Source organism: Cervus elaphus, chromosome X (genome assembly GCF_910594005.1).
Source record: "Cervus elaphus chromosome X, mCerEla1.1, whole genome shotgun sequence".
In the NCBI taxonomy this organism is placed as follows: Eukaryota; Metazoa; Chordata; class Mammalia; order Artiodactyla; family Cervidae; genus Cervus; species Cervus elaphus.
Window position 1 is genome coordinate 100,998,917 of NC_057848.1, and position 288,358 is coordinate 101,287,274.

Consider the following 288,358-nt stretch of genomic DNA (forward strand, 5'->3'; position numbering starts at 1 on the left):
GAAAACTTACACAGGACTGGGAAATAGACACTTGGAGGGCACAAACAGAACCAGGACCCTGGAGAAAGGAACAGTTACCCCACAAGAGACTGACCCAGACTTGCCCAAGAGTGTCCAGGAGTCTCTGGTGGAAGGGTGGGTTGGTGGTGGCCTGCTGCAGGGTTGGGGGCACTGAGTGTAGCAATGTGTGCATGGGACCTTTTGAAGGAGGTCACCATTATCTTCATTACCTCCACTATAGTTTGGATCCAGGTAAATAACAGGGAGGGAGCACAGCTCCACCCATCAACAGAAAATTGGATTAAAGATTTACTGAGCATGGCCCCACCCATAAGAACAAGACCCAGTTTCCCCCTCAGTCAGTCTCTCCCATCCGGAAGCTTCCATAAGCACCTTATCCTTCTCCATCAGAGGGCAGTCAGAGTGAAAACCACAATCACAGAAAACTAATCAATCTGATCACATGGCCCACAACTTTGTCTAACTCAATGAAACTATGAGCAATGACCTGTAGGGCCACCCAAGACAGACGGGTCATGGTGGAGTGTTCTGACAAAACGTGGTCCACTGGAGAACAGAATGGCAAAGCACTACAATATTCGCACCTTGAGAACCCCATGAACAGTATGAAAAGGCAAAAAGATAGGACTCTGAAAGATGAACTCCCAGGTTGGTAGGTGCCCAATATGCTACTGGAGATCAGAGGAGAAATAACTCCAGAAAGACTGAAGAGACAGAGCCAAAGGAAAAGCAACACCCAGTTGTGGATATGACTGGTGATAGAAGCAAGGTCTGATGCTCTAAAGAGCAATATTGCATAGCAACCTGGAATGTGAGGTCCATTAATCAAGCCAAAGTGGAAGTGGTCAAGAAGGAGATGGCAAGAGTGAACATCGATGTTTTAGGAATCAGCAAACTAAAATGGACTGGAATGGGTGAATTTAACTCAGATGACCATTATATCTACTACTGTGGGCAGGAATTCCTTAGAAGAAATGGAGTAGCCATCACGGTCAACAAAAGAGTCTGAAATGTAGTACTTGGATGCAATCTCAAAAACGACAGAATGATCTATATTCGTTTCCAAGGCAAACCATTCAATATCAGAGTAATCCAAGTCTATACCCTGACCAGTAATGCTGAAAAAACAGAAGTTGAATGGTTCTATGAAGACCTACAAGACCTTTTAGAACTAACACCCAAAAAAGATGTCCTTTTCATCAGAGAGGACTGGAATGCAAAAGTAGGAAGTCAAGGGATACCTGGAGTAACAGGCAAATTTGGCCTTGGAGTACAGAATGAAGCAGGGCAAAGGCTAACAGAGTTTTGCCAAGAGAATGCACTGGTCATAGCAAACACCCTCTTCCAACAACACAAGAGAAAACTCTACACATGGACATCACCAGGTGGTCAATACCGAAATCAGATTGATTATATTCTTTGCAAACAAAGATGGAGAAGCTCTCTAGAGTCAACAAAAAGAAGACCAAGAGCTGACTGTGGCTCAAATCATGAACTCCTTATTTCCAAATTCAGATTTAAATTGAAAAAGTAGGGAAAACCACTAGACCATTCAGGTATGACCTAAATCAAATCCTTTACAATTATACAGTGGAAGAGAGAAATAGATTCAAGGGATTAGATCTGATAGACAGTGCCTGAAGAACTATGGACTGAGGTTCATGACACTGTACAGGAGACAGGGATCAAGACCATACCCAAGAAAAAGAAATGTGAAAAAGTTAAATGATTGTCTGAGGAGGCATTACAAGTAGCTGTGAAAAGAAGAGAAGTTAAAGGCAAAGGAGAAAAGGAAAGATATACCCATTTGAATACAGAGTTCCAAAGGATAACAAGGAGAGATAAGAAAGCTTTCCTCAGTGATCAATGCAAAGAAATAGAAGAAAACAACAGAATGGGAAAGACTAGAGATCTCTTCAAGAAAATTAGATATACCAAGGGAACATTTCATACAAAGATGGGCACAATAAGGGACAGAAATGGTATGGACCTAACAGAAGCAGAAGATGTTAAGAAGAGGTGGCAAGAATAAACAGAAGAACTGTACAAAAAAGATCTTCATGACCCAGATAGCCACGATGGTGTGATCACTCACCTAGAGCCAGGCATCTGGAATGTGAAGAGGACCTTAGGAAGCATCACTATGAAAAAAAGCTAGTGGATGTGATGGAATTTCAGTTGAGCTATTTCAAATTCTAAAAGAAGATGCTGTGAAAGTGCTGCACTCAATATGTCAGCAAATTTGGAAAACTCAGCAGTGGCCACAGGACTGGATAAGTTCAGTTTTCATTCCAATCCCAAAGAAAAGCAATGCCAAAGAATGCTCAAACTACCGCACAATTGAACTGATCTCACATGCTAGTAAAGTAATGCTCAAAATTCTCCAAGCCAGGCTTCAACAGTTCGTGAACTGTAAATCCAGATTTTCAAGCTGGATTTAGAAAAGGCAGAGGGACCAGAGATCAAATTTCCAAAATCCATTGGATCATCAAAAAACAAGAGAGTTCCAGAGCAACATCTATTTCTTTTGCTTATTGATTTTTATTTTCCAAGATAGAAATAGCTTTTTTGAAATAGATTCATTTTTAATAATTTTATAAAAGCTGCAAATGCATAAAATTATGAAGTAGATAAAATCATACATATTCAATGGTAACTACTACTAGTATTTTGATGTACTGCCTTTTGCTGGATTTAGAAAAGGCAGAGGGACCAGAGATCAAATTTCCAAAATCCATTGGATCATCAAAAAAGCGAGAGAGTTCCAGAACAACATCTATTTCTGCTTTATTGACTACACCAAAGCCTTTGACTGTCTGGATCACAACAAAATATGGAATATTCTTCAAGAGATAGAATAAAAGACCACCTGACCTGACACTTGAGAAATCTATATGCCAGCTGAGAAACAACAGTTAGAACTGCAATTGGAACAACAGACTGGTTGCAAATAGGAGAAGGAGTATATAAAGTCTGTATTTTGTCACCCTGCTTATTTAACTTATATGCAGAGTACATCTTGAGAATCTCTGGACTGGGTGAAGAACAGGCTGGATTTAAGATTGTGGGGAGAAATATCAATAACCTCAGATATTCAGATGACACCACCGTTATGGCAGAAGGTGAAGAAGAACTAAAGAGCCTCTTGATGAAAATGAAGAATGAGAGTGAAAAAGTTGGCTTAAAGCTCAACATTCAGAAAACTAAGTTCATGGCATCCAGTCCCATCACTTCATGGAAAATATATGGGGAAACAATGGAAACAGTGACAGATTTTATTGTTTGGGGCTCCAAAATCACTGCAGATGGTGATTACAGCCATGAAATTTAAAGGCACATGCTCTTTGGAAGAAATGTTATGACCAACCTAGACATCATATTAAGAAGCAGGGACATTGCCAAGAAAGGTCTGTGTCTAGTCAAATCTGTGGTTTTTCCAGTGGTCATGTATGGATGTGAGAGTTGGACTATAAGGAAAGTTGAGTGCTGAAGACTTGTTTGCTTTTGAACTGTGGTGTTGGAGAAGACTCTTGAGTGTCCCTTGGACAGCAAGGTGATCCAACTAATGAAACTAATCCTACTAATCCTAAATGAAATCAATCCTGAATATTTATTGGAAGGAATAATGCAGAAGCTGAAATTCCAATACTTTGGCCACCTGAAGCAAAGAACTGGCTCATTTGAAAAGACTCTGATGCTGGGAAAGATTGAAGGCGGGAGGAAAAGGGAACAACAGAGGATGAGATGGTCGGATGGCATCACCGACTCAATGGACCTGAGTTTGAGTAAACTCCGGAAGTTAGTGATGGGCAGGAGGCCTGGTGTGCTCCAGTCCATGGGATTGCAAAGAGTCAGACACAACTGACTGACTGAACCGAACTGAACTGATGAGAAATCTCAGGAAGGAGGAAAATATGGTTTTATCTTCTCTTTTCTATAAAAAATGCCAAGAATGTTGGGTAATAGTTTCCATTTACACTTTTGGACACATAGCACCTTTATGAAATATTTCATCTCAATTTTTTTTATACTAGGCACCAAAGGCTCTACATGTTAATCTTGAGGAAGGGTGGAAAATAACACAAATATCCCTGTTATTTTGAACAGATCATATTTGGTTCTTTCAATTGACATGTATTTTATGCTACAGAAAACGGTCTCAATTCATAGCATGCATGCATGATCAGTCATTCAGTCGTGTCCAACTCTTTATAACCCCATGGGCTGCAGCCCACTAGGCTCTCTGTCTGTGGAGTTTTCCAGTCAATAATTTTGGAATGGTTGTCGTTTCCTAATCCTGGGGATCTTCCCGACACACGAGTTGAACCCACATGCCCTCCATCTCTTGCATTGACAGGCAGGTTCTTTACTACTAAGGTACCTGGGAAGCCCCTCAATTCATGGAGACTAGGCTAAATCAACAACAGTACAGTTTGGTATTGATTTCTAGCTTCATAAAACTAAGTAAATACAGTACAAGCCAGTTTTATTTGTAAATATAAAATATCTTTAATCTTTAGACTTAATGCACACATATAATGTTTGAAAAAGGAAGTATGTCACCAATATCTGAAAGACTTTTGCTTATTGATTTTTATTTTCCAAGATAGAAATAGCTTTTTTGAAATAGATTCATTTTAAATAATTTTATAAAAGTTGCAAATGCATAAAATTATGAAGTAGATAAAATCATACATATTCAATGGTAACTACTACTACTAGTATTTTGATGTACTGCCTTTTGCATTTGTTCTAGCCATAAATATATACTTATGTATATATTTTTCATAAAGTTCACACATATTATTGTAACATTTTTTCATGTTTATTATGTCAATTTAAATAGATTTTATTTTCAGAACAGTGTTAGTTTCACAACAAAATGATGCAAAAATTTCAGAGAATTTCTATATACTCCCTTGCTCCCACACATAAATTCCCTCTTTGATTATCAACATCTCCCACTAGGGTGGTATATGTGTTACACTGATGAACCCTCACTGATACATCATTAGCATCCATGGACTATAGATTAAATTCTGATTCACTCTTGATTTTATACATTCTATGGGTTTGGAAAAGCATATAATGACATGTAGCCGCCACTATAGTATTATACAGAATAGTTTCACTGCCCTAAAAATTCACTGTGCTCTATCTATTCATGACTATCTCCTCCCTCATCCCTAGAAATCACTGATATTTTACTGTATCCATACCTTTGCCTTTTCTACAATACCATACATTTGGAATTATACAATATGTACACTGTTCAGTTTGGCTTCCTTCACTCAGTAATATGTATATTTTTCCTTCATGTCTTTTCATTGTGTGATAGCTCATTTTTTTTTTTTTTTTTAGTGCTGAGTACTATTCCATTGTCTGGATAATACCACAGTTTATCCATTGACCTACAAAAAGGCATCTTGGCTTACTTCCAGGTTTTGGTATTTATGAATAAAAGTACTATGAACATCCATGTGTAGGTCTTGGGAGTAGATAGAAGTTTTCAACTCCCTTGAGTAAATAAAAGGAAACACAGTTGCAATTATTACATCATACAGAAAGAGTGTGCTTAGTTTTATTAAAAAATAGCCAAATTGCCTTCCAAATAAGTTGTACTATTTCACATTCCAATCAGCAATGAGCAAGAATTCCTGTTGCTCCACATCCTTACCAGCATCTGGTGCTGAATTTGGCTTTTCTAGTATGTGTGCAGGGGTAACTTATTGTTTTGATTTGCATTTTTCTGTTTGCATATGATGTGGAACACTTTTTCATGTGTTTATTTGGCATTTGTGTACATTTTTTGGTGAGGTTTTTGGCCCACTTTTCAATCAAGTTGTTTGTCTCATTGTTGAGTGTTAAGAGTTCTTTGTATATTTTTTATGTCATATATATATATTTATATAAATATGTGTATATAAATATGTGTAAATATATATTATATATAATATTTTATATTATATGAATAAATAAATAAATAAATATGTATATTTCCTTGTCTGTGCTTTGTCCTTTCACTTCTTCACAATGTCTCTCATATCACAAATATTCTGAATTTTTAAAAAGTCAAGCTTGTCAAATCTTTCTTTTATGGATCATATCTTTGGTCTTTATATGTAAAATGTCATTGCAATCCCAAGATCTTCTAGATTTTTCCTATGCTATCTGCTAGGAGTGTTATTAGTTTTGAGTTTTGCATTTAGGTCTATAATCTATTTTGAGTTAATTTTAGTGAAGTTTGTAAATCTGTGCAGAGATTAATTCTTTTTGCATATGGATGGCCAGTTTTTCTAGTACCATTGATTGAAAAGACTATTTTTTTCCATTGTATTGCTTTTGCTCCATTGTCAAAGATAAGTTGACTGTATCTGTGTGTGCCTATTTGTAGGCTCTGCATTCTGTTCCATTGATCTATTTGTCTATTCTTTCACCAAGTATTATTGAATTATAATAAGTGTTTAAGTTAGGAAGTATCAGTCTTCTAGATTTGTTGTTTTTCTTCAACATTATGTTTACTATTCTGGGACTTTTGTCTCTCCATATACATTTTACAGTAAGTTTCTCCATATTCACAAAATAACTTGCTGGTGCTTTTGATTAGGATTGTATTAATCTATAGGTCACATTTTGAAGAACTGATATCTTGATGATATTGACTCTTCCTCATGGCTCATGAACATAAAATTTCTCTCAATTTATTTAGCTCTTCCTTGATTTTTTAGCTTTCCTTACATAGATATTCTTACATATTTTGTTTGATTTGCAACTAAGTATTTGATTTGGGGGTTGCTAATGTGAGTGGCATTGTGTTTTTTTTTTTTTTTTTTCCCAGTGGGTTTTGTCATACATTGATATGAATCAGCCATGGATTTACATGTATTCCCAATCCCGATCCCCCCTCCCGCCTCCCTCTCCACCCGATTCCTCTGGGTATTCCCAGTGCACCAGGCCGGAGCACTTGTCTCATGCATCCCACCTGGGCTGGTGATCTGTTTCACCATAGATAGTATACATGCTGTTCTTTTGAAAAATCCCACCCTCACATTCTCCCACAAAGTTCAAAAGTCTGTTCTGTATTTCTGTGTCTCTTTTTCTGTTTTGCATATAGGGTTATCGTTATCACCTTTCTAAATTCCATATATATATGTGTTAGTATGCTGTAATGTTCTTTATCTTTCTGGCTTACTTCACTCTGTATAATGGGCTCCAGCTTCATCCATCTCATTAGGACTGGTTCAAATGAATTCTTTTTAATGGCTGAGTAATATTCCATGGTGTATATGTACCACAGCTTCCTTATCCATTCATCTGCTGATGGGCATCTAGGTTGCTTCCATGTCCTGGCTATTATAAACAGTGCTGCGATGAACATTGGGGTGCATGTGTCTCTTTCAGATCTGGTTTCCTCAGTGTGTATGCCCAGAAGTGGGATTGCTGGGTCATATGGCAGTTCTATTTCCAGTTTTTAAAGAAATCTCCACACTGTTTTCCATAGCGGCTGTACTAGTTTGCATTCCCACCAACAGTGTAAGAGGGTTCCCTTTTCTCCACACCCTCTCCAGCATTTATTGCTTGTAGACTTTTGGATAGCAGCCATCCTGACTGGCGTGTAATGGTACCTCAACAGAATAGAAAGCCCAGAGATAAATCCACGAACCTATGGACACCTTATCTTTGACAAAGGAGGCAAGGATATACAAGGGAAAAAAGACAACCTCTTTAACGAGTGGTGCTGGGAAAACTGGTCAACCACTTGTAAAAGAATGAAACTAGAACACTTTCTAACACCATACACAAAAATAAACTCAAAATGGATTAAAGATCTAAATGTAAGACCAGAAACTATAAAACTCCTAGAGGAGAACATAGGCAAAACACTCTCCGACATAAATCACAGCAAGATCCTCTATGACCCACCTCCCAGAATATTGGAAATAAAAGCAAAACTAAACAAATGGGACCTAATGATACTTAAAAGCTTTTGCACTACAAAGGAAACTATAAGTAAGGTGAAAAGACAGCCATCAGATTGGGAGAAAATAATAGCAAATGAAGAAACAAACAAAGGATTAATCTCAAAAATATACAAGCAACTCCTGCAGCTCAATTCCATAAAAATAAATGACCCAATCAAAAAATGTGCCAGAGAACTAAACAGACATTTCTCCAAAGAAGACATACAGATGGCTAACAAACACATGAAAAGATGCTCAACATCACTCATTATTAGAGAAATGCAAATCATTGTAGTTTTGAGATCACCCTCTCTTCCCCTATCCCCGTGTCCATAAGTATGTTCTCAATGTCTGTTTCTCCATTGCTGCCCTAAAAATAAATTCTTTGGTATCTTTGTTCTAGATTCCATATATATGTGTTAGTATATGATATTTATCTTTCTGTTTCTAATTTACTTCACTTTGTATAATGGGCTCTAGGTTCATGCATATCATTAGAAATGACTCAAACGTGTTCCTTTTTAGGGCTGAGTAATATTCTATTGTGTATATGTACCACCACAACATTTTTATCCATTCATCTGTCGATGGACGTCTAGGTTACTTCCATGATCTAGCCATTGTAAATAGTGCTGCAATGAAAATAGTAGTACATGTGTCTGTTTCAATTTTCATTTCCTCAGGCTATATGCCTATGAGTGGGATTGCTGAGTCATATAGTGTTTTTATTCCTAGTATTTTAAGGAACCTCCATACCATCTTCCATAGTGGCTATATCAAGTTACATTCCCACCAAGAGTGCAAGAGTGTTCCATTTCTTCCACACCCTCTCCAACATTTATTGTTTGTGGATTTTTTGTTGATGGCCACTCTAACCAGTGTTAGGTGAAATTTCATTGTAGTTTTGACTTTCATTTCTGTAATAATGAACTATGTTGAGCATCTTTTCATGTGTTTGTTAACCATCTGTATGTCTTCTTTGAAGAAATGTCTGTTTAGGTTTTTGTCCTTTTTAAAAAAAATTTATTTACTTTAATTGGAGGCTAATTATTTTACAATATTGTAGTGATTTTTGCCATACATTGACATGAATCAGCCATGAGTGTACATGTGGTCCCCATCCTGAATCCCCCTCCCACCTCCCTCCCCACCCCATCCCTCAGAGTCATCCCAGTGCACAAACCCTGAGCACCCTGTCTCATACATCAAACCTGGACTGGTGATCTATTTCACATATGATAGATAATATACATGTTTAAATGTTATTCTCTCAAGTCATCCTACCGTCGCCTTCTCCCACAGAGTCCAAAAGTCTGTTCTTTATATCTGTGTCTCTTTTGCTATCTCGCATATAGGGTCATCATTACTGTTTTTCTTAATTCCATATATACGTGTTAATATACTGTATTGGTGTTTTTCTTTCTGACTTACTTCACTCTATATAATAGGCTCAAGTTTCATCAACCTAATTAGAACTGATTCAAATGCTTTCTTTTTAACAGCTGAGTAACATTCCATTGTGTATATATACCACAGCTTTCTTATCAATTCATCTGCCGATGGACATCTAGGTTGCTTCCATGTCCTGGCTACTGTAAACAGTGCTGCGATGAACATTGGGGTATACGTCCCTTTCAATTCCGGTTTCCTCAGTGTATGTGGCCAGCAGTGGGACTAAGTATTGTATGGCAGTCCTATTCCCAGTTTTTTAAGGAATCTTCACACTGTTTTCCACATTGGCTGTACTAGTTTGCATTCCCACCAACCGTGGAAGAGGGTTCCCTTTTCTCTGCACCCTCTCCAGTATTTATTGTTTGTAGACTTTTTGATAGCAAAATGTTTTCTGACCGGCATGAGATGATACCTCATTGTGGTTTTGATTTGCATTTCTCTGATAATGAATGATGTTGAGCATCTTTTCATGTGTTTGTTAGCCATCTGTATGTCTTCTTTGGAGAAATGTCTGTTTAGTTTTTGGCCCATTTTTTTGATTGGGTCATTTATTTTTCTGGAACTGAGCTGCAGAATCTGCTTGTATATCTTTGAGATTAATTCTTTGTCAGTTGCTTCATTTGCTATTATTTTCTCCCATTCCGAAGGCTGTCTTTTCACATTGCTTATAGTTTCCTTCATTGTGCAAGAGATTTTAAGTTGCATTAGGTCCCCATTTGTTTATTATTGCTTGTATTTCCATTACTCTGGGATGAGGGTCATAGAGGATCCTGCTGTGATTTATGTCAGAGAGTGTTTTGCCTATGTTTTTGAAAGGTTGTTGCTGAACAATAAGACACCAGGATTCTCGGCCTCCGGAGGAGATGAATTCAATCTGGGGCCAGAGATGAGGCTGGATCGCTCAGAGTTTTTGTTTAATAAAGTTTTTTTAAAGTATAAAGGAGATAGAGAAAGCTTCTGACATAGGCATCAGAAGGGGGCAGAAGGAGTACCCCTCTCCTAGTCTTCAGCTGGATGTTATATAGTCACTAGCAGTCTGTTAATGAAAAGAAAGGAATGTCTTAAAACTCAGAATGGCACCAGATAATTCATCCCAGTCCATAAAACGATTGTCTTGAATCTTGTAGAAGGGCAGATTACCATACAAATAGTTTCGTTTACATAGATCAGGGGAACAATATCTGAGTATAACATACTGGTTTGTCAGGTAGGTTCTGAGCCATTTAGTGGAACTTGAAAACAGAGTCTGGGGTACATTAACATAGCTTAAGACAAACATTTCCATAAGAAGAAATGTATTGGTTAACTCAAGGTTTGAGAATAGTTAGCTTCAGGTGAAACCAGGTGTCATGGCAACACAGCATTTTAAGAGAAACCTCCTTTTAAATTTGTATAGAGAAGGAAAAAATATTGCTAGTTTGTTTCCTCCTGCCGCTTAAGAAAGATGAAAATGTCTGACACTTGCAACCTATTTCCTCCATTTGGAGACCCCTGGCTTTCCTGCCTGTTACCCTCTCATTTTCCTGTAAGAGTTTTATAGTTTCTGGTCTTAAATTTAGATCTTTAATCCATTTTCAGTTTATTTTTGTGTATAGTGTTAGAAAGTGTTCTAGTTTCATTATTTTACAAGTGGTTGACCAGTTTTCCCAGCACCACTTGTTGAAGAGATTGTCTTTTCTCCATTGTATATTCTTGCCTCCTTTGTCAAGCATAAGGTGTCCATACGTGCTTGGATTTATCTCTGGGCTTTCTATTTTGTTTCATTGATCTATGTTTCTCTCTTTGTGCCAGTAACCATACTGTCTTGATGACTACAGCATTACAGTGTAGTCTGAAGTCAGGCAGGTCGATTCTCCAGTTCCATTCTTCTTTCTCAAGATTGCTTTGGCTATTAGAGGCTTTTTGTGTTTCCATACAAATTGTGAAATTATTCGTTCTAGTTCTGTGAAAAATACCGTTGGTAGCTTGATAGGGATTGCATTGAATCTATAGATTGCTTTGGGTAGTAAATTCATTTTCACAGTATTGATTCTTTTGATTCATGAACGTGGCATATTTCTCCATCCATTTGTGTCATTTTGATTTCTCTCATCAGTGTTTTATAGTTTTCTATGTATAGGTCTTTTGTTTCTTTAGCTAGATTTATTCCTGATTATTTTATTGTTTTCATTGCAATGGTGAATGGAATTGTTTCCTTAATTTCTCTTTCTGTTTTCTCATTGTTAGTGTATAGGAATGCAAGGGATTTCTATGTTTTTGTTTTATATCCTGTAACTTTACTATATTCATTGTTTAGCTCTATAAATTTTCTGGTAGAGTCTTTAGGGTTTTCTACGTAGGGGATCATGCTATCATGCTATCATGCTTTTCCAGTCTGAATTAGTTTTCTTTATTTTTCTTCTCTGAATGCTGTGGCTAAAACTTCCAAAACTATGTTGAATAGTAGTGGTGACAGTGGGCACCCTTGTCTTATTCCTGACTTTGGGGGAAACACTTTTGCTATTTCACCAGTGAAGATAATGCTTGCTGTGATATTATAAGGTTTATCATATATGGCTTTTATTATGTTGAGGTATGTTCCTTCTATGCCTGCTTTCTGGAGGTTTTTTATCATAAATGTGTGTTGAATTTTGTCAAAGGCTTGCTTTGCAACTATTGAAATAATCATATGGTTTTTATCTTTCAATTAGTTAATGTGGTGTATCACATTGATTGATTTGCTAAAGTTTTAGAATCCTTGCATCCCTGGGATAAAGCCCACTTGTTCATGATGTATGATCTTTTTAATATGTTATTGGATTCAGTTTGCTAGAATTTTGTTGAGGATTTTTGCATCTGTGTTCATCAGTGAAATTGGCCTATAGTTTTCTTTTCTTTCTTTCTTTCTTTTTTTTTTTTTGTGGCATCTTTGTCTGGTTTTGGTATTAGTTTGATGGTGCCCTCATAGAATGAGTTTGGAAGTTTACCTTCCTTTGCAATTTTCTGGAAGAGTTTGAGTAGGATAGGTGTTACCTCTTCTCTAAATTTTTGGTAGAATTCAGCTGTGAAGTCGTCTGGTCCTGGGCTTTTATTTGTTGGAAGATTTCTGATTACAGTTTCAATTTCCATGCTTGTGATGGGTCTGTTAAGATTTTCTATTTCTTCCTGCCTCAGTTTTGGAAAGTTATACTTTTCTAAGAATTTGTCCATTTCTTCCAAGTTGTCCATTTTATTGGCATATAGTTGCTGAGAGTAGTCTCTTATGATCATTTGTATTTCTGTGTTGTCTGTTGTGATTTCTCCATTTTCATTTCTAATTTTGTTGATTTGATTCTTCTCCCTTTTTTTCTTGATGTGTCTGGCTAATGGTTTGTCTATTTTATTTATCTTCCCAAACAACCAGCTTTTGATTTTCTTGATTTTTGCTATGGTCTCCTTTGTTTCTTTTCACTTATTTCTGCCCTAATTTTTATGATTTCTTTCCTTCTACTAACCCTGGGGTTCTTCATTTCTTCCTTTTCTAGTTGCTTTAGGTGTAGAGTTAGGTTACTTATTTCACTTTTCTCTTGTTTCTTGAGGTAAGCTTATACTGTTATGACCCTTCCCCTTAAAACTGTTTTTACTGAATCCCATAGGTTTGGGGTTGTTATGTTTTCATTTTCATTCATTTCTATGCATATTTAGATTTCTTCTGTGATTTGTTATTTATTCAGCAGCCTGTTTTTCAGCCTCCATATGTTTGTATTTTGAATTTTTTTTCCTGTAGTTGACATATAATCTTACCATATTCTGATCAGAAAAGTTGCTTAGAATGATTTCAATTTTTTTTTTTAATTTCCAAGGCTAGATTTATGGCCCAGGATGTGATCTATCCTGGAGATGGTTCTGTGTGCATTTGAGGAAAAGGTGAAATTCATCATTTTGGGGTGAAATGTCCTATAGATATCAATTAGCTCTAACTGGTCCATTGTATCATTTAAAGTTTGTGTTTCCTTGCTAATTGTATGTTTACTTCATCTATCCATAGGTATGAGTGGGATATTAAAGACTCCCAGTATTATTGTGTTATTGTTAATTTCCCCTTTCATACTTGTTAGCATTTGCCTTACATATTGTGGTGCTCCTATGTCAGGTGCATATATATTTATAATTGTTGTATCTTCTTCTTGGATTTATCCTTTGATCATTATGTAGTGTCCTCCTTTGTCTCTATTCATAGCCTTTATTTCAAAGTCTATTTTATTTGATATAAGTATTGCTACTCCTGCTTTCCTTTGGTCTCCATTTGGGTGAAATAACTTTTTCTAGCCCTTCACTTTCAGTCTGTATGTGTCCCTAAATTTGAGGTGTGTCTCTTGTAGACAGCATATATAGGGGTCTTGTTTTTGTATCTATTCAGCCAGTGTTTGTCTTTTGGTTGGGGCATTCAATCCATTTATGTTTAAGGTGATTTTTTATAATTATGGTCCCATTGCCATTTACTTTGTTATTTTGGGTTTGAGTTTATAAACTTTTCTGTGTTTCCTGTCTAGAGAAGGTCCTTGAGCATTTATTTGTTGAAGAGCTGGTTTAGTGGTGCTGAATTCTCTCAGCTTTTGCTTGTCTATAAAGCTTTTGATTTCTCCATATTTGAATGAGAGCCTTGCTGGATACAGTAATCTGGGTTGTAGGTTTTTCTCTTTCATCAATTTAAGTATGTCTTGCCATTCCCTTCTGGTATGAAGAGTTTCTATCAACAGATCAGCTGTTATCCTTATGGGGATCCCCTTGTGTTTTATTTGTTGCTTTTCACTTGATGCTTTTAATATTTGTTCTTTGTGTTTGATCTTCTTAATTTTGTTAATATGTGTCTTGTGGTGTTTCACCTTGGGCTTATCCTGTTTGGACTCTCTGCATTTCTTGGACTTGGGTTGCTATTTCTTTCCTCATTTTAGGGAAGTTTTCAACTGTTATCTCCTCAAGTATTTTCTCATGATCTTTCTTTTTGTCTTCTTCTTGTGGAACTTCTATGATTCGAATGTTGGGGCCTTTGATATTGTCCCAGAGGTCTCTGAAGTTGCCCTCATTTATTTTCATTCTTTTTTCTTTTTTTCCTCTCTGTTTCATTTATTTTCACTATTCTATCTTCCATGTCACTTATCCTATCTTCTGTCTCAGTTCTTCTACTGTTGTTTCCTCCAGAGTGTTTTTGATCTCAGTTATTGCATTATTCATTATTAATTGACTCTTTTTATTTCTTTAAGTTCCTTGTTAAGCATCTGTTGCATCTTCTCAATTCTTGACTCCAGGCTATTTATCTGTAACTCCATTTTGTTTACAAGAGTTTGGATCATTTTTACTATCATTATTCTGCATTCTTTTTCAGGCAGACTCCCTATCTCCTCCTGTTTTGTTTGGTTTGGTGGGCATTTATCATGTTCCTTTACCTGCTGAATATTTCTCTGCCTTTTCATCTTGTTTAGATTGCTGTGTTAGAGGTGGCCTTTCTGTATGCTGATAGTTTGTGATTCCTCTTTATTGTAGAGATCCCTCCCTGTGGGTGGGGTTGGAGAAGTTGCTTGTCAAGGTTTCCTGGTTAGGGAAGCTTGCGTTGGTGTTCTCGTGTATGGAGCTGGATCTCCTCTCTCTGGATTGCAATGAAGTGTCCAGTAGTGAGTTTTGGCGTGTCTATGGGTTTGATGTGACTTTTGGTAGCCTGTATTTTTGTGCTCAGGATTATGTTTCTGCTTTGTTGGAGAATTAGCTTGGTATGTCTTGCTCTGAAACTTGTTGGATCTTGGGTAAAGCTTGGTTTCACTCTAGGTTTGGAGGCTTTTGGTTGAGGTCTTGTTGATTAATGTTCCTTGGAGTCAGGAGTTTTCTGGAGCTTTCAAGTTTTGGATTTAAGCCTCCTGCCTCTTGCTTTCAGTCTTATTCTTACAGTATTCTCAAGACTTCTCCATTCATAAAGCACCAATGATAAAACATCTAGGCTAATGGTGAAAAGATTCTCCACAGTGGGGGTCACCCAGAGAGGTTCACAGAGTTACATGGAGAAGCAAAGAGGGAGGAGGGAGATAGACGTGACCAGGAAGAGAAGAGGAGGAATCAAAAGGGGAGAGAGGAATCTAGCCAGTAATCAATTCCCTATGTGCTCTCCACAGCCTGCAACACTCAGAGAGGTTCACAGAGTTACATAGAGAAGAGAAGAGGGAGGAAGGAGATAGAGGTGATCAGGAGGAGAAGAGGCAGACTCAAAAGGAGAGAGACAAGTCTAGCCAGCAATCAGTTCCCTAAGTGTTCTCCACAGCCCAGAACACCCAAAAAGATGCAAAAAGTTGGGTAGAGAAAAGAAAGCAGAGGGAGTAGATAGAGGTGATCTGGGGGAGAAAAAGGAGAGCCAAAAAGAGGAGAGAGCAGTCAAGCCAGTAATCACACTCCCAAGTAAAAATAGGTACTGAAGATTGGATTCTTTATGGTACAAAATTGATAACAAAAATCAAAAAGCCAAGATTAAAAATCTAGAGTAGAGGTTAGACTCTCAAAAATAGAATATTTTTAAAAAGTCACAAAAAATTTAAAAAACTCTATATATGAAATCTGCTTTAAAAATAGGGTCCTTCCCCCCCCCCCCAAGGTAACAGTAGGTTATAAAAATGAAAATTAAAAGAGTAATAAAAAACTTAAAAAAATTAAAAAAAATACAAAATGGTAATAGCAAATATATATCTGGTAATTTCTCTGGAGCTGTTGAGGGCAGTGTGGGGTCAGTTCACTTTCACACAGTTCCTTGTTCCAGCTTATACTTCTAAAGGTCTATAGACCCTTTCCAATGTAGTCATTACTAACTTCAGGGTTTTATTCTGTTGCACCTGTCACTTCCAGAGCAGTTCCATCTTCTTTGTTTATTTTGGCATCCTCTATTTGCAAGTCTTTTCACGGTCTAATTTATGCCCTGCCACAAGGGAGCAACAGTGTCACTTATTTAGGCTCTCGTTCAGTTGTGTTGTGGGGAGGGAGGAACACTGCAAACAAATATCAGTGGCATATGTAGGGAGTGCTCAAAGTGTCTGGGCCACACTTGGTTTGCCCCCACTCACAGCATGTGTGCCTTCCCAGTCTACACTGCTCAGGCTCCAGGTTGCTCTGCTGGGGAGCTGTCTAATGTGGGCCCTGGGTTGTGTGCACTTCCCAGGTCTAAGCTACTCAGGTTCAGTTTCTCAGGTACTCCACAAAGACACAGACTTCAATGGCCCTGCGTTTTCTTCCCTTCTGGGGTCTGAGCAGCTCAGGTGACCAGGTGCTTGGTAAGTGCACTCTCCCAGCTGGGTGGTGCATCTTGTCACCTCCCTGGTCCCAGCCCCTTGGTTTCCTGAAAGTGCCATCTCAGTTGTGCCTTGTGTCACCTCTGGGGAGCTGATCTCTGACTGTGACCCTCCTGGCAGATGTCAACCATCCAGGATCCTGGGAAGACTTTGTTAGTAACTGGGAGGCTGCTCATGGTTTGGTGGAGGATGCCATCTCTGGGGCCAAGATTGCCCCTTGCCTGCCTCTCTGCCCCTAGTGGGGGAAGGGGCCAGTCCACAGCAGGCTAGCTCTCCTCTGGTTTTCACTCAATCCTTTGTTCTGTGAGCGGGCCATGCTGTGCTTCAGAGCTTTTAGCTGGAAAGTTTTCACGCTCTCTCTCTTTCTCTCTTTTTTTTTTTTTTTTCTCTCTGGCTATTCCCACAGTTTGGGTCACTATGTCGTGTTAGCTCCCTCAGATTGTCCTCAGGACATTCAGGCCTGGTCTCTGCCCTATGCATGCAGCCCGCGCGCCTCCCTGTTCAGCCCCTCCTTGCTGCTGGTGGACGTGAGTGTCAGGTCTACCTCTCTGCTGGGAACTGGGGTTAGGCGCGTGATCTGCGGGTTCTTCTTTTTTTTTTTTTTTCCCCTCCTGGTTATGTTGCCCCCTGAGATTCCAAAACTCCCCACAGACCCGCCGGTGAGAGGGTTTCCTGGTGTTTGGAAACTTCTTCTCCTTCATGACTCCCTCCCCGGTATGGGTCTCTACCTCTAACTCATTTGTCTCTGTTTTTATCTTTTATATTTTGTCCTACCTCCTTTTGAAGAGAATGGGCTGCCTTTCTGGGTATCTGGTGTCATCCAACAGCATTCAGAATTTATTTTGTGGAAGTTGCTCAGCATTCAAATGATCTTTCAATGAATTTGTGGGGGAGAAAGTGGTCTCTCCATCCCATGCCTCCACCATCTTAGGGCAACCCCCCTTTATCCCACTTTTTGATTGCTTTTTTTTTTGTTGTTGTTTTTCTGGTATTGAGTGTATGAACTCCTTGTATATTTTGGAAATTATTCCTTTGTCAGTTGTTTAATTTGCTATTATTTTCATTCTGAGTGTTATCTTTTCACCTTGTTTATAGTTTATAGTCGTTTTCTGTGAAAAAGCTTTTAAGTTTAATTAGGTCCCACTTGTTTACTTTTGTTTTTATTTCCATCACTCTAGGAAGTGGGTCATAGAGGATATTGCTTTGATTTATGTCAAAGAGTGTTCTGCCTCTTTTCCTCTAAGTGTTTTATAGTTTCTTGTCTTCTATCTATTTTGAGTTTATCTTTGTTTATGGTGTTAGGGCGTGTTCTTATTTCATTCTTTTTACATACAACTGTCCAGTTTTCCCAGAACCACTTATTGAAGAGGCTGTCTTTGCTCCATTATATATTTTTGCCTCCTTTGTCAAAAATAAGGTACCCCTATTTCTGGGTTTATTTCTGGGCTTTCTATCTTGTTTCATTGCTCTATATTTCTGTTTTTGTTCTAGTACCATACTGTGTTGATGACAGTAGCTTTGTAGTATAATCTGAAGTCAGGAAGGTTGATTCCTCCAGCTCCATTCTTCTTTCTCAAAAGTCCCTTGGCTCTTTTGCATTTCCATATGGATTTTGAAATTTTTTATTCTAGTTCTGCAAAAAATGCCATTGGTAACTTGATAGGGATTGTATTGACTCTGTAGATTGCATTTGGTAGTATAGTCATTTTGACTACATTGATCTTTCTACCCAGGAATGTGGAATATCCCTCCATTTGTTTATGTCATCTTTGATTTCTTTCATCAGTGTTTTATAATTTTCTGTATACAGTCCTTTTGTCTCCTTAGGTAGGTTGATTCCTAGATATTCAATTCTTTTTATTACAATGGTGAATGAGATTGATTCCTTAATTTCTCTTTCTGACTTTTCATTGTTAGTATTTAGGAATGTAAGTGATTCCCATGTATTGATTTTGTATCCTGTGACTTTGCTAAAATCACTGATTAGTTCTGGTAATTTTCCGATAGTATCTTTATGGTTTTCTATGTATAGTATCATGTCATAAGCAAACAATTAGAGCTTTACTTCTTCTTGTTTTCCCAATCTGGATTCCTTTTATGTCTTTTTCTTCTCTTAGTGCTGTAGTTAGGGCTTCCAGAACTATGTTGAATAATAGTGGTGAGAGTGGACACCCTTGTCTTGTTCCTGATCTCAGGGGGAATGCTTTCAGTTTTTCACCATTGAGAATGTTTGCTGTGGGCTTATCCTATATGGCCTTTACTATGTTGAGATGTAGGTTCCCTATATTCCCAGTTTTTGAAGAGTTTTAATCATAAATGTGTGCTGAATTTTGTCAAAGGCTTTTTCAACATCTATTGAGATTATCATATGGCTTTAATCTTTCATTTTTTTAATATGGTGTATCACATTGATTGATTTGCATATATTGAAGAATTCTTGCATCCCCAAAATAAACCCACTTTAATCATGGTGTATGAGCTTTTTGATGTGTTGCTGAATTCTGTTTGCTAAAATTTTGTTGAGTATTTTGCATCTATGTTCATCGGTGATACATGTCTCTAGTTTTCTTTTTGTGTGTTGTCTTTGTTTGGTTTTGGTATCAGGGTGATGGCGGCCTCAGAGAATGAATTTGGAAGTGTTCCTTCCTCTGCAATCTATGTTCACAGAAATATTTGTCTGTAATTTTTTTCCTTGTAATATCTTTGTCTGATTTTGCTATTAATGTAATCATGGCTTCATAGAATGAGTTAAGAAGTATTCTCTCTGCTTCTTAACACATGGTTCAGTGAAAAAATCTCAAGAGAAATTTTAAAATATTTTGAACTAAGTGAAAATGAAGTCACAACATATCAGAATTATGGAATGCAGTCAAAGCTTAAGGAATTTTATAGCATTGAATGCATATGTTAAAAAAAAGAAGAAATGTCTAAAATCAAATAATCTAAATTTATGCTTTAGGAATCTAGCAAAAGAAAAGCACATAAATTTCAACATAAGCAGAACAACATAAATAATAAAATTAGAGCAATATCAATGAAACTAAAAATATGAAATAAAGAGAGAAAATTAAAAGAAAAACTCTTTGAAAAGACCAATAATATCAGTGCATTTTGAGCCAGGCTACCCAAGAGAAAAAGAGTGAGAAACAAATGGCAAATTACTAGTACAAAAAATAGAGGAAGGTACTTTATAACATATTCCATGGATATCAAAATAATAATAAATATTTTTATGAACTACTCTATGTCACAAATTTGATACCTTAGATAAATAAAGTCTCTGAAAGACACAATGTGCCAAAACTCACAAAACAGGATATATACATTTGGAATAGATCTATATCTATTAAAGAAAATGAGTCAATAATTATGATACATCCAAAACCGAAAAGCACCAGACCCAGATGGGCTTGCTGGTATATTCTACCAAATATGTAATGAATAAATTATACCAATTCTATATAAACACATCTTAATACATTGGATTTCAGGAATATTTATTGGTTAAGACACTAAGCTTTGACAGCAAAATTAAAAACAGATAAGCTGAAATACATCAAAATTAAAAACTCCTGTGCATCAAAGAAAACAATTAACAGAGTGAGTAGGTAACTTGTGGAATGGGAAAAAAAAAATTGCAAATCACATAACTAGCATGTAGCTAATATCTAGAATAAAAACACTTCCAACTAAAAAACAAACAAACAAAAAACAAATAACCCAATGAAAAAATAAGCAAAAGGCTTGAAGAAATGTTTATCCAGAGAAGATATGGAAATGGCCAGTAAACACGTGATACAATTCTCACCACCATTTATCATTTTAGAAATACAAATAAAATCACAATAAGATACCACCATATAGAAGCAGTATCAAGACGGCTGAGTAAGAAGACCCCGAACTTACCTCCCCATTGCCAAACACACAGAAACTAAAACACTATATAGAGCAACTCTCCCTGAGAACAACCTGAAGACTAGCAGACTGGCTCTTCTACTATCAAAGCTGTAAAGAAGGAACCATGTGGACTTTGCTAGGACGGGAGAGTAAGTGATTTATTCAGAACCCACATACGTAACGATGATTCAGAAAAGGGGGACATTACAGTTTTGAACATCCTCTCTATGGAGCAAAAGGTTTGAGCCCCATAATATATATTTCAGCCCTGGGGTCCAGCACTAAAAAGACAGATCCCATTAGTTGATTCAAAAATCAGTGGGTCTTACCAGGGGACTAAAAGAGACTGAGACTCTACTTTTGAAAAAAGCACACAACCCTTGCTTCCCCCAGTCCAAGTGCAGAGGCAGTAGATTGAAAATGGTCCAGTGTTACAGCTGGCCTGTCAGGACTATCCCAGCATGCCTGCCATCTTGCATCAGGCTCCTTCCCCAGTCCTTCTTGCTGTGGTACTACTCTTCATTAAAGCAGGAACCACGTTTGCATCACATGTCCACACACTAGGGAAAAGCAGAATCAGCTCAAAAGTGTGACTCCAATTCCATGAGCTCTGACCCCACCTTTAATGAAGTCAGTGACTACCATTGCCATTACACCCATGTGCACCTGGGAAAGAGAGAGATAGCTCAAAAGTGCTTCTCCAAGTCCATATGCCCCAGCCAGGCTCATAACAAAGGCATAAAGAGTGCTAGCTATAGGTAGAAACCCAACTCGTTTTGGGGTCTCCTTCTCTATACCCTTGGATTTCAACCCTGTCTCTTGATAAAGCAGCCATTATCGTCGATCCTGGGGAAAGCTCCAGCTCACGCTTGGCTCCAGCTCTAGGCCTTCAACTCCAACTCTACTTCCCACCAAGATGGCAACTGTCAGCACATCCAGGGAGAAAGTGAAGCCCCTGATCACTTCAGATCCAACTCTCCCATCAAAGACATTGAGCACATACAGATGCATAAGGGTGTTATTATACAAGGATATGACTTCAAGACAAGAAAAAGCAGCTGTTTTGTCTAGTATCATAGAGACAGAGCACCAAAAAAGGGAATATGTTCCAAATATAAAAATAAATTAAAGCTCCAGGGAGAAAGACCCTAATGAAATGGAGATAAATAATTTACCTGATACAGTGCTCAAAAAATACTAATAAAAATGCTCACTGAACTAAGATAAAAGAACACGTGAAAACTTCAACAAAGAACTAGATATATAAAGAAAAACCCAATCATATCTCAAGAACGCAATCAATGAAATGGAATACACTAGAAAGAATTAACAACAGATTAAATAATACAGAAGAACACATTGGCAAACAGGATTATAGACTAGTGGAAATCATCTAATTGGAACGAAAAAAAATAATAAAGTTTAAGGGAACTCTGGGTAACATCAAGCACAGTAACATTCACATTATAGGGATCCCAGAAGGATAAGAGGAAAAGAAAGGGGACAGAAAATGTATTTGAAGAAATTATGACTGAAAACTTTCCTAACCAGAAGAAGGAAAAAGGTAGCCAAATATAGGAAACACAGATCAAATATTGTTGTTATTTTTCAGTCACTAAGTATTTCCAACTCCATGAACTGCAGCATGCTAGGCAAAGTGATATCTCTGCTTTTAATATGTTGTCTAGTTTGTCAAAGCTTTTCTTCCAAGAAATAAGTGTCTTTTAATTTCATGACTATAGTCACCATCCACAGTGATTGTGGAGCCCAAGGAAATAAAGTCTGTCACTGTTTCCATATTTTCCCCATCTTTCTGTCATGAAGTGATGGGACTGGATGCCATGACCTTTGTTTTTGAATGTTGAGTTTCAAGCCAGTTTTTTCACTGTCCTTTGTCACACTCACACGCCAGGCTTCCCTGTCCATCACCAACTCCCAGAGTTTACTCAAACTCATGTCCATCCAGTCGGTGACGCCATCCAACCATCTCATCGTCTGTCATCCCCGTCTCCTCCTGCCTTCAATCTTTCCCAGCATCAGGGTCTTTTCCATTGAGTCAGTTCTTTGCATCAGGTGGCCAAAGTATTGGAGTTTCAGCTTCAGCATCAGTCCTTCCAATGAATATTCAGGGCTGATTTCCTTTAGGATTGACTGGTTGGATATCCTTGATTTGTCTTCAATTTCTGCCATTAGAGTGGTATCATCTGCATATCTCAGGTTGTTGATATTTCTTCCATCAGTCCTGATTCCAGCTTGTGATTCACTCAGCTTGGCATTTTGCAGGGTGACAATATACAGCCTTTCCCAATTTGGATCCTGTCATTTATTCCATGCTTCATTATAACTATTTCTACTGTTCCACTGGAGAAGGAAATGACAATCCACTCCAGTGTTCTTGCCACAAGAACCCCATGAATAGTATGAAAAAAAACAAAAGATATGACACCAGAAGGTGAGTCTCCTAGGTGAGAAGGTATCTAGTTTGCTATGAGGAAGAGCAGAGGGCAATTACTAATAGCTACAGAAAGAATGATGTAGCTGAGGCAAAACGGAAATGACACTTTCTTGAGGACATGTCTGGTGGTGAAAGTAAAGTCTGATGCTGTAAAGAACAATATTGCATAGGAACCTGGAATTTTAGGTCCATGAATCAAGGTAAACTTGATGTGGTCAAGCATGAGATGGCAAGATTGAACATTGACATCTTAGGAATCAGTGAACTAAAATAGATGGGCATGGGTGATTTAGTTCAGATGACCATTATATCTATTACTGTGAGCAAGAGTCCCTTAGAAGAAATGGAATAGCTCTGAGAGTCAACAGTTCAGTTCAGTTCAGTTCAATTGTGTCTGAATCTTTGGGACCCCATGGATTGTAGCACGCCAGGCTTCCCTGCCCATCACCAACTCCCAGAGTTTACTCAAACTCCTGTCCATTGAGAGAGTGATGCCATCCAACCATCTCAGCCTCTGGCATCCCCTTCTCCTCCTGCCTTCAATCTTTCCCAGCATCAGGGTCTTTTCAAATGAGTCAGTTCTTCGCATCAGGTGGCCAAAGTATTGGAGTTTCAGCTTCAGCATCAGTCCTTCCAATGAATATTCAGGACTGATTTCCTTTAGGACTGACTGGTTGGATTTCCTTGATGTCCAAGGGACTGTCAAGAGTCTTCTAAAACACCACAGTTCAAAAGCATCAATTCTTCAATGCTCAGCTTTCTTTATAGTCCAACTCTCACATTCTTACATGAATACTGGAAAAATCACAGCTCTGATTAGACAGAACTTTGTTGGCACAGTAATGTCTCTGCTTTTTAATATGCTGTCTAGGTTGGTCATAACTTTTCTTCCAAGGAGCAAGCATCTTTTAATTTCATGGCTGCAGTCACAATCTGCTGTGATTATGGAGCTCAAGAAAATAAAGTCTGTCACTGTTTCCCCATCTATTTGCCATGAAGTGATGGGACCAGAAGCCATGATCTGAGTTTTTTGAAATTTAAGCCAACTTTTTCACTCTCCTCTTTCACTTTCATTGAGAGGTTCTTTAGTTCTTCTTCACTTTCTGCCACAAGGGTGGTGTCATCTGCATACCTGAGGTTATTGATATTTCTCCAGGAAATCTTGATTCCAGCTTGTGCTTCCTCCAGACCAGCGTTTCTCATGATGCAGCGTTTCCGCATATAAGTTAAATAAGCAGGGTGACAATATACAGCCTTGACGTACACCTTTTCCTATTTGGAACCAGTTTGTTGTTCCATATCCAGTTCTAACTGTTGCTTCCTGACCTGTATACAGATTTCTCAATAGGCAGGTCAGGTGATCTGGTATTCCCATCTCTTTCAGAATTTTCCACAGTTTATTGTGATCCACACAGTCAAAGGCTTTGGCGTAGTCAATAGAGCAGAAGTAGATGTTTTTCTGGAACTCTCTTGCTTTTTCGATGATCCAGCGAATTTGATCTCTGGTTCTTCTGCTTTCCTTTTCTAAATCCAACTTGAATATCTGGAAGTTCATGGTTCACATACTGTTGAAGTCTGACCTGGATAATTTTGAGTAGTAAACCAAAGAGTCCGAAATGCACTACTTGGGTGCAACCTCAGAAATGACAGAATGAGCTCAGTTCATTTCCACAGCAAACATTCAATGTTTTGTATGTTCTATCTAATTAGCATATCTTGTAATAAAGGTTTTTATTTTATTTTTGTGATTTGATTTTTGACAACTTCCAAATTCTTTATATTCCTCTTCCGTTCTTGTCCCTCATCTGTCCCAGGTAATAAAGCATGCATGCTTTATGTCTCCTATGGGAAATTTAAAGCATGCAACCCCAGTTTGGCACCATTTCCTTGTTGTTATTCAGTCGTTCGGTTGTGGCCAATTCTTTGCAACCCTATGGACTGCAGAACACCAGGCTTCCCTGTCCTTCACTATCACCCAGAGTTTGCTCAAACTCATATCCATTGAGTCAATGATGTCGTTCAACCATCTCATCCTCTATCACTCCCTTTTCCTCCAGTCCTCAGTCTTTCCCAGGATCAGGGTCTTTTCAAATGAGTCAGTTCTTTGCATCAGGTGGCCAAAGTATTGGAGTTTCAGCTTAATCATCAGTCCTTCCAATGAATAGTCAGAGTTGATTTCCTTTAGGATTGACTAAGGTTTGATCTCCTTGCTGTCCAAGCTCTCTCAAGAGTCTTCTCCAACTCCACAGTTCGAAAGCATCAAGTTTTTGGTTCTCAGCCTTCTTTAAGGTCCAACTCTTACTTCTGTACATGAGTACTGGAAAAACCATAGCTTTGTGTATACAGACCTTTGTCAGCAAAGTGATGTCTCTGCTTTTAAATACACTGTCTAAGTTTGTCATAGTTTTACTTCCAAGGAGCAAGTGCCTTTTAATTTCATGGATGCAGTCACCATCCACAGTGATTTTGGAGCTCAAAAAATAAAGTTTGTCATTGTTTCCAATTTTTCTCCATCTATTTGCCATGAAGCAATGGGACTGGATGTCATGATCTTCGTTTTTTTTCAATGTTGTGTTTTAAGCCAACTTTTTAACTCTCTTCTTTCACTTTCATCAAGAGACTCTTCAGTTCTTCTTCACTTTCTGTCATTAGGGTGGTGTCATCTGCAAATCTGAGGTTGTTGCTATTTCTCCAGGCATCTTGATTCCATCTTGTGCTTCATCCAACCTGGCATTTCCCATGATGTACTCTGCATATAAATAAGCTGGATGACAGTATACATCCTTGACCTACTCCTTTCCCAATTTTGAACATAGTTCATTTTTCCAAGCCCAGTTCTAACTGTTGCTTCTTGACCTGCATACAGATTTCTCAAGAAGCAGGTAAGGTGTTCTGGTATTTCCACCTCTTTAAGAATTTTCTACAGCTTGTTGTGATCCACACAAAGGCTTTAGCATAGTCAATGAAGCAGTTGTAGATGTTTTCTTAAATTCCCTTGATGAAGCCTCACTTGAAGGATTTTGAGAATTAACTTGCTAACATGTGAAATGAGTGCAATTGTGTGGGAATTTGAACATTCTTTGACATTTCCCTTTTTTGGGATTGAAATGAAAACTGACCTTTTCCATCCTGTGGCCACTGTTGAGTTTTCCAAATTTGCTGGCATATTGAGTGCAACACTTTAACAGCATCATCTTTTAGGATTTGAAATAGCTCAGCTGGAATTCCATCATCTCTACTAGCTTTGTTCGTTATAATGTTTCCTGAGGCCAACTTGACTTCACACTCCATGATGTCTAGCTTAGGTGAGTGATCACACCATTGTGATTATCAGGGTCATGAAGATCTTTTTTGTATAGTTCTTCTGTCCACCGCTTCTTAATATCTTCTGCTTTTGTTAGACCCTTATCATTTCAGTCCTTTATTGTGCCTATCTGTGCATGAAACATTCTCTTGATGTCTCTAATTTTTTTGAAGAGATCGCTAGTCTTTCCCATTTTATCGTTTTCCTTTATTTCTTCGCACTGTTCACTCAAGAAAGTTCTCTTGTCTCTCCTTGCTCTCCTCTAGAAGTCTTCATTTAGATGGGTATGTCTTCCCTTTGTCTTCCCCTTCTCTTCTTTAGTCAGCTATTTGTAAGACCTCCTCAGACTATCACTTGGCTTTCTTGCTTTTCTTTTTCTTGAGGATATTTTTGGTTACCATCTCCTGTGCAATGTTAAGAAACTCCACCCATAGTTCTTCAGGCACTTTGTCTACTATATCTAATCCCTTGAATCTATTCATCACCTCTACTATATAATCTTAAGGGATTTGATTTAGGTCATACGTGAATGGCCTAGTGATTTTCCCTACTTTGTTCACTTTAAGTCTAAATTTTCCAATAAGGAATTCATGATCTGAGCCATAATCAGCTTCTGGTTTTGTTTTTGCTGACTGTATAGAGCCTTTCCATCTTCAGCTCCAAAGAAAGTGTGTGTGCTAAGACCCTTTAGTTTTGTCAAACTCCGTGCAACCCTATGGACCATAGCCCATCAGGATCCTCTGTCATGTGATTCTCCAGGCAAGAATACTTGAGTGGGTTGCCATCCCTCCCTCCAGGGGATCTTACTGATCCCTGGGTCAAATCCAGGTCTTCTTCACTAGCAAGCGAGTTCTTTACCACTAGCACCACCTGAGAAGAATATAATCAATCTGATTTCAGTATTCATCATCCGGTGATGTCTATTTGTATAGTTGCCATTCCCTAAACAAAATCAAATCCAAGGTCACTCACCTTTTCTTGATTTTTCAAACCTTTTGTGGACCTGCTTATGAACTTTCTCTGCTCTCCTCAGGAAATCTCATAATGTGATCTTTGCATTCCCTTTTGGTGCATGTGTGAAGATATCCAAACAAATATTAGGATGATGAGTCAGTTTTGTCCCATTGGTCTGTCTATAACACACCTGGATTCTAATATCTATTCTGCATTTAGCCTTTTTTCCTAATTTATTTTTTAAACTAATTTTATGTTTATAACGAAATCAACAGGAAGATACAAAGATTTTCTGTAAGCTCCCTACCCCTACCTGTGCACAGGCGTCCCCATTAACAGCAATTTTCACCAAAGGACATATTGGTTACCACTGATGGTTGACACATCACAATCACTCACTGTCCATGGCTTACATTAGTTTAGTTTTGGTGTTGCACTTTCTATGAATTTGGACAAATGCATAAAGACATGTATCCATCGTTACAGACTCATACATGGTAGCACAGTTTTATGGAAGCAGCAACACCTTCCCAAAGAAACTGAGCTGAAGACATTTTTAGGCAGCTTCAGTTGAAACAGTCTGGTCTCAAGATCAGACCAAAGTGCCAAATGAGTACTTGCATACATAATAAGGATTTAACAAGAATTAAATATATATATATAATATATATATATATATATATATAATATATATATATATAATAAAGCTTGGATAGCTTAAAATGAAAAGAGGGTGTGAGCTTATATCAAGGAGAAAGACTTCAAACTCCAGGGTCAGTGAGAAAAGCAGTGAGTGATGATGGGCCCACTCCTGTTTTCTTACCATTTCCAGAGGTGCTGGCAGTCTTCTATGGTTCCTCTGTGTGTGTGTGTGTGTGTGTGTGTGTGTGTGTGTGTGTGTGTGAGTTGCTCAGGTGTGTCTGACTCTTTGGTACCCCATGGGCTATAGCCTGCCGGGCTCCTCTGTCCATGGAATTATCCAGACAAGAATACTGGAGTGGGTTGCCATTCCCTTCTCCAGGAGATCTTCCCAAATCTTTGATATTTGGAAAGTATTTGCTCACTTAGTTACATAAATATATAAATATTGATACATTTCATTTTATAATATCCAAAAATCATAATACTTAACTTCAACATGCTTGTCCTGAAAACTATTTTAAGTTTGGGAGACTGCCAAACTCATGGTGACAAACATAAGTTTTTAAAAAAATATTAAATTTTACTTAAAAGAAAATTGTAAAATTTAACATCGGCAACAAACAATGTAATTTTTTCATTGAAGCAACTATCTCACTTCCTTTACTTTTGAGAAAATATATGCCAAATACTCAAGTCTAAATAACAGAACTCTGTGCATTATTCATTATTTCATTTAAAAATATGTTTATCTTTAAAAAATGACTATCAGATTGTACCTAAAATAAAAGGAAAACTCCTTTTCCTGGAGACCCCCATCATACTTTATTATACAGCAAGAATATTTTATGCTTAGAGTAAAATTATTAAACAGTTGTTTATTCAAGGATTAAAATTTAATAACATTAATAAACTTCACCATTTCATTAAAATGTTTTTAAGTAAAATCAGCTATTTCTACCTGCAAATGTGTGGCAATGGATAATACAAAAAAATATTAGTAACTTGGTGCCACTGCTTTGACTTTTGTTAAGGAGTCAGCACTTTCAACCCGCCATTACTTTTGCATCATCTGTGCAAATGTCCACTTTGTAAAAAGGGCAGATTAAGCTTAGAATTTTTATAGAATTAAATTTAAAGTCACATATTCCATGAAAGTGTCTTAAACATTCCAAGTTTCCTTGAATCATTATTTAAGAAGCACATTTGGGAGTTTAGAAAATGGGACAATTTATATGAGTTAGCATAGTTGGAGAAGGCTCCATAGAGGAAGTATGATTTAACCTGGAGCCATAAATTGAGATTTGGACATAGGCCCAGATGTTCAGGATGTTCAGATGTATGGCAGAAAAGAAAGGTTTAGTGTATGGCTGAAGAGTAGAAAAATTATGGGTATAACTACCTATATAATGTGGGATATGAATATAGAATCAGATGGCCTGATAATGACTCCTAAGAAGATAAACAAATGAGAATTTTTGAAGGTAAAGTGAAGCATTTACAACTAGGGGAAACAAAATTCTCAGTAAAATTAGGACTCTTCATTGTTTATAAAAACTATTAGTATTTTTCAAAGATCTTATAAATTAAGTGGAAACACAAACGTGATTTTGCTACTAACAAATGATATGTATATTTATAGGTAGACAGCAAACCAACCAAGCATAGAAACATCATTTTAGCAGTTTCTGTTATTGAATTTTTTCTTCTGTAATTCTATCATTCATTCAATCTTCTAAAAATCACATTTGAAAGGAAACAAGGAAGAGCTTTGCTACATTTCCTGAACCAAGTATGGAAGCCCATATGTTTTTTCTTAACTGGTTTTGTTTGCCTATAATGTTTTCAAGGCAAGCAATATTTGCAAGCAAACTGCTTGGAAAATATAGTTGCTTTACTGTATTATGACAGTCAGTCAAATAATTTAAACTCATTCCTTCCCACAAACAAATGAACTTGCATTTTGATGGAACTGAATTAATTGGATGGTTTTGATTCCTTGGTGATTATCCTTGGCCCCTTCCCTTTCCCTTTCCCAGTTCACGATTAAACATAGCTAAAATTTTTATAGCAGGAAAAAAAATAGCCCTCAAGAACTTAAGGTTTTATTTAATACTTTGATTTTTCTTTACTGGTTTGTTTTAAACTCCCAGGGGGTTTGAGTGTTTGAAAAGAAATCTGTTTTTATTAAAAAGAAGATAAAGAGCCTTTTTAAATATCCTTGTAAAATGTGCATGTATGTATGTGTGGTAATAGTTTGTGCAAATCTTCTCCAATTTTCTAGACATATAATATTTTAATAACATGTAATTTATTATGTGCCAGAAACAAATGTAAAAGAGCTTAATTAACAAGCTTTTTTGAACAAGAATAATGTAATTAATTTGTTTTGGGGTCTCAGAAAGATCTGAGATCTTTTAATGCTCGGTGTAATTCATCAGTACATAAACAAATATTGCAATAAAATCTTATCCAGAGGTACTGAGTTAACTACTTTAAAGTGAAAATCCATTTATTTTAAAATAAAAAATGATTTTTTTTCTGTTTACAAAAGTAATTTTTCACTATAGAAATCTTGGGTCCTTGTCACTGAGTATTTTGAAACTATTTTGGAAAGAAGGCATGCTTTTCTGTAATTTTATAGATTTGAAAGTGCCTATCCATTGTAATGGAGGCAGCATTCACATATTCCCATCAATGTTTATGAAAACATCACTTTACTATCATCCAACTAAGTATAATATGTCACTAACCTAAGGTGACTGGATTTAACAAGTAAAATGCAGGATATTCAGCTAAATTATTTTGTTTTATGGTATACTAACATTTATGCTCAGTCACTAAGTTGTATCTGATTCACTGTGATCCCATGGACTGTAGACCACCAGGCTCCTTAATCCATGGGATTTTCCAGGCATGTATACTGGGAGGGGGTTGCCATTTCATCCTCCAGGGAATATTCCTGAACCAGGCGTTGAACCTCGTCTCCTGCATCTTCTGCATTGGCAGATGGATTTTTTACTACTGAGCCACTCAAATATTGTCCTGTATCTTAACTTTCAATTGTATGGTCTGAACTTTAATGTTTTTCTCTGCTTTCCAGATAACTAAAAATTGCTTATTAAGAAATTAACAAAGCATAAAACAAATACAAACAACCATGTTCTATACCTTGGGACACATCTAGATTACTCTCCCATACTTACTAGTGTACCCAGATCCAATGGAGAGGCAGATCCCCTCCCAGTCAGAAACCAGTGGGCTTTGTAGTCAGACAGACCTTTTTGCCACTAATTCTCAACTTTCAATTCTTTGTATGTAATATTGGGTAATATATACATAAAATGATTGTTGTGACAATTAAATGAAATAAAATGTGTAGTGTCACATATGTATTTATTTGGCTCTTTCTTCAGACAATTAAAAGATTTAATTATATTTACCAAACTCTTCTGGGGAAAAATCTAGGAACCAGTACATTTCAAAGTTTACTTTTATTATGAAATCATTCAAATATATCCAAAGGTAGACATAATAGTAACAAAATCCCATGTACTTAATATGCAGCTTCAATAATTATGAATATTTTGCCATTTTCATCATCTTTCAGTTTTCTTCCTGGAGACTTCTAAAGTGTATCCCAGACATAACATACTTTTACACACATGCTTCAATATATATTAGAAATATATTTTACAATAAAAACTACTCTTTTTTCCAAAAATTAGCTGAAAATTGAAATTACCTCCCCCATTACTTGACCCTACCTGTTAATTGGTGTACCTTGTAAGTTAAATCTCAAAAAAATTGGTACTGAGATACCTAGATTATAGCACTTCAGAATTGACTACAGATAAGATAAACACAGGGACAAGTCTTCACCCAAAACAAAAAAGGAGACTTCACTGCCAAACAATTAAAAGCAGCTTTGCATAAACAAAAAATGGAATTATTAAGAAACAGGACATTCTATTTGCCATTACAATTGCATTTTTACACCAATGGGATGAGATTAGGTACTTGAAACTAACTGAAGGCTGCTATTGGATATATTTTATGTTTGAAAGCCTGCAGTTATTAAAGTGACTTGAAATCCAGATAGTAATAAATGAACCAAGGTCCACTATAAAGAATTATATGGGATTATTCTTCTAACAACCTAATTATTTGATCTGCTGTATCTGTGTAAACATTAAAGTTAAATGTGCCATCACTGACACATAATATTTAAAGCAAGAATTTTCATAATAGTAAAGTAAAATAAAAAAGTAGAGTATACACATGTATAAGACTTCTATTTCTATGTGCATTGACAACTGGGCAAATTTTAGCCAATATCAATTCCCTGAAAATTTATAAATTCCAGTGGGGATAGCATGGAAAATAGAAGAGATGGAGATTCACAAGACCTGAAGTATATTCTCAAGTTCTACCTCTAACCAGCTAGATGGCATGAATAAGGATGATGTGAGATGAATGCCCTCCACTGTAAAGGTGTTGTATAAAACACACTGATTTTTAGTGCTATATACATCTATTTTTTCATATGAAAAAGAATCTCATGGTTTTAATGAAACAGCAAATCTGCTAGGTGAATTGGAGGTTGCTGTGGTAACTGTTTCCCACCTAACAGTGGAATACGTAGATGCAAATATGCATGCAAGTTGAAGGTATTAATGCCTGAGGGCAGCAGAAAAACCCACTGTCTATTTCACCATCTATTTTCAGGATTTTTGCAGGTTTACTCAAATAAGTTTGTAGTCAAATACTTCCTCTTTCCTCCCTTCTTTCATCTAACCCTGTGTGAGTTCGTGCACCCTTCTGACCTCCAGAGGTAAGGTGATAATGGAGAAGGGCAGGGGGAGAAAAAGATTGGTGGATTTTCTGAATCGGCCTAATTGAAAAACAAAGCTAGCTACATTTTATCCTTCCTGGTAAACATTTGTTGAACAGAGTAGAGATAGAGATTTTTTTTTTCCTTTTAAAATCAATGACTGCTTTGTGGTTTAACGAGGAATTTATTAGTCTCTGAATTCAATAGGTTTGCATCACTAACATGAGCCAAACCATTCCAGTCTGTTCAAATATTTTTTATTTTGACATCTGAGCAGAACTTTTCTGGGATATATGTTCTGTACATGCAGATATTGTTGAACTGGAAACTGGTCCAAATGGCAATGGATGTCTTCTTTACAACTAGCTTCCAGTTTCAAATTCAATATCTCACTAACTACAATTAGTGTTTTATTTATATTTAAACATGCAAATTTCTTAAATTTACACTCTTAATTTTATGAATGGAGCCTTTACTGAACCTTTTTTCTTACTTCCCTCTCCACTCTACTTTAAAATTCTCTTCTGAAGCTTTCTCAACCCTTCTCTACCACAGTGCTTGGGCTTTGCAAAGTCATTCATGAATGCAGTTAAAGAGAAGTCTTTAACAGCTAATCTGCATTTTTGTTTCAACACAATATCATCTGACACTAATAGTTTGCATAAGGTGTACTTTTTGCTGGGTGGAGCAAAGTGTAATAAATTAGTTTTGAACTTATATGATCTTGTATAATAGTCTACAACAGACCCTTATTCAAATCAATTGTAAAAGTGAAAACGGATTAATAATTGTTGTACTATATAACCTTTTCCATAACTATAGCCTGAGGAAGTGCATACTTTAAGAGCTACTACCTTATTTCATTATTGTAATTCTTAACAGAAGACCCTTTCTATTATAGGGGAAAAAAAGCAAAAGTAAAAAATACATAAATAAGCAACTGATTTGTTTATAGATTTATTTATGAAATTTATTTTAATAAAATATCTCTATTTTTCCTTGACATGATTGGGAGATACAGTGGAAAGCAGGCTCAAAGAAGAAAACTATCAAAAGTAATTTGATATTAAAGGACATATTAAGTAGTAGAGATGCTGCTTTTCAGGAGACATCATATTAGATTATATTGTATTTTTGTAGGTTTATTATTGATAGGGTGTCATTTGTCTGAAAATTTAAAGTAATTAGCCTCCAACAAATAAAAATAAATGGAAAAAAAATAAAAAATAGATGTAATAATTTTCATAGGCCACAAGACTGTAAGTGGATGAGCCCAGAACCAATATTGTTATTTTCCAGAGAAAGAGACTGATATTTAGTGACTCCCCCAAGATAATTATCCAGCCCTATTCTGTATTTTAGTAGCTGGATGAAAAAGAAAACCCAGATCTTCAGACTCCCATGTTAAAACTACCTCTCTCTCGCTAAGAATGTTTGCACAATGAAGTCAGAGAGATCTCTTTTAATGTCAGAAACCACTAGATTATGATTCAGTGCAGCAAAAGTAATGAGGCTCTTCATTTCAAACTGTTCAAAAATTTCAAATGTGTGAGAATTGGAGAGCCCCCTCAAGATGCTTAGACCTAAAGTAATACAGTGCCAGTCTAAGATGGACTTCAGAACCAACATCACGGTAAGGATAGAGAAGTTAGGAAACAAACTCCACACCCTAACCAGCTGTGAGACTAGGCAATTCCCTTCCTTTTGCTGGTTTTAGTTTTCTTATCTTTAATAGGGGAAAGTTATACTATAATTAGTAATTTTTTGTGGAAGGGATAGCAGTTTAGTCTCAAAAAGTTTTAAACTGTATATAAAACTCAGGACCCCCCTCATCAGAAAATTGGAAACAGTCATAGAGCCACCCTCACTCACACCCGTATTTATACATCATTTTATCAACAGTTTGAAGAGATTTGTGTACACCTAAAGCTCTTATATAGACTCCAGTTTAAGAATGGTGCAGTGAATATTCTTTCAGTTCTAACAATTTGGTTCTATGTTTTTCTAATTCAGTTAAGTACAATCTATTTATGTACACTGTATACCAGTGAAGATGACTACCCAGTCAAAATATTTAAAACCTAGGGCAGGCAAAGGTATTTCTGAGGACTATTATTCCCTTTGATGGTCTCATATTCTTAGGTCCAGACTGAGGACTACAAGCTTTTTAAGAATCTATGATGACAAAACCTGAAAAAAATCTATTAGTTTTAGAAAATGGCAATATCAAAGTTGAAACAATTGTTTAAATTAACTCACTCAATTCTTAATTATATATACATTTAATGAAGCTAAACTCACACAGATTTTTCTTAATAAAACTCAAAATTATAAAATTAACAAAATTCTTTAGACTTTCATCAAAATTATATTTAACATAAATCAGGTATATTTTAGTTTTGTTGTTGTTGATATTATCTGGGAGAGGGCTTTCAAATCTGAGAGTGTATAAGGGCTAAGAAGGTCTTAAAACTGTTCTTATCTGACTCCTACTCTCCAGTTTTCTGCAAGGAAGTAGTGTTTTGTATCAGGGCTGTAAGATTAACGTATACCACGACCCTATCCTGAAAACATTTTTTTTTTAATAAGAAAGGAGAAAGCAGTTTCAGGCACAAAGAAACAATAAATCTTAGGCTCTCGATCCTGAAATTGTGGGTATGGGAGTGGGTATTGGAATGCCACGTAAAGTGCAAGCAGAGAGGAGCGAAAACAGGAAATTGTACTGTTGTTAGAATTTCAATGTTGGCTCAAGTAGTTTCTGCTTTCTGTAAGGTCTTTGAGTGTGTAGTTTTCTTGTTTGTTTTAGACTCTTTACTGTACAATCATTTCAACATAAAAAAGCTGAGAGAATCATATAATGAACTCCACTTCTAAGATTTATTCATATTTTGCATATTTGTTTCATCTATTTTTGTGAGTTATTTTAATTTTAGACATAATGATGGTTTACCCATAACTTTATCCATATGTATCTCTAAAAAATGAGGGCATTTTTCTAAATCACCAAACTATCATTATCACACTTATTGATGGAATATATGATATCTAGATATAATTTCATTTCTAGGTCATATTCTAAATCTTCTATGGTCCAGAAAATGTCTTTTAAAGCTTACTCAAATCAAGATGCAACCAAACATCACACATAATTTTTTCTAATCTAACAGACTCCTATTTTCTTTTCTTTACAAGCTTGAACTGTTAAAAGAGGTAGAGACTTTGATTATACACAATGTTTGATCTTAATTTAGTTACTTCCTTTCTGGTGGTATTTAACTCATTCCTCACATCCCTGTATTTCCTGTAAACTGAAAGTTAGGCTTAAAGGCTGGGCGAGATTTTTGTCAATTCTGTTGCATAGATGCCGCTGCATATCTCTTATTGCATTTTATCAAAAGGCATATACTGTCTGGTTGATACACTATTAGTAATGGTGAGTGTGTGTTGGTTAGAGTGGTAACAACTTGGTCCCTCCATTGTAAAATTTTATTTTCTCTTTTACTACTAGCAAGTAGAATACTTTTGATTATGCAAGCTTTAAAGGATGAAAGCCAGAGTAAATATAAGTGTAATAGAAGAACCCCAGATTGTGATTTAAGAATTAACCCTTTTAATTCTTTTCAAAGAATCTTTTAGATTTTTGGTTCTTAAGGCTGTCCTTTCTCCTTTCCTATTATCACCAGCTTTCTCTGTAAAATTGGGAAGTTGCGGTGATATATTATTTTAGAAATGAACTTATAAAGACAATTCAAATATTTGCTCTTAATTACAATAAAAAATGACAGGAAATTACCTTAAAACTCACTTTGTCAGGCAGTTGTTGTAATAGAAAACAGTGTTTCATGACCATAATGTAAGACAGGAAAATATTTTAGAAAATTTCCTTAAGTTTTTGTTGTTTATCACTTTTCATTTTGCAGTATACTGTACTATTAAATCCTATGAATGCTTATACATTTTATCAAGCTCAGTTGTAACAAAGCACTTTTATAACTACAATAATATCCTTCTTCTCATATTTATACAATGATTGTGCTGATTTCACTGACCTAGGGATTGCTAACACTGCAGAACTATTAATATGTAGTTTAGGTTTGTTTTCAGTAAATTGAGTTGCCTTACCAATTGATTAATCACAACTGGTTGTTATTTTTAATGGAAAATAATTTAAGTTTTATAACTAACATCTGTGGAAAATCTCAAAAATTTCTTCTGAGGAATTCTTTTCGATGACTAACTTTCTTTTTTTTTTTTTGGTAAACACACCTGCTTGACTGAAGAATTTGAGCACAGAAAAAAAAGAATCTGAGATTGCTTTAAGGAGTGAGGTCAGGTGAAGGTTAATCAAAGGAAATGACAGTGAAAATACATTCATAGCTTTTGGTAAATTTTTAAACATTACAAACATGTTCAAGTGTATGACTCGGCATGCATGTTCACACAAACAGCATTGAAACATACATTCCACAGATACAGTTTTATAAAATTAGATGACTCTTTTATTCTTATGATTTGGCTTTATGCCTATATTTCTGCTTCAAATTAGAATTTTGAAATTTAAAAATTGGATAGATTAAATTAGCTAGAAGGTATAGAAGAATTCAAATTACTCTTTTTGGCTTGGGATGGAGATGACTTTTGGGAGAACATTGAAACACCAGAAAAAAATCTAGGAATAGGCAACGAATGTTTTCTACACACCCTTAGCTGGAAAATGAATATCTGAGCATTTTTTTTAATTGTGTCAACTTGTTATACATACAAATGGTTTATTCCCAAAAAAGGGAATTTTTTTATTAAGAAATCCAAATAGATTGTTAAATACATTCTCAAATAGTATTTAGTGATTATGAATGTCTGATTAAATATTAATTCAATCCCATTTTATTGTTTTTGACTTTACTTTTTCTAGATAAAATATAAGGTAAAAATGTAATGTATAAACAAACCAAAAAAAGAGATGTTTTAATATTGAAGATATTCTATCTTTGAAAGACATCTGTTAGCTGCAACAATCAGTTGGTACTACTTTAACTTAACAGGATGCATTCAACTTTTAGTAACTATATCACTGCCTGAGACAACTGCCTGAAAGTAAGGAGGCTTTTTTTTTTTTTTTCATTTGAACTATATACATTTAATGTTACAAGGTATACCTTGGAGATATTGTGGATGGGTTCCAGGCCACCCCAATAGAGGGAATATTGCAGTAAAGTGAGTCACACATTATTTTTCCCACGATATAAAGACTATGTTTGCACTATAGTGTAGTCTAGTAAGTTTGCAATAACTAATAAATGTACTTTCCTTAATTAAAAAACATTGCTAAAAGATGTTAATCACCATCTGAGTTTTCAATGAGTCATAGTGTTTGTGCAATAATAACATAAAAGATCACTGATCACAGATTACCATAACAAACCTAACAGTAATGAAAAAGCTTGAAATATTGTGAGAATCACCAAAATGCGACACAGATGTGAAGTGAGCAAATGTTGTTGGGCAAATGCACCAATAGACTTACTTGACACAGGGTTGCCACAAACCCTTAATTTATTTAAAATGAAACAGTATATCTATTAAGTATAATAAAACAAGGTTTATCTGTATTTAAAAATTTTGTGGTTGTGGGACAAAGACTTTTTCTATTCCAATTTTCCCCAGAAAAAGAAGAAGAGACTAAATTTCCACTTCATTGATAATTACTGACAGAAAAGAGAAAAAAAAAAAAAACCCACAAAAAAACCCTCTTTTCCCACTCTCTAAAAGTGTTAGATCACCAACAGTTATTCGATTTCTAATAAGGTCTTCTGAAGATGTTTTTTTCTTATATTAACATGTATAACTGTAGTGCAATCTATCTGAAGACACATTGGCAAACCTTTGCAAAGTTAATCTGAATGGATTACAAGGAACAGAAAGCCTTTCATGTGAAGCAAAACTGATGAATTTTATATCTTGGTGGATCTGCAAAAGTATGAAAATGAAAAAAAGAAAAGGGGTGTTTCTACTGTAATCTTGGTGGGTTTATTCTTCTGAAAAAGTCTGTTTCTCTCTTCAATTTTCCCCTTGTGGCAGAAAATAAAGCTAGTGAGATGTACAATGTAGTAGTAATTAGTGTACTTTAATATCTATACAATCTGTATTTTCCCCACATAAAATCCTTTGGTATGTCACCTGGCGGATGCTACTAAAAGTAGGGTGTTATGACAAAATGGGGATTTTTTAAAAAATTAGGACATCAGAAGAATTAAGTATTTATTAACTTAAACTATCAATTTAGTAATAAAAAATTTAAACCAACCATCCAGGAAAATTGTCCAGCTGTTGGTCCAGGTTCTAACATTGTTCTTTAACTCATTTTTCTTCTATTTTGCAGTAAGAAAGTAAATACTCTTACACTTAGACAAAGAGAAAAAGGCATTACTTAGAATATTTAGAACTACAGGGATTACAGAAGAGAAAGTTGGTAAAAAAAAAAAAAAAGAGGTTAAGAAATAATTTGAGAGTACTTTATGCTTATTTATTGTAAGTGCTTATAATTTAGTCTTGTTCAATAAATTATGGATGACTCAAAGTGAAACTAAAAATCAGAGAGTCAGGTCTAATTGATGGCCAATAATTTAATGTAGTTTGAGGAGTGCTTTCATTATTTATGGATCTTTAATTGTCTAACTCCTAAATGCAAATAAGTAGTGTACCTAAAGAAAATGAACAAGTCTTATAATCTCTGAGTTTGTTTCTTTATCTAAGAAATAGAGCAAAGACTATTTACTTCATAAAGCCATTGTGTTAGAATGGAAAGAAAGAATTTTAAGCCTTATCTGATTGGAAGCCTTTGTACATATGCACATGAAAGTGATAAGTCAAAGTAATTGTTTAGAGAAACTGGGTAGAAAATTTCTTTCACTTTTAGATAATTTGAAAGGAAATGCTAGTTGTAACTTGAGTCAGCTTTATCTATATTTCTCTTTTTATGTATTTTCTATCAGAAATACATTTTTATTCCCTTATAAAATCTTTCAAAGCTGAAAAATATATTTTTATTTAAGTTTTTATTTTAATTTTAATTTTTTGAATTATGAAAGTACGATAATATATTTTCAGGAAACTTGGTAAATATGGAACAAGGTTACATATAGTTCTATAAATTACACTTTTTTGAGTAGATAAATTAAGATTTTTAGTTGGGGAAGTTTCAATATCAAACACTCAAAAATTAATAGGATGAATACACAGAGAAGTAAAAGGATATATAGACCTGAAAAGCACTGTGAACTAATTCAACATAATTAAGAGTTACAGAACTTTCACACAATAATAAGACACAAATTCTATTCAAGTTCCCATAGACTGTAAACTAGGAGACACGGGAACATATCCAGGGACATAAAACAAGGTGTAAAAACTTCATGGTCTAAAGATATTGAAATCATAGTCTGCTTTCTTATCACTGTGGAATTATGTTAGAAATCAATATCAAAATATATTTGAAAATAACCCACATATTTTCAAGTGCAATATGACATTTGCCAAAAGACATTTTCCAACTTAGCCATTGCAAGTGTCAATAAAGTTATACTGAAAAAAAAAACAAAGAGGGCAATTGCAGAGAAGAAAACATTAAAATGAGAAATTAGTGTCAAAACAAGAAATTAATATTAATGATATTTTAAACAAAATCCCACGTATTTGGAAACTAAATGTCCACTTTCAAATGATGAGTATATCTAAGAAGCCATAACAAGGAACATTAGAAAATATTTTTAATAGAATAAAAATGAAAAGAGAATTTACTAGAATGTGTTGCATGTAACTGAAGCTGCTCAATGCAATTAAGTACAATGTGGAGTCTTGAATAAAGTTTGAAAACAAATAATGGATACTAGTATAAATTTTGTGAACTTTGAACAAAATCTATTCTTTAGTTAATAATATTTCTGCATACGTGCAAGCTAAGTCTCTTCAGTCCTATCCAACTCTTTGCAACCTTATGGACCTTAGCCAGCCAGGCTTCTCCATCCATGGGATTCTCCAGACAAGAAAACTGAAGTGAGTCGCCATACCCTCCTCCAGGAGATCTTCCAGACCCAGGGGATCTAACTCGCATCTCCTGCACTGGTAGGTGGGTTCTTTACAACTTGCACCACGTGGGAAGTGCAGTAATACTGTATCACTTGTTAATTTCCTGTTTATTTCTTAATAACATAATATTTCTTTTTTTCAATACCATTTTATTTATTTATTTATTTTTATTAGTTGGAGGCTAATTACTTTACAATATTGTAGTGGCTGTTGCCATATATTGACATGAATCAGCCATGGATTTACATGGGTTCCCCATTCTGATCCCCCTCCCGCCTCCCTCCCCATCCCATCCCTCTGGGTCTTCCCAGTGCACCAGTCCTGAGCACTTGTCTCATGCATCCAACCTGGGCTGGTGATCTGTTTCACCCTTGATAGTATACTTGTTTCAATGCTATTCTCTCAGAACATCCCACCCTCGCCTTCTCCCACAGAGTCCAAAAGTCTGTTCTGTACATCTGTGTCTCTTTTTCTGTTTTGCATATAGGGTTATCATTACCATCTTTTTAAATTCCATATATATGCGTTAGTATACTGTATTGGTTTTTTATCTTTCTGGCTTACTTCATTCTGTATAAGGGGTTCCAGTTTCACCCATCTCATTAGAACTGATTCAAATGAACTATTTTTAATGGCTGAGTAATATTCCATGCTGTATATGTACCACAGCTTCCTTATCCACTCATCTGCTGATGGGCATCTAGGTTGCTTCCATATCCTGGCAATTATAAACAGTGCTGCAATGAAGATTGGGGTGTATGTGTCTCTTTCAGATCTGGTTTTCTCAGTGTGTATGCCCAGGAGTGGGATTGCTGGGTCATATGGCAGTTCTATCTCCAGGTTTTAAGGAATCTCCACACTGTTCTCCATAGAGGCTGTACTAGTTTGAATTCCCACCAACAGTGTAAGAGGGTTTCCTTTTCTCCACACCCTCTCCAGCATTTATTGCTTGTAGACTTTTGGATAGCAGCCATCCTGACTGGCATGTAATGGTACTTCGTTGTGGTTTTGATTTGCATTTCTCTGATAATGAGTGATGTTGAGCATCTTTCCAGGTGTTTGTTAGCCAGCTGTATGTCTTCTTTGGAGAAATGTCTGTTTAGTTCTTTGGCCCATTTTTTGATTGGGTCATTTATTTTTCTGGAATTGAGCTGCAGGAGTTGCTTGTATATTTTTTAAATTAAACCTTTGTCTGTTGCTTCATTTGCTATTATTTTCTCCCATTCTGAGGGCTGTGTTTTCACCTTGCTTATAGTTTCCTTTGTTGTGCAAAAGTTTTTAAGTTTAATTAGGTCCCATTTGTTTATTTTTGCTTTTATTTCCAATACTCTGGGAGGTGGGTCATAGAGGATCTTGCTGTGATTTATGTCAGAGAGTGTTTTGCCTATGTTCTCCTCTAGGAGTTTTATAGTTTCTGGTCTTACATTTAGATCTTTAATCCATTTTGAGTTTATTTTTGTGTATAGTGTTAGAAAGTGTTCTAGTTTCATTCTTTTACAAGTGGTTGACCAGCTTTCCCAGCACCACTTGTTAAAGAGGTTGTCTTTTTTCCATTGTATATCCTTGCTTCTTTTGTCAAAGATAAGGTGTTCATAGGTATGTGGATTTATCTCTGGGCTTTCTATTTTGTTCCATTGATCTATATTTCTGTCTTTGTGCCAGAACCATACTCTCTTGATGACTGTGGCTTTGTAGTAGAGCCTGAAGTCAGGCAGGTTGATTCCTCCAGTTCCATTCTTCTTTCTCAAGATTGCTTTGGCTATTTGAGGTGTTTTTTTTTTTTTTTTTTGTATTTCCATACAAATTGTGAAATTATTTGTTCTAGTTCTGTGAAGAATACCACTGGTAGCTTGATAAGGATTGCATTGAATTGATATATTGCTTTGGGTAGTATAATCATTTTCATAATATTGATTCTTCCAATCCATGAACACGGTATATTTCTCCATCTATTTGTGTCCTCTTTGATTTCTTTCATCAGTGTTTTATAGTTTTCTATGTATAGGTCTTTGGTTTCTTTAGGTAGATATACTCCTAAGTATTTTATTCTTTTTGTTGCAATGGTGAATGGTATTGTTTCCTTAATTTCTCTTTCTGTTAGTGTATATGAATGCAAGGGATTTCTGTGTGTTAATTTTATATCCTGCAACATTACTGTATTCTTTGATTAGCTCTAGTAATTTTCTGGTAAAGTCTTTAGGGTTTTCTATGTAGAGGATCACGTCGTCTGCCAACAGTGAGTGTTTTACTTCTTCTTTTCCTATCTGGATTCCTTTTATTTCTTTTTCTGCTCTGATTGCTGTGGCCAACACTTCCAAAACTTTAATAACATAATATTTCTTTATATATGAAGAATTTGATCAGAAGTTTCAAGCCTCATTCAAATTTTTTTAAATCACTAAGATAATACATTTTCTAGACTTTTAACAGTAATACTATATGCCAAAATACGTGGAATTATATCAAAGTTTTGAGTGAATATAAATTAGAAATCTTTTACTTTGCACATACTAAGTCAAATAAATGTAACTAAAATGTCATAAACATTTTTAGCAAGGTAAAAATTCATAAATTATCTAAGACATATACATTATATATTATATATATACACACACACACACACAAAAGCTTTTCTACTAGGCTTGAGAAAGGCTTGAGGAAAAAACAAAACAAAACAAAACAAAAAAGGAGATGGAGATTTCATATTCAGTGCTCCTGTTTCATTTACTTTATGTTTTCCAATTAAACTTTTTAATTAAAACTATGAAATCCCCTCTTTTTTTCTGGTAAGGCTTAATAGAGTTCATCAAAGCCTGAAAAATATGTAATTTTTTTTTCTTCTCTGTAAAGTGAAAGTAATAACTTTTATCTCATAAAACTGTTGTGAGGATCAAGTACCATTATATATGACTATGCTTTACAGATGAAATGATGTTATCCTAATGTTCATGGGTTTCACTTCCTATTTATGCTGGCTTTTGTACCCAGGGAATTTATCAGCAGAGCTTGCTCTTCAAAAGAAGTTTCTTGATCATGCCTGAGTTTGCACCGAACCAGTCACACTCATTTGATTTTTCTTATAATAAAATTATATATATTTCCTTTGGTTCACTAAGATGATAATTTCAATTCATGTTATTCAAGAGAAGTGATGCTATTTGGTCTTTGTGGAAAGAGTTGTCTTGCTAATAGTCTTAATAATGTCATGATTTAGTCACAGAGTGAACTGGCCACAGACTAAATGACAGAAAGACTGACTTCTTATTACGATTTTCCCACACTCTTTGCCTTTTCACTTTACATTTTACTATATTGACAAACAAAAGTATATTTATGCTGGTAAATATTCTCTAGATTTTAAGAAGACTGAAAGTGAACTTTATTGTACAGAAAATTGTTTTCAAACTTGCTTGAAAATTAATAAAAAATGTTTAATTTTAGAGACTTGATGTATTTTAATATATGCACTTCCCAAGTCTTATCCAGCTGCAAGGAGGAACCCCTGGTGAATTTTCATATCTTCTGGAGAGTTAATGACAGTATTTGTTGGTGTAGAGATCGTTTTGGGAACTCTCCAAGACAAAACTCTTCTTGAGCTAGTGAAATTTGAGGAACAACTTCAAACAGCAAGACCGTTGTCAAAAGAAACAGATGGGGCAGTAACTTAGGTCATTTCTTACAGTATCAAAAATTAGTCTTCAGTAAAATGTCTACCTAACTATGGGCTAATTTCTTTCAAGAATTTCTGAACTTGAAAATGAGCTCACCAACTTCCTGCTTCAAATTTCTCTTTATAGATCTGATTAAGTGAAAGGATGGGTATTATCTGCAATGTAGATCTGGAAAAAGAACATTAACAATAATGGCATTTCTTCATGATATTCATTTAGAAATATGAGTGTATAGATAGAAGATGCTTTCATTTACAACCCATCTGTCCTCAGTGGGGTCATCAGAAGGTCAGATGTTGTGCCACCTTAGGCCATTTAGCAAAAACTAAAGCCTTTGCTCCAACCTCTAGACCTTGTTTTCTTTGAGATTGGTTTTCCCGTGGCAACAATCCAAAGTGATAATTCTGTGAGTTGAAGACTTTTAAAATAGAAAATAAAATCCCTCTTGACTTCAAATGATGGATTAATTTAGTACTAGAGGTAGGTAGGTGAGGGACCAGAAAAGCTGCCAATTTTTCCCAAAGAAGAAAGGAACAATGGGACCCTAGGTTGTACACTGATTGTAATTAATATATGTTTCAAGGAGCTTGAGAGAAAGAGTAAAAGAGAACAAATATGTGCATATGTAATAGGGGAGATCTTCAAGTTTGTAATTTACTTTACTAATATTAAATAATAAATTTTTATGTTTATCATCATGGTGTTCTTTGACTCATATTACAGATACTGGAAACATTTATTCTTTTCACTTTTGCTTTCTGAACTTCTGCAGAGATATGCTATGTCTGGGGAAAAGCTTATCCCTACACACTAGTGGTACATAATATCTCAATGATGCAAAACAACTAAGGCATGCATGTGACTGGGAGTTTTCATTGTTAAAAACTCCTCCTTGACATGTAGGTTGAAATGAATGGGTTTGGCACTAATGAAGGATGTAGTCTAGTCAAATGCTTGATCAACAGGCAATTTTGAATGACTGTGATGGCATGGAAGAAGAGTGACTGATTTTTATTTTTTTAATTTATATTGGCTATCAATGATGCATAGGTAAATGATGTCCCAAGACTGAATAGGGTGCTATAAGAGACAAAAGGGACCTTAAAGACCATATAGTCCAAACCACTAATTTTAGAGATAGAAAACTGAGATCCAGTAAAAGTAGATATCTCCTTTTTTTTTTTTTTCTTTTTTAGATATCTCCTTATAGATATAGAGGTAATTGGTTTATAGTTTTCCCAGACCTGTGTTCCTTTCACTATATTCTGCAGATGTATATACATCAACTGCATGTGTTATCGTTAGTCACTTACCATCCTTATCCCTTATTGGCCAGTTTGGTTCTCTGTTATGTAGATAAATACTATGGAATTTCAAAAAAAAATGTAATTCAAAATAATATATATTTGCTTCATGTGAAAACATCCTCTGTGCTATAGAGTCAGAGGATGGTAGAACTGGAAACAACCTGGCCCTACCAGTATAGAAATCTGTTTTTCAGCATCCTTAATGAGAAATTACTGGGCCTCTGCCTGGATATCTTCAAAATAAGGAACTCATTTATTTTTCAAAAGGCAGCCTAATTTGTTATCTGATAAATTGTTAAAAATCATTCTTAATATAAAAGTAGTTGCCCCTTTTAATTCACATCTATATTTTCTTAATTTTTCTCCCATATGAGACCATACAGAACAGATTTAATTCTTTTTCAAATTAGTTCATTTATTTTAATTGGAGGCTAATTACTTAAAAATATTGTGGCGGATTTTGTCATAAATAAACATGAATCAGCCATGGGTGTTCATGTGTCCCACCATCCTGAACACCCGTCTCACCTCCCTCCTCACCCCAGCCCTTTGGGTTGTCCCAGAGCACAAGCTTGGATGCCCTGCTTCATGCATCAAATTTGCACTGGAAATCTATTTTACATATGGTAATATACATATTTCAATGCTACTTTCTCATATCATCCCACCCTCGCCTTCTCCCACATAGTACAAAAGTCTGTTTTTTACATCTGTGTCTCTTTTGCTGTCTTGCATATAGGGTTGTTGTTACCGTCTATCTAAATTCCATATATATGCATTAATATACTGAATTGGTGTTTCTCTTTCTGGCTTACTTCACTCTGTGTAATAGGCTAGTTTCATCCACATCATTAGAACTGACACAAATGTGTTTTTTGTTTTGTTTTTTTTTTTTAGTAGCTGAGTAATATTCCATTGTGTATATGTATCACAGCTTTCTTATCCATTCGTCTGCCAATGGACATCTAGGTGGCTTCCATGTCCTAGCTATTGTAAACAGTGCTGCAATGAAAATTGGGGTACATGTGTCTATTTCAATTCTGGTTTCCTCAATGTGTATGCCCAGCAGTGGGTTTACTGGGTCGTATGGCAGTTCTATTTCCAGTTTTTTAAGGAGTCTCTACACTATTCTCCATAGTGACTGGACTAGTTTGAATACCCACCAACAGTGTAAGAAGATTCTTTTTTCTCCACACCCTCTTCAGCATTTATTGCTTGTAGAATTTTTGATGGTGGTCACTCTGACTGGCATGAGATGGTACCTCATTGTGGTTTTGATTTGCATTTCTCTGATAATGAGTGATGTTGAGCATCTTTTCATGTGTTTTTTAGCCATCTGTATGTCTTCTTTGGAGAAATGTCTGTTTAGTTCTTTGGCCCATTTTTTCATTGGATCATTGGGTGATGGTGGCCTCGTAGAATGGGTTTGGGAGTTTCCATTACTCTTCAATTCTGGAAGAGTTTTAGTACAATAGGTGTTAGCTCTTCTCTAAATTTTTGGTAGAATTCACCTGTGGAGCCATTTATTTTTTAAAAGGCAGTGTAATTTGTTATCTGATAACATTGTCAAAAATCTTTCTTAATATGAAACAAGTTGATTCTTTTAATTCATATTTATATTTTCTTTATTTTTCTCCCATATGAGAGCATATAGATCAAATTTAATTCTTATTTTATATGGTGGCATTTCAACACTTAAGAAAATACAGTCATGCTCTCTTGCCTTCCATATCTTTTAATCATTTTTATGAGAGCATTAACAGATCTTTTAGCATCCATCCAATCGGCTCTTCCTACATGGTCTCCAATAAGTCAACATTCCTCAAAAAATGAATAATAAAAAAAAAAAAAAACAAAACAGGGATGATGTTAGAATTTTTTTTTTTTTCTGAGCAGTGCAGAATGAGGAAGGATAACTTTCATCCATATATACTTATGCTCCTGCCTTGGTCTATCATTATTTTCAGTGATCACTATGTATCAAAAACGCATATGCCCTTTACATGGATTATCTAAAATTTAATCTTCAATAACTTTATGATATATTATTCTCAACTCATATTAAGACACACAGAACCATATATATTGAATAAGATGTTCAAGTATTCATAGCTATTAGTTGGCTGATTTGCACTCAAGCTTGCTTAATTCAAAAATGGGTATATAAGCTTCTACTTTATACTGCCTCTAATACCAACTGAGTGATTTATTTTTCTTTAGTGTTGGCTCATTTTAATCTTGTACATAATCTTGAATTATGTACAATTTTGTACAAATAGCAATTAAATTTAGCCTGTATTTGCAAAACTGACTTTTAATCCATCCTCAGCAGAGAACTTACATCTTTTCTTGTCCATTTTCCATCCTGTGAGTTTTGGTCTAAGCTTCTAGACTTTTGAACCATGCTTTATCTTTTAGATTTTTATCATTCATTAAGTTGAAAAACAAGTCATTAATATATTTGCTTAAATTATCTATAAATATTGAATAGGACAAGGGATTTCTTCCAAGGTAATATGGGTTCATTAACTCATATTATTTGTTGTTCAACCAGGTGCAATTTCACCTAACAGTACTGTCTTATAACTTAAGTTTTCCATTTGTTCATAAGAATATTGTGGAAAACTATCAAGGATCTTGTTAAAATGATGCTACATTGTAGATACAACATCCTGCAACTGATGCAACAACCATTTTTAAATCATTTGCTAGATAACAATGGGATACAATGATGACTACTGACCTTAAAACAGTCTAATTTTAAAAATATAATAAAATTGACTTTAATGCCCAGTTTTTGTTGTGCTCAGTCACTCAGTCGTGTCCAACTCTTTGTGACCCCTTGTGCTGTAGCCTGCCAGCACGGTATTGCCTACAATGCAGGAGACCTGGGGTTCGATCCCTGGGTCTGGAAGATCTGGAGAAGGGAATGGCTACCCACTCCAGTATTCTTGCCTGGCGAATTCCATGGACAGAGGTTACAGTCCATTGAATCACAAAGAGTTGGACATGACTGAACGACTAACACTTTAGGTAATATACTTGGATGGGTCAAGAGAAGCAAGGGTTCTTTGAGTTTGTGAAGAGAAAAGTGATGATTAATCTATAGACCATTCAAAAAGGGAGATTTACTTAGTTTGGAAGGATTACCTGTTAATGAACCCATGCTAAATCTTAATGATCCTTTCATCCTGAGTTAGAAAGCATAAAATCTCAGATGCACGTTTCTGTAAGAACCACTTGTTGAATATTTGATAATGTAATCTAGAGTAAATCAATCTGTCAGGCTTGACACCTTGGAATTCAGTGGACTGAGATTCTGTGCTCAAATATATAAGTTATTTCCTTAAACTGTGGGAGAGTTGACTACTTTAGGATTTCTCTTTTCCAGTAACCTCAGTGAGCATTTGTTTCTCTTTATAGGTCATTTACATCATAAAGGATCATTTTAACCAAACTGTACGTTTTCCAATCTGGCTTCCTCTCGGAACTCTACTGCCCCTCTCAGGGGTCTCTGCTTCTTTGTTGTTCTGATATTTTAAACACTTTAAAACAGACTGAATGGGAACTTTTTTAAAACACAGCTACACAGTGCTTTCCTGAAACATACATACAAATTTTACAAGTTAAGTCTGGGTTTACATGATGCTAAAACATCTGTCAAATCAGTCCTTATTTTTTGTTGTTATATAGATATACTGACCATATGCTTTGAGCTTTCCAGAATGGTTCTAGTTTCAAATATTGTGTCCCATTGTCCTTATAATTACACTCATATCTGTAGAAGCCTGTGTCTTAGTTCAAAAGTGAGAAATTATGTTGCCAGACTTTGCAAAATATTTTGAGAACTGATTGAGCCAGATGATTTGGTGTACTATAGAAGATGAAATATCTTTATAATCTGATATGTTGCTTTTCCTATCCATATTCCTCTCCTCACCATAATATATTGTTTGAGAACTCATGAACAAATCAAAAGTTAAAAAAAGTAGTCTTGGCAAAATTAAAGATTATTTAGCTCATATGCAACAGGATATATATAAAAATATAAAATTTCTTTTGAGAAAAGATAAGGACAAAAGCACAGAATTTTTTTTAAGCATTCCTTAAGGAAAGTGCTCTATGAATATTAGCTGTTAATAGCATAATGAGAAAAATATCTTTAATTCAATAAAATGATACATTGAAATAGAAAGAAGGGTATAGAGTTAAACTAATAGAGAATAGGTAAAGCTAGTGAGAGGAAAGATCCAAGATGAGGTAGGTCTTGAAGAGTAAGTTAAAAGGAAGGAATACATAAATTGGGTTTCCCTGGTGGCTCGCTGGTAAAGAAACTGCCTGCCAATGCAGGAGACACTGGTTCAATCCCTGGGCCCAAAAGATCCCCTGGAGAAGGAAATGGCAACCCACTCCAGTAGTCTTGCCTGGGAAATTTCATGGATAGAGGAGCCTGGCAGGGTATATATAGTCCATGGGGTCCCAAAAGAGTCAGACACGACTTAGTGTCTAAACAACAATGACAAAGTAAATTGGATGAGTGGAAGGAAAGTAGAAGACAAAAAGACAAAATTAAACATGATGGGAAAATCAAAGTTATTTTGTTATAATAGACAAAATATTCTATTTAGTAATATGGTATTTAGACAATGAAATGTTATACTTTAGGCTTCTTCTTGTTGTTTCTCCAGGTAGTCTTTTTAAGCCATTAATAATAATAAGATTTAAAGGTTGAAACATTGCAAAGAAATAGAGGAAAACAATATAATGGGAAAGAATAGAGATCTCTTCGAGAAAATTAGAGATACCCAGGGAACACTTCATGCAAAGATGGGCACAATAAGGGGCAGAAAGTATATGGACCTAACAGAAGCAGAAGATATTAAGAAGAGGTGGCAAGAATACACAGAAGAACTGAACAAAAAGATCTTAATGATCCAGATAACCACAATGGTTTGATCACTCTCCTGGAGTGTGAAGTGGGCCTTAGGAAGCATCACTACCAACAAAGCTAGTGGACATGATGGGGTTCCAGCTGAACTATTTAAAATCCTAAAAGATAATGCTGTTAAAGTGCTGCACTCAATATACCAGCAAATTTGGAAAACTCAACAGTAGCCACAGGACTGGGAAAGGTCACTTTTCATTATAGTCCCAAAGAGGGGCAATGCCAAAGAATTCAAACTACCATACAGTTGTGCTCATTTCACATGCTAGCATGGTAATGCTCAAAATTCTTCAAATTAGGCTCCAGCAGTACTTGAACCAAGAACTTCCAGATGTACAAGTTGCCTTAAGAAAAGGCAGAGGAACCAGAGACCAAACTGCCGACATGCATTGGATCATAGAAAAATCAAGAGAATTGCAGAAAAACATCTACTTCCGTTTCATTGACTATGCTAAAATTTTGATTGTATGGATCACAACAGACTGTGGAAAATTCTTCAAGAGATGGGAATACCAGACTGCCTTACCTGCCTCCTGAGAAATCTGTAGGCAGGTCAAAAAGCAACAGTTGGAACTGGACATGGAACAACGAACAGATTCAAAATAGGGAAAGGAGTATGTCAAGGTTGTATATTGTCACTCTGCTTATTTAACTTCTATGCAAAATATGTCATGTGAAATGCAGGACTGGATGAAGCACAAGATGGAATCAGGATTGCCAGGAGAAATACCAACAACCTCACATATACAGATGATACCACCTTAATGTTAAAACGTGAAGAGAAACTAAAGAGCCTCTTGTTGAAGGTGAAAGAGGAAAAGAGAAAAGTTGGCTTAAAATTCAACATTCAAAAAACGAAGATCATAGCATCTGGTCCCATCATTTCATGGCAAATAGATGGGGAAACTGTGGAGACAGAGACAGACTGTATTTTCTGGGGTTCCAAAATCACTGCAGATGATGAATGCAGCCATGAACTTAAAAGATGCTTGCTCCTTGGAAGAAAAGGCAGGATAAACCTAATCAGCCTATTAAAAAGCAGAGATATCATTTGCTGAATAAAGGTCCATCTTGTCAAAGCTATGATTTTTCCAGTAGTCATGTATGGATGTGAAATATGGACCATAAGGAAGTTTGAGGACCAAAGAATTGATGCTTTCCAACTGTAGTCCTGGAGAAGTCTCTTGAGAGTCCCTTGAACAGCAAGGAGATCACAGGAGTCAATATTAAAAGAAATCAACCCTGAATATTCATTGGAAAAACTGATGCTGAAACTGAAGTTCCAATACTCTGGCCACTTGATGCAAAGAGCTTACTCATTGGAAAAAACCCTCATGCTGGGAAAGATTGAGGGCAGGAGAAGAATGGAGCGACATAGGATGGAATGGTTGCATCACATCATTGACTCAATGGACATGAGTTTGAGCAAACTCTGAGTGAAGGACAGGGAACCCTTGCATGCTGCAGCCCATGGGATGGCAAATAATCAGACATGACTGAGCTACTGAACAACAACAAAGGTTGAAATGACCATCTGAATCCACACTTGCTATGGTCTCTCTTATACAGGAGACTCATATTCCCCTCCTCTAGCTTTTTTTTTTTTTTCCCCCTGTCCTATATCAAAATATTAAGACTGTAGACATTGTCATCTTTGGGCTGTATTACCAGTCTTTACATATTTTATTGATGATTCATCTGTATAAATAATAATGATGCTCAAAATACTTTCTATCATTTATTATATGACAATTTTTGGGTTGATTGCTTTAAACCAATTACCTAATTTAATCATTAAAACACCCTATGAACAGGTAATACTATCCTCCTCATTTTACAAATGAGAAAAGAGAAGCACAAAGAAGATAAGCAAATAAGGCAAGACCACACAGCTCTATTAAATTTAAGAAATGGATTTTGAACTCAGGCAGTTTGGCATTAGACTCCATGATACTATAGTGTACTACTTACTGTTAGAAAGCTTCGTGCCTGATGAGTTAGCTAATATACACAATAAATGTTTGACAAAAATTTATTTAATTAATGAGAGCAAAATGAATTAATTAATGTGGATGTGGGCTAAACTTGTAGTACTATCTGACAATGTTAGTAGAGTAGTGAAGAAAGCTAGGTAATTATCACTTATATAATCAATGCAAATGACCAGGCAAGACAAATTTCTCACTTTTGATTTAGTAATACCTTCTTTCTCTGAGTTATTCTTATAATTTCCTAAACCACAGAGTAAGAATTTACTAAAACAAAGTAAACAGAAGAAGGGATAATTTCAGACTCATCTGATACCTAACTCAAGACCAAAATTCCATTTCAAATTATTCCATAGCCCAATGCAATCTGAATTTATTATTAAAGATGGCAATATAACTACTGTCAAATTGAAAGGAAATCTTGGAACTTAACACTTAGCTTTCTGGACTAATTCATGAGATTGCTATTTGGAAGCATTGTTCTATATACTATGTAATTTAAGCTTTACCTTATAGTATGTGTGTGTATTCTGTTTGCTTCTGTAGTGAATTTTCTAATTTGACAGTAGGCATTATTCCAGTTAGTTGACTAATTTCTAAGTCTAATTTTTTTTTAATTTTATAGTGGATAAAAACAATCCTAATTTCTGTGAAACACTGTCTGTGCATAGATACAAAAACATTTTCTGTTAGAGAAGAAAAAAGGACTACCATATAAGAAATGGATTTTCAGAAGTGTTCTAGTTTCTGAGAAGATGGTATCACTAACAGTAATGTAATTAGAGTATCCATCATAAGGAAGACAAATTTAGTCATGGATTTTACTGAGTTACTGCCACCTGGATACTTTGAATTCAATATGAGACTTCTTCTGACAAGGGACTCATATGTATAACTCTATCTTTCTATCTGTCTGTCTGTCTATCTTATACTATCAACACAGTCATCCTCATCATCATTTATTTATATAAAGAAATCTTTAAAACAAGTGAAGTGAGGAATCTAAAATTTGGGTACTGCATTATTTTTGTTGTTGTTGTTTTAGTTACAAAGAAAAGATAGCTAGTCATTATAAATCAGATCAGTAAAAGATGCATAGTGGCATTTTATTTCCCCTTTTCTCTGTTTCTTTTTTTTTTTCCAGAGATAAATCAGGCAATATTCATTGAGTTAATGTTCATTTGGAAGAAATAATCAATTTTCAGTTTCACTGCAGAGGAAAATTGAATATTCTCCCAGTTTGCTGATTATGATCTCAAAAACAAACTGGTAGCAATATATTCCATTTTACTGAATTTGTTTTTGCATTAATAAATAATCCTTGAAAGTTTGATGATGTGCATAGGCCATCTATGTTGAAATAATGACCCTTTGAGAGATTTTCATGTGGTAATATTAGTATTTCTATTTTTTTTTCTGTATTTTCTACTCTATATCTGCACATTCTAAAGTGCATGTAAGTTCAGTGGCTTCATATTTGAAACTTGATTTTTCTCAATACAGCTGTATTAGCATTCAACTGTGAGTTTTTAAGATAATAGTATTAAAAGCAAACTTCCATTCTGTTATGAGTGCAGTGCAACCCAATACTTGGTAGCATTTACCACTAGTCTTTGTACAATATCATTTTTATTAGCCAATTTTAATTTTATTACATAAAGAATTCAATCTCTACACTTAAACATTTTGAAGCATTAAAATATTAGAATCACATGATGATCTTTTAATGTGATAGTATTTTAATTTTTTAAGCAAAATATTTATGTTATTGTTAGTTATAAAAATCAGAAGCAAAACTCATGAAATACATTGCTTTTTATTATCAAGAGATTTTTTTTCTTGATTGAATCAGTGAATCAGTGTATATTCTTTTGTGGATATGTTATCTGGGGAGAAGTCAGTTCAATTCAGTCACTCAGTCATGTCCAACTCTTTGCTACCCCATGGATTGCAGAATATCAGGTTTCCCTGTCCATCACCAACTCCCAGAGTTTGCTCAAACTCATGTTCATCGAGTTTTTGATGCCATCCAACCATCTTATCTTCTGTCTTCCCCTTCTCCTCCTGCCTTCAATCTTACCCAGCATCAGGGTCTTTTCAAATGAGTCTCTTCTTCACATCAGGTGGCTAAAGTATTGGAGTTTCAGTTTTAGCATCAGTCCTTCCAATGAATATTCAGGACTGATTTCCTTTAGGACTGACTGCTTTGATCTCCTTGAAGTCCAAAGGACTCTCAAGAATCTTCTCCAACATCACAGTGCAAAAGCATCAATTCTTCAGTTCTCAGCTTTCTTTACAGACCAACTCTCACATCCATACATGACTACTGGAAAAACCATAGCTTTGACTAGATGGACCTTTGTCAGCAAAGGTCCTCTGCTTTTCAATATGCTGTCTAGGTTGGTCATAGCTTTTCTTCCAAGGAGCAAGTGTCCTTTAATTTCATGGCTGCAGCCACCATCTGCAGTGATTTTTGATCCCCCATAATAAAGTATTTAACTGTTTTCACTATTTCCACATCTATTTGCCATGAAGTGATGGGACCAGATGCCATGATCCTAGATTTCTGAATGTTGAGTTTTAAGTCTACTTTTTCACTCTCCTCTTTCACTTTCATCAGGAGGCTCTTTAGTTCTTCTCATTTTCTGCCACAAGAGTCGTGTCATCTGCATATCTGAGCTTATTGATATTTCTGCCTGAAATGTTGGTTCCAGCTTGTGCTTCATCCAACCAAGCATTTCGCATGATGTAATCTGCATATAGCTTAAACAAGCAGGGTGACAACATACAGCCTTGATGTACTCCTTTCCTGACTTGGAACAGTCTGTGGTTCCATGACCAGTTCTAACTGTTGCTTGTTGACCTGCAGATTTCTCAGGAGGCAGATGAGGTGGCCTGCTATTCCCATCTCTTTAAGAATAGGAGAAGTAGTAGTATTTATAAATAATTTATGGAAGTGACATGTCAATTTTCTACATTTGTTAATCTTTTTACAAAATGTATGTGTCAATTCTAAATAACTTATTAATCAAAATAAGTACATATCCTCTTGCTACAAGTAATTTGGTAGTTAAAATAATTGGTCACAAGAATGTTTGTTCCAGTATTGGTGGCCATATCTTGGCCTTTAAAAACAATACATAATTATAGAGAAATCAAGAATTTCAGAATTTATACAGAGTATACTTTTTGTTATCTAATAAAAATATATCTTTAAGGACAGAATAAACTAATCTGCAAATAGCCAAAACCATAGTTGGTTGCCTAGAAATTGTAATGTCCAGTAGTTGCTCTCCTTATTTGCCAGTATACATTTATTTGTTCTTATTTTGAGTAAAACACTAGTTGTGATTTTTGTTTCATAAAAGAGGTTTATATCCTTTTTCCTTTTTCTGAAAAGAGACAACTGGTGTTTCAACTTTAATAGATAAAGAAATCCCTATGAAAAAACAAAAAGAAAAAAAAAGAAATCCCTATGTACTAAAAATAATATTTTTACTTCTCTATGTATTTCTGATAGTCTGAATTTATATGATATAAAAGAAAATTTTGATATGCTAAGCATTTTCCAGTACTTTTTCAATGATCTTTTTTTCAATAATCTTTTATTTGATCATAATTTTTCTGCACAAATTAAAAATATAAAATAAAAATTGACAATTCATAATTTTAAAACAGCATCTGATGTTTACTTTTGATAATATAATAGCTTGATTCTATATAATTAAAATTTTCTTTCTTTTTAATAATGTGAACCATACAGATGGGCTCTTTTGTTATGATTACATCAAACATCTATTACCTTATTTACAAAGAGATACCTCAGATTATGTGTTGTTTTGGCTGACGGTGACTGGAAAGAGGGAAGTTTATGAGGTAGGAAAAATCTGTGCCCCCTCATAATTAAACAACCATGAAGACATGCATCAGTCAGCAAAAGCAGGCATTATGGAATGAAAATTAAAGAGTCAAACACTGGAGTGTCTACTCTATATGCCTGCTGTTAGACACTGAAGCATGGAGAACAGGATACACCTCTATGGATGGATAGCTTTCCTTATTAAAAGAATATAGTGGGAAGCACAGTAGGGGAACATACTAAAACAAGGTTTTGTAGTAATTTCCTTGAAAGAAATTTCCCAAGATAGCAACTTGAAAAGCTTTTAATCTTACAACTAGCTATAGAGTGCTCTTTGCATTAGGTGGTATTTAAAAATTCCATTAGTTTGCAACAGATCTCACAGAGTTTCCCAAACTCTTCTCTCTTCCTTTATTTTTTTTTTCCTTATAACATATTTGCTATCCGGGCTCATTAAAATGCATACATATTTGAGAGTCTGAATCCCTTTGAAAAAATGTCCCAATGATATGTTAGCTATTTTCATTTTGAATAACAAATTTGACTTAGAAACTGACATAATAGCATAAGTGGATGAAATTATGAACTTTTATGGCTGCATTTTCTGCTTCATTCAATTTAATATCTCACATGTTTCATTAGGTGAATCTTGAAGGCTGTGTGACATCCTTTTACTTCTTATAAACTGCATAGAAGGAAGACTTAGGTGCTATAAACTTAACTCAGTCCAGAAGATTCATTGCTGGTGGCTGAAAAGAAATATTTTAAATGCCAATTTTGAATGTCGGCTCACACCCTGAAATATTGGTTTCTATTCTATTGTGTATTTTTTTCCTTTTGCCTTAGGTGCTTACTTGAATTTTTGGAAAATTATTTTTTATTTTTTATTTTGAATTTGTATATACCTATTCTTTACATTGTCCATTAAATATATATAAAAAGTCAAGATTTTGAAAAATTACCATCTAAAATTATCAAAAGATTTTGTGACTTATAACCCATTGACAGAGTATTGGTTATTTAATTTCCCTTGGTTATTTAATTTTCCTAAAGTGAATCTTTAGTAAAATCACTGAAGTTTTCTAATACAATGAATCTATTTACATACATTGTACTTTTAGAGAAATGTTAAAATTTTGATTACAGTAGACAAGAGTGAAAACTGATGTAATTTGAAGTAAGTTAACCAAAGGCCGGCTCAGGCACTAGGGATGCAAAAAGAAAACATATAATTTAATATGAAAATATGCATTATATTGTTATTTATTAACTTTGGATTTACATAATTCAAATCAAAAGCATGGATATGCTCTGAATTTCACATGATTCTTTCAGAAACTTATAGATACAAAATAGTAAATCTAACTTGCCTAGGTAGCAAATAACATATAGTGAAGTAATTAGCAGCATGCTTTCTTTGCCAATTTTGACTTGCACACATTTTATTTTTACGTAGCCATTAGTAGCAACACTTTAAAATTAGATTTCCCCTTTTGAGTACAGATATTTAAAAACTACACACACACAAAGCTTTGTTGTTGAAGTAATATTTTTTTAACCTTTGTTTAATAATATGCCTATGATCTTAGGTATTTGCATTTTCCTTATAAAGAGCAGTCACAAGAAAAAATATTCTCAGAAAACTGAACTCTATGCCTTCTTATAGTTGTTCATAACACAAAGACAGATCCTCTCCAGTGATCAGAACTAAATATAACCTCTTCCATTACAAAAAGAAAAAAAAAATTCCTAAGTATAAAAGCAGAGATGAAAATGAGTTAAAATTTACTTCTTTGTATTTATTTTAATGGAAAGATAATATTTAATATGCTAATATTAATTCTATAATTGGTGAACCCCAGAAAATTTTTAATAAATTGTTCTTCACTTAGAGTAGCATTTGTCAAATTTAGTTGTATAATATTTGGTTTGTGCTCATTTTGTAGCAAATTTAATCTGCAACTTATTTACCTTCCTTAAGAAAGAGTGTCTAAAATGACAGGATAATGTGTTTAAACTCTGCATTTTACCCACTTAATTTTTTTTCTTTGTGGTCTATAATTGTATTAGCAACACTTTTTTTTTCCTTTCTTTTTTCTTTTTACTGTGGGTATGTTCCTCTCTATCAGAAAAACTATTTCTACTTTAAACTGGCAGGGACTCAGATTTCAATAAAGAATATTTAATGACACAAAATCAAATTGTTGATTTTATTGAGAACTTTACTGTATGCCACATCTGATGATGTATATATGTAGATGATTGTAAGTCATTTTTGTATAGTTTTAAATAATTCTGAATTCTAAAAGAATTATTAGGGGAAAGAGCTAGTGAGGTGATTACTTGGTAATGGGATTATTTCTTACTATACAAGTCATGCAACCCACCATTTTTTGTACTTTTATTTACTGTAAACTTACAATCTGTATACACTTTGGTAGTTAAAAGATTCAGACAAAAAAAAAATCCATTGTTTCTTAAAAAATATAAGCACATTTTTGGGTTTGATTTTTAAGTTAAAAATCTGATGCTCATAAAGTAATGCAAAACAGCTTTCACATCACTATTGTACAGTTGCTACCATAACAAATGTTTTCTGTGGCTCTTATGCAAAAACAAATTCTTAGACATGTGGAATATTTTCATGGATAGGGAGTGCACATACATTTCTACATTTCCAAAGCATCAATATGGCTATGAAGGGAAAACATATTTCAGCTTATATGCATATGCTCCCCAAAATGATTAGATCTATTTTATTTGCGATATATATACATGGAGGATTAAAGAATTCCTGCAGGGAAAGAGTTAATCTATTTTTAACTAAAGCTTTACTTTTGTAATCTATCCAGTGCTCCAAGTTCTGTCATTGATCTATGATTTATGTGATTTAAACCACCTCTTGGCTGTTACACTCGTTTCTGTCCAAGATGCTGAGTCGAATACTAATTACAAGATCAAATTTATGCTGTTGGGCTAAGCAGCTGAATGAGTTCTCCATGTAGGATTCCATTCTCCATTCCTGCCACAGTTGACTCTTAAAGACGTATTTGTCAGAGAAAAGGATGAAGGAAGAAACAAATTTTTAAATGTTTTGATTCATATACTTTAGTATACTAAATAATTGTTTTTTAATCACACATATGCAGTCCTGAATGGAGATGTGGTCATGTGCGTAGAAGACATAAACTGTATATTTCATCGCTTCTCTGTGTGTGTGTATTTCTGGGAACATAGAATAAGCACTCAAATTAATATTTATGGATTTATTTAATGTACAAGTTGAATTAATAGTAAGATCCAGTCCACAGAGTGCAAAGTTTTCATTCTACAACTGTACTGCAAAATTTCCAAACAGTAACCAGTATGGGCCATAGATAAGCAATTACTCCATTGGAAGAGAAAGATAATTTGTTGAAGGAGTAATTGAAGAGATGTAGGTGACTAATTTTCTGTGAAGAAAAGTGGTATTCAACTGGGAGTTATTAATATATTATCTTACAGTGGACATTTAGAAATGTCTAGAGACGCTTTTGAATATCACAGCTGGGATGCAAGTTGTTTGGTATCTAATGGGTAGAGGCCACTGATGATGTTAAACATTTACAATGTAAAGGACAACTCTCCTCAACAAAGAATTGTCTGGCCCCATCTGTGAATAGTGACACTGTTGAGAAACCTTGATCTAGAAGTACCATAAACCTGTCACCTACTATGCATATTCATAGATATTGCTTAAAAATTAAAACACTTGCTATTGTTCACTTCATAAAGAAAAGTCACACAAAATAACTGGGCCAAACAAATGGCAGAACTGGAGTGGTTGGATCCAGCTGTGATCCAGAAGCACAACTGTATGAGAATGTAAAACTAGAAATGCTACTATCTGAATTTTTTTTTTTTTAATTCGGTGAGGCTTCTGAGTCTGATTTGGATTTTAGAAGATGCTAGCTTCTTCTTTTTTTCCAATTATACATGCATACCAACTTAAATTATTTTCTTTGAGTCTTCCCAAATATACATTTATATATTGTTGATATGTACTCACTTTTATTTTTGAGACCTATATTTTTATTTGAATATGAATCAGAATCCTGTAGGCATCTTTGTAATTCATGGCAATTATACAATTGTATTATCCTTGGGGTCATGGACATTTATTCTTAAGACAGTTGTGTTATTTAACCAAGTCATATTTTCCTGCAGGAAATGACTACATCTTAGATTGAACTCACTCAATAAAATGTCAACACAAAAAAAGCAATGAGGTCCCCATTTCCAAACTGGAATAAAAGCTGTTTGACTGGTCTGATTGGTCCATTAAACTTAAGAACTCAGAAGTGTGTGTGTGTGTGTGTGTGTGTGTGTATGCGTGCATGACTTTAATGATGTTAGATTATATTAAACTTTAGAATTAATACCTATCCATCACATCTTGTGACAAAATGGAGATGCCACTGTTACCACTATGGAATGGGGATGACTATAAGGAAATGGAAGCTGAAGTTAGATCAGTTCCTACTTCTGTTGCTTATACTAACTAGCTAAACTCTTTGACTATTAGTTTTCTCATCTATAAACTCAGAATATGAGTAACTACACAATTTGGCTGTTTATGAGTCAAATGGGTCAATGTATCTAATTCTGTAGTTAATAAATAAATAATAAACTTCTATTATTATTACAGCTTCTATTATTATTATTAACTTCTCAAACCTGCAATATTCATTTAAAATGAACAATTCTTCAGGAAAATTTTTTCAGTGGTAAAAGTTGTGGAAAACAATTATTCAGGGTAATAGTTGTTTAAAGAAGATGAGTTTAATATGATAGTTGGCAAAAGAGAGATACAACGTGAATTAACAGCATACCTTGGTAAGTCATCTGACCATAGCAGTAGGGAAGTCGGGAACAGCTGACATTTGGAGATTCAAATAAGTAGTTAGAAATCTGGCATCAAGGAAGGAAATCTATAGGCATTCAGTTCAGTTCAGCTGTTCAGTTGCGTCACATTGTATGCATGTATGCATGCATGCTAAGTCGCTTCAGCCGTGTCTGACTCTGTGCGACCCCAAGGACAGCAGCCCACCAGGCTCCCCTGTCCAGGCAAGAATACTGTAGTGGGTTGCCATTTCCTTCTCCATCGTGTCACATTAGGCCTTGGCAAAGAATTAGTGTTCAGGGAAGAGATTCTATGCCCTGGAGGAGAAATGGCAAACTTCATCAAAATTCGTCACTGTCACAGTGGATTATCAGGAAAGCCATTCTTTCAGAGAAATGAGACTGGAAGCAAATAAAGGATATTCTTTACTAGATTTTAAGTAATACCACTTGAAGTGTAGTAGTACAGTTCTTTATAAACAGCAGTATTTCTCTACTTCACTGCTGCTTTTTTCCATAATGATATAAAGTACAATATATTCAGAGATAATTTAAATAGAGAGTAGAAGAGATTCACACAGCTGTAATAGTATATGAGGTTTCCTCTAAATAAGTCTGTTAATCTTAACTCTCAGGAAGTTTTAGCCAGTCCTATAGTAGCAATTTGGTTTAAAAAAAAAAATTGTCTTTAAAGTGAATAAAGCTATGCTATCACCTGCAAAATATTTCAAGGGTAGATATGAATGGTCTACTCAAAATGTCTTTAGTGATCTCTAAATATCAAGATTGGTATTAATAGGGGAGATTATGAGCATTTTACTTGTGTCCTGTTCTCTTTTGCTGGTTATCTATATAACCAGTCCTGTCACTAATATAGATTACAGGAAGGTGGGATTTAAGATCTTCTGCCACAAATACTTTGAATTTAATCTGTTATTGTTCTTTAAGTGTGATTGTTGTACTTCAAATGATGTGTGGTTCAAGAAGACACTTAGTTGACTAATCCTTTCCTACTCCGTTGTATGAAGATACTACTACATATATTCAAATATGATTTAATATCAAGGATTTTATTTCTATGAAAATTTCAACAATGGTCAAATTGTATTGCAAAATGATTTTTGATTCCACCTATGAAATGTTCAGACCTTCATCACCTCTCACTTAGATTATTGAAATAGCCCCTTAACTGCTTTCCATGATCCCAGTTTCTCTCCTTTCAATTTTTTCTTTACATCAAAGCCAAAATCTGGTTGGGAATAGTCTACCTACCCTCCTCCAGTTGCCAAGAAGTAGTCAACTTTTACTATGCATCAGTACCACCTAAGAAACTTTTTGAAATATAGATGCCTTGACCCCCACCTCCAGGGATATGACTTACAACATGGGATCGAGCTAACTTATCCGAATTTTAACTAGCTTTTGGGTGACACCAATGTATGAGCTTCCTTTACCACACCTTGAAAAACAGTAGCATAGTGAGTAAAGTTCAAAATCTTTGCCAGCACTTTCAGCATTCTCTAAAGAGTAAGATGATAATTACTATTTTGGAATTCAAAGAGTTCAATTCTAATATATTATCAAACTCAATATACTGGAAACTACTGCAACTACTACATAAAAATAAATGTCAATTTTCATAAATCTATAAGGTCCTAGAAAGTTAAAAAGTTACTTATTAGTTGTCTTAGTCCATTTGGGCTGCTATAACATAATTCCATAGACAGAGTGCCTTATAAATAATGGAAATTTATTTTTTCATAATTCTGGATGCTGGAAAGTCTAAGATTGTGATGCCAAAATGGTTATGTTTTGGTGAAGTCCTTCTTCTTGGTTTGTAACTCATGCTTACCTACTGTGTCCTCACATGGTAGAAGGAGTGAAGCATCTCTGAGATTTATTTTGTAAGAATATTAATCTCAATCTCATTCATGAGGGTTCCACCCTAATAATTTCAACATATGAATTTGGGATGGACACAAACATTCAGACCATAGCAGTGGCCTCTGGGCATCACGGGGTTAGGGAATATTAATAACCAAAATAGTTTTGTATTCTGTTTGTGGAAATTTTGCATTTGTTTCTTCCCTAGAAGTAAGTATAATTAGCCTTGTCGACATTCACTGCCAACACTACTCCTACTCTCCGACTCTATGTCTCACTCTACTCTGATGGGCCAATATCATTCCTTTCCCTTACTGCCTATTCTTTTCGGGGCCTCCAATTGGTCTGATGAGAGACTGGGTTAGGGGATATTGGGCAAATGAGGCAACATTAGGTACTAGACCAAATGATATGCATTCAGCTAAGAATGTAGAGTAGCCAAAACTTAAGAGTCATTAAGAGAGGGGGCAAAAATATCCAGGTAGATCAGTGTGCCTTTAGATGAACTAGTTAACTTTTCAAAGTCTCATTGTGGAAGGAAGCAAAATAAATTCTACCTCACTTGAATCTGATTACTTCATCAAATAGCTACAATTTACTTGCTAAAACACTGACTACATTTACTGAAAGCTGTTTACATAATAAGGTTTCATATGTGTTTGCTGAAATACGTTTTCTGGGAAATATCTTTTCTTTGTCAATGTTTCTACACAGCGGTGTGTGTTAAGTGACTATCAAATGAAAGATACTGTGCAAGGTTTCCTTTTATTTTAGTTGGTCTTAAATAGATATTGGTCTTCCCTTTATGTTTTTTCAAAATTCATGTCTAAATTGATATATTTCCCATTCTCTATTAGTGTGGCATCATTTCTTCTCCTTCAGCTCTTGTCTTGTTGCAGCAAATAATTGAAACAACAGAGCAGGATAGCTTAAGCAGGTAGCAAGCAGCAAGCAGTACACTCTTGAGACATGAGAGCAGATCAACTCCCACAGGAATACCTACTGTGTCCTCACAGTAGATACACAGGGTGGAGCCCTCATGAATGAGATTCATATTCTTATAAAATAAATCTCACAGCAATCCCTCACTCCTTCTACCAAGTGAGGACACAATAGGTAAACTTGTCTCGGCTTCCTTTCTTATGTCTTTTGTTCCCTCCCCTAAGCCAGCCCCCCAGAGCCTGATTGATTCTGCCCCATGCAAAATAAGGCTTAAGCCTTAGATCAATCAGGGAAAGCAGTGTTTTGGGTGCATTTTCTCATCAGAGGTCTCCACTCTCTTTTTCGAGGTATTTTTCTTTTCTTTGTTTGACCTCCATGTGGTTCTTCTAGTTGCTGCTTCCTTTGACTGCCATCTTTGACCCTGTTTCCCTATTCTAACTACCTAAGAGTAGCTTTGGAAATAATAACTAAATGAAAGTATATTGAATTTGCTTAACTTTAGAGTAATAGATGAAGGAAGGAGTCATCGTAACACCATAAAAACCAGAACAGACATTAAAAAGTTTCTCATAATGCCTGACCATTAGGCTCTGGCAACTTGAAATGCAATAACCATCTGCAGACCAGACCTTCTGGAGGGTATCCATCTTTCTGCCAAACACAAATATGAATGTGCACAAATTCATTCCTAGTTGTATTCTGTTTTGATAGCTGTGAATGAAAGAACATGCATATATGTTAATGAAGATCACCCTCAAATTCCTTCCTTCCAGTCATAACTAGATCTGTTACTATGAGAAAGCTTTAAGATAATGTTCTCCTAACTGGAAAATTTCATCAAATAGCTCTAACCAGACAGTTTGGAAGGCAATGATAACTAGTGTTTATAGTGATGATTCTCAGGCATTGTAAGATCTTAAAGTGTACTCTAAATCCTCAAAATAAAATGCAGGTAGGCCCAGTATAGTTTTAGTGTTCTTTTCATTTATCTTATATATGTCTTCAAAACTTGGGGATATATGTTATGTGCATTGTATGTTAAATGTGTAAAATCATTTTTAAACAATAATATGTAGATCAATGCAAAGAAATAGAGGAAAACAATAGAATGAGAAAGGCTAGAGATGGCTTCAAGAAAATTAGAGATATCAAGGGAATATTTCACACAAAGATGGGCTCGATAAAGGACAGAAATGGTATGGACCTAAAAAAGCGGAAGATATTAAGAAGAGGTGGCAAGAAGACACAGAAGAACAGTACAAAAAAGGTCTTCATGGCCCAGATAATCACAATGGTATGATCACTCACCTAGAGCCAGATATCCTGGAATGTGAAGTCAAGTGGGCCTTAGAAAACATCACTATGAACAAAGCTAGTGGATGTGATGGAATTCCAGTTGAACTATTTCAAATCCTGAAAGATGAAGCTGTGAAAGTACAGCACTCAATATGCCAGCAAATTTGGAAAACTCAGAAGTGGCCACAGGACTGGAAAAGGTCAGTTTTCATTCCAATCCCTAAGAAAGACAATCCCAAAGAATGCTCATATTACTGCATAATTGCACTCATCTCACACGCTAATAAAGTAATGCTCAAAATTCTCCAAGCCAGGCTTCAGCAATACGTGAACCGTGAACTTCCAGATGTTCAAGCTGGTTTTAGAAAAGGCAGAGGAACCAGAGATCAAATTGCCAACATCTGCTGGATCATCGAAAAGGCAAGAGACTTGCAGAAAAAACATCTACTTCTGCTTTATTGACTATGCCAAAGCCTTCAACTGTGTGGATCACAATAAACTGTGGAAAATTCTGAAAGAGATGGGAATACCAGACCACTTGACCTGCCTCTTGAGAAACCTGTATGCAGGTCAGGAAGCAACAGTTAGAACTGGACATGGAACATCAGACTGGTTCCAAATAGGAAAAGGAGTACGTCAAGGCTGTATATTGTCACCCTGCTTATTTAACTTATATGCAGAGTACATCATGAGAAATGCTGGGCTGGAAGAAGCACAAGCTGGAATCAAGATTGCCAGGAGAAATATCAATAACCTCAGATACGTAGATGACACCACCCTTATGGAAGAGAGTGAAGAGGAACTAAAAAGTCTCTTGATGAAAGTGAAAGAGGAGAGTGAAAAAGTTGGCTTAAAGCTCCACATTCAGAAAACTAAGATCATGACATTTGGTCCCATCACTTCATGAGAAATAGCTGGGGAGACAGTGGAAACAGTGTCAGACTTTATTTTTTTTTTTCGGCTCCAAAATCACTGCAGATGGTGATTGCAGCCATGAAATTAAATGACACTTACTCCTTGGAAGGAAAGTTATGACCAACCTAGACAGCATATTAAAAAGCAGAGACATGACTTTTCCAACAAAGGTCCATCTGATCAAGGCTATGGTTTTTCCAGTGGTCATTTATGGATGTGAGAGTTGGACTGTGAAGAAAGCTGAGTGCCAAAAAATTGTTGCTTTTGAACTATGGTGTTGGAAAAGACTCTTAAGAGTCCCTTGGACTGCAAGGAGATTCAACCAGTCCATCCCAAAGGAGATCAGTCCTGGGTGTTCATTGGAAGGACTGATGCTGAAGCTGAAACTCCAGTACTTTGGCCACCTCATGTGAAGAAGTGACTCATTGGAGAAGACGCTGATGCTGGGAGGGATTGGGTGCAGGAAGAGAAGGGGACAGCAGAGGATGAGATGGCTGGATGGCATCACCAACTTGATGGGCATGAGTTTGAGTGGACTCCGGGAGTTGGTGATGGACAGGGAGGCCTGACTTACTGCGATTCATGGGGTCGCAAAGAGTCGGACACGACTGAGCAACTGAACTGAACTGAACTGATGTTAAATCAAATGTTCCTCTTATCAATTTTTTGAGTAAAATTACATCTACTGTGTTTCATTTGAAGTTCTCATTTATCTACATTTTCAGCACTTCTAGACACTGTATTCTTTTGACTCTTCTGTTTCTTAAAATTCAAAAATCTAAATTCCAGTTCCTGGTTGCAAAGCAAATGTGGAAATGTTGATCTTTCTGTTGTTCGCAATGTTCAAACTAAGTTCCAACATCAAGGTATAGGTTAAAGTGAGTTGTCAATGTCCTTACTATACTTTCAGCATTGTGCACGATAATGCTAAGTATTATAAAAATTATTAAGCACTTGATTCGTTCAGTAATACAACAATTACTTGTTGAGCAGTTACTATATGCAAGGCACTGTGCTAATAAAAACAATTGCTATATTTCCCTTCTAGAACTTAAATGTTTTCTGTAGTTGTTGTTGTTGGCTAGAAAGCATACATTAATCAAAGAATCACACAAATAACTAAAATTCTAACGGGCAGAGAGGTCCATAGTGTTATTTAAACACATAAGAGAGGGATTTTACCCGGTCTAGGGAGTAAGGGATTTCTGCCATTTTGGGATTATCATGCAAAAAATGTAAATGTAATATTGTTGATAAAAACAATCCCAGGAAATTATTATGGTAAGAATAATAAAAAAAGAATGAATCATTGTTTGCCTTACTATTCTTTGGAATGAAATAATTATTTGATTATATATTCTGGAGATTTCAAAGCTCCTTATAAAAGAAAGACTTATATTAAATAAGTTCAGAGTCTATAACTTAAATGACTGCATTGATCATTATGTACTTTAGTGAGATGAATCATATACCTAAAATAATTGGATGTAAAACCAGTTCACCATTAGAAATTGCTTTGATTTTCACTAGGTTAAATTGACACATATATATGGAATCTACACAAAGGGTACTGATGAACCTATTTGCAGAACAGCAATGGAGATGCAGACATAGAGAACAGACTTGTGGACATTGGATTGGGGGAGGAGTGGGTGATAGGAATGGAGAGAGTAGCATGCAAATATATACATGACCATATGTAAAATAGATAGTCAATGAGGATTTGCCGTATGACTCAGGGTGTTCAAACTGGTGTTCTGTGGCAACCTAGAAGGGTAGGATGGGGTGGGAGGTGGGAGAAGGTCAAGAGGGAGGGGACATATGTATCCCTATGCTGATACATGTTGATGTATGGCAAAAACCAACACAATATTGCAAAGTAATTGCCCTTCAATTAAAAATAAATACAATACAGTAAGGCAATTATCATTCAATTAAAAAAATTAATTAATTTTAAAAATTGAGGCTATTGTACATACATGAAAAATAAATTTAAAAAATGTAAGCCAATCAAAGCATATACAATAAATAAAACTGTCTTTGGAAAAAATTATCTTTGATACAAATACATTTTAAGCCACTCTCCTGTTATTCTTATAACCCAACTAAAAAGCAGCACAACGAGCACAAAAATAATGAAAATTTCAGAATCTCTTGTTAATAAAATACATATTAGATGTTCAAATTATCACACGGGTTAGTCCTAAGGTTCATCAAGGCAAGAATTCCATTTCTGACAAGGGCATTTGTCTCAGTTTTATTTCACTCAATATGTCAGCACTTTTGGAAAATTCAGCAGTGGCAACAGGATGGGAAAAAGTCAGTTTTCATTCTAATCCCAAAGAAGGAAAATGACAAAGAATGCTTAAACTACTGAACAATTGAATAAGGTTATACTCAAAATCTTTCAAGCTAAGCTTCTGTAATACATAAACTGAGGAATTCCAGGTGTACAAACTAGGTTTTAGAAAAGGAAGAGGAAGTAGAGATCAAATTGCCAGCACTTGTTGGATCATGGAGAAAGCAAGGAAGTTTTAGATAAACAGATGTTTCTGCTTCACTGACTTCACTAAAGCCTTTGACTGTGTGGATCACAACAAACTGTGGAAAATTCTTAAAGAGATGGGAGTACCAGACCACCTTATCAGTCTCTTGAGAAACCTGTATGTGGATTGAGAAGCAACAGTTAGAATGGGATATGGAACAAATGACTGGTTCCAAATAGGAAAAGGAGTATGACAAGGCTGTATACTGTCAACTTACTTATTCAACTTCTGCATAATCAGTTCAGTTCAGTCACTCTTTGTTAACACCATGGACTGCAGCATGCTAGGCTTCCCTGTACATCAACCAACACACAGAGCTTGCTCAAACTCATGTCCATCGAGTCAGTGATGCCATCCAACCATCTCATCCTCTGTCGTCCCCTTCTGCTCCTGCTTTCAATCTTTCCCAACATCAGGGTCTTTTCCAATGAGTCAGTTCTTTGAATCAGGTGGCCAAAGTATTGGAGCTTCAGCTTCAGCATCAGTCCTTCCAATGAATATTCAGAACTGATTTCCTTTAGGACTGACTGGTTTGACCTCTTTGCTGTCCAAGGGACTCTGAAAAGTCTTTCCCAACATCACAGTTCAAAAGTATCAGTTTTTCAGTGCTCAGCTTTCTTTATGGTCCAACTCTCATATTCATAAATGACTACTGGAAAAACCATAGCTTTGACTATACAGACCTTTGATGGTAATGTCTCTGCTTTTTAATACGCTGTTTAGGTTTGTCACAGCTTTTATCCCAAGGAGCAAATGTCTTTTTATACTGTGGCTGAAGTCACCATATGTAGTGATTTTGGAGCCCAGGAAAATAAAATATGCCACTATTTTTATTGTTTTCCTATCTATTTGCCATGAAGTGATGGGACCAGATAACATGATCTTCATCTCTTGAATGTTGAGTTTTAAGCCAGGTTTTTCACTCTTCCTCTTTCACTTTCATCAAGAAGCTCTCCAGTTCCTGTTAGCTTTCAGCCATAAGGGTGGTGTCATCTGCATATCTGATGTTATTGATATTTCTTCCTACAGTCTTGATTCCAGCTTGTGCTTTATTCAGCCTGGCATTTTGCATGATGTACTCTGTATATAAGTTAAATAAGCAGGTTGACAATATGCAGCTTTGACATATTACTTTCTCAATTTGGAGCCAGTCCGATGTTGTATGTCCAGTTCTAACAGTTGCTTCTTGACCTGCATACAAGTTTATCAGGAGGCAAGTCAGGTGGTCTGGTATTCTCATCTCCTTTGGATTTTTCCACAGTTTGTTGTGATCCACAGTCAAAGGTTTTAGTGTAGTCAATGAAGCAGGAGTAGATGTTTTTCTGGAATTCTCTTGTTTTTTCTGTAATCCAACTTACGTTGGCAATTTGATCTTTGGTTCCTCTGCCTTTTCGAAATCGAGCTTGTACATCTGAAAGTTCTCTGTTCATGTACTGTTGAAGACTAGCTTGGAGAATTTTGAACAATACTTTGCTAGCATGTGAGATGAGTGCAAATGTGCAGTAGTTTGAATATTCTTTGGCATTGCCTTTCTTTGGTATTGGAGTGAAAACTGACCTTTTCCAGTCCTGTGGCCTGGCCACTTCTCAGTTTTCCTAATGTGCTGGCATATTTAGTGCAGCACTATAATGACATCATCTTTTAGGATTTGAAATAGCTCAGCTGGAGTACCATCACCTCCACTAGCTTTGTTCATAGTGATGCTTCCTAAGACCCACTTGACTTCGTATTCTAGTATGTCTGGCTCTAGGTTAGTGATCACACCATCGCAATTATCAGTGTTGTGAAGGTATTTTTTGTATAATTCTTCTGTCTATTCTTGCCACATCTTCTTAATATCTTCTGCTTCTGCTGGGTCCTTATCATTTCTGTCCTTTATTGTGCCCATCTTTGCATGAAATGTTCCCTTGGTATCTCTAATTTTCTTGAAGAGATCTCTAGTCTTTCCTATTCTTACTGTTTTCCTCTATTTCTTCGCATTGATCGCTGAGGAAGTCTTTCTTATCTCTCCTTGCTATTCTTTGGAACTCTGCATTCACATGGATATATCTTTCCTTTTCTCCTTTGCCTTTCACTTCCCTTCTTTTCTCAGCTATTTGTAAGGCCTCCTCAGACAACCATTCTACCTTTTTGCATTTTTTCTTCTTGGGCATGGTTTTGATCACAACCTCCTTTACAATGATACAAACCTCCATCCGTAGTTCTTCAGGTACTCTATTTATCAGATCTAATTTTGCTGGTTACTATTTAGTTATAATGGTTCTTTATGTATTATGGATACCAATCCTTTATATGATATACATTTCTTAACTTAGTAACATTTTTCCCCCTACGGCTTAAATTTTCTTAGATGCTTCTTTTAAAAACCAAACCTACTTAGAAGCAAGATGGTAGGATCATTTATTTCATTGGCACACACAACTTGTATAAGGAAATGGTGAGAGAGGAGGCTGAAAAGTTAGTACTCATCTCTGTTTCTTGAAATGCATTTTTACCTCTCTTAATTCCCTATCCCAAGTTTAGGATCAACCAATCGATCTGCACATGAGATAAATGTGACCAATATTGTGAATTTCAGTTCCTCCACTCTATAATGTATATTCTTTAATAACGTTCAATATATCATTAGCTGATGGAAGCAAATCTCTCTCAAACATCTATGAGTGATTTGGGGAGAGGCATGTGGTAATTAAGAAGACTGATTTTGGCATTAAGATGTGTCTTCTCAGCTTCATTTGAACTCTCCTCTGAGAGTTTTAAGAGAAGGACTTTCAGTTTAAGGTGATATCTGTATCAATCTAACAGTTGATTTGCCTGTTTCTAATTTGAGTAGCTTTACATAAAAAAGGGCAAATTTCAGAATGAAGGGATTTGAGAAATTCTCAGGTTTTCTGGAGATAGGTCCTCCTATATGGCACCATTATTTGATTAAAATGAATTCCCATAGTTAAAAACATATTCATATGAAAATGTAAATCACAGCTCAGGTAGAAATTATTTTTAAGCTTTTTGAAATAGATAAGGCATCCTCTTCAATTGTGCTCTACCTAAAATTATCTTGATGTATGGTCTCAGAATCACCTGCACTAAAGTCACTTGGAGCACCTGCTAAAAAAGTAAATTCTGAATCAAAATTCAGATCACAAAAATTAGATTACAGTGTTGTAGTGTCTGTGTCATTTGTGAGTATTTTCCAGATATATTTATTTCTATCACTTTTTTTTATTAAGTATCCAATGTAATGTATTAAGAGTTTAGCTTTGAATTCTTATAAGTAGTATGCAGCTGGATTAAAAACAACAACAACCTGAAATTTAGTGTGCATACTCAACCTATTCATGATTTTTATGAATAATGATACATTGGAATTATTTCTGCATCTTCTTATATTTTCCATTTAATTAAAAAAAATCTTCTGGGTTAAACAGGTCAAGATGCTGGTGTAGGAATACATGGAGTTCCTGTCTCCTCAGAAGACTGGTACCAACTAAATGCTGGTGGGGGGTCTCAGATACTTAGTGGACTAGAGGAATCCCCACACAGCCAGGTAGGACATGATAAGAGGTGGGGGGGGGGGCAGAAAAGTTGAAATGGGATGGAGCCAGTATCCATGGAGGAGATTGGAGGAAGGGAGACGTTCCCATGCTTGGAGGGGCCCACTAATTGTGAGGTGATCAATGGGGACAGAGAGGAAACTTCAGGGGATCAAGGAATCAGAGGGGAATGCAGCTGGGGTCTACCCCACAAACTCGGGCCCAAGCAAGCCCATTCAAGTCAGTCTGGAGCCCTCTCTAGAACCCTCTGGCTGCCCTGGACCCAGTGGTACCCTGAGTACTGTCCTCCAAAGGCCTCCACAGGCTGTGCAGGACCTGATGACCTGCACATGACCATGACAAAGCCTCATCCAGTTGAGTGGGTCCCACGCCCAAACTTCATCCACATCAAAGCCTCTGAGGGCTATATGAGTCATGGCAGACAGAGTGCCACTACTGATAGGGCCACCTCTGGCCTCATGGGTCCAGGTAGGCCACAAGAGCTTTTATGGCTATGCCAGCTCCTGCAGGCATGCTTGTGGGGACCTGAAACTTAGCTGCTTTTACTTTATTAAGATTTTTTATAGCTTTAGTTATTCATTTTTTTACCATTTCTTTATTTTTACCTTTTAATTTTATTTTTAAAATTTTTATTTCATTTTTTTTATTTTTTATTTTTTATTTCATTTTTAAATTTAATTTTTATGTATTTATATTTTATTATTTTATTTTTCCAGCTGTGGTTCAGTTTCATTTTGTTGTTGTTTTGTTTTTAGTTTTTCTAATATATTTTTTACTTTTTATTTTTTAAATTTTATTTTATTTTCTATTCTTTGTTACTGCTTTGCTCCTTTTTGTTTGTTGTCATTTTTTCCATGCCATGCTACATGGAGGATCTTGGTTCCCAGGCCAGGAGTTGAACCTGAACTCCAGTGATCGGAGTACTGAGTCTGAGCCATTGGATTAAAGAGAACCTCAGGCTCCAGAATATATTAATTATTGTGGGTTCCCCCAGAAAATAGATCTTCATTTCTATATCAAGAACTGGCTACATCCAACTGCCTTCAAATTCCAGTGCAGGACACCTTAGGTCAAACAACAAGGAAAACAGGAACACAGCCAATGTATTGAAAAATGAGACAAAGAACAGATATGTTGCAGACAAAGGAGGAAGGTAAAAACCTACAAGACCAAATAAATGAAGAGACAATGGGCAACTTACTAGAAAAAGAATTCAAAGTAATGATAGTAAAGATCATTCAAAAGTTCAGAAATTGAATGGAGGTACAACTTGAGAAAATAAATATTTAACAAGGACCTGGGACCAGGCAAACAGATGAACAACACACTAAGAGAAAATCAATAGCAGAATAACTGAGGCAAAAGAATGAATAAGTGAGCTGGAAGACAGAAGGGTAGACATAACTGCCAAGAGCAAGATTAAGAAAAAAGAATAAAAATGAATGAAGACAGTGTCAGACCTGTGGGACAACATTAAACAAACCAACATTTGAATTACAGGGGTCACAGAAGAAGAGATTAAAAGGCAGAGGAACATAAGATGAAGTAGCAAGACTACACAGAAGAACTATTAATATATTAAAAAGATCTTAATGGCATGGATAACCATGATGGTGTGGTCACTCACTTAGAGCCGGATGTCTTGGAGTGTGAAGTCAAGTGGGCCTTAAGAAACATTACTATGAACAAAGATATTAGAGGTAACAGAATTTCAACTGAGAGCTTTTAAACCCTGAAAGATGATGACGTTAAAGTGCTGCACTCAGTATGTCAGCAAATTTAAAAAAAATCAGCAGTGACCACAGGACTGGAAAAGGCCAGTTTTCATTCCAATTCCAAAGGACAATAACAAAAACTGTTCAAACTACCATACAATTGTGTTCATTTCAGAAATTAGAAAGGTTATGCTCAAAATCTTTCAATCTAGACTTTAACAGTATGTGAAACAAGAAATTTCAGATGTACAAGCTGGCTTTAGAAAAGACAGAGGAACCAGAGATCAAATTGCCAACTATTATTGGATAATGGAGAAAGCAAGGGAGTTCCAGAAAAAAGAAAAAGAAAAAAAAAATATTTCTACTTCATTGATTTTACTCAAGCATTTGACTGTGTGGATCACAATGAACAGGAGAAAATTCTTGAAGAGATGGAAATACCAGGTCACCTTACCTTCCTCCTGAGAAACCTGTACCCAGGTCAAGAAGCAACAATTAGGACTGGACATGGAACAATGGATTGTTTCAAAATTGAGAAAGGAGTGCAAAAATATTGTATATTGTCAGCCTGCTTATTTAACTTAGATGCAGAATACATCATGTGAAATGCCTGACTGGATGAATCACGTTTGAATCAATATTGTCAAGAGAAATATCAGCAACCTCAGATATGCAGGTGATACCACTCTAGTGGCAGAAACTAGGAAGCAAAGAGACTCTTCATGAGGAAGAAGAAGGAGAGTAAAAATGCTGGCCTGAAACTCAACATTCAAAAAACGAAGATCATGACACCTGGGCCCATCATTTCATGACAAATAGGAGGGGGAGAGGTGAAAGCCGTGACAGATTTTATTTTCTTGGGCTCAAAAATCATTGCACATTGTGATTTTTTTCCTTCTGTAAAAGGAAAGTTATGATAAATCTAGACAGCATATTAAAAAGAAGAGACATCACTTTGACATGAAAGTTACATATTGTCAAACCTATGGTTTTTCCAGTAGTCATGTACAGATGTGAAAGTTGGATTGTAAAGAAGGATAAGCTCTAAAGACTTGATGCTTTTGAATTGTAGTGTTGAAGACTCTTGAGAGTCCCTTGGACTGCAAGGAGATCAAACCAGTCAATACTAAAGGAAATCAACCCTGAATATTCACATGCTAAAGGAACTTCTCTAGTGGGTAACCACAAGAGATGAAACAAATCTACAAAAGCAAATCCAAAACAGTTAAGAAAATGGTAACTGAAACATAAATAATGATAAATACTTTAAGTGTAAATGGGTCAAACACTACAACCAAACAACAAAGACTGGATGAATGGATGCAACAAGAAGGCCCATATATGTGCTGTCTACATGACACACATTTCAGACCTAGGAACATGTAAAGAGTGAAAAAGAGGTGTTGAAAAAAAGATATACCATGCAAATAGAAATCAAGAGAAAACTGAAATAGTCATAGTCATATCAGATGTAATAGACTTTTAAAGAAAGACTATTATAAGAGACTTATAAGGAAGGATAGTACATAATGATCAAGGGATCAATCCAAGAAGAAGATGCAACAACTTTAAATATTTATGCATGCAACATAGGAGCACAACAATACATAAAGCAAGTGTTAGGAGCCATAATAAGAGAAAATGGAGAGTAACATGATAATGGTGAGAAATTATAACACCCCATACATCAATAGACAGATCATCCAGACAGAAAGTTAATAAGAAAACACAAGCTTTAAATGACACAATAGACTAGATAGACTTCAGTTCAGTTCAGTCATTCAGTCGTGTCTGACTCTTTGCAACCCCATGAATTGCAGCACACCAGGCCTCCCTGTCCAACACAAAATTCCGGCGTCTACTCAAACTCATGTACATCGAGTTGGTGATGCCATCCAGCCATCTCATTCCCTGTCATCCCCTTCTCCTCCTGTCCCCAATCCCTCCCAGCATCAGGGTCTTTTCCAATGAGTTGACACTTTGCATGAGGTGGCCAAAGTACTGGAGTTTCAGCTTCAATATCAGTCCTTCCAATGATGAACACCCAGGACTGAGCTCCTCTAGGATGGACTGGTTGAATCTCCTTGCAGTCCAAGGGACTCTCTAGAGTCTTCTTCAACACCACAGTTCAAAAGCATCAATTTTTCGGCACTCATCTTTCTTTACAGTCCAACTCTCACATCCATACATGACCACTGGAAAAACCATGGCCTTTACTAGACGGACCTTTGTTGGCAAAGTAATGTCTCTGCTTTTTAATATGCTGTCTAGGTTGGTCATAACTTTCCTTCCAAGGAGTAAGCGTCTTTTAATTTCATGGCTGTGTTCACCATCTGCAGTGATTTTGGAGCCGGAAAAAAAAAAAAAATAAAGTTTGACACTGTTTCCACTGTTTCCCAGTTATTTCCCATGAAGTGTTGAGATTGGATGCTATGATCTTAGTTTTCTGAATGTGGAGCTCTAAGCCAACTTTTTCACTCTCCTCTTTCACTTTCATCAAGAGGTTTTTTAGTTCCTCTTCACTTTCTGCATAAGGGTGGTGTCATCTGCATATCTGAGGTTATTGATATTTCTCCTGGCAATCTTGATTCCAGCTTGTGCTTCTTCCAGCCCAGCATTTCTCATGATGTACTCTGCATATAAGTTAAATAAGCAGGGTGACAATATACAGCCTTGACATACTCCTTTTCCTATTTGGAACCAGTCTGTTGGTCCATGTCCAGTTCTAACTGTTGCTTCCTGACCTGCATACAGGTTTCTCAGGAGGCAGGTCAGGTAGTCTTGTATTCCCATCTCTTTCAGAATTTTCCACAGTTTATTGTGATCCACACAGTCAAAGGCTTTGGCACAGTCAATAAAGCAGAAGTAGATGTTTTTCTGCAATTCTCTTGATTTTTCAATGATCCAGCAGATATTGGCAATTTGATCTCTGGTTCCTCTGCCTTTTCTAAAACCAGCTTGAACATCTGGAAGTTCATGGTACACGTATTCCTGAAGCCTGGCTTGGAGAATTTTGAGCATTACTTTACTAGTGAGTGAGATGAGTGCAATTGTGCGGTAGTTTGAGCATTCTTTGGGATGGCCTTTCTTAGGGATTGGAATGAAAACGGAACTTTTCCAGTCCTGTGGCCACTTCTGAGTTTTCCAAATTTGCTGGCATATTGAGTGCTGCACTTTCACAGCTTCATCTTTCAGGATTTGAAATAGCTCAACTGGAAGTCCATCACATCCACTAGCTTTGTTCATAGTGATGCTTTCTAAGGCCCGCTTGACTTCACATTCCAGGATGTCTGGCTCTAGGTGAGTGATCATACCATCGTCATTAGCTGGGTCATGAAGATCTTTTTTGTACCATTCTTCTGTGTCTTCTTGCCACCTCTTCTTAATATCTTCTGCTTCTGTTAGGTCCATACCATTTCTGTCCTTTATTGTGCCCATTTTTGCATGAAAAGTTCCCTTGGTATCTATAATTTTCTTCAAAAGATCTCTAGTCTTTCCCATTCTGTTGTTTTCCTCTATTTCTTTGCATTGATCGCTGAGGAAGGCTTTTTTTACCTATCCTTGCTATTCTTTGGTACTCTGCATTCAAATGGGCATATCTTTCCTTTTCTCCTTTGCTTTTCCTTTCTCTTCTTTTCACCGCTATTTGCAAGGCCTCCTCACACAGACAGTTTGGTTTTTGCATTTCTTTTCCATGGGGATGGTCTTAATCCCTGTCTCTTGTATAATGTCATGAACCTCCATTCATAGTTCATCAGGCACTCTGTCTATCAGATCTAGTCCATTAAATCTATTTCTCACTTCCACTGTATAATCATAAGAGATTTGATTTAGGTCATACCTGAATGGTCTAGTGGTTTTCTCCACTTTCTTCAATTTCAGTCTAAATTTGGCAATAAGGAGTTCATAATCTGAGCCACAGTCAGCTCCCGGTCTTGTTTTCAGTGCAGAAGTGTGGCGGCTGCGAAGACACACAAGCGTGGCCAAGAGGAGCTACCCCATGCCTGAAGTCAGGGGCCACGGCTGAGAGGAGCTACCCCACACCCGAGGTCAGGGGCGGTGGCTGAGAGGAACTACCCCACGTCCAAGGAGTGGCAGCTGCACGGGCGCAGGAGAGCCAAGAGGAGCTACTCCACATTCAAGATCAGGAGGGGTGGCCGTGAGGAAATACCCCTCGTCCAAGGTAAGGAGCAGCGCCTGCTCTTTGCTGGAGCAGCCATGAAGAGATACCCCACGTCCAAGGTAAGAGAAACCCAAGTAAGACGATACGTGTTGCAAGAGGGCATCAGAGGGCAGACACACTGAAACTATAATCACGGAAAACTGGCAAATCTGATCACACGGACCACAGCTTTGTCTAACTCAATGAAACTAAGCCATGCTGTGTGGGGCCACCCAAGACAGAGGGGTCATGGTAGAGGGGTCTGACAGAATGTGGTCCACTGGAGAAGGGAATGGCAAACCACTTCAGGATTCTTGCCTTGAGAACCCCATAAACAGTACAAAAAGGCAAAAAGATAGGACACTGAAATAGGAACTCCCCAGGTTGGTAGGTGCCCAATATGCTACTGGAGATCAGTGGAGATATAACTCCAAAAAGAGTGAAGGGATGGAGCCAAAGCAAAAACAATACCCAGTTGTGGATGTGACTGGTGATAGAGGCAAGGTCCAATGATGTAAAGAGCAATATTGCATAGGAACCTGGAATGTTGGGTCCATGAATCAAGGCAAGTTGGCAGTGGTCAAACAGGAGATGGCAAGAGTGAACATCGACATTCTAGGAATCAGTGAACTAAGATGGACTGGAATGAGTGAATTTAACTCAGATGACCATTATATCTACTACTGTGGGCAGGAATCCCTTAGAAGAAATGGAGTAGCCATCATGGTCAACAAAAGAGTCTGAAATGCAGTACTTGGATGAAATCTCAAAAATTACAGAATGTTCTCTGTTTGTTTCCAAGGCAAACCATTCAATATCACGGTGATCGAAGCCTATGCTCCAACCAGTAATGCTGAAGAAGCTGAAGTTGAGTGGTTCTACGAAGACCTACAAGACCTTTTAGAACTAACACCCAAAAAAGATGTCCTTTTCATTTTAGGGGGCTGGAATGCAAAAAAGTAGGTAGTCAGGAAACACCTGGAGTAACCGGCACATTTGGCCTTGGAGTGCAGAATGAAGCAGGGCAAAGGCTAATAGTTTTGTCAATAAAATTCACTGGTCATTTATCTTACTAATACAAAATTATACACAGTAGTTTTTTTTTGTTGTTGTTGTTGTTATTTTTTAAACAATAGCAATAATAGGGAGATCCGTGGTAAGTCATGAGGGTGATGTTTATTATGGCACTTTCTTTTCACAGGGGCAAATTCTTCATGCTTAAATAGGAGTTTTTAAAGTTATTTTGAAAACCCCCTGAAGCATAGATTCTCATAAGGATATTGTGCTTTAAATATTGCTAAAATATCTTATAGAATGTTGTATTGTTTGAGGTTAACTTTATAGAGAGGTCTGGAAATTGAAGGAAATTAAAATACTAACAAAACTAAAAATTACACAGATCCTTGAAAAGGTAGAAATAAAGAGGAAATGTCAGTAAGAAATTTCAACTTAATTTTACTTGTATTTTAATGAAAATTATTCTATGTATATACAATGCTTAGTTAAAAAAAAAAAAGAAAACATGGAAAAACTTAGAAATCTGTTGCTTGTTTAGTGGTTAGAGTGACCACATGGTTTTCTGTTCCTTTTTGGGATCGCTAAAAAAGAAACCTTGTAGAAAGTTATTATTTAACCAGCCATTTTATTGACTACTCTTTTGATATTGTTGAGAAAAGCTCACTCAGTCATCCCTTATGCTTTTACAAGTAGATTTTCTCCACTAATAGTACTGGAAATGCAGAAAGTGGAGGGAAGAGTTAGCCTTCCAAATATCTATTTCTTTAAGTGTTATTTAAAATCCTGATGAGATGGATGGGGAATACGTGTAAATCTATTGCTGGTTCGTGTCAATGTATGACAAAACCCACTGAAAAAATAAATAAATTAATTAATTAAAAAAAATAAAATCCTGATGAGATGTTTATTTTTTATATATAGAATTTCCAGCATATTGCAGATTCTCCTATACTGTCTGCAAAATAGATATTTCAAATCTGATAAAATATCAGTGGACTGAAATTTAATGAGAAGCAGCTGGATTTCAAGAAATGCCTCTGAAAACAAGGGTTAAGTCAATTTGACTGACTATGGTTTTGTTTATTTGTATCCATGTCTTGTTAGGATAACCTATAAATGTTTTATTCAGGAGATCATTATTTGAAGATCAAGATAGGCCCTCTTGATCCAGGCTGGTGATCTGGCAAAGGGAGACCTTATTTACAAGTCTAGATGAGGCCATGAAGATGTTTTCCTGCAAATCCATTGCTACTACTGGAGGAAAACAATTCAAAGCACATGTCATACTTTGGGTGGGCTAGTGTGTCAGCTTTGTGTGCAATGTCAGCATGTCATGATTCTAAACTATAAAATATGCCTGTAAAGATAATTGCCAGTGAAAATCATAGCACATGGCATATGTGTATTTCTCATTTATAATAAATAATAGCTAACCTTTCCAGAACACTTTCTATATGCATGCTCTTATGTGAAGTATCTTAACACATATAGTTATAATTTAAAAGTCTAAACCATATAAAGCAGATACTCATATGTCACCATTTTGTAGATAAGGAAACCTGAGACTCAGAGAGATTAAATAAATTGTCTAAGATTCTTGCTTTTGTGAATGGTGAGGCTAGTATTTCTATCAAGTAATGAGAATTTAAAACTCAGGTATTTAATCACTATACCAGATCAACGAGAGATATTCCAACTGTAATATATCTAATAATCTATAATTTATTATTATTATAAATCTGACATTAACACAGATTTTCCTCATCCAATTTTCCATGCTTTCATATTCAAGTTGCTAGACTAAGTAACATTTATGTACTTCAGTTTCCTCATCTGAAACTGGCCTAATGGGGTTGTTTCAATTATTAAAAGAAATAACAAGGTTTGTGTCAAGTTATATGATATGAGCCAGATAATAAGATATGCCCCTGATAAAAATATCAATGCATTTCATCTCTTTAAAGTAATAATTAAGATTATAATAGTGACAGTTCTTGGCATTTACTCATGGATTACAGTGAATCCATCATTGAATTAAACACTTTTCATTGCTTAAGTCTTACAATCCTCATGAAAATATGAGTCAAATACTATTACTATTTCCATTTTACTTATGAGGCCACTGAGAGTGAAATTAAATAAAATTCTGAATATTGCACAGCTGGCAAATTATACATCCACAATAGGTATCCAGGCAGTCTGGTACATTTTTATTTTCTGGCAATCACTTTTATCCAATGATGGGGTAAGGCTGACTAGTAACTATGTCCTTACTGGCCTCTGTCTAAATACTCTGCTATTTGCAGCATTACATTTTATCTACTCCTTTCTTAAGGGATGGTAAAAGAACATTGCCTGTTGAAGGAATAGTGAGGAGACCAGTATGGGTAGACCATAGTGAGCAGTGGTGGGAGTGGTAGGAACAAAGCAGGAGAATGGACTAAAGGGGAAGAGGATGAAAACAGGGAGAGTTGTTAGGACTTTAGGCAGCTAAAACAGTAATTACTTCCTTTATTTCCTTTATGTGAAAATGATTGCATAGCTTTTATGCCTCTTAAAATTTCCCTATATCTAAATGAAAAGAATTGATAAAGTTTCCAACTATCCAGTAAAGCCAATGACTTTCATACTGTATGGGAGAAATTGTTTTTCAAATGCATAATGGAAGTAGTTGATTTTTTTTCAGAATCACATGCTTTACCTTCAGTATTATTAATTTTCTAGGATATCATCACTTGAACTAGAAAAATAGTTGTTAGATTATGCTCCTTTTCAGTCTCCACAACATAACTTCAAGCAGTATTTAAGGCCCAAGAAAAAGGTTATTAATGAATAACTGACCTGTGTTTCAATTAGCAAAGAAACTTACCATGGAATTTTGCCATCAATAAATGAACCACTGATGTACTTACTGTTATTGCCTGTGATATACTTTTTTTTATCCATCAATTACTGTGGGGTATGGGGGAAATATATTTAACTTCTCTCTTTCAATGCTTTCAAATGTTAAGCATCTATCTCCTAGTCATTTGCTTGTTTTATAAAAGGAATGAATAAGTTACTGCATGTACAGTGCTTACAACAGTGCCTGGTACTTAGTAAACACTCAACAAGTCCTCCTTTATCAGGTATTCTTGTGCTTAGCATTTTTATTAATGAATGATAATTCTGTTTATTTTAAATAACTACTTATTAAGCACCTCTTATGTGGTAAACAGTTTGATATGCATTGGAGGTAATGAAAAAAATGTGTCACTTGCTCATTTTTTAACAAGGACTCATGGATAATGGGGCTTCCCTGGTGGCTCAGCTGGTAAAGAATATGCCTGAAATGAGGGAGACCTAGGTTTGATCCCTGGGTTAGGAAGATCCCCTGGAGGAGGGAACAGCTACCCACTCCAGTGTTCTGGCCTGAAGAACTCCATGGACTGTCCATGGGGTCACAGAGTCAGACATGACTGAGCGAGTTTCACTTTCACTTTCATGGATAATGATGGATATGAACATGTAAACTATATATTCTAAAAGTGGTGAATACTAGTGATGCATATATAAATTACAGAATATAAAATAACCCTGAATTATGAATCCCATCCTATGGCTGGTGTGTTTTAGAGATAAGCAAGTCCTATCAGAGTCTGATTCCTCAATTTTTCAAAGAAGAATCATGCGTCCTCAAAAATCTGTTGAGGTGCCAAGTGGCAGAGAAGCATCTTCGTTTCTTAATGCCAACAATCTGTGCAGTCCCATCATCATATTTATTAAATAGTACATTGTCATAGAGTCTTGCACATTTTAAAAGGGTATTTTGATTTGTTCCATGACTCACAGCTGTGTAACATCAGCACAACCACTAATGGGTAACTCCCCAAATGGATGAACAGAATGTATTATTAACATAGAAAAACAGCTCAGCATGTATGCCACGACTCCATCTTCCAACATCTTTTGTTCTTTTGAAAGTTTCAATATGCACTTGAAAGTTCTTTTTTCTCCTGTCAGAAAAAATAAATAAATCAAAAAGGATGTTCTTCACTGCAAATTTAAGAGAGAATAAAATAGTAAATGACAGGATGAATATTTGTTAGGTATATTTTGACCAAGGGTACAAGACATTCAGCCTTAATATCAATAAGGCTAAACCAAAAGATGATACATAAGCATATGAGGCAGAAATCTGTGAGTGAGTACATTTCCTTCCTTTGCATATATGTAGCTCTCCTTTTCAAAAGGAAGACATCTTATTGGTTGAGAATTAGGTAGACTCACTGTTATGTTCTAGTCAATTTAGCCATAAAATGTCACAGTGTAATTTTGTATAATAGAATAAAATGTTATGGGATCACGTGACTATAAGTGCTATGATTCAGAATAAATTTATTCCCAGGCTAAAAGTATTATGTGTATATTTTTATACCAAACATATAATGATAAATAATAAAATACGGGTTTAATTTAGAAAATGGGTATGATATTTTATATGCTTAAAATAATTTTAGTATAAAGAAATTCTGTGGAAAATTTAAATTACATAGAGAATAAAATTTCTAGCATGACAGAGTGAGGACCTTTGTAAAAGAACTCCTATATGAAACTAGCTAAAAACCTTGACACATTTTGTCAAAATCAACTTTTGTAGAACTTATGTAAATAAGCAAAGGCTTTCAAAAAATTGAGAGGTATTTGTTCAGGGAAAACGTTGCTGAATCTTGGTAACAAAATAGGATTTGTGATGTATTAACTTTGTCTACATTTATTCTCCTCTTCTCAGTTCCACAGTAGCATTGAAAATCAACAAGCTAGGAAATATGGTAGATGTTAAAATCAGTCTGTGGTCACTATAGGAAGCAGAGCAGGTTTGCAGCTCCTTAAAATGCCCTATAATGAGAGTTTTATCACCATTTGAACTGTCTTCAAGCTCCTTGGGAAAACCCCTATATTTGGATTGCTTTTGTATTCACTTAACCTATACCTAACTCCACAGAAAAAGCTGTATCCCCATAGTGTTTGTCAAAACCAATCAGTAGCAATTGTTTAATATTACATATGCCTGAAGCTATGATACTTGTTGGAGTTAACAAGTGCTTGTCAAAAAGTTAAAAAGTCTAGGAAACAAAATGTCCAGAGAGGGATGTGAAAAGCTCTAGAGAGCCAGAAGGTCACACACATTTGCAGGGCTACATGTAGTCCCAGGTAAGAAGTATCTGTTCAGTTGTTATCTGACCAATGAGTTAATTGTTCCAAAGATGGAGAAGCTCTATACAGTCAGCAAAAACAAGACCAGGAACTGATTGTGGCTCAGATCATGAACTCCTTATTACTAAAAACAGACTTAAATTGAAGAAAGTAGGAAAAAGCACTAAACCATTCAGGTATGACCTAAGTCAAATCCCTTATGATTATACAGCAGAAGTGACAAACAGATCAAGAGATAGATCTGATAGACAGGATGCCTGAAGAACTAAGGACGGAAGTTCGTGACATTGTACAGGAGGCAGGAACCAAGATCATCCCCACGAAAAAGAAATGCAAAAAGGCAAAATGGTTATCTGAGGAGGCCTTACAAATAGCTGAGAAGAGAAGAGAAGCAAAAGGCAAAGGAGAAAAGGAAAGATATACCCATTTGAATACAGAGTTCCAAAGAACAGCAAGGAGAGAGAAGAAAGCCTTCCTCAGTGATCAATGCAAAGAAATAGAGGAAAACGATAGAATGGAAAAGACTGGAGATCTCTTCGAGAAAACTAGGGATACCAAGGGATCATTTTATGCAAAGATGGGCACAATAAAGGACAGAACTGATATGGACCTAACAGAAGCAGCATATATTAAGAAGAGATGGCAAGAATACACAGAAAAACTATACAAAAAAAGATCTTAATGACCCAGATAATCACGATGGTGTGATCACTTACCTAGAGCCAGACATCCTGGAATGAGAAGTCAAATCGGCCTTAGAAAGCATCACTATGAACAAAGCTAGTGGAGATGATGGAATTCCAGTTGAGCTATTTCAAATCCTAAAGGATGATGTTGTTAATGTGCTGCACTCAATATACCACGGAATTTGGAAAACTCAGCAATGGCCACAGGATTGGAAAATGTCCGTTTTCATTCCAATCCCAAAGAAAGGCAATACCAAAGAATGCTCAAACTATCACACAATAGCACTAATCTCACACTCTAGCAAAGTAATGCTCAAAATTTCTCCAAGACAAGCTTCAAAAGTACGTGAAACATGAACTTCCAGATGTTCAAGTTGGATTTAGAAAAGGCAGAGGAACCAAAGATCAAATTTCCAACATTCATTGGATCGTTGAAAAAGCAAGAGAGTCCCAGAAATACATCTATTTCTGCTTTGTTGACTATGCTAAAGACTTTGTGTGGATCACAACAAACTGTGGAAAATTCTTTAAGAGATGGAAATACCAGACCACCTGGCCTGTCTCCTGAGAAATCTACATGCAGATCAAGAAGCAACAGTTAGAACTGGACATTGAACAACAAAGTGGTTCCAAATAGGGAAAGGAGTATGTCAAGGCTGCGAATTGTCACACTGCTCCTTTAACTTATATGCAGAATACATCATGAGAAACATTGGGCTGGATGAAGCACAAGATGGAATCAAGATTGCTGGGAGAAATACCAATAAACTTAGATATGCAGATGACACCACCCTTATGGCAGAAAGTGAAGAAGAACTAAAGAGCCTCTTGATGGAAGTGAAAGAGGAGAAAGAGTGGAAAAGTTGGCTTAAATCTCAATATTCTGAAAACTAAGATCACGACATCTGGTCTCATCACTTCATGGCAAATAGATGGGGAAACAGTGAGAGATTTCTTTCTTTCTTTTTTTTTTTTTTTTTAGGCTCCAAAATCACTGCAGATTGTGAATGCAGCCATGAAATTAAAAGATGCTCGCTCCTTGGAAGAAAAGCTATGACCAACCTACACAGCATATTAAAATGCAGAGACATTACTTTGCCAACAAATATCCATCTAGTCAAATCTATGTTTTTTTTCAGTAGTCATGTATGGATTTAAGAGTTGGACCATAAAGAAAGCTGAGTGCCAAAGAACTGATGTTTTTGAACTGTGGTGTTGGAGAAGACTCTTGAGACTCCCTTGCACTGCAAGGAGATTAAAGTTGTCAATCTTAAAGGAAATCAGTCCTGAATATTCATGAGAAGGACCGATGGTGAAGCTGAAACTCCAATACTTTGACCACCTGATGTGAAGAACTGACTCATTGGAAAAGACCCTGATGCTGGGAAAGATTGAATACAAGAGGAGAAGGTGATGACAGATGATGAGATGGTTGGATGGCATCACCACTCAATGGACATGAGTTTGAGTAAACTCCAGGAGTTGGTGATGGACATGGAAGCCTGGTGTGCTGCAGTTCATTGTATCCCAAAGATTTGGACACTTCTGGGCAACTGAACTCAACTGAATAAGTTAAACAAGCAGTGAGAGTGTAACTGGTAGGAAGGCTAGAGCTCCCCAAGCAACAGGAGGATATCAACTTCAAGTGGCAGATTTCTTTTTCCCCTTCTCTGTTGATGAAATAGGTTCTGCCAAATACTAACCATTATTTATTTTCTCAAACCTTGTGCTGATAATGGCTCAACAAACCAGTATTCATATCAACTGTTTTATGGCTGGGGATGACACCCCTTGTGCTATTCTACCTCAAAAGTGTATATTGTGGGAAAGGGGTCTGGTGAAACTCCCTCAAGCCTTGAGGTGTCTCTTATCTGATTAGAAGCTCACTGACAAACATAAAATGCCTTGCTAAAAGCTAACAAGCAGGCATTCTTTCTGTCCCCTTCTGCTGTCTGTGTCAGAAGATTCCCCTATCTCTCTTATACTATAATGAAACTTTGCTACACAAAAAGTTCCACAGTCAAGCCTCATCTCTGATCCTAGATGCAAATCCTCTCCTCTAGAGGTCATGAACCCTGGCGTAACACACAGCTCGCAGCAGCAACCTTTCATCTTGGGGGCTCATCTGGGATCTTCAAGACAAGATAAGGACATTTGGCACTCTAGTTCTTTGCTTCCTAGTAAACACATTTTCTGCTGTACTTTACTAACTATATGGTGTGTCTCTGTGTGTGAAGACAGTACTAAAGAGGCACGGAATTGGCCATGACGTGAGTGTTGAGCCTTGCTTTGCAGTTTCGTGGTGCCTTGTAATGACTGAAGCAGCCCCAAGGGGAGCCTTGTAGGGGGTTTGTACAGACCTGCCAATGCCAGGAGGCACACAACATCCCTGTGGACCAAACTTTCCTTTCTCAGTCACCGTTTCCTGGTCTCTTTGACCATTTTGTAACTCTCTGAGGAATTAGAACTACTAACGAAACCTGTCAGATCACAGACTTTCAGGGACTTGTGATTTATTGTTGGTTGTTTTATCGCACACTGCAGACGAGAGCATGTTTGGTAGCTAGGTGGAGCTCTAGCTCCAAGAAAGTCTCTCAGGGTAAAAGTCGCTTCCTTAGCTGCCTGCCTCAGGGGCTAATGACCTGAAATTGAGTCTTTATCAACGCTATGCCTCCGATCTATGTCAATAGGGAATAGGAGCACTGCTGGTGGTCAGGAGGTTTTTGAGAACACAAATTGGGAATCCCAGGATCTGGTCAGATTGGAATTGCAATGGCCTTCTCCCGTTGGTAACACTAACTGTGAGTGGACCAGAGGAGTCTCTCTGGTGGCTTTGGAAGGATTGGCCCTAATAGCTTGAGGACAAAAATCACTGGCCAGTGGTCATGAAGGCCGGTGTAACACATGGCTCACAGTTGCAACCTTTCAGCAGATACTTCAGTGGACACACACAATAAAGAATATAGACTTTATAGAAGTTTTCCCTAAAAGTCACTAAACAAACAACAGCAATAACTAAGAATCAAAATCAGCAATTATAAGAAGTCGTGGGGGAAATTATGATTTCCATAGTTGCCACATTATTTTGCCACATAATATTTAAAATATCCAGTTTTTATGAAAAAAATTGAATTATATGCAAAGAAACAGGAGATTAAAGCCCATTTTCAGGGTGAAAATAGGCACTTTCTTTTAGGAAGTCCAGATTTTTAATTGACTAAAGACTTTATCTATTATAATAAAAATTTAAAAGAAAACATGCTCATTAAAATAAAGTATAATAATGACATCACACAGAATAGAAAAGAATCAATGCAGAGAAAGAACTTCCTTTTACAAAGAACCAAAAAATCTCTGCTGTTGAAAAGTACAATTAACTGAAATGAAAAATGTATGATATAGCCCCAAGAGCAAATTTGAAATGGCTACAATAAGAACCATCAGACTTGAAGATAAGTCAATGAAGTTTTTCTAATTTGAGAAACAAAAAGAAAAAGGAATGAAAAAGAGTTAACAAAAAAAGAACATATTTGCAAACCACTATCAGATAAACAGTAATATCCAAAACATAAAAATAACTCTTACAACTCAATAACCTAAAAATCAACAATCCAATTAAAAATGGGCAGAGAATAACTAATAAAAATAAATGAAAAAAAATAAGATATTCAAATGGGAAAAAAATGGGCAGAGAAAAGAAATACACATTTTTCCAAATAAGACACCCAAGTGACCAATAGGTGCTCAATAAAATTAATCTTCAGGTAAATTGAAATGGTGATTGTAGCCATGAAATTAAAAGACGCTTACTCCTTGGAAGGAAAGTTATGAGCAACCTAGACAGCATATTAAAAAGCAGAGACATTACTTTGCCAACAAAGGTCCGCCTAGTCAAGGCTATGGCTTTTCCAGTGGTCATGTATGGATGTGAGAGTTGGACTATAAAGAAAGCTGAGCACAGAAGAATTGATGCTTTTGAACTGTGGTGTTGGAGAAGAGTCTTGAGAGTCCCTTGCACTGCAAGGAGATCCAACCAGCCCATCCTAAAGGAGATCATTCCTGGGTGTTCATTGGAAGGACTTATGTTGAAGCTGAAACTCCAATACTTTGGCCACCTGATGCAAAGAGCTGACTCATTGGAAAAGACCCTGATGCTGGGGAAGATTGGGGGCAGGAGGAGAAGGGGACGACAGAGGATGCAACTGTTGGCTGGCATCACCGACTCAATGGACATGGGTTTGGGTGGACTCCAGGAATTGGTGATGGATAGGGAGGCCTGGCATGCTGCGGTTCATGGGGTCGCAAAGAGTCGGACACGACTGAGCGACTGAACTGAACTGAACTGAACTTGCAATGAAAAGAATAATGATACATTTTTTCATTCTGTTCGAAGGATAAGAAATCAAGAGATGAGTGTTGATGAGGATGTGGAAATAAAACTTGTATATTATTGGTGGGATTGTAAGTTGGTTCAGCCGATATGGAGAAAAGTATTAAAGTTCTGGTAAAAAGTAAAAATAGAACTACTGTATGATTTATTAAACCCACTGATGAGTACATATCTTAAGTAAATAGAAAAAGAATATTAAAGACATATTTGCACTGCCGTGTTCATTGCAACAATATTCACAATAGCCTAGTCATGTAAACAAAAGAAATGTAAGAACATGAATGGAGAAAGAGGATATACATATACGTGTTGTTGCTGTTCAGTTGAAAATTCTTGTTCACCTCTTGGTGATCCCATGAACTAGCATACTAGGCTCCTCTGTCCTGCACTATCTTTGCAGTTTGCTCAAATTCATGTCCACAGAGTCTCCTCTGCAGCCCCACTTCTTTTGCCTTCAATCTTTCCCAGGATCAGTTTCCACACCCCTCTCCCCCAATGAGTTGGCTCTTCAAATCAGGTGCCCAAACTATTGGAGCTTCAGCTTCAGCAACAGTCTTTCCAATGAATATTCAGAATTGATTTCCTTTAGGATTGACTAGTTGGATCTCCTTGCAGTCCAAGGAACTCTCAAGAATGTTCTCCAACACCACAACTCAAAAGCATCAAATCTTTGGCACTCAGCCTTCTTTATGGTCCAACTCTCACATCTGTTCATGACTACTGGAAAAATCTAAGCTTTGACTACCCATGTCAGCAAAGTGAATTCTCTGCTTTTTAATACACAGTTTAGATTTGTCATAGCTTTCCTTCCAAGGAACAATCATCCATCCACAGTGATTTTGGAGCCCAAGAAAATAAAATTTGTCACTGCTTCCACTTTTTCCCTTTCTATTTACCATGAAGTAATAGGACCAGATGCTAAGATCTTTGTTATTTTTAAAATTAATTTATTTTTTAATTGAAGCATAATTGCTTTACATAATTTTGTTGTTTGCTGTCTAACCTCAACATGAATCAACCATAGGTATACATATAGCCCTTCCCTCTTGAAACTCCCATCTCCCTCCCCATCCCATGCCTCTAGGTTGAGATACAGAGCCCCTGTTTGAGTTTCCTGAGACATACAGCAAATTCCCTTTGGCTATCTATTTTACATATTGTAATATAAGTTTCCATGTTTCTCTCTCCATACATCTCACCCTCTGCTCCCCTCTCCCCATGTCCATAAGTCTGTTCTCTGTCTGTTTCTCCATTGCTGACCTGAAAATAAATTCTTCAGTACCATCTTTATAGATTCCATATATATGCATTAGTATAGGATATTTATCTTTCTCTTTCCAACTTACTTCACTCTGTAAAATAGGCTCAAGGTTCATCCACCTCATTAGAACTGACTAAAATGCATTCCTTTTTATGGCTGAGTAATGTTCTATTGTGTATATGTACCACAACTTCTTTATCCATTCACCTTCTTCCATGTTCTAGCTATTGTAAATAGTGTTGCAAAGAACAAAGGGATGCATGTGTCTTTTCCATTTTGGTTTCTTCCAAGTATATGCCTAGGAGTGGGATTGCTGTGTCATATGGTGGTTTTATTCCTAGTTTTTTAAGGAATCTCCATATTGTCTTCCATAGTGGCTATAGCAATTTACATTCCCACCAACAGTGCAAGAGAGTTCCCTTTTCTCCACACCCTGTCCAGCATTTATTGCATTTTTTTATTTTAAATTTTTAATTGGAGGATAATTGCTTTACAATATTGTGTTAGTTTCTGCCATACATCAATGTGAATCAGCCATAGGTATACATATGAACCCCTCCTTGAAACTCCATCTCATCTCCCACCCTGTAATGCTGATCCCATTTGTGCTGTCAGTTTTCTTGCTGTCCGCACTGTTCACTGAACCCAAAGTAGGCAAGGTGCTAGGTAAGAGGCTGGAAGAAGACACAAGGAGCTGCAGGGACCATAGACATGCTTATTCTCTGCTTGCTGGCATGACGGCCATAACACAGCCTTTCTCCTGGCTGATGCAGCAGCTGTAGCAGCAGCCATAACATAACCATAAGATAGCCATAACGTAGGCATAGCATAACCTCATATAACATAAACATGGTGCCACTTCAATGTAGCCCCAGTGCAGCAGCCGCCAGGGCTTTCTAGGTGAAGTTCATACAGGTGTACCACACACAACCTGTGACCAAGGGAGTGCCTTGTGATGCACATACACAGTGCTATGAATGATCTCAGCTGTTACGTAGTCATTATTTACAAAACGTCGTGTGAGAGAACCTGAACATGCCATCTTGGCTAATTTTCTCTCTCCCCACACTCCACCCTTTTAGGATCTCTTGCCTCACCTTCAATGAACAGTTCATCTTCTGCGATATTCCCTTGGTGAGTAAAACTGACCCTTGGATAAATATCTTGTAACAGCAGTAGCTACAACAACAAATAGTTACATCCCCAATACATAGCAACACCCAGTGCTAGGTATCACTTGGAACTCCTGTTGCAGTCTTTGCCCTCATGGGGCTAGAAGAGCCACCCACTGAACATAGAATGACTTTATCCTCCATGACCAAGTCCAGTCCACAATCTGTCCTTGTGAAACTGTAAGAAAGCCTCCACAAGGGCAACTCCACTCCTGTGGAATTTTTATTAAGGACATGCCAAAACCCCCTACAGGCAATAGGCCCATCCCTTCAAGGAGGTGATTTTTATGGCATTCACAGCCCACCTACATGATTCCAAATGCTTTCACACTGTACTAAATCTGCAAGAGAATCAGAGGTTAGTAGCACATCATAGGACACAGCCTTTATACATTGTTCTATTAAATCTGTATCACTGAACAGCCTTTACAGTATACTGTTCTAAACCTACCTCACAGGGCAGAAAGTACAGTACAGTGTTCTACATAGGACACAGCCTTTCAGTATGCTTTCACATCAATCAGCTCAAATTTGCATCTGTGTAACCTGTATGGGACCCCTGCCAGCTTGGGCCCCTTCAGAATCTTCACACTTTCAAAATGGGGTCTCGCATGCCCTCCATCTACTTCTCTCAATAAGGACCTGCAAAATCCCTCACAGGTGTCAGGCACACTCTTGCATCCCAGAGTTACAAAAGCCAAGCTGCCAAGGTTTCCCCTTGCATTTCCCAAAACCACTTACCCAAGTCAACCAACTCTGCCTGAGTATATGGTTGATATGTCATGAACTCAGTCACACCAGGGGCCCCTTGGGGATGCACTCCCCCCGACCCGGGCCACAGGCTGCTCATACTTCACTTTCTGCTGTACAATGGGACTTGCTGCCAAATAGGGACTCACAGTCTCATAATGTTCATCATCACTGTCACTTACTGCCTTGCTATCAGAGATGCTGTGTTCTTTAGAGCCATGGGGTTCTTGCTCTAACACCAATATATGTTGCTCTAGTTCTTCCAAGCATCTCTGCACAATACACACTGGTGCAGCACCGCATAGGACACTATTCATATTTGTCTTATAGGCAGTCAGGAAAATTTACCACATGGTGCCAGTGACAATCTGTGCTGCCTTGTTCGGTAAATGGGAACTCACCACCTATAATGCTTTTTCAGTGCTAACCAGTGAACCATCCACCATCTTCCAGTCTTCCACCAGAGCCCACACCAGGAGTATCATGGCTACATGGTACCACATGCTATATGTTGGCCACTGGCCTTCTCCATCCAGTGGAGCCTCAGGCTCTTTTACTTGCTGGGTATCCTGGCGACTCTTCTGTGGAAGCTCAGTCTTTCCTACCTGCTGGGTATCCTGCCAACTATACCAATCGTATTGCTGATCCTGTTCATAATGCCAATTATCTTTTTGTTCACACTGTTCGCTGAACCCAGGGTAGGCAAGGCATGAGCTAAGAGGCTAGAAGAAGACCTGAAGAGCCATAGGAACTGCAGACATTCTTATTCTCTTCTGGCTGGCATGGCAGCCATAACACAATTTCTCTCCTGGCTGACACAGCAGCAATAGCAGCAGCCATAACATATAATATATGTTATATAGCCATAATATATCCATAACATAGGCACAACATAATCTCATATAACATATACATGATGCCACTCCAAAGCAGCAGCAGCCAGGGCTTTCATGGTGAAGTTCATATGGGCATACCACACATAACCCATGACCAAGCGAGTACCTCATGATGCACATGAACAGTGCTATAAGTGACCTCAGCTCTTACATAAACCTTGTGACATGTATGTGCAGTGTTATAAATGATCTCAGCTGTTACATAGTCATTGCTTACAAAAAATTGAGTGAGAGAACCTGAATACACTACCTTGGCTTATTTGCTGTCTCCCCACACACCCCATTACACCCCTTAAGTAGTCACAGAGCACTGGGTTTGAGCTCCCCACATCATACAACAAATTCCCACTGGCTATCTATTTGACATAGGTAATGTATATATTTCAGTTTTTTTTTCTTTCAATCAGTCCCTCCCTCTTCTTCCCCCATGGTGCTCACAAGTCTATTTTCTATGTCTGCATCCACACTGCTGCCATGAAAATAAATTTGTCATTACCATCTTTCTAGATTTCATATATATTTGCTTTTCTGAATTCACTCTATAATAGGCTTCTTTTTTTTTTTTTTTTATCCACCTCATTAGAACCGACTCAAATGCATTCTTTCATAGCTGAGTAATACAACATTTTGTATATGTGCCACAACTTCTTTATCCATTCATCTGTTGATGGACATCTAGGTTGCTTCCATGTGCCAGTTATTGTAAACAGTGCTGCAATGAAAATTGGGGTACATATGTTTTTTTTTTTCAATTATGATTTCCTCAGGGATTTTTGGGTCACAAGGTAGTTTTATTCATAGTTTTTAAACCAAACTTCAGACTCTTCTCCATAGTGGATGTATTGATTTACATCCCTTCCAACAGTGCAAGAGGGTTTCCTTTTCTCCACACCCACTCCAGCACTTATTGCTTGTAGATTTTTTTTGATGATGGCTGATACCTCATTGTAGTTTTGCTTTGTGTTTCTCTAATAATAAGTGATGTTGAGCATATATTAATGTGTTTATGGGCTATTTGCAGGTATTCTTTGGAGAAATGCTTGTTTACCTCTTCTGTCTACTTTTTGATTGGGTTGTTCATTTTTCTGGTATTGAGCTTTATGAGCTGCCTTTATAGTTTGGAGAGTAATTATTTGTCAGTTTTTTTTCATTTGCTATTATTTTCTCAGATTCTCAGGAGTGTCTTTTCACCTTATTTGGGTTTTATTTGTTGTGCAAAATATTTTAAGTTTAATTAAGTCTCACTTTCTTTGTTATTTTTATTTCCATTATTCTAAGAGGTGTGTCATAGAGGATCTTGCTGTGATTCATGTCAAGGAGTGTTTTCGTGTGTTATCTGCTAGGATCTTTATAGTTTCTGGCCTTAAATTTAAATCTTTAATCCATATTGAGCTTATTTTTGTGTATGATGTTAGGAGATGTTCTACTTTCATGCTTCTACATGTAGCTGTCCAGTTTTCCCACAACTTACTGAAGAAACTGTCTTTTCTGGGTTGTATGATCTTGCCTCCTTTTTCATAGATAAGGTATCCATGGGTGTGTGGGTTTATCTCTGGGCTTTTATCTTATTCCATTGGTCTACATTTCTTTTCTTTTTCTTTTTTTTATGCCAGTACCATACAGTCTTGATAACTGTAGCTTTGTAGTATAGTCTGAGGTCAGGAAGATCGATTCCTTGAGGACAATTTCTCTTTCTGAAGACTGTTTTGGCTATTAGGGGTCTTGTGGGCTTCCATCCAAACTGTGAAAATTTTTGTTCTAATTCTGTCAAAAATACCATTGGTAGTATGATAGGAATTGCACTGAATCTATAGATTGCTTTGGGTAATATAGCTATTTTCACAACAGTGATTTTTCCAATCCAAGGACATGATATATCTCTCCAGCTGTTTTTGTCATCTTTGCTTTCTTTCATCAGTGTCTTATAATTTTCTCCATACAAGTCTTTTGTCTCTTTAACTAGGTTTATTCCTAGATATTTTCTTTCTTTCTTTCTTTTTTTTTTTTTTGTTGCAATGGTGAATGGGATCACTTCCTTAATTTTTCTTTCTGATTTTTTGCTAGTATATAGAAAAGCAAATGCTTTCTGTGTATTAATTTTATATCCTGAGACTTTATTATATTCAATAATTATCTCTAGTAATTTTATAGTGGCATCTTCAGAGTTTTCTATGTATACTAGAACATAACCTACAACCAGTGACAACTTCACTTCTTCTTTTCCAATCTGGATTTCTTTTATTTCTTTCTCTTTTCAGATTGCTGTGGCTAGGACTTCTAAAACTATGTTAAATAATAGTGGCAAGAGTGGGCAGCTTGTCTTGTTTCTGTTCTTAGAGGAAATCCTTTCAGTTTTTCTCTGTTGAGAATAATTTTTGCTGTGAGTTTGCTGTACCTGACCTTTATTATATTGAGGTTGATGCTTCCACGCCTAGTTTTGGAAAATATTTATCACAAATGGGTGTTGAATTTTGCCAAAAGCTTTCTTTCCATCTTTTGAGATGATAATATGGTTTTTATCTTTTAATTTGTTAATATGGTGTATCACATAGTTTGATTTGCATATACTTAAAATCCTTGCATCCCAGGGATAAAATCCACTTGATCATGATTTATGATTCTTTTTATTTTGTGTACGTTGTTTGATTCTGTTTGCTAGAATTTTGTTGGGGATTTTTGCAATAAAATTCACCAGCAATATTGGCTTTAAATTTTCATTTTTGTGGTATCTTTGTCTGGTTTTGGTATTAGGGTGATGGAGATCTTATAGAATGAGTTCAGGAGTTTTCCTTCCTCTGAAATTTTCGAGATTGAGCAGTATGAATGTTAGCTCTTCTTTAACTTTTGGTAAAATTTGCCTGTGAAGCCATCTGGTCCTGGGCTTTTCTTGATGATTTTTTATTATAGTTTTAATTTTTGTGCTTGTGATTGATCTGCTCGAATTTTTTATTTATTCCTGGTTCAGTTTTGAAAGGTTATACTTTTCTAAGAACTTGTCCATTCCTTCAACGTTGTTCATTTTATTGGCAGGTAGCTGCTTGTGGTAGATTCTTATGATTCTTTGTATTTCTGCATTGTAACTTATTTTTCACTTCTAATTTTATTGATTGGAATATTCTCTTTTTTTTTTCTTGATGAGTCTAACTAATCATTTGTCAATTTTGTTTAACTTCCCAAACAGTCAGCTTTTAGTTTTATTGATCTTTGCTATTGTCTACTTTGTTTCTTTTTCAGTTATTTCTGCTCTGATGTTTATGACTACTTTCCTTCTACTAACTTTCAACATTTTTGTTATTTTTCTAATTGCTTTAGGCGTAAGGTTAGGTTATTTATTCTATGCTTTTCTTGTTTCCTGAGGTAGGCTTGTATTGTTATAAACCTTCTGATTAGCACTAATTTTATTGCATCCCATAGATTTTGAGTTGTTGATTATTCATCATCATTTGTTTCCAGGTATGTTTTGATTTCCTTTTGATTTCTGCTTTATTGATTATACCAAAGCCTTTGACTGTGTGGGTCACAATAAACTGTAGACAATTCTGAAAGAGATGGGCATACCAGGCCACCTGACCTACCTCTTGAGAAACCTGTATGCAGGTCAGGAAGCAACAGTTAGAACTGGACATGGAACAACAGACTGGTTCCGAATAGGAAAAGGAGTATGTCAAGGCTGTATATTGTCACCCTGCTTATTTAACTTATATGCAGAATACATCATGAGAAATGCTGGGCTGGAGGAAGCACAAGCTGGAATCAAGATTGTCAGGAGAAATATCCATAACCTGAGAAAAGCAGATGACACCACCCTTATGGCAGAAAGTGAAGAGGAACTAAAGAGCTTCTTGATGAAAGTGAAAGAGGAGAGTGGAAAAGTTGGCTTAAATCTCAACATTCAGAAAACTAAGATCATGGCATCTGGTCCCATCACTTCATGGCCAATGGATGGGGAAACAGTGGAAACAGTGGCTGACTTTATTTTTATTGTCTCCAAAATCACTGCAGATTGTGATTGCAGTCATGAAATTAAAAGATGCTTACTCCTTGGAAGGAAAGTTATGACCAACCTAGATAGCATATTAAAAAGTAGAGACATTACTTTGTCAACAAAGGTCCATCTAATCAAGGCTATGGTTTTTCCAGTGGTCATGTATGGATGTGAGAGTTGGACTGTGAAGAAAGCTGAGCACTGAAAAATTGATTCTTTTGAGCTGTGGCCATTCTAAAGGAGCTCAGTCCTTGGTGTTTACTGGTAGGACTGATGTTGAAGCTGAAACTCCAATACTTTGGCAACCTGATGCGAAGAGCTGACTCATTTGAAAAGACTCTGATGCTGGGAAAGATTGAGGGCAGGAGGAGAAGGGGATGACAGAGGATGAGATGTTTGGGTGGAATCACCGACTCAATGGGCATGGGTTTGGGTGGACTCTGTGAGTTGGTGATGGACAGGGAGGCCTGGCGTATTGCGGTTCATGGGGTTGCAAAGAGTCAGACACGACTGAGCGACTGAACTGAACTGATTTCTTCAGTGACACCCTTGTTATTTAGAAGCATATTTTTTAGCCTTCATGTGTTTGTGTTTTTTATAGTTTTATGCCTATAGCTGATATCTAATTGTATAGCGTTGTGGCTCAAAAAGATGACTGAAGTGATTTCATTCTTCTTCTTTTTTTTTTTTTTTAATTTAATGAGTCTTGATTTGTGGCCCAAGATGTGGTCATCCTGGAGAATGCCACATATGCACTTGAGAAAATAGTGAAATCTACTGTTTTTGTGTGAAATGCCCTGTAAATATCTATTAGATTCAGCTGGTCCAATATATTGCTTAAAGATAGTATTTCACTATTAATTTTCTGTCTGGATCATCCCACTATTATTATGTTACTGTTTATTTCCCCTTTAATGATTGTTACCATATGCTTTATGTATTGAAGAGCTCCTATACTGAGTACACATATATTTATAATTGTTATATCTCCTTAAATTTATCCCTTGATCATCATGTTATGTTCCTCTTTGAAAAGTACAATTAACTGAAATGAAAAATGCATGATATAGCGTCAAGAGCAAATTTGAAATGGCTATAGTAAGAACCATCAGACTTGAAGATAAGTCAATAAAGTTTTTTTCTAATTTGAGAAACAAAAAGAAAAAGGAATGAAAAAGAGTTAACAAAAAAGAAAATATTTGCAAACCACTATCAGATAAACAGTTAATATCCAAAACATAAAAATAACTCTTACAACTCAATAACCTAAAAACCAACAATCCAATTAAAAATGGGCAGAGAAAATAAATACACATTTTTCCAAATAAGACACCCAAGTGACCAATAGGCGTGCAGTAAAATTAATCTTCAGGTAAATTGAAGTGGTGATTGTAGATTCCACACCCTCTCCAACATTTATTGTTTGTAGACATTTTGATGATGGCCATTTTCACTGGTATGAGGTGATATCTCATTGTGGTTTTGATTTTCATTTCTCTAATAATGAGTGATGTTGAGCATCTTTTCATGTGTTTGTGAGCCATCTGTATGTCTTCTTTGGAGAAATGTCTGTTTAAGTATTTTCCCCACTTTTTTATTGGGTTGTTTGTTTTTCTGGAATTGAGTTTTATGAGCTGCTGTATATTTTGGAAATTAATCCTTTGTCAGTTGCTTCATTTGCTAATATTTTCTCCCATTATGAGGCTTGACTTTTCACCTTGCTTAGTTTATTTGCTGTGCAAAAACTTTTAAGTTTAATTAGGTCCCACTTGCTTACTTTTGTTTTTATTTCCATTACTCTAGGAGGTGGGTCATAGAGGCTCTTGCTTTGATTTATGTCATAGAGTGTTCTGCCTATGTTTTCCTCTAAGAGTTATATAGTTTCTGTTCTTACATTTAGGTCTTTAATTCATTTTGAGTTTGTCTTTGTGTATGGTGTTAGGAAGTGTTCTAATTTCATTCTTTTACATGTAGCTGTCTGGTTTTCCCAGGACCATTTTTGAAGAGGCTGTCTTTTCACCATTGCATATTCTTGCCTCCTTTGTCAAAAATAAGGTACTCATAGGTGCATGGGATTATTTCTGGACTTTCTATTTTGTTCCATTGATCTATATTTCTGGTTTTGTGTCAGTATCATACTTTCTTGATGACTGTAGCTTTGTAGTATAATCTGAAGTTAGGAAGGTTGATTCCTCCAGCTCCATTCTTTTTTTTTTTTTTTCAAGACTGCTTTGTCTATTCGGGGTCTTTTGTATTTTCATATGAATTGTGAAATTTTTTGTTCTGGTTCTGTGAAAAACGCCATTGGTAATTTGATAAGGATCACATTGAATCTGTAGATTGCATTTGGTAGTATAGTCATTTTCACAATATTTATTCTTCCTACCCAGGAACATGGAATGGCTCTCCACCTGTTTATATCATCTTTGATTTCTTTCATTAATGTCTTATAATTTTCTGTGTACAGTTCTTTTGTCTCCTTAGGTAAGTTTATTATTAGATGTTTTATTCTTTTTGTTGCAATTGTGAATGGGATTGATTCCTTAATTTCTCTATCTGATTTTCTAGTATATAGAAATTCTAGTATAAAGAAATGCAAGTGATTTCTGTGTATTGATTTTGTATTCTGCAACTTTACTAAATTCACTGATTACCTCTAGCAATTTTCTGATACTATCTTTAGGATATCACGTCATCTGCAAACAGTGAGAACTTAATTTCTTCTTTTCCAATCTGGGTTCCTTTAATTTCTTTTTCTTCTGATTGCTGCAGCTAAGACTTCCAGAACAGTGTTGAATAATAGTGGTGAAAGTGGACACCCTTATCTTGTTTTGATCTTGTGGGGAATGCTTTCAGTTTTTCATCATTGAGAATAATGTTTGCTGCAGGCTTATCATATATGGCCTTTACTATGTTGAGGTAGATCCCTTCTATGCCCATTACCCATTTTTTGAAGAGTTTAAACCATAAATGAGTACTAAATTTTGTCAAAGGCTCTTTCTGCATCTACTGAGATGATTGTATGTTTTTTTTTTCCAATTTGTTAATATGATGTATCACATTGATTTATTTGCATATATCAAATCAATTCTTGCATTCCTGGAATTAACCCAACTTGATCATGGTGTATGAGCTTTTTGATGTGTTGCTGAATTCTGTTTGCTAAAATTTTGTTGAGGATTTTTACGTCTGTGTTCATCAGTGATACTGACCTTTAGTTTTCTTTTCTTTTCTTTTTTTTTCTTTGGTGTTGTCTTTGTTTTGATATCAGGGTGATGGTGGCCTCGTAGAATGAATTTGGAAGTGTTCCTTCCTCTGCAGTTTTTTGAAAGAGTTTTAGAAGCATAGGCATTAGCTCTTCTCTAAATGTTGGATAGAATTCTCCTGTGAAGCCATGTGGTCCTAGGCTTTTGTTTTTTGGGAGATTTTTTATCACAGCTTTAATTTTGGTGCTTGTAATTGGGTTGTTAACAATTTCTATTTCTTCCTGGTTCAGTTTTGGAATATTGAACTTTTCTAAGAATCTGTCCATTTCTTCCAGGCTATCCATTTTATTGTCATACAGTTGTTCATAATAGTCTTCTATAATCCTTTGCATTTCTGTATTGTCTGTTGTAACCTCTCCTTTTTAATTTCTGATTTTATTGATTTGATTGTTCTCTCTCTTTTTCTTGATGAGTCTGGACAGAGGTTTGCCAATTTTGCTTATCTTCTCAAAGAACAAGCTTTTAGTTTTATTTATCTTTACTATTGTTCCTTTTATTTATTTTTCATTTATTTCTGCTCAGATCTTTATTATTTCTTTCCTTCTACTAATTTTGGGAGTTTTTTGTTCTTCTTTTTCCAGTTGTTTTAGATGTAAAGTTAGGCTGTCTATTCAATGTTTTTCTTGTTTCTTGAGGTAGGATTGTATAGATATAAACTTCCCTCTTAGGACCACCCTTGCTGCATCCCATCAGTTTTGGGTTGTCATGTTTTCATTCTCATTTGTTTCTAGTTTTTTTTTTTTTCATTTCCCTTTTGATTTCTTTAGTAACATGTTGGTTATTTAGAAATGTGTTCTCTAATCTCCATGGATTTGTGTTTCTTACAGTTTTTTTTTCTTCCTCGTAATTGATATATAGTCTCATAGCATTGTCATCAGAGAAGATGCTTGATATGATTTCAATTTTCTTAAATTTACTGAGATTTGACTTGTGAACCAAGATGTGGTCTATCCTGGAAAATGTTCCTTGTGCACTTAAGAAGAAGGTGTACTCTTCTGCACTTGGATGGAATGTCCTGATGATATCAATGAGATCTGTCTCATCTAATGTATCATTTAAGACTTGTGTTTCCTTATTAATTTTCTGTTTTGATGATCTGTCCACTTGTAAGAGTAGGGTGTTGTATTCTCACTATTATTGTGCCACCATAAACCCCTTCCCTTATGTCTGTTAGCATCTGTCTCATGCAATGAGGTGTTCCTACGTTGAATGCAGAGATCTTTACAATTTCTATGTCCTCCTCTTGGACTGATCCCTTGAACATCATGTAGTGTCCTTCTTTATCTCTTGTAATCTTATTTATTTTAAGGTCTATTTTGTGTGATATGAGGATTGCTACTCCAGCTTGCTTTTGCTTCCCGTTTGCGTGGAATATATTTTTCCATCTTCTCACTTTCAGTCTATATGTGTCTTTAGGTCTGAAGTGTTTTTTTTTGTAGACAGCATATATATGTGTCTTGTTTTTGTATCCACTCAGCCATTCTGTGTCTTTTGGGTGGAGCATTTAATCCATTTAAATTTAAAGTAATTATTGATATATATGTTCCTATTGCCATTTTCTTATTGTTTGGGGTTGATTTTGTAGGTCGTTTTTCTTCTCTTGTATTTCTTGACTATATAATTCCCTTTGACATTTGTTGTAAAGCTGATTTAGTGGTACTGAATTCTGTTAACTTTTGCTTGTCTGAAAAGCTTTTGATTTCTCCATCAATTTTGAATGAGATCCTTGCTCAGTACAGTAATCTTGGTTGTATATTTTTTCCCTTTCAGTACTTTAAATATACCCTGCCATTCCCTTCTGGCCTGCAGAGTTTCTGCTGAAAGATCAGCTGTTAAGCATATGGGGTTTCCCTTGTATGTTACTTGTTGCTTCTCACTTGCTGCTTCTAATATTCTTTCCTTGTGTTTAGTCTTTGTTAGTTTGATTAATATGTGTCTTGGCATGTTTCTCTTTGGGTTTATCTTATATGGGACTCTTTGTGCCTCTTGGACTTGATTGATTACTTCCTTTTCCATGTTGGGAAATTTTTCAACTATAATCTCTTTCAAAAATTTTCTCATACCCTTTATTTTTCTCGTCTCTTTCTGGGACCCCTACAGTTCAAATGTTGGTGCGTTTGATATTGCCCCAGAGGTCTCTAAGACTATCCTCAGTTCTTTTCATTCTTTTTACTTTATTCTGCTCTTCAGAAGTTATTTCCACCATTTTATCTTCTAGCTCACTGATTCATTTTTCTGCTTCAGATAGTTTGCTATTAATTCCTTCTGCTATTAGTTTCAGTAATTGTGTTCTTTGTCTCTGAATGTTTATTATTTAATTCTTCTAGGTCTTTGTTAATTGATTCATGCATTTTCTCCATTTTGTTGTCAAGGTTTTTGGTCATCTTTACTATCATTATTCTGAGTTCTATTTTCTATTTCTTAAGGAAACTCCATACTCTTCTTGATAATGATTGTATCAATTTACATTCCTACTAACAATACAGGAGGGTTCCCTTTCCTCCACACATATCCAGCATTTATTGTTTGTGAACTTTTTGATTATGGCCATTCTGATTGATGTGAGGTGATATCTTATTGTGGTTTTGATTTGAATTTCTCTGATAATGAGCATCTTTTCATGTAACTTTGGCCATCTATGTATCTTCCTTGGAGAAATATCTATTAAGATCTCTTGCCCATTTTTTTTGTTGGATTGTCTACTTGACATAAAGCACCATGAGTTCTTTGTAAATTTTGGAGATTAATCCTTCGGCAGTCATTTTGCAAATGCTTTCTCCTATTCTGCAGGTTGTCTTTTTATTTTGATTATTATTTCCTTTGCTGTACAAAAGCTTTCAAGTTTAATTAAGTTCCATTTGTTTATTTACTTATTGTTTTTTAATTTCCATTACTCTAGGAGATAGCTCATAAAAGATACTGCTACAATGTATGTCAAAGAGTGTTCTGCTAATGTTTTTCTCTAAGACTTTTACAGTGTCCAGTCTTACATTTAGGTTTTTAATCCATTTAGAGTTTTATTTTCTGCATAATGTTAGAGAATGTTCTCATTTCAATATATTACAAGTAGCTATCCAGTTTTCCCAGCACCAATTATCAAAGAAGCTATCTTTCCTCAATAGTTTATTATTGCATTGTTGTCATAAATTAATTTCTTATAATGTGTTTATTTCTGGGCTTTATACTCTGCACCAATGATTTATATTTCTGTTTTTGTGCCAGTATCACACTGTTTCCATGATTGAAACATTATAGTGTAGTCTGAATTCAGGGAGCCTGATTTCTAAAGCTCTGTTTTTCTTTCTCAAGATTGTTTTGGTTATTCTAGGTTATTTTGTGTTTCTTACAAATATGAAATCCTTATTCCAGTTCTATATAAATGCCATTAGTAATTTGATAAGTATTGTACTGAATCTGTAGGTTGACTTGGGTAGTATAATCATTGTGCCATATTGGTGCTTTTAATATAAGAACATGATATATTTTTCTATCTGTTCGTGTCTATTTATTTCATCAGTGTCTTATAGTTTTCACAGTACATGTCTTCTGATTGCTTAAGTAGGTTTATTCCTAGGTATTTTATTTTTTTTGATGAAATGGTAAATGTGATTTTTCCTTAATTTCCTTTTCTGATGTCTCATTGCTAGCATATAGGAATAGTTCCCCCCCCCCAACACACACACACACAGATAACTCAATACATATTTTAAAATTGTAAATAATAGTTTTCACTTTTTTGACTTTAAACTCTACACTTTAAGTCCATTGCTTTTATAATGAAATGTAAACAACATATTATGTTCCTAATTAGTCTAATCTTACCTATTTCTCCTCTCTCATTTCATCCTACCTTCTCTCTCACTTTCCATATTCCTAAGACACAAGCTTGTCATATTTCCTTAGACATGCCAAGCTAATTCTTGCCTTAGGGGATTTGCACTTTGTGTTCCCTTTGTCTGGAGTCTTCTTAATCAAGAATTTTGCTTTGAGATTTAACTTAAGATGGTGGAGTAGATGGATGTGCATTCACCTCCTTCTGTGAGAACACCAAAATCATAACTAGCTGTTGAACAACCATTGACAGGAGGAACCTGGAATCCACCAAAAAGATATTCAAAGTCCAAATACAAAGGGGAAGTGGCAGTGAGATGGTAGGGAGGGCACAATCATGATAAAATCAAATTTCATACCATTGTGCGAGCAACTCACAAACTGGAGAACAATAACACCAAAGAACTTTTCCAACTGTTGTAAAGGTTCTGAGCCCAAAGTAAGGTTTACCAGCCTGGAGATCTGTCAAAGAGTCTAGGAATCCCCAGGAAATCTGATTTTGAAGGCTAACAGGATTTGATTACAGGGCTACCAAAGGGCTGGGGGAAAGAAACTTTACCCTTAGATGACACAAACAAAATCTTGTGCACACCAGAACCCAGGGGAAAGGGCCACTGACCCCACAGGAACTGAAGAACTACCTGCTAGTAATGGTTGGAGAGTCATGGGTGAGTCACGGGTGGGCAGTAGCTTGCTGTGGGGTTGGGGTGACTCACAACAACCATCCTGGGAGGTGCCCCTTGGCATATTCCCCTTTAGAGATCATCATTAGCCCTACCATAGAGCTTGTGAACTCAGAACTGGATTATCCCAGGTCAAACAAGTAAAAGAGAAGGGGCACACCTATCAGGAGAAAATCAGATTAAAGTTTTACTGAGCATGGTCCTGCCCACCAGAGCAAGACACAGATTTTCCCATATCCAGTCCCTCCCATCAGGAAGCTTGCACAAGCGTCTTAGTCTCATTCACCAGAGGGCAGACAGAAGAATCAAGAAGAATGACAACCCTGCAGGCTCCAGAATGAAAATAACAATCACAGAAAGCTAAACAAAATGAAAAGGCAGAGGATTATGTCAAAGATGAACAGACAAGATAAAACCCAGAAACACATGATCCCAGATCTACATGAATAGGAGATAGGCAACCTTCCAGAAAAAGACTTCATAATAATAATAGTGAAGATGATCCAATATCTTGGACAAAAGAATAATGGAGATGCAAGAAATGTTTACTGAAGAACTAGAAGAACTAAAGAACAAACATAGATGAACAATATGCTAGAAGGAATCAATAGCAAAATAACTGAGGCAGAAAAATGGACAGGTGACCTGGAAGACAGATGTTGGAAATCACTGCCTCAAAAGGGAATATAGAAAAAAAAATAATGAAAAGAAATGAAGACTATCCATGAGACTTCTGGGATAACATTAAATGCACCAACAATCGCATTATAAAGGTCCCAGAAGGAGAAGAGAGAAAGGACCTGAGAAAAATATTTGTAGGTTTAATAACTGAAAACTTCCCAAACATGGGAAAGGAAATAGTTAACCAAGTCCAGGAAGTGCAGAGAGTCCAAGGAAAGATAGACTCAAGAAGGAACATATCGAGACACATAGTAATCAAACAGACAAAAACTGAAAATGAAGATAAAATATTAAAATCAACAAGGGAAAAAATAAATAAAATCAACAAGGGAAAAATAAAAAAATACAAGGGAACTCCAATAATTTTATCAGCTGACTTCTCAACAGAAACTCTACAAGCCAGAAGTGAAATGGCATGATGTATTTAAAGTGATGAAAGGGAAGAACCTACAGTCAAGAATATCCTACCTAACAAGTTTCCTGTTCAGATTTGACAAAGAAGTAAAAAATGCTCCAGACAAGCAAAAGTTAAAAGAAGTCAGCACCATCAAACCAGCTTTACAACAAATACTAAAGGAACTTCTCTAGGCAGGAAACACAAGAGAAGGAAAAGACCTCCAAAAATAAACCCAAAGCAATTAAGAAAATAGTAGTAAGATTATACATATTGATAATTACATTAAATGTAAATAGATTAAACTCACCAACCAAAAGACATAAGTTGGCTGGTTGAATACAAAAACAAGACTTGTATATATGCTGCATCAAAGAGACCCACCTCATGCCTAGGTCGATTATAGAATGAAAGTAAGGGTATGGGATAAGGTATTCTAATGCAAATGGAAATCAGAAAGAAGCTGGAGTAACAATTCTCATTTCAGACAAAATAGACTTTAAAACAAAGACTGCTATAAGAGACAAAGAAAAACACTGCATAATCATCAAGGGTTCAATCAAAGAAGAAGATATAACAATTACAAATATATATACACCTGACACAGAAGCATCTAAATATATAAGGCAAATACTTACAATCATAAACAGAAATATCAACAGTAACACAAATAATAATGGAGGACTTCATTATACCACTTTCATCAATGGACTGATATTTATGCAGAAAATAAATAAGGAAACACAGACCTTAAGTGACACTTTAAACAACATGAACTTAATTGATATTTATAGAATATTCTATCTAAAATCAGCAGACTACACATTTTTCTCAAGTGCACACAGAACATTCTCCAGGATTTACTACATGTGGGGCCACTTGGGAAATTTAAGAAATTTGAAATCATATCAAACACCTTCTCTGATCACAACACGATGAGATTAGAAATAAACTATAAGAAAAAAATCTATAAAAACACAGACACATGGGGTATAAGCAATATACTACTAAACAAGGAATGGATCATTGAAGATATCAAAGAGAAAATGAGAAAATGAAAAAAAAAAATCTAGAGAAAATTGCAAAGAATGCACAAAGGTCCAAAACCTATGGGATGCAACAAAAACCGTTTTAAGAGGAAAGTTTATATGAATAAAATCTTACATCAAGAAACAAGAAAGATATCAAATAAACAAACTAATCTTACACCAAAACAACTAGAAGAACAAATAATACCTTAAGTTAGTATTAGGAAATAAATTATTAGGATCAGAGCAGAAATGAATGAAATAGAAAGAAAACAATAACAAAGATCGAAAAACTGAAAGCTGATTCTTTGAAAAGATAAACCAAATTGATTAATCTTTAGCCAGACTCATCATGAAAAAAAGCGAGATGACTCAAATCAATAAACTTAGAAATAAAAAAGGAGAAGCTATGACTGACTTCACAGAAATGCAGAAGTTCATAAGAGACAACTATGAACAACCATATGCTAATAAAATCATCAATTTGGAAGAAATGGACAAATTCTCAGAAAGCTACAGTTTTCCAAGACCGAGCCATGAAGAAATACAAAATATGAGCAGACAAATCACAAGCATTAAAGTTGAAACCATGAGTAAAAAACTCCCAACAAACAAAACTCCAGGAGCTGATGGTTTAACAGGAAAATTCTATCAAACATATAGAGAAAAGTTAGCACCTATCCTTCTGAAACTCTTTCAAAATATTACAGAGGAAGAACAACTTCCAAACTCATGCTATGAGGTCACCATCACCCTGATATAAAAATCAGACAAAGATACTACACACACACACACACACACAAATTAATTAATTAATTAATTAATTAAAAATTACAGGGCAATAAAGAATCTGCCTGCAATGTGGGAGACCTGGGTTTGATTCCTGGATTGAGAAGGTCCCCTGAAGAAAGGAAAGGCTACCCACTCCAGTATTCTGGCCTGGAGAATTCCATGGACTAACATAGTTCATGGGGTTGCAAAGAGTCAGACACAACTGAGAGACTTTCACTTTACAACACTGATGAAGATAGATGCAAAAATCTTCAACAAAATACTAGAAATCCGAATCTAGCAATTCATTAAAAATATCATACACCATGATCAAGTGAGATTTATCCCAGAGATGCAAGGATTTTTAACTATCTGCGAACAAATCAATGTGATACACCTCATCAACAAATTAAAGAATGAAAACCATATGACGATCTGAATAAAGGCAGAAAATACTCTTGACAAAGCTCAGCACACATTTATGATTAAAACTATCCAGACAGTGAGCATAGAAGAAACATATCTCAACAAAATAAAGGCCGTACATGACAAGCCTATGGGCTTCCCAGCTCGTGCTAGTGGTAAAATACCTGGCTGCCAATGCAGGAGACATAAGAGATGCTCAAGCCCTGGGTTGGGAATATCCCCTGGAGGAGGGCATGACAACCCACTCCATTTTTTTTTTCCTGGAGACTTTCATGGATTCCCTGGTGGACTACAGTCCATGGAATCACAAAGAGTCAGACACAACTGAAATGACTCAGCACACACACATATGACAAGCCTACAGCTAACATCATACTCAATGATGAAAAGCTGAAAGTATTTCCTCTGAAATCAGGAGCAAAACAAGGATGTCCAGTCTCACAACTTTTATTCAACATAATTTTGGAAGTCCTAGATACAGGAATCAGAGAAGGAAAAGAAGAAAAGAGAGTCCAAATTGGAAAAAGAAAGAATCTAAACTGTCACTGTTTACAGATGACATGATAGAATATACAGAAGATCCTAACAATGCTACCAGAAGAATACTAGAATGCATCAATGAATTTGGTAACATTCCAGGTCACAAAATCAATACACAGAAATCTGTTGCATTTCTATACACAACAATGAAGGATCAGAAAGATAAATTCAAGAAGCATTTCCATTTGCTATCACATGAAAAAAATAAAAACCTAGAAATAAGCCTGAGGAGACAAAAACCATTTACTATGAAAACTAAAAGATGTTGATAAAGAAAAAGAAAACACAAACATGTTGAAAGATATACCATGTTTGTGGATTGGAAGATTCAATATTGTCAAAATGAATATACTACCCAATGCAATTTGCAGATTCAATGCAAACCCTACCAAATTACCAACAATATTTTTCACAGAACTAGAGCAAATAAACTTTAAATTTGTATGGAGACATCAAATATCCCAAATAGCCAAAACAATTTTGAGAAGCAAAAGTGGAGTTGTAGGAATCCTGCTCCCTGACTTCAGGCTGTACTACAAAGCTACAGTCATCAAAACAGTATGGCACTGGCATGAAAATAGAAATATGGATCAATGAAACAGGATAGAAAACCCAGAAGTATTGTCAATTAATCTATGGCAAAGGAAGCAGGACTACATAATGTTGGAAAGACAGTCTCTTCAGCAAATTGTTCTGTGAAAACTAGACAGCTGCATGTTAAAAAATGAAATTATATCATTATTTAACATCATACACACACAAAAAATTAAGCTCAAAATTGATTAAATATCTAAATGTGAGACCAGAAACTACAAAACTCCTAGGGGAAAATAGGCAGAACACTCAGACATAAATTGCAGCAATATCTTTTTTGACCTGTCTACCAGAATAATGGAAATAAAGAGAAAAATAAACAAATAGGGTCTATTTAAACTCAAAAGTTTTTCACAGTAAAGGAAACAGCACATAAAAAGAAAAGACAACCCACAGATAGGGGTAAAATATTTGCAAATGTGACTGATAAGAGATTAGTCTCCAAAATTGACAAACAGACAGCATCATGGCAAACAACCCAATCAAAAGTGGGCAGAAGACCTAAATAGACATTTATTCAAAGAAGACATACAGATGCCCAAGAGGCACATGAAAAAAATGTTCAACATCATTCATTATTATAAAAATGCAAATCCAAACTACAATGAGATAACACTTCACATCAACCAGAATGACTAGCATCAAAAAATTCACAAAAATAAATGCTGAAGAGGGGGTGGAGAGAAGGAAAACCTTCTACACTGTTGGTGGATATGTAAACTGGTAAGGACACTATGAAGAACAGTATGGAAGGTCCTTAAAAATCTAAAAATAGAGCTACCATGTATGTGTGTGCATGCTATGTTGTTTCAATTGTGTCTGACTCTGTGTGACTCTAGACTGCAGCCCTCCAGGCTCCTCTCTCCATGGGATTCTCTCCAGGCAAGAGTACTTGAGTGGGTTGCTGTGCCCTCCTCCAGGGGATCTTCCCAACCTAGGGAGCTACCATATGCCTCTGTGGTTCCACTTCTGGGCATATATTCAGAGAAAAACATGATCTGAAAGGATACATGCACCTCAATGTTCATTGAAGTACTGTATAAAATAGTCAAGACATGGAAGCAACATAAGCTTCCATTGATAGATGAATGGATAAAGAAGATGTGGTATGTTTATACAATGTAATATTACTTCACCATTAAAAAGAATGAAATAATGCCATTTGCATCAACATGATATGCTGCAGTCAGTGCAGCAGGTAGGGATTGAAAATGGTTGATGCACAGTTTGGGAAAAAGAAACTAGAGACAGAATTAAAGTTTTAAATATGGGACTGGGGAACTCAAGACCTCTTGGATCAAGAGCGCTCTTGCTCAGAGCCACATCACTTTTATTTAGTGTCTTGGCAAGCAGAAAGTATCTGTTGTGCTATGATGAAGTCAGCTTCCTGTGTCCTCAGTCACGTCTCTCATTTTATTGATTACTTTAAGCTATCTTTGCTATTTTCTTGTACAAGGCCTATCACCTAGCTGGAGGTCATAGATCAGCATATGCCTTGGGAAGACATCTTAGTGTGTGCACAAGCAATGTTCTGAACTTGCGCTGACCTGGTGTTCCAAGGTCCACACAATGTTTTTCCTTAGCTTAGCAGGGTATGACGACCCCAACTAATCAACCCAATGTACTTTTATCCAGGTTATGCTGTATTGCTATATTTTGCTTTTATTCTTTTCCCATGATTATTTTCTCATGGCTTAGCCAGAGCAACAGGTGGCTGACTATTAACCCCTGCATTGATGGACCTAGAGATTCTCGTATTGAATGAAGTAAGTCAACAGAGAAGTAGAAATATCATATGACATCTCTTTCATGTGTAATCTAAAAAGAAACAATACATATGAACTTACAAAAAAGAAACAAAATCACAGACTTAGAGAATGAACTTATCATTGCTGGTGGGATTGATGGGGTAAAGGGAAAGTTAGAGATTTTGGAATGGACATGTACACACTGCTAACTCTGCTCAGTGTTATGTAGGAGACTGGATGGGAGGGGAGTTTGGGTGAGAAGGGATACATGTGTGGCTGTCCCTTCACTGTTCACCTGAAAATACAACATTGTTAATTGACTATACTTGAATACAAAATAAAACTTTATTTTAAAGAATATCTGTGCTTTGAAAACATTTTTGTTGTTTTGATATCACTTCTTTGTAGTAGCCTTCTCTGACAATCTAAAGTAGCCTTAAGCTTTTTCTCTCTGTGCCTGTTTTTGGCATTTATCATGATCTGAAGCTTATCTAAATATTTTATTTATGTATGTCTGTCCATTCTTGAAAAATCAAAGTTTCTTGTGAGCAGTTACCTTCTCTCTCTCATTTTCCGTTGGGTTTAATTATCCATTACAAAACCGTGCTTAGCGCACTGTAGGCACTCAATATAAAATGTCAAATAAATTATGGATAAGCCACTGACTTATAAATAATTCAAGAAAACACATATGTATTGCCTCATATTAAGTAGGGTGGAACTTATCATGTAATATCCAAACCAAAACTGAGGTCTCTGATTATGCTAAAGTGTAGTATTGATAACCCTGACAATGACCTAATTAAAGTCTTAAATCAAAGCTATGGTATCCAAAGGCTGTAATTTGAAAGTGCATGCATGCATGCTCAGTCATGTCCAGTCCACCAAGCACCTCAGTCCATGGGATTTTCCAGGCAAGAATACTGGAATGGGCTGCCATTTCCTCCTTCAGGGGATCTTCCTGACCCAGGGATTGAACACATGTCTCCTGTGTCTCCTGCATTACAGGCAGATTCCTTACTTTGAGCCATCAGAGAAGTTTCTTAATCTAAAATCTTTCATTCTATTTCACTTTTGGATCTCTGAAATTTGTTTGATGTACTAAATGTTTATATTTTGAGAGAATTATCTCTCTAGGAAAATATTATATTAAAGCTATTGTTGAAGTTATTAAGAGTGAAATAAAATAGAGAATTAGCCAATATCTTCTCAGCTAAAACCAACACTAAATCCAAAACTAGGTATCTCTGTTCTAGTCTAGTTATGTAAAACCAAAATTTGGTGATAGGGAAGACTAGTCTGAAGTGATATTCTTTGCTGTTGACACTAGTCCTGTCTCATATCTCACAACCAACAGGATTTTGCACAGGCTCTTGAGTTCTTAGGCAGAGATAAAAGTTCAAGTTGAATCAGTGTCTCTTATCACATATTGTCAAGGATGTGTTCAAATGGCAACTTAGACCAGCCATTTGTTTGACATGTCCAAAGGGGTTAGTGTTTTTGATGGCAAACAAAAACTATGAACATTTTCCCAGGTACAGACAGGATCTCCTAACAGTGGTCAGAAAGAAAATATATGGTTGGCAGTTCTAGCCATTTCCTTTTGTTTTAACCCAAGAAACTCCTGGAGTGACTTTCTCTACATCATTCTAAATCATGTGATGACTAAGTATCATTGAGATAGTTGACTATGTCGAGTCTGTGCTTAGCATTGCTTAGAGCTTTCCAAGGACTGATTCAATCCCAAAGAACTTCCACAAAAGCTAGGCCACTTATTTTTCATTTATTATTGACTCTATAAGGTTAAAAAAACCCCAAGATTTTCTGTCCCATTCACCTATCTCTTGCTTTTATAACCTGATATCTTTCACACTTTTTCATTTGTTTATCTTTTTACCTTAATCTGTCTTGAGAAAAATAGTTTCTCTTCTGCTCTTTATTTAAACTTCTCCCTACTGTTGCTGATTAGTTGCTTCAGTCATGTCCAACTCTGTGCAACCCTACGGACTTCAGCCTTCCAGGCTCTTCTGTCTATGGTATACTCTAGGCAAGAATACTAGAGTTGGTTGCCATGCCATCCTCCAGGGGATCTTCCAGACTCAGGGACTGAACCCGGGTCTCCTGCATTGCAGCAGATTCTTTACCACTGAGCCACCAGGGAAGCCCAAACTTCTCCATGATGCTGCTAAGTCACTTCAGTCGTGTCCGACTCTGTGCGACCCCATAGACAGCAGCCCACCAGGCTCCGCCCTCCCTGGGATTCTCCAGGCAAGAACACTGGAAACTTCTCCATGGGGCAGTGCTAATCTAAATGCAGTCAGTATTTTTTTGAGCTCATACAATGTGCTCAGTAATCGGGAACAGCATTTTATTATTTTTGAATTGTGCTTCTCAGAGTCCAAGGAGATTCCAAGGCATCATTTCAGAACCAACTTGAGAGTGAGTTATAGTGGCTGAGTAGAAGGGAAACATATGGCTAAGTAAATAGAGTCAGAACATCAATTCTGTTGAATTAGGGTAAGCCTATTTTTTGCTGTTTTATGCATTGATATTTTGTGCTAGATATTTTATTAAAGACAGATATTCACTAATAAGGAAACAGGTGAAATTCACTGATATTGTGGAAGGAGCACTGCAGCCAGACAAACCTTAGATCAAATTTTAGTTTGAGGTTTCTGTGGCCTAGAGTCTCTTTGTATATCCCTAGGTGAATTTATTTGAACTTATTTAAACTTCATTTTTAAAGTTGGAAACAATAATGTTTATCTCACTTCATTTCTTATGGATTAAATGAAATAACATAAATAAAAGCACTTTATAACAGCATCTGACACAAAGTAAGAAGTCAATACATGCTAGTTATCTAAATGCTATGGTGGAGAGAGAAAAAAAGTAAGCTAATATTCACATAAAGCTTATATTCTAAGTAGAACAAACAAATTAATATACATGAGACAATTAAAACCATTATTTTCAAGTAGATTAAGCCATATGAATGTAAGTAATTCAATAAAACTTTACAGAGACGATGTGCCTTAAATAACTTAAGTCTGTGGTTCCAGCCATCAGTATGCAGCTGAATGAGCTAGGGAGTTTTGAAAATAACTAGGCCCCAACTCAGTTCCTAGTAAACTTTTAATAAATGGTAGTTGTTATTATTTGATTAACGTACCTTTGAATATGTTCAAAAGTAAAATCAGAGTACATACGATTTGAGCAGGAGCAAAGCTACCTGGATAAAATCTTTTTTTTTAAATGTCTAATTGGGCATTTGCAATTAAAAACTTGTTCAATGACAAAATAACTATTACTGAAAAGTAAATATACATGTGGGTAATAATAATGCAGATGGTGTAAGTAGTAAGAAAGCATGCTATTTAAATCTATAAAAAATACCTCTAATATACCAAAGTTTTTTTTGTGTTTTTTTTTTGTTTGTTTGTTTGTTTGTTTTTGTAAAACTTTGCTTATTGGACCATAACTTGATTTCTAGAGTACATTATTTTATTGAATCTAAATTTAGGCCATATTTAGCTTTCCCAGTCAATTCCAAGAAGTCAATATAGCTCATTATTTTTGAATTATGGTAAAAATACTGATGACCACTAGGTTGAAGAAATGCATTGTGAGAAAAGCATTTTGATCTTTAGCTTGGACAAGAAAAATAGCACAAACAGGAACTTCTTGCTTAGTCCTCTTTTTTCCTTTTGTCCTGTTAATTGTGAAGAATATATTTGGCAGTTAGGCGAGAAGAAAAGACATAGTCCTAGACATTAAACTTGGTAATTATTTAACACTGGCTCAGATAAAGTAATTTTCAAGGTCAGTAGTTCTTCACATTACCTGGTTGAGGAACTGAGTTCATTTTGAGATGGAAAAGTACAAGGGTAAAGGCTCCGAAAATATTTTCTCATTTTCTGTTCCACTGTAATGAGTTTGTCATCTAAATATCTGAACATTAATCTCAGTTCAATTTTATACAATGTGGCTTTAAGCAATTTATAAATACCTTATATCCCTGATCTTTTGCTTCATTATCTGTAAAACTAAGATAATAATACCAGGTTTTTGTGAAGATCAAGCATTCAAATATATACTTTAAGAGATTATAAATTCTCTATTTTTTATATAGGATTTACATATACTTTATATAAATTATAAAATCTTTGCATATATATTACCATAGTAAGTGTATATATATGTATGTATATACACATATATATATATCTCACAGAGAGCATTAACCTAAATAAAATTCCATGACTAGCAGACCAATAAATAATCATTCACTGATGGTGGTAAGTTCAGGCAATAGATCCAGGGTGGAGGAGAATTTTTGCACAAAAAGAATCTTAATATTGACCTTCGTGTACCCAAAACATATAGTGAGTGCCCACTGCTTACAAACCTGTAGCTGTCTGGAGTCAATGTGATTGGTAGGCAGTAATAAAGTCAAATCACTAAGAATTTTGAACTTTTGCTTTCAGACTGAGCTTCACAGATGTGAGAGAACTGCTCTGGCCCAAATAGTGTTTCTTTGGTGTTGTTCCTTAGCTGATGACATTAAGCTGGTTTACAAGAAAGACTGCAAAGGGTAATTAATTAAGCATATGTCTGGATTCCCCCCTCCATTGTTCATGGCAATGAATCCTTCATGATTAACTAAAGGACATGTAACCACTGCCTTCAGTCATAGAAGTCAGAGGCAAAAATGACACAGCATGAAATGTACAACAAATCAGCCTATACTTATTTTGTCATTTGGTGTATAGTGGTGCTGGTAGGCATATTTCCATTTCTCATTAGAGAGAAAGTGTATGAAAGAACACTAACTCTTTCTGTTTGTATAACAGTTTAGAGTTTTCAAAAGCCTTGACCAGATTTTCTTATTTTTACAAAATGTTTTGCAAATCTTGTGGGGATAATATGTTAAAAAGGGAAAACTTATTTTGATTATCAAAAAAATGGTGTGATTTTTTAAAAGAAAAATATCTTTAAGAACGTACTACAATAATCTGCAATACTTGAGAAAAGTTTATTCATATAAATATTTTAATTAAATATAGTTAACATTTCAAAAGTACTTTAAATGTTAAGCATATAGTTACTGCATATCTTTCACTCAGCTTCTCCATGCTACAATCATCAAATATAACAAATTAGCATTAGTTCTATACTATTAAATAAATTATAGACTTTATTAGGATATTCAAGTTTTTCCATTTATATTATTTATTTGTTACAGGATCCTTTCTATAATGTACTTAGCTATTATGTCTCCTTGGTCTCCATTGGCCTATGACAATTTTTCCTTCCTTCCTTATCTTTCATAACTTTGATGATCACCAGAAGTACTAGTCATGTATTTTGTAGAATATTCCTCAATCTGGGATTTTGTACTGTTTTCTTATAACTAGATTGAGGTTATGTATTTTTGGCAAGAATGCCATAGAAATGATATTGAGCCCCTCTCAGTGCATCATATCAGTAGGTATATGATGTTATTATGTCTTATCAGTGGTGGTGTAAACGTTAGTCACATGTTTAAGGTGATGTCTATTAGGTTTCTCCACAGTTAAGTGATTCTTGTTTTGTAATTAATAAATATATTTGGAGAGATATTTTGAGGTTGTATTAATATCTTGTTTCTCTTAAATGTTTCTTCACCAACTTTAACATTTATTGGAAATATTTCCTACTCAGATATTCTGATGGTGATTTTACATTTCTCTTTCCACATTTACAAACTGAAGTACTTCTACAAAGAAGCACTGTATCTTTCATTCCTTTATTTATCTAATTACTTATATCACTGTGAAATAAAGAGATATTTATTCTTTAGGTTGTAATATAAGGTTATTATTATTTATAATAATAATAAACTGTTCCAGTTTTGGTCACTGGGAGCTCTTTCTGATCAGCTTCTCTGTACCTTTATTTTTGTTGTTATCATTGCACTTGATCAGCATTTCCTTACCTTATGACACCACAAGATGCTCCAGGCTCATCTTGTATTTTCCTTGCTTTCAGTCCTGAAATAAACCACATAATCAAGGAGTCTTGGTTCCTTTAATTGATGAATTCTGTTTGGAAACAAAGATCTGGGTATTAATTGTGCTCATTGCTACTTTGACTGTCATTGACTCTAGATCCTCTTGGTGGACAGAGTTGGGAAATATAGATGTGCATAGCAACATATGTATGAATACACAGATCTACATTTATCTTTATATACATCTGTCTGTATAGACATTAAAAAGCATGAATTCAAAGAAATACATATTACACCAAAGAATCACCATATGTTTTTTCTTCTTCCATTGAAATAAAACAGTACTACAGATGTTGGAAGTTTTCACTCATTAAGCACCTTCAATGTAATGGAGACCTTGAAACTATTTTTGTCATTCTTAAAGTACAAGTATTATTCATTAATCTCTTATTTTCTAAATCTAGAAAGAAATTATAGCTGTTGCTTCATTTCATATATGGCTCTAGAGAAATTATTTAGGTCCCTTGTTAGGCAAGGACCTAACAGAAGCAGAAGAGATTAAGAAGAGGTGGCAAGAAAACACAGAACTGTACAGAAAAGCTCTTAATGATGCAGATAACAACGATGATGTGGTCACTCACCTAAAGACAGACATCCTGGAGTGTGAAGTCAAGTGGGCCTTAATAAGCTTTACCACAAACAAAACTAGTGGAGGTGATGGAATTTCAGCTGAGCTATTTCAAATCCTAAGAGATGATGCTGGTAAAGTGTTGCATTCATTATGCCAGCAAATTTGGTAAATTCAGCCGTGGCCACAGGACTGGAAATGGTCAGTTTTCACTTGAATCCCAAAGAAAAGCAATTCCAAAGAATGTTCAAACTATTGCACAATTGCACTCATTACTTATGCTAGCAAGATTATTCTCAAAATCCTTCAAGCTAGGATTCAGCAGTATGTGAACCGAAAACTTCCAGATGTACAAGTTGGGGTTAGAAAAGACAGAGGAACCAGATATGAAATTTCCAACATATGTTGGAAATAGAAAAATCAACAGAATCCCCACAAAACTCTATTCCTGCTTCATTGACTACTCTAAAACCTTTGACTGTGTGGGTCACAACAAACTGTGAAATATTCTTCAAGAAATGGGAATAACAGACCACATTACCTGCTTCCTGAGAAACCTGAATGCAGGACAAAAAGAAGCAGTTAGAACTGGACATGGGACAATGGACCAGTTCTAAATTGGGAAAGGAATAAGTCGAGGTTATATATTGTCACCCTGCTTATTAAACTTATATGCAGAGTACACCATGATAAATGCTGGACTGGATGAAGCACAAGCTGGAATCAACATTACAGGGAGAAATATCAACAACCTCAGATATGCAGATCACACCACTCTTATGGCAAAAAGCAAAGAGCAACTAAAAGACCTCTTGATGAAAGTGAAAGAGGAAAGTGAAAAAGGAAAGTGAAAAAGGTGGCTTAAAATTCTACATTGGAAAGACAAAGATCATGGCATCCAGTCCCATCACTTCATGGCAAATAGATGGGGAAAAGGTGGAAACAGTGCCTGATTTCATTTTCTAGGGCTCCAAAATCAACGTGGACAGTGACTGCAGCCATGAAATTAAAAGACACTTGCTCTTTGGAAGAAAAGCTATGCCAAAACTAAACAGAGACATCACTTTGATGACAAAGGTCCATACAGTTAAAGTTATGGTTTTTCAAGTAGTCATGGATGGATTGTGAAAGTTGGACCATAAAGAATGCTGAGCACTGAATAATCAATGCTTTTGAAATGTGGTGCTGGAGAAGACTCTTTACAGTCCCTTGGACAGCAAAGAAATCAAGCTAGTCAATTTTATAGGAAATCAGCTCTGAATATTCATTGGAAGGACTAGTGCTGAAGCTGAAGCTCCAATACTTTGGCCACATGATGTGAAGAGCTGACTCATTGGATAAGACCCTGATGCTGGGAAAGGTTGAGGGCAGGAGGAGAAGGGGGTGACAGGGGATGAGACAATTAGATGACATCACTGACTCAATGTATATAAGTCTGAGAATACTCAGGGCGATAGTGAAGGACAGGGAAGCCTGGCATGCTGCACTTACTTCATGGTGACACAAAGTGTTGGACACAACTTAGTAACTGAACAACAATAACAACCCACAGAACCTTCCTAGTGAATAATTTAATTTGGAGGCAAAAACAGAAACATTGTGAAGTTGGATCTGCATTTCTAAAGTGTAAATGAAGGGGACATTCTTTCATCTAATATTCAGGTAAAGATTTGATATGAATTTTATTCTAAATTTCTATTTCAAAACTTTGATGGATAAATATTCAACAAGAATTAATTTTTTTTCTTAAAAGCATAAAAGACATGAGTCACCCAGAAAGTACTTTACAGTATTTCCCTGGGCCATTTGAAAGCAGCTAAGCAATCTTGAAAAGTAATAATAATTCCACTGAAGGAGAAAAGACACTCCATTTTTAAAAGTTTTCAATTCAAACTGTTGTCGGAAAAGAAACTAAGACAAGTCAGTTCCATTTAGAATCACAATCACTGAATAAAAATTACCTAGAACAGTTTGCAATAACACTTTTACAAATGTCTTATAAGTTGATTTGGAATATTGTGTTACTTTATATATACATATATATGTATGTATATATGTATATGTATGTGTATATATATATACACATACATACATGCACTTGCCTGATAGTTCAGTTGGTAAAGAATCCACCTGCAATGCAGGACAGCCAATTGTCTGTTGATGATCACTTGAGTTACTTCTGTGACTTGGCTATTGTAAGCAGTGCTACTATAAACATTATGGTTCATGTATCTTTTCAAATTAGAATTTTCATCTTTTCCAGATATATGTCCAGAAGTGGGATTGCTGGATTACATGGGAGCTCTATTTTTAGTTCTTTTAAAGGAATCTCCATGCTCTTTTTCATAGTGGTTGCACCAATTTACAGTCCACTTGCAACAGTGTAAGAGGATTCCCTTTTCTACACACCATCTCCAGTATTTATTGTTTGTGGACTTTTTGTCAATGGCCATTCTGACTGGGGGAAGGAAATGGCAACCTACTTGACCATATACATCATATACAGTTATGGATTCACTGTACTTACCAACACATATGTCTCATGTGTTCTGTTCTGATCAATAAATACAGAATATTTAATAAAGAAATACAAAGTAGTCAAGGAATGAGCTAAGTTTATGAGTATTGTTTTTAAAGGGTTGCAGTCAAATTTCTGATGAACATTTTAGTAGTTATGTTTCTTATAACTCAAGCTTTCAAAACACTACCCATTGAGAGGCAAAAATTGAGCCATAAAAAATAAATAAATAAATAAATAAAAAAGCTGTATTTCTCTGAATATGGTTCCACTTGCAGTTTCTGGAGCACAAACTCAATTTTTTAAGGTTGTTTCCCAAATACTTATAGACAACATGAAGAGTGGCATGCAAGTGTCCATGAATTTAGTTCACTTGATTCTCATGTAGAATTCCAATTTTATCTTCTCTTATTTTACTTCATGGCCATGACGTCTACTACCTAAGGCACCAATGTCTCCATTCAAGTTATTAATTTCCCAAGTTTTATTAAGTCTGTTGATAGCTGGAAGTCAAATATGCTGAATGTTGTTTTCAGGTTATGTTGACAATGAAGCTTATAGTATCCCTACTACTGAATACACCGCCATTACCTTGAAGTTTCTAATGACTTGCAGGGATTTTAACGAAATGAGTTATTTAAATTTTACCTTCTATATGGTAAAATATTGGCCTATTTGTTAATTAAATGAGTGTTGAGAAGCACCAGGTACTACATTAGACATGGGAGACACAATATTAAACTTAAACCTACATAGTTTCTGCCCTCATGGAGCAACAAGCTAGCAGGGGAAATAGACATTAATAAAAGAAATACACAGATAAATACCAGATTACAACTAAAATAAAGACTGTAGAGCAGACTGGTGTTATGAAAGTGACACTAGGGGTAAGGAGATCAGAAAATTCTTCCTTGGAGAAGCCATATTGAAGTCAAAGGAAGTGGAGGTGGCTGGTGAGGAAGAACACTTTAAAGATACTCTTCATTCTAGGATGGAGATCAACTGAAAAAAAAAATCTGAACTAATCACCCTGTTGCATATAAACCAGTCTCTTTCTTTCTTTTTATTTATTTATTTATTTTTTCAGTGGGTTTTGTCATACATTGATATGAATCAGCCATAGATTTACACGTATTCCCCATCCCGATCCCCCCTCCCACCTCCCTCTCCACCCGATTCCTCTGGGTCTTCCCAGTGCACCAGGCCCGAGCACTTGTCTCATGCATCCCACCTGGGCTGGTGATCTGTTTCACCACAGATAATATACATGCTGTTCTTTTGAAACATCCCACCCTCACATTCTCCCACAGAGTTCAAAAGTCTGTTCTGTACTTCTGTGTCTCTTTTTCTATTTTGCATATAGGTAAACCAGTCTCTTTCATCTTATGCTGGCCCATTGTCCTTGGTGAAAGTTTTATGTCTTCTCTTTTTCCTTGAGATTATATATATATATATATATATATATATTTTTTTTTTCCAATAGAAGCTTTGGTACCTTATGAAAGTAGACACAGTATCAATCTGCACCATAGGTCTATCATATATGTATATCTGAATCTCAAATTGAATACAGTGAGTTTCTTGAGGTGAAAATCATTACCATATACTGAGAAGAAATGAAAGACATCTATATTATTTGTTTATCTTCATATAAAATATTTCACTCCACTTTATCATAATGCTGTGGGATTTTCAAAGGACACTATGTGCTTTGAATTCAAAGCATAAATGCAAATTATAATAAAATCCATTTTTTGTTATCTATCTTTTTTCAAGGACTGCATATGAGTCTCTAGAATCACAAGTTTGCAGTTGAGAGGTACGAGTTGAATTCTCCCTATTGAGCCTAGAAAGGCATAATTGCTCATTCAATTATGGAAGAAAGCTCATCTTCATTTTCTCCCTAATTTTTTTTTAATTACACCTTCATCATATTGATACCTGATAGCTGAAAGAGTTTACTTCGCCTAGCAGTTTTTGACAGGAAAATTTTCCACCCAGTGAAAACTGAAATTAGATGCTCTTTTAATGGTTGGTGATTTCTCTGTGATTTACTTCTTTCAGAATATCCATTAGCTCAATTCATCTTTTGCCACTCCAGAAATGATCCTTCTCTTCTTTTTCTGTGAGAATTGAATTCTGTATTTAAATTTACATTATAAAACATACATTGCCATATGTAAAATAGGCAGCCAATGGGAATTTGCTGTATGATTCAGGGAACTGAAACAAGGGCTCAGTAGCAACCTAGATGGGTGAAATGGGGATGGATGTTGAAGTGGGAGGAGACATGGGTAAATCTATGTCTGATTCATGTTTATGCTTGGTAGAAACCTACACAATACTGTAAAATAATCAATTAAAAACAAATAAATTTTTAAAAAGAAAAAAAAATAATTGCAAATTTGAAAGATATAATGACTCTGTCTTCTTGTATCCATGGCACACTTGAAAAATTAACAACATTCTGAGGTTTTATTTCATTTATGGTTGGACCTTAGAAAAATAAATACTTAGATTATTTTATTTTAAATAATACTCTTCAATAGAAGTGCATGTTCAGGTTTTATTATTCATATTTCATAGTGGGGAAGCAGAGCTCAAGCGACTTGCAAAAAGTCAGCAGTTCAGTTCAGTTCAGTCACTCAGTCGGGTCTGACTCTTTGTGACCCCATGGACTGCAACACACCAGGCCTCCCTGTCCGTCCCCAACTCCCAGAGCTTGCTCAAACTCATGTCCATCGAGTCAGTGATGCCATCCAACCATCTCATCCTCTGTCATCCACTTCTCCTTCTGCTTTCAATCTTTCCTAGCACCGGGGTCTTTTCCAATGAGCCAGTTTTTCACATCAGGTGGCCAAAGTATTGGAGCTTCAGCTTCAGCATCAGTCCTTTCAATGAATATTCAGGGCTACTTTCCTCTAGGATTGACTGGTTTGTTCTCCTTGCAGTCCAAGGGATTCTTAAGAGTCTTCTCCAACATCAGAGTTCAAAAGTATCAATTATTCAGCACTCAGCTTTCTTTAGAGTCCAACTCTCACATCCATATATGACTACTGGAAAAACCATAGCTTTGACCAGATGGACCTTTGTTGGAAAAATAAAGTCTCTGCTATGCACAAAGTCATAGCATTGTAGCAAAGATTAGAGCTACAGACTCTTGATTCCATTTCTCTTTATATTCATTACAAAAAATCAGATAGCTTCTCTCCTCAATGAAAAGAAGGCTGATTATGTCTTTATACATTTATTAATATTTTCATTGATCTTTGGAGAAAAATCATTCAATCTGTCAAATACAAAATCTTTATTTTTATAATAGCATCTTCAATGTTCAACACTCCAAGGGGTAAATTTGACTTTCTGAATTCTGTTTGTGTTTTATCAATAAAAGTTATTGCCAGTCTGCAACTGCATTTTCTGCTTGCTTGGTTAATGTGAGCTCCATTTGATGAAATCTGACCTTAGCAATTCCGTGTCCATATGATTACCTTCAGCTATGGTTCTAGACATTCCAGTGTCTGTTTGAAGTGGTTTCCCAAGACTCTGCAAACTTGACTTACATTCTCAGCTCCTAGTTGGATTGCCTTCCTTGGTATTCTTCAGCCTGACCTCCCAGAACATATATTTAGGTAATTTTCTGGTCTGCTGTTTGGATTGCTCTCTCAGGCTCTTCACTGAACTTCCCTGAAATTATCAGAGTATTCACTTTGCAGTCTTGAGTAATAACTATAGTTCTGTCAACTAAGCTTCAGGCATGTGGCAGATTTACCTTTTCAGTTTAAACTATGGTAGATCATTGGGACTAATTATGCAAAAATAAATAAATAAATAAAAGAAAAGGGAAAAAAAAGCCTACTGGAGAAAAAATAATACTAAAGTTATTGCTATTAGACTGACTTCTAACCTTTGAATCTCCCTGCTCCTAATAGCAGGAATCCCTTGTCCCATGGACTCACATTTTTCCCAATCCCTAATTGGAATTATGGGCAGAGATAGGAGGGAGCTATAAAACTTTATCATGTATCATTTGCTCTTTATCTGATCCCAGTCTTGGTACCCAAGTTTTAACTGGACTCTTGCCTGGATTCTTGTGTGTTTTTTTTTTTCCTATGTTTGAATCCTTGCTTTACTGCTCCTGTCCTTTCAGAATTGGAATCTTGATTCACGTCTTTGAAAGTATAGAGTTCTTGTTCCTAGATCCCAAATGAATACTAGTTGAGACTTTGCTAGCTAATGACAGAATTGTTTTTAATTAATCTATTTGTTTTTATTGGAGACTAAATACAATACTATGGTGGTTTTTTGACATACATCAACATGAATCAGACATGGGTGTACACGAGTCCCCTTGTCCTGAACCCACCTCCCACCTCCATCCTCATCCCATCTATCTGGGTTGTCCCAGTGCACCAGCTTTGAGTGCCCTATTTCATGCATCGAACTTGGACTGGTCATCTATTTCACATGTGTAATATACATATTTCAATGCTATTCCCTCAAGTCATCCCACACTCGCCTTCTCTCACAGAATCCAAAAGTCTGTTCTTTACATCTGTGTCTTTGTTTCTGTCTTGTATATCGAGTAGTCATTACAATCTTTCTAAATTCCACATATATATCTTAGTATACTGTATCAGTGTTTTTCTCTCCGACTTACTTCACTCTGTATAACAGGCTCCAGTTGCATCCACCTCATTAGAACTGACTCAATCGCTTTCTTTTTAATAGCTGAGTAATATTCCATCTACTTTTGCTTTATAGACTATGCCAAAGCCTTTGACTGGGTGGATCACAACAAACTGTGGAAAATTCTTAAAGAGATGGGAATACCAGACCACCTGTCCTGCCTCCTGAGAAAGCTGCACACAGGTCAAGAAGCAACAGTTAGAACTGGACATGGAAGAACAGACTGCTTTCAAATCAAGAAAAAAATTATGATAAGGTTGTATATTGTTACCCTGCTTATTTAGCTTATATGCAGAATACATCATGCGAAATACTGGGGTGGATGAAGCACAACCTAGAATTAAGATTGCAGGGAGAAATATTAATAACTTCAGATACCCAGATGACACCACCCTTATGGCAGAAAGTAAAGAAGAACTAAAGAGCCTCTTGATGGAAGTGAAAGAAGAGAGTGAAAAAGCTGGCTTAAAAATCAGCATGCACAAAACTAAGATCATGGCATCATGCCAACAGAGGTCTGTCTAGTAAAAGCTATGGTTTATCCAGCAGTCATGTATAGTTACAAGAGTTGGACTATAAAGAAAGCTGACCACCAAAGAATTAATGCTTTTGAACTGTGGTGTTGGAGAAGGCTCTTGAGAGTCCCTTGCACTACAAGGAGATCCATCAGTCAATTCTAAAGGAAATCGGTGCTGGATATCCATTGGAAGGACTGATGCTGAAGCTGAAACTCCAATACTTTGGCCACCTGATGCAAAGAACTGACTCATTGGAAAAAACCCTGATGCTGGGAAAGATTGAAGGCAGGAGGAGAAGGGATGACAGAGGATGAGATGGTTGGATGGTATCAATGACTCTATGAACATGAGTTTGAGCAAGCTCCAAGAGTTGGTGATCGACAGGGAAGCCAGGCGTGCTTCCTTTGCCTCCGTGGGGTTGCAAAGAGTTGGACACGACTGAGCGGCTGAACTGAAGGGAACCACAACTTTCTTACCCATTCATCTGACAATGCACTTCTAGGTCACTTCCATGTCCTAGCTATTATAAACAGTGCTGCAGTGAACATTGGGGTACATGTGTTTCTTTAAATACAGGTTTCCTTAATGTGTATGTCCAGACATGAGATTGCTGGGTCGTATGACAGTTCTATTTCCAGTTTTTCAAGGAATCTTCACACTGTTTTCCATTGTGGCTGTACTGGTTTGCATTCCCACCAACAGTGTAGGAGGGTTCCCTTTTCTCCACACCCTCTCTAGAATTTATTGTTTGTAGACTTTTTGATGGCAGCCATTCTGACTGGTGTGACATGGTACCTCATTGTGATTTTGATCTGCATTTCTCTGATAATGAGTGATTTGGAGCATCTTTTCATGTGTTTGTTAGCCATCTCTATGTCTTCTTTGGAGAAATGTCAGTTTAGTTCTTTGGCCCATTTTTGATTGAGTCATTTATTTTCTTGGAATTGAGCTACATGAGCTGCTTTTATATTTTGGAGGTTAATTCTTTGTCAGTTGCTTCATTTGCTGTTATTTTCACCCATTCTGGAGGCTGTCTTTTCACCTTTCTTATAGTTTCATTCGTTGTGCAAAAGCTTTTAAGTTTAATTAGGTCCCATTTGTTTATTTTTGCTTTTATTTCCATTATTCTGGGAGGTGGGTCATAGAGGATCCTGCTGTGGTTTATGTCAGAGAGTGTTTTGCCTATGTTTTCCTCTAAGAGTTTTAGTTTCTGGTCTGACACTTAGATCTGTAATACATTTTGAGTTTATTTTTGTGTATGGTGTTAGAAAGTATTCTAGTTTCATTCTTTTTTTTTTTTTTCTTTCCTAGTTTCATTCTTTAACAGGTGGTGGACCAGTTGAGCCAGCACCACTTGTGATAGAGAATGTCTTCACCATTACATTTTTTTTGCCTCCTTTGCCAAATATAAGTTAATCATAGGTGTATGGATGTATCTCTGGGCTTTCTATTTTGTTCCATTGATCTGTATTTCTGTCTTTGTGCCAGAACCATACTGTCTTGATGACTGCAGCTTTATTGTATAGTCTGAAGTCAGGCAGGTTGATTCCTCCAATTCCACTGTTCTTTCTCAAGACTGCTTTGGCTATTCGAGGTTTTTTTGTATTTCCATACAAATTGTGAAATTATTTGTTTTATTTCTGTGAAAAATATCATTGGTAGCTTTACAGGTATTGCATTGAATCTATAGATTGCTTTAGGTAGTATACTCATTTTCATTATATTGATTCTTCTGATCCATGAACATGGTATATTTCTCCATCTATTTGTTTCATCTATGATTTCTTTAATCAGCTTTTTGTACTTTTCTATATATAGTTCTTTTGTTTATTTAGGTAAATTTATTCCTAAGTGTTGTATTATTTTTGTTGCAATGGTGAATGGAACTGTTTCCTTAATTTTTCTTTCTTTTTTCTCATTGTGAGTGTAAAGGAATGCAACTTAAGGAAGAGCTAACACCTATCTTCGGAGAAGGCAATGGCACCTCACTCCAGTATTCTTGCCTGGAAAATCCCATGAATGAAGGAGCCTGGTAGGCTGCAGTCCATGGGATCACTAAGAGTCGGACACGACTGAGCGAATTCCCTTTCATTTTTCACGTTCATGCATTGGAGAAGGAAGTGGCAACCCACTCCAGTGTTCTTGCCTGGGACAGGGGAGCCTGGTGGGCTTCTGTCTATGGGGTTGCACAGAGTTGGACATGACTGAAGCAACTTAGCAGCAGCAGCAGCAACACCTATCCTACTCAACCTCTTCCAGAAAATTGCAGAGGAATGTAACTCCCAAACTCATTTTATGAGGCCACTATCACCCTAATACCAAAACCAGACAAAGATGCCCTGGAAAAAAAAAAGAAAGAAAGAAAGAAAAGAATAGAAAGAAAGCTACAGGCCAGTATCACTGATGAACATTGATGCAAAAATGCTCAACAAAATTCTAGCAAACAGAATCCAAAAACATATTAAAAAGAGCATACACCATGACCAAGTGTACTTTATACCAGGGATGCAAGGATTATTCAATATTCACAAATTCATCAATGTCATATACCACATTAGCAAATTGAAAGATAAAAACCATATGATTATCTCAATAGATGCAGAGAATGCCTTTGACAAAATTCAACACTGGTTTAGGATAAAAACTCTTCAGAAAACAGGCATAGAAGGAACATACCTCAACATAATAAAAGGCATCCATGATAAACCCGCAGCAAGCATTATCCTCAGTGGCTATATTTGAAAGTTAGGAGTAAGACATGGGTACCCACTCTCACCACTACTGTTTAACATAGTTTTGGAAGTTTTAGCCACAGCAATCAGAAAAGAAAAATAAATAAATGGCATCCAGATTGGAAAATAAGTAAAACTTTCACTCTTTGCAGTTATCATGATCCTCTCCATAGAAAACCCAAAGACACTACCAGATAATTACTAGAGCTAATCAATGAATACAGTAAAGTTTCAAGATATAAAATTAATTCATAGAATTGTTTTTTTTTTTAGTTAGTTTTCTGGACTTTCAATTTTACAGCCAATGGGATTCCCCTCTCTGTTCTGATGGCTATATGCATTGGATTTATATATTACTAATAAAAATGGATAACATTTATTTATTTCTAACTATTATCTAAGTTCTATTCAATGTACTTTCAAAATATTAAATCACATATACCTCACAACCAGCCTGAGAAAAGTAATACTATTTTGCCTGAACTTCCTATTTTCTGTGACCATATTCTTTTGGTGCACATTATGTTTCTAGACTAAATTTTCTTACCACCTGTAGCTGAGTCTGTCTTATCTGTCACAATCCCTCAAACACCATGTGTCCCATTTGTGGTTGGCCTAGTTTCATGTCGTTGCTTCTCTCATCTTGTTCAAAATCATTCATTCAATGAGACCATGGATAGCTATGTTCTGACATATGACCATGATTTCTGTTTGGTCTTTCTAGAATGACAGCATAGCTAAAATACCATCGTTTGGTATCTTTGGTTAGACAGATTGAAATTCAAATCCTAGCTCTAGAATTTTCTATCTGTATGGCCTTGTGCTCAGTTTTTACTCTACAAAATGAGATTAATAATATCTTCACAGTGATATTACAAAAATGAAAAGAATTTTACATGTAAAGCACTTAGCACACACAATCTTGGTGCTTAATGAGAGTTTAAAAGTGCTGAATAATATTAAAATTCAATTCAGTGTTTTTGTTGAACATTTAGCACAATTGGATTGTGTTCTGTCTTTAATATTCCTGGTCTAACAAATGAAGCTCTCTATTGTTGCTGTTGTTTCTCAGTGGCTCAGTCATGTTCAACTCTTGGTGATCCCATGGACTGCTGTGATCCAGGCTTCCCTGTCCTCCGCTATGTTCCAGAGTTTGCTCAAACTCATGTCCATCAAATCACTGATTCTATCTAGCCATCTCGTCCTCTGCCACTCACTTATTTTCCTGCCCTCAGTATTTACCAGCATCAGGGTCTTTTCCAAAGAATCAGCTGTTCGCATAAGGTGACTGAAGTATTGGAACTTCAGCTTCAACATCAATCCTTCCAACGTATATTCAGAGTTGATTTCATTTAGGATAGACTGGTTTGATCTCCTTGCTGTCCAAGGGAAGCTCAAGTTTATTTTAAAACAGAAAATAAATTTGGCTTTTTAAAAATTAATTTATTTAAATTGGAGGTTAATTACTTTATAATATTGTGGTGGTTTCTGCCACACACCAACATGAATCACCCATGGATGCACATATATCTCCCCATCCTGAACCCGTCCTACCTCCCTCCCCTCTGGGTTGTCCCAGAGTACCAGCTTTGAGTGCCCTGCTTCATGCATCAAACTTGCACTGGTGATATCAATTTTACTCTTTGGTGCTTTCCATTTTTCTTATTTCTTGATTATCCCCAATTAGTTATCACACTTATACTAAGAGCTTCTGTATATGAAAATCATTTGGGAAGTATCAGGAGAGATGCTAAGATGTGTAAGAATGTTTAAAGTCTCAAGGAGCTTATCATCTAGAGTTGTAATATATATAGACATGTGAAAAGCTAAAATAATTTAAAAGAACAGAAATCAAGAAAAAGTTGAATTGCTATAAGGCAATGTGATTAATCACTTGTATCACAATGAGTAATAAAGGAAATAGCCTCTGGAAAGGTTCAGAGTAGAACATATGCATTTTAGCTAAATTGTCCTGGAAGTCTTTCTTGGGGAAGAAGAAATTGGAACTGGTTTTAAAGGGTAAGTATGATCTGGACTGCCTCAAACATTTTTATTCTAAAATAATCTACTCTTGTCTTCATACCAAGGTTCTAAAATGCTTTAAAATTTTCAAGGGAACAGACAGAGCAGTATCAAATGGCTAAAGATTGATAGATGTAGATCTGAAAGTAGTAGTAGGTTTTTTTTTTTGTTTGTTTGTTTTTTTTTACTACTTTTACTGAGTAGCTGGTAGAAATTCTGTATTTCAGTCTCCACATTTCCTTCCCCCACCCTTTCAGAATTTTCCTGGGAATTTGCATCTATGAAGCACAGTCCTATTTGTTAGTCCCCATGAAAAATGTTTGGGCCAGTGGTTGAAAACTACCCATGACACAGTCATCCTGATTGTAAAATGGGCAGCTGTTTTAATCCACAGGAGTGTTGATTCCAAAGGAAGTGGATAGTGTAAAATGTATATAAGGGTAAGGGTGACTATACATGTTCATTTTCTATTGCCATCATTGCAATCAATACATAGCTTGCCATTGCTCTCTTTTTGTATCCATTTAATTTGGTTTGCCTGAGTCAGATGCAAATTCCTACCCTTTCTTCTCTTCCCTGAGCCCCAGATGCTGTTTACAAGGCTGGAAATGTGTGGTGCACTTGGTATAACATGAGAGTGCCTGTGTTTGTGTATTTGTATAAAGTTTCAATGAATATTGAAACTTTCATGTACTGCTGATCAGTTAGTGACTATGCTGTGGATCTTCAGAGGTGAAAATCCTTCCACTGGGGCAAAGTAACCATGGACTGATTCATTATCACATTCAACTAGAACAAATTAACATCCAAGCTTCCATTGACTAAAGCCCTGGCAAATGTACACTTTCTTCCCCCATAAGTCCTACTGGCACCTGAAAATAAAGCCAATTAGTCAAAACAATGCTTGTTATGGTAAATTAAACTTCTTGAGAGCTTTGAGAATTGAGATTCTAGGTTCCATTTGAAATTCAGAGTGGATTACATAGGCTTCCAAATAACTCAAGCTAAACCAGGTCAGTCTACTTTGTGAGAGTTTACACATAGGTGTAAGTATGATTTCAAATTTCTCATATACTATCAATGAGGATCTAATAGCTCATGAAAGACATATCTGCCTCAAATGGAAAAGTTAATTTGATGTGCTGTAAGAAATTATTAATGATTCTGTTATCCTACTCTCAAGCAAAAATCAACACTGTATTAAAAAATTAAATTAAACACATCCAGTTCAGTACAGTTCAATTCAGTTCAGTTGCTCAGTCGTGTCCAACTCTTTGCGACCTTATGAATTGCAGCATGCCAGGCCTCCCTGTCCATCACCATCTCCCAGAGTTTACTCAAACTCATGTCCATCGACTCGGTGATGCCATCCAGTCATCTCATCCTCTGTCGTCTCCTTCTCCTCCTGCCCCCAATCCATGCAAGCATCAGGGACTTTTCCAATGAGTCAACACTTCGCATGAGGTAGCCAAATATTGGAGTTTCAGCTTCAGCATCAGTCCTTCCAAAGAACACCCAGGACTAATTTCCTTTAGGATGGACGGATTGGATCTCCTTGCAGTCCAAGGGACTCTCAAGAATCTTCTCCAACACCACAATTCAAAAGCATCAATTTTTCGGTGCTCAGCTTTCTTCACAGTCCAACTCTCACATCCATACATGACCACTGGAAAAACCATAGCCTTGACTAGATGGACCTTTGTTGGCAAAGTAATGTCTCTGCTTTTTAATACGCTGTCTGTGTTGGTCATAACTTTCCTTCCAAGGAGTAAGCATCTTTTAATTTCATGGCTACAATCACAATCTGCAGTGACTTTGGAGCCCAAAAAAATAGAGTCTGACCCTGTTTCCACTGTTTCCCATCTATTTCCCGTGAAGTGATTGGACCAGATGCCATGATCTTAGTTTTCTGAATGTTGAGCTTTAAGCCAACTTTTTCACTCTCCTCTTTCACTTTCATCAAGAGGCTTTTTAGTTCCTCTTCACTTTCTGCCATAAGGGTGGTGTCATCTGCATACCTGAGGTTATTGATATTTCTCCCGGCAATCTTGATTCCAGCTTGTGCTTCTTCCAGCCAAGCATTTCTCATGCATATAAGTTAAATAATCAGGGTGACAATATACAGCCTTGACGTACTGCTTTTCCTATTTGGAAACAGTCTGTTGTTCCATATCCAGTTCTAACTGTTGCTTCCTCACCTGCATATAGGTTTCTCAAGAGGCAGGTCAGGTGGTCTGGTATTCCCATCTCTTTCAGAATTTTTCACAGTTTATTGTGATCCACACAGTCAAAGGCTTTAGCATAGTCAATAAAGCAGAAATAGATGTTTTTTCTGGAACTCTCTTGCTTTTATTGATGATCCAGCGGATGTTGGCAGTTTGATCTCTGGTTCCTCTGCCTTTTCTAAAACCAGCTTGAACGTCTGGAAGTTCACATTTCACATATTAAACACATTAGTTTTCATAAAATTAACTCACATGGGATACTAATGAGGAGTCTCTTACAAGTTATATCCATTGTAACATAAGGAGACTATTGTACAGTACCTTTTTTTAATTTAAAAATTTATGTTGATGTTTGTAGTCACCTTAAAATCAATAAACCATCTACAAATAATATGTGTATTCAGTGTAAACCAATGAAGAATTATTTACTTGAGTATAAAGTATTTTATGATATTTAAGCATAAATGTAATGTATTTAGACATAATCTTAAAATGTTTTACTCTAAATACAATAATTAAGAAAATATATTGTGAAATACTGCTTTTTTATAAGCAAAGCTGACAAATCTTAAATTAGAACTATACTATCTTGCTTGGAGTTAAACCTAATTCTTCAAGTAATATGATGTTGTTTTTCTCCCACAATATATCAGATGTTTCATGTATACCCTTCCCTATATTTTTATCATTTTCAACATTTCCTGAAAATATACTTTGCATGTAAATAGAAATAGATGAAAGTAAAAAAAAAATAACTAAAATGAATATAGCAAATATATTTTTTGCAAATTAACTTATTTATGTTAATTGGAGGCTAATTACTTTACAATACTGTAGTGGTTTTTGCCATACATTCACGTAAATCAGCCATGGATATACACGTGTCCCCCATCCTGAACTACCTTACCATCTCCCTCCTCATCTCATTCCTCAGGGCTATCCAGGGCAATGGCCCTGAACTCCCTGTCTCAGGCATCAAATCTGGACTGGCGATTTATTTCACATATGGTAGTATACATGTTTCAATGTTATTCTCTCAAATCGTCTCACACTCACCTTCTCCCCCAGAGTCCGAAAGTTTGTTTTTACATCTATGTCTCTCTCTCTCTTTTTTTATTTTATTTTATTTTTGTTAGTTGGAGGCTAACTACTTTACAATATGGTAGTGGCTTTTGCCATACATTGACATGAATCAGCCATGGATTTACATGTGTTCCCCACCCCGATCCCCCCTCCCACCTCCCTCCCCATCTCATCCCTCTTGGTCTTCCGAGTGCACCAGTCCTGAGCACTTGTCTCATGCATCCAACCTGGGCTGGTGATCTGTTTCACCCTTGATAGTATACTTGTTTCAATGCTATTCTCTCAGAACATCCCACCCTCGCCTTCTCCCACAGAGTCCAAAAGTCACATATAGGGTTATCATTAGAATCTTTCTAAATTATATATACATATACACACACACACACACACACACACACACACACACACACACACATATACATATATATACACACACACATTAGTATACTGTATTGGTCTTTATCTTTCTGGCTTACTTCACTCTGTATAATGGGCTCCAGTTTCACCAATCTCATTAGAACTGATTCAAATGAATTCTTTTTAATGGCTGAGTAATATTGCATAGTATATATGTACCATAGCTTCCTTATCCATTCGTCTGCTGATGGGCATCCAGGTTGCTTCCATGTCCTGGCAATTATAAACAGTGCTGTGATGAACATTGGGGTGCATGTGTCTCTTTCAGATTTAGTTTCCTCGGTGTGTATGTCCAGGAGTGGAATTCCTGGGTCATATGGCAGTTCTATTTCCAGTTTTTTAAGGAATCTCCACAATTGTCCTCCATAGTGGCTCTACTAGTTTGCATTCCCACCAACAGTGTAAGAGGGTTCCCTTTTCTCCACACCCTCTCCAGCATTTATTGCTTGTAGACTTTTGGATAGCAGCCATCCTGACTGGTGTGTAATGGTACCTCATTGTGGTTTTGATTTGCATTTCTCTGATAATGAGTGATGTTGAGCATCTTCTCATGTGTTTGTTAGCCATCTGTATGTCTTCTTTGGAGAAATGTCTGTTTAGTTCTTTGGCCCATTTTTTGATTGGGTCATTTATTTTTCAGGAATTAAGCTGCAGGTGTTGCTTGCATATTTCTGAGATTAATCCTTGTCTGTTGCTTCATTTGCTATTATTTTCTCCCATTCTGAAGGCTGTCTTTTCACCTTGCTTATAATTTCCTTTGTTGTGCAAAAGCTTTTAAGTTTCATTAGGTCCCATTAGTTTATTTTTGCTTTTATTTCTAATATTCTGGGAGGGGGGTCATAGAGGATCCTGCTGCGATTTATGTCGGAGAGTGTTTTGCCTATGTTCTCCTCTAGGAGTTTTATAGTTTCTGGTCTGACATTTAGATCTTTAATCCATTTTGAATTTATTTTTGTAGATGGTGTTAGAAAGTGTTCTAGTTTCATTCTTTTACAAGTGGTTGACCAATTTTCCCAGCACCACTTGTTAAAGAGGTTGTCTTTTTTCTGTTCTAAATCTTTGCCTCCTTTGTTGAAGATAAGGTGTCCATAGTTATGTGGATTTATCTCTGGGCTTTCTATTCTGTTCCATTGATCTATATTTCTGTCTTTGTGCTGGGACCATACTGTCTTGATGACTGTGGCTTTGTAGTAGAGCCTGAAGTCAGGCAGGTTGATTCCTCCAGCTCCAGTTTTCTTTCTCAAGATTGCTTTGGCTATTCAAGGTCTTTTGTATTTCCATACAAACTGTGAAATTATTTGTTCTAGTTCTGTGAAGAATACCGTTGGTAGCTTGATAGGAATTGCATTGAATCTGTAGTTTGCTTTGGGTAGCATAGTCATTTTCACAATATTGATTCTTCCAATCCATGAATATGGTATATTTCTCCATCTATTTGTCTCCTTTTTGATTTCTTTCATGAGTATTTTATAGTTTTCTTTATATAGGTCTTTCGTTTCTTTAGGTAGATATACTCCTAAGTATTATATTCTTTTTTTGCAATGGTGAAAGGTATTGTTTCCTTATTTTCTCTCTGTTTTCTCATTTTTAGTATATAGGAATACAAGGGATTTCTGTGTGTTAATTTTATATCCTGCAACATTACTGTATTCATTGATTAGCTCTAGTAATTTTCTGGTAGAGTCTTTAGGGCTTTCTATGTAGAGGATCATGTCGTCTGAAAAAAGTGAGAGCTTTACTTTTTCTTTTCCTATCTGGATTCCAGTTGCTTCTTTTTCTGCTCTGACTGCTGTGGCCAAAACTTCCAAAACTATGTTGAATAGTAGTGGTGAGAGTGGGCACCTTTGTCTTGTTCCTGATTTCAGGGGAAATGCTTTCAATTTTTCACCATTGAAGATAATGTTTGCTGTGGGTTTGTCATATATAGCTTTCATTATGTTGAGGTATGTTCCTTCTATTCCTGCTTTCTGGAGAGTTTTAATCGTAAATGGATGTTGAATTTTGTCAAAGTCTTTTTCTGCATCTATTGAGATAATCATATGGTTTTTATCTTTCAATTTGATAATGTGGATCATTACATTGATTGATTTGCAGATATTAAAGAATCCTTGCATCCCTGGGATAAAACCCACTTGGTCATGATGTATGATCTTTTTAATATGTTGTTGGATTCTGTTTGCTAGAATTTTGTTAAGGAATTTTGCATCTATGTTCATCAGTGATATTGGCCTGTAGTTTTCTTTTTCTGTGGCATCTTTGTCTGGTTTTGGAATTAGAGTGATGGTGGCCTCATAGAATGAGTTTGGAAGTTTGCCTTCTTCTGCAATTTTCTGGAAGAGTTTGAGTAAAATGGGTGTTAGCTCTTTGCTAAATTTTTGGTAAAATTCAGCTGTAAAGCCATCTGATCCTGGGCTTTTGTTTGCTGGAAAATTTCTGATTACAGTTTCGATTTCCGTGCTTGTGATGGGTCTGTTAAGATCTTCTATTTCTTCCTGGTTCGGTTTTGGAAAGTTGTAATTTTCTAACAAATTGTCCATTTCTTCCAAATTGTCCATTTTATTGGCATAGAGCTACTGGTAGTAGTATCCTATGATCCTTTGTAGTTCTTTGTTGTCTGTTGTGATCTCTCCATTTTCATTTCTAATTTTGTTAATTTGGTTCTTCTCCCTTTGTTTCTTGATGAGTCTTGCTAATGGTTTGTCAATTTTATTTATCTTTTCAAAACCAGCTTTTAGCTTTGTTGATTTTTGCTATGGTCTCTTTTGTTTCTTTTGCATTTATTTCTGCCCTATTTTTTTTAAGATTTCTTTCCTTCTACTAATCCTAAGTTTCTTCGTTTCTTCCTTCTCTAGTTGCTTTAGGTGTAGAGTTAGGTTATTTACTTGACTTTTTTCTTGTTTCTTGAGGTAAGCCTGTATTGCTCTGAACCTTCCCCTTAGGACTGCTTTTACAGTGTCTCATATGTTTTGGGTTGCTGTGTTTTCATGTTCATTTGTTTCTATGCATATTTTGATTTCTTTTTTTGTTTCTTCTATGATTTGTTGGTTATTCAGAAGCGTGTTATTTAGCCTCCATATGTTGGAGTTTTTAATATTTTTTGTCCCTGTAATTGAGATGTAATCTTACTGCATTGTGGTCACAAAAGATGACTGGAATGATTTTATTTTATTATTTTTTTTAATTTACCAAGGCTAGATTTATGGCCCAGGATGTGATCTACTATAGAGAAGGTTCCGTGTGCACGTGAGAAAAAGGTGAAATTGATTGTTTTGGGGTGAAATGTCCTATAGATATCAATTAGGTCTAGCTGGGCCATTGTGCCATTTAAAGTTTGTGTTTCCTTGTTAAGTTTCTGTTTAGTTGATCTGTCCATAGGTGTGAGTGGGGTATTAAAGTCTCCCACTATTATTGTGTTATTGTTAATTTTCCCCTTCATTCTTGTTAGCATTTGCCTTACGTATTGTGGTGTTCCTATGTTGGGTGCATATATATTTATAATTGTTATATCTTCTTCTTGGATTGATCCTTTGATCATTATGTAGTGTCCTTCTTTGTCTCTTTTCACAGCCTTTATTTTGAAGTCTATTTTATCTGCTATATGTATTGTGACTCCTGCTTTCTTTTGTTCACCGTTTGCGTGAAATATTTTTTTTTTCCAGCCCTTCACTTTCAGTCTGTATGTGTCCATTGCTTGAGGTTGGTCTCTTGTAGACACAATATATAGGGGTCTTGCTTTTGTATCCATTCAGCCAGTCTTTGTCTTTTGGTTGGGGCATTCAACCCATTTACATTTAAGGTAATTATTGATAAGAATGGTACCGTTGCCATTTGCCTTGTTGTTTTGGGTTCACGTTCATACAACTTTCTGTGTTTCCTTTCTAGAGAAGATCCTTTAGCATTTGTTGAAGAGCTGGTTTGGTGGTGCTGAATTCTCTCAGCTTTTGCTTGTCTTTAAAGCTTTTGAATTCTCCTTCATATCTGAATGAGATCCTTGCTGGGTACAGTAATCTGGGTTGTAGGTTATTCTCTTTCATTACAATAAGTATGTCCTGCCATTCCCTTCTGGCCTAAAGACTTTCTGTTGAAAGATCAGCTCTTATCCTTATGGGAATCCTCTTGTGTGTTATTTGTTGTTTCTCCCTTGTTGCTTTTAATATTTGTTTTTTGTGTTTGATCTTTGTTAATTTGACTAATATGTGTCTTGGGGTGTTTTGCCTTGGGTTAATCTTGTTTGGGACTCTCTGGGTTTCTTGGACTTGTGTCACTATTTCCTTCCCCATTTTAGGGAAGTTTTCAGCTATTATCTCCTCGAGTATCTTCTCATGGCCTTTCTTTTTGTCTTCTTCTTCTGGGACTCCTATGATTCGAATGTTGGGGCATTTCACATTGTCCCAGAGGCCCCTGAGGTTGGCCTCATTTCTTTTAATTCTTTTTTTTTTTTTCTTTTTCCCTCTATGCTTCATTTATTTCCACCATATTATCTTCTACCTCACTTATCCTATCTTCTGCCTCCATTATTCTACTGTTGGTTCCCTCCAGAGTGTTTTTGATCTCATTTATTGCATTATTCATTTTTAATTGACTCTTGTTTTATTTCTTCTAGGTCCTTGTTAAACATTTCTTGCATCTTCTCAATCTTTGTCTCCAGGCTATTTATCTGTAATTCCATTTTGTTTTTATGATTTTGGATCATTTTTATTATCATTATTCTAAATTCTTTTTCAGGTATATTCCCTATCTCCTTCTCTTTTGTTTGGCTTGGTGGGCATTCTTCATGTTCCTTTACCTGCTGGTTATTTCTCTGCCTTTTCATCTTATTTAGATTGCTATGTTTGGGGTGGCCTTTCTGTATTCTGGTAGTCTGTGGTTCCTCTTTATTGTGGAGGTTTCTCCCAGTGGGTGGGGCTGGATGTTTGGCTTGTCGAGGTTTGCTGGATAGGGAAGCTTGTGTCAGTGTTCTGGTGGGTGGAGCTGGATTTCTTTTGTCTGGAGTGCAATGGAATGTCCAGTAGTGAGTTTTGAGATGGGTCTATGGGTTTTGTGTGACTTTGGCCAGCCTGTATGTTGACCCTCAGGGCTATTTTCCTGCGTTGCTGGATAATTTGCATGGTATGTCTTGCTCTGGAACTTATTGGCTCTTGAGTGGTGGTTGGTTTCAGTGTAGATATGGAGGCTTTTGGATGATCTCTTATTACTTAATGTTCTCTGTAGTCAGGAGATCTCTGGTGTTCTCAGGTTTTGGGTTTAAGCCTCTTGCCTCTGGATTTCAGTCTTATTCTTCCAGCAGCCTCAAGACTTCTCCATCCATACAGCACTGATAATAAAACTTCTAGGTTAATGGTGAAAGGAATCTCCACAGTGAGGGACACCCAGAGAGGTTCACAGAGTTACATGAAGAAGAGGAGAGGGAGGAAGGAGATAGAGGTGAGCAGGAGGAGAAAAAGGGGGATTCAAGAGAGGAGAGAGATATCTAGGTTATACTCTATTCCCTAAGTGTTCTCTGCAGCCTAGAACACCCACAGAGATTCACAGAATTGGATTAAGAAGAGAAGGGGGAGGGAGGATATAGAGGTGATCTGGGGGAGAAAAAGGAGAGTCAAAATGGAGAGAGAGTGGTCAAATCAGTAATCACACTCCTGAGTAAGAATGGGTACTGAAGGTTGGATTCTTAAATGTCCAAAATTTATATCACATACTGAAAAACAAAGATTAAAAATCTAGAGTAGTGGTTAGACTCTTAAAAATACAATATTAAAAAACCACAAAAACACAAAATGAGAAATATATATGAAGTTCACTTTAAAAATAGGGTCCTTTTTTTGCCAGGTTATAGTGGGTTATAAAAATGAAAATTAAGGAGTAATAGAGGACTAAAAAAAAGAGAAAAAAATTAATTAAAAATATAATAATAACAGTAGTAAAAATATATCTAGGAATTTCTCTGGAGCTGTTGTGGGCAGTGTGGTTTTGGTTCAGTTTCAGATAGCTCCTTGTTCCAACTTAGACTTCTCGATATCTATAGGCCCTTCTTGTGTAGTCAGTGTTAACTACAGGGATTTTAATCTGTTGCACCTATCACTTCTGAAGCGGTTCCCTTTGTTTATTTGGCTTCTGTTTGCAGGTCTCTTCTGTGTCTAATTTCTGCCCTGACACCAGGGGGCAGAGGTTGTCTCTTGTTTAGGTTCACTTGTTCAGTCGTGATGCGGGGAGGGAGGGGCACAGTAGACATGTATCACTGGCCTGTGCGGGGAGTGCTTACAGTGTTCCGGCCACACTGGGTTTGCCCCCGCTCGTGGCGTGTGTGCTTTCCCTGTCTTCACTGCTCAGGCTCCAGGCTGCTCTACAGAGAACAGGCCCTGATTTGCCTGTGGTTCCAGTTTTCAGGTACTCCACAAAAGTGCATACTCGGTTAGGCCTGCATTTTGTGCCTTCCCTGGTTGGAGCAGCTCAGGCAGCCAGGAGCTTGAAGAGCACACTCTCCCCAGGTGCAGTGTGCCTTATCCCCTCCGCGGTCCCAGCCTCAGTTTTCGGGCATGCTGGTCAGGTGTGCCTTGTGTCCCTTCTGGGAGGCTGATTTCTGGCTGCAACCCTCCTGCTGGATGTCAACCATCCAGAATCTCAGGAAGTCTTTGATTAGAAGCTGAAAGCCTGTTTGCCGTTTGGTAGGGGATGCCGTCTCTGGGGCTGAGTCTGCCCCTTTCCCCTCCCCCCTGCCTCCTGCCTCTGGTGGGGGATGGGCCAGTCCACAGCCGGCTAGCTCGTCTCTGGTATTCGCTCAGTCCTTCATTCTGGGAACGGGTGGGTAGCGCCTAAATTTAGGGCTTTTCCCAGATTAATTCTCTCTCTTGCTATCCCACAGTTTAAGTTGCTATCTCGCATTAGCTCCCTCTCATTGCCCTCAGGGCATTCAGGCCCAGTCCTTACCCTAAGCAATGCTGCCCGCTCCTCTCCATTCAGCCACCACTTGCTGGTGGTGAATGCAAGCGTCTGGGGTACTTGTCTGCTGGGAGTTGTTTTTAGGCATGTAATCCATGGGTTTTGTTTATTTTCCCTCCCAGTTAGGTTGCCCTCCGAGATTCAAAAACCTCCCCTAGACCCGCCACTGAGAGGGTTTCCTGGTGTTCTGAAACTTCCTCTATTAAGACTCCCTTCCTGGGACGGATCTCCGTCCCTAACTCTTTTTATCTTTTATATTTTTTTCTACCTCCTTTCGAAGACAATGGGCTGCTTTTCTGGGTGTCTGATGTCCTCTGCTAGCGATCAGTTGTTTTGTGGAGTTTGCTCAGCGTTCAAATGATCTTTCGATGAATTTGTGGGGGAGAAAGTGGTGCTCCCGTCCTATTCCTCTGCCATCTTAGTTCCCTCTCTCTATGTCTCTTTTGATGTCACACATATAGGGTCATCGTTATCATCTTTCTAAGTATCAAACATATGCATTAGTATACTGTATTGGTGTTTTTCTTTCTGACTTACTTCACTCTGTATAATAGTCTCCAGTTTCATCCACCTCATTAGAACTGATTCAAATGTGGTCTTTTCAATAGCTGAGTAATATTCCATCATGTATATGTATCACTGCTTGTTATCCATTCCTCTGCTGATGGATTTCTAGGTTGCTTTTGTTAACAGTGCTATTGTAAACAGTGCTGTGATGAACATTGGGATACATGTGTCTCTTTCAGTTCTGGTTTCCTCCTTGTGTAAGCCCAGCAGTGGGATTGCTGGGTCGTATGGCAGTTCTACTCTCAGTTTTTTAAGGTATCGCCACATTGTTCTCCAGAGTGGCTGTACTAGTTTGTATTCCCACCAACAGTGTAAGAGGGTTCCCTTTACTCCACACCATCTCCAGCATTTATTTTTTGTAGACTTTTGGATAGCAGTCATTCTGAGTGGTGATACATGGTACCTCATTGTGGTTTTGATTTGAATTTCTCTGATAATGAGTGATGTTGAGCATCTTTTCATGTGTTTGTTAGACATCTGTATGTCTTCTTTGGAGAAATGTCTGCTTTGCTCTTTGACCCATTTTTTGATTGGGTTGCTTATTTTTCTGGAATTGAGCTGCAGGAGTTGCTTGTATATTTTTGAGATTAATCCTTTGTCTGTTTCTTCATTTGCTATTATTTTCACCAATTCCGAAGACTATCTTTTCACCTTACTTTTCGTTTCCTTCGTTGTGCAAAGTCTTTTAGTTTAATTAGGTCTTATTTGTTTATTTTTGCCTTTATTTCCATTACTCTGGGAGGTGGGTCATAGAGGATCCTGCTGTGATTTATGTCAGAGAGTGTTTTGCCTATATTTTCCTCAGGAGATTTATAGTTTTGGAATTTACATTTAGATCTTTAATCCACTTTGAGTTTACTTTTGTGTATGTTGTTAAAAAGTGTTTGGGTTTCATTCTTTTAGAAGTGGTGGACCAGTTGTCCCAGCACCACTTGTCTTTTCTCCATTGTATATTCCTGCCTCCTTTGTCAAACATAAGGTGTCCATAGGTATGTGAATTTATCTCTGGAGTTTCTATTTTGCTCTATTGATCTATATTTCTGTCTTTGTGCCAGGACCATACTGTCTTGATGACTGTAGCTTTGTAGTATAGTCTTAAGTCAAGCAGGTTGTTTCCTCCATTTCCATTCTTCTTTCTCAAGATTTCTTTGGCTATTCGAAGTTTTTTTGTATTTCCATACAAATTGTGAAATTATTTGTTCTAGTTCTGTGAAAAATACTGTTGGTAGCTTGACAGGGATTGCATTGAATCTATAGATTGCTTTGGGTAATGTACACATTTTCACTATAGTTATTCTTCTGATCCATGAACATTGTATATTTTTCCACTTATTTGTGTCCTCTTTGATTTCTTTCATCAGTGTTTTATAGTTTTCTATATATAGGTCTTTTGTTTCTTTAGGTAGATTTATTCCTAAATATTTTATTCTTTTCATTGCAATGGTGAATGGAATTGTTTTCTTAATTTCTGTTTCTGTTCTCTCATTGTTAGTGTATAGGGATGCAAGGGATTTCTGTGTGTTAATTTTATATCCTGCAACTTTACCATATTCATTGACTAGCTCTAGTAATTTTCTGGTGCAGTCTTCTTTGTAGGGTTTTCTATGTTGAGGATCATATCATCTGCAAACAGTGAGAGTTTTACTCCTTCTTTTCCAATCTGAATTCCTTTTATTTCTTTTTCTGCTCTGATTGCTTTGGCTAAACCTTCCAAATGTATGTTGAATAGTAGTGGTGAGAGTGGGCACCCTTGTCATTTTTCTGAATTTAGGGGAAATGCTTTCAATTTTTCACCATTGAGGATAATGTTTGCCTTGAGTTTATCATATATGGCTTTTATTATGTTGAGATATATTCCTTCTTTGCCTGCTTTCTGGAGGGTTATCTTAAATGGATGTTGAGTTTTATCAAAGTTTTTTTCTGCATCTATTGAGATAATCATATGGTTTTTATCCTTCAATTTGTTAATATGGTATATCATATTGATTGCTTTGTGAATACTGAAGAATCCTTGCATCCCTGGGATAAAGTCCACTTGGTCATATGCATAATCTTTTTAATATGTTGTTGGATTCTGTTTCCTAGGATTTTGTTTAGTATTTTTACATCTATGTTCATTAGTGATATTGGCCTAGAGTTTTCTTTTTTTTTTTTTTTTTTTTTTTTGGCATCTTTGTCTGGATTTGGTATTAGGGTAGTGGTGGCCTCATAGAATGAGTTTGGCAGTTTACCTTCCTCTCACTTTGAGTAGGGTAGGTGTTAGCTCTTCTTTAAATGTTTGGTAGAATTCACCTGAAACGATCTGGTCCTGGGCTTTTGATTGTTGGAAGACTTTTTTATTACCGTTTCGATTTCCATGCTTGTAATAGGTCGGTTAAGATTTTCTATCTTTTCCTGGTTCAGTTTGGGAAGGTTATACTTTTCTAAGAATTTGTCCGTTTCTTCCAAGTTGGCCATTTTACTGGCATATAGTTGTTGATAGTAGTCTCTTATGATTGCTTGCATTTCTGTGTTTGTTGTGATTTCTCCTTTTTCATTTCTAATTCTGTTGATTAGATACTTCTCCCTTTTTTTCTTGATGAGTCTGGGTAATGGTTTCTCTATTTTATTTATCCTGTCAAAGAACCAGCTTTTAGTTTTGTTGATTTTTGCTATAGTCTCCTTTGTTTCTTTTTCATTTATTTCTGCCCTAAATTTTACGATTTCTTTCCTTCTACTAACCATGGGGTTCTTCATTTCTTCTTATTCTAGTTGCTTTAGGTGTAAATTTAGGTTATTTTTTGATTTTTCTTTTGTTTCTTGAAGTAAGCATATATTGCTATGAACCTTCCCCCTTAGCACTGCTTTTATTGAATCTCATAGGTTGTTGCATTTTCATTTCTTTCTATGCATATTTTGATTTATTTTTTATTTCTTCTGTGATTTATTGGTTATTCAGTAGCATGTTATTTAGCCTCCATAAGTTTGTATTTTTAATTTTTTTTCCCTTTAGTTGACATCTAATCTTACTGCATTGTGATCAGAAAAGATGCTTGAAATGATTTCCTTTTTTTTTTTTTTTTTAATTTACCAAGGCTAGATTTATTGCCCAATTGTGATCTACCCTGGAGGATGTTCCATGTGCACTTGTGAAAAAGGTGAAATTCATTGTTTTGGGGCGAAATGTACTATAGTTATCAATTAGGTCTAATTGGTCCATCATTTAACGTTTATGTTTCCTTACTAACTTTCTGTTTAGTTGATCTATCCATAGGTGTGAGTGGGGTATTAAAGTCTCCCACTATTATTGTGTTACCATTAATTTTCCCTTTCATACTTGTTAGCATTTGCCTTACATATTGCAGGGTTCCTCTGTTGGGTGCATATACATTCATAATTGTTATATATTCTTCTTGGATAGATGCTTTGTTCATTGTGTAGTGTCCTGTGTCTCTTTTCACGGCCTTTATGTCAACGTCTATTTTATCTGATATGAGCATTGCTACTTCTGCTTTCTTTTGGTCTCTATTTGTGTGAAATATCTTTTTACAGCCCTTCATTTTCAATCTGTAGGTGTCCCTTGTTTTGAGGTGGGTCTCTTTTAGACAGCATATATAGGCGTCTTGTTTTTGTATCCAGTCAGCCAGTCTTTGTCTTTTGGTTTGAGCATCCAAACTATTTATATTTAAGGTAATTATTGATAAGTATGATCCCGTTGGCATTTACTTTGTTGTTTTGGGTTCGAGTTTATACAACTTTTCTCTGTTTCCTGTTTAGAGAAGATCTTTTAGCATTTGTTGGAGAGCTGGGTTGGAGGTGCTGAATTCTCTCAGTTTTTGCTTCTCTGTAAAGCTTTTGATTTCTCCTTCATATTTGAATGAGATCCTTACTTTGTGTAGTAATCTGGGTGGTAGGTTTTTCTCTTTCATCACTTTAAGTATGTCCTGCCGTTCCCTTCTGGCCTGAAGAGTTTCTATTGAAAGATCAGCTGTTATCCTTAATGGGAATCCCCTTGTGTGTTACTTGTTGCTTTTCCATTGCTGCTTTTAATATTTTCTCTTTGTGTTTGATCTTTGTTAATTTGATTAATATGTTTCTTTCAATGTTTTACCTTAGGTTTATCCTGTTTGTGACTCTCTGGGTTTCTTAGATTTGAGTGGCTATTTCCTTCCCCATTTTAGGGAATTTTTCAGCTATTATCTCCTCAAGTATTTTCTCATAGCCTTTCTGTTTGTCTTCTTATGGAATTCCTGTGATTCGAATGTTGGGGCATTTAACATTGTCCCAGAGGTCTCTGTGTTTCCTCCTGATTTCTTTTAATTTTTTTTTCCCCTCTCTGCTTCAATTATTTCCACCTCACTTATCCTATCTTTTGCCTGTTATTCTACTGTTTATTCCCTCCAGAGTGCTTTTGACTTCAGTTATTGCATTATCCATTATTGATTGACTTTTAAGAATTTCTTCTAGGTTCTTGTTAAACATCTCTTGCATCTTCTCAATCCTTGTTTATCTCAATTCTATTTATCTGTAACTCCATTTTGTTTTCAAGATTTTGTATCATCTTTACTATCATTATTCTGAATTCCTTTTTAGGTAGACTCCCTATCTCCTCCTCTTTTGTTTGGTTTGGTGGGCATTTATCATGTTCCTTTACCTGCTGAATATTTTTCTGCCTTTTCATTTTGTTTAGATTGATGTGTTTGGGGTGGCCTTTTTGTATGCTGGAAGTTTGTGGTTCCTCTTTTTTGTGGAGGTTGCTCCCTGTCGATGGGTTTGGACGAGTGGCTTGTCAAGGTTTCCTGTTTCAGGAAGCTTTCATTGATGTTCTGGTGGGTGGATTTGGAACTCTTCTCCCTGGAGTGCAATGGAGTGTCCAGTAGGGAGTTTTTAGGTGTCTATGTGTTTGATGTGACTTTGGACTGCCTGTATTTTAATGTTCAGGGCTACGTTCCTGCATTGCTGGAGAATTAGCATGGTATGTCTTGCTCTGGAACTTGTTGGCTCTTGGATGGAGCTTCGATTCAGTGTAGGTATGGATGCTTTTGTTTGAGCTCTTTTCAATTAATGTGCCCTGGAGTCAAGAGTTTTCTGGTGTTCTCATATTTTGGATTTAAGCCTCCTGTCTCTAGCTTTCAATCTTATTCTTACAATAGCCTCAAGACTTCTCCATCCACACAGCACAGATGATAAAATATCTAGGTTAATGATGAAAAGATTCTCCACAGTGAGGGACACCCAGAGAGGTTCACAGAATTACATGGAGAAGAGAAGAGGGAGGAGGGAAGTAGTGATGACCAGAAGGACAAGAGTGGGAATCAGAAGGGGAGAGACCAATCTTGCCAGTAATCAATTGCCTAAGCGTTCTCCACAGACTGGAACACCCAGAGAGATTCACAGAGTTAAGTAGAGATGAGAAGGAAGATGGGGAGAAGTTAGAGGTGAACTGAGGGAGAAAAGGGAGAGTCAAAAGGGGAAAGAGCAGTCAATCCAGTAATCACACCCCTAAGCAAAAATGGATACTGAAGATTAGATTCTTAAAGGTACAAAATTGATGACAAATATCAAAAAGCAAAGATTAAAAATCTAGAGTAGAGGTTAGATTCTGAAAAATACATTAAAAATACAAAACAGAATCAATCACAAAAATTATACAAAATGTATATATGAAATTTGCTTTAAAAATAGGGTCTTTTTGTTGGTAAGGTAATAAAGTGAAAGTGAAGTTGCTCAGTCGTTTCTTACTCTTTGCGACCCCATGGACTATAGCCTATCAGGCTCCTTGGTCCATGGGATTTTCCAAGCATGCATACTGGAGTGGGTTACCATTTTCTTCTCCAGGGGATCTTCCTGACCCTGGGATCAAACCTGGGTTTCTCTCATTATAGGCAGACGTTTTACTATCTGAGTAGGTTATAAAAATGAAAATTAAATGAGTAATAAAGAACTTAAACATTAAAAAAAATAAAAAGTTATAATAGTAAAAGTATATCTAGGAATTTCTCTGGAGCTGTTTAGGGAAATGTGTGGTCAGTTCAGTTTCAGATATTTCCTTTTCCAGCTTATATTTCTTCGCAAGGTCTATAGGCCTCTTCCAATGCTTAGTGAATGCTGACTACAGGGTTTTAATATGTTGCACCTTTCACTTCCAGTCTGGTTCCCCCTTCTTTGTTTTTTTTTGCCTCCTCTGTTTACAAGTCTCTTCAGTGTCTAATTTCCTCCCTGACACAAGGCGGTGAAGGTGCTCACTTGTTCAGTTGTGCTGTGGGGAAACAGGGACACTGAAAACAAATATTACTGCTGTGTGTGTGCAGTGGTCACAGCGTGTGTACCACACTGGGTTTGCCCCCACTCACGGCATGTATATTTCCTGGTCTACCCTGCTCAGCCTCCAGGTTGCTCTTCAGGGGAACTGTCCAAAGCAGGCATTGGATTTTGTGCACTTCCTAGGTCTAAGCTGCTCAGGTTTATGTTCCCAGGTACTCCACAAAGGCACAGACGGTTGGGCATGCGTTTTGTGCTCTTCCCAGGTCAAGCAGCTCAGGAGACCAGGTGCTTGGCGAGCACACTGTCCCAGTTGGGCAGTGCATCTTAATCACCTCTCCAGTTCCAGCCACTTGGTTTCCTGGGTGTGCAGTGAGAGCGCCTTCTCATGTGTGCCATGTGTCTCCTCTAGGGAGCTGATCTCTGGCTGCAACTCTTCTGGCAGTTGTCAACCATCCAGGATCCCAAGAAGACTTGGTTCACAACTGGGAGGCTGCTCACAGTTTGGTGGAGGATGCTGTCTCTGGGGCTGAGAATGACCCTTACTTTCCAGCTCAGGCTGTCACCTGCTGCCTCTCTGCCTTCGGTGGGGGATGGGCCAGTCCACAGCTGACTAGCTCTCCTTTGGTATTCACTCAACCCTTTGTTCTGTGAGCAGGCCTCACCTGAGCCTCAGGTTAGAGCTTTTCACGGCAAAGTTCTCTCTCTCTCTCTCTCTCTTTCTCTCTCTCTTTTTTTCCCCCTCTCTGGCTATCCCACATTTTGGGTTGCTGTCCCATGTTAGCTCCTTCAGATTGTCCTCAGGGCATTCAGGCCTGGTCCTTACCCTAAGCATGCAACCCATGCCTCCCTGTTCCTCCCCCACTCGCTGGTGGGGGACACATGCCTCGGGGCTACTTCTCCACTGGGAGTTGTGATTAGGAGTATATATATATATATATTCTGCCTGGTTATGTTGCCCTCTGAGATTCCAAAACTCTCCACAGACTCACTGGTGAGAGGGTTTCCTGATGTTTGGAAACTTCTCCTCCTTCACGACTCCCTCCCCAGGACGGGTCACCATCCCTAACTCTTTTGTCTCTCTTTTTGTCTTTTATATTTTGTCCTACCTCCTTTTGAAGAGAATGGGCTGCCTTTCTGGGTGACTACTGTCCTCCACCAGTGTTCAAAATTTGTTTTGTGGAAGTTGCTCAGCATTCAAATTATCTTTTGATGAATTTGTGAGGGAGAAAGTGGTCTATCCATTCTATTCCTTCACCACCTTACAATAGCCTCTCTACAGCAAATATTTTTAAGTAAAATTTATTTACCAGAAAAAAAAATCAGGCAAAGCATTACTTAAAGGAGATTTTTATATCTGTCAGTCTCCAATCATATTCAATTCATATCTGCCAGCCTTAAATCTTATTTGCCTGTATAGAAGTATTCAGTCTTTCTTCACTTTCACAATTCATCAATACTTTTTTCCTGAATCCAAGAGTTGCTGTTCCTTTGATTCTGCAAGTAAAGCAATAGTGATTATATTTGCAGTGTTACAGCCATTTCTTGAGTTCAACATAAAATATCATCAGTGTTGTCTTTTTGAGGTGATGTAACATTTACAGAAATGCATATGCCAAAGAAGGCCAAGAACCCATCCCTTCTTAAAGATATACAACAGATCTTTTGCAAGTCTTGTTGCTTTGCTTGTGCACTTCTGGGTCAACTTTGTTTCCCTTAGTAATTCCCAAGAATAGCTTTCCTCACTCTTTACAGGTACTTCTCATGAATTAAGATAGTAAATAATCCACCTGCAATGTGAAAGACCTGAGTTCAATCCCTGGATTGGGAAGATCATTTGGAGGAGAGCATGGCAACACATTTCCAGTATACATGCCTCGAGAATCCCCATGGACAGAGGAACATGGTGAGGTCACATGGGGTCCATGGGGTCACAAAGAGTCAGACATGACTGAGTGACTAAGTACAGCATCAGCATCAAGTTACTGAAAAAAAAAAAAAAAAAAAAAAGAAAACAAACCTGTCAGTGGACTACCAGCACCTCTTTCTATCAGATAAGAGTCAACAATATTTAGGTTCAAAAATACTTTACTGTTAAAAGTCCCCTGCCCTCTTGTTCAGTTAAGATCAGTTTAGTCACTAAGTCATGTCTGACTCTGCGACCCCAAGGACCTCAGCACACCAGGCTTCCTTGTCCATCAACAACTCTGGGAGTTTACCCAAACTCATGTCCATTGAGTCAGTGATGCCATCCAAACATCTCATCCTCTATTGTCCCTTTCTCCTCCTGCCCTCAATCTTTGCTGGCATCAGGGTCTTTCCAATGAGTCAGTTCTTCACATTGGGTGGCCAAAGTATTGGAGTTTCAACATCAGTCCTTCCAATGAACACTCAGGACTGATCTCCTTTAGGATGGACTGATTGGATCTTCTTGCAGTCCAAGGGACTCTCAAGAGTCTTCTCCAACACCACAGTTCAAAAGCATCAATTCTTAGGCACTCAGCTTTCTTTATAGTCCAACTCTGACATCCATACCTGACCGCTAGAAAAACCATAACTTTGACTAGATGGGCCTTTCTTGGCAAAGTAATGTCTCTGCTTTCTAATATGCTGTCTAGGTTGGTGATAACTTTTCTTCAAAAGTGTAAGCGTCTTTTAATTTCATGGCTTCAGTCACCATCTGCAGTGATTGTGGAGCCCCCTAAAATAAAGTCAGTCACTGTTTCCACTGTTTCCCCATCTATTTGCCATGAAGTGATGGGGCTGGATGCTATGATCTTAGTTTTCTGAATGTTTAGCTTTAAACCAACTTTTTCACTCACCTCTTTCACTTTCATCAAGAGGCTCTTCAGTTATTCTTCACTTTCTGCCATAAGGGTGGTGTCATCTGAATATCTGAGGTGATTGATATTACTCCCAGCAATCTTGATTCCAGCTTGTGCTTCATCCAGCCCAGTGTTTCTCATGACACACTCTGCGTATAAGTTATATAAGCAGGGTGACAAAATATAGCCTTGATGTACTCCTTTCCCGATTCAGAGCCAGTCTATTGTTCCATGTCCAGTTCTAACTGTTAATTCCTAACCTGCATACAGATTTCTCACTAGGCAGGTCAGGTTGTCTGGTATTCCCATCTCTCCCAGATTCTTCCACAGTTTATTGTGCTCCACACATTCAAAGGCTTTGGCATAGTCAGCGAAGAAGAAATAGATGCTTTTCTGGAATTCTCTGCTTTTTCAATGATCCAGCGGATGTTGGTAATTTGATCTCTGATTCCTCTGCCTTTTCTAAAACCAGCTTGAACATCTGGAAGTTCACAGTTCACATATTGCTGAAATCTGGCTTGGGGAATTTTGAGCATTACTTTACTAGTGTGTGAGATGAGTACATTCATACGGTAGTTTGAGCATTCTTTGGCATTGCTTTTCTTTGGGATTGGAATGAAAACTGATGTTTTCCAGTCTTGTGGCCACTGCTGAGTTTTCCAAATTTGCTGCCATATTGAGTATGGCACTTTCACAGCATCATCTTTTTTCTTGCCACCTCTTCTTAATATCTTCTGCGTCTGTTAGGTCTATACCATTTCTGTCCTTTATTGAGCCCATCTTTGCATGAAATATTCCCTTGGTAGAGATCTAATCTTCTTAAAGAGATCTCTAGTCTTGAAAAGATTTTCTTGAAGAGATCTCTAGCCTTTCCCATTCTTTTATTTCCCCCTATTTATTTGCACTGATCACTGAGGAAGGCTTTCTTATCTCTCCTTACTATTCTTTGGAACTCTGCATCCAAATGGGCATATCTTTCTGTTTCTCCTTTGCTTTTCACATATCTTATTTTCACAGCTATTTGTAAGGCATCCTCAAGCAGCATTTTGCTTTTTTGCATTTCTTTTACTTCAAGATGGTCTTGATCTCTGTCTCATGTACAATGTCACGAACGTCCATCCATAGTTTATCACATCTAGTCTCTTAAATCTATTTGTCACTTCCACTGTATGAGCAATTTGATTTAGGTCATAACTGAATGGTCTAGTGGTTTTTCCCACTTTCTTCAATTTAAGCCTGAATTTGGCCATAAGGAGTTCATGATCCGAGCCACAGTCAGCTCCCGGCCTTGTTTTTGCTGACTGTATACAACATCTCCATCTTTGGCTGCAAAGAATATAATCAATCTGATTTTGGTGTTGTCCATCTGATGATGTCCATGTGTAGTCTTCTCTTGTGTTGCTGGAAGAAGGTGTTTGCCATGACCAGTGCATTCTCTTGGCAAAATTCTATTAGCCTTTGCCCTCATTCATTCTGTACTCCAAGGTCAAATTTGCCTGTTACTCCAGGTGTTTCCTACTTCCTACTTTTGCATTCCAATCCCCTCTAATGAAAAGGACATCTTTTTTGAGTGTTAGCTCTAAACAGTCTTGTAGGTCTTCATAGAACTGTTCAACTTCAGTTTCTTCAGTATTACTGTTCGGGGCATAGACTTGGATTACTGTTATATTGAATGGTTTGCCTTGGAAATGAACAGAGATCATTCTGTTATTTTTGAGATTGCATCCAAGTACTGCATTTCAGAGTCTTTTGTTGACTGTGAGGGCTACTCCATTTCTATTAAGGACTTCTTGGCCACAGTAGTAGATACAATGGTCATCTGAGTTAAATTAACCCATTCCAGTCCATTTTAGTTGGCTAATTCCTAGAATGTCAATGTTCACTCTTGCCATCTCCTGTTTGACCACTTCCAATTTTCCTTGATTCATGGACCTAACTTTCCAGTTTCCTATGCAATAGTGTTCTTTACAGCATCAGACCTTGCTTCTATCACCAGTCACATCCACAAGTTGGTGTTGTTTTTGCTTTGGCTCCATCCCTTCATTCTTTCTGAAATTATTTCTAAACTGATCTCCAGCAGCATATTGGGCACCTACCCACCTGGGGAGTTCATCTTTCAGTATCCTATCATTTTACCTTTTCATACTGTTCATGGGGTTCTCAAGGCAAGAATACTGAAGTGGTTTGCCATTCCCTTCTCCAGTGGACCAAATTTTGCCCTCTTGTTACTGATAAAAATTCACTGAGATGAAGGGATGAGAAATTACTGACAACTGGTTATTGGCTAAACTGATAATAGAAATCTAATAGCTTTTTCATAGTTAAGATTTTAACACCTTTTCATTTTTGGCACCTAAAACAGTCCAGCATGTGTGTATAGTTTCATAAAATAGCTCTTTGATTTCTAAAAATGTGATGACTAAAATTAAGACTTGTCTACATGATCCATTTTATAGGTGCTCTCAACTACTAAAAGGAAAACTTCAGCAAAAATATATAATAGTAGTAATGGATTGCTATCTACAGAGTAAAATAATAGTAAATGGATCCATACTAATACAAATCAACAATTGAATAAATACATTGAGAATGGAAAATGTAATTCAAAAAATGTAGAATAATTATGAAAATAGAAAATTGTCATTGATAAACACCACAGTAATTGTTTCAGTTCCTAATTAACAATGGACGTAAAATCAGTGAACAAATGTACTATGAGAAACAGGTTACTTGCATGCTCCCAACGTATCTCCTTAAATATTGATTAACTAAAAAGGGCAAAGTATTAACTTGACACTCTAGGAACTTATCAGATATCACATTAACTCAATGATGAAGGCTAACTTCATCAATAATGAGACATTTTGAGAAGCTATTCCAAATTAAAGAATATTGAAGAGATAATTAGTATATCATGTAATATAACATCAGATCCTAAAGTAGAAAAAAAGAAATTAGTGGGACAGTTGGAAACATGTCAATAAATTCTGTAGAAAATGCCATATCAATGTTAATTTACTGATTTTGATTAATGTAATGTGTTTATATAATATGTTAACTTTTGAGGAATCTGGGTCAAGGATATACAGGAATTTTTTGTACTAGTGAATTTTTTTGTGTACGTCTGAAATTATTTCAAAATTAGAAGGTAAAAAATAAAAAAAATAAAAATAAAAAGAACCTTCCTCACAAATATTTTAGAGTCAGGACAAGTGAAGGAATACAGGTTGCTAATTTTTATGGTTTGACTTTTTAAAGGCTTCAAATCCCAAGCTCCCCTAAGGACTTAATTACTTTGTTATCTCACTTGTATTTTACAGTTTTGGGCTAATGGTAAACTAAACCCTCACATCTGCCTTCTTTCTAGGTTAAGTCTTTTCCTCAAGGGAAAATATAAAGCACCTATTTCCCAAGATTAGGTAGAAAGAATACTGTCTTACACTTAACATTTCAGGAAACAAGACCAAAAATCAGCTCACCATTCACAGATAGGATTTATATGGGATGTCACTGTCCAAATCATCTTGCCTCTTTTCACCTCAAGTATTTCTTCCCACAATTTTCAGGTTACGGGAGCTAAGGAACAGTTTTGAGATAAAGAATGGTAGGACTAGCAATTAATTCCATCAGATTAAAGTAGTGAGTTATCTAGTAAATCTCCTTTTTATTTGCATGAAAATTCAATTTGAAGTTCATTCATATTGGGCTGTCTATCATCAAGCAAGTAAAACTATGTGTAAAGAAGAGAATGGGAAAGGCATGGCTCAGTGAATGGTTACTACAAACACTGATTTGTTCCTTTCTGGCTAAGAAGAAAGGCAAATATTCTTAGACCCTCCTCCACTCTTTTTTTTTTTTTGTAACTCAGTAAGAGAATAAAGGAACAAACAAACAGAAGCACTTGTGTAGTCAAAAATAAATTTCTTTGGGGGAGTTTCTTTACTGTTTTTATAGTTTAGCAGCTCTCAACATCTCAAATATCATCTCACTCAAACTGCTGAAAGACAGAAGCCTTTTGATTTCCCCCAGGAGACTCTGAGACTAAAAATGAAAGCTTTGTAGTCCTAGTTCCATTTTAGACAGTACAATCCTGTATATTTTACTTGTCAGAAACATGTGATTACTGAGTAGCTAATTCAATAAGTTTTATCATTTTAACTTTCTTTCAAAGTAGAATAAATAAATCTCCAACATGTTTTCCTCTTTGCTGCCAATTTTAAGAGGGTAGATATCACATTTATTGCATCATTAATAATTAAATTATTTTTTTTGTTTCCCGTAAGACTATAGTTAGAAGTAAATATTTAATGCCCAGATCACAAAATCAAATCTTACACATCAGCTACTGTGTTTGCTAGCTACAGGACACTAATGTGAGAAAAATTTCATGTACTGCCATTTTCATTTACCCTTTCTTAGTTTTTCCTCACTATCAATAGATTACTTTGTAACTATTCAATATAGAATAATATATTTCCATAGTGTTTTTCTCCCAATTTTTAGAGCTGGTAATAACATTAAATACTGTACATTTATCAGCATTAAGCATAAGTGAATATATATACATATGTAAGTACATATGAACTTTTAATTTTGTACAATTTGGATAATCTAAAAGTTTTTGCAAACAATTGAAGAATTTATTTATTGACATCAGTTTTTGATACTTTGGTTTAAAATATTTGTTAATATACTGAAGAAGTGTTTTCCTAAGCACTGACAGTATTCTGTAGATTTGAGATTTTTATTTTACCAATAAGGTAAATCTATCTACAGGATAATGGTAATTACTTTCTTGATGTGCTCACTAAAACAGAATCATTCTTTGCGAACTGAACTTTTCAGAATTATTTTCCCAACTTCACTTTTCACTAGGAATGGCATAGGAGCATATAAAGTAACTCAAGTGAAATCATCGCTATGAGACATATAAGATATGCAATCTCTATTAATTAAAGATATGAAAATAAAATCTGCTAAGTAATTAAACTTCACATTTTGACAGTATTGAACTAATTTTAAAAAATGGGATCTAATTAAACTAAAAGCTTTTGCACAGCTAAGGACCCCATCAAGACAAAAATACAACCTAATGAATGGGAAAATATTTGCAAACGATATAGCTATTAAGGAGTTAATGTCCAAGATATATAAGTAGCTCATACAACTAAACATCAAAGCAAGCAAACAAACAATTCTATTAGAAAATGGGCAGAAAACCTGAATAAACATTTTTCTAAAGAGTAAAAGTAGATGACCAAATAGGTACATAAAAAGATTCTCAACATTGCTAAACATCAGGGAAATACAAAATCAAAACTACAATGAGATATCGATTCACACATGTCAGAATGGCTCTCATCAAAAAGAATATATGCTTGAAGCAGGGCATGCAAAGCTGGTACTCTGGGACAACCCAGAGGGATGGGATGGGGAGGGAGGTGGGAGGGGGATTCAGTATGGTGGGACACAAGTAAACCCATGGCTGATTCATGTTGGTGTATGGCAAAAACCACCACAATATTGTAAAGTAATTAGCTTCCAATTAAAATAAATTAATTAAAAAATAAGTCAGGGGCTTAAAAAAAAGAGAGAGGGAGAGAGAAGTTTGTGTTACATAGCAATTTAATTGGAGTTGGAAGCAGAAATTAGTCTTGGCTAAACATGATAAAGTGCTAAGGCTCTCAGTAGAGGGAGGTAAATATCCATTATTGTGGAAAGTTGCAGGTATCCTTGCAGAGTTCTTGGAAAACTTGTGGTTTGCCCTTGTTAAAAAGTTCATGGTTATACCCAGGGAAGGTCTGTGAGATGTTTAATGGCCTCAGGGCTTCATTTTCCAACCTCTTGAAATAAGTGACTCCATTTTTATTTTCATATTTACCATCCCTTTTCCTTAACTAATTTTTCTTAGAGTATTCTTGCTTTACAATAGTGTTTTTCCTTCTTGTTTTTCCATCCATCAGTCGTGTCCAACTCTTTGGGACTCCATGAAATGCAGCATGTCAGGCTTCCATGTCCTTCACCAACTCCTGGAACTTGCTCAAACTCATGTCCATTGAGTCAGTGATGCCATCCAACCATCTCGTCCTCTGTTGTCCCCTTCTTCTCCTGCCTTCAATCTTTCCCAGCATCAGGATTTTTCTAATGAGTCGGCTCTTTGCCTCAGGTGGTCAAAGTACTGGTGCTTCAGCTTCAGCTTCAGTCCTTCTAACTAATATTCAGGGTTAACCTCTTTTAGGATTGACTGACTTGATCTCGTTCGAGTCAAAGGGACTCTCAAGAGTCTTCTCAAACACAAGAGCTTAAAAACATCATTCTTTGGCATTCAGCTTTCTTTATGGTCCAAATCACACACTCATACATGATTACTTGAAAAATCATAGCTTTAGCTATATGGACTTTGTCAGCAAGGTAATGATTCTGCTTCATAATACACTAAGTTTTCATTGCTCTTCTTCCAAGGAGCGAACATCTTTTAATTCTGTGGCTGTAGTCACCATATGCAGTGATTTTGGAGCCCAAGAAAAGAACAAAAGCTGCTGTCACTGTTCCCATTGTTTCCCCATCTATTTGCTATGAAGTGGTGGGACCAGATGCCACGATCTTAGTTTTTTGAAAGTTGAGTTTTAAACCAGCTTTTTCACTCTCTTCTTTCACTTTCATCAAGAGGCTCTTTAGTTCTTCTTTGCTTTCTGTCATAAGGGTGGTGTCATCTGAATATCTTGGGTTATTGATATTTCTCCCAGTAATCTTGATTCCAGCTTGTGCTTCATCCAGCCTGGCATTTCATGTGACAGCCAGACATCACATTTCATGTGAGCCAGACATCCTGTAATGCTAAGTCAAGTGGGCCTTATGAAACAGCACTGTGAACAAAGCTAGGGGAGTTGATGGCATTCCAGATGAGCTATTTCAAACCCTAAAAGATGATGCTGTTAAAGGAATTCACTCAAAATGCCTATGGAAAACTCAGCAGTGACTACAAGACTGGAAAAGTTCAGTTTTCATTCCAATCCTAAAAATAAGCAATGCCAAAACGTTTTCAAACTACTGTACAATTGCACTCATTTCACATGCTAGCAAAGTAATGCTCAAAGTTCTCCAAGCCAGATTTGAATAGTACATGAACAGAGAACTTCCAGATGTTCAAGCTGAATACAGAAAAGGCAGGGGAACCAGAGATCAAATTGGCAACGTCCACTCTATCATAGAAAGAGCAAGAGAATTCCAGAAAAAAAAAAAAATCTATTTTTTGCATTGGCTACACTAAAGCCTTTGACTGTATGGATCACAACTAACTGTGGATAATTCTTAAAGAGAAGAGAATACCACACTATATTACCTGCCTCTTCAGAAACTTGTATGTAAGTCAAGAAGCAACAGTTAGAATCAGACATGGAACAACGAATTGGTTAAAAATTGGTAAAGGAGTATTTCAAGGCTGTATATTGTCACCCTGCTTATTTAACTTATATGCAGTGGAACAAGATCTCTTACAGCCACTTAGGCCACTGACTGCCTATCACTGCCAAGGCTCCTGCCAACCACAGTTGGTAGCTGTGCCAACTCCATGCTTGGTCCTCACCTTGTGCAGACCCAAGTACTCTAGGGCATCATGGGACCAGATCCCTGTTGGTGGCCCACATGCAGATATGGGATTAAAGCTACTGGTGAGCACAAGGGTAGGGCAAATAAGGAAGGGGAACAAAAATTTTTCCATAGGCGGCACACACCACAGATGATATTCCTTTAATTGGCTTGGTAAACCCTTTATCTATGCAATACCTGAATGGACAATGAGTGTTCCTACAACAGAGACCAGTTTATGGGTGCAAATAAAAATGAAAGTTGGCTCAGGTCAGCCCGAGCTGCCAAGAGAGTGCACATAGTGAGTCCAGAGACTTATGTAGAGTTATTGGAGGATCCCCTGGGGAGGTGGAAGTTGGTGGTGGCTCACAAGGGAGACAAAAACATTGAAAGTTGAGGCCCCAGGAAAATAATATTACTAATATTTTTGCATGCTTTGTTTTGCTCTGTAGTTGTTTTTCTTATTTTTATTTTTTAAAAAATGATTTTAATATTTAATGTTTTCATTTTTTATTTTTCATTGTTTTGTGTTTTTCCTTTTGTTGTTTAGGTTTTAATCTTTTTTGATTATGATTTATATATGATTTCTGTGAGGTTTTTTCTTTGTTTAGTTTACATTGTCTTGTTTTATTTCCTGGTTTTTTTTTTTTTTTTCTTTTTGTTAATTTTTTTTAAATTTCTTGATTTTGTTTTTGGGTTCTTTTAATTATATCTATAGTTTTTTGTATTATTTGTTTTTGTTTCTTTTTGTAGTGTGTGTTTTTCTTTGTTTCTGTTTCTTTGGTTTTGTTTTATCAATTTTCTTGGGTATTATTTTACTGTTTATTTGTATTTTTAATTGTTGTTGCTCTTTGCTTTTGTCTTTGTTATTTCTTCTCGATTTTGTTTCTCTGGTTTTTCTCCACCCTTCATTTTTTATCTATCTTCCCCCCACCAGCCCACTTTGGCAGCACTGTGTGGCTTGCTGGGTCTTGGTCCCCAGCCAAGGGTCAAGCCTTCTGGGGTTGGAAGGCCAAGGACAGGACAAGGGACTGCCAGATAATTCCTGTCCTCAGCAAATACTAATTGGCAAGTGTTCACCAGGAAGGCTCCATCTCCACCAAGACCCAGCTCTAGTCAAATGTCTGCAGGCTCCAATGCTGGACCCTTTACAATAAACAAGTTAGACAGAACACAAAGCTACCCATCAGCATATACACTACCTAAAGTCATTCCAAGATCAGAGACACCTCAAAACATGCCACGTGCAATGGCTCTGCCCATCAGAATGACACAAGCCAACTTAATCCACCAGAGCACAGATAGCAGTCTCTCCCACAAGGAAACCCACACAAGCCACTGGACCAACTTCACTCACTGGGGGCAGATACCAGAAGGAAGACAAAAAATGACCCTGAAACCTGAAGCAATGAGACCTCAAACACAACAAATTAGACAAAATGAAAAGACAGTGAAATATGTCGCAGACAAGGCCACAGGGAAAAACCAACAATGTCAAATAAATGAAGAGGAAATAAGCAATCTACTTGAAAAAGAATTTGAAGTAATTATAGTAAAGATGATAGAAAATGTCAGAAGTAGAATGGAGGCATGGATTGAGAAAATACAAGAAATGATTAACAAATGACCTAGAAGAACTAAAGAACAAATAAACAGTGATGAAAAGCACAATAACAGAAATGAAGACTACACTAGAAAGAAACAGCAGCATTCTCTACTTCAGTGAAGAAGAATGAATTAGTGAGCTAGACGAAATAATTAATGAGCTTCCACAAAATGGTGGAAATATCTGCCTCAGAGCAAAATAAAGAAAAATAATAAAAGAAATGAAAAGAGCATAAGAGACATTTAAGGCAACATTACATGCAGCAGCATTCAAATTATAGTGGCCCCAGAAGAAGAAAGCAAACAAAATAGTAGGGGAAAAGGCTTCTTCTTCTTGGCCTCTAAATTCACTGCACATGGTGACTCCCACCATGAAATTAGAAGATAATTGCTTCTTGGCAGGAAAGGTATGACAAATCTAGACAGTGTGTTAAAAAACAAATCAAGGACATCAATTTTCTAACAAAGTTCCACAGAATCAAGCCTATGCTCTTTCCAATAATCATGAATGATATCAGAGCTGGGCTTCAAAGAAGGCAGAGCTCCAACGAATTGATGTTTCCAAACTGTGGTGCTGGAGGAGACTCTTGAAAGTCCCTTGGACAGCAAGGAGATCAAACAAGTCGATCTTAAAATAAATCAACCCTGAATACTCATTATAAGGACTGATGCTGAAGTTGAAGCTCCAATACTTTGATCACCTGATATGAAGAGCTGACTCATTTGAAAAGACCCTGGTGGTGGGAAAGATTGAAGGCAAAAGAGAGTGACAAAGGATGAGATGGTTGGATGTCATAACCAATTCAAAGGATATGAATTTGGGCAAGCTCCACGAGTTGGTGATGGACAGGAAAGCCTGATGCACTACAGTCCATGGGGTGGCAAAGAGTCAGCTACAACTTGATGACTCAAGAACAACAGCAACAGAAGAAGAAGAAGAAGAAGAAGAAGAAGAAGAAGAAGAAGAAGAAGAAGGAGGAGGAGGAGGAGGAGGAGGAGGAGGAGGAGAAACAAAAGGGTCTGAGAAAATATTTGGAGTTTATAGTTGAAAACTTCCAGAATATAAGCATGGAAATTGCCACTCAAGTCCAGGAAGCCAGAAGAGTCCCATATAGGATAAGCTCAAGGATAAATGCAATAAGACATATATTAATTAAACTAACAAAATTAAATATTCAAAAAAATTAAAAGCAGCAAGGGAAAGGCAACAAATAACACAATGAAATCCATATAAGAATATCAGCTGATTTTTCAACAGAAACACTGCTCATCAAAAGGGAGTGACAGCATATATTTAAAGTAATGAAAGGGGATAACCTATAGTTGATATTACTCTATCTAGCAAGATACTGAATCAGATGTAATGAAGAAATTAAAAAAAAAAAAAAACTTTACAGGCAATTAAAACTAAGCAAATTCAGCACCACCAACTGAGCTTTATAAGAAAAACTAAGACAAATTATCTAGGCAAAAATATAAGAGAAGATAAAAGCTCTACAAAAGCAAACTCAAAACAATCAAGAAAATGTCCAAAGGAACATATATATTTATCATTATTCTAAATGCAAATAGATTAAATGTTCAAACCAGAAACACAGACTGGCAGAATGGATACAAAAAGAAGACTCATCTATATGCTATCTACAAGAGACCCACTTCAGACCTAGGGACATATGCAGACTGAAAGTGATGGAGTGTAAAAAGATGTTCCACCCAAATTGAAAGCAAAGGAAAACTGGAGTAATCATAATCACTTCACACAACATAGACCTTAAAATAAAGACAATTACAAGAGACTAGGAAGGAGACTACATAATGATCAAAGAATGGATGCAAAAAGATGATATAACAATTATAAATATTTATGCACCCAGAAAATAAGCACCACAATGCAAAAGGCAAATGTTAACAGCTATAAAGGGGTGAATAGACAGTAACACAATAATAGTGGGGTATTTTAACCCAGTTTATACCAATGGACAGGTCATACAGACATTAAAAAGGAAACACAAACTTTAAGTCACACATTAGACCAGATAATGTTAATTGACATTTATAGGACATCCCATCAAAAAGCAGCAGAACACACTATCTTCTCAAATATACATGGAACATTCTCCAGGATAGATAACATCTTGGATAACATATCCAGCCTTAGTAAATTCAAGAAAATTGAAATCATGTCAAACCTTATTATTGACTACAGTGGTATGAGACTAGAAATCAATTATAGGAAAAGAACTGCAAAAAAAACCTCATAAATACATGGAGGCTGGCAATATTCTATTAAATAACCATGAAATAACTGAAGAAATCTGAAGGAAATTAAAAATTATCTAGAAACCAATGACTGTAAAAATGCAATGACCCAAAATTTATGGGATGCAGCAAAAGCAGTTCTAAGAGGGAAGTTTGTAGCAACACAATCCCAACTCAAGAGAAAAAGCTCTCAAACAACCTAACCTTATGCCAGAAACAACTGTAGAAAGAAGGAAACCCCAAGGTTAGTAGAAGGAATGAAATCATAAAGATCAGAGCAGAAATAAATGAATTTTTAAAAAAGAGCAATAAAAAGTTAGTTCTTTGAGAGATAAACAAAATTGTTAAAACTTATAGCAATAAATACTCATCAAGAAAAAAGTGAGAAGACACAAATCAACAAAATTAGAAATGGAGGGTGGCCCTAAGATGGCTGAGAGATAGGACAGGGAGACCACTTTCTCCCCCACAAATCCATTGAAAGATCATTTGAACACTGAGCAAATACCACAAAACAATTTCTGAATGCTGGTGGAGGACACCAAGCAACCAGAAAGGCAGCCCATTGTCTTCAAAAGGAGGTAGAACAAAACATAAAAGATAAAAAGAGAGACAAAAGAGTTAGGGACAGAGAACTAGCCTGGGGAGGTAGTCTTAAAAGAGGTTTCTAAACACCAGGAGACTCTCTCACTGGCGGGTCTGTGGGGAGTTTTGGAATCTCAGAGGGCAACATAACCGGGAGGAAAAAATAAATAAATAAAATTCACAGATTAAGGGTCCAACTACAACTCCTAGCAGAGAAGTAGCCCAGACGCCCACGTCCACCACCAGCAAGCAGAGGCTGAACAGGGAGGCGCGAGCTGCACTGCTTAGGGTAAGGACTGGGCCTGAATGCCCTGAGGGCAATCTGAGGGAGCTAAGGTGAGTACCAACCTAAACCATGGGATAGCCGGGGGCGGGGGGGGGGGTGAAGAAAGAGAGAGAGAACTTTCCTGTGAAAAGCTCTAACCTAAGGCACTGCCGGGCCTGCTCACAGAACAAAGGGCTGAGCAAATACCAGCGGAGAGCTAGCTGGCTGCGGACTGGCCCATCCCTTGCCAGAGGCAGGGAGGCAGGTGGGCGCCAGCCAGAGCCAGAAGGAAAGGGGCAAACTCGTCCCCAGAGATGGCATCCCATATCTAACTGCAAGCAAGCTGTCATTCGCTAATCAAGTCTTCTTAGGATCCTGGATAGTTGACATCCATCAGGAGGGTCATAGCCAGAGATCAGCTCCCCAAAAGAGACACATGGCACACCTGAGACACAGCTGTGCACCCAGGAAACTAAGCGGCTGGGACCAGGGAGGTAATAAGATGCACCTCACTTGGGGAGTGTGTGCTCACCAAGCACCTGGTCGCCTGAGTTGCTCAGAGCTGGGAAGGTCACAAAACATGGGCACAAAATGCAGGCCCAACTGAGTCTGTGCCTTTGTGGAGTACCCAAGAACCTGAACCTGAGCAAAGTAGATCTGGGAAGTGCACGCAACCCAGGGTCCACCTCAGAGAGTTCCCTGGCAGAGCAACCTGAAGCCTAAGCAGTGTAGACCAAGAAAGCACACACACTGTGAGCGAGGGCAAACCCACTGTGACCCAGACACTGCAAGCACTCCCCACACACGCCAGTGATATTTGTATGCAGTGTTCCTCAGTCCCCACAGCACAATTTAACAAGTAACCCTAAATAAATGATTACCTTTGCTCCCTTGTGTCAGGGCGGAAGTTAGTTACTGAAGAGACTGGCAAAGAGTGGAAGCCAAAACAAACAAAGAATAGGGAACAGCTCTGGAAGTGAGAGGTGCAATAGATTCAAACCCTGTAATTAACACTGACTACATTGGAAGGGACCCTTAGACCTTGAGAAGAAGTATCAGGTGGAACAAGGAACTATCTGAAACTGAACTGACTACACACTGCCCTAACAGCTCTAGAGAAATTCCTAGATATACTTTACTATTATCATTTTTTAATTTATTTTTAATTTTTTAAATTAAGTTCTTTATTAATCCTTTAATTTTCATTTTTAAAACCTATTATTACCTTGGGAAAAAATACCCTATTTTTAAAGCAAATTTCATTTTTTTATATAACTTTTGTGATTTTGTTCTGTTATTTTTAATATAGTATTTTTCAGAGTCTAATCTCTACTCTTGATTTTTAGTATTTGCTTTTTGGTATTTGCTATCAATTTTGCACCTTTAAAAATCCAATCATCAGTACCCATTTTTACATAGGAGTGTGATTACTGTCTTTATTGCTCTCTCCACTTATGACTCTCCTTTTTCTCCCCCAGGACACCTCTATCTCCTACCTCCTCCTCTTCTCTACTCCACTCTGTGAATCTCTTTGGGTGTTTAGGGCTGTGGAGAAAGCTTAGGGAACTGATCACAGGCTAGATTGGTCTCTCTCCTTTTGACTCCCCTTCCTCTCCACCTGGTCACCTCTATCACCTTCCTCCCTTTTCTCTTCAATCTGGAACTCCGTGAACCTCTGAGTGTTCCAGACTGTGGAGAGCAAATAAGAAAATGATTACTGGCTAGACTGCTCTCTCCCTTTTTGGTTTCTCTTCATCTCCTCCTGGTCACCTCTATCCCCCTCTTCCCTCTTCTCTTCATGTAACTCTGTGAACTTCTCTGGGTGTCCCTCACTGTGGAGAATCTTTTCACCATTAACCTAGTTGTTTTGTCATCAGTGCTGTATGGATGGAGAAGTCTTGAGGCTAATACACGAATAAAACTGAAAGTTAGATGCAGGAGGCCTAAAATCAAAAATTTGAGGTCACCAGAAATCTCCTGACTCAAGGGACCATTAATCAACAAAATCTCATCAAAAAGCCTCCATACCTACATTGAAACTAAGCTTCAACCAAGAGCTAAGTTTCAGAGCAAGACATACCAAGCTAATTCTTCAAAAAAACAGGAACATAACCCTGAGCACAAAAATACAGGTGGTGAAAAGTCACACCAAACCCATAGACAACTCAAAACTCACTACTGGACACTTCATTGCACTCCAGAGAGAAGAGATCCAGCTCCACACACCAGAACACCGACGCAAGCTTCCCTAACCAGGAAACCTTAACATATCACTCGTCCAACCCCACCCACAGGGATGAACCTGCACAAAAAAAGAGGAACCACAAACTTTCAGCATTCAGAAAGGCCACCCCAAACACAGTAATCTAAACAAGATGAAAAGGTATAGAAATGTTCAGCAGGTAAAGGAGCAGGATAAAAGCCCACCAAACCAAACAAAAGAGGAGGAGATAGGGAGTCTACCTGAAAAAGAATTCAGAATAATGATAGTAAAAATGATCCAAAATCTTGAAAACAAAATAGAGTTATAGATAAATAGTCTGAAAAAAAAAAGGATTGAGAAGATGCAAGAAGTGTTTAACAAGGACCTCGAAAAAGGACTGGAAGAAGCACAAGCTGGAATCAAGATTGCCGGGAGAAATATCAATAACCTCAGATATGCAGATGACACCACCCTTATGACAGAAAGAGAAGAGGAAATAAAAAGCCTCTTGATGAAAGTGAAAGAGGAGAGTGAAAAAGTTGACTTAAATCTTAACATTCAGAAAACTAAGATCATGGCATCTGGTTCCATCACCTCATGGGAAATAGATGGGGGGACAGTGGAAACAGTGTCAGATTTTATTTTGGGGGGCTCCAAAATCACTGCAGATGATGACTGCAGTCATGAAATTAAAAGATGCTTACTCCTCGGAAGGAAAGCTATGACCAACCTAGATAGCATATTAAAAAGCAGAGACATTACTTTGCCAACAAAGGTCCGTGTGATCAAGGCTATGGTTTTTCCAGTGGCCATGTATGGATGTGTGAGTTGGACTGTGAAGAAAGCTGAGCGCTGAAAAATTGATGCTTTTGAACTGTGGTGTTGGAGTCCCTTGGACTGCAAGGAGATCCAACCAGTCCATCCTGAAGGAGATAAGTCCTTGGTGTTCATTGGAAGCACTGATGCTGAAGCTGAAACTTTAATACTTTGGCCACCTCATGCGAAGAGTTGACTGGTTGGAAAAGACCCTGATGCTGGGAGGGATTGGGGGCAGGAGGAGAAGGGGATGACAGAGGATGAGATGACTGGATGGCATCCCCGACTCTATGGGCATGAGTTTGAGTGGACTCCGGGAATTTGTGATGGACAGGGAGGCCTGGCGTGCTGTGATTCATGGCGTCACAAAGAGTCAGACATGACTGAGTGACTGAACTGACTGAGAAGAAATAAAAAAAGAGTCGATCAATAATGAATAATGCAATCACTTAGATCAAAAGCACCCTGGAGGGAACCAACAGTAGAATAACTGAAGCAGAAGATAGGATAAGTGAGTTGGAAGATAAAATGGTGGAAATAAATGAAGCAGAGAGGATAAAAGAATTAAAAGAAATGAGGATAACCTCAGAGACATCTGGGAGAATGTCAAATGCCCTAATATTCAAAATTAGAAGTCTCAGAAGAAAAAACAAAAAGAAAGACCATGAGAAAATTATTGAGAAGATAATAGTTGAAACTTCCCTGAAATGGGGAAGTAAATAGCCACCCAAGTCCAAGAAAACCAGATTCCCAAAAAGGATAAATCCAAGGCAAAACACCCTAAGACACATATTAATCAAATTAACAAAGATCAAACACAAAGAACAAGTATTAAAAGCAGCAAGGGAAAAACAACAAATAACACACAAAGGGATTCACATAGTGATAACAGCTGATCTTTCAAAAGAATATCTTCAAGCCCAAAGGGAATGGCAGGACATACTTAAAGTGATGAAAGAGAAAAACCTACAACCCAGATTACTGTACCCAGCTAGGATCTCATTCAAATATGAAGGAGAATTCAAACGCTTTACAGACAAGCAGAAGCTCAGAGAATTCGGCACTGCCATACCAGCTCTCCAACAAATGCCAAACGATCTTCTCTAGACGGGAAACACAGAAAAGGATTATAAACATGAACCCAAAACAAGAAACTAAATGGTAACAAGATCATACTAATCAATAATTACCTTAAATGTAATTGGGTTGAATGCCCCAACCAAAAGACAAAGACTGGATAAAAGGATAAAAAAATAAGACCCCTATATACCGCTGTCTACAAGAGACCCACCTCAAAACTAGGGACTCACACATACTGAAAGTGAAGGGCTAGAAAAAGATATTTCACACAAGTGGAGACCAAAAGAAAGAAGGAGTAACAATACTCATATCAGATAAAATAGACTTTCAAATAAAGACTGTAAAAAGAGACAAAGGAGGACACTACATAATGATCAAAGTATCAATCCAAGAAGAAGACATAACAATTATAAATATATATGCACCCAACACAGGAGTACCACAATATATAAGGCTAATGCTAACAAGTATGAAAGGGGAAATTAACAGTAACACAGTAAAAGTGGGAGACTTTAATACCCCATCACAGCTATGGATAGATCAACTAAACAGAAAATTAGCAAGGAAACACAAACTTTAAATGATGCAATGGGCCAGTTAGACCGAATTGATATCTATAGGAAATTTCATCACAAAATAATGAATTCCACCTTTTTCTAAAGTGCACATTGAGCCTTCTTCCAGGATAGATCACATCCAGCCATAAATCTAGCCTTGGTAAATTCAAAAAAATTGAAATAATCTCAAGCAACTTTTCTGATCACAATGCAGTAAGATTAGATGTCAACTACAGGAAAAAAAACTTTGCAAAATGCAAACATATGAAAGCTGAACAGCACACTTCTAAAACAGCCAACAAATCATAGAAGAAATCAAAAAAGAAATCAAAATATCTATAGAACTGAAAGAAAATGAAAACACAACAACCCAAAACCTATGGGACATGTAAAAGCAGTGCTAAGGGGAAGGCTCATAGCAATACAAGTCTACCTCAAGAAACAGGAGATAAATCAAATAAATAACCCAACTCTACACGTAAGGCAACTAGAAAAGGAAGAAATGAAGAACCTCAGGGTTAGTAGAAGGAAAGAAATCACAAAAATTAGGGCAGAAATAAATGCAAAAGAAACAAGAGACCATAGCAAAAATCAACAAAGGTAAAAGCCGGTTCTTTGAGAAGGTAAATAAAATAGACAAACCATTAGCCAGACTCATCAAGAAACAAAGGGAGAAGAATCAAATCAACAAAATTCGAAATGAAAATGGAGAAATCACAACAGACAACACAGAAATACAAAGGATCATAAGAGACTACTATCAGCAACTACATGCCAATAAAATGGACAACTTGGAATAAATGGAAAAATTCTTAGAAAAGTATAACTTTCCAAAACTGAACCAGGAATAAGTAGAAGATCTTAACAGACCCATCACAAGCACAGAAATAAAAACCATAAACTGAAATCTTCTAACAAACAAAAGCCCAGGACCAGATGGCTTCACAGCTGAATTCTACCAAAAATTTAGAGAAGAGTTAACACCTATCCTACTCAAACTCTTCCAGAAAATTTCAGAGGAAGGTAAACTTCCAAACTCATTCTATGAGGCTACCATCACCCTAATACCAAAACCAAAAATGCCACAAAACAAGAAAAATACAGGCCAATATTACTGATGAACACAAATGCAAAAATCCCTAAAAAAATTTAGCAAACAGAATCCAACAACATATTAAAAAGACCATATATCATTACCAAGTGAGCTTTATCCCAGAAATGCAAGGATTCTTCAATATTTGCAAATCAATCAGTGTGATATGTCACATTAATGAATTAAAAGATAAAAACCATATGATTATCTCAATAGATGTAGAGAAAGCCTTTGACAAAATTCAACACCCATTTATGATTAAAAAAGAAAAAGAAAAAAAAAAAAACCCAGAAAGCAAGCATCGAAGGAACAAATCTCAACATAATACAAGCCATATATGATAAACACACAGCAAACATTATCCTCAATGGTGAAATGTTGAAAGCATTTCCCCTAAAGTCTGGAACAGGACAAGGGTGCCCACCCTCATCACTACTGTTCAACATAGTTTTGGAAGTTTTGGCCATAGCAATCAGAGCAGAAAAAATAAATAAATAAAAGGATTCCAGATTGGAAAAGAAGAAGTAAAACACTCACTGTTTGCAGAAGACAAGATCCTCTTCATAGAAAACCCTACAGACTCTACCAGAAAATTACTATAGCTAATAAATGAATACTGTAAAGTTGCAAGATATAAAGTTAAACACAGAAATCCCTTGTATTCCTATACACTAGCAATGAGAAAACAGAAAAAAAAAATTAAGGAAACAATTTCATTCTCCATTGCATCAAAAAGAACAAAATACTTAGGAATGAATCTACGTAAAGAAACAAAAGACCTATATATAGAGAACTATAAAACACTGATGAAAGTAGTCAAAGATGACACAAATAGATGGAGAAATATACCATGTTCATGAATAAGAAGAATCAATATAGTGAAAATGAGTATACCACTGAACACAATCTATAGATTCAATGCAATCCCTGTCAAGCTAACAACTGTATTTTTCAGAGAACTAGAAAAAATAATTTCACAACTTGTATAGAATTGCAAGAAAACTCGAACAGCCAAATCAATCTTGAGAAAGAAGAATGGAACCGGAGGAATCAACTTGCCTGACTTCAGTCTATACTACATAGCAACAGTCATCAAGACAGTATGGTACTGGCACAAAGACAGAAACATATATCAATAGAACAAAATAGAAAGCCCAGAGATAAATCTGCACATCTATGGACACCTTATCTTTGACAAAGGAGGCAAGATTATACAATGGAGAAAAGATAATGTCTTTAACAAGTGGTGCTGGGAAAACCAGTCAACCACTTGTAAAAGAAAGAACACATTATAACACCATTCACAAAAATAAACTCAAATGGATTAAAGATCTAAATGTAGAAAGAAAAAAAAAATAAACAAATGGGACCTAATTAAACTTAAAAGCTTTTGCACAATGAAGGAAAGTATAAGTCAGGTGAAAAAACAGCTTTCCAAATGGGAGAAAATAATAGCAAATGAAGCAACTGACAAAGGATTAATCTCAAAAATATATAAGCAGCTTATGCACCTTAATTTCAGAAAACTAAGTGACCCAATCAAAAAATGTGCCAAATAACTAAACAGACATTTCTCCAAAGAAGATCTACAAATGGCTAACAAACATATGAAAAGATGCTCAACATCACTTATTATCAGAGAAAAGTAAATCAAAACCAGAATGAGGTACCATCTCAGGCTGGTAAGAATGGCTGCTATCAAAAAGTCTACAAACAATAAATTCTGGAGAGGATGCAGAGAAAAAGGAACCCTCTGACACTGTTGATGGGAATGCAAACTAGTACATCCACAATGGAGAACAGTGTGGAGATTCCTTAAAAAGCTGGAAATAGAACTGCCATAAGACCTTGCAATCCCACTGCTGGGCATACACACCAAGGAAACCAGAATTGAAAGAGACACGTGTACCCCAATGTTCATTGCAGAACTATTTACAACAGCCAGGACATGGAAGCAACCTAGATGTCCATAGACAGATGAATGGATAAGAAAGTTGTGGTACATATACACAATGGAATATTACTCAGCTATTAAAAATAATGCATTTGAATTAGTTCTAATGAGGGGGATGGAACTGAAGTCTATTATACAGAGGGAAGTAACTCAGAAAGAGAAACACCAATACAGTATATTAACGCATATATATGGAATTTAGATGACCCTATATATGAGACAGCAAAAGGAATACAGATGTAAAGAACAGACAGCTGGACTCTGTGGGAGAAGGCGAGGGTGGGATGATTTGAGAGAATAACACAAAAACATGTATATTATCATATGTGAAATAGATTGCCAGTACAGGTTTGATGCATGAGACAGGGTGCTCAGGGCTGGTGCACTGGGATGACCTTGAGAGATGGCATGGGGATGGAGGTGGGAAGGAGGGTCTGGATGGGGAACACATGTATACCCATGGCTAATTGATGTGAATGTATGCAAAAACCACCACAATATTGTAAAGTAATTAGCCTCCAATTAAAATTTTAAAAAATCTAAAAAAAAAAAGAAAGAACCATTAAATAACTGTACCTAAAAAATACTATAAAATTAGAAATTAAAAAAAAAAAAAAGCTACAACTACCACTGCAAAGGATCATAAGAGACTATGAGAAACTATATGTCAATAAAAAAGAAAACAAAGAAGTAATAGAAGTAATAAGTTAGAGGTTCCAAGAAAATGTTTCATGCATAGGTGGGCACTATACAGGATCGAAATGGTATGGACCTAAAGGAAGCAGAAGATATTAAGAAGAGGTGACAAGAATACACAAAGAACTATAGAAAAAGAGATCTTAGTGACCCAGATAACCATGATGGTGTGATCACCCACCTAAAGCCAGACATCCTGGAGAGTGAAGTCAAGTGGGTCTTGGGAAGCATCACTGAAAACAAAGCTAGTGTAGGTGATGAAAGTACCCTTGAGCCATTTCAAGTCCTAAAAGATGATGTTGTTAAAGTGCTTCACTCAATATGCCAGCAAATTTGGAAAACTCAGCAGTGGCCACAGGACTGGAAAAGGTCAGGTTTTATTCCAGTCCCAAAGAAAAGCAATGCCTAAGAATGTTCAAACCTCCGTGCAATTGCACTCATCTCACATGCTAGCAAAGTGATGCTCAAATTTCTCCAATCCAGGTTTGAACAGTATATGAAGTGAGAACTTCCAGATATTCAAGCTAGATTTAGGAATGCCAGAGGAACAAGAGATCAAATTGCCAACATCTGCTGGATCATCAAAAAAGCAGGAGAATTCCAGAAAAAACATCTACTTCTGCTTTAATGACATGCCAAAGCCTTTGATTATGTGTAACAACGAATTGTGGAAAATTTTTTAAGAGATAAGAATAACAGTCCACCTTACCTGCCTCCTGACAAATCCGTATTCAGGTCAAGAAGCAGCAGTTAGAACTGGACGTGGAACAACAGACTGGTTCCAAATTGGAAAAGGGGTATATTGAGGCTGTATATTGTCACCCTGCTTATTTAACTTATATGCAGACTACATCATGCCAAATGCCAGGTTGGATGAAGCACAAGCTTGAATCAAGATTGCTGAGAGAAATATCAATAACCTCAGATATGAGGTTATACCACCCTTATGGCAGAAAGTGAAGAGGAACTGAAGAGACTCTTGATGAAAGTGAAAGAGGAGAGTGAAAAATCTGGCTTAAAACTCAACATTCAAAAAACTAAGATCACAGCATTCGGTCCCATCACTTCATAAAAATAGATAGGGAAACAATGGAGAATGATTGAAGACAAGAGCAGAAGTGGATGACAGAGGATGAGATGGTTGTCTAGCATCACTGAATTGATGGATATGAGTTTGAGCAAGCTCCATGAATTGGTGGTGGACAGGGAAGCCTGGCTTCTGCAGTCCACAAGTCCCTAAGAATCCAACATGACTGTGTGACTGGCCTGAAGTGAACCGAATGCACAGAATCTTAGAAAAGCAGAATCTTCCAAGGCATAGGAAGAGATAGAAAATATCAACAGATATTTTCAATCACAAGCAATTAAATCAATACTCTGATTAAAAATCTTCCAGCAAATGAAATTCCAAGACCAGATGGCTTCACAGATGAATTTTATCAAACATTCAAAGGAGACTTGATGCATACTCTTCTGAAACTCTTGCAGAAAATTGCAGAGGGGGTAGCACTCAAAATCACATTCTACAGAGCCAACATCACTTTGATATCAAAACCAGAGAAAAATATCACAAAATGAGAGTTACAGATGAATAAAACTGATGAATATAGATGAAACTATCCTAAATACTAAAAATCCAAATCCAACAACACATTAAAAGCATCATGCATGATGATCAAGAAAATCAAGTGGGATTTATCCTAAGGAAATAATGATTCTTCAATACATGAGGATCAAACAATGCAATAAATCATATTAAGAGAATTAAGAAAAAACACATGATCATCTCAATGGATGAGGAAAAAGCTTTAGACAAAATTCAACACCCATTTGTGATGAACACTCTGAAGAAGAACAAGACAAGGTTGTCAACTATATCCACTCTTAATCAACATAATTTTGGATGTGCCATATGAATAAATTAGAGAGGAAAAAGAAATAAAAAGAATCCAAATTGGAAAAAAAAAAGTAAATCTGTCACTGTTTGTAAATAACATGAAACTATACATGTGTTCATATGTGCTAAGTAACTTCAGTCGTGTATGACTCTGTGTGACCCTGTGGACTGTGGACTGCCAGGCTACTCTGTCCATGGGATTCTCCAAGCAAGAATACTGGAATGGATTGTCATGCCCTCCTCCAAGGGATCTTGCTCACCCAGGGATTGAACGAGTGCCTGCATTGGCAGGTGGGTTCTATACCATGAGTGCCACCTGGGAAACCCAACAATATAATGTGCAAAATCCTAAAGATTATGTCAGAAGACTATGAGTGCTAATCAATTAATTTAGTAAAATTGTAGGTTACAAATTTAAAACATAGAAATCTTTTTAATTCTTATACACTAACAATGAAAGTTCAGAAGGATAAATAAAGAAAACAATCCTATTTATCATTGCAATAATATAATAAAATATTTAGGAATAAATCTACTGAAGGAGGTAAAAGACCTGTATGCATAACAGTGTAAGATACTGATGAAATATATCAAAGATGACACAAATAGATAGAGAGTTATAATATGTTCTTGAATTGGAAAAACCAAAACTGTGAAAATGACTATACTATCCAAAGAAAATTACACATTCAATGAGATCTCTATCAAATTATCAATGGCAGTTTTCACTGAAAAAAATGAAAATTTTACAGTTGTTTTTATGGAAACATAAAAGACCTCAAATGGTCAAAGCAATCTTGATAAAGAAAAATGGAGCCAGAGGAACCAGGCTCCCTGACTATATACAAAGTTATAGTAATCAAGACAGCATGGTACTGGCACAAAAATAGAGATATAGATTGATGGAACAGGATAGAAACCCCAGTGACAAACACATGAACATATGGTCCCCTAATCTATGATACAGGAGGCAAGAATGTACACTGGTGAAGAGACAGCCTCTTTAATAAGTGGTGCTGGGAATATTGGATAGCCACATGTAAAACCCTGCAATTAGAATACTCCTAACACCATAAACAAAGATAAATTCAACATGGTTTAAAGATCTGAATATAAGGTCAGATATTATGAAACGTTTAGAGGAAAACATAGGCAAAGAACTCTTTGATATGAATCACAGAATAATCTTTTAGACCTATCCCCTAGAGTAATAAAAATTAACAAATTGTAACTAACTAAACTTAAAAGCTGTTGTACAGCAAAGAAAACCATAAATAAAATGAAGAAGCAACCCACAGAATGGGAGAAAACATTTACAAAAAAGCAACTGACAAAAGATTAGTCTCCATAATATACAAAGAGGTCATGCACCTCAGTATCAGAAAAAGGGAGCAAAACTTGGACAGAAGACATAAATATACATTTCTCCAAATAAGACATACAAAAGGCCAAGAGGATCATGAAAAGATGCTCAATGTCACTAATCATTAGAGAAATGTAAGTCAAAGCTATAATGAGGCATCACCTCACATGAGTCAGAATGGCCATCATTAAAAAATCTAGAAACAATAAATCCTAGAGAGGGTGTGGAGAAAAGGGATACTTTTTGCACTGTTGGTGAGAATGTAACTTGATAGGCCACAATGGAAAATACTATGAAGGTACCTTAAAAAACTAAAAATAGAACTATCATATGACTCAGCATTAAACAGATACACACACCCAAACATTCATTGCAATGTTGTTTACAATAGCCAAGACATGGGATAAAAGGGGCAAAGGAACAAATAAAGAAGTACTATATGTATGCAATGAAATATTACTCAGTTGTAAAAAGGAATAAAGGTGAGTCATTTGTAGAAACTTGGATGGGCCTGTGGAATGTCATACAGCATGAAGTAAGTCAGAAAGAGATAAACAAATAGCATATGATTAAGCATAGCTGTCAAATCTAGAAAAAAATGGTATAGATTATTTTATTTTCAAAATAGAAATAGAGTCACAGATTTACAAAAAACTGTATGGACACGATAGTGGGATGGCTGTTGGTGGGATGCATTAGGATATTGGGATTTTCTTATATACACTATTGAAACTATGCATCAAATAGACAACTAATGAGAACCTACTATATAGTCCAGGGAACTGTTCACAAAAAAAGGGGGGACCTAAAAGGGGATTAAATAAAAAAGATAGGGTGTATATATATATATATATACATATAGATAGATAGATAGATAATTCACATCTCCATATGGTAGAAACTAAAACCCATCTGAATGTAGATTTCCAAAAATAGAAAGGAGAGATAAGAAAGCCTTCCTCGGTGAACAATGTGAAGAAATAGAGGGAAACAATAAAATGGGAAAGACTAGAGAACTCTTCAAGAAAATGGGAGATACCAAGGGAATATTTCATGCAAATAGTGGGCACAATAAAGGACAGAAACAGTATTGACCTAACAGAAGCAGAAAATATTAAGAAGAGGTGGCAAGAATACACAAAAGAACTATAGAAAAAACATCTCCATGACCCAGATAACCATGATGGTGTGATCACTCACCTAGAGCCAGATATCCTGCAGTAAAATGTCAGGTGGATCTTAGGAAGCATCATTACCAAAAAAGCTAGAGGAAGTGGTGGAATTCCAGCTGAACTATTTCAAATCCTAAAAGATGACGCTGTTAAAGTGCTTCACTCAAAAGGCCAGTAAATATGTAAAAATCAGCAGTGATCACAGGACTGGAAAACATCAGTTTTCATTCCATTCCTAAACAAGAGCAATGCCAAAGAGTGTTCAGACTACTGTACAAGTGGACTCACTTCACAAGCTAGCAAAGTAATGCTCAAAATTCTCCAAGTGAGACTTCAACAGTACATGCACCCAGAACATCCAGATGTACAAGCTGGATTTAGAAAAGGCAGAGGAACCAGAGAGATCAAATTGCCAACATCCACTGGATCATAGCAAAAGCAAGAGAATTGCAGAAAAACCTCTACTTTTGCTTCATTGACTACTCTAAATCCTATGTGTGGATCACAACAAACTGTGGATAATTCTTAAAGCGATGGGAATACCAGATCACCTTACCTGCCTCCTGAGAAACCTATATACAGCTCAAGAAGCAACAGGTAGAACCGGACATGGAACAGTGGACTAGTTCAAAATTGGGAAAGGAGTACACCAAAGCTGTATATTGCCACTCTGTTTATTTAACTTATATGCAGAGTACATCATGCCAAACGCCAGGCTGGATGAAGCACAAATTGGAATCAAGGTTGCCAGGAGAAATATCAATAATCCCAGATAAGCAGATGACACCACCTTTATGGCAGCAAGAGAAGAGGAAGTAAAGAGCCTTTCAATTAAGGTGAAAGAGGAGAGGGAAAGAGCTGTCTTAAAACTCAGCATTTGAAAAACAAAGATCATGGCATCCAGTCCCATCTCTTCATGGCAAATAGATGGGGAAACAATGGAAGCAGTGAGATAATTTATTTTCTTAAGCACCAAAATCACTGCAGCCACGAAATTGAAAGACACTTGCTCCTTGTAAGAAAAGCTATGAAAAACCTAGACAGTGTATTAGAAAGCAGAGGCATTACTTCGTCAACAACTGTCCATGTAGTCAAAGCTATCGTTTTTCCAGTAATCACATACAGATCTGAGAGTTGGACCATAAGGAAGACTGAATACCAAAGAATTGATGCTTTTGAGCTGTGGTGTTGGAGAAGACTTTTGAGAGTCCCTTGGAATGCAAAGAGATCAAAGCAGTCCATCCTAAAGGAAATCAATACTGAATATTCATTCAGTTCAGTTCAGTTCAGTTGCTCTGTCGTGTATGACTCTTTGAGACTCCATGAACTGCAGCACAAAAGGCCTCCCTATCCATTACCAACTCCCGGAGTTTACTCAAACTCATGTCCATTGAGTCTATGATGCCATCCAACCATCTCATCCTCTGTTGTCCCCTTCTCCTCCCTCCTTCAATCTTTCCCAGAATCAAAGTCTTTTCAAATGAGTCAGCTCTTCGCATCAGGTGGACAAAGTATTGGAGTTTCAGCTTTAAAATTAGTCCTTCCAACGAATATTCAGGACTGATTTCCTTTAGGATGGACTGATTGGATCTCTTTGCTGTCCAAGGGACTCTCAAGAGTCTTCAACACCACAGTTCAAAAGCATAAATTCTTAGGCGCTCAGCTTTCTTTATAGTCCAACTCTCACATCCATACATGACTACTGGAAAAACCATAGCCTTGATTAGACAGACCTTTCTTGGCAAATGAATGTTTCTGTTTTTTAATACTCTGTCTAGGTTGGCCATAACTTTCCTTCCAAAGAGTAAGCGCCTCTTAATTTCATGGCTGCAGTCGCCATCTGCAGTGATTGTGAAGCCCAAAAAGTAAAGTCTGCCACTGTTTCCACTGTTTCCCCATCTGTTTGCCATGAAGTGATGTAACTGTCTGCCATGATCTTAGGTTTCTGAATGTTGAGCTTTAAGCCAACGTTTTCACTCTTCTCTTTCAATTTCATCAGGAGGCTCTTCATTTCCTCTTCACTTTCTATGACAATGGTGGTGTTTTGAATATCTGAGGTTATTGATATTTTTTCTGGCAATCTTGATTCCAGCTTGGGCTTCATACAGACCAATGTTTCTCATGATGTATTCTGCATATAAATTAAGTAAGCAGGGTGACAATATACAGCCTTGGTGTACTCCTTTTCCTATTTGGAATCAGTCTGTTGTTCCATGCCCAGTTCTAACTGTTGCTTGCTGACCTGCATACAGATTTCTCAAGATGCAGGTCATGGCGTCTGGTATTCCCATCTCCTGAAGAATTTTCCATAGTTTGTCATGATCCACACAGTCAAGGGATTTGGCATAGTCAATAAAGCAGAAATAAACGTTTCTTTGGACAAGTATAAAATAATACTTTTACAATAGATTGGATGCTTTAAAAAATAATCTTCATGACTTCCTGTTCTTGTAATCAAAATGTTAAGGAAGTTTTTTTTTTCCATTTATTTTTATTAGTTGGAGGCTAATTACTTTACACTATTGTAGTGGTTTTTGTCATACATTGACATGAATCAGCCATGGATTTATATGTATTCCCCATCCCGATCCCCCCTCCCACCTCCCTCTCCACCCGATCCCTCTGGGTCTTCCCAGTGCACCAGCCCCGAGCACTTGTCTCATGCATCCAACCTGGAAGTTTTTACAAATAAAAAAGTGCATGAATCCATGGAAGTGGAAAATTCTGTCCGATCACTTTATAAAATAAATTTTACTTAAACAGGTACTCATTGTGATGGGAACTGGAGATACATAAATGAATATACACAATCATTTCCCACAAGAAGCTTATAATCTGATGACATTGCTTAATAGTGATTTACATGCAAACATTGTAGATTCCACCTGGTAACTTGTTAGAACTGCCAAATGCCAGACCCAGTTATAGAACTATCAGAACCTGCACATTAATGATACCTCCAAAATACATGCACATTAAAATTTGAGAAGCACTGATCAAATGCATCCTATCAGTGATGCTCATTAAGGGTCTGAGAATTGGAACCGGTTTGTGAAATGATCAATGATAAGATAGAAGTAGGAATTAAGAAAACACATTTAGAAATTTTCATGGAAACTTGATAATATAGCAACTTCAAAATGTGGCCAGTGGTTCTGAATTTTATATATATCTGCTCTTTCATTTTTACATTTTCAGTAATCATTTTATTATATTTAATAAAATTTTACTTTTGTTACAGATTATTTTTTTTTAATTTATTTATTTCTTCAGTGGGTTTTGTCATACATTGACATGAATCAGCAATAGATTTACATGTATTCCCCATCCCGATCCCCCCTCCCACCTCCCTCTCCACCCAATTCCTCTGGGTCTTCCCAGTGCACCAGGACTGAGAACTTGTCTCATGCATCCCACCTGGGCTGGTGACCTGTTTCACCATAGATAATATACATGCTGTTCTTTCGAAACATCCCACCCTCACCTTCTCCCAGAGTTCAAAAGTCTGTTCTGTACTTCTGTGTCTCTTTTTCTGTTTTGCATATAGGGTTGTCATTACCATCTTTCTAAATTCCATATATATGTGTTAGTATGCTGTAATGTTCTTTATCTTTTGGGATTACTTCACTCTGTATAATGGGCTCCAGTTTCATCCATCTCATTAGAACTGGTTCAAATGAATTCTTTTTAACGGCTGAGTAATATTCCATGGTGTATATGTACCACAGCTTTCTTATCCATTCATCTGCTGATGGGCATCTAGGTTGCTTCCATGTCCTGGCTATTATAAACAATGCTGCGATGAACATTGGGGTGCACGTGTCTCTTTCAGATCTGGTTTCCTCAGTGTGTATGCCCAGAAGTGGGATTGCTGGGTCATATGGCAGTTCTATTTCCAGTTTTTTAAGAAATCTCCACACTGTTCTCCATAGGGGCTGTACTAGTTTGCATTCCCACCAACAGTGTAAGAGGGTTCCCTTTTCTCCACACCCTCTCCAGCATTTATTGCTTGTAGACTTTTGGATAGCAGCCATCCTGACTGGCGTGTAATGGTACCTCATTGTGGTTTTGATTTGAATTTCTCTGATAATGAGTGATGTTGAGCATCTTTTCATGTGTTTGTTAGCCATCTGTATGTCTTCTTTGGAGAAATGTCTGTTTAGTTCTTTGGCCCATTTTTTGATTGGGTCATTTATTTTTCTGGAATTGAGCTTCAAGAGTTGCTTGTATATTTTTGAGATTAATCCTTTGTCTGTTTCTTCATTTGCTATTATTTTCTCCCAATCTGATGGCTGTCTTTTCACCTTACTTATAGTTTCCTTTGTTGTGCAAAAGCTTTTAAGTTTCATTAGGCCCCATTTGTTTAGTTTTGCTTTTATTTCCAATATTCTGGGAGGTGGGTCATAGAGGATCTTGCTGTGATTTATGTCGCAGAGTGTTTTGCCTATGTTCTCCTCTAGGAGTTCTATAGTTTCTGGTCTGACATTTAGATCTTTAATCCATTTTGAGTTTATTTTTGTGGATGGTGTTAGAAAGTGTTCTAGTTTCATTCTTTTGCAAGTGGTTGACCAGTTTTCCCAGCACCACTTGTTAAAGAGGTTGTCTTTTTTCCCTTGTATATCCTTGCCTCCTTTGTCAAAGATAAGGTGTCCATAGGTTAGTGGATTTATCTCTGGGCTTTCTATTCTGTTCCATTGATCTATATTTCTGTCTTTGTGCCAGTACCATACTGTCTTGATGACTGTGGCTTTGTAGTAGAGTCTGAAGTCAGGCAGGTTGATTCCTCCAGTTCCATTCTTCTTTCTCAAAATTACTTTGGCTATTCGAGGTTTTTTGTATTTCCATACAAATTGTGAAATTATTTGTTCTAGTTTTGTGAAAAATACCGTTGGTAGCTTGATAGGGATTGCATTGAATCTATAGATTGCTTTGGGTAGAATAGCCATTTTGACAATATTGATTCTTCCAATCCATGAACACGGTATGTTTCTCCATCTGTTTGTGTCCTCTTTGATTTCTTTCATCAGTGTTTTATAGTTTTCTATGTATAGGTCCTTTGTTTCTTTAGGTAGATATACTCCTAAGTATTTTATTCTTTTTGTTGCAATGGTGAATGGTATTGTTTCCTTAATTTCTCTTTCTGTTTCCTCATTGTTAGTATATAGGAATGCAAGGGATTTCTGTGTGTTAATTTTATATCCTGCAACTTTACTATATTCATTGATTAGCTCTAGTAATTTTCTGGAAGAGTTTAGGGTTTTCTATGTAGAGGATCATGTCATCTGCAAACAGCGAGAGTTTCACTTCTTCTTTTCCTATCTGGATTCCTTTTACTTCTTTTTCTGCTCTGATTGCTGCGGCCAAAACTTCCAACACTATGTTGAATAGCAGTGGTGAGAGTGGGCACCCTTGTCTTGTTCCTGATTTCAGGGGAAATGCCTTCAATTTTTCACCATTGAGGGTGATGCTTGCTGTGGGTTTGTCATATATAGCTTTTATTATGTTGAGGTATGTTCCTTCTATTCCTGCTTTCTGGAGAGTTTTAATCATGAATGGGTGTTGAATTTTGTCAAAGGCTTTCTCTGCATCTATTGAGGTTTTTATCTTTCAATTTGTTAATGTGGTGTATTACACTGATTGATTTGCGGATATTAAAGAATCCTTGCATTCCTGAGATAAAGCCCACTTGGTCGTGGTGTATGATTTTTTTAATATGTTGTTGGATTCTGTTTGCTAGAATTTTGTTAAGGGATTTTGCATCTATGTTCATCAGTGATATTGGCCTGTAGTTTTCTTTTTTTGTGGCATCTTTGTCTGGTTTTGGAATTAGGGTGATGGTGGCCTCATAGAATGAGTTTGGAAGTTTACCTTCCTCTGCAATTTTCTGGAAGAGTTTGAGTAAGATAGGTGTTAGCTCTTCTCTAAATTTTTGGTAGAATTCAGCTGTCAAGCCATCTGGTTCCGGGCTTTTGTTTGATGGAAGATTTTTGATTACAGTTTCGATTTCCTTGCTTGTAATGGGTCTGTTAAGATCTTCTATTTCTTTCTGGTTCAGTTTTGGAAGGTTATACTTTTCTAAGAATTTGTCCATTTCTTCCAAGTTGTCCATTTTATTGGCATAGAGCTGCTGGTAGTAGTCTCTTATGATCCTTTGTATTTCACTGTTGTCTGTTGTGATCTCTCCATTTTCATTTCTAATTTTGTTAATTTGGTTCTTCTCTCTTTGCTTCTTAATGAGTCTTGCTAATGATTTGTGAATTTTGTTTATTTTTTCAAAAAACCAGCTTTTAGCTTTGTTGATTTTTGCTATGGTCTCTTTAGTTTCTTTTGCATTTATTCCTGCCCTAATTTTTAAGATTTCTTTCCTTCTGCTAACCCTGGGGTTCTTCATTTCTTCCTTCTCTAATTGCTTTAGGTGTAGAGTTAGGTTAGTTATTTGACTTTTTTCTTGTTTCTTGATGTGAGCCTGTAATGCTATGAACCTTCCCCTTAGCACTGCTTTTACTGTGTCCCATAGGTTTTGGGTTGTTGTGTTTTCATTTTCATTCATTTCTATGCATATTTTGTTTTCTTTTTTGATTTCTTCTATGATTTGTTGGTTATTCAGAAGCGTGTTACTTAGCCTCCATATGTTTGAATTTTTAACAATTTTTTTCCTGTAATTGAGATCTAATCTTACTGCACTGTGGTCAGAAAAGATGGCTGGAATGATTTCAATTTTTTTGAATTTTCCAAGACCAGATTTATGGCCCAGGATGTGATCTATTCTGGAGAAGGTTCCGTGTGCACTTGAGAAAAAGATGAAGTTGATTGCTTTGGGGTGAAATGTCCTATAGATATCAATTAGGTATAGCTGGTCCATTGTGTCATTCAAGGTTTGTGTTTCCTTGTTAATTTTCTGTTTAGTTGATCTATCCATAGTTGTGAGTGGGGTATTAAAGTCTCCCACTATTATTGTGTTACTATTAATTTCCTCTTTCATACTCGTTAGCATTTGCCGTACATATTGCGGTGCTCCTATGTTGGGTGCATATAAATTTATAATTGTTATATCTTCTTCTTGCATTAATCCTTTGATCATTATGTAGTGTCCTTCTTTGTCTCTTTTCACAGCCTTTATTTGAAAGTCTATTTTATCTGATATGAGTATTGCGACTCCTGCTTTCTTTTGGTCTCCGTTTGCGTGAAATATTTTTTTCCAGCCCTTCACTTTTAGTCTGTATGTGTCTCTTGCTTTGAGGTGGGTCTGTTGTAGACAGCATATATAGGGGTCTTGTTTTTGTATCCATTCAGCCAATCTTTGTCTTTTGGTTGGGGCATTCAACCCATTTACATTTAGGGTAATTATTGATAGGTGTGGTCCCGTTGCCATTTACTTTGTTGTTTTGGGTTCACGTTTATACAACCTTTCTGCATTTACTATCTAGAGAAGATCCTTTAGCATTTGTTGAAGAGCTGGTTTGGTGGTGCTGAATTCTCTCAGCTTTTGCTTGTCTGTAAAGCTTTTGAATTCTCCTTCATATCTGAATGAGATCCTTGCTGGGTACAGTAATGTAGGTTGTAGGTTATTCTCTTTCATTACTTTCAGTATGTCTTGCCATTCCCTTCTGGCCTGAGGGTTTCTATTGATAGATCAGCTGTTATCCTTATGGGAATCCCTTTGTGTGTTATTTGTTGTTTCTCCCTTGCTGCTTTTAATATTTGTTCTTTGTGTTTGATCTTTGTTAATTTGATTAATATGTGTCTTGGGGTGTTTCGCCTTGGGTTTATCCTGTTTGGGACTCTCTGGGTTTCTTGGACTTGAGTGGCTATTTCCTTCCTCATTTTAGGGAAGTTTTCAGCTATTATCTCCTCGAGTATTTTCTCATGGCCTTTCTTTTTGTCTTCTTCTTCTGGGACTCCTATGATTCGAATGTTGGGGCGTTTCACATTGTCCCAGAGGTCCCTGAGGTGGTCTTCATTTCTTTTGATCCTTTTTTCTTTTTTCCTCTCTGCTTCATTTATTTCCATCATTTTATCTTCTACCTCACTTATCCTATCTTCTGCCTCCGTTATTCTACTCTTGGTTCCCTCCAGAGTGTTTTTGATCTCATTCATTGCATTATTCATTTTTAATTGACTCTTTTTTATTTCTTCTAGGTCTTTATTAAACATTTCTTGCTTCTTCTCAATCTTTGTCTCCAGGCTATTTATCTGTAACTCCATTTTGTTTTCAAGATTTTGGATCATTTTTATTATCATTATTCTAAATTCTTTTTCAGGTAGATTCCCTATCTCCTCCTCTTTTGTTTGACTTGGTGGGCATTTTTCATGTTCCCTTACCCGTTGGGTATTTCTCTGCCTTTTCATCTTGTTTAGATTGCTGTGTCTGGACTGGGATTTTAGATTCTGGAGGTCTGTGGTTCCTTTTTATTGTGGAGGTTTTTCCCAGTGGGTGGGGTTAGACGATTGGCTTGTCAAGGTTTCCTGGTTAGGAAAGTTTGCGTCGGTGTTCTGGTGCGTGGAACTTGATTTCTTCTCTCTGGAGAGCAATGGAGTGCTCAGTAATGAGTTTTGAGATGGGTCTATGTGTTAGGTGTCACCTTGGGCAGCCTGTATGTTGATGTTTAGGGCTATGTTCCTGTGTTGCTGGAGAATTTGCTTGGTATGTCTTGCTCTAAAACTTATTGGCTCTTGGGTGGTGGTTGGTTTCAGTGTAGGTATAAAGGCTTTTGGACGGTCACTTATTACTTAAAGTTCCATGTAGTCAGGAGTTTTCTGGTGTTCTCAGGTTTTGGGCTTAAGTCTCCTGCCTCTGGATTTCAGTTTTATTCTTCCTGTAGTCTCAGGACTTCTCCAACTACATAGCACTGATAATAAAACTTCTAGGTTAATGGTGAAAAGATTCTCCCCCGTTAGGGACACCCAGAGAGGTTCACAGAGTTACATGAAGAAGAGGAGAGGGAGGAGGGAGATAGTGTTGAGCAGGAGGAGAAAAAGTGGTACTCAAGAGGAGAGAGAGAGATCTATGCAGTTGTCTGTTCCCAGAGTGTTCTCCGTAGCCCAGACACCCACCAAGATTCACAGAATTGGATTGGGAAGAAAAGGGGAAAGGAGGAAATAGAGGTATTCTGAGGTAGAAAACAGAGAGTCAAGATTGGGAGAGAATAATCAACACACTCCTGAATAAAAATGGGAACTGAATATTGGATTCTTAAATGTTCACAATTTATATCATATATTGAAAAACAAAAATTAAAAATCTAGAGTAGAGATTAGACTCTTAAAAATACTATATTAAAAACAAAAACCAAAACACACATCAAAAAAATTTTTAGAAATATATATGAAGTTCAGTTTAAAAAATAGGGCTTCTCTTTTTTTTTTTTTTTTTTTGGTAAGGTTATAGTGTATTGAAAATGAAAATTAAGGAGTAGTAGAGGAGTACTAGAGAACTTTAAAAGAAATAAGAGAAAAAGAAAAATAGAAAATAGAAGAGAAAAAGGAGAAAAAAAGAAAAAAAAAGAATTTTCTCTAATTATAAAAATCTATGAAAATGAAAGTTAAGGAGTGATGGGGGAGTAATAGGGAATTTTAAAGGAAAATAAAAGAGAAAAAATAAAAAAGAAAAAAAAAAAAAGTAAAAATATATCTAGGAATTTCTCTGGAGCTGTTGCGATCAGTGTCGGTTCGGCTCAGTTTCAGATATCTCCTCGTTCCAGCTTACACTTCTCGATATCTACAGGCCTCTTCCGGTGTAATCGGTGTTTTCTACAGGGATTTTAATCTGTTGCACCGCTCTCTCCTGAAGCGGTTCCCTTTGTTTATTTGGCTTCTGTTTGCTGGTTTCTTCAGAGCCTCATTTCCGCCCTGACACAGGCAGGCGGAGGTGGACTCTTATTCAGGTAGCTAGTTCCGTCGCGCTGCTGGGAGGGGCTGAGGCTGTGGGGATGGGCTGGCGCTGCCGGGAGAGGCTGGCGCTGCTTTCTCGGTCTGCGCTGCTCAGGATCCTGGCTGCTCTATATGGAGCGCGCCACACGCTGTGCGCAGCTCCAGCCCTAGCGTGTTCCACAAAAGTGCGGAACAAAAGGCTGCGTCCGCTCTTGTGCCTTCCCCGTCAGAGCGGTCCAGGCAGCCAGGAGCTTGACAGGCGCACTCTCTCCGGGTGCGGTGCACCCGCTCCCTTCCACGGTCCCAATCTCGGTTTCTGCCAGCGCCAGTCGGGTGCGTTCGCCTTCTGCCCTCTGCCCCCAGCCCCAGTCCCCGCCCGCGCCGGTCGGGTGCCTGCGCGCTGTGTCTCCCCACGACCTGCTCCCGCCTCCGGCGGGTCCGGGCCGGTCCGCAGTCTGCGAGCCCCTCTCCGGACTCTCTCAGTCCCCCCCATTCTGCGGCCGGCAGCGTGTTCGGGCCAGTCAATTTTCTCTCTCTTCCCTGCTCTCCCACAGTTCAAGCCGGCAACTCACAAAAGCTCCCTCCTATTGTCCTCAGGGCACTCAGGCCCGGACCCTACCCCAAGCAATGCCACCCGCTCCTCTCCGTGCGGCCCCCACTTGCTGGTGGCGGATGCGGGTGTCTGGGACACTTTTCTGCTGAGAGTTGCTTTTAGGCACGTAATCTGTGGGTTTTATTTATTGTTTCCCTCCCAGTCAGGTTGCCCTCCTAGATTCAAACACTTCCCCCAGGCCCGCCAGTGCGAGGGTTTCCCGGTGTCTGGAAACGTACGTCCTCTAAAGACTCGCTTCCTGGGATGGATCTCCATCCTTAGCTCTTTTGTCTCACTTTTTATCTTTTATATTTTGTCCTACCTCCTTTCGAAGACAATGGGCTGCTTTTCTGGGTGCCTGATGACCTCAGCTAGCGATCAGAAGTTGTTTTGTGAAGTTTGCTCTGTTCAGATATTCTTTTGATGAATTTGTAGGAGAGAAAGTGGTCTCCCCGTCCTACTCCTCCTCCATCTTGGCTCCTCCCTCACTTTTGTTACAGATTATTATAAAAATGCATTAAAAATACATTTAGATGCTTGGGGAAAGTGAAAGTCTCAACTGTTCAGAAATAGACTTTTATTGATATATAGTCAATGCACAATATTATATAAGTTACAGGTGTGAAATATAGTTATTCACAATTTTGAAAGATTATATTCCATTTATAGTTACTTCAAAATATTGACTATATTCTCTGTTTTGTTCAATAAACCTTTGCAGCTTATTTTATACATAATAATTTTTACCTCTTAATCCCCTAAACCTATATTGCTTCTCCTCCCCACTGGTAACCAGTGGTTTGTTCTCCATTTTTTTGTTGTTGTTGTTGTTATATTCTGTAGTTTGCTATATGTTTTAGATTACACTTAAAAGTGATATCATATAGTATTTGTCCTTACCTGACTTATTTCATGGAATAACACCATCCAAATCTATTTATATTGCTTCAAGTGGCAAAATCTCATTCATTTTTATTACAGGATAGTATCCCATTTTGTATCTATACCACTTAATTTTTAGTCATTCATCTGCTAATGGATACTTAGAATGTTTCTATATCTTGGCAATTATAAATAATGCTGCTACAAACACTGGGGTGCATGTTTCTTTTTGAATTAGTGCTTTTTTTCCAGATTTATATATAGGAGTGGGGTTAGTGGGTGATATAATAGTTCTATTTTTAGTTTAAGAGAAAACTCCATAATACTTTCAATGATGGCTGCACTGATTTGCACTCACAAAAATTGCAAATGAGAGTTCCCTTTTCACCACATCTTCACCAAATTTTTTTTTCTGTTTGATAGTAGCATTCTAACAGGGGTAAAATGATATTGCAGTGTGTTTTTTTGCTTTAGTTTTAATTTGGGGATTACTGCTTTACAATATTGTGTTGGTTTCTGCCATAGAACAATGCATATCACCCTTAAGCCTTGCTTAATCTCCAGATAAATACAGTAACAGGGATATAATTCCAACTAAGGTGATACAACTCTTTTCACAACCAAAAATTCACTAATTTCTTCCCCAGAAGTGGGGCTAGAGTTCTTGAGTGGTCTTTATGCTTCTCCTGATACCCCCCTTAACATAAATTTGCTGTTGTTGCTGTTTAGGTAAGACACGTCCAACTCTTTGAGACACTATGGACTATAGCTCCATCAGGCTCTCTGTCCATGGGATTTCCCAGGAAAGAATACTGGAGTGAGTTGTCATTTCCTACTCCAGGGGTATCTTCCTCACTGAGGGATTGAACCTGCATCTCCTGTTTGGTAGGCAGATTCTTTACCACTGAGCCACCTGGAAAACCCCTTTAACATGAATACTATGATATAAAATTAACAATATTAAACACTGATAGAAAATAAATATATCTTACATGTCAATATATTAAGAGAGGAAATAAAAGTGTTTTCTCAATATATATTTATGCACACAAAAATGTATTCATTACAATATAAAGAGGAAATTCACACTCTTCATGACACAGTCCTTGATACTGTAACTGGTAACACAGAGCTTGTATTTGTTAGCTAACTTATTCTATAACCCATTTAGTACTGCTTTTACCTTAACTGTTACCTTAACAGTTATATCAGCTGGGCATGACTCTTCATCTGGTGGGGTGACCCAAACCTTTATGGAATAAGGGTTGGGTTGCCTGGATTGAGTTGTAATTTTCCATTAACCTTAATTACAAGACATAGTGATTCTAAGCTATGCTCTGTGCAATCTCCTATATTCCAGATATGCTTTCCTTTGCCTCTACTGTGGAATAGTAGTGCAATTTACCCTTAGAAACTGAAACAGTCACCCTCAGTCGGTCAGTCAGTCAGTCAGTTCAGTCGCTCAGTCGTGTCCGACTCTTGGGGACCCCATGAATCACAGCACTCCAGGCCTCCCTGTCCATCACAAACTCCCGGAGTTTACTCAAACCCATGACCACTGAGTTGGTGATGCCATCCAACCATCTCATCCTCTGTCATTCCCTTCTCCTCCTGACCCCAATCCCTCCCAGCATCAGGGTCTTCTCCAATGAGTCAACTCTTCGCATGAGGTGGCCAAAGTACTGGAGTTTCAGCTTCAGCATCAGTCCTTCCAATGAACACCCAGGACTTATCTCCTTCAGGATGGACTGGTTGGATCTCCTTGCAGTCCCAGGGACTCTCAAGAGTCTTCTCTAACACCACAGTCCAAAAGCATCAATTTTTCGGTGCTCAGCTTTCCCCACAGTCCAAATCTCACATCCATACATAGCCACTGGAAAAACCATAGCCTTGACTAGATGGACCTTTGTTGGCAAAGTAATGTCTCTGCTTTTTAATATGCTATCTAGGTTGGTCATAACTTTCCTTCCAAGGAGTAAGCATCTTTTACTTTCATGGCTGCAGTCACCATCTGCAGTGATTTTGGAGCCCAAAAAATAAAGTCTGTTTCAACTGCTTCCCCATCTATTTCCGATGAAGTGATGGGACAAGATGCCATGATCTTAGTTTTCTGAATGTTAAGCTTTAAGCCAACTTTTTCACTCTCCTCTTTCCCTTTCATCAAGAGGCTTTTTAGTTCACCTTCACTTTCTGCCATAAGGGTGGTGTCATCTGCATATCTGAGATTATTGATATTACTCCCAGCAATCTTGATTCCAGCTTGTGCTTCTGCCAGCCCAGTGTGTCTCATGATGTACTCTGCATATGTTAAATAAGCAGGGTGACAATATACAGCCTTGAAGTACTCCTTTTCCTATTTGGAACCAGTCTGTTGTTCCATGTCCAGTTCTAACTGTTGCTTCCTGACCTGCATACAGGTTTCTCAAGAGTCAGGTCAGGTGGTCTGGTATTCCCATCTGTTTCAGAATTTTCCACAGTTTATTGTGATCCACACAGTTGAAGGCTTTGGCATAGTCAATACAACAGAAATAGATGTTTTTCTGGAACTCTCTTGCTTTTTCGATGGAACAGTCACCCTAGTCAACCATTATTTCTTTTTTTCCCTTTGATTCAAAGGCATAATTACGCCAATATGATCAGATGGCATTCATAACTTCCAGATTAATGAGAACATTACTGTGTCTCCTGGTATGAAAATTCCTCCCTCTGAAACAAATAACTCTGCCAGAAAAGCATAATGTTACAGAACCAGGAAGCAAAGTTTTGCTATTTTTTTTCTCTAGGGAATAGTAAACTCCCATTTCTTCTGCTTGATATATGGACCTGTGAATCCTGGCTAAGGGAGAAGTGGCACCATATATTAAATCTGTTCAAAGTATATACATCCTTCTGAAAAAGATTGATTTTATCCTGCAAGGAATTGTCATCTAGATGGCACAAGTACTGAATCTTCAAAGATCATCTCACCATATGATCAAGCTAGTTGTTTCAATATGGTCAAAACATGATAAGACCAACGAAGTTTATGTGGCTTATTGCCACACTTCTCTTACTGTAAAGTGAATTCTTTGAACAGAATCAATGCTATGTGGTGTACAATAACAGTGGATGAGGCTTACTGTAAGTCCATAGATGGTAGTTTTGGCAGAAACAATGCATGCATAGAAAACAAATTAGCATCTAGCATGTCCATTCCAGCAAGAGCCAAACACTGTCCTTCCATGACAGAAGCAGTCCAGTATAATCAACCTGCCACCATGTAGCTAACTGATCACTTCAGAGAATGGTGACAAGAGCTCACTGTTGGTTGCCAAGGGCAGACTGAGCATTAATAGTAGCCATGGAAGGTTGGCCTTCTTTTTATAATTCAATATTAACTCACTTTTTTATATAAATATAATTAATCACAATATTGCATTAGTTTCAAATGTACAGCATTGTGATTTGATATTTTTTATAGATTATACTCCTTTTAATGTTATTATAAGATAATGACTTATTTCCCTGTGTTGTACAATATATTCTTCTTTCTTTTTTATTCTGTACATCTTTTGTCTCTCTTAATCTCAACCCCCCTATCTTGCCCCACCCACATGTCCTCTTTGCATTGGTAACCACTAGCTTGGCCTCTATATCTGTGAGTTTGTTTCACTTTAAATATATATATGTACCCTCCTCTATTTTTATATTTCACATAGGAGTGGAATAAATACACAGAGCATTTATTGTGCTATGCCTGACTTATTTCACTAAGCATAATATTCTCTAGGTCCATCCATGCTGTTGGAAATGGTGGAATTTTACTCCCTTTATGGCTGAGTAATATTCAAATGGGTGTGTATAGAGATAGAAATACGGCTATATTTTTATGTATCTCTTCATGTTTTTATCTGTTCATCTGTTGATGGATGTTTAGGTTGCTGCCATATATTGACTGTTATAAATAATACTGTTATGAACATTAGGGTGCCTGTATCATTTTTTTTTTTATATATATATATAGCCGGGGGGGGGGGGAGTTGGATTTTTGAATCATATGGTACTTCTATTTTTAGTTTTTTGATGAACCTACAAAATAACTTCCACAGTGGCTGCAACAATTGAAAATCTCATCAAAAGAATACTAGAGGTCCCTTTCCTCCACATCCTTAACAACATTTGCATTTGTGCACATTTTGATGATAGCCATTGAGACAGATGTGGGTTATAGCTCATTTTTTTAATTTGCATTTCTTTGATAGTTATGGTGAACATTGTTTCATTATTCTGTTGACCACCTGTAGATCTACCTTGGTAAAATGTCTATCCAGTTTTGCCAGTTCTTTGCTCAGAATTTTTGTTTCTTTGATATCGAGTTCTATGAGCTGTTTATAAATTTGGATATTAATCCCTCATTGGTCATAACATTTAAGAATACATTTTTTGAATTATATAAGCTGACTTTTTTGCCACTGTTTTTTTTCCTCTGTTAAAAAAGCTTTTGAGTTTAATTTTGTACTATTTGTTTATTTTTGTTTTTATTAATTCTGCTTTAAGAAACAGATCCAACAACTATTGCTACTATTTATGTCAAAGAATGTTCTACCTATGTTGTCTTCTAGGAATTTTATAGTTTCAGGTCTTGCATTAAATATGATCCATTTTAAATTTAGTTTTGTATATATTGTGAGAACATGTTCTAATTTCCTCTTTTTACATGTAGCTGTTCAGTATTCCGAGCACCACATGTTGAAAAGAATATATTTTCTAATCCTTTGTCATAGATGAATTGATTATGTGTGTAGGATCATTTCTGAGCTCTCTATTCTGTTTCATTTATCTATGTCTGTTTTATGTCAATATCATGCTATTTTGATTACTATAGCTTTGTAGTACAATCTGAAGATGGTGGTGTGATCCATCCAGTTTTGTTCATCTCAAGATTACTATGGAATTCAGGCTCCATTGTGGTTCCATATAAATTTAATGATCATTTTTTCTACATTTTAGAAAAATGTCATGGATATTTTGATAGTGATTGCATTCATCTGTAGATTGGTTGGAATAGTATAGACATTTTAATAATTTTAATGATTCCAATTCAAGAACAAAATACACTTTTTCATCTATGTTTTGCTTTCAATTTCCTTCATCAATATTTTACAGTTTTCAAAGTGTAGGCTTTTGACCTTTGTGGGTATGTTTATTTCCAGGTATTTTATTATTATTGATACAATTGTAAATGGGATTGTTCCCTTAATTTCTATGTCTCATAGTTTATTATTAATGCATAGAAAATAAGTAGATTTCTGTATCTTAATTCTCTACCCTGCATCTTTACTGAATTCATTTTTTACTTCTAATTTTATGGATAATTTGGTTTTCTATATATAGTGCCATGTTATCTGCAAATATTGACAGTTTTATCTCTTCTATTCTAATTTGTATGCCATTTATCTCTTTTTCTTGTCTGATTGCTATTCCTAGTTTTTGTGGTGTGTTAGCTACTCAATCGTGTCTGAATTTTTGTGACTTTGTGCACTGTAGCTCACCAGGCCCCTCTGTCCATAGGATTCTCTAGGCAAGAATACTGGAGTGGGATGTCATTTCTTTCTACAGGGGAATCTTCCTAACCCAGCGATTGAGTGTGGGTCTCCCACACTTCAGACAGATTATCTACCATCTGAGTCACCAGGGAAGCCCTGGTGTACTCCTAATATTTTGTTAAATAGAAGTGGTGAGACTGAGCATCTTTGTTACTGATTTCAAAGGAAATTTTTTTTTCAATTGCACTACTGAATATGATGTTAGCAGTGAATTTTCCAGCCTGTTCAGTTTAGTCTCTCAGTCGTGTCCAGCCATTTGTGACCCTGTAGACTGCAGCACGGCAGCTTCCCTGTTCATCACCCACTCTTGGAGATTGCTCAGACTCATGTCCATCAAGTTGGTGATGCCATTCAACCATCTTATCCTCTGTCGTCCCCTTCTCCTCCAGCCTTCAATCTTTCCCACCATCAGGGTCTTTTCCAATGAGTCAGTTCTTCACATCAGGTGGCCAAAATATTGAAGTTTCAGCTTCAGCATCAGTCCTTCCAATGAATATTCAGGACGAATTTTCTTTAGTATTGACTGATTTGATCTCCTTGCAGTCCAAGGGACTCTCAAGAGTCTTCTCCAACACCACAGTTCAAAAGCACCAGTTCTTTGGCTCTCAGCTTCCTTTGTGGTCCAAATCTCACATCCAATCATGACTACTGGAAATAAAAACATAGCTGTTTTTTATATAGTCAAGGATTATAGCTTTGACTGTTACTATGCTATACTAATTATTTTTTTCATAAACAGCGTTTATTGTGCTGACATGTATTCCTCCTACAGCAACTTTGATGAGAGTTTCTATCATAAATGTATGTTGATATTTTCCTAATTCTTTTGTCTGCTTCTATTGTGATGATAATTGATTTTTCTTTCTTTTTGTTAATATGGTGTATCTAATTGATCAATTTGTGCAGACTAAACCACCCTTATATACCTGAAATAAATCCCAGTTGATCTGATTTTTGATATTTTTAATATTTTGTTGAATTCTCTTTGCTAATATTCAGGTATGTATTTTTGTGCCTATGCTTATCAGAAATATAAGCCAATAATTTTCCTTGTTTTAGTGTCCTTAGTTTTGTTATCAGGGAAATGGTAGCCTAGTAGAGTGAATTTGAGAGACTTCCACTGTCTTTAATTTTTTAAATACTTTGAGAATGATACATATTAGCTAAAGTGTTTACTAAAATTCTTCTATGAAACCATCTTACCTTGGACATCTGTTTGTTGAGAGTTGTGTTTTCTTTTTACTCACAAATTCAATTTCACAACATTTAATCTCAGTCCATTCTTCCTGATTAAGTTTGGAATGCTGTATGCCTCTACAAATGAGTCTGTTTCTTATAGGTTTTTCAATTGGTAGGGATATAACTGTTTGTAGTGGTTTTTGTGTTTTTGTTGTTGTTGTTGTTGTTGCTGTTATCTCTGTGGTATCAGTTGTTATTGTTCCTCCTTTGTTTCTTCATTTCTTGACTTGCATCTTCTTTTACTCATAGCAAGTCTGACTAAAAGGTTATTGCATTTTTTGTCTCTTCAAAGGGACAACTCTTGGTTTCATGGTTCATATCTATTGTTTTTTGTGTTTCTGTTTTATCTATTCTCTGATTTTCTTCCTTCTGCTAATTTTGGCATTTGTTTGTTGTCATTTTTCTAATTCTTTTAGATGGAAAGTTAGGTTGCTTATTTAATATTTTCCTTGCTTCTTGAGGTAAGCCTGAATTGCTATGAATTTTTCTCTTAGAGCTGCTTTTGCTGCATCCCATAGATTTCTGAAAGTTGTTTTCTTTCTCATTTGTTTCGAGATATTTTTTAGCCTCTTCTTTGATTTCTTCATTAACCCATTTTTAGTACTATGTGTTTAGTCTCCACATGTTTGTGCTTTTAACTTTCTCCTTCCTAAAATTTATTTCTAATTTCACACCATCATGATCAGAAAAAAATGCTTGATATTATTTCTGTCCTCATAAATTTGTTGAGAATTACTTTATGGCCCAGCATGTGATCTATTCCAGAGAATGTTCCATGTGCACTTGAAAAGAATATGCATTCTGCTGTCTTTTAGGAAAAAAAAAGTTTTGTAGATATTTATTAAGTCTAACTAGTCTCCTGTGTGAATTAAGACCACTGTTTCTTTATTGATATTCTGTCTCAGTGATCTTTTAATTGATGAAAGTAAAATGTTAAAATCCCTTATTATTGTCAATGTTTTCTTTTACATCTGTTAATATTTGCTGTATATTTTTTGGTATTTCTATGTCATGTGAATATATGTTAATGAATGTTATATCATTTTTTTGCATTCATCTTTCTATCATTATACTATGCCCTTCTTTGTCTTTTGTGATAGGTGTTATTTTAAAGTCTGCTCTTTATTTTGTCCTATTTCTAGGTGCTTATTTGCAATAAATAATACAGATATATATATATGAGGACCCCTCATCACATGTTCACATAAACTTGATAGTTTTCTTTCACCCAGAAGACAACATGAATTTCATTTTCTTGACATTTCTGAATAATTCTTTTAATATAGTGTGCTAATGCTGACTATGTGGATATTTTATATTTGCTTTTAAAATTTTAATTGGAATATAATTTATTTAAAGTGTTTTTAGTTTCAGGTATACAGTAAAGTGTATCTGTTATACAAATACATGTAGCCACTCTTTTTTAGGTTCTTTTCCATATTGGCCATTACACAGTATTCAGTAGATTTCCCTGTGCTATACAGTAGGTCCTTGTTACATACATATCTATTTTATATATATTGAAGTGTATGTGTCAATCCCAATCTTCTAGTTTACCCCACTTTTCTTACACCCTGGTAACCATAAGTTTATTTTCTACATTTGTAACTCTATTTCAATTTTGTAGATAAGTTCATTTATAACCATTTTTATATTTTACATATAAGTGATCCCATAAGGTATTTGTTTATCTCTGATTTACTTCACTCAGTAAGAGTATCTCTTGGTCCATCCATGTTGCTTCAAATGGCACAGTTTTGTTCATTTTTATATCTGAGTAATATGCCACGGTATATGTTATACATACATACCATGTCTTCTTTATTCCTCTATAGATGAATATTTAGATTTCTTCCATATCCTAGCTATTGTGACTAGGGCTGCAAGTGGATTGAAAAATATCTTGCTAGGATTTATGTAAGAAAATGTTTTTCTTACACAGAGAATCTCTTGGTCCATCCATGTTGCTGAAAATGGCACAGTTTTGTTCATTTTTATGTCTGAGTAATATGCCATGGTATACATACATATGTATATATGTATGTATATGTATATGTATGTATATGTATACGTACATATATATAGGTATGTATGTATACATATTATACATACATTCCATGTCTTCTTTAATATATGTATATGTATATGTATATATTCCTCTGTAGATGAGCATTTAGATTTCTTCCATATTCTGGCTATTGTGACTAGGGCTGCAAGTGGATTGAAAAAGGTCTTAATGGGATTTATGTAAGAAAATGTTTTTTTCTATGTTTTCTTCTAAACTTTTTTTTTTTTTTTTGATATCTAGCCATACTTTTCAGTCTTTAATCCATTTTGAGTTTATTTTGTGTATGGTATTAGAATGTATTCTAATTTCATTTTTCTTACATGGACCTGTCCAGTGTTCCCAGCCTGAATTATTAAAGAGACTGTTTTCTTCATTGTGCATGCCTGCCTCACTTTGCATAGATTAGGTGACCATAGCTACATGGGTTAATCTCATGATAAACCCTGTTCCATTTTCCTTATTCTCTCTTTGGAATAGGGTTCCAAATGTTGTTCTCTCCTGTTCCATTGACTTATATGTCTGTTTTCATGTCAGTACCATACTGTTTTGATAAGCATAGCTTTGTAGTATTGTCTGAAGCCAGGCAGCATTCCTCTAGCTTTGATTTTCTTTCTCTGGATTGCTTTGGATATTAGTGTTCTTTTGTTTTCCCAAACAAATTGTAACTTTTGTTTTTACTTCTGTGAAAACTACCATTGATGATTTCATGGCAATGGGATCAAATTAGTAGTTTTCTTTGGGTAGTATATTGTTTTCACAATATTGGTATTTTAAAATCCTATTGGTATATATGGTATATACATGGTATATATGCCCATATGCTTGGGTCATCTTCTATTACTTTCATCAGCATTTCAAAGTTTTCTGAGTCCTGGTCCTTTGCTTCTTTAAGTAGATTTATCCCTAAGTATTTTATGTTTTCTGATTCAATGGTAAGTGGAATTGTTTCATTAATCTCTATTTCCTATCATTTGTTGAGAGTGCATAGGAATGCAAGAGAGTTCTGTTTATTAATTTTTACCCCACAACTTTACCAAATTAATTGATAATATTTAGTAGTTTTCTGTTAGTATACTTAGGATTTTCTATGTATAGTATCACGTCATATGAAAACAGTGACAATTTTACTTCTTTTCCAATTTTGAATTATTTTTTTTTTCTGACAGTCATGGCTAAGACTTGCAAAATAATGCTGAATAAAAGTGGAAAAAAGTGGACATCCTTGTCTTGCTGCTGATCTTAGAAGAAATGCTTTCATATTTTTACCACTGAGTATGATGTTAGGTGTGGGTTTGTCCTATATTTAGTTATTATATTTAATAAAGGTATATTCTCTCTATGAGCACTTTCTTGAGTTGTTTCTATCATGAATTAATTTTAAATTTTGTCAGAAGCTTTTCTGCATTGGTTGAGATGATATGTGGTTTTAATTATTCAATTTGTTGATATAGTGTATCTCACTGACTGACTTGCAAATATTATAAAATTTTCACATTCCTTGGATAAAACCATATTCATCATGGTGTATGATCCTTTTATTGTGTTGTTGGATTAGTTTGCTAATACTTTGTTGAGGACTTTTGAGTATATGTTCATCAGTGTTACTGACCTGTGATTTTCCTTTTTTTTTGTGATATATTTGTCTGGTTTTGGTATGAGGGTGAAGGCAGCCTTGCAGAATGACCTGGAAAATGTTTATTCCCTGGCAATTTGGGGGAAGAGTTTCAGAAGAGTAGGTGTTAACTCTATCTGTAAACGTTTGATAAAAGTTGTCTGTGAAACCATTTGCTCCTGGAATTCTTTGTTTTTGGAAGATTTTTAATCATAGCTTCAACTTCAAAATTTGTGATTGATCTGATCATGTTTTCTATTTCTCTTTGGTTCAGTCTTAGAAAGTTTTACTTTATTAAGAATTTGTCTATATCCTTAGATTGCTCATCTTATTGGTTTATAGTTGCTCAGCATACTTTTTTCTTGATTCTTGAGGTAAGATTCTGTTGCTATAAACTTTCCTCTTAGAACTGCTTTTGCAATCTCCCATAGATTCCAAATTGTAGTATATTCATTTCTATTTGTCTCTAGGTATATGTATATATTCTTTTTATTTCCTCTTTGATTTCTTCAGGGGTTCTTTGATTATGTAGTAATATATTGTTTAGCCTCCATGTGTTTTTGTATTTTGTAATTTTTCCCTTCAATTGATTTTTTCTTTTGTAATTTATATATTTTTAATTGGAGGATAATTAATATACAATGTTCTGTTGGTTTTTGCCATATATCAACATGCAACATATATCAGCCATAGGGATACGTATGCTGCCTCCTTCTTGAACCTCTGTCCCACCTAAAACCCTATCCCACCCCTCTAGATTATCATAGACACCAGATTTGCACTCTTTTTATAATGTGGTAAATTTCCACTGGCTATCTAATTTTACATATGTTAATATATAAGTTAAAGTGCTACTCTCAATTCACCCCACCCTCTCCAACCCCACCCTCCTGTATCCACAAGTCTGTTCCCTATGTCTGCATCTTCATGGCTGTCCTGCAGATAGGTTCAATACCATCTTTCTATATTCTGCACATGTGTTTATATCCAATATTTTATTTTCAATGTCTGATTTACTTCACTCATTATATAATAGGCTCTAGTTCATTCACATTATTAAAACTGAGTCAAATGTGTTCCTTTTGTGTATATGCACAACAACTTCTTTATTCATTCTTCTGTTGATGGACATCTAGGTTGCTGCTGTGTCCTAGCTATTGTAAATAGTGTTGTGATAAACATTGGGATGCATGTGCCTTTTTCAATTATGGTTTCCTCAGGATATATGCCCAATAGTGGAATTGCTTAATTTTATTCTAATTTTCTAACGAATCTCTATACTCTTCTCCATAGTGGCTGTATCAATTCACATTCCCACCAACAGTGCAAGAGTATTCCCTTTCCTCCACACCCTTTCCAGCATTCATTGTTTGTAGATTTCTTGAAGATGGCCACTCTAACGGGTATGAGTAGATGTCTCAATATAGTTTTGATTTGCATTTCTGTAATAATGAACGCTATTGCTGTCTTTTCAAATCTTCCTTGAAAGTGTCTGTTAAGGTCTCCCATCCAATTTGTGATTGAGTTGTTTGTTTTTCTAGTATTGAGCTGCATGAACTGCTTGTATATTTTAATGATGAATCCTTTGTTAGTTGTTTCATTAGCTATCATTTTCCACTATTTTGAAGGATGTATTTTCATCCTATTTATAGTTTCCTTCAGAGTGCAATGGCTTTTAAGTTTAATTAGATCTCACTTTTTTTATTTATTTATTTTATTTCCGTTACTCTAGTAGGTGGGTCACAGATGATCTTGCTGTGTTTTATGTCAAGGTGTGTTCTGCTCAAGTATTCCTCTAAAAGTTTTATATTTTCTGGTCTTATATTTAGGTATTAGTTGACTTTGAGTTTATGTTTGTGTATAGTTTTAAGAAGTGTTCTGATTTCATTCTTTTACATGTACAATGTTCCTAGCACCACTTATTGAAGATATTATACTTTATCCATTGTATATTCTTGCCTCTTTGTCAAAGATAAGGTGCCCATAGTTGTGTGGGTTTATCTCTGGGTTTTCTATCTTATTCCTTTGGTCTATATATCTGTTTCTGTGCCAGTACCATGCTGTCTTGATGACTTTAGATTTGTAGTATAGTCTGCTTCTTAAGATTGCTTTGTCTATTGGGGACTTTCATGTCTAGATACAAATTGTGATTTTTTTTTGTTCTAGTTCTATGAAAAATGTGATTGGTAGTTTAATAAGGATTGCACTGAATTTGTAAATTTCTTGATACTATAGTCATTTTCAAAATATTGATTTTTCCAGCCTAGGAGCATTGTATATCTATCTGTATGTGTCATCTTTGATTTCTTTCATCAGTTTCTTATAGTTTTCTGCATACAGTTTTTTTTTTGTCTCTTTAGGTAGGTTTCTTCCTAGATATTTTATTCTTTTTGTTGCAATGGTGAAAGGGATTGTTTTCTTAATTTCTCTTTCTGATTTTTCGTTGTTAGTATATAAGAATGCAAGGAATTTCCATGTATTATTATTGTTTTTTTTTTTTAATCCTGCATCTTTACTATATTCATTGATTAACTCTAGTAATTTTCTGGTGGTATCTTTAGGGTTTTCTATGTATTGTATCATGTCATCTTTAAACAGTGAGAATTTTACTTCTTTTCCAATCTTGATTCTTTTTATTTCACTTTCTTTTCTGGTTGCTGTGGCTAGGACTTCCAAAAGTATGTTGAGTAATAGCAATGAGAATAGGAATCCTTGTCTTTTTCCTGATCTTAGAGGAAATGCTTTCAATTTTTCATTGTTGTGAATAACTTTTGCTGTGGGTTTGTTGTATATGGTATTTATTATGATGAGGTATATTCCTTCTATGCCTACTTTCTGGAGTCTTTGTCATAAATAGGTGTTGAGTTTTGTGAAAAGCCTTCCCTAGATCTATTGAGATGATCAATATCTTTATATTTATTTTTTATCTTGTGTTTTTTATTTTTCAATTTGGTAATATGGTGTATCACACTGATTGATTTCTATATGCCTTCAGCATATAGAATCTTTGCATCCTTGTGATCAAGCCAACTTTATCATGATGTGTCTTCCATTTATTGTGTTGCTGGATTCTATTTGCTAGAATTTTATTGATGATTTTTTACATCTATATTCATTGGGAATATTGGTCTTTGATATATTTCGCTTTGGAATTTTGTTCTGATTTTAGTATCAGGGCGACGGTGGCCTCATAGAATTAGTTTGGGAGTTTTTTTTCCTCTGTAATTTTCTGGAAGCATTTTAGCAGGATAGGTGTTCTTCCTTTCAGTTTTTGTAGAGTTTGCCTGTGAACCCAACTAGCCCTGGGTTTTTGTTGGTGTTGTTAGAAGATTTTTGAAAACTCTTTTGGTTTTTGTGCTTGTGATTAGTCTGTTCGTATTTGCTATTTAATCCTGGCCAAATTTTGGACTGTTATACTTTCCAAAGTATCTGTCCATTTCTTCCAGGTTGTCCATTTTATTGGCATAAACCTGTTTGTAGTAGTATCTCATGATACTTTATTTTTCTGTGTTTTCATAACTTCTTTGTTTTTATTTCTAACTTTATTTGAGTCTTGTCCCTTTTTTCTTGATGAGTCTGGCTAATGGTTTGTTGATTTTATTTTGTAAAAGAAATAGCCTTTCATTTTATTGATCTTTGGTACTGTCTCCTTCATTTCCTTTTCATTTATTTCTTCTCTGAACCTTATGGTTTCTTTCCTTCTACTAACTTTGAATATTTTGTTCTTCTTTTACCAGTTGCTTTAAGTATAAGGTTGAGTTTGTGAGTGTAAGTCTCTCAGTCATGTCCGAGTCTTTGTGACCCTATGGACTATAGCCACCAGGCTCTTGCAACCATGGGATTCTCCTGGTGAGTATACTGGAGTGGATTGCCACTCTATTCTCCAGGGAGGGTCTTCTCAAGCCAAGGATCACAGGCAGATTATTTACCATCTGAAACTCTAGGGTTAGGTTGTATTGCTATAAAATTCGCTCTTACTGATAAACTGCTTTTAGTGCATCCCATAGATTTTGCATTCTCATGTTTTCATTAATATTTGTTTCTAGGTATATTTTAATTTCTTTTTTGATTTCTTCAGTGATCTGTTGGTTATTCAGAAGTGTATTACTTAGCCTCTATGTGTTTGTTTGTTTTTCCCCTGTAGTTGATATATTTTCTTATAGCATTGTGGTTGGCAATGCTATATGAAATGATTTATTTTTATTATTAATAAAAATAAATGAAATGATTTATTAAATAATCATAAATATAAATAAATACTCATAAATAATAAATAAATTAATAATAAATAAATCATAAATAATCATAAAAATAAATAAAAATAAATGAAATGATTTATTATTATTAATAATTTACAAAGTCTTGCTTTTTGTCCCATGATGTGATCTATCCTGGAGAAAGTTCCATGTTCACTGCAAAATATAACTGAAATATTTTGTTTTTCAATGAAATTCCCTGGATATATCAATTAGGTTCAACTGGTCAACTGCATCATTTAAAGTTGTGTTTCCATATTAATTTTCTGACTGGAAGATCTGTCCATTGGTGTGATTATGGTTTTAAAGTTCCCCACTAATACTGTGTTACTCTTTATTTTCCCTTTAATAGTTGTTAGTATTTGCCTTACATACTGAGGTGCTTCTTTGTTGGGTACATAATATTTATAACAGTTCTATCTTCTTCTTGAATTGATCCATTGATCATTATGTACTGTTCTTTCTCTCTTGTAACAGTCATTATTTTAAAGTCTATTTTATCTGAGATGACTATTGCTACTCCAGTTTTTTTTTTTTTTAATTTCTGTTTGCTTGGTATATCCTTTCCCATTACCTCAGTTTCAGTCTGTATGTATCCATGACATGATCCTCTACATAGAAAACCCTAAAGACTCTACCAGAAAATTACTAGAGCTAATCAATGAATAGAGTAAAGCTGCAGGATATAAAATCAACACACAGAAATCCCTTGCATTCCTATATACTAACAATGAAAAAACAGAAAGAGAAATTAAGGAAACAATACCAATTAATATTAAAACAATAAAGTTGCTAGAAACTAATCTATGCCTTTAATTGTTACAAAAAGAAATGAAGTAGTGAAATGATGTTTCTAGGTGTCTAGGCCTCTGAAGTATATTAGCTATAATGTGGTAGGATTACAAGTCTTCTTGGAAAGAGAATTAATCTCCCTTCTGCTCCATATCCACTCCTTCAACCCATTCACAATCCCAATTTTAAAATAATTAATAAAATGCTTATTTATTTGTTATAGTGTATTTGGTTTTATAAAGGATAAAAACATTTTTGTAAAGTGTGAGTGGCCAGTACATTTAAATAGAAAATTTTGTAAAAAGTAAAAATGAGGGAACATAAACATATCAGATGACTAATTTCACAAAGCTTCTTGAGAGCAGCATTCCAGGAATCACAGTATTTTCTAGGCTCTATATTCTAACAGTGAATTCCAATTTCTGCTATTTCTAGCCATGATAAATATGATTGACTTTTGACTTTTCCATTATTTACATTAGCTACCTATGATATTCATAATAGTATTCTTTAAATCATGTCTAAAGAAGTGAACAGTGCACAGTGAAAGCACACATCGCACTTTATTTATTTACCCAGTAAAATATTCTTTGGCAAGATGACCTTAGGAGCAGAATTCTAATTACCGTAAGGCTTCAGGATGGGTACTGGAGAGTAAAGGTGTAAGAAAACACACTGATGTGCATCTCAAATACATTCTTCTAATCTTAATAATTAAAATACTTAATCATAGTGTTTTTGTTTGTTTGTTTGTTTGTTTTTTAATGACCAGTCTCTAACTGGCAGGAATTTTTTAATGGAGAGAGAGCTTTTTCCCCATGTTATTAAAAAAAAATGCAAGCAACAATACATGTATCCTGAAGTGTCATTGAGAAAAAAGCCACAGGGTTTTGGAAGAGAAAGAAAAGGTCATTAAAAATATATATTTGACTGCAACAGCAAACAGATATGTCATATGCTTAGTTTTAAATGTCAAGACAGAAGAAACCCTACAAATAGACATCAAAAGTCAGTTCCATAACTATTAAATGCAGTTGTTGAAATATCTTGCTTTGGGGATTTGAGATTATACTCTAAAAAGGCTGAATAGCCTGCTGTTGCTGACCTCAAAGAGCAGTCAGAAATGCACAGTGACAAAAGCTTTCACAATATATTGGGTCATAACATAAAGTGCTATACACATGAAATGAATCTTTAAAATAACATGTGGTATAAATATTGTATCCTGACTGCACATTTAGAAAGGTTGAGAACAAAATCACAAAATCAGATACATTTGACAAACTTGGATTGACTTCCTTTACTTTATCTTGTAGCATTGTGGTGGAAATAATTGTTTGGAAGAAATCATTATTACAGTTGTACCAACTGAATTTGGCATGCAAAAGTTACTACTAATCTTTGTAGTGATGATTAATTAGTGTATGAATGATGTCCAACCTGCTAAAAATGGGAGCCATGGCAATAGTAACTTGAATTTATAATGAGACTTTATTATTTGTAGGAAGAAATCTGTTTAAGTAAAGATTTCATTGAAACCATTTCATGGGTTCATTAGAAATGCCTGATGATTTGAGACTCAGACATGACAACCACTGCAAACAAGTGACTAGGACAAACTACAAACTGGAAAGTAGTATAGTTTAAAATGACTGAAATAGCAATACTTAGGATTGCAACTCAGCAAAACTATGAATGAGATTGTCTCTAATACAGGACTGTCTCACCTCTATTTCACCTACCTCCACTTTACTTGCTCTTGGCCAATAGTTATCAATAAAAATGTTAGGTATTAAGACTGCCATGTTCAAAAGTTTGGGTATAACTCAGAAATATGATTATTTAATTAGTTTTCATATTTACTTACTAAAATAGAACATCATTTGGGGGTGCCAAGGAGCTAAATCTTGCCACAGTTGTATGGGAAGAATCTGTATATATCATAGCTGCTTTTTGTGCCCTTCATCATCACAGTCTTAGTATGTCGTGATCTATGAACCTGAGTACAGAGGTACTAATCTCTGAATGTAACAAAAATAAGAAAGGAGTAGAATTCTTTGGGGAAGATTCAGACGAAAACTCGGAGAAGGCAATGGCAACCCACTCCTGTACTCTCGCCTGGAAAATCCCATGGATGGAGGAGCCTGGTGGGCTGCAGTCCATGGGGTCACTAAGAGTTGGACACGACTAAGCAACTTCACTTTCACTTTTCACTTTCATGCATTGGAGAAGGAAATGGCAACCCACTCGACTATTCTGGCCTGGAGAATCCCAGGGATGTGGGAGCCTGTTGGGCTGACATCTATTGGGTCGGACACGACTGAAGCAAGTTAGCAGCAGCAGCAGACGAGAACTACTGGGTGCTTTAAGGTACTTTGGTGGTTGATGATACTGGTTATATATAAAGTTAAATGTCACTATTAAATACTCCTTAAGAATATGTAATAAGCTTCTCTGATAAACATCTGAGTATAAACCTATAAATCATGCCTAGGGAATTTGCATTTTTGTTTTTTTTCTTTGGTTTTAAAATGGAATGCAATATGAGTTGTAAGCAAGAGAGAACTTTTTTTTTTCCCATTTATTTTTATTAGTTGGAGGCTAATTACTTTACAATATTGTAGTGGGTTTTGGCATAGAGAGAACTTTTTATATAATAAATGAGGAAAGCTTTGACAAGAAAATTAGAACTGTAATTGGATTAAAGAAGATATTTTAAAAGAAATACCCTAATGTAAAATAAGCTGAAAGGTGAACAGAGGTACATGCAATAAAAGTGGGAAAGTAGTGTGTGTAGAATTCTCTTAAGGGAGAAGATGGAGAGAATACAAAAGAGAATTTGGCTGCTTCCTATGTCAGTAGGTAGGAGATGCTATTGGCCCAGGCAATCTGTGGCTTATTTGGCTTGGATAAACAGTGGAATTTGACAGGCATTCTTAAAGGGAGGAGTCTTACATACGTTTAAATATGAAGTTGCAAGATGGATACATCAGGGGTGATTGCATTATGAATCAATTATTTGCTTTGCAGGAAGATTCACTGAAGGGCTCCTTTAATTGTGGAGTTCTCTAAATACATTTACATATCTTCCTACAGGTCATTAACTACAGAAAGCAGCTGGGACAGGGGATAGAGATAAGGAAAACTAAAAATTTAGGAGTGCTGCCCCTGAAAATCCATCAGCTGTAGAGATAGTTCAGTTCAGTTCAGTCACTCAGTCGTGTCCGACTCTTTGCGACCCCATGAATCGCAGCACCCCAGGCCTCCTTGTCCATCACCAACTCCTGGAGTTTACTCAAACTCATGCCCATCGAGTCGGCGATGCCATCCAGTCATCTCATCCTTTGTCGTCCCCTTCTCCTCCTGCCCCCAATCCCTCCCAGCATCAGGGTCTTTTCCAATAAGTCAACTCTTCTTGTGAGGTGGCCAAAGTACTGGAGTTTCAGCTTTAGCCTCAGTCCTTCCAATGAACACCCAGGACTGATCTCCTTTAGGATGGACTGGTTGGATCTCCTTGCAGTCCAAGGGACTCTCAAGAGTCTTCTCCAACACCATAGTTCAAAAGCATCAATTTTTCGGCACTCAGCTTTCTTCACAGTCCAACTCTCACATCCATAATGACCACTGGAAAAACCATAGCCTTGACCAGACGGACCTTTGTTGGCAAATAATGTCTCTGCTTTTAAATATGCTATCTAGGTTGGTCATAACTTTCCTTCCAAGGAGTAAGTGTCTTTTAATTTCATGGCTGCAATCACCAGCTGTAGAGATAAGAGCCCCTCAAAGGCAAGAAACATGTCATATTTGTTATGTCCTATGCATACCAAGTACTCAGTAGATCTTTGATAAATCAATGGAGATTTGATGAACAACATCTATATTTAATGAATAGTTTATAAATATACCTGCCTTCTTCCAGAAAGGACTTTGAATTTATCTAAAAAAAAAAAAAAATGTCCAAAAGTTGACTGGTGACTGTATAATAGGGAGAATAGTGGTCCATGAGAGATATCCATATCCTAATCCCCAGTACCTTTGAATATGTAATAATATGGTGAAGGAGAATTAAAGTTGCAGATGGAATGAAGGTTTTAAAATATTTATTTGACCTTGAAATGAATAAATTATCCTGAATTACCCAAGTGAGCCTACTGTAATTACAAAGATACTTAAAAATGGAAGAGAGGAAAGAGTCTGTGAATGTTGTGATGTAAAAAAAAAAACAAAAAAAACACAAAAACTTGATTGGTAGTCGCTATCTTTGAAGTGATAGGAAGGGAGCCAAAGCCAAGGAATATAGATAACCTCTAGAAACTGAAAAAGGAAAGCAAATGGATTCTCACCTAAAACCTCCAAGGAGAACCAGCTCTGCTAACCTTGGTTTTCGCCCAGTGTGCTCCAGTTTGGGTGTTTGTCCTTCAGTACTGTAAGATAATAAATTTGTGTTGTTTTAAGCCACAAAATTTGTGGTAATTTGTTATATCAACAGGGAGAAATTATTACACATAGAAACAGAGAAGTCAGTTTCTAAATGTCTATTTTCAGACATTTTCAGGGTGTATTAATTGCATTTAGAAGAATGCCTACACAAATAAATGCTTTGTAAGAAATTTTAAAGCTCATTTTCTGTTTTGAAAATTATGTCCAATAGCAGCATATATATTTTGGTGCTGGTGCTGGAATACCCTTGCTTTGCTTTGTAGCCATGACCTTCCTGAAGAGACCCAGAGAGAGGATCATTCATCCTCTTGCTCATTTGATAATGAATGGCACTATTCTAAGTGATCAGGATACAACAATGAATGAGACAAATCTTTGCTCTCATGGAGCTTACATCCTAGAAGAGATGCAGCCAGTAAATTAATTATTAAATATAAAATATAGTATTAGGTACTATGATAAGTATTATAAAGAACGTATAAAGAAAAAAAAGAAAATAGTGATGGAGTAGAAGATGTGTTTTAGATAAGATGCCCAGAGAAAGGCTCTCTAAGAAGATGACACTGACCTGAATGAAGTAAAGACAGAGATTAATACAAAAATAAAGTTTTATTATTTTTGATGTACACTGTTTCTTGGGAGAAGATAACATGATGTCTCAAATCCAGGTTAAAGGAATAAATATTTACAGAGGAGATTTTTGTTTGTTACATAAGTTTAGGACCTTCCACATATCAACTTTTCTAGTCTTCCTAGTTCAACTTTCTTTCACTGCCATAAAAACACACTTCACCACAAGAACAATAGAACGGTCTATCAGAAGAAAAAAAAAAAAAAAAGGTAACTGAGCATAAAGATGCTGCATTTGCCCCTTTGGGAAAATATTTTTTGTGAACTGGTCTATTTATTGATATCACATGCCATTCACATGGACTAGCCATTTAAGAGCCTCTATCTGAAACAAGATAAGACTACATAAATACTAAGCATTTACTCTAGAACTATTTATACTGTAATCACAAAAAAAAGGACTTTAAAATTCCTCTAAAATGAAAGGAAATGAGTGCCTTCTAAAGAGAAATAAGCTGCAATGAAAGTTCATTACAAATTTGAAAAACAGTAGCAGAGTAAGAAGAAAGCAGGCCAAGATGCATTTTAAATTTAGTAAGTCACTTTTCCTAGTGCAATTTTCACCCACAGATCCAACATCCAAAATCAAACCTAGGCTTTAATAATAACTTACTATTTAGTCATATATTTTCTCCTCCACCATTCTATTTTCCTGGGTCACCTACCCTGAGTTCCATTTTTGCTTTTCTTTGTGTTCCTTTGCTTTCCTTTTTATTTACCTTTGTTGCATTTAAATGTATTCACAAGATATACATATTTTTGGAGTCCAAACTCTGAAAATCCATCTTTCTGTCTCTACTGATACTGGGTATTTCATACAAATGGGATAATATAATATGCAATATTTAGTGACTTGCTTCTTTCACTTACTGTAATATTTCCAAGGTTCAAGCATGTAGTAGTATGAATGAGTACTTTATTACTTTTTATGAATGAGTAGTATTTTATCATAGTGAAAGTGTTAGTTGCTCAGTCATGTCCAACCCTTTGAAACCCCATGGACTATAGCCTCTGTCCATGGAACTATCCAGGCAAGAATACTGGAGTAGGTAGATACCCTTTTCCAGGGTATCTTTCTGACCCAGGGATCAAGCCAGGGTGTCCTGCATTGCAGGAAGATTCTTTACCAGCTGAGCCTGAACTGTGGTGTTGGAGAAGACTCTTGAGAGTCCCTTGGACTGCAAGGAGATCCAACCAGTCCATCCTAAAGGAAATTAGTCCCGAATGTTTATTGGAAGGACTGATGCTGAAGCGAAAACTCCAATACTTTGGCCACTTGATGTGAAGAGCTGACTCATTGGAAAAGACCCTGATGCTGGGAAAGATTGAAGGCAGGAAGAGAAGGGGACGACAGGTTGGATGGCCTCACCGACTCAATCAACATGAGCCTGAGTAAACTCCAGGAGTTGATGATGGACAGGGAGACCTGGCGTGCTGCAGTCCATGGAATCGCAAAGAGTCAGACATGACTGAGCGACTGAACTGAACTATACCAAACTTATTTATCCATTCATCAATTCATGACCATCTCACTTGGCCTAAACTTTTGGCTATTACAAATAATGTTTCTATTAATATTTGTGTGTAAGTACTTTTGTAGACATTTGTTTTTAATGATCTTGAGTATATATCTAGGAGTAGAATTGTTGTGTCATGTGGTTATGCTGTGTTTAACATTTTGAGGAACTGCCACCCTGTTCCTCCTTTGGAAAACTGTTTTCCAAAGTGGCTATACTATTTTACATTCCCATCACGATTTATGAGATTTCAAGTTTCTCCAAATCCTTATCAACATTTGTTTTTTATTTTTAAAACTAACACAATATTGTGAAGCAATTATCCTGCAATTAAAAAAAATTAAAAAAATACATCAGAGGAACCAGAAATTCTGAGTGTATACTGAGAGAAAAAAATTTAAAATAATTGAAGGCAAAAGGAGAAGGGGGCAGCAGAGGATGAGATGGCTAGATTGCATCTCTGACTCAGTGGACATGAATTTGAGCAAACTCTGGGAGATAGTGGAGGACAGAGGAGCCTTGTGCTACATTCCATGGGGGTCACAAAGAGTCAGACATGACCTAACAAATGAACAACAACAATAAAAATATTTATAAAATAATAACAAAAAATTGATAAGTGCATAATTACATTGTAAGAGTTTAATATGATTCTTTCTGTAATTTATGAATCAAGGAACTACATAAATTGCAAAGATGTTTTTAAAAATTATTTTTAATTGGAATGCAATTGCTTTACAATGTTGTGTTAGTTTCCACTGTACAACATGAATCAGCTATAAGTATGCATATATCCCCTCCCTCTTGAGCCTCCCTCCCACTCCAGACCCCCACTTCATTTTATTGTCTTGATAGTATCCTTGAAGCACAAATTTTTAAGTTTTATCTATCTATCTATCTATCTATCTATCTATCTATTTATTTATTTATTTATGTCTTCGTTGCTGCAAGGGCTTTCTCTCGTTGCATTTCATGGGTTTCTCATCATGGTGAATTCTCTTGTTGTGGAACACAGACTCTAGAGGCTGGCTCAGCAGTTGTGGTACACAGGCTTAGTTGAGCTGTGCCATGTAGAATCCTCCAGGACCAGGAATTAAACCCATATCCCCTGAATTGGCAGGCAGATTCTTAACCACTGGACCACTAAGGAAGTCCAAACTTTTTAGTTCTAATGAAATCCAATGACTTATCCTTTTTTCTTTTGTTGTTTGTGCTTTTGGTGTCATATCTAAGAATCTATTGTCAAATCTGAGGTCATGAAGGTCTACCTTTATATTTCCTTCTATTATATTTCCTTAGCTCTTACATTTAGATCTCTGATCCATTTTTTTATGGTGATAAAATAAGAGTTATCCTCTATGTTTTTTTTTTTTTATTTATTATGATCATCCTTGTGGTTGTGAGATGGTACACTGTGGTTTTGATTTGTATTTATTTGATGAATAATGATGTTAATCATATTTTAAAGCATTTATAGGTCATTTTAATGTCTTTTGTTGAGAAATGTCTATACAGATAATTTGCTTATTTTTAATTGTTTTTTTGGGAGTTATAATGATTTTTTAAAATATATTCTGGATTCAAGCCCCTTATCAACTGCAGGTATTTTCTCTCATTCTGTGAGTTATGTTTTAATTTTCTTGCTGTCCCTTGAAGCACAGAATTTTTTTTCTTTTTGTAAGAGCCCAATTTTTTCTATTTTGCTTTTGTCATCTTTGATTTTGGTGTTGTATCTAAGATAGGAAGATTTACTCATATGATTTCTTCTAATTGTTTAGCTCTTAAATTTATATCAACTTGATATCAATTATATAAAAATATCCATTTTCAGTTGTTTTAATATGATGTATGGTAGGGGTACAACCTCATTCTTTTTCATGTGGATACCCAGTATAGTTCCAGCATGATTTTTTTTTTCCAGCATCATTTTTTAAAACTACTTTTTCCATATTGAAATTTCTGGAACCCCACTTATATTCTGCTCTATAAAAGCCTTCCTGTTTTTCTTTTAAATTTATTTATTTATTTTTATTTTGCATATAGGGTTATCATTACCATCTTTCTAAATTCCATATATATGTGTTAGTATGCTGTAATGTTCTTTATCTTTCTGGCTTACTTCACTCTGTATAATGGGCTCCAGTTTCATCCATCTCATTAGAATGGATTCAAATTAATTCTTTTTAATGGCTGAGTAATATTCCATGGTGTATATGTACCACAGCTTCCTTATCCATTCGTCTGCTGATGGGCATCTAGGTTGCTTCCATGTCCTGGCTATTACAAACAGTGCTGCAATGAACATTGGGGTGCACGTGTCTCTTTCCAATCTGGTTTCCTCGGTGTGTATGCCAAGAAGTGGGATTGCTGGGTCATATGGCAGTTCTATTTCCAGGTTTTAAGAAATCTCCACACTGTTTTCCATAGTGGCTGTACTAGTTTGCATTCCCACCAACAGTGTAAGAGGGTTCCCTTTTCTCCACACCCTCTCTAGCATTTATTGCTTGTAGACTTTTGGATAGCAGCCATCCTGACTGGCGTGTAATGGTACCTCATTGTGGTTTTGATTTGCATTTCTCTGATGATGAGTGATGTTGAGCATCTTTTCATGTGTTTGTTAGCCATCTGTATGTCTTCTTTGGAGAAATGTATGGTTAGTTCTTTGGCCCGTTTTTTGATTGGCTCATTTATTTTTCTGGAATTGAGCTGCAGGAGTTGCTTATTTTTAAATAAAACAAAGATGAATATTTTTAATGATAAAAGGTACAATTCACCAAGAAGATAGACATCACAAACCATTAGACACCTAACAACAACAAAAAAAAACAACAACAAAGATACATAATGCAAAAGTCAGAAGAAATTAAGGTAAAAGAAAAAATATATATATATAATCATAATGAGACAAATTAATATTTCTCTGTGAATATTTTATCAAGTGCAGAAAAATAAGAATAGGAAAAAAAGAATAGGATCATTTTGACTGATGACATTAATAGTTTAAATATAATAAATTCATGTTGATGTTTGGTAGAAATCAATACAATTCTATAAAGCATTTGTCCTTCAATTTAAAATAAATAAATTTTTAAAAATTAAATATATTTCCATTTACATTATTTTATATTAATTTTAGATCCTACAGAAATATATTTAAAATTTTGTATATCATACATTGTTATTAGATGTCAATAGGACTTTAGGAAACTGGCAAAAATATAAGCATTAATAAACTTCAAAATGTAGAAATATATTTTTGTAATTCAGTTATGCATATACACATATATTATTTTTTAATGTATTTTATGTTTTTACAAGATATTGACTGTTGCTTCCTGTGCTATACAATAAACCTTTGCTTCTTGTTGCATATCTATTTTTTTTAATTAGAAATCTAGCATTCTATTCATACTAAGTTAAACAAGTAGAATCAAAATGTCATAAATGTTTTAGTTATGGAAAATTCATGAATTTTCTAAAATATGTATATATTACATATATTCACTATACATGTATACAAGAGCTTTTCTACTATGCTTAAGAGCATAAAAAAATAGACATGAAGAAATTAGAAAACACAAGTGAAATGGGAGCACTGAATATGAAATAGAAAAAGTGAAACAAACTAAATAAAAGTAAAAGATCATCATATACTCCAGCTGTTTTTAAATATGGCTGCTTATCAGAAACGTATCTGGAGCTCTGGTGAAAAAAAGCAATACCTGGACATTTTTATTTTTCAAAACATTCCAAAATATTTCTGATATGCATCTGGATTTTAAAAAGTGACTTCAGGTTTTTATATTAAATGATACTTTTGGTGATATAGAATTCTATTATTTTTCTGTTGACCAATCATGATGCAATGGTATTAAGTGAGTAATAGTAACATAATTACAATAGTGAAAGATGCTTAATCTGTTTTCCTAGTCAATAGCCATACGAAAGAGTTAATTGTAAGCAGGAATGGAAACCTGATTAACCTAACAATATGAAATAATTACACACAACTTGGGGGGTCAAGCAAAGTGATGTGGTAAGTGCAAATGCATACACACACATGTTTTCATCTGCTCAACGAGTCTATGTCTTTTGGTGAGTGCATTTAATCTATTTACATTTAAGGTAATTATTGATATGTATGATCCTATTACCATTTTCTTCATTGTTTTGGGTTTATCGTGTAAGTAGGTCTTTTCCTTCTCTCGTTTCCTGCCTAGAGAAGTTCCTTTAGCATTTGCTGTAAAGATGGTTTGGTGGTGCTGAATTCTCTTAAATTTTGCTTGTCCGGAAAGCTTTTGGTTTCCCCATCAAATCTGAAGGAGAGTCTTGCTGGGTAGAGAATTCTTGGTTGTAAGTTCTTCCCTTTCATCACTTTAAATATATCATGCCATTCCCTTCTGGCTTGTAGAGTTTCTGTTGAGAAATCAGCTGATAGCCTGATGGGAATTCTCTTGTATGTTGTCATTTTTCCCTTGTTGCTTTTAATATTTTATCTCTGTCTTTAATTTGTGTCAGTTTGATTACTATGTGTTTTGGTATGTTACTCCTTGGGTTTATCCTGCCTGGGACTCTGTTCTTCCTGGACTTGATTGGTAAGACCAGTGGAGACCTCTAAGAGGGCTATGCCAAGAGGGACCTTCCAGGACTACTGCTGCCAGTGCACCCATCTCTGTGGTGAGTACTTGCTGACAAACCCCTCCATAGGATACCCTCCAACACTAGCAGGTAATTTTGGTTCAATCTTCTGTGGGCTCACTGTTCCTTTCTTCTAAGTTTTGATGCACACAAAGCTTGTTTGTGCCCCCAAGACTGGAGTCTCTGGTTCCCCCAGTCCTGTGAAAATCTTATGATCAAATCCCACTGATCTTCAAGGTCAGGTTCCCTGGGGATCCCTAGTTCCTCTGTCAGATCCCCAGGCTGGGGACCCTGAGATGAGGTGCAGAACCTTTACAAAAGTGGGAGAACATCTTTGGTATTACTGTTCTCCAGTTTGTGTTTTACCCACCAGGCAGGTGTGGGATTTGATTTTATCATGATTGTGTCCTTCCTTGGGGCTTTCCTGATAGCTCACTTTGTACAGAATCTACTTGCAATGCGGGAGACCCCAGTTTGATTCCTAGGTCAGGAAGATCTGCTGGAGAAGGAATAGGCTAACCACTCCAATGTTCTTAAGCTTCTCTTGCGGCTCTGCTGGTAAGGAATCTGCCTGCAATGCAGAAGACCTGGGTTCAATGCCTGGGTTTGGAAGATATCCTGGAGAATGGAAAAGCTACCCATTCCAGTATTCTGGCCTGGAGAATTCCATAGACTGTAGTTCATGAGGTCGCAAAAAGTCGGCCATGACTGAGTGACTTTCACTTTCACCACCTCACTGCAGCTTCCTCTTTTTCTTTGGTTGCAGAGTATCTCTTTTTGTTTTGGTAGGTTCCACTGTCCTCCTATTGATGGTTGTTAAATAGCTAGTTGTGTTTTTGGTGCTCTCATAGGAGATGAATGCACGTCTTTCAACTCTGCCATCTTGAACCAGAAGCCTCTACAAATGCCTGTTTATTTAGATTTTCCTTAAATTATTTTAACAATATTTTGTATGTTTCAGAATACATGTCTTCCACTTCTTTAAAAATTGTGTAAGTATTTTATCCTCTTTGATGCTATTAAAATTGAATTTTCTTTTTTTTTTTGAATTTTCTTAATATTATGTGTGGATTATTCATTGTTAGTATGAAGAGGAACTAAAGAGCCACTTGATGAGGATGAAGGGGGAGAGTGAAAGAGTTGGCTTAAAATTAATATTAAAAAAACTAAGATCATGTCATCTGGCCCCATTACTTCATGACAAATATAAGGGAAAAAGGTGAAAGTAGTGACAGATTTCTTCTTCTCAGGCTCTGAAATCACTGTGGATGGTGACTGCAGCAATAAAATCAGAAGATGTTTGCTTCTTGGCAGGAAAGCTATGGCAAACCTAGACAGTGTGTTGAAAAGCAGAGATTACTCTGTCAACAAAAGTCCATATAGTCAAGGCTATGGTCTTTCCAGTGGTCACATAAGGTTGTGAGAGCTGGACCATAAAGAAGGAGGAGCACCAAAGAATTGATGCCTTTGAATTTTGGTGCTGGACAAGACTCCTGAGAGTCCCCTGGACACCAAGGAGATCAATACAGTCAACCTAAAGGGACATCAACCCTGAATACTCATTGGAAAGACTGATGCTGAAACTCCAGCATTTTGGTCACTTAATGCGAATAGCTGACTGATGCAAAATATCCTCTGATGCAAACAGCTGACTCACTGGAAAAGTCCTTGATGCTGGGAAAGATTGACAGCAGAAGGAAAAGAGGTCATCAGAGGATAAAATGGATAGATGGCATCACCGATGCAATGGACATCAACTTGGACAGACTTCAGGTGATGGTGAGGGACAAGGAGGCCTGCTGTTCTGTAGTCCATGGGGTTGAAAAGAGTCAGACACGACTGGAAGACTGAAAAACAACAATGTAGATATACTGTTGATCTTCTATAGTGACTTTTTATCTGCAATCTTAATACATTCACTTATTAAAATTATTGGTGAATAACTAATAAATAATAAACTCTTTAAGAGTTTTTAGTAAATCCTTTAAGACCTTCTTCACTTCTTTGTACAACAGAAACTAACACAATATTGAAAAGCGATTATAATTCAATAAAAAATCAGGAATAAATATATATATATATATATATATATATATATATATATATAACCTGCAAATAGAGATAGTTTTACTTATTTCTTTCCAGTCTGCATGACTTTTATTTCTGAGAAATAATTTTATTTTCAAACCCAGCATACCCTATCTCCTTTGCATTCAAGAGTTTTTAATTTAGATAAATACTTTTCACCAACAGTCTAATAAAACAATGAGAATAAACAAGGAGTACTTTCAGTGTTACATTTGGAAATCTCCTTAGTTGTATCATCCATTTCATTAGGTGATTTTTCTTATTTTCATATGACTATAGACAGAATTTGTTGTTAAAATTTCCCCTTTCTCTACTTTTCAACAATAACTACTAATTTTTCTTTAAGTCCTCAACCAAAACCTACTAGATAGCCAATATTTTTTACTCGTAGCCTCTTCATGGCCCTTAAATTTTTTGCCTGTCTTCTTGTCCTAAAGACCCTGCCAGAGTTGTAGATTTTGGTTTTCACAGGACTCTGCTCAATACCAAAATCTATGCTCAGTATCTAATGCTGTATAATAAATAAGTTGAAAACTTACTGGCTTAAAGTAACAAAAATAACTTAATATATGTCATTGCTTCTTTGGCTTTGAAATTAATGTATGGCAAAAGAGGAAGAGCTTGTCTCTGTTCCATGATTTCCAAGTCCTCATTTAAAAGATGTCTTAATTCAAAACAGGCTAGGACCTAGAATCAACTGAATCAACATGCAACACACACACACATATACATAATATATTGAAGAGAACTTTTTTCTATTCTATGAAAACATATGCACACACAAATAGCCTAAGTAACCTTTACACATTTTATGGATCCTGCATTTAAAATATTCCCCAGACCTAACTTATTCCCACCACTTTCGTGCTAAGTACAGAAAATGAAATATGGAGGGCAAGGCTCATTCCAAAATCAACAGTAGGCTTAAGTGGTAGTTGCAAATGAACCACAGTATTTTATGACAAAGTGAGACAAAAATAAGTGCAGCAATTTTAGAGAAGGTAAATTATCTTCTTCAACAAAAAAGAAAGAAAAATAACACACCTCATTTTAAAAAGTTCATTATTTCTAAAGCATATTCAGTTCAGTTCAGTTCAGTCACTCAGTCCTGTCCAACTCTTTGTGACTCCATGGACTGCAGCATGCCAGGCCTCCCTGTCCATCACCAACCCCCGGAGTTAACTCAAACTCATGTCAATTGAGTCAGTGATGCCATCCAACCAACTCATCCTCTGTCATACCCTTCTCTTCACGCCTTCAATCTTTCCCATCATCAGGGTCTTTTCCAATGAGTCAGCTCCTCTCATCAGATAGCCAAAGTACTGGAATTTCAGCTTCAACATCAGTCCTTACAATGAACATTCAGGACTGATTTCCTTTAGGATGGACTGGTTGGATCTCCTTGCAGTCCAAGGGACTCTCAAGAGGCTTTTCCAACAACACAGTTCAAAGCATCAATTTTTTGGCACTCAGCTTTCTCTATAGTCCAACTCTCATATTCATACATGACTACTGGAAAAACCATAGCTTTGACTAGACAGACCTTTGTTGGCAAAGTAGTGTCTTTGCTTTTTATTTTTATTTTATTTTTTCATTTCTTTTCATTAGTTGGAGGCTAATTACACTACAATATTGTAGTGGTTTTTGTCATACATGGACATGAATTAGCCATGGATTTACATGTATTCCCCATCCCAATCCGCCCTCCCACCTCCCTCTCTACCCGATCCCTCTGGGTCTTCCCAGTGCACCAGGCCTGAGCACTTGTCTCATGCATCCAACCTGGGCTGGTAATCTGTTTCACCCTAGATAATATACATGTTTTGATGCTGTTCTCTTGAAACATCCCACCCTCGCCTTTTCCCACACAGTCCCAAAGTCTGTTCTGTACATCTGTGTCTCTTTTTCTGTTTTGCATATAGAGTTATCATTACCATCTTTCTAAATTCCATATATATGTGTTAGTATACTATAATGGTCTTTATATTTCTGGCTTACTTCACTCTGTATAATGGGCTCCAGTTTCAGCCATCTCATTAGAACGGATTCAAATTAATTCTTTTTAATGGCTGAGTAATATTCCATGGTGTATATGTACCACAGCTTCCTTATCCATTCATCTGCTGATGGGCATCTAGGTTGCTTCCATGTCCTAGCTATTATAAACAGTGCTGCGATGAACATTGGGGTGCACGTGTCTCTTTCAGATCTGGTTTCCTCAGTGTGTATGCCAAGAAGTGGGATTGCTGGGTCATATGGCAGTTCTATTTCCAGTTTTTTTTAAGAAATCACACTGTTCTCCACAGCGGCTGTACTAGTTTGCATTCCCACCAACAGTGTAAGAGGGTTCCCTTTTCTCCACACCCTCTCCAGCATTTATTGTTTGTAGACTTTTGGATAGCAGGTATCCTGACTGGCGTGTAATGGTACCTCATTGTGGTTTTGATTTGCATTTCTCTGATGATGAGTGATGTTGAGCATCTTTCCATGTGTTTGTTAGCCATCTGTATGTCTTCTTTGGAGAAATGTCTGTTTAGTTCTTTGGCCCATTTTTTGATTGGGTCATTTATTTTTCTGGAATTGAGCTGTAGGAGTTGCTTGTATATTTTTGAGATTAATCCTTTGTCTGTTTCTTCATTTGCTATTACTTTCTCCCATTCTGGGGGCTGTTTTTTTCACCTGGCTTATACTTTCCTTAGTTGTGCAAAAGCTTTTAAGTTTCATTAGGTCCCATTTGTTTATTTTTGCTTTTATTTCCAGTACTCTGGGGGGTGGGTCATAGAGAATCCTGCTGTGATATATGTCGGAGAGTGTTTGCCTATGTTCTCCTCTAAGAGTTTTATAGTTTCCGGCCTTACATTTAGCTCTTTAATCCATTTTGAGTTTATTTTTGTGTGTGGTGTTAGAAAGTGTTCTAGTTTCATTCTTTTACAAGTGGTTGACAAGTTTTCCCAGCACCACTTGTTAAAGAGGTTGTCTTTTTTCCATTGTATATCCTTGCCTTCTTCGTCGAAGATAAGGTGCCCATAGGTTCGTGGATTTATCTCTGGGCATTCTATTCTGTTCCATTGATCTATATTTCTGTCTTTGTGCCAGTACCTTACTGTCTTGATGACTGTGGCTTTGTAGTAGAGTCTGAAGTCAGGCAGGTTGATTCTTCCAGTTCCATTCTTCTTTCTCAAAATTACTTTGGCTATTCGAGGTTTGTTGTATATCCATACAAATTGTGAAATTATTTGTTCTAGTTCTGTGAAACATACCATTGATAGCTTGATAGGGATTGCATTGAATCTATAGGTTGCTTTGGGTAGAATAGCCATTTTGACAATATTGATTCTTCCAATCCATGAACATGGTATGTTTCTCCATCTGTTTGTGTCCTCTTTGATTTCTTTCATCAGTGTTTTATAGTTTTCTGTGTATAGGTCTTTTGTTTCTTTAGGTAGATATACTCCTAAGTATTTTATTCTTTTTGTTGCAATGGTGAATGGTATTGTTTCCTTAATTTCTCTTTCTGTTTTCTCATTGTTAGTGTATAGGAATGCAAGAAATTTCTGTGTGTTAATTTTATATCCTGCAACTTTACTATATTCGTTGATTAGCTCTAGTAATTTTCTGGTAGAGTCTTTAGGGTTTTCTATGTACAGGATCATGTCATCTGCAAACAGCGAGAGTGTCACTTCTTCTTTTCCTATCTGGATTCCTTTTACTTCTTTTTCTGTTCTGATTGTTGTCGCCAAAACTTCCGAAACTATGTTGAATAGTATTGGTGAGAGTGGACACCCTTGCCTTTAGGGGAAATGCTTTCAATTTTTCACCATTGAGGGTAATGTTTGCTGTGGGTTTGTCATATATAGCTTTTATTATGTTGAGGTATGTTCCTTCTATGCCTGCTTTCTGGAGAGTTTTTATCATAAATGAATGTTGAATTTTGTCAAAGGATTTTTCTGCATCTATTGAGATAATCATATGGTTTTTATCTTTCAATTTGTTAATGTGGTGTATTACATTGATTCATTTGTGGATATTAAAGAATCCTTGCATTCCTCGGATAAAGCCCACTTGGTTATGATCTTTTAAGTATGTTGTTGGATTCTGTTTGCTAGAATTGTGTTAAGGATTTTTGCATCTATGTTCATCAGTGATATTGGCCTGTAGTTTTCTTTTTTTGTGGCATCTTTGTCTGGTTTTGGAATTAGGGTGATGGCGTCATAGAATGAGTTTGGAAGTTGACCTTCTTCTGCAATTTTTTGGAAGAGTTTGAATAAGATAGGTGTTAGCGCTTCTCTAAATTTTTGGTAGAATTCAGCTGGGAAGCCATCTGGTTCCGGGCTTTTGTTTGATGGAAGATTTCTGATTACAATTTTGATTTCTGTGCTTGTGATGGGTCTGTTAAGATCTTCTATTTCTTTCTGGTTCAGTTTTGGAAAGTTATACTTTTCTAAGAATTTGTCTATTTCTTCCAAGTTGTCCATTTTATTGGCATAGAGCTGCTGGTAGTAGTCTCTTATGATCCTTTGTATTTCAGTGTTGTCTGTTGTGATCTTCTCCCTTTGTTTCTTAATGAGTCTTGATAATGATTTGTCAATTTTGTTTATTAAAAAAAAAACAGCTTTTAGCTTTGTTGATTTTTGTTATGGTCTCTTTTGTTTCTTTTGCATTTATTTCTGCCCTATTTTTTTTAAAGATTTCTTTCCTTCTGCTAACCCTAGGGTTCTTCATTTCTTCCTTCTCTAATTGCTTTAGGTGTAGAGTTAGGTTATTTATTTGACTTTTTCTTGTTTCTGAGGTAAGCCTGTAATGCTATGAACCTTCCCCTTAGCACTGCTTTTACTGTGTCCCATAGGTTTTGGGTTGTTGTGTTTTCATTTTCGTTCATTTCTATGAATATTTTGATTTCTTTTTTGATTTCTTCTATGATTAGTTGGTTATTCAGAAGCGTGTTGTTTATCCTCCATATGTTTGAATTTTTAATATTTTTTCCTGTAATTGAGATCTAATCTTACTGCACTGTGGTCAGAAAAGATGACTGGAATGATTTCAATTTTTTTGAATTTACCAAGACTAGATTTATGGCCCAGGATGTGATCTATTCTGGAGAAGCTTCCATGTGCACTTGAGAAAAAGGTGAAGTTGATTGTTTTGGGGTGAAATGTCCTATAGATATCAATTAGGTATAGCTGGTCCTTTGTGTCATTTAAAGTTTGTGTTTCCTTGTTAATTTTCTGTTTAGTTGATCTATCTATAATTGTGAATGGGGTATTAAAGTCTCCCACTATTATTGTGTTACTATTAATTTCCTTTTTCATACTCGTTAGCATTTGCCGTACATATTGCGGTGCTCCTATGTTGGGTACATCTATATTTATAATTGTTATATCTTCTTGAGTTGATCCTTTGATCATTATGTAGTGTCCTTCTTTGTCTCTTTTCACAGCTTTTATTTTAAAGTCTATTTTATCTGATATGAGTATTGCGACTCCTGCTTTCTTTTGGTCTCCGTTTGCGTGAAATATTTTTTTCCAGCCCTTCACTTTTAGTCTGTATGTGTCCCTTGTTTTGAGGTGGGTCTCTTGTAGACAGCATATATAGGGGTCTTGTTTTTTTATCCATTCAGCCAGTCTTTGTCTTTTGGTTGGGGCATTCAACCGATTTACATTTAAGGTAATTATTGATAGGTATGGTCCCATTGCCATTTACTTTGGTGTTTTGGGTTCACATTTATCCAACCTTTCTGTGTTTCCTGTCTAGAGAAGATCCTTTAGCATTTGTTGAAGAGCTGGTTTGGTGGTGCTGAATTCTCTCAGCTTTTGCTTGTCTGTAAACCTTTTGGATTTTCCTTCATATCTGAATGAAATCCTTGCTGGGTACAGTAATGTAGGTTGTAGGTTATTCTCTTTCATTACTCTAAGTATGTCCTGCCATTCCCTTCTGGCCTGAAGGGTTTCTATTGATAGATCAGCTGTTATCCTTATGGGAATCCCTTTGTGTGTTATTTGTTGTTTCTCCCTTGCTGCTTTTAATATTTGTTCTTTGTGTTTGATCTTTGTTAATTTGACTAATATGTGTCTTGGGGTGTTTCGCCTTGGATTTTTCCTGTTTGGGACTCTCTTGTTTCCTTGGACTTGGGTGGCTATTTCCTTCCCCACTTTAGGGAAATTTTCAGCTATTATCTCCTCGAGTATTTTTCTCATGGCCTTTCTTTTTGTTGTCTTCTTCTCGGAATCCTATGATTCGAATGTTCTGGTGTTTCGCATTGTCCCAGAGGTCGCTGAGGTTGTCCTCATTTATTTTGAGTCTTTTTTTTTTTTTTTTTCTTTTTTCCTCTCTGCTTCATTTATTTCCACCATTTTATCTTCTACCTCACTTATCCTATCTTCTGTCTCCATTATTCTACTCCTGGTTCCCTCAAGGGTGTTTTTGATCTCATTCATTGCATTATTCATTTTTAATTGACTCTGTTTTATTTCTTCTAGGTCCTTATTAAACATTTTTTTTGCATCTTCTCAATCTTTGTCTCCAGGCTATTTATCTGTAACTCCATTTTGTTTTCAAGATTTTGGATCATTTTTATTATCATTATTCTAAATTCTTTTTCAAGTAGATTCCCTATCTCCTCCTCTTTTGTTTGACTTGGTGGGCATTTTTCATGTTCCTTTACCTGTTGGGTATTTCTCTGCCTTTTCCTCTTGTTTAGATTGCTGTGTCTGGAGTGACCTTTCTGTATTCTGGTGGTCTGTGGTTCCTTTTTATTGTGGAAGCTTCACCCAGTGGGTGGGGTTGGATGATTGGCTTGTCAAGGTTTCCTGGTTAGGGAAACTTGTGTTGGTGTTCTGGTGCGTGGAACTTGATTTCTTCTCTCTGGAGTGCAATGGAGTGTCCAGTAATGAGTTTTGAGATGCGTCTATATGGTAGGTGTGACTTTGGGCAGCCTCTATGTTGCCGCTCAGGTCTATGTTCCTGCATTGCTGAAGAATTTATGTGGTATGTCTTGCTCTGGAACTTATTGGCTCTTGGGTGGTGCTTGGTTTCAGTGTAGGTATAGAGGCTTTTGGATGACCTCTTATTACTTAATGCTCATTTAGTCAGGAGTCTTCTGGTGTTCTCAGCTTTTGGGCTTAAGTCTCCTGCCTCTGGATTTCAGTTTTATTCTTCCAGTAGTCTCAAGACTTCTCCAACTATACAGAACTGATAATAAAACTTCTAGGTTAATGGTGAAAAGATTCTCCACCGTGAGGGACACCCAGAGAGGTTCACAGAGTTACATGAGAAAGAGCAGAGGGAGGAGGGAGATAGAGATAAGCAGGAGGAGAAAAAGGGGGACTCAAGAGGAGAGAGACAGATCTACACAGTTCTCTGTTCCCAAAGTGTTCTCTGTAGCCCAGACACCCACAAAGATTCACAGAATTGGATTGGGAAGAGAAGGGGAAAGGAGGAAACAGAGGTGTTCTGAGGTAGAAAATGGAGAGTCAAAAGTGGGAGAGAGTAATCAACACCCTACTGAGTAAAAATGGGAACTGAATATTGGATTCTTAAATGTCCAAAATTTATATCACATACTGAAAAACAAAGATTAAACATCTAGAGTAGAGGTTAGACTCTTAAAAATACAATATTAAAAACAAAAACAAAAACACAAAAAATTTTAGAAATATATATGAAGTTCAGTTTAAAAATAGGGCTTCTCTTTTTTTTTTTTTGCAAGGTTATAGTGAAATGAAAATGAAAATTAAGGAGTAATAGAGGAGTAATAGAGGACTTTAAAAGAAAAAAAAAGAAAAAAAGAAAAAAATTTTTTCTAATTAAAGAAAATCATAAAAATACATGAAAATGAAAGTTAAGGAGTAATGGGGGAGTAATAGGGAATTTTAAAAGTCAATAAAAGAGAAAAAATAAAAAAGAAAAAAAAGAAAAAAAATTTTAATTAAAAAAAAAAAAGGTAAAATATATCTAGGAATTTCTCTGGAGCTGTTGTGGTCAGTGTGGGTTCAGTTCAGTTTCAGATAGCTCCTCGTTCCAGCTTACACTTCTCAATATCTATAGGCCCCTTCTGGTGTAGTCAGTGTTACCTACAGGGATTTTAATCTGTTGCACCAGTCCTTTCTGAAGCGGTTCCCTTTGTTTATTTGGCTTCTGTTTGCCAGTCTCTTCAGTGTCTAATATCCGCCCTGACACAGGCGGGCGGAGGTGGTCTCTTGTTCAGGTTTGCTAGTTCAGTCCTGCTGCGGGGAGGGAGGGGCGCTGCAGACAGATATCGCTGTGTGTGGGAAGCTCGCACAGTGTTCCGGCTACACTGGGTTTGGCCCTGCTCATGGGTGTGTGTGCTTTTCCTGTCTACACTGCTCACGCTCCTGGCTGCTCTATATGGAGCGTGCCCTGCGTTGCATGTGGTTCCAGTTTTCGGGTACTCCACAAAAGCGCGGGCTCAGTTGCACCTGCTTTTTGTGCCTTCCCTGGCCCGAGCAGCTCAGGCAGCCAGGAGCTTGAGAGGCGCACTCTCCCCAGGTGCGGTGCGCCTTCTCCCCTCCACGGTCCCAGCCTCAGTTTCTGCCTGCCCCTGTGGGGTGCGTGTGCCTTGTGTTTAGCCGCGACCCTCCCGGCAGATGTCTACCATCCAGAATCTCAGGAAGTCTTTGGTTAGAAACCAGAGGCCAGTTTGCAGTGTGGTAGGGGATGCCGTCTCTGGGGCTGAGTTTGCCCCTTTCCCCTGCCCCCTGCCTCCTGCCTCCAGCGGGGATGGGCCGGTTCACCGCAGGCTAGCTCTCCTCTGGAATTGCTCAGTCCCTTTGTTCTGCAAACAGCCGGCAGTGTGTTTGGGCCGGTTAATTTTCTCTCTCTCTCTTGCTATCCCACAGTTTAAGTTGCTATCTCACGAAAGCTCCCTCCGATTGCTCTCAGGGCCTTCAGGCCCGGTCCTTACCCTAAGCAATGCCACCCGCTCCTCTCCTTTCAGTCCCCACTTGCTGGTGGCGGATGCAGGCATCTGGGGTACTTTTCTGCTGGGAGTTGCTTTTAGGCATGTAATCTGTGGGTTCTATTTATTTTTCCTCCCAGTTAGGTTGCCCTCCGAGATTTGAAAATTTCCCCCAGACCCGCCAGTGCAAGGGTTTCCTGGTGTTTGGAAACTTCCTCTATTAAGACTCCCTTCCTGGGATGGGTCTCCATCCCTAGCTCTTTTGTCTCTCTTTTTATCTTTTATATTTTGTCCTACCTCCTTTCGAAGACAATGGGCTGCTTTTCTGGGGGCCTGATGTCCTCTGCTAGTGATCAGAAGTTGTTTTGTGAAGTTTGCTCAGTGTTCAATTGCTCTTTTGATGAATTTGTAGGGGAGAAAGTGGTCTCCCCATCCTATTCCTCTGCCATCCTGGCTCCTCCCCCCGTCTCTGCTTTTTAATATGCTGTCTAGTTTGGTCATAAATTTTCTTCCAAGGAGTAAGTGTCTTTTAATTTCATGGTTGCAGTCACCATCTACAGTGATTTTGGAGGCCCCCCAAAATAAAGTCTGTCTCTGTTTTCAATGTTTCCCCATCTATTTGCCATGAAGTGATGAGACCAGATGACATGATCTTAGTTTTCTGAATGTTGAGCTTTAAGATAACTTTCCACTCTCCTCTTTCACTTTCATCATCTAAAGCATATTGCCCATGGGTAAGCTGTATAATCTTGTAGTCTACCATAATTCTTTTAGTGAAAATATCTTGGGTAATCTAATGTCTATATACTCCTGATTTTCATTTTTAATTAATAAAATATAGTACATTCTGAAATTTTAGTTTAAGTTGTTTCTTCTTTCATGTCAATGACATTTATATTACCATATAATTTTTGCCCAACGTGGAAGCAGAAAGCATCTTCTGCACCCTTCACAAAACCTTTCCCTTCCTCCTGAGGCAACCAGAAAGATGAGCTGGCCGTTCCCACAGGCATCATGGTAGACAATACTCATCACGGTAAAATAATACCCACAGCAATGCAGTATTTATTACATAAGATTTGGGTTCTGCCTCTGCCTCTGTGAGTGAATCATTTCATCTTTTTGTAACTTTTTCAACTTTTACAAGTTCTTCACTTATAAAGCAAGATGAGTGATATCACATCAATTTATACTTGAACAATTTATACTTTAATTTGCTCGATTACTTGTATCCCCGCCCCATGCCCACTGTTATTCTACTATGCAGTGAATGAAGGAACCATGCTCATCATTATTTTTCAAATGCCTAAAATAGTAAGTGCTCTAAATAGTAAGCACATAGTAAGTGCTCTAAAAAATGTGTTTGACTAAGCAAACAGTAAATTTGAGTTGCAGTACTGATTGCTTTGTTTTTAATATTCTGACAGATGACATTTGACTAAATGTCAGTTTTCTTTTATACCATAAAATTTCATTATGTCCTTGATTGTTAGTACAGTTTTTCAAAACTACCTGTCAAGATTATTTTATAGGTTGCATATGCTGAGTTTAATAGGAAGCTACAATTAGAGAGGTTTAGGAAATTTTCAGAGAGATTTGGTAATTATTTTGCTTATTCACTTCCTATACTGTTGAAATATAAATATGGGCATATGACCATGATTTGTAGTGTAACATTCACATGATCTAACCTTTGGTATGTTTTTAGTTTTATTACCACACAGAAAATGGAAAGTATCAGCATGGACAGAAGTTTGATATTAGTTTATTCTCCCATATGAAATTCATCTCTTGTAGAGGGATCATGAATCACTAACACGTGTAAAAGGGAAATTTAAATGTAAAATTACAAAACAATTTTAACTGTGTTACTTTTATCAGCTTACTATTTATCCTACTGTACAGTTTTACTCTCATTAGCTAGTTTTGATGATTCCAAATTATAATAATAATAAAAATAGCTACAATAATAGTGATAATAATAATCACTGAATAAAATAGAGGAATTAGTTTTACATTAAAGCAAGTGATAGGTTAAAAAAAATAGTGTCCTCTTCTAAGTGCTATGTAGTATGGCACCAGCCCCATGCATTCTATACCTTAATAAATCACATGTTTTGTATGCCTTTAGTGGCAGTTTTAAGTTTGATTTGGATAGGTAACACACAGAGACTAGTTTCTAACTATATCTTCTTGCTCCATGGATAGCACAAAATAACTTCTTGAATATAGATGAGACTTCATCAGGCATGAAGTTCTAATGTGTTTTGATTTACTTGAAATTCTGTATTCCTGTGCAGTGGTTTTATCCAGTGAAATGTTGTGAATGAGTAATCCTGGCAAAACTGTAAGATATGTTGATCCTAAGTTTTTTTATTCCCTTTATACCCATTACCCTTCCTGTGTCCTCTTCTGCTTTTACATGCTATGTTACTATCACAAGCAGTTAAGTGTCCCCATACTATATCTTTACTTCTAAGGTCCCACAATGTAGAGTCCTAAATAAACCAAATCTCTATAAGCATATACTACTACTGCTCTCTATCTTTGGTGCTTTCTACCATCAAAATTTACTTTGCCTAGGCTTCAGTTGCTAAAGCCTCATTTTGTGGCTGGCTAGTATCCGAGCCAAAGTTTTCAACAGATTCAACCTTAAGCATAAGAAAATAACAGGGTAGAGAGAAAGGTCCAATATTCACTAACATTAGCTGTCTACATTTATGGTGCCTAGACCTTAGTGCCCTTTTATCATCACAGTTGTTTTTTTTTTTACTTTCCCTAGACTAAGGAGCCCCATAATTTTGGCAGTTCACTGGCATTTGGCTGAAATGATATTTATGTGTTTCTCTTTCACTCAAAACTGTTGTTCCACTTATTTTAATTTAAAATTTGGTATTAATAATTGTGTCACCAAATAGCTATTTATTTCGCATATCATATTTCACTTCTTGGGCAAACACATTCAATATATATTATATGACCAGCACTATTCTAGGCACCAAAAGGATTACCCTAAAGATCATGTAGTAATAATATAATGGTGATAAATATTGTAGTTTTATTTGAGTTATATTCAATATTTCACAATGTAAAAGCTTTTATATTCATTGTATCATTTGATCTATTTATTAAACAAATAGTTATTGACAATATTACTATATTCCAGGCAGTGTGTACAATGCTGAAAGATATAGTGGTGGGCAAAATAGGTTTTTATAACTCTTACAGTTCAGTGGATGATATGAATATTAATCAAATAATCACATAAATAAATATATAATTATAAATTGTGATAAATATTGTTAAAGAGCATCAGAATATTATAATAGTATATGAAGAGAGTCCAAGTTAATTTTTATGTTTTATTAAACCTTTTATTTCATGTTGTAGCATAGGTAATTAACAATGATGTGACAGTTTCAGGTGGACAACAAAGGGACTCATGGGGCATTAAGGAAAGCTTCTCTGAAAAACTGACTTGTAAACTGATGTCTAAGTGTTAAACTGTGTATCTATCTAGAGTGAGGGGGATGGAAGGAAAGGAAAAAGGGGACTAGTATGTGCAAATACCCTGTAGTCAAGTAGGGCATGCTATAAGACAAGAACCTCATAGACTGTGCTAGAGTGTTTTGCTTTTATACTAAGAGAAGTGAGAGCCTTTGAAAGGATTTGGGCAGGAAAGTAGTATATTAGATCTACAATTTGTGTAAATCTATGGCTGATTCATATCAATGTATGACAAAACCCACTGAAATGTTGTGAAGTAATTAGCCTCCAACTAATAAAAAAAAAAAAAAAAAGGAAATATCACTCTGAGTTAAACTTGAGTGAAAGATAATGGTGAAAAATGGAAGACTAGAAGGCAGCTTCTACCATAGTACAAGTGAAATATGTTGGCGGTATGAACTAAGTGTGGTGAAAACAGAAATTATGTTTGTGAGATTTTAGGGAGTACTCACTATCATTCTTTGAGGTAAACAGGAGAATAATTATAATTCTCATTGTAAGAATTGGAGAATGAATCTTAGGAGATATTCAGTTACTTTCCCAAAGTCTTATCAATATCTCTTCAGTGGTGAATGTGAATCTCAAACCCGTGTTTTCTGAATGTCTTCCTAAACAACTTTCAATTTACAAAGTAATACAGGACATGTTCCCAAGTAATATGTGGATTTTTACTTCTCTACAGAGAATAAAATATTAGAAGTGATCTATAGATAAAAGATAAAAAAAGAGACAGAAATCATATATAAGTGATTGGACTATGAATAACCAAACTTGGCCTCCATGTTTAAGATGTGAAACCTTTTATTTTAAGCTGTGAGACCTTATTCAGGGTAGTTAACTACTCTGTACCACAGTTTTATTGTTTAGTAACATAAACAAAGCAGGCAGATGCTTTACCCTGAGCCACCAGGGAAGCCCCTAACATAAACATAAAACTAGTTTTGCAAAGCAGTACCATTTTTGAGAATAAATTCAAGATATCTGCAAATATTATGTGGTTGTAACAAAACTGCCTTTATAAGCTAGGGTTGGTGTTCAGATACCAGGTGATTAAAATAGGTTAAAAAAATTTAGAATCAAAGATCATTTGAATAGCATAAGCCAGATTAAAATAATGACAAACAGATTCATTGTTCAATGAAGGTAATAAGGACAGCTACAGGCCTTTTCCAAATCAATTGCATAACTGCAGAATCCAACACTTTATGGAAAAGACTGACAGAGTGAGGGAGAACACGATGGCAAATCAGGAGAATACAAAGCTCACCTTCCTCTACATGCACATCAAAAAACACTGACATATGCAGCAGTAATTCAATGAAAAGTAAACAAAAATGGAGACTGGAAGGAAGACTTTTATACAATAAAATCTGTAGGAAGATTCACGGAGAGTCAGATAAGGAGAGAAGAGAAACAATCAGGTGAAGATTTGCACTCATGGGAGTGAACACAGAAGAGGAGGGCAATTGCATGGTCTTGGAGACCCACCTTAAGGAGTGAGCAGTTCTAAAGACATATTGGGTATTCCAGCCATGGGGTCTGACTCCAGGAAAATGAGTTCCCATAGCTGGCTTGAAACAAGTGGGACTGACAGAAGGGCTATGAGAAACTAGGTTCTGCTCAAGAAGGGTGTGCACGTGGTTGCTTATTCCCCCCCCCCCCAACAAAAAGGAGGAGGAATCAAGTTGAAACTGCCTGGGACTCTGGCCAGTTTTCTACAAACATGCCAGTGCCTGTCTCAGCTCTAACTGAGTGTACAGTCCTACATGGCTTGCTCTGCAGTGCAGCTCAACACTAGGGCAAAGGCTGTCATGCCAAGGGGAGCATGCATTTGTAGGGGACAGAGCCAACTCAAATCCAGTATGTCATATAAACAATGTGATGGTGACCGATGTTTGTACTCATGGAGGCAGTGGATTGGAGTGGTACATGATTCTGACGAGTACTAGGGACTCTGTATTTTGTTCCCTGAACTATGATGAGTGCCCACTCTAGCCCTTCTTGCTCCAGCCCTGCTCCTCACCGGGATGAAGTTACTGATGTTGGATAGGGGAAAGCACACACTCAGTGGGGGATGGAAGCAGCTCAGAGATAACCTTCAGGGTTTATGCTCCGACAACTTCAGACTTGACTCCACCCCTAGTAGGGTAGTGTTGGCTACTGAGTAGACAAGTCTAGGCTAACACCTAACTATGACCCTAGCACTTCAATCTCCAGCCCCACTTCCCACCAAGATAACAAATGCCAGAAAACTCTGAGGGAAGATGTAACTCATGTTCACTTCAAATCCAGCTCTCCAACCTAAGCCACCAAAGTACATACAGACTGCATAGGGATGCTCCCACATAAGCACACCCCTTCAAAATCAGGATATGTAACTGCTTCACCTAATTTCATAGAAGCAGAGAACATTATGGAAAATGAAAAGACAGAGGAATATGTTTCAAATAAAAAAAAAGGGAAAAGCCCTGAAAAATTAATGAAACAGAGATAAGTGTTACCATACAAAGAATACAAAGAATTAGTAATAAGAATGGTAACTGAATTATGGGAAATAATAGATGAATAAAGTGAGAACTTTAAGAAGGAACCAGAAAATATAAAAAAGGAACTAGCTGAGAATACAGAGAGGAGAGAGAAAAATATAAGAACTGAAACAACAACAACAAAAAAAGTATAAGAAATTAAGAGAAGACTAGATGATACAGAAGAATGTGTAAGTGATCTGAAAGATAGAATAATGAAAATCTGTCAATCAGAAGAGGAAAAAGAAAGAGAAATAAAAATAGAAACAGTTTAAGGGAGCTCTGGACCAACATCAAGCATACCAGCATTCCATTATAAAAGTTCTAGAAGAAGAGTCTAAAGAAGGTTGAGCATCAAAAAATTGATGCTTTTGAACTGTGGTGTTGGAAGACTCTTGATAGCCCCTTGGACTGCAAGGAGATTAAACTTGTCAATCCTAAAGGAAATAAATCTTGAATATTCATTGAAAGGACTGGTCCTGAAGCTGAAGATCCAACACTTTGGCCACCTGATGCAAAGAACTCACTCATTGGAAATACCCTGATGATGGGAAAGATTGAGGGCATGAGAAGGGGGTGACAGAAGATGAGATGGTTGGATGGCATCACCACCTCAATGGACGTGAGTTTGAACAAGCTCCAGGAGATGGTGAAGGACAGGGAAGCCTGATGTGCTGCAGTCCATGCGGTTGCAAAGATTTGGACATGACTGAGTGACTGAATAACCAATAACCTCCTTTTTTAATATCCATATTAAATAAAGTTTGCCAATTAAGGTCATAAATAAGCAAAGGTAGTCTCAGTTCTTTTGCAGCTACAAGTTTTATTTTAAAAAGATGGAATGAGGGGCATAAAAAGAAATACAATTTTAACTGTAATAGGAAAACACTACATATTTGGAAAGTCACATACCTTGTTAAGATTTTTAGAATAAAATGTTCTCATAATCAAGTCCTGAACTATAATGTCTATGAATACATTCTATAGCCTTAATGATTTACTTTGATTAAAGGATGATAATTGGGTAATGTGGTAAAAATAAGAAAATTATTTTCTTATCTTAACTATAAGTTAATGTAAAGGTTTTATATGTCAAAGACAGCATAAGGGAGAACTTGGCAGTTTTCCAAGTTTTCCATCTCTCCCCACAAACAGATCAAGAATACACCTACAAATGGAATAATTATCACTGAGCACCAGCTTAAAACTACAAGAGGACCTCAAATACCTAAAGAGACAGGAAATATCCCTATGCAACCAGGTAAGACAAAAGAAAGAAAAAGGAATAAAGAGGAGAAGCAGGGACCTGTATTCCTGGTGAGGTGCTGAAGGTGAGGAAAGTTTCCACATCTAGGGAGAACAACTGGGACAGAAGAAGAGCTGCAGGGGCTCATGGGAGAGCCCAGTAACTGGTCTCCAGAAGGTAGGACAGAGTGAGAACTACACAGATGGTCAATGTCACATCCCTGTGTGTCCCAGCCTGAGGTGGATGTTGAATAGTGTACATGGGGGCTGGGGGCTAGAATGTGTTCTTTGGAGCATAGGCACAGTTAGGGAATTGCTGTTGCCTGTGAGGAGACAGCCTAAAGGAAAGGGAGTGAGAAGCTCTGCAACCAGGAATACTTGTGGGGAAAGCCCAGCCCACCATAAGAAGGGAAGTACAATTGTTGAATAACTTCCAAAAGTGGGGCTGCCATTGTGGCTTCTCTCTTCATACACTAGCTGCTGCCTCCACAGGCACTAAGAAGGGCTCTCACTGGAGCTGGTTCATGTGTTCCTACAGTCATCTCCTCCACCCCACCCCTTCACTTGCCCGGACACCCCACGGGCCCCAATAGCTGCCTTGGCTGCTTCCTGCCCAATAGGCTCGTGTGCTACAGCAACCTCTATAGCAGACTCAGGTGGGAAGAATACAGGCAGATGTGGGACTGAAGTCACAGCTGGGTCGCAGGAGCACTGTGAATAAGGAAGAAGAGCTGAAATATCTTCTCGTGGCTGTGTGAACCATGGTGTTACACTGCCCTTGAAGGCTTCCTAAATTCAGTGCCTAAAAAACATCTGAAAGGACAAGTGCTCCTGCAGCTGGAACAAGTATGGCTCTAGCAACTGTGGGTTTTGTGGGCATGTACACACGGGAGTTGGCGAGATCAGAGTCTCAGCTGCCTCTATAACTCTCCCAATGGGTCCAAGTGCATGATAACTGCAGTTCTGGGACCTGTGTGCAGAAGGTCTGACCAGTGGCCTGATAAAAAAACAATGACTGAAAGTCACCAGGTCCAATTACCAGCATGCTCACAGTTAAGGTGTGACTACAAGATCAACAATGGTGTACCTTGTGAACCCACACAAAATGCAAAAGGGGACACAACAGAGCACATTCACAGATGAATACCACTAAAAGAGGAATGCATAGTGACTTCTCTCCCAGTGGGAGTGTTTTAATCTTGCCAAACTTGAAGCACAGGTCAGAATTACAGCTAAGAAACAGATCTAGGGTCTTCTAGCCAACAACATGGGAGAGGAATCCACGCCTGACAGGGCAGTGACAGCCACAGAGCAAAGGGGAGAGCAAATCAAAAGGGGATATTTAAAATCCCCTTTTAAATATCCAGGGCAAGCTCTGGCCTTTACAGCACCAATCAAATTCCCTATCACAGGGATAATGGCACAAGACTCTGGACCAATCTCACCTACCAGGGGCAAATTTGTGAGGCAAGAGGAATTATGATCCTGCAGCCTGGGGAAAGGAGATCACAAACACAGTAAGTTTGACAAAATGAAAAGACAAATATATTGCAGAAGAAGCACCAAGATAAAACCTACAAAGAAAACTAAATAAAGAGGAGATAGGCAATCTATCTGAAAAAAGAATTCAGAATAATGATAGTAAATATGACATAAGATCTAGGGAAAAAAACTGAGCACAGATCAAGAAGATATAAAATATTTAATAAGGAGCTAGAGGGCTTAAAGAGCAAACTAAGAGATGAACAATACAATAATTGTAATAAGAAATACATTAGAAAGAATAAATAGCAGAATAAAATAACCAAAGCAGAAGAACAAGTAAGTGAGCTGAAAGACTGAGTGGTGTAAGTCACTGTCACATGACAGAATAAAGAAAAAAGAGTGGAAATAAACTAGAACAATCTCACATACCTCTTGGACAACATTTAAAGCAACAGCATTTGCATTATGAGTCAAAGAGGTAGAAGAAAAAGAGAAAGGTCCTGAGAAAACATTCAAAGTACTTATAGGCCAAAACTTAACATGAGAGAGAAAACATTCACTCAAATCCAGAAAGTGGAGAGAGTCCCATAGAGAATGAACCCAAAGAGGAACATGTCAAAACACATGTCAATCAAACTGATTAAAATAAAAAACAAAGGAAATCAAAAAGGTAAAAACAGCAAATTATATACAAGGGCTTCCCTATAATGTTATCAGTCTATTTTTTAACAGAAACCCTATAGGCCAGAAAGGAGTGGCCTGATACATTATATGTATCAGGGGACATAAGGGAACATGTATCATATGACATAAGGGGAAAAGGTACAATCAAGAATATTCTACCCAACAAGGCTTTCATTCAGATTTGACAAGAAATAATAAACTTCAGAAACAAATAAAAGCTAACAGAATTCAGCACAATCAAACATGCTTTACAACAAATGCTAAAGGAAATTCTCTAGGTGGAAAACAGAAAAGAGGACAAAACAGGGTGGGAAGTAAAAAGACCTATTAAAAGGCAAACAATTAGTAAAATAGCAATGGGAACTTACATATCCATAATTACCTTAAATGTAAATATATTAAATGCTCCAACCAGAATACATAGACTGACTGAATGGATATAAAAACAAGAAATGTATGTAGGCTGTCCACAAGAGACAAACTTCAGACCTAGGAACACATACCTACTGAAAGTGAAAGCATTACAAAAGATATTCCATGAAAATGGAAATTGAGGTAAAGGTAGCAAAACTCATATCTGAGAAGGTAATGGCAACCCATTCCAGTACTCTTGCTTGGAAAATCCCATGGACAGAGAAGCCTGGTAGGCTGTAGTCCATAGGGTCGTGAAGAGTCAGACACGACTGAGCGACTTCACTTTCACTTTTCACTTTCATGCATTGGAGAAGGAAATGGCAACCCACTCCAGTGTTTTTGCCTGGAGAATCCCAGGGATGGCGGTGCCTGGTGGGCTGCTGTCTATGGGGTCACACAGAGTCGTACACGACTGAAGCGACTTAGCAGCAGCAGTAGCAGCAAAACTCATATTACACAAAATAAACATTAAAATAAAGCCTCACAAGATACAAGGAAGGGTACTACATAATTATCAAGGGATCAATTCGAGAAGAACATATACAATTTGTAAATATATATACACCCAATATAGGAGTACATCAATATATAAGAAAAATGTTAACAGCCATAAAAGGGGAACTCAATAATAACACAAAAATAGTGGGAAAACTTAACACCCCAATTATGCCAATGGACAGATCATCCTGGCAGAAAAGTAATAATGAAACACAAGTCATGAATGATATTAGACCAGACAGAGTTAATTGAGATTCAAAGGACATTCCATTCAAAAGTGGCAGAATAAACTATCTTCTCAAATGCATATGGAACATTCTTTAGAATAGATCATATTTTGGGTGACAAATCAAGCTTCAGTAATTTCAAGCATCTCTTCTGATCACAATGCTATGAAATTAGAAATCAATTGCAGAAAAAAATAAATAAATAAAAGCCACAAACACATGGAGTCCCAATAATGTTCAGCTAAATATACAATGAATCACTGAAGAAATGAAAAAGATCATAACAGAAATAAATAAAACAGAGATGAAGAAATCAATGATAAAGATCAATGAAACTAAAAATCGGTTCTTTGAGAATATAAAACAATTAATAAACCTTAAGCCAGATTCATCAAGACAATATAGAGGACTCAAATGAATATAATTAGAAATGCAAAAAGAGATTACAACAGACACCACAGAGATACAAAGGATCATAAGATAATACTACAAGCAACTATATGCCAATAAAATGGGCAACCTAAAGAAATAGACAATTCTCATAAAGGTACAACCTTCCTAGACAGAACCCGAGATTCAAAATATGTACACACCAATCACAAGTACTGAAATTAAAACTATAATTAAAATTCTTCCAACAAACAAAAGTCCAGAGCCAGATGGTTTCACAGGCAAATTATATCAAATACCCAGAGAAGAGAACAGAGAGACAACTATCTTTCTGAAAAACTTACCAAAAAGTTCAGAGGAAGGAACACTCCCAAGCTCATTTTACTCACCGTTACTTTGATAGCAAAATCAGAGAAAGATATCACACACAAAAAAAAGAAAATTAGAGGCCAATATCGCTCATGAACATAGACAATAAATTCTCAGCAAAATGCTAGCAAACTGGATCCAAAGACACATTAAAAATGATCATACACCACGATCAAGGGGGATTTAACCCAGAGATGCAAGGATTCTTCATTATATGCAAATCAATTAATATGATATAAAGACCCTCTCTCTCCTCTCTACGCTGTACTCTGTGCTTCTTTCACAGCTGAATTCTCCCCAAGTGTCTCTACTAGGAAGCTTTAGGTTTGCTTCTACTAAGGTGGCAACCTCCAGTAGATAAATTAAATTTTACTGCCCTCTGTGACCAAAAACAGATCTCTGAACCTAATGTCTTCTAGTCTTTGACTACTCTCTTAAACTATTTCAAATCTTGTTTTTTCAAGACAAGGATTTGGAAATAAGCAACGGGAGATGGAGCAAAGAAACTTGTGAAGATATAAATAGAGTTCAGAAATTAGACTGGGTTTTCTAGATTTCTAATTGAGAATAATTATTATATACCTTTCTCTTAGAGATCATCTGTACTTCAATAGGTTATCCTGCATTCTGGATAGCTGACAGTGTGTAACAATTTAGATCTTCTATGAAGGAAATGGGACAGAATGATGTAGCTTATGCTATAAATGAAACAGAATGTATCCCCTTCTTTCCTTGACTGGTGGTGGTGGTAGGAACTAGTAGAAGATTTCTTTGAAGTTTTTGATATTTTGTCACAATACATATGATGGAGGAGTGGCACAGTCCCTTTCTTTTAAAGTCCAGCAAAGAAAGACATGGGCTTCCCAAGTGGTTCAGTGGTAAAGAACTCACCTGTCAATGCAGGAAACATAAGAGACACAAGTTTGATCCCTGGGTAGGGAAGATCCCCTGGAGGAGGGCATGGCAATCCACTCCAGTATTCCTGCCTGGAAAATCCCTTGGACAGAGGAGCCTGGCGGGCTATAGTCCATGAGGTTACAAAAGAGTCAGGCACAACTGAGTGACTGGACAGACACACACAGAGCACACAAAGAAAGAGTTTAAAGTCAGATATTGGGGGATAGGAATGGAGAAAAGGTAAGAATTATTTGATATCTAGAGAGGAGGACCATAGCAGGATGTATTTCACAGAAGGAAACATAGGAAACTAGAATGTAAAATAGAGCATATGTCATGAAGATAGAAAAAGAATATGACAAAATGCCAGTCAAAGGGAAATAGTGGAATTATAATGTCAGTCAATTTTATTTTCATTTCTGTATCATCTTTTAATGCCAACTTAAAGTGTAGCTGAAATGAAAAGGGCTCATCCCTCCTGATTTATGAAATTCTAATAAAGGTGTAGAAATCTCATTGGAAAATATGACGTTTGTTCAGCCATTAGTCTGTTGCATTCACCTGCTGTCATCTTCTGCACTCAGTTTTTGAACCTGAATCTTTTCAAAGGAGTAAACTCTCTTATCAGGAAAAAGGCTAGGTTTGATTCAGTTCAGTCACTCAGTCGAGTCCAACTCTTTGCGACCCCATGGGCTGCAGCATGCCATATCTCCCTGTCGATCACTAACTCCTGGAGTTTAATCAAACTCAAGTTGACTGAGTCAGTGATGCCATCCAACCATCTCATCCTCTGCCGTCCGCTTCTCCTCCTGCCTTCAATCTTTCCCAGCATCAGGGCCTTTTCAAATGAGTCAGCTTTTCACATCAGGTGGCAAAAGTATTGGAGTTTTGCTTCAACATCAGTCCTTCCAATGAACACCGAGGACTGATTTCCTCCAAGATGGACTGGTAGGATCTCCTTGCAGTCCAAGAGACTCTCAAGAGTCTTCTCCAACACCACAGTTCAAAAGCATCAATTCTTTGATGCTTAGCTTTTTATAGAGTTTAACTGTCACATCCATGCATGACTACTGGAAAGACCATAGCCTTGACTAGGCAGACCTTTGTTGGCAAAGTAATGTCTCTGCCTTTAATATGCTATCTAAGTTGGTCATAACTTTTCTTCCAAAGAGTAAGCGTCTTTTATTTCATGGCTGCAGTCAACATATTCAGTGATTTTGGAGTCCCCCAAAATGAAGTCTGCCACTGTTTCCACTGTTTCTCCATCTATTTGCCATGAAATGATGGGACCAGATGCCATGATCTTAGTTTTCTGAATGTTGAGCTTTAAGCCAGCTTTTTCACTCTCCTCTTTCACTTTCATCAAGAGGCTCTTTAGTTCTTCTTTGCTTTCTTCCATAAGGGTGGTATCATCTGCATATCTGAGGTTATTGATACTTCTCCCAGCAATCTTGATTCCAGGTTGTGCTTCATCCAGCCCAGCGTTTCTTATGATGTACTCATAAGAATAAGTTAAATAAGCAGGGTGACAATATACAGCCTTGACATATTCCTTTTCCTATTTGGAACCTGTCTGTTGGTTCCATGTCCAGTTCTCACTGTTGCTTCCTTACATGCATACAGGTTTCTCAAGAGGCAGGTCAGGTAGTCTGGTTTTCCCATCTCTTTCAGAATTTTCCACAGTTTATTGTGATCCATACAGTCAAAGGCTTTGGCATAATCAATAAAGCAGAAATATATGTTTTTCTGGAACTCTCTTGCTTTTTTGATGATCCACCAGATGTTGGCAATTTGATATCTGGTTCCTCTGCCTTTTCTAAAACCATCTTGAACATCTGGAAGTTCACGGTTCACATATTGTTGAAGTCTGGCTTGGAGAATTTTGAGCATTACTTTGCTGGCGTGTGAGATGAGTACAATTGTGTGGTAGTTTGAACACTCTTTGGCATTGCTTTCTTAGGGATTGAAATGAAAGCTGTTGTTTTCCAGTCCTGAGTCATTGCTGTATTTTTGGCATAAGTTTCCTGGCATATTGAGTGCAGCACTTTCACAGCATCATCTTTTAGCATTTGAAATAGCTCAACTGGAATCTCATCACATCCACTAGCTTTGTTCATAGTGATGTTTCCTAAGGCCCACTTGACTTCACATTCTAGGATGTCTGGCTCTAAGTGAATGATAACACCATCGTGATTATCTGGGTCATGAAGATCTTTTTTTGTACAGTTCTTCTGTGTATTCTTGCCACCTCTTCTTAGTGTCTTCTGCTTCCATTAGGTCCACACCATTTCTCTCCTTTATTTGATTACAAGTCTACATCTTTCCTGAGTCTAGCACTTAGAAGTCTGGCCAGCAAATGGGAGGGAAGTAAAACCTTTACATTTAAATCTTACAACATCATTCCCTAATGAGATATATCCTTCTCCCTTGAAAGATGTGTGCGTGTGTATTGATATAGAAAATTTCTTCTGTTCTAGGTTAAGGTAGGGATGTGGCAAAGGAGGAAATTAGGCTTCGGGAGACAGAGAACCTGGCTTTGACTAGGGCTATCAGAGAAAATGGGTACTAATGGTAACAGATTGAAATTTAGGGGGATAGATGAATGTATTTTGCATGTTTGATACACATAAATCTCTGGTGCCCAGATGGTAGACTGTGGAAGATAGAATAATGCCACCCCTCAAAATATCCACATCCTAATCTCCAGAAATTGAATATGCTACCTTTCATAGCAAAAGGGATTTTGTAAATGCGATTAAGGATGTTGAACTGGGGTGATTATTCTGGTTTATCTGAATTGACCTAGTATAGACATAGAGGTCCTTATAAGAGGGAGGTAGGAGTGTCAGAGTCAGATGGAAGCATAGGGTGAATAGGCAATGTGTTGTTAAAAGTGAGATAGAGAAGATGTGACAAAAGAAGTAGAGGAAACACTCAGAGAGAGAGAGACTTAAAATTGCTACACTTTTTGTTTTGAAGGTGGAGTATGAGACTCTGAGCCAGGTAATTCAGGTAACATCTATAAACTGGAAATAATAAGAAAACAGGTTATCCACTTGATCCTCTTGAAGGAATAACCCTGCTGACTCATTGACTTCAGCCCAGTTTGGCTATTTTGGACTACTTCCATAAAGTATTAAATAATAAATGTGTGATGTTTTAAGCCATTGTGTGGTAGTTTATGTGAGCTTCCCAGGTGGTGCAGTGATAAAGAATTTGCCTGCCAATGCAGGAGATGCAAGAGACCCACATTCAATGTCTAGGTTGGGAAGATCCTCTGGAGGAGGAAATGGCAACCCTCTCCTGTATTCTTGCCTGGAGAATTCCATGGACACAGGATTCTGATGGGATTGAAAAGAGTCAGATAGGACTGAGCACTCATGCATGTGGTAATTTCTTAAAATATCAATAGGATACTACTACAGCATTAGATTTGCTTCCTGAGGGTAAACCTAAAGAGATAAGGCCAGTAAAACAAACTATAACCCTTATCACCACAGTTGTTCTATGGATCACAAGTTGTATTCCTCCTTCTCCTCCATTATAATTTCCATTCTCCTTCACCTATTACTTCCTGCAGGTTTTAATGGCTTATCTGGGTATCCTAAAATCTTTATTTTTTTAGAGGTCTGATTCTTTGATGGCTATGCCCTTCTCAGGTAGGGGTTATTGCACATATCTTTCCATAATTACAATTGAATAAAATAATTCTAAGCATTCTCACGTAGGTCACCTGGGCTCTACATGTTTTCATTTCTGTCCCTGTTGTATAAAAGCAGCCATACCTCTTCATGCTGATCAGATTCAGTTCAGTTCAGTCACTCAGTCTTGTGCGACTCTTTGCGACCCCATGAATTGCAGCACCCCAGGCCTCCCTGTCCATCACCAACTCCCGGAGTTCACCCAAACCCATGTCCATTGTATCGATGATGCCATCCAGCCATCTCATCCTCTGTCGTCCCCTTGTCCTCCTGCCCTCAATATTTCCCAACATCAGGGTCTTTTCCAATGAGTCAGCTCTTCGCATCAGGTGGCCAAAGCATTGGAGTTTCAGCTTCAACATCAGCCCCTCCAATGAACACCCAGGACTGATCTCCTTTAGGATGGACTGGTTGGATCTCCTTGCAGTCCAAGGGACTCTCAAGAGTCTTCTCCAACACCACAGTTCAAAAACATCAATCTTCAGCGCTCAGCTTTGTTTATAGTCCAACTCTCACATCCATACATGACCATTGGAAAAACCATAGCCTTGACTAGATGGACCTTTGTTGGCAAAGTAGTGTCTCTGCTTTTTAATATGCTGTCTAGGTTGGTCATAACTTTCCTTCCAAGGAGTAAGAGTCTTTTAATTTAATGGCTGCAATCACCATCTGCAGTGATTTTGGAGCACAGAAAAATAAAGTCAGCCACTGTTTCCACTGTTTCCCAATATATCTGCCATGAAGTGAAGGGACCAGATGCCATGATCTTAGTTTTCTGAATCTTGAGCTCTAAGGTTCAGTTACCTCTGACAAAATGGAAACTCCTTTTTTCACTTGTTGGTCTCTGAACATGAGGAGTCCAATGTGCCATTATAGAAGCTGTGATGTATAATTCAATGGGACTTTTTGCTTTCTCATGACAAGAGTGTCCCCACTTTTGACAACCAGAATCCTTAATTTTATATACTTTGTAAGACTGAGAAAACACAAAATCTTCCATGAGACATTGGGAATGATAATGAGTGGAATCATTCTCATTTCAATTTTTGATCCTGTTGGAGACACAGCAGCATACAGAGATTTATGATTAAATGAGCATTCAACTTGTGTAATCCAGGATGAAACCCCATTGTTTCAAAGTACTTCCTCTGACCTGACAATTCATTGGTTCCTTCAGCAAGCTATCCTAATTACTGTATTAGGCTAAATTCTTCTGTATGGTTTGGTATACAATACATTTGATGAATTCTATGATCATAGGTTCATTTCTTTTTCTTCTTCACTGTGCAAGATGTCCCCTAGTAGAATGACAAGTTGTGTGGAATTTTCTGACTATGGATTAAATATTTCATAAGCCTCTCAGATGGTCACACTAGTTGAAACACTGTCAGTGTATTCATCCTGCAAGAATAAATTACTGCTCCAACCAAGATACACAGAACCAAGAATGCTGCATGTTTTAGGTTATTAACAATGGAAATAATCTGTCATTATCATATAGCTTTATGAATGCTGTCTTGCATCAGTTCTGAGTTCCTGTCCCAGGGATAGTCTGTTAGTCTTCTTGAGCATCTGATTAAATCCAAAACCTTAACCACCTCCCTTATTGTGCTTTCACACTTTGAGCCACAATACACCTATCCTAACTACCCCAGGGCCTATTACTAGGCAACAAGGGACATCCCAATGCATAGCCTGATGAAATTGTTCAAATTAATCAATCTCAAAGCTGCTTGCACTTCCTCCCCCATTTCTTCTTATGAAAACCACAATAAGGAGCTTGCCTACAGTTTTCCTCTCTCCCTCTGCCTCCTAACCAACCCTGTTGTTTCCCTGAGAGGCCATGCAATGACATATACATTCTCCCCAGAAACTAAGTATAGTCAACCTTGCATATCTACAGATTACACATTCTCAGATATGAAGGGCTGACTATAATATGTCATTTTCTCTAAGGAACTTGAGCATCTGTGGATTTTAATGTACAATGAGAATCCTTGGGCCAGTTCCCTGTGACTACCTAGCAGTAACTGTATACCACACTAAGACCCTTTCTTATTTCTCACTTTTGATATATATCTGGCCTCACCATACCTCATCCAAAGTAATTTAGTTAAAATAGTCACCTCCCATAGGAAGCGAGATTGTTTTTCAGTTTATGATCATAGCAAATGGAGCTGCAGATGTTTCTATCTGGCCTTCTCCACTAGATAATTTTATTCTACATGCTAAAGACTCAAATTGGAGGTTACTTCAGTTAGAGGTATTCCAGTTATACATTTGGAGACACATTGGGGAAATGACTACTAGGTGGGTTCATGGATGCAGATGGCTGGCTTTGAGCTGAACTTCAGGTAGGACTCCATTCATTACCTGACTCTTGTATGCCTCCACTCTAACAAGGTGGCTGTGATTATCTCTTGGATCTCCAGGCATCAATGTCAATCTAGTCTTTTGTCTAATAATCATTTAAATATCTAAGTACTCCCTTTTCTTCAAACTTCCAATAGCCACCTTAACTGTGAATTTTCCCTATTTCCACTGATCATTTCAGCTAATGCTAGAGAAGTGTTAGCTTAAAATAGGGAGAGGTGGTAAATACCAGGAAGCTCAGAGGATCCAGGGAAGTCTATAGAGTCAAAGTACTCCAGGACTTCAATCCAGATGCACCCATTCCACATTTCAAAATCCCAAACAGGAGACTCGTATTACCATAGCAGACTCGTCTTGCTGAGAATTTAAATGTTCTGAGTCTCTGCCTTACTATTTAATTCAGTCTCTGTACCTTAGCCATGACCACTCTTTCAACACAGAAAATGTGTATTCCTATAAGCTACCAAAGAAACCTTTTGGTTTTCACACTTAGATTTCTCTTTACTTTTCATTTTATACTAGAGTATAGTTGATGTACAGTGTTGTGTTAGTTTCAGGTGTACAGCAAAGTGACTCAGGTCCATATACATATATCAAATCTTTTTCAGATATTATTCCTATATAGCTTATTGCAGAGCATTGAGTAGAGGTCTCTGTGCTATACAGTAGGTCCTTGTTGATTATCTATTTTACATACAGTAGTATGTATCTGTTAATCCCAACCTCTTAATTTTTCCCTCCCTCCTTTTACCTTTTGGTAACCATCAGTTTGTTTTCAAAGTCTGGGAGTTTGTTTCTGTTTTGTAAATAAGTTCATTTGTATGTGTGTGTGTGTGTATAGATTCCACATGCAAGTGATACTATATGTGTGTTGCTGATCCTATTTGTGACACCAATTGTCTTGCTGTTCCTGTTCACACTGTCTGCACTGTTCGCTGAACCCAGGGTAGGCAAGGCATGAGCTAAGAGGCTGGAAGAAGATTCGGGGAGTAATAGGAACTGCAGACACGTTTATTCTCTCCTGGCCAGCATGGCAGCCATAGCACAGCCTTTCTTTTGGCTGACATAATAGCCATAGCAGTGGTCACAACAAAACCATAACACAGCCATAACAGAGCCATAACATAACCATTTTGCCACTCCATTGTAGCTCCAATGCAGCAGTAGCCAGGGCTTTCATGGTGAAGCTCATACAGGTGTACCATACACAGTAGCCTGTGACCAAGCAAGTACGCCATGATGCGCATGTGCTGTTGTATATGTGATCTCAGCCATTACATAACTGTGCAGAGTCATTGTTGACAGAACATGGGGTGAGAAGGCATGATAGCATGGGGTGAGAGAGCCTGACTGGCATCTTCTTGTTAATTTCCCCACATTCCACCCCTTCAGGGTCTCTCATCCCACAGATTATGTAGGTTCTTCCCTCTGCAGCATCCTTCTAGTGCACAATGCCACCACTTGAACCCACATCCCATAACAGCAGTAGAGTCTACATCACCAGTTACTTCCCCAATACATAACGAAACCCAATGCCAGGTATCACCTGGAACTCATGTTGCAGTCTTTGCTCTCATGGGACTGGAAGAGCCACCCACTGCATTTGGAGTTCCTTCATCTTCCATGGCCAAGTTCAGCCCACTCTCTGTCCTTGTGAAATTGCAGGAAAGCCTGTACAGCTGTAACTCCATCCCTGCAAGGGTTTTTTATTAAGGCCCCACACAATTACCAACAGGTTCTGGACCCATACCTTCAAGGAGGGTTTTTGTGTGTGTGTGTGTGTGTGCCATTCACAGCCCACCTACCTGATTCCGAATGTTTTTACACTGTTCTAAATCTGCAGTGGAGAAGGCAATGGCACCCCACTCCAGTACTCTTGCCTGGAAAATCCCGTGGATGGAGGAGTCTGGTGAGCTGCAGTCCATGGGGTCACTAAGAGTCGGACGTGACTGAGTGACTTCACTTTCACTTTTCACTTTCATGCTTTGGAGAAGGAAATGGCAACCCACTCCAGTATTCTTTCTTGGAGAATCCCAGGGAAGGGGGAGCCTGGTGGTCTGCCATCTATGGGGTCGCACAGAGTCGGAGACGACTGAAGGGACTTAGTAGCAGCAGCAAATCTGCAAGAGAATCAGAGGTTAGTAGCACATCATAGGACACAGCCTTTGCAGTACACTATTTAAAATCTAGTACACAGCTTAAAGATTTACAGTCTACATCTACATTGTTTGGCTGCCGTGGCCATCAATGTATTCACTAAGATAGGGAAACTGCTCTGGCCTACCATAAACAAGGCTACAATCAGCACCAACGTCAACCAGGGCCATTACTCTTTGTACATTAACTACTGAACAACAAATTGCAAGCTCTACATGGGGACTTCGGTCCCTGCTTGGGCTCTTCAGGAGGGCACCTTGGTCTGAGCCCTATTCAAAGAGGAAAAAGACATCATGGAAAGGAACATCCTCAGGCACCATGTAATCTTCTAACTGAACCACCCATATCTCTTGCTGTGGGTGCTTCCCGAACTTGCTAAACTGCTGCTCTGGTCTCAGTTGCCTCCATGGCTCTAGGAGCAGAACATTAGGCTCTCTATCAATTTTATTTCTGCCAACTCATGCTGCTAGCAAATCAGCCCATATTTGCATTCTTGTCACCTGGATGGGAACTTTACCAGCTCAGGCCCCTTTTGGGGTCTTCACAGTTCTAATTCCCTTTGCCTGCCACCATCTTTTTATTTCTTTCAAACTAACCACCATTGAGGTCACCTCATAGATGGGGTGCCCCACATAGGGCACAAGAATAGCAGTCAAAGATCCAAAAGAGGTAGATAGGGCATTGTTTGAAATGATGTCTGGAATGTCACCAGTAAAAGACTCATCATCTGGGCCTTGGGTGTTTGGATTAAATATCAACTGCTTCATGACCAGTTCTCTCATCACTTGGATCAAATCAACATAGGTATGCCATTTACTCACAGTATCCAGGAGCTTTCACATATTCAACCACAAGGTGCAGATGGCAGTATTAATCCATTCCATGAGAGTGTGCATTTGGTTAGGCGCCCCTTGCATGAGTTGTCTAGTGTTCTGCAATCTTTATCTCAATGAGGAGTAAGTGGTTATGGCTGCTGACCATTATATTTCATCCCCAAAACACATGATGCTGTCCACCCCTGTATTCCAAAGTCATAATAGCCATATTGCCAAGGATTCCCCTTGCTTTTGCTGAAATTGTGTACTCAAGTCGACCAACTCTGCCTGGGTATACGGTTGATATATCGTGAACTTAGTCACATCGGGGGCCCCTTGAGGATGCCCATCCTGGGCCATAGGCTGCTCATGCCTCACTTTCTGCTGTACCATGGGCCTCTCTACCAGGCGAGGACCTATGGTCTCATAATGTTCTTCATCACCATCACTTGCTGCCTTGCTGTCAGACATGCTGGCTTCTTCAGGGCATTGTTCTAGTTCTTCGAAGCATCTCTGCACATTGTGCACCAGCGCGGCACTGGGTAAGGTATGATCCATATTCACCTTCAAGGCAATCAGGAAAATGCACCCCGCAGTGCCCATTGCTTGTTCAGCAAACAGAAACTGACTGCCGGTAACGCCTTTTCAGTGCTTCCAGTCTTTCACCAGAGCCCACGCCAAAACGATCGCAGCCACATGGTACCACATGCTATCTGGTGGACACTGGCTTCCTCCATCCCGTGGAGCCTCAGGCACCCCTACCTGCTGGGTATCCTGTTGTCTATGTCAATTGTGTCACTGATCCTGTTCATGATGCCAGTTGTCTTGCTGTTTCTGTTCATACTGCCCAAACTGTTCACTGAACCCAGGGTAGGCGAGGCATGAGCTAACAGGCTAGAAGAAGACTCAAGGAGCTGTAGAAACTGCAGATATATTTACTCCCTCCTAGCTGTCATGGCAGCCATAACACAGCCTCTCTCCTGGCTGGTGAAGCAGCTGTAGCATCAACCATAACATAGCCATAATAGCCAAAACATAACCTTACATAACATGACCATGATGCTGTTCCAATGTAGCCCCAATGCAGCTGTACCCAGGGCTTTCACAGTGAAGCTCATACTGGTGTACTGCACAAAGTAGTCTGTGACCAAGCAAGTACCTCATGACTTTCATGTGCAGGGCTATAAGTGATCTCAGCCATTACATAACTGTGCAAAGTCATTGTTTGCAGAATATGGGGCTAGAGGGCATGAGAGTCTGGAATGAGAAAGCCTGTCAGGTGTTATCTTGTTAATTTCCCCACAATATGATATTTATCTTTCTCTGTCTGGCTTACTTCACTCAGTATGGTAATCAGAGTTCATCCTTATTGCTGCAAATGACATTATTTTATTCTTTTTTTAAGATGTCATTCAATTTTTTTTTCTTTTTTAATTTATTTTTTTAATTGGAGGAAAACTGCTTTACAATGTTGTGTTGGTTTCTGACATATAACAATGCAAATCAGTCATAATCATACATATGTCCCCTACCTTTTGAACCCCACCTCCCACCTCCCTCCCCATCACACCCCTCTAGGCCATTACAGAGGGCCAGTCTGTGCTCCGTGTGCCATACAGCAACTTCTCACCAGGTAACCATTTTACACATAATAGTGTATATATGTTGATGCTTCTTTCTCCATTTGTCCCACTCTCTCATTCCCCCATTGTATCTACAAGCCTGTTCTCTACATCTCCATCTCCATTACTCCCCTGAATATAGGTACATCAATGCCATTTTTCTAGATTCCATATATACATATTAATATGTGATATCTGCTTTTTCTCTTTCTGACTTACTTCACTGTGTATAACAGCCTTTAGGTTCATCTACCGTTGGTCCTTTATTGGACCAGAACCTGGTGGTCTGGAGTCGACCATAAGTTAAGTAAAAGAGAGAGAAAGAGGCTGATATCCCCCAGTTTACGTGGAGGGCCAATAAAACTCTTTGCACAGAGCTTGCATGGTGCACGCAGGCACCAGGCGCCCTCTCGAGGGGGTGAAGGCACAGTGTGCCTTCTCGAGCAGGTCTTAGAAGCCCCGGCAAGAAAGTGAGCTCAACGGTCTTCCGCGCTTCAAGGAATTAGCCTGAAAGAGAGCAAAAGAAAGAGAAAGAAGGAAAGAAAGACACAGGGACCCAAGCTCTGATGGAGCAAAGGTGCTTTAATCAACATGGTGTGGGAATATATACTGTCTTACAAGGTAGTTATTCTCAGCAAAGATAAAGATTATAATTCCAGACTTACAAAACAAAAGGTGATCCTTATCAAAGACAGAGAGTTGTAAACAATCACTTTTACCGTATGGTTCATAAGAAGGAAGAGGGTACTTATCACTGTATTGAAAAACTAACAAAGGAAATGCCTGGATTCCTCTGCCCTGGAAAGGCTTGCCCCTCCTCTAATAAGGAACAGAAGATTCCTGACAGATCCAAAACAGCACACAGGAAGCCTCCTGTTAAATGCTTCCTGACAATCTACCTCACTAAAACTGACTCAAATTCATTCTTTTAAATGGCTGAATAATATCCCATTGAATATATGTACTGCATCTTCTTTACCCATTAATTTCAATAGACATTTACATTGCTTCCATGTCTTGGCTATTACAAATAGTGCTGCAATGAACACTGAGATGCATGTATCTTTTTGAATTATGATTTTCTTCAGATATATGTTCAGTAGTGGAATTGCAAGATAATATAGCAGCTTTAATTTTAATTTTTGAGGGATTCTCCATACTGTTCTCCAGAATGACTGTACCAATTTACATTGCCACCAATGGTGTAGAAGAATTCCATTTTCTTCACACTCTCTCTAGTCTTTATAGACTTTTTGATAATGACCATACTAGCCAGTGTGAGGTGATACCTCACTGTAGCTTTGATTTGCATCTCTCTAAAATTATGATGTTAAGCATCTTTTTTATGTATTTGTTGCCCACCTGTATGTCTTTTTGGAGAAATGTTATTTAGGTCTTCCACCCACTTTTTATTAGGTTGATTGTATTTTTTGTTGTTGTTGTTAGTGGTGGTGGATTTTTTTTTGATACTGAGCTAAAATATTTTTTTATATATTTTAAAGATTAACCCCCTGTGAGTTGCTTCATTTGGATATATTTTCTCCCATTCCAAGTGTCTTCTTTTCATTCTGTTTATGGTTTCCTTTGCTGAGAAAAAGCTTTTAAGTTTAATTAGGTCCCACTTATTTATTTTTGTTTTCATTACTCTGTGTCAAAAAGTGTTCTGCCTATGTTTTCCTCTAAGATTTTTATAATATCCAGTCTTACATTTAGGTCTTTAAGCCATTTTGTGTTTATTTTTGTGAATGTTGTTAAAGAATGTTCAGTTAGTCTTTAACAGTTTTTTAGCTGACCTAAGTTTCTCACTATGCCTATGGATGGTATCAAAACTGTTTAGCAATAAGTAAACAACTTCATTGTCCTTGTGACTATTGTTTTTTCAATTATTTCAAATGCTTTTAATTTTTTTAAGATATAAAGATATTCTGCACTGGAAATGTTTGCAAATGTAAGGATATTCTACCTGTGAAATCATCAGCAATTAGATTGCTACTTTTCCCCAAAGACAATCATTTCCCTACCTACTAGTAAGCATGGAGTTCTTTTTGCTGGCTGAGATATGAGTGACTCAAACCCTTTCTTACTGGTACTATATACATCCACTTGGTTCTTCTGAGAAATATATTCCAAGGTGGGATTGTAGTTCAAGTACAAGGGACTTACTGGCAAGAGGGAGAAGGACTTATAATGGAAAAAGTGGAAGGAACATAAATAGTTAAGGATAGCTTTCACACTCTGATGTGCATCTGACATTAATGAAAGGAGAAAATAAATGAAGGAGAATTGAGTAAGAGGAGTTTCAGACTGCAGCATTTTTTTAAAGAAAGTTCTGAATAGGTTTATGGAGATAATACCTCAAGTTAATATTGCCACATAGAGGATTCTAGAGAAATGGGCCTATACTACTACTCCTACTGTGCTCAGTCATTGAATGGGAAGAAACCTATAGATATGTGGACATAATGTAAATATAGCAGAAATCCAAATAAATGTCAGGGTTGTCAGTCATATATACTTACCACAATCTGAGAAGTGAGTGGTGCATTTCAATTGCTGTCACATGTGATCAAAATATTTTTTTTCAAACCTGTTTTGGTCCAAGTTCTATCAGCTACTAAACCTTATTTAGCCTCTCTGCACCTTATTTACCTCCCAATTCCATTAGACAAATGCGAAATTTTCATTCTAATAGGGCTACTATAACTGAATGATGGGCTTCCCTGGTGGATCAGGTGGTAAAGAATCCACCTGCAATGCTGGACACCTATGTTTGATCCCGGATTTGGGAAGATCCCTGGAGGAGGGCATGGCAACCCTCTCCAGTATTCTTGCCTGGAGAATCCCCATGGACAGAGGAGCCTGGCAGGCTACAGTCTACAAGGTAAGAAAGATTCAGACACAACAGAGTGACTAAGCACAGAACAAGTTAATGATAAAATACAAGCAAAAGATCTTAGGAAATTTTCAGATACTAGACAGATATGAGGACATTCATTTTCAAATATAATTAGGTAGAGTAAAGGAAAACTTCTATGTTATGTACATTTAACTTTAATTAACTGAATTTAAACAAGAAATTATATTTCAGGTGTAGCTTCCATGGATTTATCAACTACTCTGTAGCTCAATGAATTAATTTTATTCAAATGATACATTTAGTCTGTTCTGTACCAGATATTTTCCCAGAATGCTTTCAGACTTACTCACTTCAATTGGTTCTTTCTTATTCTCAATTCCTTAACTAGTTCTCCTATCCTTTGGCTTTGTGCCTTACTTCCAATTATTTGCCTCTGGATCTCTTTGTTTTGGAAAGGCTTTCCCAGCCCTGAAAAGTTCACTAACCCTTGGTCTCCATCCACTGACTACACATATCAACAGATTTGTCATGAGATGTGCTTCCAACTTCTGCCCTGGCTCTATATAGCTCATGTTTTCTAGGCTACCCTCCAATGAGGATATCAGCATCAGACACAGATTCTAATTTCTGACTGTCTAACACAGCAAGCTATTTCTAATACCTAATGCAGTTGGTGCTCAATGATAGTTTATTAAATACATTAATAAATTGCTGATTTTTTTCATATTTTGTGTAGTTTGGATACTAAGCACATCAGTGACCTTCACAGCTTCTTCTTCTTCCATCTTTTCTCACTTTTAATCCTGCCAGGTCTTATTATGGCATTGCTTGATCAAAAACTTTTAGTTGATATTCATTGCCTTAAAAAGTTAAATAATTCTTTGCATTCAGAATTCTTGAGAGATGCTTCTTAGTTCTAAGTCTGTGCTAATGCTCAGTCACTGACCTCAGAAAGTTTTGAAATATCTAAAGCTGTCTTACTCACATACTAGGACATATGCCAAATGCTGGATATCCATTGATCAACTCTTCTTAATCAAGGGAAGAACACATGTTCTTGGGAATCTCCCCTTTCTGTGGAGGTCAATATTCTTATGGATATGTTTATTTGTAAAAGACTGTGAATAATGGATATAAAGAATTCAAGATTTTAAGAGTCTGGACAGAGCTTTTTCTCTACATAAAAAGAGGAAATATTTGTACACATATACCTAGAGCAGAAGTCCAAGGGCCTTGGGGTAGAGAGGGGGTTGAATAGGAGATATTTGAGGCTTTTCTGAAAAAAAAAATCAATTATAAAAAGGTGGCTGGGTTAGGTGGCAATTGAAAAGGAAGGGATTCTGATGTAGAGAAAACATATCTAATTGGGGATTATTAAAACTAAAATCATGGCATCCGGCCCCATAATTTCAGGGCAAATAGATGGGGAAACAATGGAAATAGTGACAAACTTTATTTTTCTAGGCTCCAACATCACTGCAGATGGTGACTGCAGATATGAAATTAAATGATGTTTGCTCTTTGGAAGAAAAAAAACCTAGACAGCATATTAAAATGGAGAGGCATTACTTTTCCAATAAAGGTCTGTCTTGTCAAAGCTATGATTTTTCTAATAGTCATGTATTGATGTGAGAGTTGGACCATAAAGAAAGCTGAGCACTGAAGAATTGTTGCTTTTGAACTGTGGTGTTGGAGAAGACCCTTGAGAGTCCCTTGGACTGCAAGGAGATCAAACCAGTCAATCCTAAAGGAAATAAACCCTGAATATTCATTGGAAGGACAGATGCTGAAGCTGGAGATCTAATACTTTGGCCCCCTGATGTGAAAAACTGACTCATTAGAAGAGATCCTGATGCTGGGAAAGATTGAAGGCAGGAGAAGGGGATGGCAGAGGATGAGATAGTTGGATGTCATCACCGGCTCGATGGACTTGAGTTTGAGCCAGCTCTGGGAGATGGTGATGGACAGGGAAGCTTGGCATGCTGCAGTCCATGGGTTTGCAAAACATTGGACACGACTGAGCTACTGAACCAAACTGGACTGAAAACATATGCAATGTGGTATAAAATGTAAGCTATCTATCCTTTATTCTCACAAAATATGCAGTTAAATATTCATTTTGCACCCTTATTATGTAGGATACATTTTCTTGGAAGAGTTGGTTGGAGGTTGATCTAAGATGCTTGAAATATAATCAAGTATGGAGTCCTTGGGCTGGCCAATAAGACTAGCTAACACTGAAATCAGTGTTTACCACATGTGAGTTAAACAACATTCTCCAAACAAATATGATTTCTCCCCTTTGAACAACTCAAATATATATTTTTTAATATATTTGTCATATTCTGTCTTGTGTTTGAGCCTTATTTGCTTATCTTAGACTCTTTTCTGGACCACTAGGTTAAAAGTACTTTGAATGAAGGAATTATATGTAGTCTATCTGTATCACTTACAGGAATTTTTACATTAAGTATCACTCACTGATGTTGCTTGAGAAACTCATGGTGTGATGTAATAGTTCAGAGGGTTTATTTTCAAAATTATCCAACTTCTGTTATTGAAACAAATGTAATATTGCATTTTAAATTTGTATTAATAGTATTAATATTAAATGACTTTATGTAGATATTTTTGTGTATTTTACTTTTTGGGTTACATTTGTTTTCCAGCTTTTGGAAGGGTAGAACATTTTAATTTTCCCCCAACAATGTGTTGTTTTATATTCTATGCTAGTTTAGACCATCCTGTGACAGTTGGAAGGATTTGATTCTGAGTTCTGCCACATTCTAAATGCTTGACTTTGATAAAATTGTTGAGCTTTAGTGTTCTAATCTGTATAACTGAAATGTTAGAAACACTTATCTTATAGGAAGGCCCTAATTATTAGATGAACTAGCCTTTAAAAAGAGATTTGTAAAGGGAAACGATATTAGTCAGATCTTGCTGCCATAGTAGAATATCCTAGCCTGGGTTGCTTAAACAAGAGTAATTTATTTCCTTATGGATCTGGAGTCTGGAAAGGCAAAGACCAAGATTCCAGCAAGGTTTGATTTCAGGTGAGAGCTCTTTCTTGATTGCAGATAGTCACCTTCTCACTGTGTGCTCAAATGGTTCAAAAACAGAAGGTGAGCTCTCTGGAGACTGTTCTTATATAAACAGTAACCCTATCAAATCAGAGTCCCATATGTGAATCTGCATGCTATATTATTTCAATTTCTTTGTTGAAGCAGACCTCATTTAACCTTAATTGCCTTCTTCTAGGTCCTGTCTCCAAATATAGTTTCAACGCATGAATTTTAGAGGGATATATTTCAGTCCATTATAACAATCTAATATTTTAAAATGCTGCATAACTATACAATGTATCAAGTTTTATACTCAGTAGGTACACAATAAATATTTGTAAGTTAATTTTGTGGGGAAAGGCAGAATGGGGGAAGAACATCATTCTTCTTCATCTGCTATTTCCTTTAAATCTCTCTCCATCTTATCCGTTTTTCTTTTGCATTTATTTACACTATAATTTCTTATCTTATTTATTTCTTCAAGCTAAATAAAAACCTCACAAAATTAGAAGGAGAAATTAGTGACACACATTGTCTCATTCTAGCCCTAAGTAATCCCAGAGCTTTATCCCTAGTGTTCAATGGAAGGTCTTGAGAGGATTGAGAATATGTGCTCATATTGAATTCTTTCACAGGCTCTAGTGAAATCATCTTAACTACAAGAACATGTTATTTACAACATTAAAGCACAGCAGAAAATGTTTACCAAAAGAATAAGCAAGCATTCACAGTGTCGAGTAAATGTTGGTATTTGGAGTCAGCTTTTATTTGAGATTAAAGAAAATTGCTATTGCTTCTTTGTCTCTTGGAGACAGCAAATGCCTAACTTGCATCATATGACCATTGAACAGAATAAAACAACTGAGCCTAACTGGGGAAACTGCAGCCACAGTCTTAGTATCTAGTATTAAATTAATTCAATGGATTACCAACTTAAGGATGCATGAAAATAACCTCAAGAAGTGTTTAAAACACAGATATTGGACCCAATCCCATCATTATTAATTCAGTAGGTCTGAGGTAGGGCCTGATCATTTTAAGTTATTGATATAAAGAATTTGCTGGTGATACTGATGTTGCCTATCTAGACACCACACTTGATATTGACCAACTGACTTAAGACTAGCCCCATTACCTGCTAAGAAGTACTTTTTATAAATATTTGCTAGACTCTAGTGCCAAACTCTGGAGAAGGCAATGGCACCCTACTCCAGTATTCTTGCCTGGAGAATCCCATGGAGGGAGGAGTCTGGTAGGCTGCAGTCCATGGGGTCGCACAGAGTCAGACACGACTGAAGTGACTTAGCAGCAGTGCCAAACTTTACAGTTGAGAGATATCCACAATACAGATTACATAGGACTGTGTAGCCACTAAAAGTACTCCTTATGAGATAAGTAATTATATATCTTACATGCTGCTGCTGCTAAGTCACTTCAGTCGTGTCCGACTCTGCGACCCCATGGACGGCAGCCCACCAGGCTCCCCCGTCCCTGGGATTCTCCAGGCAAGAACACTGGAGTTGGTTGCCATTTCCTTCTCCAAAGCATGAAAGTGAAAAGTGAAAGTCAAGTCGCTCAGTCGTGTCCGACTCTTAGCGACCCCATGAACTGCTGCCTACCAGACTCCCCATCCACGGGATTTTCCCGGCTTACATAGATATACATAATTATTAATCTATTATTAGTCTATCCATTTTCAGAGAAGGAGACATTTGGAAAACAGAGACCATGGATTTTAAAGCCACTCTTCAACAGGTGAGGAAAATGAAGTCCTAAGAATGAAAAATAATCTCATAGGAGCATAGTGATGGGACAGACATTTAAATCTCCTGATTTCTAATGTACATTTTTTTCCATATGTCATTTTGACCCCTACTGTATGACATTTGATGTACGACACAGAACATCTCCATCAAAATCAATTGGAAACTTTATTATATGTTGATTTGGGGCTCTGTATTAGCCATACTGAATCAGAATGTGTCAAGATAGAAGCCTGGCAGAGGCATGTCTATTAAGCTCTAACACTGATCCTTAAAATCACTAGTTAAAAAACAAACAGTAATTTTCCACATGTGAATCTAAGTGCTACATTATTTTGTTACTGAAGTATATTTGAAATACAATATAGTGTTAGTTGCAGATGTACATCAAAATGGGCCAGTTATGTACAGACTTTTTAGATTTTTTACATGATAGGTTATTATAGGGTATTGAATATAACTCACTGTGCTATACAGTAAATCGTTGTTGTTTCTCTATTTTATATAATGTGTAGCAGTTAATTCCATATTCCTCATTAATCTCTACCTCACTTCCATTTCCACTTGGGTAATCGTAAGTTTGTCTCTATGTCTGTGAGTCCATTTCTGTTTTGTAAATAAATTCATTGGATTACATTTAGGATCACATATAAGTGATACCACATAAAATTTGTGTTGTCTGACTTACTTCACTTAGTATGATATTCTCTAGGTCCCTCCATGTTATGAAATTGACAATAATTCACCTTTTTAATGGATGAATAATATTCCACTGTATGTATGTATATATATATGATATTTTCTTTATCCTTTCACTTGTTGATGGGCACTTAGATCACTTCCATTTCTTGGCTATTATAAATAGTGGTGCTATGAACATTAGGGTGCATGAGTCTTTTTGAATTACAGTTTTTGTCTTTTCTGTATATATGCTTAGGCATGGGATTACTGAATCATATGGTAGGTCCATTTTTAGTTTATGAAAGCACCTCCATACTGTTTTGCATAGTGGCTACACCAACTTACATTCCTACCAACAGTATAAGATGGTTGCTTTTAGTCAACACCTTTTCTAGCATTTATTCTTTGTAGATATTTTGGTGATAGCCATTCTGATCCATGTGAATTAAAACCTCACCATGGTTTTAATCTGAATTTCTCTAATGATTAGCAGTTTTGAGTTATCTTTTCATCTACCATCTCCCTCCCCCACTGTGATCAAAAGTCTGTTTTTGGTATGTGTTTCCTTTGCTGTCCTGCAAATAAGATTATCACTATCATATTCCTGGATTCCATATGTATATGTGTTAATACACGATATTTGTCTTTCTCTTTCAGACTTACTTCACTTTGTATAATAGGTTCTAGGTTCATCCACCTCATTAGAACCAACTCAAATGCATTCCTTTTTTAATAGCTGAGTAACAATCCATTGTGCATAAGTACCACAACTTCTTTATCCATTCATCTGTTGATAGATATCTAGACTGCTTCCATATCATGGCTATTGTAAGCAGTAATGCAACAAATGTAGTGGTATATACATATTTTTAAATTACTATATTCTCAATGTGTATGCCCAATAGTGGGATTGCTAGGCTGAGCATTTGTTGTTTGTAGATATTTTGCTGATGGTCATTCTGACCAGTGTGAGGTGATACCTCATTGTAGTTTTGACTTGAATTTCTCTAAATATGATCTCAATAAAATCCCATATGATTAAACAGTGAAAGTGATAAATAGAATCAAGGGATTAGATCTGATAGACAGAGTCCCTGAAGAACTATGGATGGAGGTTTGTAACATTATATAGGAGGTGGAGATCAAAGTCATCCCCAAGAAAACGAAATGGAAAATGGCAAAATGATTGTCTGAGGAGGCCTTACAAATAGCTGAGAAAAGAAGAGAAGTGAAAGGCAAAGAATAAAAGGAAAGATATATCCAGATGAATGCAGAGTTCCAAAGAATAGCAAGGATAGATTAAAAAAAAAAAAAAGCCTTCCTAAGTGAATAATGCAAAGAAATACAGGAAAATAATAGAATGGGAAAGACTAGAGGTCTCTTCAAGAAAAGTACAGATACCAAGGGACCATTTCATGCAAAGATGGACACAATAAAGGACAGATATAGGACTTATCTGTAAAGGACACAATAAAGGACTTAACAGAGGCAGAATATATTAAGGATAGGTGGCAAGAATACACATAATAACTATACAAAAAGGTCCCAATGACTGGGATAACCACAATAGTGTGATCACTCACCTAGAGACAGACATCTTGCAGTGTGAAGTCAAGTGGTCCTTAGGAAGCATGACTATGAACAAAGCTAGTGGAAGCGATGGAATTCCAGTTGAGCTATTTCAAATCCTAAAAGATGATGCTGTGAAAGTGCTGCACTCAATATGCCAAGAAACTTGGAAAACTCAGCAGTAACCACAGAACTGAAAAGGATCAGTTTTCATTCCAATAACAAAGAAAGGCAGTGCCAAAAATGTTTAAACTACCACACAATTGTACTCATTTCACATGCTAGGAAAGTAATGCTCAAAATTCTCCAAGCTGGGCTTAACAGTATGTGAACTGAGAACTTCCAAATGTTCAAGTTGGATTTACAAAAGGCAGAGGAACCAGAGATCAAATTACCAACACCCATTGAATTATAGAAAAAGTAAGAGAATTCCAGATAAGACATCTACTTCTTCTTCATTGACTACAATAAAGCCTTTGACTGTGTGGATCACAGCAAACTATGGAAAATTCTACAAGAGATGGGAATGCCAGACCACCTTACCTGCCTCCTGCAAATTCTGCATGCAGGTCAAAAGCAACAGTTAGAACTGGACATGGAACAACAGACTAGTTCCAAATTGGGAAAGGAATGCATCAGGGCTGTATATGGTCACTCTGCTTATTTAACTTATATGCAGAATACATCATGCAAATTGCTGGGCTGGGTGAAGCACAAGCTGGAAGTGAGATTGCCGGGAGAAATATCAATAACCTCAGATACACAGATGACACCACCCTAATGGAAGCAAGCAAAGAGGAATTAAAGAGCCTCTTGATGAACGTGAAAGAAGAGAGTGAAAAAGCTGGTTTAAAACTCAACATTCAAAAAACATAGATCATGGCATCTTCTTCCATCACTTCATGGCAAATAGATGGGGAAAAAATGGAAACAATGACATAATTTATTTTCTTTTTTTTACAAAATCACTGCAGATGGTGACTGCAGCCATGAAATTGAAAGACACTTGCTCCTTGGAAGAAAAGCTATAACATACCTAGGCAGCATATTAAAAAGCAGAGACATTACTTTGCCAACAAGTTTCCATATAGTCTGAGCTATGGCTTTTCCAGTAGTCATGTATGGATATGAGAGTTGAACCATAAAGACTGAGCACCGAGGAATTGATGCTTTTGAACTGTGGTGTTGAAGAAGACTCTTGAATGTCCCTTTTAGACTATGGAGATCAATCCAATCAATCCTAAAGGAAATCAATCCTGAATATTTATTGGAAGGACTGATGCTGAAGCTGAAGTTCCAATATTCTGGCCACCTGATGCGTAGAGTCAATTCATTAGAAAAGACCCTGATACTGGGAAAGATTGAAGACAGGAAAAGAAAGGGATGACAGAGGATGAGATGGTTGGATAGCATCACCAACTCAATGAACATGAGTTTGAGCAATCTCTGGGAGATGGTGAAGGACAGTGATGCTTGGTGTGCTGCAGTCCTTGGGGTCACAAAGATTCAAATATTACTGAAGGACTGAACAACAACAACAATAATGCACAGTTTTGAGTATCTTTTCATGTGTTCATTATTCATCTGTATGTCTCCTCTCCATTTCTTTTAAGATTTATTTTTTTAATCAGAGGAAGTTTGTTTTACAATGTTGTCCTGGTTTTTGCCATATACCAATGTGAATCAGTCATAATTATGACTGACTGAGCCTCCATTCCCATCTGCCCATCTCACTCCTCTAGGTCATCACAGAACACTAGGTTGGGCTTCTTGTGTTATATAAAAGCTTCCCACTAGCTATCTATTTTATACAACTGTATGTATATATGTCAATGCTAGTTTCTCCACTCATCACACTCTCAACTTCCCTCACTGTTTCCATAAGTTCATTCTCTATATCTGCATCTCCATTCCTTCCCTGCAAATAGATTCATCAGTGCCATTTTTCTATATTCCATATATATGCATTAATGTACAATGTTTGCTTTTCTGACTTACTTCACTATGTATAACAGGCTCTAGGTTCATCCACCTCACTACCACTGACTCAAATTTGTTTCTTTTAATGATTGAATAATATTCATTTGTATAAATATACCACAGCTTTTTTATCCAATCTTCTGTTGATAGATATCTAGGTTGCTTCCATGTCCTAGCTATTGTAAGTAGTGCTGTAATAAACATTGGGGTATTTTGTCTTTTCCAATTATGATTTTCTCAGGATTTATGCCAGTAATTGGGTTGCTGTGTCTTGTCGTAGTTTTATTCCCAGCATTTTAAAGAATTTCTATATTGTTCTCCATAGTGGCTGCATCAATTTATGTTCCCACCAGCAGTGCAAGAGGGTTCTCTTCTCCACATCGTCTCCAGCACTTGTTGTTTGTGAATTTTTTGATTTGGCCATTCTCACCATTGTGAGGTAATACCTCATAGCAGTTTTCATTTTCATTTCTCTAATAGTGTTGTCGAGCATCTTGTCATGGTTTTATTGGCCATTTGTATGCCTTCTTTGTAGAAATGCCTGTTTGGATCTTCTGCTCACTTTTCCATTGAGCTGTTTCTTTTTCTGATATTGAGCTGTATGAGCTGTTTTATATTTTGCAGAATAATCTTTTGTTGGTGGCTTCATTTGCAATTATTTTGTCCCATTCTGAGGGTTGTATTTTAATCTTGTTTATTGCTTCCTTTCCTGTGAAAAAAGCTTTTAAGTTTAATTAGATCTTACTTGTTTATTTTTCCTTTTCTTTCCATTACTTTAAGAGGTGGGTCAAAGAAGATATTGATATAATATATGTCAAAGAGTATACTTCCTAAATTATCCTCTAATACCTTTATAGTTTCTGGTCTTACATTTAATTCCTTATTCCATTTTAAATTTATTTTTGAGTATGGTGTTACGAGGTATTCTAATTTCATTATTTTACATTTAGCTCTCCAGTTTCCCCAGCACTGCTTGCTGAAGAGGCTGCCTTTCTTCCATTGTACATTGTTGCTCTTTGTCAAAGACAAGGTGTCCATACATGCATGGGTTTATCTCTGGGATTTCTATCTTGTTCTGTTGGTCTATATTTTTGTCTTTGTGCAAAAACCATATTGTCTTGATGACTGCAACTTTATAGTATAGTCTGAAGTCAGGAAGGTTTATTCATCCAGGTCAGTTTTTCTTTCTCAAGATCGCTTTAACTATTCAGGGTCTTTTGTGTTTCCATACAAATTGCACATTTTTTTTTTGTTTGTTTTAGTTCTGTGAAAAATGTCATTGCTATTTTGATAAGGATTGCAATGAATCTGCATATTGTTTTGGGTAGTATAGTCATTTCACAACATTGACTCTTCCAATCCATGAGCACATGGTATATCTCTCCATCTGTTTGTGTTGTCCTTGCATTCTTTCATCAATATCTTACAGTTTTCAGTGTATAGATCTTTTTAAATAGATTTATTCCTAGGTAATTTATTATTTTTGTTGCAATAGTGAATGGGATTTTACCCCCTTAATTTCTCTTTCAGATACTTCATTGTTAATATAGGAATGCAAGAGATTTCTTGTATTAATTTTATATCCTGTGATTTTACCATATTCATTGATTAGCTGTGATAACTTTCTGGCAGCATCTTTATGTACAATATGATGCCTCCTGCAAACAGTGAGAGCTTTAATTTTTCTTTTCAAATCTGGATTCTTTTTATTTCTTTTTATTCTCTGATTGCCATGGTTAGGACTTCCAAACTTATACTGAATAATAGTGGTGAGAATGGTCCCCTTTGTCTTGTTACTGATATCAAGGAAATGCTTTCAGTGTTTCAACATTCAGAATAATGTTTGTTTGGGTTTGTCATATAGGATGTTATTATGTTGAGTTAGGTTCCTTCTTTGTATTTTTTCTGGAGATTTTTTGTCATTATTGCCTATTGATATTGTCAAAAGCTTTCTCTGCATTTATTGAGATGATTATACAATTTTTATTTCACTTTAATAATCTGACATATCACATTGATTTGCATATATAGAAGAATTCTTGCATCCCTATGATGAACCCTACTTGATAATGGTGTACGATTCTTTTAATCTGTTGTTGGATTCTGTTTGTTAAAATTTTGTTGAGGATTTTTGCATCTATATTCATGAATAATATTATCCTCTGATTTTCTTTTTTTGTTGCATTGTTGTCTGATTTTTGTATCAGGGTGATGGTGGCCTAGTAGAATGACTTATGAAATTTTCTTTCCTCTGAAATTTTCTGTAATAGTTTGAGTAGAATAGGTGTTAGTTCTTCTCTAATAATTTTGTAGAAGTTCCCTGTGAAACCATCTCTCTCTGGGCTTTTATTTGCTGGAAGACATTTGATCACAGTTTTGATTTCAGTGTTTATGATTGGTCTGTTGATATTTTCTATTTCTTCCTGGTTCAGTCTTGGAAGGATATACTTTTTTAAGAATTTGTCCATTTCTTCAAGGTTGTACCTTTTATTGGCATATTGTTGCTCATGGTAGTCTCCTATGATCCTTTCTATTTCTGTGCTGTCAGTTGTAATTTTTCATTTTTAATTATATTGATTTAAGTCTTCTCTTTTTCTTGATGAGTCTGGCTAATGATTTGTCAGTTATGCTTATCTTTTTGAAAAACAAACTTTTAGTGTTATTGATCTTTACTATTGTCTCCTTTATTTGTTTTTCATTTATTTCTGCTATAATTTTTTATGATTTCTTTCCTTCCACTAATTTTGAGGATTTTTGTTCTTCTTTTACTAGTTGCTTTAAGTATAACATTAGGTTCTTTCTTTGATGTTTCTTATGTCTCTTGACATTAGCTTGTACTGCTAAACACCTCTTGGCCCTGCTTTTCCTGAATCCCTTAGGTTTCCAGTAGTTGCATTTTCATTGTCATTTGTTTATAGGTATTTCTTTTATTCCCTCTTTAATTTATCAATGACTTCTTGGCTATTCAAAATCATATGGTTCATCCTTCATATATTTGTATTTTTACAGGTTTTTCCCCTATATTTGATATCTAATCTTATAGTGTTGTGTTTAGAAAAAAAAATGCTTGATAAAATATCAATTAAAAAAATACCAAGGCTTAATTTGTTATCAATCTTAGAAATGGTTCATGTGTACTTGAGAAAAAAAAAGGTTAATTCTATTATTTTTTGGATGAAATGTCCTATAGATATCAATTAAGTCCAACTGGTCCAATATATCATTTAAAGATTGTGTTTCATTGTTTTCTATCTAGAAGACCTATGCATTGGTGTGAATGGAATGTTAAAATGCCCCACTATTATTATGTTACTGTCAATTTCCCCTCTTATAGTTGCTAACGTTTGTCATATGTATTGAAGTGCTTCTATGTTTTGTGCATGTATATTTATAATTGTTATATCTTCTTCATGGGCAGATCCCTTGATAATTATCTCGTGTCTTTACTTGCCTCTTGTAACAGTCTTTATTTTAAAGTGTATTTTATCTTATGTGAGTACTGCCACTCCATCCTTCTTTTTATTTCCATTTCAATGGAATTACTTTTTAAAGTTCCTCACATTCAGTCTGTATGTGTCCCTATATCTGAAGTGTGTTCCTTGTAGATAGCATATATATGGGTCTTATTTTTGTATCCATTCTGTAAGTCTGTGTCTTTTGATTGAAGAATTTAATCCATTTATGTATAAGGCAATTATTGATATGTTTGACCCTATTATCATTTACTTTATTGTATAGCATTTGTTTATGTAGGTCTTCTTGAAGCAGGAGGCAGAATGGGCTCCCTCAGGTTAAAGTGACTGAAGATTCATTCCCTATGGACTGAAACTCCAAGAGGAGAATAACAGGACAATTAAGGGAGAAAGCTAGGCCTTGACCAGACCACATATTTCTCATTCTCAAAATCAGGAGACCTCCTTGATCACACATGCACAGAAAAGACTCCTTGGAGGCCAAAGGGGACTTATATCAAGGGATGTTCTACCCAGACACCTTTTAGGTAAAGCCCACCTTGACTAAGAGATGGGTGCACACATATGGGAAGATCCTGAGATACACTGAAGATGGACTGTGAACCAGGAAAATCAAGATAATTGGCCAAAGGAAACCCAAAAGAAATATTCCATAAAAGTAATTCAAAATGCCATGAGGGCACAACTGAGTGACTCCCTGAGTCCATCCAAGTGCCTATCCACATGATTTGTACTCTTTTCCTCTTACTAAATACTTTACTTGCTTTGCCACTTTCTATCTTTGTGGGGATTCTTTTCTGCAAAGCAGAAGGGCCAAGGCCCTTGTCACTGACCACTGGTCTAGTGGCTGGGAACTAATCACCACGACCCAGCCTCAAACTCTGGCTGAGAACACAAGTCCTGCTCCTGAGATCATATCTGGCACCAAAACCTAGGAATTCAGAAAGGTAATCCATAGGCCTCACTCAGTTGTGGCTTTAGGCCCCTCATTTTGGCTCTTATCTTCTTTCTCTTGCTCTCCCATTTGCTTTCTTTTTAAGACCACAGGGCATAATCTCTATCTGCTCATGGCATTGTAACTCCCCTCAACATTGGGGGTGACAGAGGAACTCCCCAGGCCATGCAGATTCAAATAATGCTTGGATGACAGCTGGTGCTGTCCTCTTCAATATGGTGGAAATCTGATTTCCAACTATGAAGGAGCCCAAGGAATCTCTGTCTCTCTTGGTCTTGCTGTCTCACCCTTGCTCTCCCTCCCTCACTATTCCTTGAGGAAGCCTCCATTGTGGTTTTCTTTCCCACTTTATTGGCACAACAAATTCTCTTTCTCACTTATCTCTGCACCCTTCTAAGAAATGATTTCCTAATATCATTCCTAAATTGCATCCCCGCTACTGTCAAACTAGGTGCTGTGTCAGATAAAACCATCAGACAATTCCCAATTCTATACTAGCTGCCAAGAAGATAGGGCAAAGGATTTTGGGTTCTTCTGTTTTCTAGTCTCTCACCTCACTTTATGTCCAGAAATCTACTACAAGAATCTCTCTGCCTGACTAACCTCAGGCCATGAACCCTGTGCTGTCTTCCATAGTAATAAACTCTAACTTCTCCAAAGGTTCCTCATTGCATCTATTGGAATCCCTTCACTCTAGGCTTTGGCGGCCTCCACACAGCTATACACAGCCTATAAGCCTGGCTGTTATTCAGATGTCTGAATTATAAACTTTGTAGATGTTCAGTCTCGAGGAACACACTCCAACATAGTTAGACTTATCATAGGACATAAGCTCTGTAGACAAGGGATCTCTCCACAGGAAAGTCCTGGCAAACAGGTTACACTGGAAAGCCCTGCTCCATCTTTGCTGGATTGGGTGCCCTGTGCAGGGTATCACAGCATCCAGAGATGTCTGGTCAGAAATTGATGGGAGAGTAGAAGACACTTGAAACCCATCAGGTTCGAAGGGAATTTGGGGAATGTGGGGGAATTTGGGGAATAGTGGTAAACAAGCTGCCTGCCAATTTAGGCAATGTAAGAGACATGGGCTCAATCCCTGGGTTAAGAAGATTCCATGGAGAAGGAAATGGCAACAAACTCCAGTATTCTTACCTGGAGAAGCTCATGGACAGAAGAGCCTGGCAGTCTACAGTCCATGGGGTTGCACAGAGTTGGACACGACTGAAGCGACTTAGCACATAACACACACAAACTGAACCCCTTCAGATTAAAGCCTCCTGGTAAGTGTTTCCAGGATACTGGATTCCATTCTAGGAGCACTGCTTTGTTCTCAGTTACAGGTTTCTCAATGTGAAAGTATCCCCCTCCAAGCAAGATGAAACACCTCTGGAGAGTATTTTTAAGAGTTGGAAATTCTTTGAAACCAAAAGGTTAAAAAAGGAGAAACTTAAGTTGTACTGTAGCAGTGGCTGGCCTTTGTGTAAATTGAGGAATGGAGAAACAGGTCTCTAATTTATAATACCATTATGCAATTGGATCTTTATTGCCACAGAATGGAAAAGTGGAGTGAGATTCCCTATGTTCAGGCCTTCATAGTCCTTTACTAAAATCCCACCTTATATAGCTCTCATAATTTTAAACCTGGAGAATCAGAAGCCTCTCCCCAAATTTTAGATGACTCATTTCTAAGCTCTCCCATATCTCCTGTAGGTGAAACCTAGCCCTTCCTGCTCCAAACTAAGCTCTTCCTGCTCCTGGTGGCATTCCCACTTAGCCAGTCCACCCCTGATTTTGGGCAGAAACTTCAAAAGTTACAAATTTGTCCCACAAATGTCCATATCCCAGTTCCTAGATGTGGCCTTTAGGGTATATAATAACTGAGATCAAGCTCAGGAAAAAGAGAGGACCCAACATGAGAAAAGACAGGTCAGGGCTAATGAACAACTAATAGCCACTGATGTCAGCCATGCCTTGCAATCTCAGGACAACTCAAGGGGACTGAGAAAGTCCAACTATTCACCTGGAGGTAAGTCCAACAAGGGGCAATGCTACAAATGCAAGTCAACTGGACACTAGATCCAAATCTTTCTGCTCTTTCTTTGCTAGAGAGAGCCACACAGTCCATGCCCAGCCTGCAAACAAACAAGTCATTGGAAGAGTGACTGCCCTCAGTCCTGAAGGGGAGGGGGTGGTTTCCAGCTCCTGAGATGGACTGAGTCATCCCTGGATGACTGAGGCAGCCCAGGGATTCTGGTGGTTCCTCCCAATGAGATGTCTATCTTCATTGAGGATTCTTGGGTAGTCCTTGACTTGGCAGATAAGAAAGTTGATTTCTTAATTGAAATGGAAACTACTTACTCTGTTTTAATTTCTCATGCTGGACCTCTCCTCAAGTTGTACTGTGACTCGTATCAATGGAAAGCATTGCACCCATTATTTCACTGGCGCTCTCACTTTGCCAATTCAAGCAGCAGTTGATCTTGTATGCCCTTCTAATTGGGTCTCAGTTTCCTACTCCTGTCCTTGGGAGGAGCCTTCTGAGTTCCCTCAGGGCCATACTCTGGTTAGGAAGCCCTGAGCAGCCCTTTAACTCTGATTAAGACAGACCAGTCAGAAGAGAAAGATTCTATTCCTGGCTACATTCTACAAGCAGTAGACCCTTCAGTATGGCACAGAAGAATCCCTGGAAGGACCATAAATACTCAGATTGTAAGGATTAGCCTTAGGCCAGAAACCAATTATCCTAACAAGAAACAATATTTTATTAAGTTGGAAGGGAAGAAGGGTTTACAATCTCTCATGGATAAATTCCAATGGCATAACCTCTTGGTGCCCTGCCAGTCTCCATACAACACTTCTATTCTGCCAGTTGTTAACCCTACTTTTCCAACCAACTAGACTCCATGGCCCAAAGTTGGCCTGGCTGCCTGCAGGCAGTAGTGCCACCACTCTATTGGTGGAAGAAGCTAACAAGTTTATCTTTGGGCAGCTGCTTAAAGTCCAGACTCTTCGTCAAGTACAAGGGATTCTAGAGGTAAAAAGCCACCACTGGCCAGCTGGAGGCTGCCTTATAAAGTACCAGGCTTTGCTCCTTGACTCCCCAGAGAGCCAAAACCTGTGAAACCTGCCACACTGTTAACCGCATGCCTTTAATATCCATCAAAAGCCCAGGGCTAACACATTCTTGTCTCAAAATTTGACCAGGTCTATGCCTGCAGGTCTGATCTAACAGAGCAAGCCATAGAAAACCCTGAGGAAGAATGGCTTACTGATGGCAGTAGTTTCATTAGAGATGGGGTCAAGAGGGTAGGGTATGCTCTTGTGAGTGCTCATACCATCATAGAAGCAAAACCTTTGCCACCTAATACCTTGGCCCAAAAGGCTGAACTGTAGCTCTAACCTGAGCCTTAATCCTAGGGAAAGAAAAGATTATAAATATATGCACAGACTCAAAATATGCCTTCCTTGTTTTATATGCCCTCGCAGCTATCTGGAAAGAGAGAAGACCTCTAAATACAAGAAACTCCCCTATAGAATATGGGACTGAGATTTTGCACCTCATAGAACTGGTTCAAAAACCAAAACAGGTAACAGCCATTCACTGCCTGGGGCACCAAAAGGGAAATTCTCAAATTTTCCAAGGAAATGACAGGGCAAATTAGGAAGCAAAGAAAGCAGCCCTGATGCCCATAAATGAAATGGCTTTGATTCTATCCCTTACCTCTTCTAACATTACACCCAGGTATTTGACTTCTGAAGGGAACCGGGCACGAGATAGAAGGAGAACTAAGGGAACAGATGGCTGGTGACATATAGATTAGAAATTGCTCCTACCTCTCTCTGACCAATGGAAAATTATTACAGGGCTACATGAGTCTCTCTATCTGAGCAGAGATGCAATATCCGTGACTGTTTTCTGAGTTTTAAGGGAAAGGATTCCCAGAGATGAGAGAGTCACTTGAATCCGTGCCCTTTGAGCCACCCATATTCCAGGAGGCAACTTCAAGCCTCCCCTCTTTCTAGCCCAGTCCAGTCTAATGATGAGAGACTTACCCAGGAAAGGACTAGCAAATACATTTCACTTAGATGCCCTCCTTCCAGGGCTTCAAATAAGAACAGAAAAGGCAACTAAGAAAAGTGACTAAGGCACTCCTATAGGAAATTATTCCTCAATTCAGGTTGCCCTGTCTCCTTCAGAGTGGACTTTTATTTGTCACAAAGGTCATGCAACATCTTTTGCAGGCTTTAGGAATTAAATACCACCTCCATTCATCCTGGAGACATCGGTCCTCAAGAAAATTAGAACAGGCTAATCATACACTAAAGAAAACCTTGGGCAAACTCTCAGGAAAAGTTAGAGTCACAATATTGCCTGCTGCCAATAGCCCTCTTAAGGGTCAGGACAGCTCCTAAAACCACCACTAAGTTAAGCCCTTTTGAAATGACATACAGAAGACCATTCCTTATTCTGGACGTGCTAACTGACCCAGACTCATCTTTACATTGTAAATTTGAATCAGGTCCAAAAGGCTATACAAGAAACTGACAATAGAGTGCAGCCCACTCCAAATGACAGTGCCAGGTACCCTGTTGTAAAATCTGGAGGTTAGGTAATTTTAAAGACATGGAAAAATGAGCCCCCTGGTAAACAGCTACTTCCAAAATGCAAGGATTCTTGCCAAGTCCTGCTGAGCACAATGAAGCAGTCAAATTCCAGGGGGTCACCAGCTGGATTCATCTGTCCAGGATTAAACCTGTCCCTACTGATATGTTACAGGAAACTGAAGACCCGCATTCCAGCCATCCCTGTTAATCCACCCCTGGTTCCAAGTTTCCACAGGATCCAGAGGGCCCAGTGAAAATGAAATTCACTCAGTCGTGCCTGACTCTGCAACCTCATGCACTATACAGTCCACGGAATTCTCCAGGCCAGAATATTGGAGTGGGTAGCCTTCCCTTCTCCAGGAGATGGCTCAGCTGGTAAAGAGGACCCAGAACAACCTGAAAATTCCAGGTGGATGAGTGAGTCACTACAATAACTGAAGCTACTATTCAGAAAAGACAAAAAGACAGCTTAGACCTTAGGCTAAGTACCCATGGCTACAATTTTCCTTTGGCCTCCCAAAACTCAATCTACTTACAGAGTAATTGATATACTCTGGTAAATTTACACAACTATTTTCTTCTTTGCTCTCACCCTTGCTCTCAGAATTTACTGAAATTATCTGCCCATGCTGAGTGATTTAAATAGCACCCTAACTGGTGCCATTATACTGTGAAGCCATTCATTTCCTTAGTTTTCCTATGCCTATTTCCCTTATCTACAGGAAGGAAAGACAACTCTGGTTCACTTTGCAAATACTCCCTCCACTGGGTTGACAGAATGCTGGTTTTCCCATATTGCAGGCAGATTCTTTGCCAGCTGAGCCACAAGGGAAACCCAAGAATACTGGAGTGGGTAGCCTACCCCTTCCCCAGTGGATCTTCTCTACCCAGGAATCGAATCAGTGTCTTCTGCATTGCAGGCAGATTCTTTACCAACTGAGTTATCAGGGAAGCCCTTGGTTTTGTCTACCTGAAGCTAAGTCTATCATGGGCCATAGCAATGGGAGGTTTACATCTTCTTACAATCTTCTGCTTCTCTAAGTACTTAGTTTGCTTTCTCTAGGGCATCACAGGACAATAGTAATGTAGGGACTCCAGCCACTCCCCACAGCAGATCCTGCTGAAACAACACCAGAAGTCACCCTGAGGCCCCTGTAGTGAGACCGGATGAGAGCTCTGTAACCCTATCTAGGTATGGTCTACAAGGCCCTTGTCAGCTTGAAGAAGTTACCAAAATCAGACTTTCACCCTTCATCTTCCCAAAAAATTTTTTTTTTTGTGGGGGGGTTTATGTCTCTCAGGGGCAATTTGAGTCAAGAGGCAGATGACCCCCTCCAGGGTAAAGCAATTGTAGATTCACTCCCTAAGGAGTGAAACAGGACAACTAAGGGAGAAAGCTGGGTTCTGCCTAGACCACATATTTCTTGTTTTCAAAGTCAGAAGACCTCCCTGATCATACATGTGCAGAAAAGGTTCCTCGGAAGCCAAAAGAGACTTATGTCAAGAGTTATTTTACCCAGGCACCTTTTAGGTAAAACACATATTGGCTAAGTGATGGGTGTACACACATGGGAGGATGCTGAGATACACTGAATATGGACTGTGAACCAGACAAGTCAAAATGATTCACCAAATAAAGTGGCAGAAAAATGACTGGCCAAAGGAAACCCAGAAGAAATAACCCACAAAAGTAACTCAAAGTGCCACAAGGGTGCAACTCAGCATCTCTCTCCCTGAGTCCGCCTGTGTGCCTATCCACACATACTACAATCTCTTCCTCTTAAATGTTTCATTTGCTTCACTACTTCAATCTTTGTGGGAATACTTTTCTATAAAGCAGAAGGGCCAAGGCCCTTGTCACTGGCCCCTGGTCTAGTGGCTAGTATCTGGTGTTCTCATCACTGTGACCAAGCCTCAATCACCAGTTGGGAACTCAAGCCCTGCTCCTGAGATATTCTTCCTCTTGTAAGTCTTTTTCTCTCTAGAGAATTTCCTTCAGCATTTGTTGTAAAGTTGGTTTGGTGGTGCTGAATTCTCTTAACTTTTGCTTATGAGTAAAGCATTTGATTTCTTCATCAAATTTGAATGAGATCCTTGATGGGTAGAGTAATCTTAGTTGTAGTTTGTTTTTGTTTCTATTCATTATCCTGCCACTCCCATCTGGCCTGCAGAGTTTCTGTTGAAAGATCAGCTGTTTGCCTTATGGGGCCCCCATTATATGCTATTTGTTGCTTTTTCCTCGTTGCTTTAATATTTTTCTTTGTGCTTAATTTTCATTAGTTTGATTAGTATGTGTCTTAGTGTGCTTTTCTTTGTATTTATCCTATATGAGACTCTCTGGGCTTCCTGGACTTGGGTCATTATTTCCTTTCCTCTGTAGGGTAGTTTTCAATTATACTCTCCTCAAATATTTCCCCTTTCCCCTTCTTTTTCTCTTCTTCTTCTGAGACCCATATAATTTCAATATTGATGAACTTAATGTTGTTCCAGAGGTCTCTGAAGTGTTCTAACTTCTTTTCAATCTTTTTACTTTATTCTGCTCTGCTTCATTGACTTCCACCATCTATTCTCAAGCTCATTTATTCACTCTTCTGATTCAGTTATCTGCTATTGGTTCTCTCTAGTGTATTTTTGGTCTCAGTTATTGTGCTTTTCATTCTTGATTATGTATTCTTTATTTCTCTAGGTCCTTGTTAAACATTTCTTGTATCTCTTGATCTGTGCCTCCATTCTACTTATCTGTGCCTCCACTTTATTTCCAAAATTTTGGATTGTCTTTACTATCATTACTGAATCATTTTTCAGATAGATTGCTTCTTTCCTCTTCATTTGTTTGGTCTCCTGAGTTTTTATCATGTCCCTTCATCTGAGGCATATTTCTCTGGCATTTTTGCTCAATTAATTGTATTGGGGGTGGTTTTTTTCTGCAGCCTGCATGATCATAGTTCTTCTTATTTGTAGTGTCTGTACCCAGTGGTTGGAGTTGGACCAGAGCCTTGTGAAGGTTTCCTGGTTGGGGAGGGACTAGTGTCTGTGTTCTGGTGGGTGGGAGATCTTGTCTCTCTGAAGGGCAGTGAACATCCAGTGGCATGTTTTGGAGTGTCATGAAATGGCATGAAACAGCAACCTGCTCCAGTATTCTTGCCTCAAAATTTTGACGGACAGAGGAGCCTGGTGAGCTACAGTTCATGGGATTGTAAAGTTAGACATCACTCAGTGACCGAGCACACACACAACAATGGCTATCAGAGAAGAAAAAAGATAAAAGAAATTCAAATTGGAAAATAAGTAAAACTTCATTGTTTTCACATGACAGGGTACTATACATCAGGGGTCTCCAAAATTTCTGCTGTGGACTCCTGGCTGCAGGAGTGAACTAAACTGCATCTGCCTCTCCCCACTGTTCACATTACTGTCTGAACTACCACCTTCCTCTCAGTCCATTGTAAATTGGTCTTCCAGGAAAAGGAGTCTTTAGTCCCAAAAGTGTTGTGGACCTCAGCTTTTCACAGACAATCTTAAAGGTGCTATCAGAAAACTAGTAGTTGTTAAATATTCTTTAAATGCTTATTTCAGTTCATTTAGACCTATATATTTCTTTGTTGTGAGGTTATTTAAAAATTGCTGAGTAAATCTATTTACTAGTCATAAGTATATCCACAGTTTCTATTTCTTCATTATTTCAATCTTTAATATGATTTTAGAAATACAGTCTTTTTAATTTTACACAATTTTAATGTATAATTGTTCATAGAAGGTTTCTAATAATCTTTCCTATTAATGTTTCCTCTTTCATTTCTGATTTTAGTTGAGCCTGCTTTTCTTTTTTGTTTTGAAAAATGAGTTTTTAAAATTAATTAGCTTATTTTAATTGGAGGATGATTATGTTCATTTTTCTGGAATTAAGTTGCATGAGCTGCTTGTATATTTTGGAGATTAATTATTTGTCAGTTGATTCCTTTGCTATTATTTTCTCCCATTTTGAGGGTTGTCTTTTCACCTTGCTTATAGTTTCCTTCACCATACAAAAGCTTTTAAGTTTAATTAGGCCCCATTTGTTTAATTTTGCTTTTATTTCCATTACCCTGGAAAGTGGGTTATAGAAAATTTTGCTGTGATTTATTTCAAAGAGTGTTTTGCCTATTTTTCCCTCTAAGCGTTCTGTAGTTTCTGGCCTTACATTTAGACCTTTAATCCATTTTGAGTTTATTTTTGTATATGGTGTTAGAAAGTGTTCTAGTATCATTCTTTTGGATGTGGTTGACCAGTTTTCCTGGCACCACCTGTTAAAGAGAATGTCTTTTCAGCATTGCATATTTTTGCCTCCTTTGTCAAATATAAGGTATCCACAGGTGCATGGATTTATTTCTGAGCTTTCTATTTTGTTCTATTGATCTATATTTCTGTATTTGTGCCAATACCATACTGTCTTGATGACTGTAGCTTTGTACTATAGTCTGAAGTCAGGCAGGTTGATTCCTCTAGTTCTGTTCTTGTTTCTCAGGATTCCTTTGGCTATTCAAGGTTTTTTGTGTTTCCACACAAACTGTGAAATTATTCATTCTATTTCTATGAAAAATACCATTGGGAGCTTGATAGGGATTGCACTGAATCTACAGAGTGCTTTGGGGAGTATACTCATTTTCACGATATTGCTTCTTCTAATTCAGGAACATGGTATGTTTCTCCATCTATTTGTGTCATCTTTGATCTTTTTAATCAGTGTTTTATAGTTTTTTATATATACCATTTTTCTTTATTTAGGTATATATTTTCCTAAGTATTTTATTCTTTTTGCTGCAATGGTGAATGGGTGGGAATGCAAACTAGTACAGCCGCTATGGAGAACAGTGTGGAGATTTCTTAAAAAACTAGAAATAGAACTGCCATATGACCCAGCAATCCCACTTCTGGGCATACACACTGAGGAAACCAGATCTGAAAGAGACATGTGCACCCCAATGTTCATCACAGCACTATTTATAATAGCCAGGGCATGGATTGTTTCTTTTATTTCTCTTTTTCTTCATTTTAATTCTTAGTGCATAGGAATGCAAGGGATTTCTGTGTATTAATTTTATATCCTGCAACATTACTATATTCATTGATTAGTGCTAGAAATTTTATGGTGGTATCTTTAGGGCTTTCTATGTAAAGGATCATGCTATCTGCAAACAGTGAGAGTTTTATTTCTGCTTTTTCAATCTGGATTACTATTGTTTTTCTTCTCTGACAGCTGTGCTAGGACTTTCAAAACTATGTTGAATAGTAGGGGTGAGAGTGGGCACCCTTGTCTTCTTTCTGATTTTAGAGGAAATGCTTTCAATTTTTCACCATTGAGGATAGTACTTGTGGGTTTGTCATACATGACTTTTATTATGCTGAGGCATGTTCCTTCTATGCCTGGTTTCTGGAGAGTTTTTATCATAAATGAGTATTGACTTTTGTCAAAGGCTTTCTCTGCATCTGTTGAGATAATCATATGTTTTTTTATCTTTCAATGTGTTAATATGGTGTAACACATTGATTGATTTGCAAAAATATTGAAGAATCCTTGCACCTCCAGAATTAAGCCCAATTCATCATGGTATATGATCTTTTTAATATGTTGTTGGCTTCTGTTTGCTAGAATTTTCCTGAGGACTTTTGCATCTATGTTTATCAGTGATACTGGCCTGTAGTTTCTTTTTTTGTAGCATCTTTGTCTGATTTTGGTATTAGGGTAATAGTGGCCTCATAGAGTGAGTTTTGGCGTTTACCTTCCTTTGCAATTTTCTGATAGGGTTTGAGCAGGATATATGTTAACTCTTCTCTAAATTTTTGGTAGAATTCACCTGTGAAACCAACTGGTCCTGTGCTTTTGTTTGTTGGAAGATTTTATATTACAGTTTCAATATCTGTGCTTGTGATGGGTCTGCTAAGATTTCCTATTTCTTCCCAGTATGATTTTGGAAGGTTTTACTTTTCTAAGAATTTTTCCATTTCTTCCAAATTGTCCACTTTATCGGCATATAATTACTCATAATAGTCTCTTATGATCTTTTGCATTTCTATGTTGTCTGCTGTGATTCCTTCATTATCATTTCTAATTTTATTAATTTGATTCTGCTCCCCTTTTTTTAAAAAAAGAGTCTGGCTAACAGTTTGTCTATTTTATTTATCTTCTCAAAGAACCAGCTTTTAGTTTTGTTGATTTTTGCTACAGTTGCCTTTGTTTCTTTTTCATGTATTTCTGCTCTGATTTTGATGATTTCTTTCCTTCTGCTAACTTTCAGGTTCTACTGTTCTTTTTCTTCCTGCTTTAGGTGTAAAGTTAGGTTGTTGATTTCATGTCTCTCTTGCTTCTTGAGTTGGGCCTGTATTGCTATAAACCTCCCATAGCACAGCTTTTACTGATTCTCATAGCTTTTGGGTTGTCCTGCTTTCAATTGTTTCTATGCTTGTTTTGATTTCCTCTTCGATTTATTCTGTGACCTGTTGAGTATTCAAAACTGTGTTGTTTATCCTCCGTATGTTTGTGTTTTTTGTAGTGTTTTCCCTGTAGTTGATATCTAATCTTATCACATTGTGATCAGAAATGATGCTTGAAATGATTTTTTTTTTTTTAATATACCATGGCTAGATTTGTGGCCCACGATGTGATCTACCCTGGAGAATCTTCCATGTTCACTTGAGAAAAAGTTGAAGTCCATTGTTTTTCAGTGAAATGCCCTGTAGAGTTCAGTTAGGTCTAACTGGTCCATTAGATCATTTAAAGCTTCTGTTTCCTTGCTAATTTTCTGTTTGGTTGATCTATCCACAGGTGTCAGTGGGATATTAAAGTCCCCCACTATTATTGTGTTACTGTTAATTTCCCCTTTCATACGTGTTAGCATTTGCCTTATGTATTGAGGTGCTCCTATGTTGGGTGCATAGATATTTATAATTATTATATCTTCTTGTATTGATACTTTGATCATTATGTTGTGCCCTTCTTTGTCTCATCTCACAGTTCTTTATTTAAAAGTCTATTTTATCTGATATGAGTATTGCTACTCCTGCTTTGTTTTGGTCTCTGTTTGTGTGAAATATCTGTATCCAGGATCTCACTTTCAGTATGTAAACGTCCCTAGATTTGAGGTGGGTCTCGTTGTAGACAGCATATTTTGGATCTTGTTTTTGTATCCATTCGGCTAGCCTTTGTCTTTTGGTCAGAGCATTTAACCAATTTACATTTAAGGTGATTACTGATAATTGTGATCCTGTTATCAATTACTTTGTTGTTTTGGGTTCATTTTTTATAAATATTTTCTGTGTTTCCTGTCTAGAGAAGATCCTTTAACATTAGTTGAAGAGCTGTTTTGGTGGTGCTGAATTTTCTCAGCTTTTGTTTGTCTATAAAGCTTTTGATTTCTCCTTCATATCTGAATGAGATCCTTGTTGGATAGAGTAATCTTTGTTGTAATCTTTGTTTTTCTCTTTCATCTCTTTAAGCATATCCTGCCATTCCCTTCTGGCCTCGAGAATTTCTATTGAAAGATCAGTTGCTATTCTTATGGGGATCCTCTTGTGTGTTATTTGTTGCTTTAACCTTGGTGCCTTTAATATTTTCTCTTGGTGTTTAATTTTTTAACAAAAATTAACATGTTTGATTAACATGTGTCTTGTGGTGTTTTGCCTTGGATTTATCCTGTTTGGGACTGTCTGGATTTCTTGGACTTGTGTGGCTATTTCCTTCCACACGTTAGGGAAGTTTTAAACTATTATCTCCTCAAGTATTTTCTCATGCCCTTTCTTTTTGTCTTCTTCTTCTGGGACACCTGTGATTCAAATGTTGGGGTGTTTAACATTGTCCCAGAGGTCTCAGAGATTTTCTTCTTTTCTTTTTATTCTTTTTCCCTCTCTGCTTCATTTAAATCCAGCATTCTACCACCTTACTCATCCTCTCTTCAGCCTCAGTTATTCTACTGTTGGTTCCCTCCAGGGTGTTTTTTATCTCAGTTATTGCATTGTTCATTATTGATCGATTCTTCTTTATTTCTTCTAGGTCCTTCTCAAACATTTCTTGCATCTTCTCAATCCTTATCTCTATTTATCTGTAGCTACATTTTGTTTCCAAGGTTTTGGATCATCTTTACTATCATTATTCTGAATTATTTTTCAGGTAGACCACTTATCTCCTCCTCTTTTGTTTGGATTAGTGGTTTTATACCATGTTCTTTCACCTGTTGAATATTTCTCTGCCTTTTCATTTTGTTTAGCTTGCTGTTTCGGGGGTGCCCTTTTTGCAGCCTGGAAGGTCGTGGTTCCTCTGAATTGTGGATTCTGCTTCCTGGGGGTGGGGTTAGACCAGTAGCTTCTCAGGGTTTCCTGGTAGGGGAACTGTCTGTGTTCTGAAGGGTGGTGTTGGATTCTTTTTCTCTGGAGTGCAATGAAGTGTCTAGTAGTGAGTTTTGGGATGTCTATGGGTTTTCTGTAGCTTTGGGCAGGTCGTCTTTTAATGTTCAGTCTTGTGTTCCTGTTTTGCTGGAGAATTAGCATGGTGTATATTGTTGTGGAGCCTGTTGGCTCTTAGGTGGAGTTTGGTTTCAGTGTAGGTACAGAGATTTCTCAGAGTTCTCTGATGCTCTAAAGTTCTGGAGTTGAGCCTCCTGACTCTGGGTTTAGGTCATTCCCTTACAGTGTCATCAAGATGTCTCCATCCAAACAATTTAAAAGATAAAACCCCTTAGGTTAATAGTTAAACAATTCTCCAAAGCCAGGGACACCCAGAGAAATTCACAGAGTTATATAGAGAAGAGAGAATAAGAAAAGAGGAAGTGGTGACCCAGAGGAGGAAAGGGAGGGTCAAAAGAATAGAAAGCAAGCAAGTCAGTAATCAAATACCTAAGTGAAAATGGGTACTGAAAATTAAATTCTTAGAGGTACAAAATTGAACACATAACAAAAAGCAAAGATTAAAAAAATAAAAAAACCTAGAATAGAGGTTAGACTCTCAAAATTACAATATAAAAATATTTTAGAAAGTATACAGAATTTGTTTAAAAATAGTTTTTTAAAGAAAGGTAATAGGCAAACATGACAGTTAAAGAAGTAATACATAACTGTTTTTTTAATTAAAAAGTTATAATAGTAAAAATATATCTAGAAATTTCTCTAGAGCTCTTGTGGGCAGTATGGGGTCAGTCCAGTGTCAGATAGTCCCTTGTTCCAGCTTATACTTGTTCTCAAGGTTTATATTTGCCTCTCAAATACAAAATCTCAGTATTAACTGCAGGATTTTAATCTGTTGCACCTGTCACTTCTGGGGCGGTTCCTCCTTCTTTATTTTGGTTTCCTTGTTTCTAAGTATCTTCAGGTTTAATTTCTGCCCTGACACAAGGGGTTGGAGGTGGCCACTTATTTAGGCTCACTTTTTCAATTGTGCTGTGGAGAGGGACACTGCAAACAAATACCACTGGCATGTGTGGGGAATACCTGTAGTAGATGGACCACACTGTGTTTGCCATAGCCCAAGGTAGCATGTACTTCCTGGGTTCCCACTCCAGGGTGCTCTGCAAGGACACTGTCCCAGGAGGACCCTGCATTTTGTGCACTTCCCAGGGCTAAGCCACCCAGCTTCACAGGTGCTCCGCAAAGGCATAGACCCTGATTGGCTGTGAGTTTTGTGCCCTTCCCAGGTCCAAGTCGCTAAGGTGACTAGGTGCTTGGCGAGCACACTGTCCCAGGTGAACCTTGTGTTTTATGCACCTCCCCAGCCCTGGCTGCTTGGTTTCTTGGGTGCACTGTGAGGAATCAGTCCCTGGTATGTCACGTGTCTCATCTAGGGGGCTGATCTCAGTCGGTGACACTCCTGGCAGATGTGAACCATCCAGAATCCCAGGAAGACATGATTAGCAACTGGCACCTTGCTCATAGTTTGGTAGAAGATGTGGTCTCAGGGGCCAGGATTGCAGAAACCTCTTGCCCTCTGACTCTGGCTGTTGCACACCTGCCTCTCTGCCTCCAGGTAGGAAGGCCCTAAATGGCAGCCGGTTTGCTCTCCTTTGGTACTCGCTAGGGCACAATCCTCTGTTCTGAGAGGGTGCCAGGGGTCACCATGTGGAGTTAGAGTCTTTCATTGGAAAAGTCCTTTTTTGTTGTTGTTGTTGGTCTTTCTGGCGATCCCACGGTTTGGGTTGCTATGTCATGTTAGCTCTGTCAGATTGTCCTCAAGACACTCAAACCCAGTCCTTACCCTAAGGTCCAACAATGTAGCCTGCACCTCCCTGCCCAGCCCCCACTCGCTGCTGGTGAACTTGAGCATCTGGGCTGCTTCTCAGCTGTTAGTTGCTGTTAGGTGTGTATTCTGTGTTTGTTTGTTTCCTAGTTATGTTGCCCTCTGAGATTCCAAAGCTTCCCACAGTCACACCTGTGAGAGGGTATCCTACCGTGTGGAAACAACTCTTTCTTCATGACTCCTTCCCCAGGATGGGTCTCTGTCCCTAATCCCTTTGTCCTGTTTTAATCTTTTATATATTTGTCCTACCTCCTTTTGAAGAGATTGGGCTGCTTTTCTGGGTGCCTGGTGTCCTCCGCCAAAGTTCAGAAGTTGTTTTGTGGAAGTTGCTCAACATTCAAAAGATCTTTTGCTGAGTTTGTGGAGGAGAAAGAGATCTCCCTGTCTTATTCCTCAGCTGTCTTGGGATCACCTCTGAGTCTTCTTTTCTTAATGCAGTTAAATGTTTCTGAACTCTGTTTATATTTTCAGAAAACTAACTACTAGGTTTGTTAAACTACTTTCTAATTTTTATTTTATTTATTTCTGTACATACTTTGATTTTTTTATCCTTTGCTAGTTTTGGGCTTATATAGTTCTGCTTTATCTAGCTCCTTGGTTTCTTGAGGAATAATGTTAGGTTGTTTTATTGATAGCTTTCTCTCTTTCTCTCTTTTTAGTTAAGTTTTTATTTCTGTAAATTTTCTCTCTTAGAACTGGTTTTGCTGTGTCCCATAAAATTTGAAGTTTTAGTTCACAGTCCTTCAGACTCAAGTTGGTATTTACACCACTGACTTCCTTGTTTCTTATATCTCTAGGTTTGGACTGAAAGTACCCCACTGGTTTTCCTGGGTCCACAGCTTGCAGATAGCATATCATGAGACTTCTCAGTCTCCAGAATCTTATAAGTCAACTCCTCATAATAAATACCCTTATGTAGATTTTTACATACTGTATTGATTCTGTTTCTCTGGGTAACTCTGAGTAATATGCTTTTTAAAGCATGAGGTAAAGAAAAAAAAATGACAATAATAAGAGAGATAACCACACTGGATTTCAATAGAAGCAGTTTAGTTCAGTTCAGTCACTCAGTCGTGTCCGACTCTTTGCAACACCATGAACCACAGCATGCCAGGCCTCCCTGTCCATCACCAACTCCCGGAGTCCACCCAAACCCATGTCCATTGAGTCAGTGATACCATCCAACCATCTTATCCTCTGTCGTCCCCTTCTCCTCCTGCCCTCAATCTTTCCCAGCATCAAGGTCTTTTCAAATGAGTCAGCTCTTCGCATAAGGTGGCCAAAGTATTGGAGTTTCAGCTTCAACACCAGTCCTTCCAATGAAAACTCAGGACTGATCTCTTTTAGGATGGACTGGTTGGATCTCCTTGCATTCCAAGGGACTATCAAGAGTCCTCTCCAACACCACAGTTCAAAAGCATCAATTCTTCGAAGTAAATATAAATACATAGATAACTTTTAATAGTATATATGTGTTTTTACTTGTGTAAAGCTTTTTTTTTCTTTCAACCTTGATAAAACAAACAATTTATTATTATGAAAGTATGATGGCTTTAAAATGTAAAAAGATATAATTGATATGTAAATAACAGTACAATAAAAACAGTAGGGAGGGAATTGAGCTATAGAGAAGAAATTATCCCCCAAAAAAATGTAAACTATTACAATTAAGCTTGTTGTTGTTGTCGTTCAGTCACTAAGTAGTGTCCGACTCTTTGCAACCCCATGGGATGCAGCACACCAGGTTTCCCTTTCCTTCACTGTCTCCCTGAGTATGCTTAAATTCATGTCATTGAGTTGATGATACCATCCAACTATCTCATCCTCTGTCATCCCCTTCTCCTGCCTTCAATCTTTCTAAGCATCAGGGTCTTTTCCAATGAGTTGGCTCTTCTCATCAAGTGGCCAAAGTACTGGAGCTTCAGTTTCATCATAAGCATGCAGTCCTTCCAATGAATATTCAGAGTTGATTTACTTTAGGTTTGACTGGTTTGATCTTCTTGAAGTCCAAGGGAGTAAGAGGTGAAAATCATCTTCCTCCCCACAAATGCATCAAAAATTTATCTGCATGTGGAACAACTCCTATAGAACACCTGGTGGATGGTGGCAGAAGAATTTAGACTTCCAAAAAGGCAAGCTAAATGCCACATAAAGTGGTAGGGAAAAGGCAATAAGAAAATAAAGAAAACATCTTTCTAAATTCCATATATATGTGTTAGTATGCTGTAATGTTCTTTATCTTTCTGGCTTACTTCACTCTGTATAATAGGCTCCAGTTTCATCCATCTCATTAGAACTGGTTCAAATGAATTCTTTTTAATGGCTGAGTAATATTCCATGGTGTATACAAATGTATGGGTCTTACATCTCAAAGAGGGAGATGGAAAGAGAAAAACTGCTTGGAAATCCATTCATTCAATGGGGATAGGGGTGCTTTGGGAACTCAGAGGGGAGTACAGAAACAAGTGAGTGGAAAGCAAAGTGGAGATAATTTGGTACAGAGATTAGTGCTACCCAGCATCTTGCAGCCAAGAAGCTGTTTGCACGCCTGCTGTGGTAAGTGGGGGCTAATGCTGAAGCTTGGGCTTTAGGGTTCAGACCACAGGGAGAGGATTGAGATTGACTGCCATGAAGTTACTCTAAGGCTGCTAGTACAACACAGCTTAGGGTATCCAGGGGAAAACCTAGGTCTGCTAGAGAGGCAAGAAATCATTTTCATGGAGACCCTATAACTCCACAGACTTCCCAACTCCATGTGCTCCCAGACACAGGACACTGCCTTTGTGAGTGCAATATGTGGGTCAAGTTGGCTGCAGTCTGTGACCCCAGAAGAGGGCATGATGGACATTGTAGCCATTGCCAACCTGTGAACAGGTGCAGGGCACTACTCATAACTTTCTGGGAGCCTATGCAGTTTAGTTCTATTTAGTGATCCACAACCTGGGGTCAATTCCTCTGGCAGAACACATGACTCTCCCCATAATGGAGCAACATCTGGCAGGTCTCCACTGTCACAGACACCCCCTGCATATCCCAATTGTGGCTACAATACCCCTCCCTTTCCCCAGCTCAACTGAGCAAGTGAGCCCTAGTAGGCCTTGGCCTTTGCCCCACTTTTTCTGGGCAGAGAACTGATGCTAGAGCATGGCCTATAAGCAGAGGTGGGGCAAGAACCATAGCTGAGCACCAGGGTTTGTGTGACCAAAAAAGAGAAGGCAACGTACTCCTGCAAGAGCAGGTGCGATTGAATAAAACTCCACAATTAGCTTAGGACTGTAGACTTTGGGGGCAATGGTGGACTTTGGAAGAAGGAACAAGCTCAAGCAAGGCCAGATATGACTAGGAACTGACCCAACAGTGCCCATAGCAGGCCCAGAGACCTTCTGAGAAATATTGGAGGGCTTTCTGAGTAGGCAGAATGACTGGAACACACTGTGTGGCAAAGACAACTGATGTCACAGTATTGTTGTTGATCAGTCACTCATTCCTGTCCAACTCTTTGCAATTCCATGGACTGCAGCACACTAGGATTCCCTGTCCTTCACCATTTCCCAGAGTTTACTCAAACTCATGTCCATTGAGTCAGTCAATGATGCCATATAACCATCTCATCCTCTATCGTCCCCTTCTCCTCCTGTCTTCATCTTTCCCAGAATCAGGGTCTTTTCCAATGAATTGGCACTTTGCATCAGGTAGCCAAACTATTTGAGCTTCAGCATCAGCCCTTCCAATGAATATTCAGGATTGATTTCCTTTAGGATTGACTGGTTTGATCTATTTGCAAAGGGACTTTCAAGAGTCTTCTCCAACATGACAGTTTAAAACCATCAGTTCTTCGATGCTCAGCCTTCTTTATAATCCAACTATCACATCTGTGCATGACTACTGGAAAAACCATAGCTTTGACGATATGGACCTTTGTTGGCAGAATAATGTCTCTGCTTTTTAATATGCTGTCTAAGTTTGTCATAGATTTTCTTCCAAGAGGCAAGCATCTTTTAATTTTATATTATATTATACTATTATATTATATATAATATAATATTACATATTATAATTACATATTAGTTTATATTATATAATTATAATATATTATATTAATATAATAATATACTATATAATATAGTATAAATTATTTTATGTAATATATTATATTAAATATATTATAATATTCTTCTTATTACCACTCTCTCTCTCTCTCTCTCTCTCTCTCTATATATATATATATATATATATATACATTTGAATTTCTCCTTTTTCATTTTGTTCCATTGTTCATTTTTTATTAATCCTTTAGTTTTTATTTTTTACTTCTTTTTTATTTTTTAATATTTCAATTTTAAAATCATTTTCTTCCTATTTCTACATGTTTTAATTATACTGCAGTTTTCCATGATTTTATTTTATATTTTTTCTACACTAGTTGTTAATGTTTGTTTTCATATATGGGTTTGTCTATTGCATTGATTATTCTCTTCATTTTGGTTCCTCTTTCGTTCCTCTCTTTATTTCTGTTTGTGAGTTTCTTTCTGTGTTCCTGTCTGATTAATGTTGCTCTTACCATTTGTCTTGGTGTTTTGTCTTTGTTTTGTTGTTTGTTTGCTTATCGGTTGGTTTAATTTTTTTCTCTGTTTCTTTCTTTCGTTTCCTTTCTGTGCTCTGTGACATGTAGAGTCTTGGTGCTCCAGGAAAGTGTCAGACCTGAGCCTTCAAGGTGGGAGACATGAGTCCAGGACACTGGACCAGCAGAGAACTATTGACTCCATGAAATATTAATAAGTGAGGACTCTCCCAAAGACCTCCATCTCAAAAGTAAGATCTGGCCCCACCCAAAGACCAGCAAGCTCCAGTGCCAGATTCCCACATTAAACAGCTGCCAAAAGAGTATCACAACCTTATCCATTAGCAGAAGGTTGCCCCAGATCATACAAAGCTCGAAGATACCCCATAACACATCATTTGACAAGACATTGTCCTTTAGAGAGAAAATATCCTGTTCTACCCAACAAAAAAAGGAATCAGTCCCTACTACTAGGAAAACTTCACAAGATGCTCATCTAACCTCCTACACCAGGGACAGACTTCAAAAGAAAGAGGAACTGTGACTTGGAAACTTGGTGGAAGGAGGCTCAGAACACAGTAAATTAAACAAAGTGAAAAGGCTGGGAAACATGTAACAGATGATTTGATATTGTTGATCCCCACCAGACCAAACAAATGAAGAGGAAATAGGCAGTCTACCTGAAAAAATTCAGAGTAATGAAAATAAAGGTGATTCAAAACCTCAGAAATATAATGGAGAAAAATATAAATAGAAAGGAGGCATTGATTGAGAAGATACAAGAAAGCTTTAACAAGGACCTAGAAGATGTAAAGAACAGAGAAACAAAATTGAACATAAAAAATAAAATAAAAAAGTGCAGTAGAGGGAACAAATAAAAGAATAACTGATTCAGAAGAACATATAAGTGAACTAGAAAACAGAATGGTGAAAATCACTGAATCAGAGCAGAACAGAGAAGAAAAATTAAAAGCGTTGAGTCAGTGATGCCATCCAACCATCTCATTCTCTGCCATCCCCTTCTGCCTTCAATGTTTCCAATGAGTTAGTTCTTCACATCAGGTGGCCAAAGAATTGGAGTTAGCATCAGTCCTTCCAATGAATATTCAGGGTTGATTTCCTTTAGGGTTGAATGGCTTGATCTCTTTGCAGTCAAGAAATTCTCCAAAATCACAGTTCAAAAACATAAATTTTTCGGAGCTCAGCTTTATTTATGGTCCAACTCTCACATCCATACATGACTACTAGAAAAGCCATAGCTTTGACTATAGAGAACTTTGTCAGTAAAATAATGTCTCTGCTTCTTAATATGCTCTCTAGGTCTGTTATAGCTTTACTTTGAAGGAGCAAGTGTCTTCTAATTTCATGGCTGCAGTCACAATCTGCAGTGATTTTGGACCCCAAGAAAATAAAGTCTGTCACTGTTTCTATTGTTTCCCCATCTATTTACCATGAAGTTTTGCGGCCATATGCCGTGATCTTAGTTTTTTTAAATGCTGAGTTTTAAGTCAGCTTTTCACTCTCCTCTTTCGCTTTCATCAAGAGGCTCTTTAGTTCCTCTTCACGTTCTGCTGTAATGATGACGTCTTCTGACTATCTGACGTTATTGATATTTCTCCCTACAAACTTGATTCCAGCTTGTACTTCATTCAGTCTGGCATTTCACATGATGTACCCTGCATATAAGTTAAATAAGCAGGGTGACAACATATAGCTTTGATGTACTCATTTCCCAATTTGGAACCAGTCCATTGTCTCATGTCTGGTTCTAACTGTTGTTACCTCTTTATTTGCATACAGATTTCTCAGGAGGCAGGTAAAGTGGTCTGGTAGTCTCATCTCTTTTAAGAATTTTCAACAGCTGCAATCCACATACTCACAGGCTTTGGCCTAGTCAATGAGGCAGAAGTAGATTTTTTTTTCTGGAATTCCCTTGTTTTTTCTATGATCCAGTGGATGTTGGAAATTTGATCTCTGGTCCCTCTGCCTTTTAGAAGTCCAGCTGGAACATCAACAAGTTCTCTGTTCATGAACTATTGAAGCCTAGTGTGGAGAATTTTCATTATTTATTGATAGTGTGTGAGATGAGTACAATTATGAAGTAGGTGAAACAGTCTTTGGCACTGCCTTTCTTCGGGATTGGAATGAAAGCCCTACTTTTCCAGTACTGTGGCGACTGCTGAGTTTTCCAAACTTGCTGCCATTTTGAGTGCAGCACTTTCACAGCATCACCTTTGAGAATTTGAAATAGTTCAGTGGGAATTCCATCACCTCCACTAGCTTTGTTATTAGTTATGCTTCCAAAGGCTGACTTGACCTAGAACTCCAGGATGTCTGGCTGTAGGTGAGTGATCACAGCATTGTGGTTATCTGGGTGGGTCATTAAGATCTTTTTGGTATAGTTCAGTGTATTCTGGCCACCTCTTCTTTTTTTTTCTTATTAGTTGGAGGCTAATTACTTTACAATATTGTAGTGGTTTTCGTCATACATTGACATGAATCAGCCATGGCCACCTCTTCTTAATATCTTCTGCTTCTCTTAGTTCCATACCATTTCTATATTTTTTGTTTGTTTGATTGTTTGTTTGTTTCTATCTTTATTGTACCCATATTTGCATGAAATGTTCTCTTGGTATCTCTAATTTTCTTGAAGAGATCTCTAGTCTTTCCCATTCTACTATTTTCCTCTATTTCTTTGCATTGTTCACTTATAAAGGCTTCCTTGTCTTTCCTTGCTATTCTTTCAAACTCTGCATTCTCATGGATATATCTTTCCATTTCTCCTTTGCCTTTCCCTTCTCTTCATTTCTCAGCTAATTTTAAGGCCTCCTCAAATAACCATTTTGCCTTTTTGCATTTCTTTTTCTTGGGGATGGTTTTGATTGCCACTTCCTGTATAATGTTATGACACTCGTCCATAGATCTTCAGGTACTCTATCAGAGCTAATCCTTCGAATCTACTTGTCACGTCCAATGTATAATTATAAAGGATTTTATTTAGGCCATACCTGAATGGTCCAGTGGTTTTCCCTACTTTCTTCAATTTTAGTCTGAAATTTGCAATAAGGAGTTCATGATCTGACCCTCAGTCAGCTCCTAGTCTTGTTTTTTGCTGATTGTATAGGGCTTCTCCATCTTTGACTGCAAAAAATATAATATATATAATTTCGGTATTGACCATCTGATGATGTCCATGTGTAGAGTCATCTCTTGTGGTTTTGGAAGAGGGCCATTGATATGGCTAGTGGATTCTCTTGACAAAATTCTGTTAGCCTTTGCCCTGTTTTATTTCGTACTTCAAGGTCAAACTTTCCTATTAATCCATGTATCTCTTGACTTTCTACCTTTGCATTCCAGTCCCCTATGATTAAAAAGACATGCTTTTCTGATGTTAGTTCTAGAAAATCTTGTAGGTCTTCATAGAACTGTTCAACTTCAGCTTCTTTGTCATTAGTGATTGGATCATAGATCTGAATTACTGTGATATTGAATGGTTTGCCTTGGAAACACACAAAGTTCATTCTTTCATTTTTGAGATTTCACCGAAGTACTGCATTTCAGACTCTTGTTGACTATGAGGGCTACTCCATGAGAATAAAACGGACAACCTGGAAGAAATAGACAAATTATTAGAATATACTACCTTCCAACAGTGAACCAGGAAGACATAGAAAATATGAGCAGACCAATCACAAGCACTGAAATTGGGTCTGTGATCAAAAATCTTCCAAAAAACCAAGCCCAGGGCCACAGGAAAATTCTATAAAAATTTCAGAGAAGGGCTAACACTTATTTTTCTAAAATTGTTCCAAAAATGGCAGAGTGAGGAAAAGACCCAAACTCAATCTATGAAGCCACCATCATCCTGATAACAAAGCCAAAATTATATCATAGAATGGAATATTACATGTCATAATCACTGATGAACATAGATGCAAAAATCCTCGGCAAAATTCTAGCAAACAGAATTCAACAACATACTAAAAGTATCATGTATCATGATCAAATGCAGTTTATCCCAAGGATGCAAGGACTCTTCAATATATGCAATTCAATGACACTACATATTAACAAATTGAATTATAAAAGAAACATGATTATCTCAATGGATGCAGATAAACATTTTGATAAAATCCAACACCCATTTAAGATTGAAAACTCTCCTGAAAA